This window comes from Hemicordylus capensis, chromosome 1, assembly GCF_027244095.1.
Source record: "Hemicordylus capensis ecotype Gifberg chromosome 1, rHemCap1.1.pri, whole genome shotgun sequence".
Taxonomy (NCBI): Eukaryota; Metazoa; Chordata; class Lepidosauria; order Squamata; family Cordylidae; genus Hemicordylus; species Hemicordylus capensis.
In genome coordinates, this window is record NC_069657.1 from 5,788,109 (window position 1) to 6,013,282 (window position 225,174).

At 46.4% G+C, this 225,174-nt stretch overlaps 4 protein-coding genes across 13 annotated transcripts; 3 read left to right on the top strand and 1 right to left on the bottom strand.

Moving 5' to 3' along the window:
* The first annotated feature begins 774 nt into the window (after positions 1-774).
* Positions 775-132,267, top strand: FERMT2 (FERM domain containing kindlin 2). Of its 4 annotated transcripts, XM_053287303.1 has the most exons (17): positions 775-907; positions 2,010-2,182; positions 38,821-39,054; positions 70,393-70,527; positions 89,340-89,372; positions 90,042-90,267; positions 90,384-90,486; positions 92,235-92,342; positions 95,020-95,154; positions 100,259-100,308; positions 107,800-107,924; positions 111,194-111,300; positions 113,644-113,862; positions 123,501-123,521; positions 126,321-126,445; positions 127,952-128,093; positions 130,831-132,267. In XM_053287303.1, the coding sequence occupies exons 2-17, from the start codon at positions 2,026-2,028 to the stop codon at positions 131,002-131,004; spliced, it is 2,094 nt and encodes a 697-aa protein (XP_053143278.1). In that variant the 5' UTR covers positions 775-907; positions 2,010-2,025; the 3' UTR covers positions 131,005-132,267. The 4 variants fall into 4 exon arrangements, with proteins under 4 accessions (XP_053143278.1, XP_053143286.1, XP_053143291.1 ...); XM_053287311.1 differs by lacking the exon at positions 123,501-123,521; XM_053287316.1 differs by lacking the exon at positions 89,340-89,372.
* Positions 38,924-59,665, top strand: LOC128341171 (heparan sulfate glucosamine 3-O-sulfotransferase 1-like). Its single transcript, XM_053287333.1, is given in 3 exon segments — positions 38,924-39,054; positions 57,967-58,916; positions 58,918-59,665. Coding segments are annotated over 2 exon segments (954 nt in total). The 5' UTR covers positions 38,924-39,054; positions 57,967-58,544; the 3' UTR covers positions 59,500-59,665.
* Positions 132,268-165,534: 33,267 nt separating the features above from the next.
* Positions 165,535-193,825, top strand: GNPNAT1 (glucosamine-phosphate N-acetyltransferase 1). 6 transcript variants are annotated; one of them, XM_053261074.1, is made up of 6 exons: positions 165,535-165,737; positions 185,570-185,766; positions 189,017-189,079; positions 190,377-190,504; positions 191,682-191,743; positions 192,418-193,825. In XM_053261074.1, the coding sequence occupies exons 1-6, from the start codon at positions 165,559-165,561 to the stop codon at positions 192,563-192,565; spliced, it is 777 nt and encodes a 258-aa protein (XP_053117049.1). In that variant the 5' UTR covers positions 165,535-165,558; the 3' UTR covers positions 192,566-193,825. The 6 variants fall into 6 exon arrangements, with proteins under 6 accessions (XP_053117049.1, XP_053117059.1, XP_053117072.1 ...); XM_053261084.1 differs by lacking the exon at positions 165,535-165,737 and adding an exon at positions 178,658-178,876; XM_053261097.1 differs by lacking the exon at positions 165,535-165,737 and adding an exon at positions 178,703-178,857.
* A 1,786-nt stretch (positions 193,826-195,611) lies between these two features.
* Positions 195,612-220,425, bottom strand: STYX (serine/threonine/tyrosine interacting protein). 2 transcript variants are annotated; one of them, XM_053261123.1, is made up of 11 exons: positions 219,959-220,425; positions 206,891-206,923; positions 204,037-204,090; positions 202,958-203,055; positions 201,708-201,768; positions 200,397-200,433; positions 199,751-199,790; positions 199,601-199,651; positions 198,712-198,784; positions 196,732-196,816; positions 195,612-196,130 (listed from the first exon to the last, which is right to left on the bottom strand). In XM_053261123.1, exons 1-11 carry the CDS (start codon positions 220,013-220,015, stop codon positions 196,060-196,062), a joined length of 660 nt encoding a protein of 219 aa, XP_053117098.1. In that variant the 5' UTR covers positions 220,016-220,425; the 3' UTR covers positions 195,612-196,059. The 2 variants fall into 2 exon arrangements, with proteins under 2 accessions (XP_053117098.1, XP_053117107.1); XM_053261132.1 differs by lacking the exon at positions 219,959-220,425 and adding an exon at positions 219,614-219,634.
* Positions 220,426-225,174: the final 4,749 nt, after the last annotated feature.

Here is a 225,174-nt window from a genome sequence, read left to right on the forward strand (position 1 = left end):
TGACACGGGAGTCGCAGCAGCAGCCGGAGAGAGGGGCTAGTGGGGGGGGGGGGCTCTGGGAGAGGCCCAAACTCACCAGGGCAGGAGAAGCCTTGATTCAAAAAGTGGCCGAGCAGTGAGTTTTCGAAGTTGAGCACCTTTCGCCAACCGCCACGACCCCGGCACCCACCACACACACCTCTATAGCTTGGGCCCCGCAAAGGGGTGCGAGGAGGAGCAGCGCAGCGCAGCGCAGGGCTGGGTGTGGGTGTGTGTGTGCGCAGCAGGGCCAGTGCTGCAAGGAGAGGTGGCTTCCTCGGGAGGAGGGCTGCAGGTAGAGGAGGGACCGGGAGGAGGCTCCGGGCAGCCAGGACTGGAGGAGGAGGAGGACGGGGCAGCGGGAGCCGGGAGCTCCGCGCGGAAAGCGGCAGCCTCGAGATTCGGATCACCCGGCAGTGGCGGGGGGGGGGGGCGGAGGAGACCCCGCCGCCGCCGCCAGCAAGCCTGGCTCGTCTCCAGTCGCCATGAAAACGGGGATGCTGCTGCTGCTGCAAAAAGGGAATGGAGGCGGTTGGGGGCGGGGGCGTCCTCTTGAGCGGCCCCACCGCGGGGAGGGGGCGGGAGGCGGAGGAGGCCGCCCCTTCGCCCCCTCCTCCTTCCCGCCGGAGGGGGAGTCCCGGATGTTGGCCCCGCGCCCCCGGCTTGTTCCAGGGGAGGGCGGGGCTCCCTCCGCCCCTCCCCCCAGGAAAGGAGAGCGGCTCCTCCCCTCCCTCCCTCCCCCGCCCACCCCCAGCCCTCCCCGCTTCTCCATTAGCAGCAGCAGCAGCGCCGCCGCCGCCACCACCACCACCAGCGGGGACAGACCCCTCCGTCACACGGGCAGGGCAGCTGCAAGCCGGGCAGGCGCGACGCGGGCGAGCAGGAGGAGGTAAGGCGAGGGAGGGGAGAGGGAGACCCTCGCCCGGCTCCCTCGGTGCGGGTCCCCCGCCCCACCGGCTCGGGGTGGGGCTCAGGCTGGGGGGCACCGAGGCAGAGGCGCGCGCCCCCTCTCTCCTTGAGGCGCATTCGGGGGGGGCGCTGCTGGCTGGACAGGAGGAGGAGGAAGGGCCACCCCCCCCACACGCACGCCTTAGGCAAGTCGGGGAGGTCGCGCACCCCTCGAAGGACCCGAGTTCCTCTTCTGGGGCGGGGGGGTCTGATTTCCAAAGGGGGTCCCTCCCCCCTCCTTGCAGGCGGCACTCCCCCCCCTTTGTTTCTCTCCCTCCCTCTCTTGGCCAGGGGTGTTCGCAGCCCCGCAGGCGCAAGCAGGACGGAGGAGCCCCCTCGCCTCGCCTCGCCTGCCCCGCTCCTCCTGCCTGCCGCCGCCTGCTTTCTCTTTGGCTGCCCCGCGGGCTGGGGCTTCCTCTCCCTCTGGCGCCGCGCGGGGAGGGCGCTGCTGGTTGCCGGCTGCCGGCTGCCGAGGGCGAGCCCTCTCCCTGCGCCTGGCCGGAGGAGGGCATGTGTGGGGCGGCAGCAGCAGCAGCAGGAGACTCCCTTCTTGCGTCCCTTCTCCTGCCGCCGCCGCCGCCGCCGGGCCCTTGGAAAGGAGCCCCTGCAAGCATCGCAGTCGCGCGCGCGCCTGTGTGGAGACCCAGCAGACCCGGGGTCATGCTGCTGCTGCACACCGTGCTGCTTGCAGATCCGAGGAGGGCAGGGGGGCTGCGAAGAACGGGGGCGGGGAGAGGGCAGATTAGGCACAGGAAGGGCCCGCTTGGCACAACTTGGAAGGTCCCTGCGCGCTTCACCCAGGGTGGCCCGGGCGGGGGTGTCGTCATAGCAGTGTGGGGTCAGCCGATCGTGTGGACGCTGTTTGTGTCTGGGAGAGAGCGGGTACTTACAGTGCCCGGCTGCAAGGCCTGGGCTTGGGCTTCTTCCTCTCCCTGATGTCCCTACCAGAGTGGGAAGCGAAGCCGGGGAGAGGCTTTGCCAACGGCGTGTCGGAGGCTCCTGCTTAGCTCATGAATGCCATTTCCTCTGCTCCTCACTTGCAGGCAGGAAGGCTGAACCATGGCTCTGGACGGTATAAGGATGCCAGATGGCTGCTACGCGGACGGGACGTGGGAGTTAAATGTCCATGTCACAGACCTGAACAGAGATGTCACTCTGAGGGTCACGGGAGAGGTCCACATCGGTGGGGTCATGCTGAAGCTGGTGGAAAAACTTGGTAAGTTGTAACTATGGCGGGGGTGGGGGGGAGAGAAGGTGTGGTCCTGCTCCGTTGCATTGATTGCGGCTTCAGTGAACGCTGGAAGGCAGAGATGAGGAGGGTGTGGAAGTGGGATTTCATGTTTGCGTGTCACATCGGACTGATTTCAGAACCCCACAGCTATTTTTAGGGCTTTTCATTCTTATTTTTATTTTGACTTGCTTCTTCAGCAGGCTGTATCTTGCTTGTTGAATTTCTGCCTCTTCCCTTCCTGTTTTATTGCTGCGGCCCCACACCATGCCCTGCGTTACGCAAAGGCTGCTAGGTAAGCCTTGCATGTAAAGCAAGGCCTAGACACAAGGCTGCCCAGTTGTTCTCAGGACAGAAATGATGGCTTGTACTGGGGTGCCGTCAGCCCCCATCAGGTCAAGGCAGGGGGAAGTAAACAAAGTGGTAAATCAGGGAGTGGTTGTTGATCTAAGAGATGGAGGGATTTGAATCAATTGTCTTAATTCTTCTTTTACTCATCTGCCTTCACTAATTATTGGCCAAATGATAAATATTTTGTTAGTGCCTGTGCTGCTGGCTTCTTAGACGTGTGATTCCACTGTGTAAGGCTTAGAATGAAGAGCAAGTTTCTACAAGTAGCAGGATCACATTTTCTGGATTGTCTGACAGTAGACTGCTAGGGTGGTAGTTTTGCATGCTGGAGAACTTAAGTGCTCCCAGCAGGTACAAGACTAGTATATTGGAGCGAACGATGACTTGGTGCCTGACATGCTGACTTTCTATGGCCTGGTTTATACATAACTCAAAACTAGAGGTCGGCGAACCTGCGGTTTCAGTTTGGGTCTGTAAATCGTGCCGCAGATGTTCTTCAGGCTGCGGCCAGCCAAACTCCAGTTGCAGGAGAGGAGAGCCCCTCCCTGCTGCTCGGCCGCCGAGGCTGATCCCAGCAAGCTCCATGGCCAGATTGTGGGCAGAGTGTCGGCATGTCAGCGGACCGGCCGAGATGGCTGGCACTCTCGTGCGAGAGTGGTCCATGGGACAATGGGTGGCACATACAAGAATACCACCTAGTAGGTTTGACATTTTTGCTCCTAGACGGCCCTTCTCATGAGTCAGCCTAGGTATCCCACCCCGGGGAAGGGGCTGGGCCCCCCTCCCCTAACCTTTCTGTGTAAAAAGTAAAACTTGGCTGCTCCAGAATCCCTGCTTGGGGCTGCCCTTAACACCCGGCCAAGAGTGCACACACGCATGCCTAATGCCCAAGCACATAAAGGCCTAGGCATCTGCGCTGACGGGAGACATCAGGTTCTGGGACAGACCTTTAAACCCATTCACAGTTCCCAGGTCTGGCCTGGCACTGCGCTATATGCAGGTTTGCCAGCGATTCAGGGATTCATGGGAGAGGGGAACCCCAGTTTCCAATGGCCCCTGCACAGCAGGGTCGCCATCTCCGGGTACTGGCAAGGGGGCACATGTCCACATGGGTGGAATGGGCTGGCAGGGGGCACACTCTGACAGTTTCTTGGCGGCAGTTGCCAGGACCAGGACAGCAGTCGCGAGGTACCCGTCCCCGTGGCTTTCCTCCATAGAGCATCCTGGCTTGCTCTCGAGTGCCCGATGGCCTTGCACTCTTGTGAGAGAGCGGTCCGTGGGATGATGGGCTAATTCTGCAGCATGGAACGAGAGTCTCACTTCATATAACACGAATACCCACCCATACCCAACCTTTCGTTAAAAAAAAAATAGAGCGTATCTTCTCCAGGATCCCTGCTTGGGGCTGCTTTTTGGATCCGAGCCTGGACACCCCCCACCTGCTAACTGTCCCCCTCCTGGTGCCGTGATGGGGTTCCCTGCTTATGTTGCCACCTGGAGTGCTTGTGAACATACACCACTGCCACTTGCTTCTTGGGGAGCAAAGCACTTGGTCCTCCTCCTGGTTTCCTGTCCCTTTCCTTTCTGCTTGCCAGGTGAGGGGAGCAAGGGATAGAGTTGGGATAGGGAATGCCTGTTGAGAGGATGGCGAGGCTGCAGTGGGGTGTCCTGTTGCCTGTTCCTGTTGCCGGAAACTCCATAGCAGCATAGGTGACAGGAGGGGCGGGGCTGGTTCTCCAATAAGTGGCCAGCAAAAAGCACTGGCATAGAGCAGCCGAGTCATAAGAACAGCCCTGCTGGATCAGGCCCAAGGAAGCCCATCTAGTCCAGCATCCTGTTTCGCACAGTGGCCCACCAGATGCCGCTGGAAGCCTACGGGCAGGAGTTGTAAGGGGCATGCCCTCCCTCCTGCTCTTACAGGTGAAACTCGAAAAATTAGAATATCGTGCAAAAGTCCATTAATTTCAGTAATGCAAATTAAAAGGTGAAACTGATATATGAGACAGACGCATTACATGCAAAGCGAGATAAGTCAACCCTTAATTTGTTATAATTGTGATGATCATGGCGTACAGCTCATGAAAACCCCAAATCCACAATCCCAGAAAATTAGAATATTACATGGAACCAAGAAGACAAGGATTGAAGAATAGAACAATATCGGACCTCTGAAAAGTATAAGCATGCATATGTATTCAGTACTTGGTTTGGGGCCCCTTTTGCAGCAATTACTGCCTCAATGCGGCGTGGCATGGATGCTATCAGCCTGTGGCACTGATGAGGTATTATGGAAGACCAGGATGCTTCATTAGCGGCCTTCAGCAATTCTGCATTGTTTGGTCTCATGTCTCTCATCCTTCTCTTGGCAATGCCCCATAGATTCTCTATGGGGTCAGGTCAGGCGAGTTTGCTGGCCAGTCAAGCACAGTACACTGTATACTTTTCAGAGGTCCGATATTGTTCTATTCTTCAATCCTTGTCTTCTTGGTTCCATGTAATATTCTAATTTTCTGAGATTGTGGATTTGGGGTTTTCATGAGCTGTACGCCATGATCATCACAATTATAACAAATTAAGGCTTGACTTATCTCGCTTTGCATGTAATGCGTCTGTCTCATATATCAGTTTCACCTTTTAATTTGCATTACTGAAATTAATGGACTTTTGCACGATATTCTAATTTTTCGAGTTTCACCTGTACTCCCCTGCAACTGGTACTCAGAGGCATCCTGCCTTTGAGGCTGGAGGTGGCCTGTAGCCCTCCAACCAGTAGCCGTTGATAGACCTGTCTTCCATGAAGTTATCCAAACCCCTCTTAGAGCCATCCAGGTTGTTGGCTGTCACCACATCTAGTGGCAGAGAATTCCACAAGTGGATTATGCGTTGTGTGAAAAAGTACTTCCGTTTGCTGGTCCTAGATTTCCTGGCAATCAATTTCATGGGATGGCCCCTGGTCCTAGCGTGATGGGAGAGGGAGAGTCCCTGGGTGGTTCTGCGCTGCTGCCACCTCTATGATTGCGGTTTGGAAATTGGCATGAAACTGCAGTTACGGCACCACCCAGAGTCGGACGTGATGCCTCAGTGGCCAAACCTCAGGACTTTACAGCGAACCTCTGTGCAAACTGAAGATTCAAATTGGAGTTAGACAAGGCCGACGGGAGGTTGCTTATGCTGGGAAACCAAGGTTTCACGTGTTTGGACATACTGGAGTTCCAACCTTTGCTACGTTTAACTCCGGTTTTGCGTTGTGTATGAACTGGGCCTATATGACTTTTTGTGCAGCAGCATTTGACTGTGCAGCTTTAAATGGAGTAGTCCTGGGAAAGGTTTTGCTACTTGATTTCTGTTGATTAGTCCTTCTGTGGGCCAGTTTCTGAAAAGAGCATTCTTCTATGTCTAGGCTTCACGTAGATGTTCTGGTGCTGCCTGGTCCTCTGGTGCCATTTCAGTGTCATGGTGTAAACAGAGTTTTGTGCTGTTGCAACGGGCTTCTAATATCAGATAGGCAGCAGTATAAGTCACTGAAGCACTCTAGCTTAACACTTGTTTAAATTGCATAAAAATTGGGACATTTCCCAATGATTTTCTGTGGTTGCCGAATACAAGCTTAAGGGATCTTTTAGCTCTTTGTTGTCTTTTGGCTCATAAAATGTTCAGTTTGGGAAAATTTAGACTAAATGCCAGATCAGGAGACACTTCTGGTTGGTTGGTTGGTTGGTTGGTTGGTTGGTTGGTTGAGTGCCGTCAAAGTGACCACATAGGAACATAGGAAACTGCCATATACTGAGTCAGACCATTGGTCTATCTAGCTCAGTATTGTCTTCACAGACTGGCAGCGGCTTCTCCAAGGTTGCAGGCAGGAATCTCTCTCAGCCCTATCTTGGAGATGCTGCCAGGGAGGGAACTTGGGACCTAGATGCTCTTCCCAGAGTGGCTTCATCCCCTGAGGGGAAGATCTTCCAGAGCTCACACATCAAGTCTCCCATTCATATGCAACCAGGGCAGACCCTGCTTAGCTATGGGGACAAGTCATGCTTGCTACCACAAGACCAGCTCTCCTCTCTTAGACCACATAGATGATCTGTCTTCAACTTGGCCTTTAAGGTCTCTCAGTGGTGCATTCATTGCTGTTGTAATAGAGTCCATCATCCACCTTGCTGCTGGTCGTCCTCTCCTTCTCTTTTTTTGTTTTGTTTTCCTGACTGTCCACGGTATCCTCAAAAGTCTTCTCCCGCACCAAAGTTCAAAAGCACTCTTCTAGGGCCGGTGAAATACTACGGCCATTCTGCTAGAACAACTAGCCAGCACCAAGGCAGATTGTCTGAGAGGTGAATTGCTTGCTGAACCAGGTCTGTCAGCTAGGTGCTAGTTGTATGCAGTTAGGTATGCAATTTTAAATAAAACTCCCCACCTCCTCAGCCTCTGGTTTCTTGGGAGACTAGAATACCCACTCGAGTAGGCCACTTCCCTCACATAAGCATCCCTATGTTCTGTTAGCAATAGTGTGTGTTTTTGTGGCTGACATTAAAGCCTTACTGTAAGCCACATTTGCAGCAAGTAACAGTTCCTCACTTCGTGAGGCGAGTCTCACGATCAGTGAGATTCTCCGAGAGTGGGTTAGCGGGAAGAGTGGGCTTAGCCCACTCTCCCTGCAGACGATAATTCAGGCAGCCCTGGGCGGCTGGATAGGCCGCCCACACGACTGCCGGCTCCGTCATGGATCCAGCTGGGTCTGCAGGGATCAGGGGCCGCATGGCCCCCGGAAGTTCCAGGATGCCCCGCATGAGTGCATGGGGCATGCTGGAGAGACCCCGGAGGCCGAGAGGATGCTTGCAGCCTCCCGGCTGGGGGTCTCCCTGTGTGTTGCTGTGGCGCAGAGCCAAGACGCAGCAATACAAAACCAAAAAACCCGGGTTAGCGGCGCTCTCGCTCCACTAACCTGGACTAAGGGGAGGGGTAGTTAAGCGGGTGACCCGCTTTGGGGAAACCGGGCTCACCTGCAAGCCCAGTGGTTCCCACGATCAGTGGAAAGCGGGCTAAGCTCCCTTAGCCTGCTTTCCACTGATCTTGAGACTACCCTCAGTCACTTGTTGGCCAGCAGGCAAGTTAACTTTTTATCCCTGGCCCCAAAGCTATTGCTATTGTGGTAAAAACAGGTAAGTTGCAAAGGGTTGCTACCCTGGCTTGGACCAGCATTAGTTTCATTGCAAAGTTGTGTAAGGTGTGTCCCTGGCTATTCCAACCGCTTGCACACTGGATCTGATAGTTGGAATACAACAAGTTGTGCTGCTGTTGAAGCCCTAGGGCACTGAAGGGGCCTTGTGCTAGAGTTGGATTGCTTGGCGTATTATTGCCAGTGAAACTGGCACTAGCCAGGAGGAGCTGTTGCTTGGTAGCCGTGCACATGGCTTGTGTGCAACTCGAGGTGCGGATGCTACCAGGCCACCGGTGGGGCTGGGGAAAACCCTTGTCCGAAACCCTCAGAGAGCTGCTTCCTGTTGGTGTAGAAGACAGTACTGAGCTGGATGGACCAAGTGTCTGATGCAGCAGAAGGCAGCGCCAGATGTGTTATCTGTTTTGAGGACTACCCTGTATAGTACTTCAGTGCTGAAGTTCTTGTGCTAGTTAGTTTGAAAAGACACACACATGCAAGTAATAATCTGATGTGTTCTTTCCTTAATACGTTTGAGGTTGATAGGTATACTAACTCAAACAAAATATTCGTATCTCCTCAGCACACTCCTGCACTGTATGAATATCTGATTTGTTGGCTAGCTGTATAAACAGGCCATAGTTGGTGCAGTTTTTTATTTTATGTTTTAAAGCCATCCTGCATAGTACAAAGACTTTGTACTGATATAATAAGGAAGGAAAAGCAGATATAAATACTTGCTTCAAAAGGAAGCTTGTGTTTCCATGAAGGACTCTTAGATTTGAGATGACTTTGAGGATGCAGAAAAATTGTTTCGATAATTTGTTTTTGTGTTTTGGGTTATGAAAGGAACAGCTCAAGGCGGTTGCAGACCTTAGTGCTTAAAGAAAAAATGTACAGCTTATAGAAATTAGGGGAAACTGTTGCTGGCAGGAATCTTAACTAGCACAGCCATGCAGCAGTATCTGCACTCCTACTTGAGCAACGTGGCCACTTGTACATGAGGTGGAATTTTCACTGATCTTTGGAAACACTAGTAGAACCCGAAATTATGTCCCTGAGAGTTGTGTGACCTTCAGGGACCTAATTTCAGATTGTACAGAATGTTTCCAGAGGAAGGAGAGAGTGGTGAAAATTGCCCTTTCACATGCAGATAGCCACACTGCTGAAGTGGGCATGTATCCTTTGGCAGCATGCGCGCAGTGTTGAGATGTTGGCTAGTAATGTATCTTCTGCAGTGCAAAAGTAGTGCTTTCTGCCAGCTCTATTCTAATTGATCCTTGTGTATATAATTTGCTCAAATATAGGATGGAATATAGTGGCGATAATAAGCTCTTTAGGGCACTCTGTGAGCAAAGTTTCATTGTCTCCAACAGAATAAAAGCTTACTTGAAATTCACAAACACACATTTTGGGGGACACTTTCATGGAAATATAAGAAGGATTATACATGAGTCTGTTTCTTGGTGAAGTGGATTTGATAAAGCACCGGAAGCAGGTTATGCAAAACTGCATCTTCCCTGAGGTGTAGAAGCACATCTAGTTCTCTCTATATCATGGCTTCACAAGTAGAGTAGTGTGCCCACTTCTTTTCCAGTGGCCCCCACAGCTGTATAACCTAAAAGTCCAATCTAGGATGTTTAAAAGGCCTGTGTGAGTTTTCAGCCAAAGACTTTGCATTAGCCCTTGAGTTCCACGCAGAGACGAGCATTCTCTAACACCCACCTCCATGCAGCACCTGGACCCCTAACGTACTCCTTATCCGTTCCTAATGCTCCATTCAGGAAAGCACAGCCCTCTTGGAAGGCACTTGGGGAGCACTGGGAAATCTAGGGAGGGTGCTGGGAAAGGACTCTGCTTTCTAGTGCCCCCGATGTGCCTTCCAAGATGGTGCTGGAGGGCTGTGCTTTCTTTAATGGAGCCTCAGAACAAGGAGGGGGGGATAAGGAGCCAGATGTTGTGCAGAGGTGAGCACTGGGGAAAAGGCTCGCCTTCACACACAACCTGAAGGGGCAGTGCAAGGTCTTTGGGTTCAACTGCAGTTTTATACAGGCCTAACGTTTCTCTAGAGACAAATGTGTTGAAGATTGGAGTCCAAATCCGTAACTTCAACTGACCAGTTTACACAAAGGGCAGCATGCTCTGAAGAGGTGATGTGGAATCTCAGCCATGAAGGGAAGTATTATATTTATATCCTGCTTCTTAGCACTTAGCACTTACATTTATATACCGCTCTATAGCTAGAAGCTCTCTAAGCGGTTTACAATGATTTAGCATATTGCCCCCCAACATTCTGGGTACTCTTAGCCTAGATTGTCTGCCAAAATGGCTCACACTTAAAACACATTCAGTAATAGTCCAGGTATATAGGGCAGAGTCTTGGGCCCCGGCAGTTGATGGAGTGACAAGTATGAAAAAGATGGAAGTTATCAGTAGGATTCTGGAATAAATTTGGGAGCAGAATTAACATGTGCTAATCAGTCCCTTTTGTCACATGCTTGCCTGTTATGTCTTTTGCTTGTTCCTGCACCATTTTCAGCCGTGGATAATCCAAGGCCTGAGAGGCAGGCATAACTTCTCTGACAACACAAGCTCTGTCTTGGAGGTATTGAAGCGAGCTACTTAAATAACCCAATGGACTTATTTAATTGAAAGACCTATTCAGCGGTGCCAAAGGTCCAGGCTGTCATGATGAGCCAGGAAGAGGAATTATAAGATGCTTCAAACCTCTTTTCATAGGATCACGGTATGGTGCCGTGATAACCCAATCCTGATACTGTCCCTTGCCTTGTGCAAACTCTAGGAACATAGTAGCATCAGTGCTCCATGATCTTCAGTTTGGATCAGGCCTCAAGGCATGTGGACCTACTTTCTCTGCTCATGCAGGAGCAGGGAAAACCTATCCAGGAATGGTGTTAGCTATTGGTGTATCCTTCAGGTCACTAGAAGAGTCCTTCTCTTCTGTAGAGTTTTTGGTTCATTATCAACCTAGTTTGATAATGTGTAGTGTAGCCGACTGTTAGGGGCAAAGTCCCCTCCAAGGTAAACTAAAATAGTGAAGCTTTATATTATGTTTGTTCCCAGGATGTAGGCCAGATGATAAAATGCATACAGCTAACTCAGAAGTTCAGGGCACCATACAGTTAAACACGTCTGGAACTAGACAGTTTCACTAATGAGTTGCTCATAATATTGGCTCAAGTCATCTGTGTTAAAAAATAAAACTGACCTTTAAGAGGAAATGGCTCCAGATTTAAACTCTACCAAAAGTTATTTATGCAGTTTTATTTACTTTACAATATATACCCCACCTACTTTCTAAGGATCTTGAGGCAGAGTTGTCTTTGTGTCATCCTGTTTATCAAATCATCATTCTGAAAAGTTTTGGGATACCAAATATGTGCTTGGTTGGAACAGAAGTACTCTGTATGCATCTCCCCCTTGAATTCTATAAACAAACCAGCATTATTAACTTCTTCAGTTTACTAAAAGCATTTATCTGTTTGTGGAGGATGAGGTTCTAGTAATGAAACTAAAGGAAATCTGTAGTGGTCACTTTCTCCCTCTTCTCCCCTGCCCACCTGTCGCTTCTAAAAATGTTGGGTTGCAATCCTCAGCTCATTTGCTACTTCAGTACCACTAAGAGTACATGTTCAGGTTTATTGACAGGAAGAAGATGCTGTCACTCATTTTTCCATCTGGAGCCAGTGCAGATCTTATATAGCCCCTCCCTTAAGAGATCAAGGGGGTGCCACAAGATGCTGCAAGATGGCAGTTGCCCTGCTTTCAAGTATTGTCATAAGCATGGGATGTTGCTACTACTGAAGTAACATATAATGGATTCCTCAGTGAAATGTGAATATATTTCTTCTTTTCTTTAGGAACATAGGAAGCTGCCATATACTGAGTCAGAGCATTGGTCCAGCTAGCTCAGTATTGTCTACCCAGACTGACAGCGGCTTCTCCAAGGTTGCAGGCAGGAATCTCTCTCAGCCCTATCTTGGAGCTGCTGCCAGGGAAGGAACCTGGAACCTTCTGCTCTTCCTAGATCAGCTCCATCCCCTGAGGGGAATATCTTACAGTGCTGCTCACACTTCTAGTCTCCCATTCAAATGCAACCAGGGCAGATTCTGCTTAGCTAAGGAGACAAGTCATGCTTGCGACCACAAGACCAGCTCTCCCCTCTCTCAGGAAAGGGCAGGATAGGAAACAAGGGTGTGAATTTTGTATTTGATTATTTGATCTGATCACTGGTGTATTTATAGTCTTCCTTGTTCCACCTTCAAAGGAACTATATTTACTTTAGCTGCCAGGTTGGCTTTTAATCCCCTGCTAACTGAAGCCCCTGGTACTATATCGTCATCATCGATATAGGCCTAATCTCATATTGCACAAAAGGAGGCCATGGTCAACCCCTCCTGTACTCTACCAAAAGAAAACCACAGGACTCTGTGGGCGCCAGGAATCGAATTCGACTTGACTTTACCTTTAACTGATCAAAGAGGCACCTTTTTAAAGTGGTGATTTTCTTTATTTAGTGGGGGAGAGCAACTGGCCCTATCCATCTCCAGCACAGTGTCCGTCCAGTGGCTGCTGCTGGTGTGTGTACCTTATGTTTCTTGTTTAGATTGTGAGCTCTTTGGGGATAGGGATCCATTCTCTATGTAAACAGCTTTGGGAACTTTTATTGAAAAGCGGTATATAATATTTGTCATATTCTTATTTGTAACAAGCATTGCTGGAGTGCCCACTGCTGTGCTATATTGCTCAGCTGTTCGGGTTGGCAGAGAGAATTGCTTAATGCCTGGCTTTATGGGTTCAAGGGCTCATGACTTTGGATTTTGACAGCTACTTTCAAAACCCATTTTACTGACACTCTTGGATTGTTGTCTTCTATGCGTATCATTGGTGGTGGGTGCTGCCCTCACTTTGGAATTGTTGACTAGCTGCATTGTTCAGTTTATGTGCAGTGATGGGCAGTGAGGTAAGCAATATTTTATGCCTCCCATTCCTAACAGTGATTGACTGATTGATTAAGTGCCGTCAAGTCGGTGTCGACTCTTGGTGACCGCATCGATAGATTCTCTCCAGGACAATCTGTCTTAAACTTGATCTTTAAGGTTGCTAAATGGTGCATTCAATTGCTGTCGTCATCGAGTCCATCCACCTTGCTGCTGGCTGTCCTCTTCTTCTCTTTCCTTCAACTTTCCCCAGCATTATGGACTTCTCAAGGGAGCTGGATCTTCGCAGAATGTGTCCGAAGTATGATAGTTTGAGCCTCGAGTGTGCCTCGAGTGGAAATTCTGGATTGATTTGTTTGCTTTCCTTTTGTTTGTTTGAATCCATTTGTTTGTTTTCCTGGCTGTCCATGGTATCCTCAAGAGTCTTTTCTAGCACCAAAGTTCAAAAGCATCAATACTTCTTCTATCTTGCTTCTTCAAAGTCCAGCTTTCGCATTCATAGAGTGTCACAGGGAAAACCACGGTCCAAACGATTCTAATCTTCGTAGGTATAGACACGTCATGGCATCTAAATATCCTTTCCAAGGCCTTCATTGCAACCCTACCAAGTGCTAGTCTGCTACATATTTCTTGACTGCTGGATCCTTTACTGTTGATGGTCGATCCAAAAAAGGCAGAAACTATCTACCTCTTCACTGTCTTCATTGTCAGTTCTGAGGCTGGATGCTGTATCTATTGTCATTAGTTTAGTCTTCTTTACATTTAGTTGTAGTCCAGTTCTTGACATACAGTATCTTTAAAATCTCTGGCTACTGGCCTGCATGCTTTAGAAAGCAATGCTTCAGAACTCATTCATAACCTATTCAAGGAAAACGTCCTCCTTTGTCCAGGCTTTGCTCATGCTGCACTGGGAGGGCAGTCAAGCACGGACAGCCAGATAAGCTACATTGTCTTTTCCCTTGGGGTGGAGTCTGTGACAAGAGCTGGGAGAAGAATAATCCTGTTAATTGCTTATACTTTCAGCTTCTCAGTTGCGTGTGTGTGCATGCTGGTTGGGGTTTCTGTCCTATAAAGTTGCACTTCATTTTCAGTGCAGTGCACCTGAACATAAGAACAGCCCAAGGCCCATCTAGTCCAGCATCCTGTTTCAAATTCACACAATGGCCCACCAGATGCCTCTGAGGAGCCCACAGGCAAGAGGTGTGTGCATGCCCTCTCTTCTGCTGTTGCTCCCCTGCAACTGGCATTGAGAGGCATCTTGCCTCTGAGACTGGAGGTGGTCTATGCCACCAGACTAGTAGCCATTGATAGACTTGTCCTCCATGGATTTATATAAGCCCTTCTTAAATCCATCCACGTTGGTGGCTGTCACCACTTCTTGTGGTAGATAATTTCATAAGTTAATTATGCATTGTGTGAAAAAGTACTTCCTCCTTTCGGTCCTAAATTTCTTGGCAATCAGTTTCAACGGATAACCCCTGGTTCTTGTGTTATGTGAAAGGGAGAAAAATGTCTCTCTCTCTCCACACCATGCATAATTTTATAGACCTCTTATCATGTCAGTCATCTTTTTTCTAAGCTAAAAAGCCCCAGGTGTTGTAGCCTTGCCTCATAAGGAAGGTGCTCTAGGCCCCTGATCATCTTGGTTGCCCTCTTCTGCACCTTCTCCAGTTCTATAATGTCCCTTTTGAGTTATGGCGACCAGAACTGTACACAGTACTCTAAATGTGGCTGCACCATAGTTTTGTATAAGGGCATTATAATATTAGTAGTTTTATTCTCAATCCCCTTCCTAATGATTCCTAGCATGGAATTAGCCTTTTTCACAGCTGCCACACACTGAGTCAACACTTTCAAGGAGTTGTCCACCACGACCCCAAGATTCGTCTCCTGGTCAGTCACCGACAGCTCAGACTCCATCAGTGTGTATCTGAATTCAGGGTGTTTTATGCCCCAATATTCATCACTTTATACGTGCTAACATTGAACTGCATTTGGCATTTTGTTGCTCACTCCCCCAGTATGCAGAGATTCTTTTGGAGCTCCTCTCAATCTGTTTGGGATTTCACTACCTTTAAACAGTTTGGTGTCATCTGCAAATTTGGCCACCTCGCTGCTTACCTCAATTTCTAGACAATTTATGAATAAATTAAAAAGCACGAGTCCCAGTACAGATCCCTGGGGAACCCCACCATTTCTGATCTCCGGAGGGTATATGCATGCCAGAAGCCTTGTGTGAGCAAGAGGTTGGGGAGAGTGCCAAAAAGGGCCTCCCACTTTTCAACTGCTTTTGACTGTGTAACCCAACTGCCAGCTGGAATAAAAACAAGGTCTAAAATAACATGTGTACGTGTAAAGCAGCTCCTAGAGTAGCTGTTGATCTGCCATATCCCTACTATGCTAATTCCCTCTGCGTGTCTAAGAAAAGTTGGGAGCACACTTGTTACAAGGCTATTTGTGTAAGATTGGTTGTCTTGTGTGCTGTATGTTTTAGAGTAATGGATGGAATCCACATAAGGCTGTTCCTAGTGTAACCTTTTGTGACTTCATCCTTGTTGAATGTAGTGGCACAAGTGATCTTTGATACTTCTTTTAAAAAATTATAACCTACCCTTTCAGTTGGGCAGTAGGTTGTGGCTTACACATCGTTAAAAGAAGTAAAAACATTAAAATAGGAGTCCTAAAACAGGCAATGTCAAATCCAGTTACGGAGAGAGAAATCCTTCTCCAAGCCTAAATTAACTGAGATTCAACTTGATTTTAAACAAATGGTTCTTCAAACCAGTGTTCCCTCTAACAGGGATTCCCAGATGTTGTTGACTACAACTCCCAGAATCCCTAACCAAAGGCCACTGCAGCTGGGGGTGTTGGGAGCTGTAGTGAACAACATCTGGGAATCTCTGTTAGAGGGAACAGTGCTTCAAACAGTGGTGGGAGCAGGGAATGGGAGAGGCAAGATGAGATCTGGGGAGGGAGGGAGTCTGCAGCCCGGCTACTTCAGTTGAATGTGCTCTCCTGTGTGCCCATCAGCTGTTCTACAGGTAGAGGTAGAACATGTTGAAGGATCTCTCCCAATGAGCTTGGCAAATTCATTTGGGGCCGGGGTAGGGGCAGTCCAGGTACTTGGGGCCCAAGTTGTTTAGGAATTTAAAGGTAACTAGCTGGCCTGGGCACAAAGCATCTGCGCTTCTAGTTATCCCCCCCCTTTCTTGGCCCTCCCCCTCCTCTCCCCTTCCCTCCCCATCAGCTCTTCCCCCGTTCTCAGCCCATTTCAGCCGCACATAGGATTAGTGACGGGTACGTTTAAGAGAATTAAATATATAGATAGACTAGCTGGGCTGGGCACAGAGCACCTGCACCTCAGGCCAGCACCGCTGTTGCCTTCCCCACTCACCCCTCCCCCCGGCTGGCCGGCCCGCTTCTCCCCCCAGCCCCCACCCCAGTGCTTTCTGGCTGGTGGGCTGGCCGGAAAGCCGGCCCGCCACCACCTCCTGCCCGCCAACTCCCAGGAGCGGCCGCCTTCTCCTCCCGGAGGCCAGGCCCGCCTGCCACCGCCTCCTGCTCCCGGTGGCCAGGCTGGCCGGCATTCCTATTTTTGTCCCCGTTGCTAGTCCAGCAGCTGCTTACAAACTCTCGCGAGAGCTGCCACGCATGAGCTTAGCGACAGGTATGTTTAAGAGAATTATATATAAAGAAGAAGAAGACTAGCTGGGCTGGGCTCAGAGAATCCACGCCTCCACCGGCCTGCTTCCCCCCTGCCCCCTGCCCGCTTCTTCCCTGCCCGCCCACAGTTTCTGGCTGGTGGGCTGGAAAGCTGGCCTGCCGCCTCCTCCCCCCTGCCTCCCAATTCCCGGCAGCTGACCTGGCCCGCCACTGCCTTTCCCGCGCTGCCCACTGGCGGCCAGCATCCCTAGTTTCGGCCCCCCCTCGTCCCGTCGCTAATCGGCAGCTGCTTGCGAACTCTCCTGAGAGCTGCCATGCATGGGATTAGCGACGGATACACCTAGGAGAAATACATATATAGACAGAAGATAGATGACCATCTTGAATTGAGCCCCCAAACTAGCTGGAAAACAGTGCAGTGGTGCATATACTGGTAACATCCAAACAGGACCACTGCAATGCTCTCTACGTTGGGCTGCCTTTGTATGTAGTTCGAAAACTGTGGGTCGTACAGAATGTAGCAGCCAGGTTGGTCTCTGGGGTTGCTGAAGAGATCATATTACACCCATTTTAGAAGAACTCTACTGGCTGCCAGTAAGTTTCCAGGCGAAATACAAAGTGCTGGTTATTGCCTTTAAAGCCCGAAACGGCTTGGGTCCGAGGTTTTTAAGAGAACGCCTTCTTCTTCATTAACCCCCTTGCCTATTAAGATCATCTGAGGAGGTCTGGTTGCAGGTGCCACCAGCCCAGTTGGTGGCAGCTCGAAACCGAGCCTTGCTCCAGGACTCTGGGTGGAATGCGCTGCAGAATGAAATGAGAGTTTCCCCTTCTCTGAACGTTTTTAAGAGGGACCTGAAAACATACATGTTTAGCCCGGCTTTTCGTTTATAGTTCTAAAGCTTCAGGCTTTAGAGTTTTTATTTGTATTTTTAAATTGTTTTAATTGTGTCTATGTTTTAGTGGTTTTTAGGTTGTGAACTGCCCAGGGACTGTTTTTATGGGGAGGTATAAAAATGTAATAAATAAATAATAAACAATATCTATGTTATGTGGTCCATTGGACCAGCCCCACTCAGCAGGCTAGCTGCTGCATTCTGCTCTACTACTATTACTTCTGCTACTACTAATATGTATATACCGCTTTTCAACGAAAGTTTCCAAAACAGTTTACATAGAGAAATAATAAATAAATAAATCTGTCCCCCAAGGGCTCACAATCTAAAAAGAAACATCAGATAGACACCAGCAACAGCCATTGGAGGGATGCTGTGCTTTGTGATACAATTGCTCTTTGTATTGTAGTGCTGCATTGTATTGCTCAAGTCACACAAGCATTGTGTGACTTGAACAGTGCTTTGTGATCTTTAACTTTTCAGATGGTTTTCTTTGAACTAATTTTTTCTATTCTGAGAATACTTAAAGTACCCTTTTTGTTCACTACTTTCACATTGGATTCCCAGGAGGCTGGAACTTTACTTTTTGGAAGAAACTTGTGAAATTCAGGGCATAAGTGTTGCTTTAGTAGAAGGTTTCTTTCTCTCTCCCCATCCCCCACCCCCTTTAATGGAAGGTTTATGAATAAAACACCAAGAAAGTGCAACGTTATTGATTTACCAGGTTGGATGGCCCTTGAGGTTTTACCGTAATGGAGGGAGTGCTTGCAAGCTTTCATTGAGTTGAATCTGTAATGAACCCTCTTTAAACAATGATGACAAAAATAAATGCACTGCAATTCATATGGTCAATGGAGCATTTGTTTTTTCATTGAATGTTGCTGCTGATTTCAATGAAGAATTATTCTGTTTCTCCACTGCTGCTTTTATGTTGTGTGTTTTCTCCCTCTCCCTAATTGGAGTCTCTGGCTTGAATGCAGACATATGTGCATGGAGATCTGCATGCAAATTGTAGTCCCCCACCACCCCCTTCTCCCAAATCTCTTCCCTCCACCTCATTGAACTGTAAACTGTGAGTCGAATAAACAATTTGCATGGTAGAATAGGAGACTGCGGTTTGGACACATGAAATGAAAATTCCTACTGTAATGTGCCCATGCCACCTAATGGGACAGCGGGGAGGCAACCTGCCTAGAGAGCAGGAGGCTGTTGGTTTGAATCCCCGCTGGTGTGTTGTTTCCCAGAATATGGGAAACTCCTATATTGGACAGCAACGATATAGGAAGATGCTGAAAGGCATACTGTCATACTGTGTGGGAGATGGCAGTGGTAAACCCTTCCTGTATACCAAGAAAACCACATGGCTCTGTGGTTGCCAGGAGTCAACACTGACTCAACGGCATAACCTTTCCTTTTCTTTTAATGTGCCCATTATGGGGCTTGCACATGTACCCAGACAGGAACATAGGAAGCTGCCATATACTGACTCAGACCCTTGGTCCATCTAGCTCAGTATTGTCTTCACAGACTGGCAGTGGCTTCTCCAAGGTTGCAGGCAGGAGTCTCTCTCAGCCCTCTCTTGGAGATGCTGCCAGGGAGGGAACTTGGAACCTTCTGCTCTTCTCAGAACGTTTCTATCCCCTGATAGGAATATCTTACAGTGCTGCTCACACATCAAGTCTCCCATTCGTATGCAACCGGGGCAGACCCTGCTTAGCTAAGGGGACAAGTCATGCTTACTACCACAAGACCAGCTCTTCTCTCAAGAGCTCTCCTTCTTGGAGGAGTCCTGTGGGTGCTCAACAGGAAGTAAAATGTAATCTGGAAATCAAGCCTCCAGATTAGCCATGTGGCTAAGCATGTGGGAACCCAACACTTTTTGCTATATAGCAAAGCCTTTAATAAAAACGTACGCCTGCCATAGTGACCTGTTGCTTACGCTAAACATACAGGGTAGTTCTTATTGTGCAGAACATGTACCAAGTCACCTGTCTCCATCAGAGTGGGCAAAAATGCACTCACTGCAGCCTGGTGTCAATTGAGTTCCTGATTCTTTGCTTTATTATTTGCTCAATTCATGGTTCTTGGGGCTTATGACTTAACATATCCGCACCAGTATAAGCAATTCCTGGAAGGAAATACACTCCTCTTGGGAAACAATATGAACCTGATTTGTCAAAACATTTGAGAGGAAGAAGAAATGGGACATGATAGCAAGGGGACTTTAAATGAGGTAAATGACTCAATGTGCTAAGTGTCCATAAATTTCTTTTCTGAACAGGAAGTGACATATGCAGTTTGGCACTCACATTATTCATCTGGCAGGATTTGCCACAAAGCGGTTGACTCACCCTTGAGAGAAAAGCGTTCCTTTGCTATGCAGTGCTTAAAGCGAGTTGGATTTTTTCCTATGCAAGGTCACTTTTAAATAGCACTGGTTAAATATGCCCTTTCATTTTGATGTCCGGAGGCAGGACGGTAATCCCAAGACTTGGCAGTTGGGAGAGGTGGTTGTGAGCACTTATTTATTTATTTATTTATATATTTATTCGATTTTTATACCACCCTTCCAAAATGGCTCAGGGCGGATTACAATTAAAACAAAACCATTAAAATCAGATAACAATTAAAACAAAAATTATAAAACAATATAAAACAACAAATGACAATTAAAATATCATAAAACAGCAATGTGTCATGCCTTCGATCTCAGACAGCGAGGAGGAAGGGGAAGCTGTCAACTTTTCAGCCGATGCCGGGGTGTCTGAGGGGCAGAGCCCGGCTGTCAGTTTCCAAGAAACGGCTGAGGCAGATGATTTAGATCAGGCACAACAACCTGAGACAGCAGAAACCGTGACGGACCAATCAGAAGAGGAGCTATGCAAGCAACCCCCACTGACTCCACAACAGAAGCGTATTGCAAGGCGCAGAAATCAGCTTGCAACTATCAGGAGGAGTAAACGCCTCTTGCAGAGGGCTGATAAGCCTTGAATTCCTGCCAGCTGGGAGCTCTCGGCTTGTACTATAAATTACGTCACCAGCTTTCTATTCACTGCTGGAAAGCAACGTTCGTCAACTTTCGTGTCGACAGCTTGCAGCCAAGCCCGATAAAGAAGAACTGTGTCGAACCGTATCTTGTTTCTGCAGCTCCGTTTGATACCTTGAACTTCCCTGCCAGGTGGCCAGATACTGACACAATCAAACAGTCACAACAATTTTAAAAAACCCCCTGAAAACCAGGTTACAACGTTAAAACCCAATATTTATTTATTTATTTATTTATTTATTTATTTATTTATTTATTAAAACATTTTTATACTGCCCAAAACTTCGGTCTCTGGGCAGTTTACAACAGAATAAAAACAAAGTAAAACATTCGTTAAGACAAAAATGGGGGGGGGGGGGAGGACACACATATTACAACTATTTAAAAACCCTGGAAGGCCAGGCCAAACAGATAGGTTTTAAGGGCTCTCCTGAAGGCCAGTACAGAATTCAAATTGTGGATTTCTGCCGGGAGTGTATTCCACAGCCCAGGAGCAGCTACAGAGGAGGCCCGCCTCTGCGTCGCCACCAGAAGAACCAGTGGTAACTGGAGATGGACCTCCTCAGATGACCTTAATGTGTGGTGGGGATCATGCAGAAGAAGGCGCTCTCTAAGATAACTCGGACCTAAACCGTTCAGGGCTTTAAAGGTAATAACTAGCACTTTGTATTTTGCCCAGAAACATATTGGCAGCCAGTGTAACTGTTTCAAAACAGGCATCATATGGTCTCTCCAGGTTGCCCCAGAGACCAATCTGGCTGCCACATTCTGCACTAACTGAAGTTTCTGGACTACGTACAAAGGCAGCCCCACGTAGAGCGCATTGCAATAGTCAAGCCGGGAGGTTACCAGATGATGCACCACTGTTTTGAGGTCATCCTCTTCAAGGAATGGGCACAGCTGTTGAATCAGCCAAAGCTGATAGAAAACACTCCTGGCCATGGCCTCCACCTGAGATACCAGGGTGAGGCCTGGGTCCAGGAGTACTCCCAAGCTGCGCACCTGCTCCTCCTGGAGGAGTGTAAACCCATCCAGCACAGGAAGATCTAACTCACCCCTCAGATTCTGAGCCCCTACAATGAGCACCGCCATCTTGCTTGGATTCAGCTTCAATTTGTTCTCCCTCATCCAGCCCATTACTGCCTGTAGGCAGGCATTTAGAGAAGGAGTGCCATTTCCTGAAGATGAAAAGGAGAAGTAGATTTGGATGTCATCAGCATACTGATAACACCCAACACCAAACCTCCTGATGACCTCACCCAGCGATTTCATGTAGATATTAAAAAGCATTGGTGACAGAATGGAGCCCTGAGGGTCTCCATATAACAGCTCCTACTTTCAGGAGCGACTGTCACCAAGCTCTACCATCTGGGATCTACCCGAGAGATAGGAATGGAACCACTGCAGATTTGGATGTCATCAGCATACTGATAACACCCAACACCAAACCTCCTGATGACCTCACCCAGCGGTTTCATGTAGATATTAAAAAGCATTGGTGACAGAATGGAGCCCTGAGGGTCTCCATATAACAGCTCCTACTTTCAGGAGCGACTGTCACCAAGCTCTACCATCTGGGATCTACCCGAGAGATAGGAACGGAACCACTGCAGAGCAGTGCCCCCTATTCCCAACTCCCCCAGGCGATCCAGAAGGATACCATGATCAATGGTATAGAACGCTGCCGAGAGATCCAGAATAACCAGCAGAGTCACACTTCCTCTGTTGGTTCCCCGGTAAAAAATCATCCATCAGGCCGACCAAGGCGGTCTCAACCCCATAGCCAGCTCTAAAGCCAGTTTGAAATGGCCTAGGTAATCAGTTTGCTCCAAGACTGCCTGGAGCTGGTCGGCCACCACACTCTCAATCACCTTGCCCAACCAAGGGAGATTAGAGATTGGCCTGTAATTATCCATCACAAATGGGTCCAGGGAAGGCTTCTTTAAGAGTGGTCTAACCATTGCCCCCTTCAGATAGGGGGGGCACTCTATCCTCCCTCAGCGTTGCATTTATGATATTAACTAGGCCACCTCCAACAATCTCCCTGCTAGATAGACGCAGCCAGGATCCAGAGAACAGGTGGTAGGCCGCACCTCCCCAAGCAGCTTGTCCACATCCTCAGGAGTCACGGATTGAAACTGATCCAACCTAATACTGCAAGAGGGATCGCTGGACACCTCCTCCATAGACCTTGCAGAGATAGTGGATTTGGTGGCCAGATTTGGCCCCAGACCTTATGTTGTGCAGGCCTGGTATAAACTGATGGCAGGATGTAGTGTTCTTTACCACAGTCTTAGGGTTAAAAATGGGAAAGGGTTTATTATTTATTTTTGCCTTTAGAAATATAATTGACAGGATGAATAATAAGTGAAATCTTTAATAGGTTAAATTCCTTTAAAAAGGAAGTGCTTGAAGTAGAGTGGGCAGAGGTCACTGAAACAATATTGTTTTCATTATAGAAATCTTATTATAAAATACTTGCACTCCACCCACCCACCCCTTCCATCAAAGCATATCAGAATTGGCAATATGAATTTACAATAACTGTATACAGTTTTCATCAGCAAAAGTCTAAATAAGGAGCTTTCACTTTTTTCTTGCTCTAATTCCCGACTTTTAATTTCAACATATTCAAAGGTAGCCTGAACTAAACAACATAAACAACATTAGCTGACATCTTGACTAAGATTGCATGCATTAGGAGGGAACCATGGGGAACCTTCACACAATTTCCTTAGTCCTCTTGTGCACAGGAGGGCGCTAATCCCTCTAAGTGCTGCCTGGGCTTTGGAGGCGCTTTGTTAGGAGAGGAAACATATCACTGAGCACCATGTTCCTGCTCTCAACAGAATGCTTCCAGAAGTATTATCCCTTTTGTGCCACAGCGTAAGCGCAGGAGGACTGGAGGAGTAGCACGAGAGCTCCCAGCACACCCCTGCAGACCCCCTAACTAATGCATGCACTTCCTTATAATGTCAGCCTCCCTTTCTGTTAAGGGAAGATAATTCCCACAGATACCAATTGTCTCATCAATTTGCATTTAGCTCTGCTTTCTTCAAAGTGGACAGCTCTGATTATCTTGCTAACTTCAGATTGACTGTTTGGAGTAGAACAAGCTTGTGGGGATGTACATGAAATGGATTCTGCGTTCCGTTTCGAGCTCGAAACTCAAAACAGCTGAAATGTTTTGTTGAAAGTAGCGGTCAAGTTGGCTGTTTCGATGAAACAAACTTGAAACATTTTGAGTGTTTGAGCCATAGGGAACAAGGGGAAAACTTGAAACACCCCATTGTTCCCCATGGGTAGCTCCTAGGGACACCAAAGTGGGTTGTTTGGTAGGGCATGATGGATGCTACCTACCACCTCAAAAGAAATGAGCAATTATTAACCGATGTTTAACCTTTCTCCCAAACATGGGAGAAAATCTATTAAAAATCGCCTACTTGCCCATTTCTTTTGTGGGTTGGGTGGTGGGTAGTAGGGATGTGCAGAACACTTCATGGTCAGAACATTCTGACCATGAACCAAGCCATTTCAAGGGCCTGTTCTGAATGCAGAACAGAATGACAACATTCTGAGTTGGAACACTTGAAATGTTCCGAGCGCCATTTTGGAGTCCAAAATTAGAGATGTGTGAGCTGGTTCACATTGAGCCAGGCTTGATATCGAGCTAGCCTGGTTCAGTAGTCTGAGGTCATTTCGGGCTGGCCTCCAAAAGTGGGGTGCCAGTCTGAGATCAAACTGGACTCCCCCCCCAATTTGCTGAACCGGCTTGGGGCCTGGTCCCGGGGGGGTATACTTGTAAAGGGGAATCCGGCAAGGATTCCCCTTTACAAGTACAGGAGGATTTCCTAGCCTTAAAAGGCTTCCGTTTAACTTTAAAGTGGTAGTTGTGGGCCCCCGAAAATATTTCCTTTACCTTTAAAATGAAGCCCTGCCAGCGGCGGTGGTGAAAGCTCCTCCTCCCTCCCCAACTGACTCTCAAATGATTGTCCGGGCCAGCTGCGGTCCGATATGGGTCTCTGCACATGCTCAGAGGCCTCTCTAGGGCTTCTGCCCTAGTTGGAGTCCCCTTTACAAGCACATCGCCCAGCCAGCCTGCGAACTGGCTTGGCAGGCTTGCCGATCCGAACCGACTAGACTCAGTTGAGCCTGAGCTGCCTGGGAAGGCTTGAATTCGGACCGGAATTGAGCCGAACCGGGCTACTGTCTGGGTGTCTATACTCAAAACGTCAAAACATTTCAGTCAAAACGGGGTTGTTCTGCTGTGAGCTCAGAACAGGCCCTTTGTTTAAAGGGTGTTCTGTTTCGAACTCAAAACACTTGAAACAGCCTGTTTCGAGTCAACATTTCAACATCAAAACGTTCTGCACATCCCTAGAATCTTGTACTCTCTTTGTAACAAGGAGACTGAGAGTATTGCTAGATGTGACATTAAATGCATCACTGTCTGGCATTTCTTTTTAGTTTAGAATAGCAACTATGACGTCGGAGCCTGTCCTGAATTGGGATCCTGGTGTGGAGGTGTTTAATCCTTCTGTGTTGTCCTTGAAATTTCTCCCCCCGCCCCCCAAAAAGCTACCATGGGCTCCTGAGGGTACCATGGTTGAATATTGTGTCTTGTTTGGTCCTGAGAAATGGTGTTGGAAGCTGATTGAGTCCAGGACTGTTGCCAGATTTGGCTTATTTTAAGCCAAATTTTGGGTTACGGCACATTTGACCCACGAGTATACCCCTTAGGTTTTGGCCAGGAGATTGCTACAGTCTCCTTAGCAATCCCAAATATTTGGTTTGCTATACCAGAGACAGGAAACAGTTGGGCTATATTTTAGACCCAGCCCAAATCAGTAGCTTCCTCAAGACTGTAACTTGGTGGTTTCTGTTACCAACATATGATCTTGCAATTCTTCATCCATCCATCCTTGCTATTTTGAGGGCTTTTTAATCTTCCAGTTTTTTCTAACTGTGGGGACCCGCATGGCACTACAGTCACCATCTGAAGCAGCATGTATTGGCTGCCGGAAAAGTCTAGTTTCCATCTTTAAAAGGGTATTCAAAGGACTGGGTTTTTAGCTTTGTTTAGTCCATTTATTTTAATGGGTTGCTTTGAAAAGCCTTCCTGGAACTTATATCTTCCTAAAATGGATTGCTTGTGTGTTTGTGTGTCTCTGACCTGCCTTGTGGACCAGCAGGACTACTCACAAGGACTTTTGGGCCTCTTGCACAGTTCTTTTGCAGGGCTTCTTTGGAGTCATGTGACAGCTCCTCTGAGCTGCAAGTATTCACAAGAGATTCTAGGGAACTTGAAATTCTAGCCAGTGGGAAAGGGTGCCGCTGCCTGCTGATTTACTTGGGTTGCCACTCGACTAAGCGGAGAATCCACTGAAGGGGTGGGTTGACATCATGCATGGTGTGGAGAAAGTGGATAGGGAGAAATTCTTCTTCCTCTCACATAACACTAGAACCAGGGGTCATCCCTTAAAATTGATTGTCGGGAAATCTAGGACCAACAAACGGAAGTACCTTTTCACACAATGCATAGTCCACTTGTGGAATTCTCTGCCACAAGATGTGGTGACAGCCAACAACCTGGATGGCTTGAAGAGGGGTTTCGATGAGGAGAAGTCTATCATCGGCTACTAGTCGGCTATAGGCCACCTCCAGCCTCCAAGGCAGGATGCCACTGAGTACCAGTTGCAGGGGAGTGGGCATGCCCTCAACTGCTGCCTGTGGCTTCCAGCGGCATCTGGTGGGTCACTGTGTGAAACAGGATGCTGGAGTAGATGGGCCTTTGGCCTGATCCAGCAGGGCTGTTCTTATGTTCTTATGACAGTTATTTTCTTCTGAATTATGAGAAGATAACCACAAGATGAGATTCTCTCTTAATTGTGAATAAGTCTTTTGTTTTGTTTTGTTTTACTTTGAAAGGTAACGTGTGCCATTGAGGCAGCGTCGACTCCTGGCGACCACAGAGCCCTGTGGTTGTCTTTGGTAGAATACAGGAGGGGTTCACTGTTCCCTCTAAGGCGTGCGCATGTGCATGCGCGGCTCACAAGTTTTTGGATGTCCGCTCAGTTCATTTTAGGTCCCGCTCAGTTTGAATCAGGAAGGCCCCATTCTGAGTGCAGGTGTGCACACACTGCCTTGATACTGCCGCCCAGAACAAAACTCATTCTGCACAGAGATGACAAAAATTAGAGGGACCCCTGGAGTGGTTTACCATGGCCATCTCCCACGCAGTATGAGATGATGCCTTTCAGCACCTTCCTATATCGCTGCTGCCTGATATCGGTGTTTCCCATAGTCTGGGAGAACATACCAGCGGGGATTCGAATTGGCAACCTGTGCCACTTTAAAGGTAAAGTTGTGCCCTTGAGTCAGTGTCGAATCTAGGTGACCACAGAGCCATGTGGTTTTCTTTGGTAGAATACAGGAGGGGTTTCCCATTGCCATCTCCCGCGCACCACTTTACTTTACCGTTTTTGCTTTACCTTTAATATTTCTATCCTGCCCCTCTAGTTCATTGCTGCTCAGGGCAGCTTCTGATAAAATAATAAAAACATAAAAACCACAATAAAAGGATAAGACAATAAAACACAATAAATCCTCAAAGAAGACAGTGTAGATCATATAAAACATACACAACGCAGAACAGCAGCCAGGATTAAAACTTAACTGGCACTGGAAAACTAATGACAGCCAGTCTTTAAAACTGAGGGATTTTAGGTACTTTTTAAAACTAGGCAAGAAGGAAGACTGAAGAAGCCTTTCTCGGAAGGCATTCCAAAGACTGGGGGCCACTCCTGAGAAAAACCCCATTCCTGGTCCCTGCCAAGTGGATTTGTGTCAATGGTGGGGTCGTGGACTTCTTAGTGGACTTGGGAAACTTGCTTCCCCACTTCGTCTAATTAGGAATAATGATACGAGACAGCAATGCTGTTCCACAGACAGTGGCACATAGCAGGAATTGCACATAACTAGACAAAGGCACACAGGACCATAGACAGCAAATTAAGATGCTCATTCACACCCACACTGAGAGGTAGGTGCATTTGTATGTCATCATCTGTGATGCACTGGAGCAATTTTGCATGGGACGGCATGCATATTGGTCCTGCAGATGTGCATCCATATAAATGCTTGTTAGTAGGCTTGCTTGCACCTATATAGTAGTAGCCAGTGCTGATTTACCCACGGAGAAAAGGGTTTTCTAGCTCAGGCCAGTGTTCCCTCTATCAGGGATTCCCAGATGTTGTTGACCACAACTCCCAGAATCCTCAGCTGCAATGGCTTTTGCTTGAGGATTATGGGAGTTGTAGTCCACAATATCTAGGAATCCCTGTTAGAGGGAACACTGGCTCTGGCCTCTTCTCCCTGTGCATAGGGGCATCCTGTGTGGGTTCACACATGCAAAACAGCTGCTCCACACAAAGTACCTGTCTTTCGCTAGGGCAGTTGCTGGGTCACAGCAAATAACTATGAAGTGCTTTGTGCTTCAGGGGAAAAAAAACTGTTGTGGAAAAGATTAGTAATTTTCCAGAGAATATTCTAAAGTGAAAACCTTTTCCATATTTATTTTTCTTTAAAATTGTTTAATGCAGATGACATGCCTCCAAGATGCAAACAAGCTGCGAGATGGATTCATCGGTTTGGTTGTATTTCCTACATGGCTTCTGTATTCAGGCATTACTAAAGCACTCTGGGACTGGACTGTACAGAAGTATCTTCCCTGCCACCAAGGTCGCATCTGAATTGGTGGTGGGGGCTCCTCAGTGTCCCAAGTATCCAGTTGACTTCATAAGTCTTTCTAGGTGTGGAACAGCCCAATGGAGGCACCACTCTGACACAGGCATAGGGTTGGCATTGACAACTAGCCACCTTGACTCCATCAAGCTTAATCATGTGTTCTTGGCCTTGGCCACCTGCCAGCCTAAGTTTGGCTTTCAGGACCTCCTGACTGTATTTCCCAACATTGTTAGTACTGACATGCACCACAACAGCTGATTTCCCCCCAGCACTGCCTAACATTAAATTAAAATTAACAGCCTATCTAGATGCTGTGTGAGGTCTGCAACCTTTGCATCAGGCAGGCAAGTAACTGTGTGGTCTTCATGCAGGCCTCGGACCCATATCTTTATACCCCTAACAATCCAATCACCCGCTGCTAGGGGACCCCCAAACTCTGGAGGAATATCCTCTGTGCGCATAACCCAATGAAGGGGGTCTCTTCTAAGGGACCATTCTGATCTTCTTCAGACTGATGTCCTGCTTCCCTGAGACCTTCATCCTCCATGACAGCAGAGGAGTTTGCAGCCTGGTAGTGGGATGCTTCTATCACATATCTGAGGGTCTCATCCACGTCTGTCTCTGCCTCCCTGAGATTCTCCAGGTCAGCTACCTTGGCTTTGAGGGAACAAACCTGTTCCCTGAGGGCCAGGAGTTCTTTGCACCAAGCGCACACCCACAACTTCTTCCCCTCAGGCAGATAGTCATACATGCAATCACTGTTCCCTCTAACAGGGATTCCCAGCTGTGCTTCACTACAACTCCCAGCATCCCCAGCTGCAGTGGGCTTTGGCTGGGGGTTATGGGAGTTGTAGTCAACAACATATGACAATCCCTGTTAGAGTGAACACTGCATGCAACACTCTGTGCAAAATAAATAAATACTCTGGGAAGCACCCCCTCCCCTGCTGGCATTCTGCCTTCATAACTAGTTTTATTGACTATTTAGAATATAGAGAGCTTGTTAACTTGAAAGCTAGGTCTTAGCTGCAGTTGTCAGCTAATTAAAGGTTTTAAGCTCTGTCCTCCAAGGAAATTACAAAAGTGGGGTAGCACTCAGGTTCTCCTCATGCTGGGTGTTTCCTTTGTGAAAAAGGGGGACTGCTTGTGTGCCTCCCAGCACGCTTCCTTGCAAACTTAGCAAAATGTTTATCCCTGCTAACTTAGCAAAGAGGCACCTTTTAATGTGGGGATTCTCTTTATTTAGCAGGGGGAGAGTAACTGGCCCTATCCACCCCCCAGCACAGTACCTCCAGTGACTGTTGCTGGTGTCTATCTTATGTTTCTTTTAGATTGTGAGCCCTTTGGGGACAGGGATCCATCATTTATTTAATATTTCTCTGTGTAAACCACCCTGAGTCATTTTTGGAAGGGTGGTATAGAAATTGAATAAATAATAATAATAATAATAATAATAATAATAATAATAATAATAATAAGCCACAGAAATCACCACCAGCCAATTACAAAAAGCAGCTTTACTGGGAACAGCCTATATTCTGTGATGACATCTATAACAACAGCAACAACATTGACAATAAAATTCTGGCATCCCAGGTCCTTGGGAAGGACTCGATGTCTGGATAAAACAAACCAGTCAATAACACCTGTCTGACTGTGTAAACAAGATCTAATAATAAAAAACCCACACAAAATTCCTTTGATATCTTTTAGAAAACCTCTGTTCACAAATCTCTGGGTAGCAAAGCTCCCCTGATCTGAGCCTTGTCTTCGCAAGAGGTGCTTCCAGACTGAGCCTCCTCAGGAATGTGGCCCCTCCCCCAAGCTGTTTGACTTACCTGCAGATAATCCTCATCCACTGAGGCTATTCTCACGACCAGGAGAAACTGGGCTAAGGGAGGCTAGTCCGGTTTCACCTGGTCATGCGCTACAATAGGAGCTGCTGCTCATGTGGAGAGCTTCATGGTCTCTCTAGGCACAACTGAACATGCCCTGTCAAAAACAAACCCATAGCCAGCCAGAAACCAAACCCTAGAAAAGACTAGCCCTAACAAACCTACAGGTGAAACTCGGAAAATTAGAATATCGTGCAAAAGTCCATTAATTTCAGTAATGCAAATTAAAAGGTGAAACTGATATATGAGACAGACGCATTACATGCAAAGCGAGATAAGTCAAGCCTTAATTTGTTATAATTGTGATGATCATGGCGTACAGCTCATGAAAACCCCAAATCCACAATCTCAGAAAATTAGAATATTACATGGAACCAAGAAGACAAGGATTGTAGAATAGAACAATATCGGACCTCTGAAAAGTATACAGTGTACTGTGCTTGATTGGCCAGCAAACTCGCCTGACCTGACCCCATAGAGAATCTATGGGGCATTGCCAAGAGAAGGATGAGAGACATGAGATCAAACAATGCAGAATTGCTGAAGGCCACTAATGAAGCATCCTGGTCTTCCATAATACCTCATCAGTGCCACAGGCTGATAGCATCCATGCCACGCCACATTGAGGCAGTAATTGCTGCAAAAGGGGCCCAAACCAAGTACTGAATACATATGCATGCTTATACTTTTCAGAGGTCCGATATTGTTCTATTCAAGGGCTGCAACTTGAATCATCTGCGATGCTCTCTCCACAGAACCTCCTCTGGCGAATCTCACCGATCTTGAGACTTGCCTCTATATCTGCATGCCAGAGAACTTGGTATGTCCACTACCCTGTTGCTAAGAGTTCTTCTTTTTAAACCCCAGCTACACATATTCCATACTAAACTTGCATATCTCTCTCTCTCTCTCTCTCTCCCCCTCTCCCTGAAAGATAATTCTTATAGCTTTTGAAACTAAAGCCTTCTGAATGTCAGACTACCAAATCCTGGATGCCTTTAGGGAAAAAACAGTTCCTTTTTCATTTTACTATAATTAGAACTTAAAAGAATATATTTAAAGAAGATGCAGGGATGTATTTAAAGGTGCAGAAGAGGGCAACCGAGATGATCAGGGGCCTAGAGCACCTTCCTTATGAGGCAAGACTACAACACCTGGGGCTTTTAAGTTTAGAAAAAAGATGACTGTGGGGAGACATGATAGAGGTCTATAAAATCATGCATGCTGTGGAGAAAGAAAGAAAAGTTCTCCCTCTCACATAACACTAGAACCAGGGGTCATCCCATGAAATTGATTGCCAGGAAATCTAGGACAAACAAACGGAAGTACTTTTTCACACAACGAATAATCAACTTGTGGAATTCTCTGCCACAAGATGTGGTGACAACCAACAACCTGGATGGCTTTGAGATGGGTTTGTATAACTTCATGGAGGAGAAGTCTATCATCGGCTACTAGTCGGAGGGCTGTGGGCCACCTCCAGCCTCAAAGGCAGGATGCCTCTGAGTACCAGTTGCAGGGGAGTAACAGCAGGAGGGAGGGCATGCCCTCAACTGCTGCCTGTGGCTTCCAGCGGCATCTGTTGGGCCACTGTGTGAAACAGGATGCTGGACTATATGGGCTTCTTTGGGCCTGATCCAGCAGGGCTGTTCTTATGTTCTTAGGGATGCATCTATGGGTATTCAACTCATTTAGCTCCTGTTGATTTCTGATGAGCTGCACGGGAGCAGTGCTTAGAAGATGTAATTATGATTATGACATCATGTATTCCTCTGTATTTTTCCTTTGGGAAAACCTGCTTCGGTTTGATTAATAATTATTTCTGTTTGCAAACAAACCGTCATATATTCATCTCCATTTGCTGACATTTATAAATAAAGGCTTGTGTCCTAGTTGAAGAGCACTAGATAAGGAGAATATTTGTTCTCTAAACTTGAGGTTTTTGTTTAAATGCAATGGAGTCCTCAGTTATGGAGCACTAATCCTGCATTTTCATCTCTTGAGCAATAGTTTGAATAGACTGGCCATCTGTTGAGCCTCAGTTTGAAGGCCATTCTTTCTCTCCCTTAACAGTTTCCTTCTGAACAACTCTCCTGTTTAAAGAATGAACCTGCGGGTTTATTGCTGAGCCTATCTGAGAATTCTTTGTCTCCCCCTTTATTCTCAGTTGCTAGGATGTCATACAGTGGAGCTATTCTCATGACCAACAAAAATCAGCCTAGCAGAGGCTAGCCCAATTTTTGTTGATCGTCAGAACCACCGAGCTTGCAGCTGAGCCTGGTGGTTCTGGAGCAGCTAACCCACTTGAGACCCGCAAACCTGCTTTTTGCCAGGGGAGCAAGCGCTCCTGCAAACCTGGTTTTTGCGATTGTGAGTAGCCGTGGCATGCCTTCGCGCTGTGCCTACTCACAAGTAGACCCCCGGCCGGGAGGCTTAAAAGCAGCCTTCCGGCTCGGGAGTCTCCCCAGTATGCCCTGCGCGCTCGCACGGCCCCCACTCCCCCCCCCCCCACGGCCCCTGCTCCCCCCACCGGCTCCAGCTCCGAGCCGGCCATTATGTGGACGGCTGATCCGGCCGCCCAGGGCTCCCTGCCTGCTCGTGAGCAGGAAGGGCAGGCTGAGCCCGCTCTTCCCACTCACCAGACAAAACCGGACCTCACTGATTGTGAGACCCGGTCCAGTGTTTTCTGATTGTACTCTTTATGGCTGGAGGAGAGAGTAGGGATGTGCAATTCGATTCAACCTCGAATCACTTCAAGTCTAATTGGGGGCAATTTGCTGATTCAATCTCAAATTGAATCACTCTCAAAAGAGAGGGCCCAATTTGGGGTTGAAGAGAATCATCCCCGATTTGATTCGAGTGCCATTTTGAAGCCCATTTTCCTGGAAAAACAGGCCTCGAAATGGCACCGTTTGGGTTGGTCTACCTGGTAGACCAGTCCTCTGAGGTGGGCTGATGTGCTAAGTCCGGAGCAGAGGGCTGGTCTACCTGCCGATCCCATTTGGTAGACTAGCTCTCCCCATAAAAAAAGCACCATTTTGAGGCCCGTTTCCCCAGCAAAACGGGCTTCAACAAGATGCTCAAATCACCCCAAATTCAGGTGATTCAAGGGTGGTTCTTTGAGATAGCTGGCCCAAGCCAGCTGTTTTCAGCAAATCAGTTCAATGATTCTGTTATTCGATTTGAGCTCAAATTGAATAGCAGAATCTGATTCATGCACACCCCTAGGAAAGAGTCTGAAAATGTGAATTGATTGGCTCAGTGCAGATGGAATGGTGCTGATCTCTTAACCATGTATAAGCAATTGGGAGCCGGTCATGGGCTTCTGTGCTTCACCTGCATCTTCCCTTGTTTCAACTTGTTCGGAACTGGGAGTTGAAGTGGGTTAGTTTAATTATGGGTAGTGGTGGAGGAGCCATAATGTGGGTAAACTTGAAATAAAAAAAAGGAAGGGAACTCATTCTGGAGTGGGGAGGAAGAAACATGAAATTCTCCAGTCTCTTCCCAATCTCTTAACCGTGGCTGAGAGATTAACAGAGTTGTCTGTCTTCCAAAGTTTTTGAAATACATAAATAGGAAATGGTGAACCTGGGAAAATATTAATCAAAACACAGCAAGTGAATATCCTGTAAAACTGGCTTCAGAAATTCTTAGTGGGCCAATATGTATTTGTTTTGTCAATCTTTTTTTTAAATGTTAGTTTAAACTAAGCTCCTCTTAAAGATGGCAACATTATGGGTATTGTGGTCTAGAACATATTTATTTTGAAATAGCAAAATTGCTGGTGATGCAGAATGCTTCTGTTTTCATTGCAAATCCATTTCCCTGCCCCCAACATTATTCTGATTAGCTCAGAGTTTGGACCAGAGTCCATTGTAGTGATCTGACAGATTTCTCTGAGAGAAGCCAAGCCTCGTTGCAAGCTGCATGCTTTTCTATATTTGGTTTTGTTTAATTTGCTGCTATAATGCTGTTGAACATTGTGGCTGCTACTTCTGCTTTCCAGCCATACTATACCAGTAGAACTTGCTTTTATTTTCCTCTAAGCAATTTTGAGTTGAATTTTTTAAAGTGATTTAATGTAAATGCAATTATGCCTTCTTGATTTCCCCCCTCTTTCTACCTAGTTACGTTTTTTCCAGAGAGATTGTAGAAGCAAGTTTCTTCTAAAATTCTCAGAACGTTTCTTGTTGGACAACCTTATCTTATGAACTTAATTTTAATTGCAGTGATTATAAAGTTTTCACCATAACACTAAAGGCATGGAGGTCAATCAGTGATTTGGGCTGCTGTGCCACCAATTTGTGGATGACCTCTGTCTCATTTTGACATCTGATCCCAGGGGACATCCTGTGCCAGGGACCTGAGGCAGTGATGAGCTGGATGTTGGCGAATAAACTGAGGCTTAATCCAGAGGTCCTGTTGGTTGGTTAGTAGGCAAACCTATCTGAAAGTGGAGGTTCACCCTGTACTAGTTGGGTCAGCCCTCCCTCTGAAGGAGCAAGTAGGCAGCCTGGGGGTGCTCCTAGATACCTAGGTAGCTGCTGTAGCAGAATTGCCTTTGCACAGCTTCAGCTGAGCCTCTTCCTCTTGAAGGCAAATCTGGCCACGGTTACACGTATCTTTGTCACATTGCACCCCAATTACTGCTATGTACTCTGCATGGAGCTGCCCTTGAAGAGTTTTTGGAAGCTGCAGTTAGAGCAAATTGTGACGGCCAGGTTGCTATCAAGGGCTGCCCGGACTGATCTCATCACCCCTATGTTGAAAGAGTTGCACTGGCTGCTAATTGGGCTCCGGATCCAGTTCCAAGTGCCGGTTGTTACCTTTAAAGCCATTAATGGACCTGAGTCTAGATATTTGAAGGACTGCCTGCTGCTAAGTGAATTTCACCTGCCTGACAAGATCATTTGTGGGGGACTGCTCCATGTGCCAACCGTGCGTGAAACCTGGCTGTTCACACAACAGGACCTTCTCGATGATTGCCTGCAAACTCTGGATGCATTCTGTGAAAAGGTCCAGATGATTTCAATCAATCAATCAATCAAATTTATTACGGTCCATGACACACACACACACACACACCCAAAAAGGGGGGGGGGAAGGAATATTTAAAAAAACACCAAGGAATATTTTAAAAAAACCCAATAAAAAAAACAAGGAATACAAAAAACCAAGGAATATCCACATGATTTCCTCTCTTCCAGCCTTCTGCAGGCACCTGGAGGCATTCTAGAGAGAGAGGCCTTTGAGCAGGAGGCTGGTCTGAACTCTCTCTGCACTTAAGCCCTGCTGTACTATTTTGTTATGTTTTAATAATGCTGGACTGCCTTATTATTCTTGAATGCTGATTTATTTTCTTTTTATAGTGTACATAGCCTGGAGGCCATTTGGTGAAAGCTGGTTTTATAAATAGACATACAGTGGTCCCTCTACTTACGAAATTAATCCGTTCCGAATGCACATTTGTAAGTCGAAAAATTCGTAAGTCGAAAAGCGGTTTCCCATAGGAATGCATTGGGAACGGATTAATGCGTTCCGGAGCCTAGAAAAAGACCCAGACCCCCAGTAAGGCTTGCAAACTGCACAGGAACATTTCTTTTCAAGAATAAACAGGCAGTAAACAGGCAGGCAAGTCAAGGAAACCGCATGTAAAATTTGTAAGTCGAGGAAACCCCATCTAAAAATTTGTAAGTCGAGGAAACCCCATCTAAAACCGGATCTAAAACTGCCGTTTGTAACTCGAAAAATACTTATGTCGAGTAGTTTGTAAGTCGAGGGACCACTGTATATAAATGTAAGCTGTGTCCTGTGCTTTGAAAATCAGGTAGAGAAGTTCTTCTGCCTAGTATAAAACTAGGGAGTTCTGTAGCCTACTACGGAACTCCCCTTATTTCAAAGAAAGAGTGATGGCGGATTCTGCCACAATTGCTGGGCCAATAATCAGCCCATTGCCTGGCCTATGATTGCTCATGGACAATTCAAAAGCTGTGTCAATAGAGGGTGAATTCTGTGACCAGTATAAACTGTGCAAAGAGAGAAAATTTTCATACTTGCTAATCTTTGAGAGGGCGCTGATTCTCTGCCCACGGCCACTAGGAATCTTACTCTACCATCAGCAGGGACTAATCACAAGTTTTCAAACATCTCTCTTCAGCCATAGTGCTTAGAAATGCACGGTGTTTCTTTTGCACAAAAGTTTGGATTCTTGGGAAATCGATCCCTGTGCCTGATGCTACATTTGATGCTCCTGTGGAATCTTGGTATAGAAGAGCCTTGCCAATAGGATTCTAGTTTACAGTGTCATCACTTGCCCCTTCCCTGACAGTTGTCCTGTTCAGCACAGCTGGGAGGAGTGAACTGCATTTGCTGAACAGTGCTATTAACTAGGAAAATGTTAATGTCTGTCTGTGTTGACTTGTTCCAAAATAGTCCTGCACATTTCATGTTTATGCAACAAATAGTAACCTAACACACCTGTTTTGGGCAGCAGCTATATAGGAAGATGCTGAAAGGCATCATCTCACACTGCGCGGGAGGAGGCCATAGTCAACCCCTCCTACCAAAAGAAAACCACAGGGCTCTGTGGGCTCCAGGAGTCGAAATTGGCTTGACTGCACACTTTACCTTTAATACATGAGATAAAAGTTTTGATGGGTCAGCTACTTTCTCCCCCGCACCCCATACCCCAGCATTTGTCTTACAGTCACTGTTTCCTTTTTTACAGCTTGTAATGACTGGTCTGATAAAGGCCACACTTTTTTCTGAGATTGATAGATGCGTTACTAGCCATAATCTTATCTACCATATGAAAAGATCTGCAAAAACTTACTCATAACTTCTTGTTTGTTGATAATTGGTTCTTAGTGAAAGACAGTGGGAATTTCCTTCATAGTGCTGTTTTCTGGGCTAGGAGTTGAATGTTTATGACCCAGACCTGACTTTACTTTTGTCCTTTGTTGATATGTATGCTGATTACACCCAAATCTATTTCTCCATGTCAGCATCTTCGGGAGCGGGCATAACCTCCCTAAATGCTTGCCTGGAGTCGGTAATGGGTTGGATGAGGGACAACAAACTGAGACTGAATCCAGATAAGATGGAGGTACTCATTGTGCGGGGTTGGAACTCGAGAGACAATTTTGATCTGCCTGTTCTGGATGGGGTCACACTTCCCCAGAAGGAACAGGTACGCAGTCTAGGGGTGCTTCTGGATCCAAGTCTCTCCTTGGTGTCCCAGCAGGTTGAGACAGCAGACAGAAGTGCCTTCTATCAGCTTCAGCTGATATGCCAGCTACGTCCGTTTCTTGAGTTAGACGACCTCAGAACAGTGGTACATCTGCTGGTAACCTCCAGACTGGATTACTGCAATGCGCTCTATGTGGGGCTGCCCTTGTACGTAGTCCGGAAACTACAGTTGTTCCAGAATGTGGCAGCCAGGCTGGTCTCTGGGTCATCTAGGAGAGACCATATTACTCCCGTATTGAAGGAGTTACACTGGCTGCCGATATGTTTCCAGGCAAAATACAAGGTGTTGGTCATAACCTATAAAGCCCTAAACAGCTTGGGCCCTGGGTTTTTAAGAGTACATCTTCTTCATTATGAACCCCACCGCCCATTGAGATAATCAGGAGAGGTCCGTCTGCATTCACCACAGCTCGTCTGGTGGCTACTTGGGGACAGGCCTTCTCCGTTGCTGCCTCAAGGCTTTGGAATGCGCTCCCTAGTGAAATAAGAGCCTCCCCATCTCTGACATCTTTTAAAAAGTCTCTAAAGACGCAGCTGTTCACCCAGACTTTTAACTGATATTATTTTGATTGTTTTAATGTTTTTAGAATATTGTTCTAAAATTTAAAATTGTGTTTTAAATGTCTTGCTTTTAAATTTATCGTTTTTGTTTTTACTTAATGTTTTACTTTTAATCTTGTTGTAAACTGCCCAGAGACGTAAGTTTTGGGCGGTGCAAAAATATGATAGATAGAAAGATAGATGTACAAACAAATAACAGTGATAGTACTTCAACTGAAAGTGATAAAGCTTTGGCCATCTCTATTGTTGGCCTTATTCATTGCTTAAACTGATTAAGACCAGTAAGGGTGCAGTGCTGCCATTTACATTGGAGGAGAGCTGGTCTTGTGGTAGCAAGCATGACTTGTCCTCTTAGCTAAGCAGGGTCCACCCTGGTTGCATATGAATGGGAGACTAGAAGTGTGAGCACTGCAAGATATTCCCCTTCAGGGGATGGAGCCGCTTTGGGAAGAGCAGAAGGTTCCAGGTTCCCTCCCTGGCAGCATCTCCAAGATAGGGCTGAGAGTGATCCCTGCTTGCCACCTTGGAGAAGCCGCTGCCAGTCTGTGAAGACAATTCTGAGCTAGATAGACCAGTGGTCTGACTCAGTATATGGCAGCTTCCTATGACTTGTCCCTTTAGCTAAGCAGGGTCCACCCTGGTTACATATGAATGGGAGACTAGTGTGAGCTCTGTAAGATATTCCCTTCAGGGGATGAAGCCGCTCTGGGAAGAGCAGGTTTAAAGTTCCCTCCCCGGCTTTTCCAAGATAGTGCTGAGAGAGATTCCTGCCTGAAACCTTGGAGAAGCCGCTGCCAGATTGTGAAGACAATACGGAGCTAGATAGTCCGATGGTCTGACTCAGTATATGGCAGCTTCCTGTGTTCCTGTGTTCCTATGTTCCAATGTTCCATGCAATAGAACAATTCTTCTCTGTCATCCCTAGCTACTGCAAGAAATATTGTGGTGCTGCTGGGGAATTTGTCTCATCAAAACTATGGCAACATTTTAATTATGGCCCTCACTTTATCTGTAGCCAAGAAAATGCTTCCTGGATGCCTTTTGTAAACTGGCTAGATTGAAGCCGCTTTATTTTGTTTAGACCCTGACCCTTTGTCTTTGCTCTCCTAGATGTCAAGAAAGATTGGTCTGACCATGCTCTGTGGTGGGAAAAAAAGAGAACCTGGCTCCTCAAAACTCACTGGACCTTGGATAAGTATGGAATACAGGCCGACGCCAAGCTGCAGTTCACGCCTCAGCACAAACTTCTCCGACTTCAGCTCCCCAACATGAAGTACGTGAAGGTGAAAGTGAACTTCTCTGACAGAGTCTTCAAGGCAGTATCTGACATCTGCAAGACCTTCAGTGAGTATCAGCTGCTTATGGAACTCAGTGGTGGCTCTTCGTGCGATGAGCAGCCAGCCGCAGCGGCTCTTAACTTGAAGCATCAGCCTTCTCGCGAATATAGATGTCTTTGCCTTGATCGTCCAATTTCCGAAGGGTCTGGTGTTGCGCGAGAACAAAGCAGATCGCTATCAGTTCATTAGAACGGGCAAAAATACATGGTAGTGTGTCTGGAGTAGCTGTGCTCTTACCTTCGAATGCCCATGTTCATTCTTGAACCTTTGCTTCTGGGCGTGGCATCTTTGCCCCCTTTTCTTTGTTTCTTGTTTGGGTTGTTAGGCCTGCACATAGATCCAAGATGATGAGGGTGGGAAGGCTGAGAGAGTGACAGAGCTGTGGAGTTGCCTTCCTAGGAGGCTCTTTCTATTCCTTCTCAGTTGGACCTTGGGCACCAGAAAAAGGGAGGTGTCTTCCAGGGGGCCCCTGGGACCCTCTGATGATTCTTAAACATCTTGACTTGAAGGGAATTGTCTTCGTTGTTTCAGCAGAAAAATTCGCGGTTTAATTAGTCGTTTTGCTGCTGTTCCTGATGCTATTGTTTTGACTGCGTCTTGTTTTGTGACTTCCATTGATATACTGGATTAAGTGCTTTGTGAGTTGCCTTGTAGTCCCATGAGTTAAATATTTTAACAGTTAAAGATAAACAAAGATGGTAGGTTTCAGCTGGTATCCAAACAAACTAGACTGACACCTGCATCCTTCCCCTCAGAGAGTTGCTTACAGTTTCTGACTTTTCTTGATATTTGTAAAACAACATGCTCATTGCTAAGGGCAAGTGCTCATCCCCTCTCTCTGGGCCACCTTTGGAGGGAGAAATTTCTCTTCCTCTGCCACTGTTTCATGGACCTGCCTTCTTGGAGAGTGGGGCAGATACTAGCTTTGCTCTCGAATATGTGACTTCTTAGTAAAGACGATATTCTTCTTTCAAGAAAGAGCCTTTGCTACCTACATTGTCACTCCACCGTCACTCCCCCCCCCCTTCAGGCTTTACTTTTTCCTTAGTTATTCATAGTGTGCCTTAATCATGATATATGAATGGTAGTGATCAAGAAAAAGTCTCTGGTCTGCTTCTCATGTGGCATGAGAAGTGGTCACCATGTGTGTGGTTAGCAACACCATGCTGACCATGCAAATGGTGCCCACGCATGTGCAGACGCCATGTGTGTGCTGGCATCGCATGGGGGCTGTGGGGATGCGTGCTCAGCAGGAAGCTGCATGGGGCAGTGGAGAGCAGGGAAGGACCTGCTCTCCTTTTCCTCAAGTTCCCAGGGCACACACTGGAACCGCGGTTCGAACCATGGTTCATGCACATCCCTAGTTCTGTACCAGTTAAGAGCATCGGCTAATGCACCTATCGGAATACTTAGCACTTCTGTTAAAGCAGAAAGAGGAAGGATTAGTCTCAAGTCCAACAGGCTTTCCATTTTAAATCTGGGGTTGGAAGTCACTCACTCAGACGAGGATGGGCACCTTCTGCCTATGGGGAGTCTCCGAGGTTTTTCTTCACAGTTATAGGAACATAAGAGCCTTGCCTATCTAGTCCAGCATCCTGTTTCCCACAGTGGTGCACCAGATCCCTTGGGAAGCCCACAAGCTGGAGATGAAGGCATGTCCACCCCTGGCTGTTGCTCCCCTCCAGCTGGTATTCAGAGGCAAAGTGCCTCTTAACCTGTAGGTAGCACATAACCATCTAGTCTGTTAGCTATTGATGTCCTTATCCTCCATAGATTATTGTACACACTCAAATCTGGCTTGCCGTTTTTCCTTTTAGTGGTAACATGCACTCTAAGCGGCGACTGATTGTGAAGCATTTGGGAATTGGAACCTCCCTGTAGGTCTGCTCCAGACGGCCCAGAAATCACCGGTGGTAGGATGCCTCTGAGTACCAGTTATAGGGGAGTAACAGCAGGAGAGAGAGAGCATGCCCTCAACTCCTGCCTGTGGGCTCTCCAGGGGCATCTGGTGGGCCACTGTGTGAAACAGGATGCTGGACTCGATGGGCTTCCTTGGGCCTGATCCAGCAGGGCTGTGCTTATGTTATTGGTTTTCTGCCCAGTTCTGGGCTTAGGCAGGTCCCTGCTAACTGGACAAAGAGGCACCATTTAAAAGGGGTGATTATTTAGCAGGGGGAGAGCAACTGGCCCTGTCCATCCCCAGCACACCCCTCCCGTGGCTACCTTATGTTGCTTTTTTAGATTGTGTGCCATCTGGGGACAAGGAGCCAGTTTATTTATTTATACCTATGTAAACCACTTTGGGAACATTTTGTTGAAAAGCGGTATAGAAATATTCGTCATCGTCGTAATAATAGCTGTTGACGTCTGTTTAGCACCAGTTCCTTCACTCAAGGCCAGTTCCAAAAGGAAATGTACATCAGTCTGCAACCGGAATCTGCAACTTGAGCTTTGTCATAATAAATCTTTCTGCTTTTAAAATAAAAATGGATTACTCTTGGCTGACCTATTTCTGTCAAGAGGCAGGAAGTGGAGTACTGTAAGTAAACTATTATGGCATGGGAATCCTCCTTAGACTCTTGATCGAAAATAAGCAAGCAAACAAACCACAGGATGTTCCTAAAAATATAGGTAATATTACTGATGAATTAGTACTATTGTTTAAGTACTCCTTCAGTTCATGCTAGATTATTGTCCATCTCCAGATGTTGCATTGAAGAACTTCTGGAAATGCTCATGACTTGGGCAGAAAAAATAATACCTCTGAAATGAAACTAGGTCTTTCCCCACTACATCTGGCTGAGGGGCAGGATTGGTTTATATCTTCTGGCTGCCCTTGGAATATGTGTGCTGAGCTCGGATCCTGCTAAACACTGCCCTTCAGAGTTTCCTCAGAAAAAATCTACTTAACTATGTATGGTTTGGGGCATAAGTAGCTTTTCTCTTTAGAGCAAACCAAATTGCATGAACATCTTAGTGAACTTGACTAAAGAGCTGCTATTGAGGGGAAGAGGGACTTGTTTGTTGATCTATCACCCTTCTTCCTAAGGCCCCAGGGCAGTTAACAACAATGCTCAATAAATGATCTAGAAGTTGGGGTAAGCAGCGATGTGGCCAGACTTGCAAATGACACTAAACTATATGCTGTTAGGGTAGGGCAAACGATTAGCTATTAGAGTAGTGAAATCCAAAACAAATTGTGAGGAGCTCTAAAAGAATCTCTCCAAACTGATTGAATGGGCAACAAAATGGCAAATGTGGTTCAATGTAAGTAAGTTTAAGATGATGCACATTGGGGCAAAAAAAACCCCAAACTTCACATATACGCTGATGGGGTCTGAGCGGTTGGTGACTGATCAGGAGAAGGATCTTGGGGTTAGGGTGGACAGCTCATTCAGAGTGTTCACTCAGTGTGAACACCACTGAGCCCCTGGTGGCGCAGTGGTAAAACTGCCGCCCTGTAACCAGAAGGTTGCAAGTTCGATCCTGACCAAGGGCTCAAGGTTGACTCAGCCTTCCATCCTTCCGAGGTCGGTAAAATGAGTACCCAGAATGTTGGGGGGCAATATGCTAAAATTCATTGTAAACCGCTTAGAGAGCTTCCAGCTATAGAGCGGTATATAAATGTAAGTGCTATTGCTATTGCTATTGCTAATGTGTGGCAGCTGTGAAAAAGGCAAATTCCATGCTCAGGATCATTAGGAAAGGGATTCAAAATAAAACTACTAATATTATGATGCCCTTATACAAATCTATGGTGTGGCCACATTTGGAGTACTGTGTACAGTTCTGTGTATATATCTCAAAAGGGACATTGTAGAACTGGAAAAGGTACAGAAGAGGGCAGCAAAGATGATCAGGGAATTAGAGAATTCCTTATGAGGAAAGGTTACAACATTGGGGCTTTTTACTTTAGAAAAAAGCCAACCAAGGGGAAACATGATAGAGGTCCATAAAATTATGCATGTTGTGGAGAGAGAATCCCCACCACCACCACCACCACACTAGAAGCAGAAGTCACCCCATGAAACCGAGGAAATTTAGGACTGACAAAAGGGGCTTAAACAAATTCACGGAGGACAGGTCTATCAGTGATGGCTAGTCTTGATGGCTCTAGGCTGCCTCTAGGCTCGGAGGCATGATGCCTCTGAATAAGTGTTGCAGGGGGACAGCATCAGCAGCAAGATAGAGGGCATGCCTTCATCTCTTGCCTCTGGACTTCCCAGAACCATCTGGTGAGCCACTGTGGGAAACAGGATGCTGGACTAGATAGGCCTTGGACCTAATCCAGCAGGGCTGTTCTTATATTCTTATGTGGCTAATTATTATCCCTTGAACTTTTACATCAAAGTATGTGTTTAATATAATATCCCAGTATTCTGGAATTATAATGTTGGTGTGTAATCCCTTTAATATGTGGGGTATGGGGCAGGGAGGAGGTGTGCTGATGTAAGAAAAATGGAGCCTTGTCTTAGACCATCTTTCCTAGTGAATTGATGGCAGAGGCAAGATTTGAATTGGGAACTTCCTCAACCTCAGAGGCACTATGTTACAGTCGCATTCTTAAGTGAGAGAGTTAATTTCCTGTCTCTAGGCTATGATATCCAGCTTTGTAGAATTTTGTAATGGCTTCTCCAGATGTGATCTCTCTTCCCTTCCCACCCCCGTGGTGTGTGTGGTTTTTCCCCCCATCAGACTTGTCTCAGAGCTGGTTGTTGCCTTACAGAAAAGAACTGTAAGAAATTATAGCTAGATGCTTCCTACAGGGATTAAAATAATTTCCCAGGGTGTGTTTGCCCTGTTCCCATCCTCTCACTTTCCTCCCCCCTCCCAAAGAATTTTGGTCCCCTGGAGAGAATATATCTTAGTGGTCGCTAAGAGTTGACACCGACTTGACGGCACTCAATCAATCATTCAATCAATCAATCAATCAATCAATCAATATAATTATAAGATGGAAAGTGAGCAGTAGTCTTGTCAATAGTTAATTTTCATGGTGTTCTGCTATTGTCCCTTCTGTAGCCACCTAATGGCACTGTGGGGAAGCAATCTGCCTAGAGAGCAGGAGGCTGTTGGTTCAAATCCCCGCTGGTGTGTTTCCCAGAATATGGGAAACTCCTATATTGGGCAGCAGCGATATAGGAAGATGCTGAAAGGCATCATCTCATGCTGCACTGTAGGAGCCAATGGTAAACCCCTCCTGTACTCTACCAAGAAAACCATATGGCTCTGTGGTCGTCAGGAGTTGACACCGACTCGATGGCACAACCTTTCCTTTCCCTTTCTTCTGTTGTCACGTAGGACTATTAGCACTTGTGGTGTGGTGTCTTGGGTTCAGTGTTTTTTGCGCTGATGTGGGGAAAACAGACAAACTGGTTGACATGTGTATGAATGGGTGTGCTCCCTGTTTGCTTCTGCATGCTTTTCTCCCTCCCCCCTGTTCAAGTGAGAGGTTCCAGATGTGGCTGCCCAAGTTGAATTCTTAACGCATTTCTTAGTTTGAATGTTTGCTCGATTAGTGGATATAAATATCACCTTTTCCTTATGATTTAGTTCTTACAAATAGATGTTTTTGATTCCTCGCCCACGTTTTCTGTGGTGGATCTCAAGGTGGTGTTGCGGGGAGGGCAGCCTCTGACCAGATTCAGAGCTGCTTAGCTTCAGCACAGTGGCGGCATCATGCCCCCTCCTACCATGTCCTGGGACCGTGTTTATGAAGGGTAGGTGGAAAAGAGTGTGTGTTTAATAAGTATCCAGACTTCTGGAGTTAGGTATACAACTTACTTTGCCCTCCATCCCCTTCTCAAATCAGAGTCCAGTCTGGAGATATGCCAGAATCCTACTTGAGAGAGAAAACTATACAGCCCAGTGAGGTATGAAAATAGCTCTGGTGACCCTGTTCTGCAAACCCTGTCACCAAGCCCTTTCTGTCTCCATTATTCCTGGCATTCTCATGCTAGTGAAAGGCCTGGATCATGACATCTTCAAGACTGCAGCCTGAGCCACGGTTTCCTCTTACACTAGGGGAAAGGGTGATTTGTTCTAAATAGCTGTGAGTTTTAGAACTTTGGAGACTCTAAATAGCTGTGACATGAACCACTTCTGGGAAACCACAAGCAAAGAGATGAATCAAAACTGGATGCTTGGTTTCGGGGTCAAGAGGAATGCCTTTGAGGAGACGCTTCGATAGCCCAAAGATAAGAATATGTGTCATCCTCTTCTGTAGCCACTGATAGTGACTCTGGCCCACCCTGCTTCACCACACAGCATGTTGCTGGCAACTGCTACCAGTGCTGGGTGTCGTCATAGTTTTCGGTGCAGCACACAGATGGGGAAGGGAGAGAACTGTGCCCATGCCATTCTCAAGGCATTCGGGCCCCTATGGAATGGTCCCCCTTGGCATGCAGCAAAGTGATATCTTGCTAGAAACCTGTTGGCTGACCTGGGGCTCCCAGCTTGATGTTAGCAAGCTGTCCTGGCACTACTTGTGTGGTACAAACCTTTGGATAACTGGAAAACTAGTGTGAGGCAGCTGCTAAAAGGGTAATTGCAACCTTAGGTTGCGTTAACAGAGGGATAGTGTGCAGATCATGAGAAGTCATCATTCCACTCTGTTCTGCGCTGGGAATATTCTGTACTAGGTATCACCCTTTAAGAAGGACATAGGTAAACTGGGATGGATTCAGAGGGCAGTAAAGATGGTGAGGGGTCTGGAAACCAAGTTCTTTGAGGAACACTTGAAGTAGCTGGGTATGTTTAGCTTAGAGAAGAGGAGGCTAAGAAGACATGATACTAGCCATCTTCAAATATCCGAAGGGCTGTCAAATAGAAGGAACAGACAGGGAAACTATTCCCAAGATCAATAGAAAGCGGGCTAAGGGAGCCTAGCCCACTTTCTACTGCTTGTGGGGAGCACCGGGCTCACGGGCGATCCCGGTGGTTCCAAGGTGGCTAGCCCACCTAATCCCCCCTCCCCTTAAATGAGGTTAATGGAGTGCTCGCTCATATTTTTGCTTGTGTGCCACCGCTGCGTGCAGAGAAACACGAGTAGACCCCCGACTGAGAGGCTGCAGCCAGCCTCCCAGCCTCGGGGGTCTCTCCAGAATATTCCAGGGTCTCTCCATGGAAGCAGAGAGGTTCTCCCTCTTGAGAGGTTTTTAAACAGAAGCTGGACCGCCATCTGTCAGGCATGCTGTCGGAGTTTCCTGGACTGAGCAGGGAGTTGGTCTAGGAGAGCTCGAAAATGCTGTGTCTCTGGGGTATGGTACTAGTACTACTAAGAGCGGACTCTTGGTGACCTTGAAAATACACAGGGTGCTGGAGTGTAATCATCATTTATGTCTGTTATTTAGGCCCTTTGCTCATTGTTGAAGGATTGTGGTGATTAATCCTGCAGAATGATGTGTTCAGGACAGCATTTGCACTTGGAATGGGTGGTGGTGGTAGGAATCTGCATGAAGAATATTCTAACCTTTATAAGTGAGTGAGAGAGACATTTTGGTATAAATACATTTCAGTATATTTATGACATTGAGAGTACCATTGCAATGTACAGAAAACGTTCCACTCCCTGAACAGCCAAACTCCTTTATCAAGACCTTAATTTTTCTTTTTTAAATAAAAACTGCCACTAGAATTCCAAGTTACCTTCTGAAACTGAGAAAACATGTAGGATTTTAAAAACCAAACCTAATGTTAAAACCCATGTTCTATGTGCTTCAGGCCCATGAAGATTTCTGGAGTGTCGGATTAAGAAATGATTCAAAGAACAAAATTATTTGATGGAAAACCTTGCATTAGAGTGCACAGGTAATTCTGACTTGCAGATAATTTGACAGTGCAGAGTTGTCCTCGCTTTGCCACCATGTTGCTTCCCCCTTTCCCCTGCAAGTATAATTCGAAATGGGGCAATTTCTGCCTTCTAGTACTTCTATAAAATGAATGCACTGCAAATCTCATGGGTTGGCCCCCAGCACAACTGTAGCCGCCTTCACAATTGAGGTTTCTTGAAGAGTTGAGTCAAGTGTGGCTGTTCCACGATGGCTGGCGAACTGCGTTTCCCTTGTAGTACAGAAGGCTCATATGCCAGAACACTGCTTGCTTTGTTAGTCGATGGAAGCTAAATTCTGTTGTACCCTGGCTTGTAAAGTTTGGACAAAAGCCATTGGTAGCAATGTCTTTATTAGCAAGCTCTGGAACCTGAGCATTTCGAGACTTGTGACTTTCCAGTCTGTGTGCTAATTAATGAGGGGAGGGAGCAGTGGAGAGTTTAGAACCGTTTTATGTTTCTTCCTGTTCAGTTTTCAGACCTTTCGAGTAGAAAAGCAAATCTGTTGACAACCTCACAGATTGTTGTATGTTAGAGCACCCCAGAATTCCTGCTCCTTTGTAGTTATTTCCCTACTGTAAAGTGCCCCCCCGTCCACCAGCACCCATTTGCCCCCAAAGCATCTTCAGGGGGGTGATTTTGGTGGGGAAACTTAACTTCCCCCTCCTTGTGCCTCTGACCCAAGGATTGCCTCCTAGGGGGGCTATGTTTCTTTTTCAAAGGCACAGTGTTTCTACTTTTAAGGAAACATGTATGTGCATGTCTGGATTCACCTTATATTCAAATTCATCTGCTTCTGGTGAAGGTCGTTGTGATGGATGCTTTTGTGTGTTGATTTGCCACCTATGTAGGAAGAATAATTAAATGTGCTGAAACTGACTGAGGTCATTCATACAATCAAGAGCTGTGTTCTACCCAGGTTTGGGAGCTGTGTGTGCTCCCAGTTTTTGGTTGTGTGGAAGCAAGGTAGGAGGAAAACCTGGGTAGCTTTTCCTCTTACCCTGCATCCACACAATCACTTCAATCCAGGTTTCCTTCCTTCCTTCCTTCCTTCCATACAACCAAAAACTGATAGGCAAATAATGAGGCTGTTTGCACATGCACCCAAGACTGGCTGCCAGCGTTGCCTCGGCAGCAAACCCGGCAAAGAGGTCCACCTGTTAGCTGAAGTTAAGGGCAAGATTGTGTCCTTAACTCGGGCTAAATGTTTGGTGCCACACAACACCAACAGAGGCGAAGCCTCCAGGCCAGTGCGGGGCGGGGTCTCCAAAATGCACTGTGCACTCGCATGGTGCATTATGGGATTTCTGAGGGCCGGGACAATGGGTCCCAGCCCCAAACCTCCATGCTGCTGGGGGCAGCTGGTGTCCATTTGGGCGTGCAATATGCGTGCCCAGCACAGACCCAGTGATTATCTGTGGGGGAGATAACGTTTGGCATCCTTCCTCCCTACATGCCCAGTAACCCTTCCACTGATCGCGAGAAAGGGCCCAGCAACAATTCAGAATCTACCCTAGTAATCACCAACAAATTACAGCACAGAATAAAAGGCCAATCCAGGCAAGCCCTTCTTCCTCTGAGCGGAACCCACAGGGGAATAAACAGGACTTTGGCATCTGCCAAGAGCGGGAGGGCGGCAGCTCTGACTTCCCAAGGGAAGGAATGCCGAAGCTGGGGTGCTGCTACAGAAAAGGCCCCGTCCGCATGATCGCCAGCAGCATTTCAGAAGGTGTCTGCATGCTAAGCAGAGCCTCTCCTGAAGACCTAAACCGCCAGGCCTATTGATCTGGGAGTAGGAGATTATTTAATGTCCCCCCCCCAAGGTTGCTGTCAACTAGTCCTTATGCCCAGTTTGGCCAGCCTCCTTTTTTGTGTGGTGGTGGGGAGTGGTTCATTCAAGTTAGAATACCCTCTGGCACTCAGAAACCTCTCTCAAACCTCTACCCTTGTGGTTGCCAAGAAAACACTTCAGATCTAGCCTCTCCAACTGCTCAGTTCTCTCAGCTGCAAATGCAGGCAAAGTTATCGCCTAATGTCCTGATAGGCATAATAAAGCAAGCCTGGGAGAGAAAAAGCTCCACACTGCAATGACAATTCCTGAGCTTTTATGTGTACTGTCTAGGAAAGGGTGGTAATACGAAACAGGGTAGGAGATAATTCGAAACAGAACTTGTTTTTCTACAATCTTTCCAATTTGGAATATTTTAATGGCAAGTTGAAGAAGGGAAAAGGTAGGATAGGCCTATAAAATTTGCAGGCATTCATAAACTGCCTGATTTCTGTCTTGGCTGTAGCACAGGCCTGTGCTGTCTCTATAGCCAGGTTTTAACTGCCCATTATTTTGAAATATTGCTCAGTGCAGTGCAGAGAAACAGAACAGAGATTGCCTCCCTGTTGGAGAACTGATTTAAAGGTGATGTGGGGGATGCAAAAAATCCCCAAACCATTTAACTGTGAGGGCTCTGGACCCAGTGTGGGTTTTTAATTCATGCACTAGCCTCGACAGCACAGCCAGGGATCAATGTCTGGGCTGCTTGTTGCACTGGTGTGGATGGTAACCTCTGCATGACTCTGGCCATGAGGAAACTTGCACAGCCATTATAATAAACAGCCTGAAAAAAGATGAAATTGCCCAGGAAAAAAAAGGCAAAGCAAGCAGAAAGGGAGATCAGCCTTGAAATGAGGTTCCTTTCGGTTAGGTAGGTATAACTGGTATAAAACTGTTTCAAATATATGTTGGAAATGTGGAGAATGTGAAGGAACTTTCCTGCATATGTGGTGGTCGTGCAGGAGGGCAAAGGCCTTTTGGGGATATGATATATAATGAACTGAAGAAAAGTTTCAAAATGACATTTTTCAAAAGGCCAGAGTCCTTCCTGCTGGGAATAATAGAAGGAGAGCTTCCTAGAAGAAATTTTTAATATATGTAACCACAGCGGCCAGGATAGTTTATGCACAAAAGTAGAAAGTCACTAAAATGCCTTCGAAAGAAGACTGGCTGATAAAAATTTTGGAATACACAGAGATGGCAAAGCTTATAACACTTACAAGAGACGATAATTTTGAATGCTTTAAAGAAGATTGGGAGACCTTTTTGCTTTATTTAAAGAATTATTTTCCCAATATGGACTTTTCAGTAGGGTTTGTAATATAGTAATAGCAGCGGGTTGGGTGAAATCGAGCAGTATCGAATGCAGTTTGTATATTTTGAACTATTATAGCAATGGCTTATATGTATAGTTATTATGAACCGTGCAGATAGTGAACTGGAAGTCAATATTTATCTATGTGTAGAATTAGGAAATGAATGTAACTGAATGTTAAAGTTATTGTAAAATCTAATAAAAATTTAAAAAGAGAGAAAGAAAGAAATTAGGTTTCTTTCACCCAGCATGGGAGTGCCAGAACGTATATGTATCCATAGCCCTTTCTGTCTTTGGCTCAGTTTTTCTTCATTATCAGAACTCAGATAATGAACTCGAAACTCAGAGCTCAGAGAAGACCTTTACCCAAACCAACTAAGATAGGGAGCGAGTTATAGCATAGTGCTAGAGTGCTTCAATCCGTGTTACCTTCATTTGGTGACTCCTGCTTTTAAGACTCTGGAAAGCCAATCAGTGTAGACAGTTCTGACCTAGGTGGACCAAATGGTCTAACTCAGTGTTACTCAGCAGAAGATAGCTTCATATGTTCAGTTCCAGTAGCTTTGCTGGACAAATGACCATAACAATAAAGATTTGATTTGATTCCAGTAGCAGTCAGGTTCCGTCCCTGCTTCCTGGAGGCAAACCACTAAGCTGTCATTTTCTTTCTTAAATCTTTGCAGAGGAATTTAAATTTTCCATTGCAAACTAGGAAAGGTTTGGATGTAATCAAAGTAGGCAGTGGCAGTGCAGGCTCCTAACACAACTGTTGAGGACTAAGTGTACCTCTCGTTAGTTAGAGCGATAAGTATGCTTGCATTCTTCTCAGAAATAATATCAGTTAGCCAGAACAGAAGGAGAGACATTCATCTAAATGAGACAAGGCTTAAGAGGGATTTAGTGAGTTCCCTTGGAGCCCAATATTCAGTCTTGACAAAGTTAGGTTGCAAATCTAAATTCTAGCTGCAAGATCTGGGGGCTTTCTAAAAAATGCTGAGAATGAGCGCTTTTTTTTTTTTTAGCCTACTTTCCTTAAGGAAAATAAGCTTATGAGATCACCTGGCTCTGTGTGTGTGTGTGTGTGTGTGTGTGTGTGTGTGTGTGTCCCTATCAACTTCGCAATGCCTGGACCAATATGAACCCAACTGGGTACCGTTGTAGGGACACACATGGACACCACAACAGTGTAGTTTGTGATGATGTCATCCACCCCAATTCAAGTTGGTGAACAGATGAATGTTGGAGGCATAACTGGGCTAACTTGTGAACCACCTAACCTATCTGTTTCAAATTTACTATGCTCGCGCCGGCATAGTGTAGGAGGGAGACAATTTTCTCCTTAGGAAGAGCCCACCTCCAGCTGGCAGAGGCGGAGGTGGTTGGTCAGGCAGCAATTTACAAAGTGGGGGGGCAGAAGCAGTAGCGCCGCAGCCGCAGTTTAAGGTAGCTGCGCGGAGAGCTTGGGGTGTGTGTGCGCATGCGTGCGCAGGCGTGCACCTTAGAGGGAAGGCTGCTCATCACTCCATGCATGGCTTATGTATATTTTACTGTTATAATTTCTATGGCAATGGGTTGGATCCAGGCTTGTGCAGTGACATTAATGCAAGGTATCTTTCCTGCCCTCTCTTTCCCACCGTACTCTCAGAAAGCCACTCCAGGGGATTAGGGGGTCCTGTACTCAGGACTAGTAGAAGGGACGGGGGAATTCCTGAAAACTGGACTCTAGCACCCTTCTGTGAGTGGAGAGCTGTTGGCGGGAGGTGCTTGTGCCTGGTTTCTGAGGATCCCCACTGTACCCCATCGTGCACCATTTCCAAGTGGCTTTTCAGGAGGCTGCAGTAGGGGGCTGGGAAAGATCCCTTGCACTCGTGTCTGTGCTTGAGTGTAACACTGGATCAAGCCCAGTGTTTCCTGATACAAATGACAAATGCTGGGAATGAAAACCAACAACCAGAATTTCAGTATGGGAAGTCAGCAAACTTTTATGAATGATCAGGCAGTCTGTATTGCTAGTGAATTGATTCTTCTAGCAGTTCTGTAAACGGTATGGAGTTTGCCTTCTAAAAGGGTATCTTAAGAATAGCCTCAGTGTGTGCTACTCTGGTGGTACAGGATGGTTACTCCAGCTGTTAAATATCACTTTCTGTCTCCTGTCAGGAATTCGTCATATTAAACATAGGACTCCATATTTTAGATGTTTGCTTTCTGCTTCCACCCTCTTTGATCATTCCTTCACTGCTCTGTGTTTTTCTTTATAGAAGCCTGTGTTCAAGTGGTAATTGGCACAGACAAGCTAGTGTTAATATGTGGGGAAGCACAATTAAGATAACTATAGAGGACTGTCTAGAAGAGGAGAGCTGGTCTTAAGGTCGCAAGCATGACTTGTTCCCCTTAGCTAAGCAGGGTCTGCCCTGGTAGCATTTGAATGGGAGACCAGAAGTGTGAGCACTGTGAGATATTCCCCTCAGGGGATGGAGCCACTCTGGGAAGAACAGAAGGTTCCAAGTTCCCTCCCTGGCAGATTCTCCAAGATAGGGCTGAGAGACATTCTTGCCTGCCACCTTGGGGAAGCCGCTGCCAGTCTGTGAAGACAATACTGAGCTAGATAGACCAAGGGTCTGACTCAGTATATGGCAGCTTCCTATGTCTCAAGGATATCTGCTCCTGCTGAGTCTGTCAATCTCATCTAGCATTCTCCTCAGAGCTGCTTTACATCTTAAAAATGCACACCTTGAGTATGAACAAGACCAGTATTCTCTCTAATTTTTTCCATCTGTGTGCGGAATTGAGTTTTGATCTGGGGCGGCACAATCAAGGCAGTGTGTGCGCATGTGCATTCAGGGTGGGATCTTCCTGATTAAACCTGAGCGGGATCTAAAATTAATTGAGTGGACATCAAAAAACATGTGAACGTGTACACACATGCACACCTTAGAGGGAACACTGAACAAGACCCATACATTGGGGATGCTAGGGCACCAGAGTTAAGTCCTGGTTCCCTGTCAAATGCATATTTGCTGGCAAATCCAGATTGGCTGATAGGCAATGTATGAAATGGCCATTACTCATCCAGAAAGATTCTGGATTTATAAGTCAAAGGAGGAACCGAAGAGGCTGTATTTTATAGCTTTTATATAACTCTATTGTAATAACAGAAACCTGCATCTACTAGAAATAGAATTTTTTCTTGGAAATGAAAGCAATACATTAACTAATTTTTGAAGTGCCACAGGACTTCTTGTCTCTAAAAACAGCCCAAACTTTTCCATTCTTTGGTGACTGCTAACCTGAATATTTTCCATGCCTGTTGCAATTGTTTTGAAATTAATGCAGAAAACTCCCAGATCAAACTGAGAGAGCCTGCTTGTGTATACCGCTGGAGAGATTTTGGCAGGAAGCAACTTAACTGCTTGGAAAGTCTTTCTCTTCCTCCACTCCTCTTCTCTTTATGTCTTCAGTATGTTGGGACAGCTCCAGTTAATTTTGCTTCCCGAAAGCTCATTGGCATTGCAAGAGACCCTCCCCTCAAAAGCAGCATTCCCAAAGTGCTGTTTCAGCCTTGGAGAGAACAGAAAGGCTTGGCCTCCATTCAAATGAGTATTTTAAACTATGGACCAAATGTTTTATTACAGATGTATGCTTCCCAAATATTCTCTCTTCCTATGCTAGTAAAATCAATGGACAAATTAATCGGCTTCCTATTCTAATACAGAAGCGCTTCTAACACAGCTTCAGCCTCCTCAACATGTACAGTATAGTTCATATACAGCTGTGTACAGTTTTTATGTTTGTATCTTATATATTTTAAATCAGATTTGTTGTCATCTTTTTAGCTTAATACTTTTAACTGTCATTTTTATTATATGTTTTTAAACTTTTGCAAACCGCCTTGGGATTGTTTTTAATGAAAGGCGGTATATAAATTTAACAATAAATAAAAATATATAATCTTTGGTATGCAGCGTTAATGCTTCAAATGTAGACATAATAAAGCAAATAACTCATTATTAGCAAGAGCTAGTGTAGCCCATAGGTGAGAGTCTGAGCCGTGAAGCAGCAGGATCCCAGCTACCACCTCACTTCTGCCATGCATTTGGTGAATAGCCGTAGGCAATTCCACTGTCTCCCAGCCTTTCAGCTACAATAAGAGGATAAGAATATGGATCATAGTAACTGTCTTATTAGGTTGTCCTAAGGATTACTGATGATGTAATGAAGCACTTGCTAAGTAGGACTTCTGTGGTGCCTGTGTGAGTATTTTTCATTGACAAAGGTACCTACATAAGCATTGCAATCACAGGGAAAGTTTGTGTAGGCTGGGAAATAGCATTAATTTTGAGTAATGCGAATTGTGGAATTTATTATTAAAAAGGGGAAGGTGTTCTGTCTTTTCGCAGTATGTTTTGACCTTTGTGTATCTTGATTAGTAGTTATTATGGCTTGATACTTGTTAGATCTAAACTCGGAATTAAATAGTCATAATCGGGACGGCTGTGCAGATCCGTTTCCCTTTCTTTCGGACCTGACATAACCTGTGAGGCTCATTAAAAATGTGCCAGGAAGTTCATAATTAGCTTATGGCATGTTTTTCATGTACCGTGTGCCGTCATTTATACTCTGTTGGCATCACTGAACAAGGGCCCTTCGATTGACGTCTTTCTCTTTCAAGGGTGCTTCCCAAGTTCCTTCACAAGATCATTAGTACAACATTTGAACTGCAAACTCTTTGGACCTTCTGTTCTTCTTTTTGCTATGTAGTGCCAAGTATATTTATGGCATTGTATGAATAATGAGAAATAAAACATGATGTCTTCTTTAAATCAGAACAAAAACCAAACCCCTGTGAAGGCAGAGCCATGCAAGATGGAAGCTCACCGGCCAGAACACTGATAAGTGCACTCCAACCTGAGACTGCTTTGTTACCATCCCCTCCTTGGAGTCCTTTTTAGAACTGCAGGCTCTGGGATGGCAGTAATAATAATAAATAAATAATAAATAAATAATAATAATAATCAACTTTATTTATTAACTGCCCCATAACAAATTATCCTCTGGGCGGCTTACAGCACAACATTAAAACATGAGATAAAAACACGCAGTAAAACATAACAGACCAAAAAAAGAGGAGACCAAAAAAATCAGTTACAATCACATCAAAAAATGTTTTTAAAATTTTTAATTGAAAATGGAAAAGGCCTAGACTACAATAAACAGTAGTGGTGATGGAGAAGTGGTGGGAGTGGCATAGTGTGCAGGCAAAGGATATGCCAAGTGACTTGCTGATGTTGTGAGATCACGTGGGAGCTTGGTGCCCAGGACTCTTTCGTTTGTCCTGTGGGTGGGCTGGAACTGCCCCCTTTTTTTAGATTGGGAGCCCCCAGGACAAGGAACCATTCCTTTTGCTATGTAAACCACCCTCCCCACTTTTGGGGGGGGTTTGAAACCCCCAAAATATATATAACCCCCAAATTATATTCTCAAATATCTTAACGTGTTTAGATATTCTTAAATATAATAATAAAACTGAATCCGACTTCAACTGTCATAAACTGCATGCGTTCTGAACAAACGTAATCCTGAAATCCATGTGCTCTTTGGTAATGTCAGTTTGCAATTCCTGGTGTTACAAGATGAAAATTTCCTGTTTCCAGCTATATTAGACAACTGAAAGTTAACAACATGAGGCTTTTGTCATAGAAAACCCAACACTTGGGTGCCCTGCTTGTACTGCTGTGGTCCTCAGGCAGCTTGAAAAATAAGACTCTCCCTCCCGGTAGCTGAATTGAATAGCTCTTGTTCTCTGGCCCAAGTAAAGAAGCAAGAATAGCAAATATCAGGTTTCTTCTTTGAAGATAATGTTGATGTATTTCTATTTTTTCTCAATTCACCCCCCACCCAGATGACCAAGTGAATATTGCACGGACTGCACTCCCAGACAGTATGCGCTGCGTCAAGTAGTACAGATCTCTGGAGGCCAGGATGATGCATCCTGGCCTCCGGGAATCCCACAATGCACCACGTGCTGAGCTAAGGGAGCTTAGCCCACTTTCCAGTGATCATGGGAACCACTGGGCTCGCAGGAGAGCCTGGTGCTTCCAAGGCAGCTAGCCCACCTAAAACACCCTCCCCTTAAATAGGTTAATGGACCGGATGCTTCATTAACCTCGTCTTCCTGCTCGTGTGCTGTCGTGACGCGTGGTGACATATGAGTAGACCCTCAACCAGGAGGCTGCAAGCAGAATGCACTCCCCCCAGAATGCCCTGAACACTCTCATGGAGCATCCTGGGAATTACGGAGGCCGCACGGCCCCCGATCCCCGCGGCCCTGATCTTGCAGTCCCCACCAGCTCTGTAACGGAGCCAGCAGTTCCATTTTGGAGGCTACACATTTGATCGTCTGCATGGAGAGTGGGCTAAGCCCGCTCTCCCCGCAGACCCGCCAGAAGCTTTTCTCACTAGTTTTCTCACTTTTTCTCACCGAAAGCTAGGAGCACACACAGCACCCAAACCCAGGTAGAACACAGTTTTTGACAGTGTGAATGACCTCATTGACTTGCACACAAGAACTCAAAGGGGAACTGTTCATCCTTTTGTTGACTCCTTCAACTTTCTCATGTTCTTGTGGTCTGGCTTTATATTTCAGAGTTGCATGATGTTGGTACTGTACTCTAGGGCATGGATTCTCAGCCTTGGGTCCCCAGATGTTGTTGGACTTCAACTCCCATAACCCCCAACCAAAGGTCATTGGGGCTGGGGATTATGGGAGCTGAAGTCCAGTAACCTCTGGGGACCCAAGGTTGAGAATCCCTGCTCTAGGGAGAGGGACGGATTGCAGCAGTACCCTGCATAGTCCAGTTCTTGATTGGTCTGGCAGTTGTGGTGGATGCCGGCAGCAGCGAGGCAGAGAGAGATTTCCTTTCAAAAGTTTGTCCCTGGCCTGAAAGCTCTTGCAGCTTAATTAAAGGGCAAGAAGGAAATGGCCTCATTCATAGGCGGGAGTACTGTACACAAAATGAATTCAACTGCAGAAACTCCCACCAGTTCTAGCTGAGCCAGCCATTTTTCTTACTGCTTTGTAATGCTGGCCGCCGTATATGCGTGTAATCAAAGTAACAGCTGTAGATAGTTTACACTGACATAGAAAGGAAATAGCCCTTTTAAAAGCATAGAACCTTTCTAAAGTGAAGGTTCTACTCGAGCTAATCCTGAAGGAAATGAATGGAACATAGAAAGAATCAAAGTGCACAAATCTGTGCTCTTAATTCATTATGGGAGAAAATGACAGATGGGGAATTTTTAAAAGAAAAGCTATGCTTTCTCTTTGAGTTTTGGGTCTTCAGTAGAAGAGAAGGAAACTGGAGATGTTATTTTGAAGCAAACTTTGTTTCTGGCAAGATGAGCTTCCTCTGAATAAAACTGAGTTAAATTTATTTATTTATTTATTTATCTGATTTCTATACTGCCCTTCCAAAATGGCTCAAATTTTGCAAATACCCTTTTAAGACCGTAGGTCTGTCCACTTTTACGCAGCCAATTTGCTATACTAGTAACAGCAAGCCAGGCAACAAAACTGTTTCTTAACTTTCTTCAGGCATTTTTAAAAACTGCTGCTTATGGTTATGAATCTAACTGGGATGTTTTTTGCATTCTGGCACTGTATTGTTACCCCTGCAGTAATTGAAACCGGGGCAAGCACTGCCATCTGGTAGTTCTTAAAGCCCTGGAATATCTTTGCTTTAGCTACAGAAACGGAACACCACACTTCCCAAGACCATCTTTTTATTCAAAACATCTTTTAGGAACTTTTTTGCAAAGCTTGTTAGTCATATGTGAAGAAGAGGAGGGGGCCATGGACTCTTCTGCTGTAAATTAAGTGAGTGATTAACAAGTGCTCCAATAAAATGTGCACAATTTATTGATTGTGATTTCTGTGTTCCCATATGTCCAGCTCTCTCTGGGTTATCCAAGCTACTCCATGAATACCGAACACTATCAAGGGATCCAGGACTTTAGCTGGGAACACGTGATCCAGGGTTGGGATGGGCCTTACCTTGGGCCTCAGAGCTCTCTAAGATCGGCTTCTGTCCTGAGGGGTTGAAAACTGGTCAATATGACATCTCTTATTTTTTAAAAAACAGATGCATTCCAGTTAATTTTGTGTTCCCAGTAAATTGTTGGCAAGCATTATTAAAAGGAAACAGCAAACAAGACTTCCTGAGGAGGAATTGGCATGGTTTTTATGGCAGGAAATACTGCCTCCCCAGCCTTTTTATCATTCTCTGTGTTAGGGGTGTGCAGAGACGTGGTCAAACTTGCTAATTATTCAGAATTGTGAAAATCCAAGCAGACTGCAAAGAGTTCCAAAGGATGAACAACTTAAAGGTCGAGTGAATATTCTGAATAAGAAATACATATTTGCTAAAGAGAGAGAGAGACAGAGAACCTTCGCTTCAATGACTCTTCCTCGTGGTGGTCTCTTCCTGTCCTGTTGGCTGGTAGTGTGACCGAAAACTCTGGGCCTCTGCCATGGCAGTTTTTCTGTTGGGAGCAGCATTGCTTATTGTTCAACCTCAGGCAGTGCCTTCTAGACCAGCCATCAACTCTAAGGCTGAGGCTACTGTTCAGCCTGCTCAGAAAGAACCTTTTCAGAAAAGTGACTTCAAAGAAAACATTCATCTCAATGGAACATTTCAGCAGCTTCCACAAACTGTCATCATTGGAGTACGGAAAGGTGGAACAAGGGCCCTGCTAGAGATGCTAAGTCTCCATCCAGATATAGCGGCAGCAGAAAGTGAAGTCCACTTCTTTGACTGGGAAGAGCATTATGGAAATGGATTGCAATGGTATATTAACCAAATGCCATTCTCTTATCCCTACCAGATAACCTTTATCCCTACCAGATAACCTCACTTTAGGTGAGGCATATTTCACCTCACCTAAAGTGCCTGAGAGAGTGTATAGCATGAACAAGCTTATCAAATTACTCCTTATTTTAAGAGACCCGACAGAGAGGGTGTTATCAGACTATACTCAAGTGTTCTATAATCACATGCAAAAACATAAGCCATATCCCTCCATTGAAGAGTTCCTGGTTAAAGATGGTGAATTCAATGTGAACTACAAGGCAATAAACAGAAGTTTGTATTATATTCACATGCAAAACTGGCTGAAGTATTTTCCTTTGGATCACATTCATATTGTAGATGGAGACAAGCTGATCAAAGATCCTTTTCCTGAAATAGTGAAGGTAGAAAGGTTTTTAAAGCTATCTCCTCAGATAAATGCTTCAAACTTTTACTTCAATAAAACAAAAGGCTTTTACTGCCTAAGGGACAGTGGTAGGGATCGGTGTTTACATGAGTCAAAAGGAAGAGCACACCCCAAAGTAGATCCAATTTTACTTGAAAAACTGCATGGATATTTTCATGAACCAAATCGCAAGTTCTTTGAACTTGTTGGCAGAACATTTGACTGGCACTAAAAATGGTGGTAAGTTGGGGATAGAAGATTCTGAGGAGCCCATGGTACTCCAGTGTGCATTTAGAAAAAGAGGGCATTTAAGCTATAATATTTATTTGTAAAATCCATAAATTACTTCTGTACAGTATTAGATTCATAACTGCCATATAAGTTAGTAATATTTTTCTACTTGTAAAAAGAGCCCCTGGTGGCGCAGTGGTAAAACTGCCGCCCTGTAACCAGAAGGTTACAAGTTCGATCCTGACCAGGGGCTCAAGGTTGACTCAGCCTTCCATCCTTCCGAGGTCGGTAAAATGAGTACCCAGAATGTTGGGGGCAATATGCTAAATCATTGTAAACCGCTTAGAGAACTCTGGCTATAAAGCGGTATATAAATGTAAGTGCTATTGCTATTGCTATTGCTAAAGTAAAGTAAAATGTGCTGTCAAGTCGATTTCGACTTCTGGCACCTACAGAGCCCTGTGGTTGTCTTTGGTAGAATACAGGAGGGGTTTACCATTGCCTCCCGCGCAGTATGAGATGATGCCTTTCAGCATCGTCATATGTCACTGCTGCCCAATATAGGTGTTTCCCATATTCTGGGGAACGTATCAGCGGGGATTTGAACCAGCAACCTTCTGCTTGTTAGTCAAGCATTTCCTAATAGACAACTTACAAGAAGATAATCTATGTGAAGTACTTTGAACACTTGAAAGTGCTACCTAATGGTTTGGTACAGCTGCACAAAGGCTAGGCATCTTTTCTACTACACCAGTTTTAGTTCCACACTTAGCAAGGCCTAGGTTTTGATTTACTTACCTTTATATACTGCCCTTTGTCCTAAGATCCCAGGGCAGTTAACAACAAGATGAAAACAATAGTAAACTTTCAATAAAAACAACAACACAGAAATAGAACAAACATGACTAAAATTAAAAGAGCACAGGGGGCAACTTATTGGCCAAAATGAGTTGTAGGAACCCTAGAAGTTCTTATATTTTTAGCTTAATATTATTATTGTCATTTTATTGTATGTTTTTTAGCTTTTGTAAACTGCCTTGAGATTGTTTTTAATGAAAGGCGGTATATAAATCCAACAATAAATAAAATAAATAAAATAAAATCCTTAGAAAGAAAGGAAAGGAAGCACAGTTGTTGCCAGCACACCAAAGGCCACTTCTTGAGTTTATGCTGGTGCTGCGGGCGCTGTTGCAGCACGGTTCCTTCCCCGCCACTGCGGTAGAGCGAAGGTGCTCGTGCGGTGACTTGTCTGCCCACCTGCCGGTGTGGCTTCCTCTCGTGTGTCTTATTCATGCTCATCCACACGCTGGGTCGCCTTCTCATGATCTAATGGCACTATGCTGGGCTGGCTCCCATGCTGCCAGAGTAATTTTTAGAAGTGGCCCACGAAAGGAAAAAGAGCCACGTCTTCAAGTGGTGGCAGAGAGAGAGAGAGAGAGCGAGAGAGAGCAGAAGAAGAGCCACTGTCCTAGTCCAGCCCAGTGGCTGTTGCTCCTGTTTCCTTTGTTTAGGTCTGTTTCAGTTGCAATCCCTTTTGGGAAAGGGAAACACTTCCTGCAGTGAGAACTTTATTTAAATTAAAAAGTGGCACATACCTATTTTTTTAAATAATAATAATTTTCAAGCAGCCGTGAGAGCTGTGAAGCATGCATAGTGATGCAGCAATCACACCTGGTTGTGTCGTCATTACGAAATAGAAGTTGCTGCCAGGATTGTACCTTGTCTTGCCATTCTGTTATAAAATATGGAGCCTCTTCTCATGACTGGTGAGAAGGGCTAAAGGGCGGGCTTTGGGGAAGGCTGGTTAGACTTCCTTTCCCCGCAGACAACCGCTCCTCTTGTGCTGGGCATGCTCCATTACCCGTATGCAAAAATGGTTTAAGAATGGACACTTACTCTTTAAGTCCAGTCTCCATATCAAGGATCTCTTTTTTTCCTTGTCCTTTGATCAAATGAAGAAATTGGCTAACTTCCAGAAGGGTGTCTTTGCAGAAGTCAGACTTGGCTTCTAGCCCTCTCTTTGGAAGCCTCATTCTGTCATTTTAATTATAATGGAAAACTTTCTTGCCCCAGAAATGAGCACCAGAAGGGCTTCTGACTGCCAATGAGCTATAAATAACACATGTCCCATAAACATGAAAGTCAAGGTGACAGCAATACCACTTCATAAGGACCTTGAATAAGTGGCCCATGGCGCTTATGTGCAACTGGCGAATTATTCATAGGAGGGATTTTCGAAGGGTGGTGCCACCTCTTCTGGAGATACCAGTCACTCTCTTGTACTTTGTTGTCTGTGGTCAAACTCATGCTTGACCAATATCATCCCATCAACAGGAATACTCCAGATAGCAGAATTGCACTTTTGAGTGTTTCATGTGTGCAACTTCTGTTGTTTGATGCAAAACTCCTACAAGACAGGTCAATAATATTATCTCCATGTTGCAGATGGAGGACAGAAGCTGCGCTATAGTGGCTTACCAAAGACTTCATGCTGGTGACTTCATAGAAACATGGAAGCTGTGTTATACTGATTGAGACCATTGGTCCATCTAGCTCAGGATTGTCTACACAGACTGGCAGCAGCCATAATAATATACACATATATACGTACTGAAGTACTTATTTACATTATATACCATCCTTTGTTCTCGGACTCCAGGCTGGTGAAGTATAATAAACTGATACTGTAGTGGAGCCCTGGGGAATCCAAGAAGCTTCGGTGGAAGGAGGTGCTCTTTAATTTGTGGTGTTTAGCCCTTGGAAACAGAGGAGCTGGATAATCTCTTCCAGTCTGGTGCTAGGGTTGTTCACGAACCTGTTCAGAGGCTGTTTTACGGGCCTCTGATCAGGTTCAAACAGCTGGTGGTTCGGCTGGTTCGAAGGCGGGGGGAACATATTTAGGGGCAGGGGAGGGTGAACTTACCCACCTACCCCCGGCCATGTTTTCCCCACCCACACTCTCTTAAAAACCGGTCCGGCGGGGCAGTAGTATACCTCCCTGCTGACCTGTTCCCTCCTCGGACCAGAAGTACCCCGTGCACATCACGCTCATGCACGGCGCACTCACTCATGTGCACGGGATACTTCCGGTCACTTCCAGACCCAGGAGGGAACGGGGGGCGGCAGGGAGGTACGCTACCGCCCTGCTGGACCGGTTTTTAAGAGTGCAGCGGGGGGGGCTCCCCCGCCCTAAAAGGTGTCTCCCCACAACCTTCAAACTGGCCCCTGCCAGTTGCGCGCAAATCTCTATCCCGTGCTTGTTCCCATGGCTCCGTTAGAGAAATGGCTTGCTGCTGGTTCCTCTGCACCTGTTTAGAGACCTCAGCAGGGACTCCAGTTATAAGGAAGTCTGGTCAGCAAAAGAATGTCGTAGTCTGTTGTGATTTCTATCATGTACTGTTATCCTACAAGCGAAAAACTTAGTCTTTTAAGAAGTGATGCAGGGAACTCCCAATCAGCGAAGAATTCCCTTTGAGAGTACATCTCTCTTGTGTGGGGAGGAAAAGCACAGCGAGGGATGGGTGAGCATGAGTCTCTAATGCAATCCCCTTCCTTTTATGGATAAGAGATGTAATTTGGAGAAGTTGCTTGCTTCCTAACTTTCAGCGTTACAAACAGAAAGAATGACTTAGAACAAGGTGATATTACCCTTTCAAATCTGAGGGAAACATTTGCATAACCAAGGTCTAAGTTACTGCAATACATTTTTCATGGTAGCATATGAGAATGTTTTGTAAATATGGACAAGATTTGCAGATTTAATTTCCTTGTTCGGGGAAGTGGGGTAGGGGAGGGAAGATAATGTGAAGTTGCCTTTTGAACAGAGACAGGAGAGAAGGGATGCATGAGCAAGCTTAGTCAGTAGGGCACAGAATATTTCTGAAGTCCTTTGAAGGCGAAAAACAGTTGATGCATTTGGGACAATGAAAATAGATCTCTAATAATGTCTGAGCCAATTGTGCTCCTTTCCATGTGGTGTACAGTTGCCTAGAATGTTCTCTCCTTTAAGCTGTTTTTCCACAACAATAATTGTTTGGAGGCAAAAGGACAGAAATCTGATTCTACTGGGCGCTTCCCAGATTAAACCCTACAACAGTGTCATTACGGATCTGCTAAGTGTGCGTCCGTACTTCCTATGTTGTGACACGGCAGTCCCTGCACTGACAGCAAGGTGCCATTCACATTTCCGATGCCTCCTTTGGGATTTTATCTTTGCATTATAGTGTTACTACGTTGCATGTATATCGCAACAAACTCCCATTGTAGGAGTTTGAGATTCTGGGAATCATTTTCAACACAATCCTGCCAAACCAAAGCATTTGACTCCTGTTGTAGCCTGTAATCTAGAAAGTGTCCTAGTATCTGTTTAAGACGACTTCAGGACATTAATTTTTGTTGTGCATGTGAGTCTCTTTTAAAAGACAGTGTGTATTGTAGAAGCAGATCTCATCTCAAGGAACTCCCCTTACTCCCTGTTGGGGTGCAGGATATAGACATACATAGCAGCAGAGGCGTAACTATAGGGGGGGGCACGTGCCCCAGGCGCCATCTTTTCTGGTCACGTGGGGGGCGCCGCCATGACAAAAAAATTTTTTTTATTATTTTTTTAAATTTTTTGTTAATACAAATGTTTCCTGCTCAGTGCAGCAGCGCTGCAGCAGTCAAGGGAGCGCATCGGTGCCCCCCCCACGAGCGGTCCCTTCCGCTCCACCCACACACGCACCCCATTGCTTTGCTTGGAGGCGGGCGCTTGTGAGGAAAAACCTAAGTATAATGTAGTATGTTGGGGGGGGCGCGGGGGGGGCCATTTCAGTGCTTGCCCCGGGCGCCGTTTTCCCTAGTTACGCCTCTGCATAGCAGCCTCCTTGGAAGGAAGGGTGTGTGTGTGTGTGTGTGTGTGTGTGTGTGTGTGTGTGTGCTGTGTAAGAGCCATTGCTGCATTATCTACAGTGCACTGGTAAGAGCTCTTAATCCTTTAAGACTGACATGGCAGGTCAGATTGTGATGACCGAACAGGATGGCTTCTTTGGCACCTGTTGGAAGCCTGTGCTATGCTTCACACACTGCCGTGCTCCAGTTTCCTGGCACCTTTGTTCAAAGTTATGGATGCCAGCCAGTCTTCCAAAAGTCAAGCAAGCAAAATGGTTGCAGCAAAAGCAACAAGGAGTCTTTTGACACCCTGAAGACTAATACATTTTTTGTAGCAGAAGCCTATGTGGACTAACACCTACTTCATCATGAAGTAGGTGTTAGTTCACATGAGGAGGGAGGCGTATATGCACATACACTTGGGTATAGTGTGGGGTGGGGTGGGGGGAGAAGATAAAGGGAGGGGCTAAGTGGCCATGAAATGCAAGTCTTGTGACTATTCTTATGTCGTGGTTAGAGTGCTGGTCTAGGACCGGGGAGACCCGAGTTCAAATCCCCATTCAGCCATGGTACTTGCTGGGTGACTCTGGGCCAGTCACTTCTCTCTCAGCCTAACCTACTTCACAGGGTTGTTGTGAAAGAGAAACTCAAGTATGTAGTACGCCGCTCTGGGCTCCTTGGAGGAAGAGCGGTATATAAATGTAAAAATAAATAAATAAATAAATAAATAAATATTTTATTTTATTTTTTATTTATATCCCACTCTTCCTCCAAGGAGCCCAGAGCGGTGCACTACATACTTGAGTTTCTCTTTCACAACAACCCTGTGAAGTAGGTTAGGCTGAGAGAGAAGTGACTGGCCCAGAGTCACCCAGCTAGTCTCATGGCTGAATGGGGATTTGAACTCGGGTCTCCCCGGTCCTAGTCCAGTACTCTAACCACTGCACCACGCTGGCTCTCTATACCGCATTTCAACAAAAGTTTTCAAAGTGCTTTACATAGAGAAATAACAAATCAATAAATAAAATGGGTTTGGGTTTGGGTTAGCGTTAGAGATCTAGTAAGTCTTCCTGTCTATGACTAGTTAATAGACACCTGTGGTGAGTTCAACAGCCTGCTGTTCCTCTGAAAGCAACTGAGAGGGGTTGCTCTTGAAAGAGATGGTTGAGGGACGCATACTCTAGAAAAGCATGTATGTTGTCCTTCCTTCAGCAGCACCTGGTGCAGTAAAAGTTTTCATGTGCGCAACTAGTATCTGTGTCAATGGCACAAATCTGCTTGGCTGCAGTGGAGAATCAAGCCTGCATGGAAAATTGCCCATTCGCCACTGGATCACAGTAAGAGTGTAGTGTTGTGAATGGTATAACAGCTGCTGTGCCTGCAGGTTCTACAAGAGCCACTGAAGTTGCTTGAGCGTGTCTTCCACTTATCTGCTGGAGCCATTGAGCGCACTGGCACTCTTGCTGGTCACTGCCCACCTTTAGAAGCACCTCTTCTGCCACACTCTGAGCTCAAGCATTTTCTTGAAGCAGAGCAAGAGTTCTTGATTAAATCCTGCCTCTGTAACGTGGGCTCCAGCCCACACAAGCATATGCAGCAGCACGTTCATTCATCCTTAAGGTGCCACAGGATGACTTCTTTTTCCGTGTAAATGAATTTCATTTTTATTACTACTACTACTACTACATTTTATATCCCGCGCTTCCTCCAAGGAGCCCAGAGCAGTGTACTACATACTTAAGTTTCTCCTCACAACAACCCTGTGAAGTAGGTTAGGCTGAGAGAGACTGGCCCAGAGTCACCCAGCTAGTCTCATGGCTGAATGAGGATTTGAACTCGGGTCTCCCCAGTCCTAGTCCAGCACTCTAACCACTACACCACGCTGGCTCTCAGCGTGGCATTTAAATTTATACATTTAAATGCCCAGAGCTAGGCACGGGAATACGCTTAAAAATAAATCAATCTGTTTTTAGTTAGAAGGCTGCCGAGTGATAGGGCAAGCTAATAATAGCTAAACCCTCCTAGCATTTTCTTCTCTGTGTGGAATTGCTTTGCAGTGAGAATCTTAATGATGCTTCATCACGATAGCCCTCAGAGATAATGGCTTGCTCAGTGCTTTCAGTGGCTTCATGAGAGCTGAAATATGTCTCCCATATTATCCAAACGTAGCATTCTAGTGGCTAGAAACTTTTCAGAAAGAAAGAGTGTGACTGCATAAGGATTTCAACAGAAGTTTTGCTCCGTCATTTTAAGGAGAAAGGTTTTGGAGCTGACTGATAGTGAGACCCCATGATGGTGTTGATAGTAAATAGGAGTCCACACTTAATGAACTATGACCCAGGGTCTACCAGTCGGGTTATTCCAGGTCATTAACAATGTATTAAAACGCTGAAATGAGGGTGGTAGGAAAGAGAAAATTAACGCTTCTTGCTTTGAGAGCTGGAAGCCCCTCACAGCAAGAACCAAATAAAACCTACCCATTGTTGTGTTAGAGATGCTGCAGGCAGGATAAAAAAAGTTAATCAGCAAAGAGGTCTGAAAGAGAGCTTTGTGCCTGCCAGCAAGTCCAATGTGCTGCAGCTTTTTTGCTGTAACCCTAGTTTTATGCACCTGGGCAGTTTTCTTCATTGCAGTAAATGGGCTTCACACTTAGAGACATTTTCCCCTGTTCCTCTAATTACATACTATTTTATCTGTCTACCGTCTTTCAGACCCAAAGCCTCAAAGTGGTGTACATACAATTGAAAAGAGAAGGAGAGAAAGTCAGATTTCTGGCTGCATCTCCTCGTGCCTGATGTTAATACCACCACCACCCCCCCGCAAATGGGGCAGGGGCAGAGGTTACAGTTGCTGGGTCAGGGCTATATCCAGCCACAGATCATGGCCCACGCCCGCTGCTTGTCTAACAGAGCGTGAACACTTGCACAGCCTTTTAACTGTTAGAATCAAGTGTGGGTTAAAGTCAGATTTGAAGTCTACAGAGAGCGCAAGGGCATTCTTTTAGGTTTTGAGCATGAGAAGAAATACCCCACTCACTCAGTGAGCACACCCTGTTTGCTCCCTGTCCTCAGAAGAGTTGGGAGAGATTGCTGACTCCCATCCCTTGAAGGGAACTGGAACCTTGGTGTTTACATTGCTGCAAAACCAAGTCAACATGTCTATCCTTCCTAAGCCCCTTAAACCAGTTTGTTTAATTTTGTATTTATTGTATTTATTTTTGTGAACTGCCTAGAGGCTTCAGAATCAGGCGATATATTAAATAAAATAAGATACAGTAAAATAATAAATGAATGAATGAATGAATGAATGATCAAGATTCTTACAGGCTTTCTAGGTGAAGTGAAGGAGGTACCTTACTCACTATCCAGAATGCTGTTGGTCCCCAGACATGTATGTGTCCCCAGAGTATGCTCGTGATCCTCCCAATTTATTTATACCAACCTTCGTCCTAAGACCCTGGGGCAGTTAACAACAAGATAAAAATAATATTAAAACTTGAATAAAAAGAACGTTAGAATAAAGCAAACATGGCTACAATTTTAAAGCAAGTAGAGGGCAACTCATTGGCCAAAAGCCAGAATAAAAAGAGTTTAGTTTCCTCTTAAAGGCTGGGAGAGAGGGAGCCATGTGGATCTCAGCCATGAGCGAGTTCCACAGCTTGGGGGCAACAACTGAGAAGGCCCTGTCCCGCATACTCCGCAAAGGAGTCTCAGCAGGTATTGGCATGCAGAGCAGAGCCCCCCTAGCTGATCTGGTCAGGAGGGTAGATTCAGTTGGGAGGAGGCGGTTCCTAAGGTACCCAGGGCCCAAGCCATTTAGGGCACTTTGAGTTGTACCCAGAAACACATTCACAGCCAGTACAGTGTCTTCAAGATTGAAGTAATATTATATGCACTGCAAGCTGTCCCAGAAATCATTTTGGTGACCGCATTCTGCACCATCTGTAGTTTCCAAATATTTTTCGAGGGCAGTCCCATGTAAAGCTCATTGCAGTAGTGCAACTGCAACACGACTACAGCATGGATTAAAGAGACCAGGCTAATGTGTTGACTTGTGACCTGCTTGCCAAAAAGCTTGGTATTGCTCAGTGCTGGTGAGAGAGGGAATTCTGTGCTTCCTATCAAAGCAGTTTAGACAGGAAAAATTAACCAGTTTTAATTACTTCTGTAGTCGACATGATTCCATCTGAATGCTCCTGTGGGTATTATCTTGGCCTGTCCCTAAAAATATGAGCAAGCTTGCTATTCATAGTTAGGTGTCCACGTTTCTTTAATCTTAGTGTTTGGTTTGTGTGTCTTTTAGTTAGTAACTCATATGAACGCAACACCTTAAAAACCTAATTACGGTCTACAGGACAAAGAGTGATATGTTGACGGCTGGCACATTGTGCACTAAAATGCTAGCAGCGTGCCCTTCTTTTCTGTGGCAGAACACCTGATATTCTGAAGAGAGGCTCCTGAGATACCAGGCCAGATCTGTGTTGTATCTCAGAAGTGGTCCTTTTACGAGCCTGGCTGGGGAAAGACCAATAGGATGAAGATGAAATGGGAGGCTGGTGCTAGCAAGGGCAGGGTTGAAGGAGACTTAAAAGTGCAGAGAAAACATTGCGCTATGGTGATCACGTGGCTTTGCAGAAGACAGGGATTTGAAGGAGGAGACAGATGGGGTGGAGGAAACGTTTCCAGGTGGGTGTATTCCAAATGAACTAGGTCTTTGGCAGGTATCTGTCACTTTAAAAATGGAGAATAAGCAGAAAGCCAAGCAGCTTTTCTCTCCCCTCTCCTCCTAACAATGGAATCCTGGGTTTCTGCTTCAAATCCCTTCTGAGACTCTTCAAAATGAACAAAAACAACAAAGAGTCTTGTGGCACGCTGAAGGCTGGCAGATTTATTGTGGCATAAACCTCTTTGAGTTAGAGCCCAGTTCCTCTACAAAGGCTAATGCCATAATAAATCTGTGAGGCTTCAGTCTGCCGCAAATACTCTGTGGGTTTTGCTGCAAGGGGCTAGTACTGAAAACCAGCACTGGTTTCCCACTGGATGGAAAACTGGAGGTGAGGTATCAAGCATGGTGCCCTGAATGTGTGTATGCAGAAGGTGATGCAACACCACAGTCAAAGAAGACAAAGTTGGCCCGCCCCTCTGTTCAGGTTGCACTCTCAGAATGCTCTTCTCCTGCGTTTGTGGCACAGCTGGAAATCACGCAAAAAGTGGTTGTGTCACTTCAGCTGCAGGTTTTGAAACTTCCTGCTGAGAAGTAGTCTCAGGATTTCTTTGATCTTTCTGTATGCAAATGATGGTCCTGGGAACACAGACTTGGGCTTTACCCGCTTCAAATAAAGTGTGTTGTGGGTGCCTCAAAATGAGGGAGTACAATGCACATCTCTGACTCCTTTCCCCTCCCCTCTCCCCCAAGTGATGTGATGTGATGTGAGAATAAGACAGGTAGCATAGTTATGGTTTATAGAATACACTGCGGCTGGTATACTGGCATGAAGCTAGAGATGTGCACAAATGGCCCATGCGTGGGCTGGCAGGGCGGGCAGCGGTTCCCTTAAGGAGCTCCTTACCTGCTCCTCCTCGCCCTGCTGCTTTTCTGGGTACGACACCCAGTTGCCAAATGGCTGTGTGGGGCTATGGCGCTGTTCCCTGCAGCCTCCGCATGATGTTGGCTTGCACATGGCCAGCATGCATGTGCGCCGGCTGCGGGGAGCAGCACTGCAGCTCTTCACAGCTGGTTGGGGGCCAGGGACCGCACCCAGAAAAGCGGCGGGATGGGAAGGAGCAGGTAAGGAGCTCCTCACTGGCTCCTTAAGAAAACCACTCCCTGCCCTGTTGAGCTGGCTTGAACGCCGGCACTTGAGCCGGTTCGACGCTTCCCAGAGAAGGCGCCGAACCGGCTCAGGCACATGCCTCCTAAAAGCAGAAGAGGTTGCTATTAATAGCTGTAATCTGATAACATCAGCAAAATGGAAAACTGTTTTGCTTTGTTTGAAAATATTTATTTCCTTATTATTCTGCCCTAGATATCAGGCATCCAGAAGAACTCTCTCTCTTGAGGAAGCCCAGAGACCCAACCAAGAAGAAAAAGAAAAAGCTGGATGACCAGTCTGAAGATGAGACGCTTGAGCTGGAGGCTCAAGTAATCACTCCTGGTTCAGGTGGAGCCTATATTTTTGCTGTAATGGAATAAGCGGGCTGGCTGGGAAGGAGTTTGGAACTGAAATTGGAGTCGATGCGAAAGGGAAAGATGTTTGGTTGCACCTGATCTCTTGATGTCTGTACAGGAAATGGCACTGAAGCTCAAGTCTGCAGGAAGTCATTGGAGAGCTGGGCAGTATTTCGTCATGGCAGCATTTGGCATCCATTTTCCCAGCTCCACAATTAAGACTGTGGCACCGTGTCAAGTGCTCTTTTGAGTACGAAGTCTGATGCATGTAGACGTTAGCCTGACGCTGATATCTTAAAACGGCCCATTAGGCATAGTTTCCAGCCTGGAGCAGCAATAAGTGTGTGTTTCTTTTGGGGGGCCTATCACTTTTGCATTCTGAATTTATGTATGTATGTATCCTTGCATTTGGGAACATAGGAAGCTGCCATATACTGAGTCAGACCATTGGTCCATCTAGCTCAGTGTTGTCTACACAGACTGGCAGGGGCTTCTTCATTTCTATACTGACTTGTGTCAGTGACCCAAAAGCTTTAAAATCCATTTCGAGCAATAATAAATAATTAAAAGCAGCAGCTACAAAACCAGCCCATAACAATACAGAACAAGACCCTCAACATTCCCAGACAAAAAGCCCAAATAAATAGGGCAGTCTTCAGCTGCTTCTGGAATACCAGGAGGGAGAGCACAGGAGGGTTCTCCTCTAGGAGGGAATTCTGTGATCGGGGGCAATTCCAGAGAAGGCCCTGTCCTGTGTGCACAACAGCTGAGCCTCTACAGACACTGGCATATGGTGTCATATGCTACCATATGACACCATATGGTCATATATGGTGACCATATATGACCCACCCACCCCACCCCTGGCATTGTATAGTGGATTATCTCTTTGCTCTGTGTCTACTAGGGATGAGCCCGAAAGTGCTTTGGCGCCAGCAGGGGTGGTTCTTTAAGGGTGGGGGAGGGTGCACTCACCCTTTCCGCCGCATTTCCCCTGCACTCTGTTATTTTCAAGCCCCTTGGGGCGGCAGCGTTCCTCCCTGCCGCCCCGTTGCCCTCATCAGTAATTAGGATGTTATGAAGAAGAGCTGGTGATTACATATTACAATTATTACATGGGAGCAGAGCTGGTCTTGTGGTAGCAAGCATGAATTGCCCCCTTTGTGCTAAGCAGGGTCTTCCCTGGTTGTATTTGAATGGGAGACTACATGTGCGAGGGCTGTAAGATATTCCTCTTAGGGGACGGGGCCGCTCTGGGAAGAGCCCCTGCCTGCTTGCATGTTGAAGGTTCCGAGTTCCCTCCCTGGCAGCATCTCCAAGATAAGGCTGAGAGAGACTCCTGCCTGCAGCCTTGGAGAAGCCGCTGCCAGTCTAGCTCAGACAATACTGAGCTAGATGGACCAAGGGTCTGGCTCAGTACATGGCAGTTTCCTATGTTCCTAAGATGCTTGAATATATCCCTCTATGGACCTCAGAGTGCTTAACATTAACATGTAAAGCTACAAATAAAACTATCCTCAAAACTAATTTTTAAAAGATTTTTCTCTTCCCTGTGGCTGCTCCAGGGCTTTGGAATGTGCTCCCTATCAAAACAGGAGCTTCTCCATCTCTGGTTGCCTTTTTAAAAGCCCCTTAAGATGCACCTGTTTTCTCAGGCTTCTAGTTAAAAACATTTTTAAAATTTTGTTTTAATTCTGTTTTTATTGTATTTCAATTAATGTATACCACCTAGAGAGAGAGATGTCAGGCGGTCTACAAATATGACTAATAAATAATAACTAGCTGACCCAGCGCAGAGAATCTACGCCCCTAGTTCTCCCTGTCCCCCCCCCCCAGCCCACAGCAACTGATCTGGCTCCCTGCGCCATCTTCATTTCATCTCCATCCCTTCAGCCATGCCATGCTCCCCACATCCCTTCAGCCACTTCGTTCTCCCCATCCCACATCCCTTCAGCCAGTTCTGTAGCCGCTGCCGCTTTCTAGCATTCCTCTTCTGGTAGCTGCTCACGAACTCTTGCGAGAGTTGCCACACACGGGATTAGCCACAGGTACGCCTTAGAGAATTAGATAGATAGATAGATAAAATTTTAAAGGGAAGTGACGCACATGAAAGAAATGGAAGATTACATAACGGGAAGCCAGTAGTGGAGCTTTGGAAAGCACCTGGAGTACACACCCACTTTTCAGGAGCTTTTCAAAGAGAAGCCACAAAGGCAGATCTTCCCAGAAGGAATTCCGCACTAAAAACCTCACCATAGCAAAAGGCGTAAGATACGTTGCTGCCATCCTGGAACAGTAGGTGCTGCTTGAGCACTGACAGCCACCAGGTTGAGATGCTTCAAGCAGGTCTCGAATATAGTCAAGACCTGTGCCCGTTCCCATTCAGGGCTTTGAATACTAACCCCAGTATCTTTTAAATTTGATCTGCCACCTTAAGGGCAGCCAGAGTTGCGGCTGTGACTTGTGTTGGCACAGTAGTTGTGTACTGCCAGTTGATAGCAGAGCCTGGTACAAGCAATTCCATCAGGGATCAGTTTGGAGTCCTTTGAAGCTCTCTAGGTGCAGATCCTGCCAAAACCTCCCATCTAATTTTAATTGTGGGACATGGTGCACTAGCTTGAGAAAGTGCATCCCCTTTTTCATTAGCAGCAGGAAGTATTGACATTGGACTCTCTGAAGTGTGGAAAGGGCATGCTGAGGCCAGTCCCAAGGAACCCATGTGGAGAAATGTCGAACAGATCATCTTACCCATGCAAACATGAGTGGTAACTGAATGCTCCGAACATCTTTCCGGTCTGTCTCCTTTTAAAATGCCGGACTCCCATTTCAGTGACAACAGGAGGTGTCATTTGCCTTTGAATTACTTCCCTGTTGACTCATCCAGTGAGTAGGCTGAAGTCCTAAGCATACTTACTAGTACGTCAGTCCCATATGAAATCGGTGGGGCTGTCTTCTGATAAGTACTCTTATGCCCAGGGTATACGTTGGAAATGTTTTGGAAATAACTACTGTGTCCTGCATCTTCTGAGTCGAAAAAGAAAGAAAGGGAGAAAGTAAAGAAAAGTTAATGACTAGGATCTCATCTGAGTATGCCAGCTTTAAAATATTGGCCTTGCATAGTGAACAGATCATTAGGGACTAAGCAATTGGGAGAGGACTTTAACACCAGTTTACATGTTAGAATAAAATGGATTTTAAAGCCTATAATGCAGTCACAAAGACTGAAAATGTGTGCTGACCCTGGGCCTCGTGGCATCAGTCTCCCATGTTGTCCGATGCGTGTAGATATATGTGTGTTCAGTAGAAGAAATAACAGTGACGGCAGCCTGCCTTAGTAGCCCCTCTTGGGAATTAGTAGCCCCTCTTAATAGCCCCTCTTGGCCCTATCCACCCCCAGCACAGGACCTCCAGTGACTGTTGCTGGTGTCTATCATGTTTCTTTTTAGATTGTGAGCCCTTTGGGGACAGGGATCCATCTTATTTATTTGTTATTTCTCTATGTAAACCACCTTGAGCCATTTTTGGAAGGGCGGTATAGAAATCGAATACATGCATGCATACATACATACATACATAAAATTACTATTGGGTGACAGAGGCCAGTTTGGTGGAGTGCTGTACTGAGTCCCACCCTCACACATGATGAGGTTGGGAGAAGACCTCAGGTCCTGCAGTTGCTCCTTTTTGCCTTCAATGTGCATAGAAAGCAATGCCCAAACTAGGAGATCCTGCAGTTATTTGAAGGATGGGATTTCTCCTTGAATATTGATATCCTTCTCTTGTGTGTTCAGTATCCAAGGTCAGAGAACAGCCTACATTCATAAAACCACACGGTTGCCTGGTTTGGATGTCTGTGTGTGTGTGTGTGTGTGTGTGTGTGTGTGTGCGTGCGTGTGCGCATGCGCACGCATGTGTGTAGGTGGAGGGGTGGGGCTGGGAGTAGAAGAGCAGACAGTGCATGAGAATCCAAGACCTGCTCCTCATTCTGCCTAGAGGTGGTGAATGCTGATCTATTTACACGGAGACTCTTCAGAAGTGGTGCTGGTTTGGGGGCATCATATTTGAATGATAATTGAATGGGAACATAGTTGAGTTGAAGATTTCATGCCACTTTTTTATTATATAAGATGCAATTCCTGTTGGCCAGTGCATGGTGGTTTTTTGGGGGGGCGGGGTTGTAATCGGCTCCCTTAGTGGTAGCCACCTGCCCTGGTATACCTGCCAGCAGCTCCAGCCTGCTGATTCTCGCAAAGCCCCTGGAAGTGGTGGGCCCGGTGTCACTGCTGGCACATTCCATCGTCACAGCAAGTCTTGCAATCCAGCTGTAGGAAACATTAAAGATTTGGCAGAGAAGGATAATGAATGGTTTGTTACAAGCTACTTCTGGGATACTTCGTTCCACTCAGCCTAGTGAGCCAACGTGTTCCGCATAGACGTTTATGTTCCTACACAGTGCACTTAAAAGTAGTAATTTGACCCCTAGCCCCAAGCAAAGAGGACCTCCCATCCAGAGAATGCTCTTGACATTTGTTTTGTAAAGTGAATGCCAGACCATGGCATTTAACAATACTTCTTTAAATAAGTGCTTTCTTGCCATCTCTCTTCTTTTTCCTGCAACAAAAAGTTAAGGCCATGAACTTGTACCTGCTGTGGCTTTATTAAATGAGTTCTTGCAATGGATTAATATTGTAAGTCCTACTCAGTCCATGACCCTGTGCACGGGTGGGAAGAAAGCAATTTATTCACCACTAACTAGCAGGTCAAAAATACATTGTGAAGTGGAAAAGGGGTGCTGCAGATTATGGGTAGATCCGAGTTACATAAAATCTACTGTTTACAGAAACATTATTGGCTGGCAAATTCTGGTTGCTGGATGCTCTGCACCTAATTCTGGAGTAGGAATGCTATGAAGATGAAACCCTCAGCTGTGGAGAAAGTTGAGTCCTTGGGAAAGCATCTTTACATATGCACTTAAAAACAATTTGAGTTGAAAAATAATTGAAACTATGGGAACTAGATAAAATTACTTAAAGATGAATCTTGGACTCCTCCCATGTCCCCACAGACCTCACAAGAATTCTGGAAGGGGAGGGGATTATGTTGTCCTTCCCTGCCTGAAAATGTACAAAGCAAATGTTATGAATGTTGTTGCTCAGTTGCGTGCTGTGTGTGTGTGTGTGTGTGTGTGTGTTTTTCTGGTTCTGTTAGATTGCATGCTAATGCCTGGGATTCTTTGACCTCCTTAAATGGTCCTCATATTATCACTAAGTGCCTAGATAACAGAGGATCAGGCTTTCTCAACAAGATAATCTGCAGTCCTTGCAAGGATCCAGCTACCCAAGGGCCAGGATCTTCCCCTCCCCAAGATGGGGAGTCACAGTGTTTTAAAGATTCAAGCAGCTGTTATTTTAAGAAGGGAGCAACTCTACAAGCTCACTCTGTAGCCTGTCCTCCCCTGCCCTTGGCATTCCTCCACAAAACCTAGGATTGTAAATAAACCAGCAAGTTGCTTTGTAAGAGGGCCTTTGCTCTCTAGTCAAAAATGTGAGAAGCAAATTAGATGCTCTTTAAAAAAAAACAACTAAAAAAAACCAACCCTGTTGTGAAATATGGGTTGGCTAAAGAATGTGGTCCTTGGCAGAGTTTCATGACAAACACAGTTTGAGGAGTTCAGCACAAGACCTGCCTTGCAGCTATTAGAAGTTTCAGCAAAGTGCTGGTGGGTGTGTTGCCAGAACCTAAGGGGTATACTCATGGGTCAAATGGGCTGTAACCCAAAATTTGGCTTAAAATAAGCCTAGTCTTCCTGCATGAGTGTCAGGGGGAGAGCAACTGGCCCTATCCACCCCCAGCACAACATCCCTCCAGTGTCTGTGACTGGTGTCTATCTTGTGTTTCTTTTTAGATTGTGAGCCCTCTGGGGACAGGGATCCATCTTACTTATTTGTTCTTTCTCTGTGTAAACTGCCCTGAGCCGTTTTTGGAAGGGCAGTATAGAAACTGAATAAATAATAATAAATAATAATATTCTGTGAAAAAGCTCTACCCAGGAGCGAAGGAATGGCAGGGGGGAGAGAGATGCTCTGCCAAAGGGGAAAGAGTTTCCCTTTGCTTAGCACTGTGCTTGCACACATCGGGCTGCTGTTCCACCTTCAGGAGAAGAGAGATGGGTATCCGTAACCTCTTCCCTTGTGAGTGGAAAAAGCTTGGGACATTTTGAGTGGGAAAATGGTTGCAGGGGGAAAGGTTAAGTTGGCTCTCCCCCTGCCATTCCTCTGTTCCCGGTCAGTGCCTCTCCAGTGGTAGCTACCTTTAAAAGGGGGGGGGGACATGGGAGACGGCTACATATGTCTCCCTTGCCCAGTGTAGTTTTTGACTCCGATTAGTTACCCTCTCTTGTTTCGCCAAGAGGCTTGGGACTCTGGGTCCTGTGAGCTTTCTCTAGATTTTCTTTCCCGAGGGTCCAGGCAAACCTGACACTCTGTTGAAAATAGAATCTTCCTTCTCATTGTCAGTCCAGTGAGTAATTCTAAATTAGCTGCTGGTGTTTGGGCAGGGACTGCCTTTATCAGTAAGGACTGGATGGTAGCAAAGAGCAGGCGTGGAATCCTGGCTGCCACTTCTCATAAGAACATAGGAAGCTGCCTTCTACCAAGTCAGACCAGTGGTCCATCCAGCTCAGTATTGTCTTCCCAGACTGGCAGCGGCTTCTCCAAGGCTGCAGGCAGGAGTCTCTCTCGGGCCCATCTTGGAGATGCTGCCAGGGAGGGAACTTGGAACCTTCTGCTCTTCCCAGAGTGGCCCCATCCTCTAAGGGGAATGTCTTATGGTGCTCACACATGTAGGAGCTATTCACATGCGCAATGAGGCTAAGGAAGCCAAGCCCGGTTTGGGTTGCACTTGTTTACTGCTGGGTGCTGCGTGGCTCGCAGCGGCACAGCGACAAACCCGCTTAGGGACCCTGCCTCTTAGCCTGGGTTTTGGGTGCAAGGGCGTCCAGAAATCAGGCTAAATGATTGTGTGTCGGTGCTGCGTGGCTTCGCACGGCACCTACATACAATCATTTAGCCCACCTCCTGGCCTGTATTGGGCGGCTTCCCATAATGCACTGTGCACTTGTGCAGTGCATTACGGGAGTTCTGGGGGCCTCCTGGCCCCCAAACCTCCCGGCTGCTAGTAGCAGCCAGCAAACATCTGGGTAAACAATCCGTTTGGCTGGCCAGAAGGAACGGATCATCTGTGGGGGAGGTCAGCATTTCCTGGCTTCCTCCCCTCACCCCTTTAGAGCCCTTTCTCCGATTGTGAGAAAGGGCTCGTAGTCTCCCATTCAAAACGTAAAGCAGGGTGGATCCAGCCTAGCAAAGGGGACAATTCATGCTTGTTTCCACAAGACCAGATCTCCTCCTCCATACAGTTTGGTGGGATAGGGGGTGCATTTTGCAGAGGGGACGCAGCAAATGTGAAGGGGACACATCCCCCTACCCTGTTGGTTCTTACCACCTTTTATTTGTAGCAGCGCTGGAGCAGCCAGAATGCTCAAGCCCTGTTCCCTGGAAGTGCAAATCAACTCTTCATTTCAACATGCTGTTCACACTACAAGTTACACAGATTAGTTTTCCAAGGGGCTGGCCAAGAATGCAAAATTGTTATCACTTGAGAGACAATGGCAACAAGGGCACAATGCTCAAATTTTGAACTCATAATTTGAAACACTCTGGTGTTGGAACCAACTGAAAGTTGAATAAAGTGAGATGAGGAAGAAAGGAAACAAATCCTTTGCAAGTAGTGGACAGCTGTATTTCCTCATTCTCCACCAGCCTCGCTGTCGTACTAAACCGCTGTTGAAATGACTGTAAGGTCTTTGTTGCAGGGAACATTTCTTTCTTTGGTTTATGTTGCTCTGTAAAGTGTAATGTAGTGCAGGGAGATGTCTCCCCGCCCCCATTTTTGTTTTTGTTCTTCTTCTTCTTCTTCTTCTTGAAACCTAAAAAAATAATAATAATAAGAGCATGAACAACAACAAATATTTATATACTGCTTTTCAACAAAAGTTTCCAAAGCAGCTTACATAGAGAAATAATAAAAAGATAAGATAAGATAAGATGGCTCCCTGTCCCTGAAGGGCTCACGATCTAAAAAGAAACATAAGACAGACACCAGCAACAGTCACTGGAAGTGCTGTGCTGGGGGTGGATGGGGTCAGTTCTTCGACGTGGTCTCCGTCTTTTACACCAATGGGCGATGCGCCTGCACAGAGACCTCATTGGAACCTAACAAGCTCAATTCTCCTGATTTAGGCGGGAACCCCACCCCTGGCCGCTATATGCGCCTGCGCCACTCCACATCCCCTCAGTCTTCGTCGTCCGTGCTTCAGTAGACGTCGTGGAATCTTTGGCTCCGCAACAAGTAGGATTGTGGCTTTCTTAGATCCTCTTCTTGTTTTTTCTCCTGTTTCCCCATTTCACACCTGTTGTTTTAATTTACTTCGTGCATTAGCCCTTTTTTCTTGGCGTTTTTATTTTTACGCCCCTCCACCCTCATTCTCTCCCTGTTCGTTTGGCTCTGGTCCTGGCTGGGACAGGGCTTTGTGGCCGGCTGGCCGGAAATTTCTATGCTGGGCACAAAAAACATTTTATTTTTATTTTTTAAAAATAATTTTTATTGAGAAGTAAACCAAAGGAGACAGAAAACATTTTAAAATGTGTTCATTGAGGATCTAAGATCCCTTCCCCCGATACTCATACCAAGTTTCTTCTTTGCCTGGGGGAATCCCACGTAGTCAAGACCTGCATTCATTGCCAAAGGCTCACGAAGCAGGCTCGAAAGAATTCTCGCTTGCGCGCTGCCATGTGGGACTTGGCCCTCTTTTCCTCAGAGGCCTTATCGTTGAAGCAGCCATTTAAAATGGCTTTTTCTAATACCGTCAGAGCGTTTGGACTCTGCTCCTCCGGCGCTGGAACACCTGGCTTTGGTACCAATACCGTTGGTGCCTGCTTCGGACCCACCTGTGGTTCCGGTTCCTTCTGTGCCGTCAGACGAATTGCCTAGGCCTGCTATACCTTTGGTAGAAACTCCCTCTTCGGTCCCTGGGATCGATGTGGTCAGTCATACTCTGGTCAATACTGTGACTGTGTATGGGGTTCCATGTACTATGTAGAGAACATACCCCCCTCCTGTGGAGACTGACTGACGGCATGTATCAGTTTCCCTCTGATTGCCGCTCTGGTTATTCTGACTATGGGAGGTTGCAGTACGGATCTCAGTACTGGGAGGAATTTGCGACTGATGACTGGGGGACTAGACGTGATTTACATTGGGTCCTTTCACATTTGGAAGGAAAGCCTCGCTCTCGTGCTCCTTGACAGGATCGGCGCTACTTCACTAGTGGCCACATGTCACCATTGGAAGTTCCAGTTCAGCCTCCGGTGACGCAGCCTTCGTTGATACCGACTATGACGGCGGATGGGTTGGTACCATCCCCCTTGGATAACCCCTCGGAGGTTCCAACCGTCCCTCTAGAATTGGTTCCAAATCCGGTTGCACCTCCAGAAACGGATAGTGAAGGAGGTGACCCTGACTCTCCTAGTTTCTTTGGGATAATCTTCCTTGGACATTCAATCAGACTCTAAACCTGTGTCTCCATCGGAGGATCTGAAACAATACTTGGCCTATGTGACCCGCATGGCTTCATCTTTAGGGGTGGGCCTTGATGTGCAACAAAAAGGGGAACTGGACCCTTTATTCAATCTCACTGATGTGGAGGCTAAAGTACCGGCGTCTCTGCCACTTAATATGGCTTTATTGGAAGTCGTGCGTGGGCATTGGAAGAGGCCAGCAACCCTTTCCCAACCCAACCTACGTTTGGAGAATTTCTATAGGGTGAAGATGCAGGATAATACAGCCTTTTTAAAGAATCACCCAATACCAAATTCCATTGTGGTGGAGGCCTCCCTGAATAAGTCTAAGGTCACAGTCCCTCTGCGCTGGGTAATTAAGAGGGGAGGAAGTTGGGCTCCTTTGGGAGGAGACTCTATTTGGCGTCAGCTCTACATTTGCGGGTTGCCAACTACCAGACCTATAATGCCAGGTATAACCATTTTCTGTGAGAAAAGGTGGCCCCCTTTTTGGATCTCCTGCCCCAGGATAAGCGGGATCCGGCGAAGGCCTTCCTGCGTGAAGCTGTGCAGGTGGCAAAGCAGGAACTTTACTCTGCAAGACATTCTGTGGAATGAGCAGCAAAGGTGATGGCCACGTCTGTGGCTCTTAGGAGGCGTGCCTGGCTACGTTCCTCCGGGTTGACCTATGAGGCTTGAGCTAGAATTGAGGATCTTCCTTTTGAAGGTTCTAGCCTCTTCACGGATCAGACTGATGAGACTTTGCAGAAAGTGCAGAAGCTAAGGAGTATGGCAAAATCTATGTCTTCCTCTTCCTCTGCCTCTAAACTGCAGAGACAGTCCAGATGGTCTCCTTACCAGCAGGCTAAAGTTCCTCCGCAGCAACGTCAGAGCGTTCCTTTTGAGTTAATAAGTTCCAGCCTTGATACAAGTCTTGTTTCCAGGCCAGTAAGCCTGCCTTTCAGAGGCAGCGACCAAATACTTTTTAAAAAAAGCAATGACTATTGGGCCTTTCGGAAACGCCTTGCTTCCTTCCCTGTGAATTGGGACGAGGTGACTGTGGATCAGTAGGTCCTCACTGTCATACGCATAGATTATGCCCTTGAGTTTCGCCAGACACCACCGTTTTCCAGGGTCGTGACTACTCCGTCAACTCCACTCTCCTCTTGAAGGATGCAATTGAAAAGGTCGCCAATGTGACAAGTCCTGGGTTCTATTCCCAGTACTTCATCATTCCGAAACTGGATGGCAGTAAATGCCCTATATTGGACCTAAGAGGCCTGAACAGGCACCTCGCTTACAGGCAGTTCCGAATGCTGTCTGTGGCGACTATTTTGGCCCTGTTGGAGTGGGACATGTGGATGATCTCCTTGGACCTAAGAGATGTGTATTATCATATCATGCACCCACAGCACTGCCATTTTATGCATTCCAAGATAGGGGGAATCACCTATCAGTTCAAGGCCCTACTGTTTGCCCTGACAACGGCCCCGAGGGTCTTTACAAAGTGTCTGGCCCCCGCAGTGGCATTCCTGCAAGAAAAGGGTATACAAATACTGCCATATCTGGACAATTGGCTCATTCTAGCAGGTTCAAAGTGGGCTGCTTTGGACTCTCTCAGTGCAGTCATAGACACATTGGAGGGCTTGAGCTTACAGGTCAACTTTGGAAGTCCCAGTTGGAACCAGTCTGCAGGATACAGTTTATAGAGCTGATCTTCAACTCCCACTTGGAGAAGGTTTTTCTCCCAGAAGCCCATATAGGGACACTTGTACAGGCCGGAGGGCCATAGATCCTGTGCTCTGTGCAGCTCCTGTTAGGCCATATGGCTGCCACCACGTATGTGCTTCCACATGCGTGTCTCTGGATGCATATCATTGAGAGGTGGTTCCTGGACATATTCAACCTCCTTTTGGATTCCACTCATTTGGAGCGCACACCTCCTAGAATAATGTGCAAAGCTGCTGCTTGGTGGGTCAGGGTCTGTCATCTGGGCCTTGGCGCTCCCTTTCATGTGCCCCCTCCATGGTGGGTGGTTACAGCTGACACGTCGGAGCTAGGTTGGGGCTCTCATATGGACAATTTTCACCTGAGCAGCCATTGGACTGCAAGAGAGATAGGTCGACACATCAATAATTTGGAACTGCTGGCTGTCTTCTACACCCTCAAAGGGTTCTTACCCGTAATTGCGGGTTCAGTGATGATTCAGACCAACATATGACGGCGAAAGCCTGTATAAATCGACTGGGAGGCACGACCTCGAGGAGCCTCCTGTTCCTTTCAATCAACCTGTGCCTGTGGTGTGTGGCACATGTGGTGATGCCACATGTGGTCTACATCCAGGGAGACCTGAATGTTCAGGCAGACACTCTGAGCATACTGAAGATGGTTTCCCACGAGTGGATGTTGGATCGGGGCATGCTTCAAGACTTGTTCACAATGTGGGGTGTTCCGGTTCTGGATGTCTTTGCGTCACAGGACAATGCTCAGTGTGCCCTCTATTGTTCAAGGGGAGGGGAAGGGAAATGCTCTCTGGGCGATGCGTTCATCCTGTCCTGGAAGGGCCTCTTCCTTTACCTTTTCCCGCCATTCCCACTCATACTGAGGGTCCTTCCCAAACTGAGGGAGACCACTCCATGGCCATCCTGATAGCCCCTTGGTGGCCCAGGAGGACCTGGTTTGCCGCTCTGTGGTTGGCAGTGACATATGTACACCTTCCCTTGCTACCTTACCTTCTGTCACTGGAGAGGGGTCAGGTGCTCCATCCAGAAATCCGGTCTCTGCATCTGGCTGCCTGGAAGATCTTACTGTCTTCCCATTGAAACTCAGAGACATTTTGCTTGCTGCTTGGAAGCCTTTGACGAGAAAGTCGTACGGACATAAATGGACTTGTTTTCTTGCCTTTGCTACTCAAAATGGTTTTGATGTTCTTAACCTGTCGGTTCAAAATGTTTGTACTTATCTTTTGTATTTGAAAGAGTCTGGTTTGAAACTCTCCTCTCTCAGGGTACATTTGGCGGCCATTGTGGCACATTCTCCCACAACTGGGATTTCCTGGTTCAAGGACCCACTGGTGAAGAGTTTTCTGAAAGGGCTGTCACATGTTTTGCCAGAATACCCTGTAATGTCACCGGCTTGGGACTTGTCTGTGGTACTGGCTGGTTTGTTATGCCCGCCTTTTGAGCCTTTGGCTTCGATCGATCCTCGCCTTCTTAGTGGTGATCACCTCCACAAGGAGGGTGAGTGATCTGCAGGCTCTGAGGGTTGATTTAGCATACCTTCAATTTCATAAAGATAAGGTCGTGTTCTGACCGGATGTTCAATTTCTTCTGAAAGTTGTTTCTACCATTCACCGTTCCCTGCCAATTACCTTACCTGTATTTTTTCAGAATCCTTCATCTGATGCAGAACTCAGGTTGCATTGTTTGGATGTTTGGAGGGCATTGTCCTTCTGTGTTCAGAGATCTGCACAGTGGAGAAAAACTCCTTCTCTCTTTGTTCTGTATGATGGACCTCGCAAAGGTTTGCAAGTTTCTTCGCAGTCCCTATCTAGGTGGGTTGTTTCAGCTATTGAACTTTGCTATCGCTTGGCAATTAAACAATTGTCTGGGACCATTAAGGTGCACTCATGTCCATGGTGGCCTCGGCGGCCTTTGATCGTGTGATCCCGCTAGACACAATTTGTCAGGCGGCTACTTGGACTTCGCCCCATTCCTTTATTCGACATTATGCTATTGATGCCAGGGCACGGAGTGATGCTAAGTTTGGCAGGACTGTCCTGCAGTCTATTTTTGGTTGATGTACTTTGTTTCTTTGAAATAAATACTTCTTGCAGAGTGCATCCATGTTTCTGTTTTAATTTTCCCTCTACCTTGAGTGCTAGCTTGTTATGTGCCCATTGGTGCAAAAGACAGAGACCACGTCAAAGAACTACAGGTTGCTTACCTGTAACTGGTTCTTCAAGTGGTCATCTGTCCTTTTACACTCCCTCCCATCCTCCCCGCTGGATCTACTGAAGATGGACTCTGTGACTGAGGGGATGTGGAGGGGCTGGGCGTGGGGTTCCCGCCTGAATCAGGAGGATTGAGCTTGTTAGGTTCCAACGAGGTCTCTGTGCAGGCGCATCGCCCATTGGTGTAAAAGGACAGATGACCATTAGAAGAACCAAAGTTTATTTTTATTTTTTATTTATTAACATATTTTTATACCACCCAAAACTTACGTCTCTGGGCAGTTTACAACAAAATAAAAACAGAATGTAAAACATTAGTTAAAACAAAAATGAAAAGTTTAAAACATTACAATTTTAAAAGAATATTTTAAAACAGCATTAAAACAATATTAATTAAAAGTTACAGGTAAGCAACCTGTAGTTACTCTCCCCCTGCTAAGTAAAGGGAATCACCACGTTAAAAAGGTGCCTCTTTGCCCAGTTAGCAGGGGTAAAAGGGATAAATCTAGGAGATGGACTTTTGCACTTCAGTGTTTCATTTATCAGTTCATGTCTGCTAACCCCCTGGCGCTGCCCCTGTGCAGCCTCCCTTGAAATGGAAAAGCTAAACTTCAGTAGTGCTCAGTGAATAGACTCTCCTCTATTCTTAGTGTAGACGGCAAGATGCTTTGCTGAAGCAGCTGACGTTAGGATTCCAGGGCGCTTTGTTTATGGTGATTGGATTCCGGTTGTCATTGCCCCTTCGGTTCTGTTGCTATCCAACACCTGTCCTACTTCCAGCATATGTCTAGGTTCTGCATAAAATGTAGACGGTGCAAGAGGAAAGCATTCATTTAAAAATAAACTCAACTCAACTTTCTGTAGTTGCAGCTGAACAATCCATATACAAATGGAGAAAGCCAGTGCAGCTGCATCCTCAGTGTTTAGCAGATGTCTGAACATGCATACAATATTGCCATAATGTCCAGTCCTAGTTGTAAGAGAGAGGCACTGTATAAAAAGAGAGCTTAAACCGGGTTCGTTTCATTGCCTGTGGCAAGGAAGAATCATCTCTAGGTAAACTTTTGTAAAGTGAAAAATCGTTGGGGTTTTTACTGGTCTGAACATCGATGTGCTGCAGAAGTGGGGTGGGGGGGAGAATAACTACGTGAGCTACTCAAACTTCCTGTAGGCTAGTAACTTCTGTGGGCTTATTTACAAGGCTGGGTTAAATAACTGCACAATTTTATGTTTATGTATTTATTTATCAAATTTGTATATCACCCCACACTTTAGTCTCTGGGCGGTTTACAACAACATAAAACAAGTTAAAACACAGAAGATAAAAACCTTAAAACAATTCAAAACCACAGTCAAATTAAATAGCTTTGGGTGAAGACAGAAGTCTTTTGGTACTTCTTAAAAGTTGTCAGAGATGGGGAGGCTCTTATCTCAGCAGGGGTAGCACATTCCAGAGTCTCAGGGTGGCAACAGAGAAGGCCTGTCCCTGTGTGGCTACCAGACGAGCTGGCAGCAACTGTGGATGGACCTCTCCAAATGATCTCAATGGGCAGTGGGGCTCATGGCAAAGAAGATGTTCTCTTAAATACCCCAGGCCTAAGCAGTTTAGGGTTTTATAGGTTATAACCAGCACTTTGTATTTTGCCCGGAAATCTATCAGCAGTCAGTATTGCTCTTTTAATATAGGAGTGATATAGTCTCTTCAAGATGACCCAGAGGCCAACCTGGCTGCCTCATTCTGTACCAGCTGCATTTTCTGGACTACGTACAAAGGCAGCCCCACATAGAGTTTATTGCAGTAGTCAATTCTGGAGGTTACCAGCATATGTACTACTGTTCTGAAGTCATTCATCCCAAGAAACAGACACAGCTGGCATAGCAGCTGAAGCTGATAGAAAGCGCCCTTGGCCACTGCTAACGCAGAGAACAGTTTAAGAGCACACTAGTTCTGTCCATAAAGGGTATATCCTGTGTCCTCTGGTGCAGGGCTGAGGTTATCATCTTTACTAGCAATGCCATTCTGAATGTTCCTTAGAGAGAAGAATTGTAAAATATTTTGCATATTAGGAAATAACAATCACTATACTTTAAAACAAACAAGATCACAAATCTCATGTTCTCCTCTAATATTTACATTCTGCTTTAGGATGTCTTTGTATTTGGAGGTCCTGTCCATTAACCAAGATTAACTTAACATGATATTAATCCAGAAGTGACTTTGCACAGTGATGTTGTTTACAGTTATAAAGTTCTTTACAAGGTAGACCTGTGTAAATTCGGATTCAAAAATTTGGATTTTGTCTGAAATTGCCCAAAATAAGTGAAATCCAAATTGGAGTTCTTTTTAAAAACCTAGATTGGTAAAGTCGGAATTAATTCCAAAATATCAAAATTAATTTTGAAAATACTTTGGAATTTCAGAATTAGCAAAGTGGAATAGGATTTTTCTCCATAGAGGTGAATGGGGATGATTTTTTTTTTTAAAAAAATCACCAGTTGGTCCTAGAGCCTTGAAACTTGTCACACACGTGGGGAAGGGTTTCGAGGCCCCCTGAAGCAAATTTGGAGATAATTGCTCCAAATTTTTTTGAATTTTTAAAATTTATGTAAAACATTGCTTAAAAATTGTGACATCTGGCTTGTTTCAAGCCAGAACTTTACAAAACCTTCTGAAATTGAAAGCCCTCCTTGGACCATCATTCCACCAACATGTGGAGGAATCTCCCCATTGCCTTCATGAAAGGGGGTAACAGCATGCCCCTGTTCATGAAGGCAAAGGGCAGTTTCAGAAGGTTTTGTAAAGTTCTGGCTTGAGACAGGCTAGATGTCACCATTTTTAGCAATTCTTTACAAAAATTTCAAAAATCTACCATAATTCAGAGGATTGACCAAGTATCTTCAAATTCACTACGGAAGGTCCTGACCTCTTTCCCCACATGTGACCAAATAGGTGATTTTGTTGATTTTCTTTCAATTTCCCCATTAACTACTGGGGGCGGGGAATCTGGATTTAAGTTGGGATTTTGATTCAAATTCCGAATCTGATCCAATATTCAATATTGCTAGCACCCATAGAATCTGAATCGGATATTGTCAAATTCAGATCAGGTTGAATCTGAATCCAAACTTTCTGAACACGCACAGGCCTGTTACAAGGCTAGTGGAAAGGGGAATTTGCTGCCGGAATTCCCCCTCTGCAACTTCTAGTTAATAGTCCTTTTCACTGGCAAATAACACAGAGCAAAACTGACCCCTTTGTCAAGCAAGTCCTGACTCCGTTTTGGTTCTGTGAATGTAAGTTGTTTAAAAATAATAGAACAGGGGTGCAAAATTACCAAGTGATTTGCAGCTAATATAGGCAACCCTGTGGCCCTGAATCCTCAGAGCTGTCACTAGGCAGATGACTCCGGGCTCAGGAGGAGAGCTGTCTGAATTTCAGCTTTAGCTGTTAATAAGACCTCTGGATTCTCTACAGCAAACAAAAGAGTTTTCCTTTATTTAAGAAAGGTTTAATGATAATGTTAGTGTTGGAACAGCTTCTCAAAGCAAAAGGGCTGAGAGAACAGCAAGCTTTTCAAAAGGTTTCCATGCTGGCTTAATTCTAGCTATATTGAAAATCTGTGAGCCTGTTGACTTGAGTGGAAACAAAATTAAATCTGAACTTGAGCATTCCAAGAGTTCCCCGCACCCCGCCATTCCCTTGCATAAGAAATATTGCATTGGATATGTCTCTGGAAACTAGACCTTCTTAATCTGTCACAGAACAATGGTGAGATAAAGTATTCTAAAACTCTAAAGAATTAGCCTTGCAACACATGCGTGGCAAATGGTTATAAGAAACTCGCCACAAAGAGATTGTGCAGCTTTGACTCTCATGAGCTATTTTAAGAAGTGTTGGTTTTGAAACTGGGGAGCCACACACTGTGCTGAACAAGGCAGGCTGTTTAGTTCTGGAAGTTCAGCCAAGTAAGGGGAAACCTCCACTGTCTTTTGCAGGCGAGTTCCGATGTTCATTTCTGAGGTGGTGAGGTTTTCATGCTGTGACTTTTTATGGTCTTGGTTTTGCGTGCAGAGGGTTCCTGTAAAATACTCGGTCTTTGTATGAAAATGTGAATTTATTTCTGCTTGGTGAGTACACACATTTTCAAGTGTGTCCTTTCCAGTGCGATAACCTGAGGTTTGGTTTGGTTTTTAAATGTCGGATCATGTATGAATTTGACATAGGAACCCCACCACACCTTGGGATGTCTCTCTCTTTGGAGACATATGGAAGAACTTCCAAGCAGGGCCCAATGGCTTAGTTTAGAAAATGAACGTTCTGGCTAATCTGTACAAAGGTACTGAGCAGGCTGTCCAGTCAGGGAAGCAGCCGGGCTCTCCCTCACCACTGCACTTACAGTCCAAGAAGAGGCAGGAGTTCTGGGCTTCCCTTCTTGTCCATTATAGCAATTGTTTTGCTCTGTTTGGTCATATCTGTATTTTCTGCCTTGACAAGACCCTGGTCAGCAACAGGGAAAGGGTGGGCACTTTGGCACTTAAACCTGATTTTTAAATGGCTCTGTTAATGTTAGCATTAACTTTAAAGATGGTGTAGTACTTGTTTCTAGGGGTTGTTGGGTTTTTGTTTCTGTTTTGCTATCTCGTTGATGTACGCTGCCCCACTACCACCAGAATATTTCTGACTACAGACCTGATTGCAATTGACTTGTTGGGACTGCAACCCAGTGCACACTTCAGACTGCTTCACTTGATGCTTCAGAGACCAGTACAAACATAGTACAACCAGTGGCAGCTGGTGAGCGCCGCTCCAGGAGAGGTGGCGGGGGGGGGGGGGGGGCAGGAGAATGCCACTGTAAACTGCGGCGAACTTAACCGCTGCCGGTACCCAGGATGCGGTGGTGGCTGACCCAGCATCCCTTGGGAGGGTTTCCTAGCCTTGTGGGATGCTGTGTCAGTCACTGCTACACTGTACAGCATCCTGGGTACTGGTGGCAGCCAGGTCAGTTCACCGCACTTCAAAGTTTTATTCCCCCGCCCTCACCACCTCCCCTGGAGCGGTGCTCACCAACCTCTGAGGAGTACAACCTGAAGGACATGAGCACACGTACTCTTGTGCTTGATGGCCTCCTTAGGCCGCTTTTACCTCTTTGCCTGTTTTTCACCTCTGTCGCTCGTATTTCAGTTTCTTTCTTTGCCTCCACCTTACCTTCTGACTTTCCTTTCTTTCCTTCTCTATAGGCTCTGATGTTCTTTACATCGGCCCGGTGAAAGGTGAGCCCAGTGTGGCTAGGACTTCTCATCTCCTGTGACTTTTCCTCTGGCTGCTTTCCTTCCTCTCTAATCCGTGAAGCGGGACATTCATGGATTGTCTGTTTCCCCTCCTAGCACCTGTGGTGACTCCGACATTGTAGAAATACCTGGCAGTGTGTATGGGAGTGAAACTCTGAGACTTCTTTTCCATTGGATTGTTATCAAGTGCATAATGTTGATTCGGGCATTACCTCAGATACGTGGATTGCGGAAGTGTGTGCAACTTGCACAAGCTCCGGCTCCTGAATTCTGATGGTAACGTGAAGTAAGGCTTCACAGAGTTTCCTTGTCTGGAAATCCATGAGTCCCAGTAGCCCTCTGGAGATGCAAAACCCTGCTGATGCATCTGACGAAGTGGACTGTAGTCCACGAAAGCTTATGCTACCTTTGAGGCGCCACAAGACTCTTCGTTTCCCCTGCTTTGTGTGTTACATTGGAAACAGGAGTCTGCTGTGCCAGTCACTTGCTCTCCCTGCTTCTTGCCTCGCGGGAACGCTGCTCTTCGTTTTGCAGTGTTCCATAAAACAAGAAGTTGAGCCGTAAGACTCTTTATTGTGGAATCTGTGTTCTGTGTTGAATGGACGAAATGTCAAATGCTAACTTTGCAAACATATTCTTTTCACCAATTAGGGAGCATTTATTCAAGCCCAGGACTTTATAGCAAAACAATGACACCAACGTATGATTCTCATGACGGCAGCCCTTTGTCACCAACTTCGGCTTGGTTTGGAGATAGTGCTTTGTCGGAAGGGAATCCGGGGATACTTGCCGTCAGCCAACCAATCACCTCCCCAGAAATCTTAGCCAAAATGTATAAGCCACAGGCACTTCTGGATAAGGCCAAGATCAACCAGGGGTAGGTTTTTAAAGGCTTATTTTAGCAGATTGGGGGGGGGGTTGTTGGTGTTTTGTTTTTGTTTTTTTTAAATGTTTTGTAATGTCTAAGCTGGTCCTTCCTTTGCGTGTTGGCAGGTGGCTGGATTCTTCAAGGTCACTGATGGAGCAAGATGTGAAAGAGAATGAAGCATTGCTTCTCCGGTTCAAATATTACAGCTTCTTTGATTTGAATCCTAAGGTATATGGTTAGGTCTGCTACGATATCAGGACAGTTCAGTAGTAGTCATGAGTATATCCGCCAACTTATGGTTCAGCTGTTGCTCATTAGCTTCAATCAACAAAGACATTGGCCCAGTTTGGACGACATGCCAACCTCAGTTACACTGAGGATAACTGAGTAGGAATAAGTGGACAGTTCTCTAAATGGAGGGAAGTAAGAAGTGGGGTCCCCCAGGGATCTGTACTGGAATCAGTGCTTTTTGATTTATTCATAAATCATCTAGAAGTTGGGGTAAACAGTAAGGTGGCCAAATTTGCAGATGACTCCAAACTATTTAGGGTAGTAAAATCCAAAACGGATTGTGAGGAGCTCCAAAAGGATCTCTGTAAACTGGGGTAGATGGCGGATGTGATTCAATGTCAAAACAACAAAAAATGTCAAAAAGTGCAGTTCAGTGTCAAAACAACAAAATGGCAGATGCGGTTCAAAATGTAAAATGATGTATTTTGGGGCAAAAACCACCAGCCACCTATACGCTCATGCTGATGGGGTCTGAGCTGTCAGTGACTGACTAGTAGATCTTACAGTCGACAGATCTTAGGGTGGACAGCTCACTGAAAGTGTTGACACAGCTGTGAAAAAAGTCAATTCCATGCTTGGAATCACTAGAGAGGGGGTTGAAAATAAAACTGCTAATATTATAATGCCCTTATACAAAACTATGGTACGGCCACATTTGGAGTACTGTGTACAGTTCTGGTCACCATACCTCAGAATGGACATTATAGAACTGGAGAAGGTGCAGAAGAAGGCAACCAAGATGATCAGGGGCCTAGAGCACCTTCCTTGTGAGATAAGGCTACAATATCTGGGGCTTTTTAGTTTAGAAAAAAAGATGACTGGGGCGACATGATAGAGGTCTATACAGTTATGCATGGTGTGGAGAGAGCTGATAGACAGAAATTTCTCTCTCTCTCATAACACTAGAACCAGGGGTCATCCCTTGAAACTGAAGGCTGAGAAATTTAGGACTGACAAAAGGAAGTACTTTTTAGCACAGCCTATGGAATTCTTTGCCACAAGATGTGGTGACAGCCACCAGCCTAGACGGCTTTAAGAGGGGCTTAGATAAATTCATGGAGGACAAGTCAATTGATGGCCATAGACCACCTCCAGCCACAGAGGCAAGATCCCTCTAAATACCAGTTGCAAGGGAACAACAGCAGGAGAGAAGGCATGCCCTCAGCTCTTGCCTGTGGGCTTCCCCAAGGCATCTGGTGGGCTCAATCACTGCAGTTCCAATCACATCTGGATCCCAAGGTTGAGAGCTCTTGATCTGAGAAATCCAGGCCAGGCTAGCTTGCCCACTGGACTACTATTATGCCAGGTCTCCACCCTGAGAGATTTCCAACATCTAAATCTCACAGAATTGGTGTTTCCCTTACTGCACTGTATAGTTTAACACAATGTTGGCAGGAGCATTTGCCGGCAAAGCATGCTCAGTTTTCTGTCGGTCCCTCTGACAGAAGTGTGAAGCAGTTAGGCTTGTGCACTGCTGCTGGGCGTGGGGCTCTTGAGTTTCAAGGGGGCAGGAAGCTCTCCTTTGCCATGCAATCCAGGGCAAGGGCAAGTGGAGTATTTCAGATTGCCACAACGCTTGACTAGTAAGTAGAAACGAAGACGTTTAAAAGGGTTAATGATTTGTCTTGATCCATTTTTTAATTGCAATGAGTGATACATTGTCTTGATGCATTATGTCTTCATAGTATGATGCAATCAGAATCAACCAGCTCTATGAACAGTCAAAATGGGCTATTCTTTTGGAAGAAATAGAATGCACAGAGGAGGAGATGATGATGTTTGCAGCATTGCAGGTGAGCTGAGGGGCCAAAGATTCAACTCTCTCAAAGTCCATCTTCTCCTTGTTTATTGGCTCCATAGAAAGTGCTGGAATCCACAATGTTTACGGAGTTCAGAAACCTGGTCCCATATTCCTTCAGAAGCTAGAATGTTTTGTTCTTACAAACCTTGGCTTCTTTCCCATTCTGCAGGGTTTGCTTGAACCTTTTTAGGTAATTTAAAATAGATTTGCCTCTTGCTATGTCTCATGCAAAGGAATTTGAATTCTTTTTCACAAACATGTTTGTATCCAACTTTACTTTTCGTTGGCTTTTAAACAAATGACAAGTACATTAGGTTACTGAACCACAAGACTTTGGCAGTGAGCCTCCAAAGCAGCTGGTGATAATCCCAGGGTTGCCCAGAATTTTTCTTTTTTCTTTTCTCTTTTCTCTTTTCTTTTCTCTTTTCTTTTTTCTTCTTTCCTTTCCTTTTTTCCTTTCCTTTTTCTTCTTTCTTTCTTTCTTTCTTTCTTAGAATGCCAAGTGTCATATATGGCATACAGATGTGGCACCTATAAACGCATTTGATGCTATCTCAGAGTAGTTCATTTCTGATGTTGACCCATGATCTGTCTCCTAGTTAGGCACCAGAAAACGAATACTGTTGTAGTGCCGCAAAAAAAAAAAAAGTGAGAGAAGCTGCTAGCCGCTTCAGGTTGTCTCTTAAAAGAATGTTCTTTGTAGTATCAAACTTGCCTTTGAGCTTCTTGAAGGACTCCCAGCTCTCCTTTCATCGAGGGAAATTCTGTGTTTGAGAAGCAGCATTTTCTCTGCCTGAGCAAGCCCCAGTTCACTGTGGGTAGCTCTTTTGTTCAGCCAATAGGAAAACTCCCATATGAGTGTTCCTGGTGGGACTACTGGTGAGGAAAATTGGGGAGGAAAAAAATGGGGTCTTGCCTTGTGAAATTTCCTCCTGCAAATCTTTCTGGCCAGTGGTCCTAGCATATGCCATGGTGTGTACTCACCTGAGCAAAGGAATCGCCCATCATGGAATGGAACCTGCCATTGTGATTAAAAAATGGAGTTAACAGCTCAGGCCTCTCTTTTATCTTGTGTGCTCATTGAAGAGCAAAGCAGGAAGGGGCTGGTCTGAAGGTATAAACTGGAGGTGAGGAATTCTGCTTGCAAAGCTTAATTCTGCAGCCAGAAACATTGTGTGTGTATATGTACCACACTTGCATCTCCTGGCTGTAGAATATGTTTATGGTCAGGTATGGGGTACAGGATAGTGCTGTTACAGGCTTTCAGCTTAGAAGGTTCCATTGGTACCTTTTGGGTCATGCCAACAGACGCTGGAAAGCTGCAAGTGGAAAGGAGCATACAGCCTGGCCTTTTGGCCAAAAGGAGACACATCTTGATACAGTCCCACTTCGTCTGCCTTGACCCTCCACCCATCCTCTCTAATAAAAGGCTTGGTGTCCGTCCGTGGACAACCAAGCGTGTGTCCGTGCCTCCCTCGGCCGTTCTGTGCAGAACGGCCAAGTCAGAAACGAAAAAAGGGAACAGGCGGCCATGTTGGGCGGCCAGAAGCATACCGAAGAAGCCGGTGAAGCCCGGCCGAGGTGGTGGCGGAGCCGCCGCCAAGGCCTGGCGGCGCCAACAAGGATGGGCGGCTGGGAGACCTTGGGGCCCTTGCCCGGCCCCAAAATTGCCTTTGCCCTTGCCCCACATGTTTCCCGCCGACCGCTCTCCCGCCCTCTCAGCTGCCCGAATTCTCCTTCCCCGCACCCCCCCTGCAAATGATTAAGGGCCAAAATGGCCCATGAGAATGGCTCCGCGGCCGCCGCCACAGCCAACGACCGCCCTCCCAGCTGCCCGAGCCCTCCTTACCCGATCCAGCCTGCAACAGTCGGGCGAAGTAAAAGCATCTTTTGCAAAGAAGAAGAGAGGATCTCGCGAACAGAGCTCCTCTCTGTGCTAAGCCTCTTCCTGAACTGGTGCTTTGGGTGCAAAGGACGCCTATTGCGTCCTTTGCGTCCATAGCAGCAGTTTGGGCAGTGGCTTATCACAGAGAGGAGCTCTGTTCGTGAGCTCCTCTCTTCTTCTTTGCAAAAGATGCTTTTACTTCGCCCGACTGTCGCGGGCTGGATCGGGGGCGGCAGGACCAGACCACCCGCAGACGGCATTCAGAGAAGCGGCTGCGGCAGCCGCTGAAAGGCTGAGGCGGCAGCGGCAACAAAGCACCCACGGGCGGCATTTTCCAAAAAAAAAAACCGAAACAAGGGAGAGGGAAGAGGGGGAAAAAGGTGCAGGAAAACAAAGAGAAAAAGAGGAAGAGACACAGAGAGAGAGAGAAACAGACAGACAGGTTAAAAAAAAAGAAAAGAAGCTAGCGCCCGTTATTATAACGGGCTTAAACATACTTGTGTCATATAATGCAGTAACTTCACGGGAAAGTGTGGGATGAGCTGCTGCCACACTTGAATGTTATTTTAAAATGAACTCCTTGCCCTGCTGCTGTCCTCCATGGGTGACTTGTGGCACCTGCAAAGAGAGGGTTGAGGAAGGGGAAGTGTCCAAGGGCTGGTTATAGTTGTCTGGCCTGGGGGCATCTTATAACTCTGAGTGTGGTTTCTATCACGTGTGTCTTTGTTTGGCTCTTCTGTCCGTCTCTTTAGTGATGCCTAGTTTCCAACTGCTTTCATTTCAGTACCACATCAATAAGCTATCAATCATGTCATCTGAAAATCACTTGAATAACAGTGACAAAGAGGTTGATGAAGTCGATGCTGCCCTTTCTGACCTAGAGATTACTTTGGAAGGTGGGAAGACGTCCACAATTCTGGTAAGAGCTGGCAAGGGAACATAGGAATACACACACGTGCACGCACACACATTTTATAGAATCCTAGAGTTGGAGGGTCTTATAGGTCCTCTAGGCCAGCCCCCCTTGATGCAGAAAACCCAGTGCTAGAGCATCTGGCAAGACCTCCAGTAAGGCAGAGCCTATCATTTCTCTAGGTCATTGGTTTCACTACTGAATTCTTCTTACCATTACAGAACAACTGAAATCTACACTCCTGTAAACGAAGCCTGTTAGACCTAGTCATAGGAACATAGGAAGCTGCCATATACTGAGTCAGACCATTGGTCTATCAAGCTCAGTATTGTCTTCACAGACTGGCAGTGGCTTCTCCAAGGTTGCAGGCAGGAATCTCTCTCAGCCCTATCTTGGAGATGCTGCCAGGGAGGGAACTTGGAACCTTCTCCTCTTCCCAGAGTGGCTCCATCCCCTACTAAGGGGAATATCTTCCAGTGCTCACACTTCTAGTCTCGTGTTCATATGCAACCAGGGCCGACCCTGCTTCACTAAGGGGACAAGTCATGCTGGCTACCACAAGACCTGCTCTCTTCTCCCTTAGACCAGTTCTCGTCTTTCTCCTCTCCTGCCTTCTCAGGTAGCAGAAAAGAAGTCTGTGCCCTCTTCTGTGTAACAGTCCTTCAAGTATTTGAAGAATACTATGCTATGCCACCTCAGTCTTTTCTTCTGCAGGCTAAACTTACCCAGTTCCTTCAATCCTTTCTCATAAGGCTTGTTACCCAAATGCCAGACCAGTGTGGTTGCTGTCCTCTGAATCATTCCAATTTGTCTGCAATTCATGCTCTTTCAAGGGTGGTGCCCAGAACTGGACTCAGTATTTCAGATGAGGTCTGACTAGCGCTTAATGAACTTCTCATGGTTTGGAAATTAGTATTATATTAATGCAACTTAAAATTGCATTAGTGCCTCCCCGTTTTGCAGCTGCAACATATTTCTGAATTCTTACTCATGTTCCACTTGGGATCAACTACAATCCTGAGATCCTTTTCACTTGTACTACTGCTAAGCCAGATATCCCCCATCCTGTACCTGTGCATTTGATTTTTATTTATTTATTTTTGCCTAAGTGTAGAGCTTTGCATTTGTCTCTGTTGATTTTTTATTTTGTTAAGTTCAGCTCAAGGGTTCCATCCTGTCAAGATCATTTGGAATGTATTTCCATCTTCTGAGATGTTAGCTATCCTTTCCAGTTTTGTGTCATCTAAAAACTTTATTCAGATTACCTCCCCTATTTCATTTAAGTCATTGATAAAAATGTTGAAGAGTACTGCACCCAGGGCAGACCCCTCTCAAAACCTCCCTCTAGTTTTATGAAGATAAACATTCTGAGTATGGTTTTCCAGCTCATTGGAAATCTGGTCCTGATTCAATATAATTATCTAGTCCACTTTTGACCAGTTTGCTAACCAAAAATCATGGGGAGCTTTGGCAAATGCTTTGCTTCCCCACAGACCACCAAACTAGTAATCTGATCAGATAAAGGGAGAAGATTAGTCTGTCAAGATTTATTCTTGACAAATCCTGGAGATGACTTCTAATCACTGCATTTCCTGCATCGCCCACCAAACCCCTTTTGAAGATTGGGACAACATTAACCTGTCTCCAGTCTTGGACACCTCCCTTGTTCTCCAAGATTTCTCTAACCTGATAAGCAGAGGTTCTGAGCAAACACCAGCTAGTTATTTTAGTTCCCTCAGAAGCAATTCATCCAGCTCTGAAGACTTGAACTCTTTTAAGATAGATAGGTGTTTCCTGACCAGCTCCTTTATCAAGTCGGAAATGCAATCCTGATCATCCATGCTGTTTCTGTGAGGTTGTACACAGTCCCACTTTAGGGGAAAAGATGAAGGCAAAATTGGAGTTGAGCAGCTCTGCCTTTACTTTGTCACCTATTAACGTTTCATCATCCTTACTTGTCATGTCCATCCTTTCCCTGGAACGTACCTGGAAAAGACACCCTCTTGTTAGCATCTCACATCCAGCTCAGCTTGTTCTGAGTTTTTGCTTTCCTGGCACCATCTCTGCAAGCTGGGCTACTCTTCCATCATTATCCTTGGAGACCTGTCCTTCCTTTCACTTCTTATACATATCCTTTAAAAAAAAATTGACTAGGCAGGCAGAAAGGTGTGATGTTCAGTCTGATTAATCCTTTTTAATGTATAAGTAAATCAGTGGCTTAATCCTAGAATAACTGCTGAACGTGGCCCCCCAGAGAACCAGCATCAGTTTAGTGGAAGGCATCCACTTAGCCCTGCTGTGGGGGGAAAGAAAGGTTTGCCCTCATGCTTGGAGCCTATCTGTTCAACATACACTTTCCAGCAAAAGGCTCCTCGCGTTCTTTTCCCCATTTCTTACCAGCCACTTCAACCAGCTGTGCAGACTGCAGAGGGGCAGACTCTGATCCCAGGCATGGGGCCAGACAGATGAGAGCCGGGTGCACTTTTAGTGAGGCCCAAGGAAGGAGAAACCGAAAGAAAACTCTGCCGGATGCAAGCAGCTGACAAACTGGCGTGAAGCACTGTCAGTCCGAAAAATGCCTGGGCAGATGCTTCGGTCATGCAAAGCTAAGGGGAAGCATGCTGCTTTGTCCTGTTCTTCAGACAAATGTGAGCAATGGGGTGAGGCTGAGAGGCTTCCAATTGCCCAGGGCAGCATCAGGGGGCTAGGACAGCAAGACGCAGCAGCCACCTCTACAAAGCAGGCTTGACTCTCGGTCCTCCTGATGCGCTTCACTCAAGACTCTTTGAAATTGCAAAGGGGTTTAAGTTCTGCCTGTTGAAGGTACCTATCTAAAAGTCGGAGACTGACATTTGCACAGGTCATTTCTGTGCTATTCTTGACAGGTTTCTGTGCCCCTGATCAATTCCTGTACTATTCTTGATAAACGCTATCCTCTTCTTCCCAAGGGGTAGGGTCTAACATGCAGGCACGCGCTCTCTTAAGGTCTCAGCCAAAATGATTCCCACTCCTCCAGTTGCTGTAAAACTTGTGCCTCCACAGGGAAGGCCCGCCTCAGACATTCAGAGCCTCGAGAAACATGTGCGTATTTGGACAGATGGAGAGAGGGGAAATATCTGCTGGCCAAGCAAATCAAGGCTCTGCATGCAACTCCGTGGAATGCCTTTGTCTGTCTGAAATGCGAGAGCCATTGAAACCTGTATCCATTCAGTTCTGAAATGTCAAGAAATTCTCCTCGCCAGCAGTGGCAGCACCCTCTGGCTTGGGCTTCTGATTTCTCAGCAAGTGAAAGAGAAGGAGAAGTGTCTGCTGCCAGGAATACAGTTGCAGCCTCAAGCCATCATGGCAGTTCTCTCCTGCAAAACAAGATCTGCTCTTTTAGGGAAAATATAGACGTTAATGTTGGAGTATACACCCCAAAGTCAGGCGGGAGGGGTGAGCTGACATCAGTTTCTCATAGTCTTTTAAAAAACAACAACATCCCCATGGTCCCCCGATATGTGTTTGAACATATGAAGCTGCCTTATACTGAGTCAGACCCTTGGTTCATCTAGCTCAGCATTGTCTGCTCTGACTGGCAGCAACTCTCCGGGATTCCAGACAAAAAAAAAATGTCTTTTCCAACGATACGTCAGGAACTGGACCTGGGACTTTCTACATGCAGAGTGTATGCTCTTAGCATTTATGGCACCATTTTAATGTGTTAAATTTACAAAGCCAAGATTGCCTGCTTGGGATCTTTTAACAGATACTTGAAGTGATCCTTTGTCTGCACTCTTGCTTGGGAAGGGGTTGCTAGATCTTTGCAAGTTCCATGTGGTCCAGCATTCTTCGCAAGAAACCCAGAAGGCATTAAGAGATCCGCCAGATATTGGTCTTAGGTTCACAGGCTACCATCTCTGCCCTAAGGGCTCATCTCTAGCCAGCCTGTTGTCTGGGTGCAATATGTCTTAGGCAGATCACAGCATGATTGGACAGGAGGAGGGAGGGCGGGGGAGGTGTCCGCCAGCTTGACCGTAGCATAGCCCGGCTTAGACCTCTGCTTGCTTCTTCATCACTGTGCTTCCATCTGCTCCTCAGACAATAAAAGTCAATTTGTGGTTTTTCACACCCTTTCAGAGAATTTCAGTCGTTGCTTATAAGGGGTTCCTCAATGAGGAGATCAGCAGTGGTGGACAGGCTCCCCTTCCTGACGGCTACCAGTCTTTTCATGTAGTGCACAGCTGCATGGGAGTGTTACGACGCTGGGCCTTGCCCTCAGTCCGCATGAAGTCCTGCTCCTTTCCCCCCACTTGAACTAGCCACTGAACCCTGTGCAGGAGTTTCTCAGCAGGTAGGGATGTGCACGGAACCAGCAACTGCTGGTTCGAAGGTGGGATAGCTTTAAGGACTGGGGAGGGTGCTCTCTCCACCCCCTCACCATGTTTCCCCCACCCTTGCTATGTTAAAAAAACGGTCCTACAGGGTGGCAGTGTACCTCCTTGCCGCCCCGGTGCATGTCAAACCGGAAGTACCCTGTGCACGTAGTACTTCCGGGGGTACGTCTGGTCCGATGTGCACCGGGGGGCAAGGAGGTACACGGGGACTGTTTTTTAACACAGCGCCGGTGGGGGAAATGCGGCGGGGGTGTGTGTGTGTGTGAGAGCACCCTCACCGGTCCTTAAAGCTATCCCACCCCGCTTTGAACTGGCTGAACTGCCGGACTTTCAAACCGGTTCAGAGGTCCATAAAAGGGTCTCCGAACCAGTTCGGACCGATCCCTATCAGCAGGCAAGATAAGAAAGGGTTCCGTGAAACTGAACAACCAATACTAGCATGCCCTTGTTGCTTGAAATGGTCTGGATGAGAGATTGTTTCAAGCATCCTCTCCAAAAGATCCTCTCCAAAAGAGCAATGCAGCACCCCATTGAGACCCCTTGAGATTTGTTGCTGCCATTTTGTATCAAGGCTTTCCCTCCTCAAGCAAGGGCATTGCCTTTTTGAAGCAACCCTGCAACCATTTTATGAAACTGCCTTCCTGTCCCCAAAGTGCTCCCTCCACAGCCCACCCCACCCCACCCCACCCCCAGTTTTGGTGCATGGAACATTACGGCTGCTGTCTTGTTCACAGGGTGACATCACTTCAATCCCGGAGCTTGCTGACTACATTAAAGTGTTCAAGTAAGTACTGCCTGGAAATCCTGGGAGGCCAGCTAAGATCAATAACGCATAATGATAAAGCAATATTATACCCTGGTGCCTGCAGAATGCTTCAGATTTTTGCTTTGAAACCTGAAGTAGCTTCTAGCACTTAGGAAGTAGGATTGGGGGGGGGGTTGGTTTGTTTGTTTTGCTGTTACAGACAACATATTTCCTCAATGTGGACTCTGTGTTTCACACTCCTGGACTTTGCGCCTGCGCAGAGGCCACATCGGGAACCTTCTAGAGCTCTTTCTCCACTGCATTTTGACAGGAACTCCTCTCCCTCTCTACTAGTATAGCAACACACCCTCTCAGCTTCCCTCAGTCTTTTTTCGTTCACCGTGAGAGTCAGGTTGGGTTTCCTTCGGTCATCTCTTCACTACAACAACAATGACAAAAATTTTCTCCATTTTCCCTTTACCTTTCCTCATTCATTTATGAGTATTTCCCTCCTTTTGTTAGCATTTTTATTTTCATTGGTCCCCTCCGCCACCCCGCTCCCCTTGTGTGATCTGTGTCCCGGCGTCAGTAGTTATTTACCGGGTTGTTTGCTCCACCAGCGTATGGCAAGCAAACCAACCTTAGTTTAAGAAGTGTATTGGCTATGGGGCTAAATTACCCACAACTGATGGACATAGTCGCTTTCTCCTCTGCTTGAGAGAGGGGCTCATAATGGACAGAAAGTGTATTAAACCAGCCTGGAAGAACAAAGCATCGAGATGGCTTTCGGCTCTTTGGGAGAAGGCATTGTGATGGGTGCGAGAAACCACTGCTGTGAGCTCCCAAACAGGACTCCCTCCAGAGGTCGCGAGCACATCCAATGCAACCCCGACTGGGGCGGAGCCTCTGCAGCTGCTGAATGCACATTTGCTGAACACATCTAGGTCTCCCTCTGTACGGAGTACAACTATTCCTATGGATCGGCCCGCTGCTCCTCTTCAAAAAAAGAAAAAGACTGTCTCGGAGACTTCAAAGGGAAGCGTGGCGCAAACCTCAGCCCCTTTGGAAACACTGGGAAAGACCATTCCAATGAAAAAGAAACTCCCGAGGGAGCAGCTTAAAGATTCAAAGCAATCGAAAGGACAACAAACCTCTCCAATTGGCTCTGCCCTTACATCTTCAGATTCGAGGTGCCATGCTCACCCAGGGATCAGGAGCATGAGCAGGAATTCAGCCCTGAACCTGAGCCCATTCCAGCTAAACACTCTCAGTACCACTTGAACCCTAGAGCTTATTTTTACTATAACCCTTACTATGAATCCAGAGAATGAGAACTTGACAGAACTCAGACACATCATCATGCTTGACCCCGGGATGAGTACTCCATTCGCTCAGACTCTACCTACCAGGAAAGAGACCGCTGTGGTCGGGACCCTTCCTGATCACTCTTGGGATAAGCCAGCTAGGTATGACCATGAATGGGATCACAGCTTCCATCACTGCTCCAATTCTCTATCCTGATCATGCTCACCAAGAACCTGGGAGTTCCATCAGGGCACACTGTTGTCAGGACAGATCCTGGTCACCATCATGCACAGCATGTGAGGGTAAATAGAGAAGCTTTTCCAGTTCAGCGGTCATGAATGGAGAATGAGATTTCCCCATCCAGCTCACAAGCCTCAGCGCTCTCCTGCATGGGAGTTAAAACATGGCCCAGACCTCTGAGTCAGAAGACTCAGAGGAGGAGCGGGAGGATTTGGTTGGGAGAGCAGGCTCAGAAGCACAACAGGAGGATTTGGCTGTGAGAACAGACTCTGAAGCTGAGGTGGAACGGCAGCAGACAGGGGAATCTGGACAGCTGGCAGAGATGAGGGCTGAAGAGACTGATCAGGAGGAAGCTGGAATTTCACCTGTGTTAAGAAGACATCTCAAAAGAAAGGATCAGTGGGAGACACGCAGGCGTAAGATCTCGCAGGAGAGGGAATAGAAATGCTGAGTCAGGACAGCCTGATTGGCTGCCGGTTATCTCGAGCCCTATATCAAGCGGATGCCGTTTCTGAGACGGGACTGTCAGCAACGTTGCCTACCGCAGACAGTGTTCCTCGTGCTTATAATTGTTCAACCTTTCTTGTTTCAGCCTCTCCTTTTTCTGTTCCTTCCTTGCTCCTTTATTTCAGTTATTGCTCAGATATCGTAGAGGGGGGTTCCTAGTTTAGTTCCAAGGGGACTTAATTTTTGTTTCTACTACTTTATTTTTGAGAGTCATCCTTCGCTTTCATCCATGCAGCTAAGCTGCTACTTTCTTATCCACCGAATTTCTGTCTTGACTCACAGAAGTGGAGCTGGAGGGATCATAAATCTTGTCGGGTCAGCCGTGCCAACATATTTGCAACACCCACCTAGAGGGAAGTAGATGCCTCTCGTTCTAACAACCCATCTTCCACACCATCGATCCCTAGGCAGTCACTTCAAGCTGGTTCACCCAGAAGGGTGGAAACCCCAGAAGAACCAGCATAGCTCATTCAGAGGAGTCAGAGGAAGAACTGACGTCCATAGAACAACAGTCTGTCCAGTCGCACACAGCTTTCTCCTCCTCTCCAGAAGAATCAACTACAATAAAACCTAAGCTCTAAAGGTGTATGTGGATTATGTTACCAGGATGGCCACAGCATTGGGAATTCAGATAATACAACAGCAACAACCTCAGGACCCAGATCCAATTTTTGTGTTGATTGATTCAGACACTCACATCCCGGTTTCCTTGCCTATGCTAAAGGCATTAATGGACCTTGTGAAGAAGTGCTGGGAGAAACCATCATCCTTACCTCCTACTTTGAAGAACCTGGAGAAGCTCTACAGGATACAGTCTGAGGATGCCAGATTTCTTTTAAAGCACCTTACACCTAATTCAGTGGTGATGGAGGTATCTCAGACACGTGCCCGGAACCACCTTCTGTCTGCACCTAGAGAAGAGAAGGAAATAAGTTAAATTCGTTTGGAAGATGCTCGTGCTCCGCATCAGCCCTACAGCTGGTTAGGGGTAGCTAATTATCCAGCTTGCTGGGGAAAGATTCTTCCATTCCTAGAGCAGTCACCTACAGATCAGAGGGACACGTCTTTGGCTAGTGAAGCCCAGCCCCGTTTTCACTGCGTGTGAGAACTGCCGGGAGCTGCGCGACTCCTGGCAGCGGCGTGGCAGTGAGCTAAAATAGCCCGCCACTTAGCCAGGGTTTGGGGCACAAACACGCCCCAAAACTGGGCTAAGTGATCATGTGTCTGCAGGCACACTTGGGGGGGAGGGGGTCCCAGTACTGCATCACGCACTCGCATGGTGCATTATTGGGGCTTTGGGGGCGGGGGGCAGGGTGCCACACGGCGATGTTTCCCTGTGCCCGACCCCCAGAGCTGCCGGGCAAGCTGCAGGAGAGCCAGAGCCAAGCTGCCGCTCGTCTGGGTGGGCCATCCGCCCGTCCAGGGACTGGTGAGTGCTCATCTGCGGGGAGGGTTGGGCAAACCCACTCTCTCCGCAGACCTCCTTTCCAGGGCTTCACACTGCTTGTGTGAAGCTCCTCATTGTCTCACTGAGCAACAGTTACATTTTTTTAGACCATTCTGTGGATTGTGCAGCCAGGACTGTGGCCATGGTGGTAGCAATCAGACAACATTGCTAACTAAACAATGCTAACTGAGCAAAGGAGCAGCACTTTTTAAAGTAGTGATTCTCTTTATTTAGCAGGGAGGGGAGCAACTGCCCCTATCCACCCCCAGCACAGCATCCCTCCAGTGGCTGTTGCTGGTCTCTTCCTTCCTTCCTTCCTTCCTTCCTTCCTTCCTTCCTTCCTTCCTTCCTTCCTTTCTTTCTTTCTCTATCTCTCTTTTGATTGTGAGCCCTTTGGGACAGGGAGCCATTCAATTAATTAATTAATTAATTAATTTCTGCATGTGAACTGCTTTGGTAACTTTGGTTGAAAAGCAGTATGCATGGCTGTGTTCCTCAGGTCTGGCACATGAGGCCCACACCAGGACTGAAGACCTTCCCTGTTTGGTAATAAAATAGACAAAACGCTAGAAAGAGTTCAGAAGCTCAGATCAGCTTTGGGAATTGGCGTGTAGACCGGGGGATTCCAAAAGCTTTGGAGCTGGTGTATAGACCAAGGGATCACTCCTCAGTGTTACATATCCAGGGCAAGCAAAATGTCCAGGCCGACACTTTGAGCAGACAATACTCCGAATCTCACAAATGGCAACTCTCCGCCAGGATGCTCAAGAAGATATTTTCTCGTTGGGAATTGCCCCAACTGGATCTTTTCATGACTGTGGAAAATAGTCTGAGGTCTATAGGCCATCTCCAGCTTCTATAGACTGAGGGTATTAGGCCACCTCCAGCCTCAAAGACAAGATGCTTCTAAATACCAGTTGCAGGGGAGCAACTGCAGGAGAGAGGGCAGGCCCTTACCTCTTGCCTGTGGGCTCCCCAGAGGCATCTAGATAGGCCTCGGGCCTGATCCAGCAGGGCTGTCCTTATGCCCTTATGGCCGATGACATTCCACAAGTTGTTATGTGGCACAGAGCATTTGTAGGAGAAGTGACCATCCCTTTCCAACTCTCAAATCAGTAGCTGGTGTGAAAAGTTTCCATAAGGGTGTTAGCCTGGCAGCCTCCCCAGCTATCCTAAAATTAGGGACTGTGTCGCATAGCTTGAAATATTATTCAAGTACCTTTCTTTGACCTCAAGAGCACGTAGGATAATAAACAAGTATGATTCCAGCCAGTTTGCTGTCTTTCAGCTGCCAGAGAAGATCAACGTTAGACTAGCTGTGCTGTTCTTTAATGAGATTTGTTTTGATTTTTAAATAAGACTTTTTATTTAAGGAAAAATGAAAGAGTATTATCTTGGATCAGGGCATGTGGAAACTGGAAACAGTTGTGTCTGGACTTCGACTAATGTTTTGGCAACCTTAGCTGTCTATTGCAATCTAATACCAAGCACACTAAGGATATGATGAAAGTTCTGGAATTGGTTGTGTCGCGTGTGGAGCATTGCAGGGTAGGTGGAGGAAATGGACCAAAGCCATAACAGGAAAACTGTGCAGAAAAGATGGACTGGTTTTGTGGGCTGTAGCCTTCCACCCGAAAAGCCACAAATAGTCTTGGTCTGTCTTCCAGCGTACTACAGCCAGCTGCCTTTTCTATTCTGGTTCTCTTTATAATATAGGGGGATGAAACTGAACTGTCTTTCTGCAGTTTCCTGTGTATTTCCTCTTGTTGTAAATTCCATTCTGCAATCCAAGACTTGCCAGAGTTGCAGTTTTAAGGAGGAAGCCAGTGTTGTGTAGTGGATAGGATGTTGTACATGGACAAGAGGGAGCTTGGGTTCTCTGTGAGTCATGCTCTTTCAGCTCAACCTACCTCGCAGGGTTGCTATGAGAATAAAATGGCCACGCCCCATGCACGCTGGCCTCTAGGGGCATTGGTATACAAACATGCTGTGCTGTGAAAAAATGAACAGGATTCAGAAGAAGAATACTAGCTGCTGCCATAGATTTTTGAAATATGAGGAGCTGAAGGGTGAGGAGTTCTTCTGAGGGAGAAGAAGGTCAAGGCTAGCCCAGGGACCACCATGGCCATGCACAAGATGTGCGAGAACCCCTGGGCTAGTATGAGATGCGATTGGAGCAGCACTAAAGAGGAGGGACGTGAAGGTGTCTGCTGAATCATAAGCACACTCCTCTTGTTGTAAAAAAACAGCGGTGGTTTTCATGCTTCCAGCCCTCCAGGAAAATGTTTCCACGTTAATGTTGATCACTTGAGGATGTCCTGCACAGCTGAGGCAGAGTTCTTGGTTATGCTGTCGGAGGCACTCCCATCTTCCGCAGGGTGCTGGTCAAACTGGATGGGCCTAGCCATGGTCAACTGTGGGAGAGCACTGCCTAGGACCTGTGGCCCAACAGTACTGCAAAGGAAGACCAACCCAGGCAGATCAGCTGCCTGCCACAGAGTCTGTCTCAGCCCTCACTGACCTGCATGAGGAGACCTTTCCTTCTGCCTCGCAGAGGATCTCTTGTGTGAGCTGGCACCCTCCCATGAGCAGTCATGCAGAGGTGGCATTCATGAGATTTCTCCTCCTGAAAAAGTAAGCGGGGTGGGGGCGGGGGCAGAGCAACTGTACAAGCAGGGCCTCTGTGCCGTTGGGTATTTTGTTATATGCAGGATGGAGTGGAGAAGCTCACACCACTCCACCCCCCCAGCCTGCCTCCGTGCTGCTTGCTGATGGGCGGGGCTGTGTGGTCCTTGACTTCACGTCCCAGAGACGTAAGTTTGGGGCAGTGTACAAATACAATAAATAAATTAAATTAAATGGACGCACCCAGCTGGACTCCAGATTTGTGTAATCACTGGACCCATTGGACAAAAGGTTGGACCTACTCCATGCTGCTGGCAACCTGGCACCATTCCAGTATGTCTGAGGGTCACGCTGGGCCTTGAGTTGCCTCTGGTGTATATTGTGTATCGACGTGGTTTCTACTTGGTCTTCATGCTCATTTAAAAAAGGACGTGTCGCATCGCTTGGGGTTTGGGGAGGAGGGTGGCTGGCGCGAATGAGATTCGGTAGCAGTCAACCAGGCTCTTTGGGCCGCGGCACCCATGTGGCAGGGTGCCCTGCCTTGGGAGACTGGTCATGCTCCCATGCTGCTCTCCTTCACGGGTCAGGCCAGGACCTGCCATTGGGCTAAGTTGACTCATGTGGTTTTCTGATACCGTATTTTATGGACTATAAGACTCACTTTTTTCATCGAAAAATATCAACCAAAATTCAGGAGCGTCTTATATGTTTTAACAGTTTAATATGTTAAAACTCTGAAAAACTGGATTAAAATTAAGGTGCATCTTATAGTCCGTAGCGTCTTATAGTCCGTAAAATACGGTACATGTTTAATATTTGGCCTTTATACTCTGCTACTTTGTTTTGCTGCTTGTTACTGGCTTTTAATTAATTGATTTTTTAAATTTTATTTTATTGTTCTATATTCGTACCACCTTTCATAAAGCATCCCAAGGCGGTTTACAAAAGTTAAAATACAACAAGATTCCATAAAAATCAAAAGCCCTAAAATCATGTAAACAATTAAAAAACACAATTAAAAAGACAATAGGAACAGGAGAGCTGAGACACCTGGCAGCCCTGAAGGGAGTAACAGCCTATTTTCCCCCCATGCTCCTCCATTACCTCCCCACGGCTACCTGACAACTCTTGACCACTCTAGACTAAATCCTTTGGGGAACTTCATTGCCAGGCAAAGACCTTTTTATTTTCTCAAGCTTTTTAAACTGTAGCTGAGCTGAGCCTAATGCTGTTGGTTTTCCGTTGTTTTTTTTAATTGCTTCCGTATGTGCTTGTTTTAACATCTGCTGTTAGCTGCTCTGAGTTACTTCTTTTAAGAAGATAAAACAGGGCACAGATTTTTAAAAAAATAATAAATAAATAAAACAATGGTGTCCTCACTCCACAATAATGAACCTATTTTACAGGCCAAAAAAGCTGACACTCAAGGGTTATAAGCAGTATTGGTGCACCTTCAAAGATACGTCCATCTCCTGTTACAAGAGCAAAGAAGAGTCCAATGGAACTCCAGCCCACCAGATGAATTTGAGAGGTAAGGGAACACACCTCTCCCCGCTAGTCTCTCCCCGCTAGTTGCCCACTCAGAGTCTGTATGTTTGGTTTGCATTAATTCCTGCAGCCCTCCCAAAATATAAAGGGTGGTGATGAAATGTCTCTGAGCATAAAAAACCAAAACACTCTCAGCTTTATTTTGACGGAAAGTGATGCCAGAGCTGGTATATGAAGTGACCGCCTGGCTGCTCAAACTCAGCAGCTCACTGGGTCAGCCTCCTAGTTCCAGAGCAAAGACACAGAGGTTCCTTTACGTGGGTAATGCAAATTGACACTGGTAGTAATCTAACAGCAATCAGTCCCCTCCCTCCCTTGTGTTGTGGGGCAGGGAAGATACAGGGCCAGCAAGATCACCTCCCTTTGCATAGGATCCCGAGGGCTGGTGGTTGCTGGGGAGCCTTTTTGCCTTTATGTGAATATGAGCAAGGGCTTTGGGGTTTTTTGAAACGGCTTTGCCTCCCTTTCCCAAGCATACGATGCGTCCTTCGCAGCAACAAGCAAGCTACTGTTTGCACGGCTGTAGTGAGCCCAGCAAGCGTGGCCTGCCTGAGGTCTCAAGGCAAAACCTTATTTGGTATGATGCAATAAGAGTCTTGTGTTCTTTACCAAGATTTGCGCTTCTGGAATGAGGCTGTAATATATCCACTCCAGTGTCGACTAGAGGGGAGCAAAAGCAGATCAAGCGATATCTGGGTTTGTGCAACCAAGAGCTTTGGAACACACATGCAGGAACGGAGCATTTGAGAAACGGCATAAGAACTTAAGTCCCTGAGATGTGGATAGTGTTGTTTTATTACCAGCAGTAAAATGTCTCTCCTCTGGAAGCATATCCCTTCCCCCTCCTGTGCGCTAAACACACACCGCCTTGTTCAGATACCATTTGCAAGGAATGTGTGCTTCATCCGACATTCCTACCAGCTCCCCTTTTTTTAAATTCAGCAATAAACTATCCCAGCTTGGAGGGTTGTGAAATGACAGGCACTGCTGACATTTTCTCCCCCCTCCCCCCTTTAAAGCCTTCGAGGCAGAAGCGGAGAGGCTGCCAAATGACCTCAGACAATCGCTACGAGGATGTGAGCTGGAGAAGGGCAGTGGAATACCTTTTTGGGAGCTTTTTGACAAAGCTGCTGCTGAGTGGATTTTAAAAGAATTCTACAAGAGGAGAACTGAAATTGACTCGAGTCCTTCTGAGAAAATCGGTTGCTTACAACCCCCCCCTCCTCCTCCCATGGTTCTGTTTCCTTTCTGTTTCACTAGCTCCCAGTGGTTTAAGCTGTTCTCAGATATGGTAGGGAGACACTTTTACATGAAAAGGAGTTTTGAGCTAGTCGTGTGCCCGCATCTTATAGGCACTGGAGATTCTGCGGGGTGAAGCCACCAAAAATAAAGTCTCATGGAATCAAATACATACTTCAACTTAATATCCCGTTGGTTTCATTCCTAGTTTTTTGGATAGTGCCCACTAGGGAGAAGCAAGGCCCATAGATTTCAGTGGCATTTTCCCCCATGTGGGAGTTAATTGTGGAATTGGAAGGTATCCTACAGAACCAGCTCTCCAGTCCATAAACCATTTGCTTTGGTGCAACGCCACATGTTCACATGTTCCCTCCATCCCTTTCTTTGGTACCGGGAGCCTGTCTTTGCTGCTTTTCAGGCTTTTTCATTCCTGTCCTCAGCTGTGGGGAAATCTGATGACGTCCCCCTGACGTGAAAAGGAAACCACCCTCCAAGCCCGACTGCCCTCAGTCACCTAACTCCCCCTGCTTAATAGCACCCTGAGCTGCTTTGATTCCAGTGGCTATGTCAGCTCCCTGCTCGGCAGCAAAGGAGAGAGGGGAGCAGGGGCAGGTCTCTTCCTTTGCCGAAGAGAGGGAAGAATGTGTGTTAATGGGCCGTGAGATGGGTGGGGGGGGGGCGGAAGGAGTTGGGATAAATGAGCAAGAGACACCTGAGGAGGATCCTTTTGCCTGAGCTGGGCTCATCTGTCTGACTTGTGCCGGTGTTTCTGACCAGCCTAAGAGAAGCGCTTGATCAAGGGACATTCTTGATTGTGGGTGAAGTGAAGGTTGCATTGTTTGTCCTTCTGAGAGAGAGAGAGAGAGAGAGAAACTCTTACCTTGGAGCAATTCTCCCACTGAACATTAAATCTGAGAGTCTCGTCCAAGCCACTGGCTAGCTGCTTGGGCCCTACCAGGCCTCTCTCTAGCAAGCCAGCAGCGTTAGTCCAGGCTAAGGAGCATTGGCCTTCTCCCCACTCCATCATCTCTGCCTAACAGGAAGGCTAAAGGGAGTGCCTTGCTCAGTTTCCCACCCTGGGCCTTAGCTGGGGTCTGATTTTTCTCCCCACCTGCAGGCGGCCTGTCTAGGGCCTCTCAGCTCTTGCAGTATGTGATTTCCTGATAGCTGAGTCGTTCAGACCAGCCTCTTGAGATGAAGGCAGTGGGGAGGTTCCAGGACCTCCAAGCAGGTACAAATGCGTGTGTGTGTGTACGTGTGTGTGCGTATGTACACACACACACATACACACACGTTAGTCCCTGCTAACTGAGCAAAGAGGCACCTGTTTAAAATGGTGGTTTTCTTTATTCAGCTGGGGGAAAGCAACTGGCCCTATCCATCCCCAGCACAGCATCTCTCCAGTGGCTGTTGCTGGTGTTTATCTTACGTTTCTTTTTAGATAGTAAGTTTTTTAGATTAGGGACAGGGATCCATCTATTTTTAATTTCTCTATGTAAACCGCTTAGGGAACTTTGGTTGAAAAGTGGTATATAAATATTCATAGTCGTAGTTTTATCAATTAAGCACTGTTAGACCTTCCTTCCGAATTAAAACCAAAGTATTGTATACCTCTGGTGGTGGTGATACATAACAATAGAGCATGGTTGTTTCACAATATGCAGCCTGTGAGCTTTCCATCGCACATGGCTGGCCACTGGCAGAGACAGAAGGTTGGGTCAGATGAGTTCTTGGTCTGATCAAGCAGGGCAGTTCTTATCATCATAGCATGGCAGACATAGCCTAGATTCATTCTCTGCTTCCTCGGTGCCCAGATGGGATTCAAGCATGCCCTCTTTCTCCTTTTGCCAAGGACTTGTTTGTCACTCCCGCCCTGTGCTCCTGCCCTGTCAACTGTCTCCTGCTAACACAGAATAATAAAAGTCAATTTCTCCCTGGACTCTGTTGTAAACATTGCATCACTGGCCAAAATCTGTATGCAAAGTATACTCTTTGGCTTTTTTGTAATTGCAGGATGTGAGGTGACTCCTGATGTCAATATCTCTGGTCAGAAGTTCAACATCAAACTTTTAATCCCTGTTGCTGAGGGTATGAATGAAATTTGGCTCCGTTGCGATAATGTAAGTTTTTTTAATGACTACAGAGCTGGATCTTTGCTCTGGCACTCTCTGTGGGTACACTTGAAAAGTTCTTGAAATCACCTGCAACAACATGGGCCTTCCAGATCCCTCTTTTAACTGCTACTGTTAACTTTTTAATCCCCCGTTTGCCTTCCTTTGTGCATTGCTATGGAGGCAGGGAGGGGGCTGGTCTCTGACTAGCTACTGCACAAACTCAGGCCTGTGTCATTTAAATCAGGAAACCAGGCCTGGTCCTTGGGTTGGTTGGCTCTCCCGTGGACATGTGGTTGAGGGCTCTCGTGCTCTACTTGGGGTTGGATCTCCAGTCCCCAGTGCAGCTTCGTCCTCCCTCCAGGTGGTCTTGGGAGCGGGAAGGGAGTGGGCAGGCACTGCAGGTCTTGCTTGGGACCCTCTGAAATCTGGAGCTAGCCCTGCACATAGCCCTGGAGATGTGGAAGGATAGGGGCAGTGCTAAGCAGAGTGCTCTCTTAGTGCATCAGTCAGCTTATTTAGTTATGTGGCTTTCTTTGCAGGAGTTATTATGTCTTTGTAGGCATGTTCTGCATTGGGGATAAACTTGACATTGCTCTAAATCTGCTGCTGTGTTCAAAACTTGTGTGGTGACATTGCAATGTTCCATGCTTCCCCGTGCAATGTCCGCCAGCAGCAGCCAATGATGTGAAGCAACAGCAGGGAAATGTGGAATGTCTTGTCACAAGATGAGTTCTACTATGGAGGGGGGAAAGATAGCTGAATACAGAGTTAATGTGCTTTTATTTTTGGCAGCAGACCGCGCATTGATTTCAAATTGTTAACTGATTTTAATAGTTTTGTTTTTAATTATAAACCTCCCTGAGCCATTTTGGAACGGTGGTATAAAATCAAATAAATAAATAAAACATGTAGTTTGGCCCTTAGCCTGTAGGCTTCTAAACAGCTTTCACATTTTGAAAACCATCAAAATAAGCTCTTTCACAAAATCATCTGGAGGTGATTTGGGGGAGGGAAGAGCCCACATGCAGATCTCCACACATGAGCAGAGGCTCCATTTGTTTCTGCAAACTCACAAATGAGGATCTGGGAAGGGAAAACAAAGCTGGTCTGCTGGCAGCCATCTTTAACATAGAGTTCTGGGGCTAGAGGGGCCAGCCAGAGGAGATCTGCTGGTCTCCAGAGGAGATCCTCAGTAGAGTAGCGACTCTCCTTTGATGGGCCCCTCTAGCCTCAGGGCTCCATGATAAAGATGGCCATTGGCTGCCCAGGACCTGATCCGTATGCACACTGGATGGCAGCTTGCCAGCAAGCCTCCAAGGGCAAAACCATGGTAGACAATTTGTACAACTTGAAAGTTCAGAACATCTTGTCTTTTCTGAAAATGCCGTATCTGAACCTTGAGCCGATTTCTGCACACAGTTGGCAAACCCAGGTACAGGGGCTTTATTCACCAGCAGGGTTAAGACCTGGGGAGAAACCTGAGGGTACCCTGTTGTGAGTGAGCTGGGTTTGCAGGCATTGCATGGGTTCACATATGCTTGCAAACCTGGGCTACATGCCTGCTAGTCCCTTTCTGCTGCTCATATGTATGACTTTAAGTAATTTATTAAAAATAAAATCACATACTAAAATACTGGTATTTAATTGCATGTTTGAACATACCTATGAAGAGGTGTGAGCAAGTCCCCATTCAAGTCTTAGCTCAGCCTCTAACTTGCTTGGTGGACTTCAGCAAGCCACCATTCTTTAAAACAAGCCAGATGACTTTTTAGCTTCCTCTTCCTACACTAGCCGCAGTCTGCAATATGGGAAGAATCATCCTCGTCTGTCTTCGAGATTTGTAAAAATATCAGGCGTGATGTGAAAATGCTTTGAAATGCATAACAACAACAACAATAAGACGATGTTGAAGTTGTTTGTGTGTGATTTTTTAATATTATTATTACACGTGTTTAAGAATTCCCCTTGGCTCACACCCTTCCTTCAAATAGGAGCTCATTTCGACCCCAGCTCTATACATGTGTGTGCACTTGCATGTGCATGCATGCACACACATACACCTAGGTAAATATAAAGATGAACAAGTGTATCATTTAATTCAAGTGCGACATGATGAAGAAATGCCATTGTATCCTATTATTTGCACATGTAACATCTAAAAGGTTAAAAGACTGGATTCCTGTCTTTTGCTTGATCTTTGGATGCATTTTGCCTTCCACACTTGGCTGACTGTGCATCCTCCAAAGTATTTTCAGCTTTTTTGCTTCCTTGTCATAAGCTCTGTTTAAGGAACTACTGGAAACAGGATGGTATAAAACAATGAGCACCTCCTTTCCCTTTAAATTGCAGGAGAAACAGTATGCTCACTGGATGGCCGCTTGCCGGCTAGCCTCCAAGGGCAAAACCATGGCAGACAGTTCGTACAACTTGGAAGTTCAGAACATCTTGTCTTTTCTGAAAATGCAGCATCTGAACCCAGATCCACAGATAATTACTGACATCACAACGGACATCAACCCTGAATGTCTGGTGTCCCCAAGATACCTGAAGAAGTACAAAAACAAGCAGGTATGTTGTTTGAAGTACCATCATTTTCCAATTATAATCTGCTCCCATGTATTGTTTGCAGTGCTCTTGTTCACAAGAAAATGGAGGGAAATCATTGTCTCCGTCTTTTATACACACCACCAAACTTGGACTTGTTTTTCTTCCCCCTTTCTTTGCCCCTTTCTTTGCCTGGACAAGGAAAGCTGCTGCTAGTTAGTCCAAATTCTGTAACTTGCCTTGGCAGGAAGCAGGTAACAGTTTTCTTGCTGGCAGGGTTAGGAGGACCTGCTTGCTCTGAGGTTCTCCACAGTACATGGTACATTGAGATGGGGAGGCAGGCAGATCACTGACCTGGGACCATTATCTATCTAGTCATTTGGAGCTGATGTGAGCCCATTGATTCGGGAAGAGGGAGAGACAGGAGCACATGGCTGAGCGCAGGGGCGTAACAAGGCTGGAGTGGGCCGAGAGTCAAAATTTTAAGATGGGCCCCTCACTGATACACACACTTCACAATATATAGTCATGTGACTTGCCTCTGGGGGGCCCCTCGAGGCGTGGGGGCCCCCAGGCAGCCACCTCCCCTTGCCTAATAGTAGTTACGCCCCTGGCTGAGCAGCAAAGGGGGAAAAGTGGCTTTGTGAAGCAGGCATTACACACCCTTTACCCCAGGTCTGGGGTCATGTGTATGGTTAAGCTGGAGGCCGCCCAAGCACACATACAGGTGAAACTCGGAAAATTAGAATATCGTGCAAAAGTCCATTAATTTCAGTAATGCAAATTAAAAGGTGAAACTGATATATGAGACAGACGCATTACATGCAAAGCGAGATAAGTCAAGCCTTAATTTGTTATAATTGTGATGATCATGGCGTACAGCTCATGAAAACCCCAAATCCACAATCTCAGAAAATTAGGATATTACATGGAACCAAGAAGACAAGGATTGAAGAATAGAACAATATCGGACCTCTGAAAAGTATAAGCATGCATATGTATTCAGTACTTGGTTTGGGCCCCTTTTGCAGCAATTACTGCCTCAATGTGGCGTGGCATGGATGCTATCAGCCTGTGGCACTGCTGAGGTGTTATGGAAGACCAGGATGCTTCATTAGCAGCCTTCAGCTATTCTGCATTGTTTGGTCTCATGTCTCTCATCCTTTTCTTGGCAATGCCCCATAGATTCTCTATGGGGTCAGGTCAGGCGAGTTTGCTGGCCAATCAAGCACAGTACACTGTATACTTTTCAGAGGTCCGATATTGTTCTATTCTTCAATCCTTGTCTTCTTGGTTCCATGTAATATTCTAATTTTCTGGGATTGTGGATTTGGGGTTTTCATGAGCTGTACGCCATGATCATCACAATTATAACAAATTAAGGCTTGACTTATCTCGCTTTGCATGTAATGCGTCTGTCTCATATATCAGTTTCACCTTTTAATTTGCATTACTGAAATTAATGGACTTTTGCAAGATATTCTAACTTTCCGAGTTTCACCTGTAGAGTCAGGTGCCTAGAGCACCCAACTCACAGGAGGATCCCTAAATGCACCACACTGCTCAGCGGTGCATTTAGGAATTCCTGGAGGCCGGAGCTCATTTTCCCGGCCTCCAGAGATCTGCGCGGCTGGGTGCAGAGCGGATTATGCGGGCACAAGAGCTATGCATCCCACACAACGAACGAAATTGTCTGCACCCCGCCTGCCAAAAATGGTTGTGTGCACGACCTTAATATGTTTAAATAATGAACAGTTATACCTGAACACACTTTAAAACCACTTATAAAAAGCAAGATTTGTTTTTCAGTGATGCTTCTATGTGGAGTGGGGAGTTGTGAATATAGACAATAGTATAGTACAGTATATGTATAGAACCAATAGTAATTCCTGATTGATTTGCCTTAAGTTGTGATTTGTGTGTGACTCCTGCTCTTTCTGAGAGTGGCCATGTCTGTTCACATGCCAACAGGTGAGGAACCTTTTTTTAGAGGCGGGAGATAAAGTGCCAGAATGTGTGGGGGCTGTCCGTTGGTCCAGCAGTTTGAAACTGGGGGTACATGTGGCCCAGGAGGTGCCCTGGTTGGGGCGGGGGGGAGTGCATGTGTGTGCGCGTGCACACACGCACACACACACACACACACACACACACACACACACACACACACACACTAAGGAGTACATGAACTGAAATGTTGAGACTGTGAGGGTGCACTTTTATTTTTTTAGAAGGTTGAACCCCCCTCTTGTATTCTCCCATTCCTTCTGTTTCTTCCAATGTCTGTCTAACTGCCAACAGTTAAGAATCTCTTTCCTGCATACATAAGAATCAGTCAAATGCAGCATTGTTAGCCACATTTCTCTCTTTGAGAAGGCCAGGTGCTAATAAAGCATTCTCTTCCAGAGAAGAACAGTTTGCCCTCTCTGCAGATGACTTTTGAAAAACTACCTCCTCAGTATTTGATGCTTTGTAAAATAATTAGACTCCTCTTGCTCTTTCATTCATAATGCTTAACTGTGACTTTGTTCTAGGATCAATCAGATAAAGCTGTGAAACCAGCAATCTTATTTGGCTTGTTGAGGCTTTGTTAAAAAGTGACCACATCTTGTCAGAGAGTTGAGGGGCTTTAGTTAATTTTGGATGAACTATTTTGTAATTTTTGTTCAGCTAACCCAGTCCACAAAACAATCAAGTCGGCTCATTGAAAGTGTTGTCTCAGTGCACGGCAGCTGTGAAAAAAGCTAATTCCATGCTAGGAATCATTAGGAAGGAGACTGAAAAATAAAACTGCTAATATTATAATGCCCTTATACAAATCTATGGTGCGGCCACATCTGGAGTACTGCATACAGCTTTGGTCACCATATCTTAAGAATGATTTGTTTGTTTGTTCATTCATTCATTCACAATTTAGAAACATAATTTAGACACCAGCAACAGTCACTGGAGGTACTGTGCTGGAGGTGGATAGGGCCAGCTACTCTCCCTCTGCTAAATAAAGAGAATCACCACATTAAAAGGTGCCTCTTGGCCAAGTTAGCAGGGGTTAGCAGTTAACTGGAAAATGTGCAGAAGAGGGCAACCAAAATGATCAGAGGCCTGGAGCACCTTCCTTATGAGGCTAGGCTACAGCATCTGGGGCTCTTTACCTTAGAAAAGTGCTGACTATGGAACGTGGGAGAGCTGCCACTACCCAGTGCAGACCATACTGAGCCAGATGAGCCAAGGGTGTGACTCAGTAGAAGGCACCTTCCCATCTTTAAAAAAAAAAGGATCTTCCCTATCACCTGCTAACTGATCCTGTTAGCTGGAGATGCCAGGTATTGAACCTTCTGCATGCAAAGGATCTGCTCCACTACTGAATTATGCCCTTTCTTTTTTAAAAAAAAAAAGTTTAAAGGTACAGGCCTCCCTTTTTCCATCACAGGACTTGTCTGGACAAGGTGTGTTGGAAGAGGAGAATATCCACCCTTCCTTTTTGCAAGCAGCTCTGTTCTCTGGCCTGCATATTCCTTCCACGGGACTTCTCATTTCAACCTTAAATGCTCAACATTCCAATCACTAGGGGGGTGGGGGGGGATATAACTTGTTAAAGAGGCTGGTTGTGCCCTAAAGCCGTGCCCGGGTTGATCAGGCCTGGAGAGTGATATGCATAGGTACCGATTTCACAAGGCAAGCTTAGTACTGTGGGTAGAGAAGCAGACGTTCTTAAAATGATTGCTTGGCAGATCTTCAGAAATGCAGCTAATTGCAGAGGGAAGTTGCTGGCTGTGCTTGAATGGTCATGCCAGTGTTTGATCACTGAACACTGGAGAGGGGGCGGCCATTCACAGAGGGGTGGGGGCATCTTTACTAGTGCAGTGTGACAGCTTTCTGGCAAGGGAGTTCCCCCTTTGATATAGTCCCCATTTATTCTCTGAAAGGACCATTGTGTTCAGTGCAGTGGGGAGAGATTGTGCATACAACCAAATTACAACCTTTGAAGCAGGGCAGACTTGAGTGTGTAGCAGGGCACAGACTTCGGGAAGAGAGAAAATCCAGTCATTTTGTGCAACTTGTGCATCCCTGCTGCTGGTTGGAGAAACCAGAAGAATGCAAGGTCATGATTCTGACAACTGGAGGGTCCCTTGGTGTGGGATTCCACAGAGCAGTCAGCTCTCTCTGGTTTACAAAAGCTGGCAAGAGCTCTCAGTAGCTCTGCTAATTAGTAGTTTATTGGAATTATTTATTTATTTATACATTTATAATTTATTTGAAATTTCTATATACCTTCTCCTCCAAAGACTCTAGGCAGTGAACAACCATACCAATAACAATTAAAATAATAATAATAATTAAAGGGCAAATGCCTGGTGAAACAGGTGGGTCTTAAGAATGGCCTTAAAAGCAGCCAGGGAGGGGGCTGAATGGATCTGGGGGGTGGGGTGGAGAGTGTTCCAGAGAAGAGGGGCGGCCACAGAGAAGGCCCTCCTACGGGCCTTCTCCATGTAGAATTGCTGCTCTTGATAGCTTAGATCCAGAAGGCTGTGCTCAGACTGTATTAACCCCACAGGGCCACGTGACATGGGGGTTGTGTGGAATCCCAGTACTGTCTACACGGAGCAGCTGCAGTTCTCCAGGGTCTCCATGCAGAGAGAAGCCTCTCCCCAGCCCTTCTCCTGGAGACCCTCTCTTAGCTGCAGGTGGAGCATGAGACATTCTGCATGCAAAGCAGCCGCTTTGTCACAGAGCAGTGGCCTCTCACCTCAGTGGAGCTACTAGAAATCCTTGTACATTATGTTTAGGTGAATTGCAGATTTTTTTCTGACGAGGCCTCTTTGCATTGCCACTGGACTGTCTCTGTGGTGATAGATATAATTGGGTTTAATCTCTGTATGCCACTTCTCAGCAAAGGTGAGTTCAGAGCTGCTTACAACAATCACAAAGCATCAAAATATAACACAGAGATAATATTTCAGCCAATATGGCTTATCCGATGATCTGTAATGACTCGGTTACACGTGAAAGTCATCCCTTGATGTTTCAGCAGTCCAGGGGTCAACATGCATGTGTGAGTCGATAGAAAGTCACTTGTCTTGGCCAACCATTTAATACAAGAAGCAGATTGACTGGAGCAGCTGCAGAGGAGCTGCCCTGCTGTGCTGCCACGAGACACGGATCTCCCTGACAATTACCAGTTCAGCCACTGCCCCCAAGTAGACTTTTGTCCTTTAGGCTGAGTCTGCCCCACAACAGCCTTTCAACTTCTGTCGCAAACAAATTTTGGTAGAGTGGTCAGGCCTAGAGGCATGGGGTGGAGAAACAGAAGCTAGGATGTGGGGTGTGCAAACTGGATCGGCCTTGAACTGGTTCGACCTCGAATTAGTCCGGCCCAAGGTTGAGCCAGTTCAGGCTCAACTTTCTTGAGGCTGAACTGGCTCGAGGGGGTTCTACAATTTAAGGTTGGTTTGGGGGTTCTACAGTTTTTTAACCTTGCCATCAGGTTTGGCAGCCTCAATGGGGGGTGCTTCCACAGCTGTGGGGGGGATGGGGGTCTCTGGCAGTTCCCCCTCCCCCAGCTGACCTTCCACCGGTCTCCTCTAGGCTGTTTCAGCCCATTTTGGGGCTGTCCCAGCCCTTTCTGAGGTGGCGGTGGCCATTTTGGAGGCCACTTTGCATGCGCCCTGCCCCCCCCCCCAGGCCTCAGAGGCAGTAAGTCTGCCATTTAAAAAACAACAACCCTGAAACCCCTGAACTGGGCCCAGACTGGCTCAAATTCTAGCCAGGCCCCTCATTCAGGGTGCTAAACCCAAACTTACCTGGTTTAGTTCAAGCCCAGTTCAGACTCGAACTGGGAAAACCGGTTTTGTGCACAGCCCTAACAAGCTACAATTTTCCTTTAGAGGTAAACAAGAAATTTTACTTTGCAATTAGTTCAATTAAAATTTGCTTCACATGTTTAGTGGAAATAAAACAAAACCATCAACCAAAAGAGCATAGGGAATAGGGATGTGCAAATGGTTCAAATTCGAACCGAACCAGCCATCAGGTTCGAGCTGCAGGTTTGAATTCAAACCAAACTGGGGGGGGGGTTCGATTCAAACCGGTTCGAACCAGTTACCGCCAACTCGTTTGGTGGCTACACAGAGACGGAACTTTTCGGTCGCTGCCCCGAGATTGTGGAATGCGCTCCCTGCTGAGATACGATCCTCTCCATCTCTGGCAATTTTCAAAAAACACCTGAAAACCCATCTTTTCGCCCAAGCATTTTCAGCTTCCTAAAAATTTTGGGTTTTAATTTCTGGTTTATTTTTAAATTGCTAAATTGTTTTTAAGTTTTTTGTATATGTTTTCAACTGGTTTTATGCTATTGTTAACCGCCCAGAGATAAAAGTTTGGGGCAATGTACAAATTCAATCAATCAATCAATTAAATTCAATTAATTCAATCAATCAGTAAATAAAATCTCCAAAAGTGGGTGGGGTGGTAGTTGGCACCCATGGGTACCTACCACCCAACCCCCAAAGCAATCGGACACTCGTATGATTTTTTATAAATTTTTGAAATATTTTTAATTATTTTTCCCATAGAGTATAATGGGACTTGAACCAGCCCATTATTCTCTGTTGTCAAGCACCCATGGGTGCCAACTACCACCCAAAAACCCTGAAGCAATCGGGCACTCCTACGATTTTTTAATGAATATTTGAAATATTTTAAATTATTTTTTTCATAGGGTATAATGGGACTCAAACCAGCCCATTATCCCCTATTATGGAGCACCTAGGGGCACAAAAGTGGGGTGGGTGGTAGGCACCTGGGGTGACTACCACCCATGAAACCCCAAGGCTATCGGACACTCCTCCGATTATTGGTGAATTTTTTAAAGTATTAGCAAATGAGAGTGGATTCATGGTTTGTCATTGAAAATCTCATTTGCTACCAGAGAATCTACACTCAGAACACCTCAGAAACAACAAAACCCTGTACCCCATGGGTTAGCAACCCATGGGGGTGGTTGGCACCCTCTGTGCACTACGCCACCACTCGCTCTGGGCCACCCCAGCACCCCTCAAGTGCAGTTATGGGGCTGCTGAATCCTCCATTCTTCCTTATGGAGAAAAACCTTAAAGACGTGTAAACTTTAAAAATCAGCCCTTTGCCCAATTCCTTTCAGATAATTCTGGTAGCTTCCTTGCCCCCCTTTGGCACTACCACCCACCACACTATGCTCTAGGCCACCCCTTTCCCCTTGATGTGAAGTGATACATCTGCTGAAACCTCCATTCTTCCTTATGGAGAAAAACCTTAAAGACACGTAAACTTCAAAAATCACTTAAAAATCAGCCCTTTGCCCAATTTCTTTCAAATAATTTCAGGTAGCTTCCTTGACCTCCTTGGGAACTACCACCCACCACGCTCTGCTCTAGGCCACCCCTTTCCCCCCAACGTGAAGCGATACATTTGCTGGAATCCTCATTATTCTCTCTGAGGAATTTAAAAATAATTTTAAAATTCACCAATAATCGGAGGAGTGTCCGATTGCCTTGGGGTTTGGTGGGTGATAGGCACCCCGGGTGCCTACCACCCACCCCACTTTTGTGCCCCTAGGTGCTCCACAATAGGGGGTAATGGGCTGGTTCGAGTCCCATTATACCCTATGAGAAAAATAATTAAAAATATTTCAGATATTCATAAAAAATCATGAGTGTCCAATTGCTTCGGGATTTGGGTGGTAGTTGGCAACCATGGGAGCTCCACAATAGGGAATAATGGGCTGGTTCGAGTCCCATTATACCCTATGAGAAAAAATATTTTTTTTTCAAAAATTCATAAAAATCGTACGGGTGTCCAATTGCTTCGGGGGTTGGGTGGTAGGTACCCATAGGTGCCAACTACCACCCCACCCACTTTTGGAGGTTCAAAATGGTTCAAAATGGTTTGAATTTGAACTGAACCAGGGGGTTCAAGCAAAACCAAACCGAACCTCCTCCTCCCGGTTCGAACCCAGTTTGAATTCGAACTGAACTGGACGATCCAGTTTTGTGCACATCCCTAATAGAGAACAAACAAAATGTGGTTAAAAATGCATCCACTAAATTGACTCTCACTGAGCCCTAACTTAGAGTCCTTGATAATCACCTTTAGCAATTCTGGCTTTTCTTTAGTTCAGCCTCAGGACTTGTTCTTTCCAGTTCTTTGTGATTTCAGCTCTGCAGAGATTGCACCACTATGCCAGTGATTAAACAGCTCTGCTAGCAATGCTCCAGATTCCAGCTTGTTCAGCTTTGACTACAGGCTAAATTCTTTTCTTTTCATTCTCCCAGACTCCAACTGACTCCAACTTTGTCTCACTCAGACTCCAACTTGAACCAACTCACTCACTGAACAACCCTTCTATACACACACACAAATTTTGCTCCGTCAGTTTTTTAAACAATCCAATCAGTGTAACTCAAAGTTCCCTCCATTTTTCAAAACTTCCCTTCCCTCCAAAACCAAACTGTCAAACTGATATTCTCAAAGTGAAAGTAAGGCGCTGCAGGCATGAATTCTTGACCCTGCCAGTTTTCTTTGCAAGGCAAGTTAGACATACAATCCTATTTACAAAAAGAAGAGACTTAGAGATATCAGTGCAATAATAACGTGGCTTATTTACAAAAATAAGAGATTTGGGCCTCGTCCCTTCACACCGGCCTTGTCGCTTTGTCTGTGGCAAAGTGTTTATTCAGATGCTTAGGGTTTTTGCAATATAGTGTTGAGTTTGCCAGCATGGTGAAGCATGAGGACAATCTCTTTCCACGCAACATCTGTCAAATCTACCTTACTCTCTGAGGTCCTAAAAGAGTGTTATGAATTGAATGCCCTCGTGGCACTGCATTGCTTGAGTAATTCTAGATTTCATTGTAATCTTTTGCCCCGCTACTTTTTTATGTCTGTTGAAGAGAAGTCTGAATATGACTTGCCTCAGATGAGTGGGAAGTTGTCCCTCCACATCGCCCTGTGGTGAGAGGGTTGTAGATGACTGCTTGTTTAGCAAGGTGTGCAACACCAAATCCTCACACTTTGAAGGCCCCTGCTGGTTTGCGTATTGTGTTTGTATGTGACTGATAACTTGTCTATGCTTTCAACAATTCAGTGGGATGCAAAGGCACAGCTAAGTGGTTGTTTTGAGTGTGTTATTCTGCAGTGTTCTTAATCTTTCATGTTTTGAAAAATGTTCATTGTATGCATTTGGAAATCAGGAGCTGGGGAACCATTATTTAATTTATACTTCTTTTTACTTGTTCTCTTATTTCTGTTTTTTGGGAGGAGGGATGAGCTGCCGTTCCATTTTCCATAAGTTCAGTCAACATGCGGATTAAAGCTTGCTTTGGAAAAGAATAAGGAATGGGGGGTCTGAATTCTGTGGGACACAAAACAAAAGCCCAGAACCGCCTCCCCCCCACCCCTAGAATTAAAGGGTCTCGCTGTGCTCCTTTTGCTCTATGCTCATGTTCATCTCCTGCTGCTTTTCTCCCCAGGACAGCTGTGCAGAGGTTTTGGGTTTGTTTTCTCCATTGATTTGATTATTATTGCTGATAATTCGCACATTTTCCTCCCTTTGCTTTGTTGCCATATTTCTGATTTGCCTTTTTTTTTTTTCTGCTTCCTTTTCTTTTCTTCGCATTTGCCCTCTGCAGCCAGGCTATATAAGAGACTTGGTAAGTGACAGTAAATGTAAAATAAAATAAGCACGTAAGACTTTTTGCTGTTTTGTGAGAATATGCTTAGAAGCATGAAACCCGAGGGATGTAGCGTGTGCTTTGAGATCCAGAGGCTTCTCTTGCTGTACTGTTTGCTGATGAGAACGGACAGGGGGTCTTCCCACTCCCAACAGCTGCAGTAGTAGTGGTGTGCTGTGAGTTCCTGTGGTGCAGAGCTCATGTTGCTGCTCTTCCTTGGCTCCCCCTTTGCTTTCTGGCACAAACATCATGAAGTCCTCCTTCGCACAGATTAACAAAGTCACTGTCACAAGATGTTGTGACCGGCACTGGCTTAAGTGGCTTGAAAAGGGAATTAGACGGATTCGAGGAGGAGGAGGAGGAATCCATCAGTGGCTAGTAGCCATAGTGGCGAAATAGAAATGCCATGTTCAGAGGAGGTTTGCGCTGAACACCAGTTGCAGGAGAACAAGAGAGGGAGAAGGTGGTTGCCTTTGAGCCCTGGGGGGGGGGGGGCTTCCTAGAAGCACCGGGAAACAGGAAGTGGGTGTTTTGTTTCTTCGTTTGATTTTTGGAGTTTTGATCCAGCAGGGCTGCTTTTCCGTGCTAGTTTGAATGAGCAACTGCTGTAGCCACAAACCATGGAAATAGCCGCAGTACGTCTTGCAGATTCTTTTCTGCCTGCTAGCTTTAAGTCCAGAAGGTAGAGAAAGGAGCTCAGGAGAGGCAGCGGCCAAAATGGTCTGCTGTGTTTCCGCGGCACGTGACTTAGGTGGCTGCTCCTGTGACTCAAATCCATCTCTGTCTTTTGCCTTAATCGTAGTAGCTCATGCTCTTTATTGAGTTCCTCCAAACTAGGGGTTCCCAATCTTGGGTCCCCAGATGTTGGTCGGCAACTTCCATCATATGAATAGGATGAATACTTATACACCACTTTTCAACAAAATTTCCCAAAGTGGTTTTGGTAGGTGTAGGTAGGTAGGTAGGTAGGTAGATAGATAGATAGATAGATAGATAGATAGATGTGGCTCCCTGTCCCCAAAGGGCTCACAGTTTAAAAAAGAAACATCCCACTGGAGGGATGCTGTGCTGGGGATGGATAGGGCCAGTTGCTCTCCCTCTGCTAAATAAAGCAAATCACCACTTTAAAAAGGTGTCAAAGGCCCTTGAGGCTGGGGTTGGTGGAAGTTGCAGCCCAGCAATACCCAAGCTTGGGACCAGTGTTCCCTCTAACAGGGATTCCCAGATGTTGTTGACTACAACTCCCAGAATCCCCAGCTGCAGTGGCTTTTGCTTGGGGATTCTGGGAGTTGTAGTCAACAACATCTGGGAATCCTTGTTAGAGGGAACACTGCTTGGGACCCCTTACTCTAAATGACTGGACACTGTCAATAAAACAAATGGCACTGCCCATAGTCTTAGAATCTAATAGCTGAAATTTAGAAGGGAGGAATGGGGCGGAACAAAGGGAAGTGGAGACAGTGGGAAATTAACATGAAGATTAGACGGGAGTGGCCATGTGCTCCAGGAACCCCAGAGGAGCTCAGTTGGATCGGAGCAAAGATCATCTAGCCCGGCATCCTGCCTCCTGCTCTTTTACTTTGACCCTTGAAAGGATATCAGTCCTTAAGGGCACAAAGCAAGGCGACTTGCATAGAAAACTAAATTGATAATAAACAAGGTGCTTCCCTGTCCCCAAAGGGCTCACCATCTGAAAAGAAACTCAAAGTAGACACCAGCAGCCGCCACTGGAGGGATGCTGTGCTAGGGCTGGAGAGGGCCAGTTGCTCTCCCCCTGCTCAGTAGAAGAGAGTTGCCACTTTAAAGCACTGCAGTGGCAGCCATGCATGGGAAAGCTGCTGGACAGGGGGCATTTTGCCAGACAGGGCTCACCCAAAGCTTTTTGTTGCTCTCCTCCGGTGAATGGGAAATTGTACGGCTGCACCCGTAGCACTCTGGATGAGGAATAGAAATAAGGGATTGTATTCTTTCTTCCCACCTCTGACAAGGGTGGCCAGCTTCTGCAGTGGTGTGCTTGTGTTGTGTGTTGCGTTTGAGCCTGGCACTGAACAGTTGTGAACCCAGCTGTGAAGACTGGGACACAAAAAAGCAAAGCAAGGGAAAGGGGTGAATGGGAGAGGCCAAGCAGCTACAAACTCAGGTCACTTGCAACTTTTGCCCAAGGCTTCCTTTGAATCCAGAAGCTCCACAGGGCTTTCCCCCTTCACGAGAGTGCAAAAACAGTTTGTTTTTAAGATTGCTGAGATATTCAGGAATCTAGATTCCAAGCAGTTCTTCACATTATGTGCATGATGCATCTTTTGCTTGCTTAAGGTCTGTCATCACCAGCCAGTTTTCATGGGTTTGCCCCTTAAACCTCACATCCTTACAGATTTTTTTTCAAAGCTTGCAATTTTTAAAACTGTACATGCACCTAATTATGGGGTGCATATTTGTGTGCATAAAAGAACCCCCCGCAATAGGCTGTGAGTGTGTGAGTGAAGGGGCAGTGACTGTCTCTGTGTAATCCCAGATGCTTCTCTGTCTCAGATGGTCACTGACTGTTTTCCACTGTATTCCCCAGATTTTTTTTTTAAACCAGAGCAGCAGCCCACATTTTTAAGAAGTGCATATGTAGAAGAGATGCTCTTGAAGGAACATTGGAGCAAGGGGACACGTTGGGGTCATTTGCACAAATTGTTTCCTCCTCCTCCTCCTCCTCCTCCTCGGTCAAATCTAAATCCTGCACTTTCAAAGCTGGGCAGTTTCCTCAAGCCTGTGTGTTTCCCCCCACTGCAGATCACTGCCCGGATTTTGGAGGCGCATCAGAATGTTGCTCAGATGAGTCTCATTGAAGCCAAAATGCGATTTATACAAGCTTGGCAGGCCCTACCAGAGTTTGGCATCACACACTTCATTGCAAGGTCTGTGGTTCTGGGCAAGAACTTCCATGTGCCAATGTCGGAACGGTTCTCACGGTGTGGGCTCCCCTGGTTGGGAATGGCCAGTTTTCGCTCCTCAGGTCCCAACTGCAAAGCAAGAACATGAAGCTGTGGTTGGTCATCGTGACATCTTGAGTGGCCTCCTGGGATTAGGTGCCGGGGAAGAGCACTTTGCCGAATCTGAGTCAAAACTAAACCACTCTTATTGGTGTGTTAAACGCCCTTTCCAAAATAAATGACTCCAGGTAGTTCGTAATAGCAAAAATAGTCAGATACAAAGTAGTTAGAAAGCTATAATAATAATAATAATAATTCGATTTCTATACCACCCTTCCAAAAATGGCTCAGGGCAGTTTACACAGAGAAATAACAAACAAATAAGATGGATCCCTGTCCCCAAAGGGCTCACAGTCTAAAAAGAAACACAAGAGAGACACCAGCAATAGTCACTGGAGGTCCTGTGCTGGGGGTGGATAGGGCCAGTTACTCTCCCCCTGCTAAATAAAGAGAATCACCACGGTAAAAGGTGCCTCTTTGCCCAGTTAGCAGGGGTTATATGATCTATAGGTATGATTACTCAATAATCAATATAACATAAAGGAATTGACACCACACAGAGTGCACGAGAACTATAAATTAACTAAATGATTTGGGGCTCCCGCGAGCCCAGAAGCACCCCATCCGCAGAGGAGGCTGCCCACTGCAACTCTGGATCATGACCCGTTCCAGGACCCTCCTCTCCCACTGGGGGACAAGGCAGGCAGTTCAGAGGATGAGACAGGGTGGGAGGCCATATGACCCAGACCCCAGGTGAGCCTGTACCACTGGGACCCCCCACACCAGGGAAACCAGCGGAACCAAGCCAATGTCTCCACGATAAGCCAAGGGCACACAGCCCTGCTTTCATCCTCGGACTCGGAGGACTGCCCTGAGGATCTGCCAGCCCTGGTACAGGTTCCCCAGGGCCACCTTAGCTAGTGCTCAGAGAGCCAGGCAAGGCCACTTTGAGCAACAGAGCCTTCCCTAGGGAAAGGGTAGTGCCAGTTCTCCCCACTTGGGCCACAGCCATAAAAGCGACAATCTGCTCCAAGCAGCTGCTGAATCTGCACCCCTCCTGGGTTGCTAGAGCCCGTTCTTGTGGGTTTCTGCTTGGAGCCCAGCCCTCCAGAGTCTCCACCCCTCCCAGACCCCTGCTTTGACAGAGGCCTGGCTGAGCCTAGAACAGGAGTCACTGGCCTGGCCGCCTTCTGGTCTGTCTCCGCTGGACTCTGCATCATTCATTCTTCCTCCTGATATGGAGATGTGAGATAATGCTCCATTTTGCAGGAAGGTGGCCCTGTTGTCTCTTCTTGCCCCCTTCCAGAGTAGGAGAGGCACCCAGAATAGTAACTCCGACAGAAATGCAGGGAGGGACATGCGAAAAGTAAGCTCCTTGAATCTAAGAATGAAACCCTGACCACAGAGTGTTTTCATGTGTGATTGCTGCAGGTTCCATGGTGGCAAGAAAGAGGAACTTATTGGGATTGCCTACAACCGGCTGATACGGATGGATGCCAGCACCAGCGATGCCATCAAGACGTGGCGATTCAGCAACATGAAACAGTGGAACGTGAACTGGGAGATTAAAATGGTAGGCAAAGCCTTCTTCCCCTCAACGCTTTTGGGAGTTCTCCACACAGCAGGCTTTACTGGGGGTTTTCTGCAAGGCTTTACCGCGAACTCAACGCTGTTCAAAAACCCCGATGAAAAAGTGGATTTGGTGTGGGTTTTTTACCCCGGTTATAAATCGTGCTGCACTCTAGTGAGCAGTGAAACCCCCGAATTGTGTGTGAAGTGCTCCCCGTTAGCTTGCCAGGAGTTTGGGGTAAATCTGCCGAATATGTGAATGCGCCTGCTCCATTCCGGAGGAGATGCGGGCTAAAAGCCGGGTGTGGAAAACTTCCTGGAGAGTGCAAAAGCCTAGAGATGCTCTTGACTTCTCTCTCTTTCTGACCCCGTGCATCTAATCCAGAAGTTTCAAACTGTGACCCTCCTGAGATGTTGGTCCCGTCGTGCCTGGCTACTGGCTATGGTGACTGGGGATGATGGGATTTGTAGTCCATCATTGGCTGGAGGGCTGCCATTTGAGTCCCCTGATCTGATCCATGGTTTAGGTTATCATGAATGAACCTGTCCTCCATGCACCAGAGGAGGAGATCAAAAGCTTCCACTTTCACATCTGGACAGCTCCCCAATATGTCCAAATGTGGCTTGTTCCAAGTCTGGTTTGTTAACAAATCAGGATGATATACTGTGGTTCCAAGTTCAGAATAATAGGGAATTGTGGTTAGTGCAAAAGCAAAAGCTTTTGATCACATCCTCTGGCATGTGAAGGAGGGCAGGAGATGGGGAGCTCTTGTGCCTGCAAGACGGGAGAGGAGAGCTGGTCTTGTGGTAACAAGCGTGACTTGTCCCCCTAGCTAAGCAAGGTCTGCCCTGGTTGCATATGAAAGGGAGACTTGATGTGTGAGCACTGGAAGATACTCCCCTCGGGGGATGGAGCTGCTCTGGGAAGAGCATCTAGGTTCCAAGTTCCCTCCCTGGCAGCATCTCCAAGAGGGGGCTGAGAGAGATTCCTGCCTGCATCCTTGGAGAAGCTGCTGCCAGTCTGTGAAGACAATACTGAGCTAGATAGACCAATGGTCTGACCTATGGCAGCTTCCTACGTTCCTAAGGGCTGCACCAGCTGCTGCTACAAATATTTATATATCACTTTCCAACAAATATTCTCAAAGTGATTTACACAGAAAAATAAAGAGCGAATATATGAGAGTTCCCTGTCCCCAAAGAAACGTAAGATAGACACCAGCAGCAGCCACTGTCGGCAATGCAGGAGCCAGAGAGAAAAATAGAAGTTCTGCCATTTTCCAACATGGAAGTTGCCCTTCAAGTCAAGTTTGTGCTCATCCCAGTAATTGCATTACAAGCTTAGAAGCGGTTTAGGGTCCAGGTATTATCGTGACTTCAATATAATATCTTATAGTTCTTCAAACTGTAAAAGTTTTCCGATACTGTTAACATCTTTGTATTGTTATATAAAAGAACTTGATGGAAGGAGGACTCATCTGAGCAGGAAAGCTGTCAGTTGCAAAGTGATTATCTTACCATTTGCCCAGCTCAGATCTCGTCAGAGGATGCTGTATTCACTTGATAAAGGAACTGCCCATCCAAGAGATCTTGTATGCCTTGCTTTCATCCTGCTGGTCAGATGAGAAAACAAAGTCATCTGAATTGCCTGACAGATAAACCAGCTCGATATCCTATGTCAAGTTACTGCAATCATACATCTCCTACACCAGGCCTGAGGGCTTGGTTTTACTTGTAATGCCCAGCAGATTAATTGCGACCATAACAGAATGCGACTTAGCATTTGTGTCTTCAAAGCACTTCACACACTTTCCCCCCAGTACTATTATCCCCATATTGCAGCAGATGGGGGAGATCATGGCTTCCCTTAAGGCGTTTAGCGAGTTCATGGCTGAGGTGAGATATCAACCAAGGACTTTGCAGCTCACATTTGCAACGACTATGCTACACTACCTACCTTAGCCTGTTCGTCTGCCCTTCGGCAGTACACTGAATTTCCAAACATGTTAGCAAGGTATGAAATCCATCTTAATATCCTTTACTGTTATTTTAACCATTTAAGAGTTAGTGACTCAGCTCAGACATCACATACTGATTCTCCAAACCATAGTTGGAAGGAACAGGGATGCTATGGGTTCACATGCTCTTCCTTCCCTTCTTCTGTACTGGTTTCCTCCAACTGTAACCTCTGCCTTTGCCATGACATCCAAATCAGGCAAGCTGGGGTTAGCACTAACTTTCAAATCACAATTTCAAGCCATAGTTTGAATTGGGTTTGCATACTATGGTTTGGGGATTAGTATTAAACATTCTTTGATTTGGACAAAATGGCAAGCCATAGTTACAGGAGGAGACCCAGAAATGGAGGAGGGAACTGGTCCGTGGGACTGGAGGGAGGGCTTGTGGCTGTGGTGGAATTCCAGTTCTCCAAACCATGGTTTGGAGGATCATCCAAACTGAGCCATTGTTATAGTTGTCAAAATATTAGATGTTGAGCACAGAGACCTGAATTCAAATTCCTGCTCATGACTCATTGTATTGGAGATTTGGGGCCAAACACACTCGCTCCTTCCCTAACCTGCTTCACCAGGTGGTTGTTCAGACAGAATTGGAAGACTCTCACAAACACTGACTGCCCTGAGCTCCCTGAAGGAGGATAAAAATAAAGAAATCTGAGCTAAAAGTCATTGTGTGTGGGGAAAACTCAGACTCATGGGGTGCATTTTGCTTTGCATCTTTAGGTAACGGTTGAATTTGCAGACGACGTCCGTCTGTCCTTCATCTGCACCGAAGTGGATTGCAAAGTGGTGCATGAGTTCATTGGCGGCTATATCTTCTTGTCGACACGCGCTAAAGACCAGAATGAGAGCTTAGATGAAGAGATGTTCTACAAACTGACCAGTGGCTGGGTGTGAGTTGAAGGAGGCCTTCTCTTGCTGTACTGACATCCACTCAATGGCCATATTAATATTTAACTTCAAAAGCTGTTATTTGAAATATGCTGCTTAATCAAGTTAAGCTTGAAGTGTATCTTTTCTTTTTTTAATATCATGGGAATTTTTGCATTAGCAGACCAGTTTGATGTACGTGCACTAAACAGAACTTCCGTTAATCTGCTAGAACAAGATATTCACACGGACCGTGTAATGCCTATATGCTTGTGCCTCTCACCTCCTTCACCCAGCAAGACGATAAGACGGTGGGGCTGATCAGGTTAATTTTTGACAGATGTAAGCTAACCAAATCAGTTAAAACCTCTAAGCCATCTAACTATAAAGATACTCGGGGCCTATTCTATATGAAGTCTATTTATCATGTTTAATGCATGTTTTGTGGGTGCAATCCAGGAAAGCCCTTTGTTGCTGCCCCTCTTCCCCCATTGAGTCAGTGGGGTTTGTGCATGGACTCTCGTGCGCAGCAGCGGTGCTTGGTGGAGTGCGTCCTAAATCGCCTCTTTATTTTTCGCACTACATGATCAGGTCCATCCCAGAGGCCTGAAGCTTTTACAAAACAATCATGTGTGGCCTTGAAAGATAACTCCTTCCTTTGGTTCTAAGTGTACTTTTTAACTTCCTTTTGATGATCATTTATATATTGTGTGTGTCCTCCTTTTCTTTCCCCTTGTTTTGTTTTTTTACACCGTATTGTATTACAAACACCTGTAGTATTCACCAGCATAGCCACTCTCTACTTAAGATATGCAAAAACTTTTCATTACAATATGAAGTAAAGGTCTATGAAGTATAAGGATTCTGTGAGTGCGTTTGAATGTCCGTGTGTGTGTGTGTGTGTGTGTGTGTGTGTGTGTGTGTGTGTGTAACTAATGTATAAAGAAAAACAAATTTTATAAAATTGTACAGGTTTTTCTTCCTTTCTTTTTTTTTTAAACTAGTTTCACAAGCCAAAATAGGTGGGATTCGCAATAGTATAAAGTGTATTGGCCTTATAGTAGGTTTTTAATCTAAGTTAAAGTCTTGACTTGGTTTTAGCTCCGCCGTGAAGCCCTTAACATGAAGAACCAATTGCCTGGAGTTGAGGGTTCCCACTTCAGAATTAACACTAATGGCCAGGGAACCCCAACTCACCCAAAGCGAAGGGATAACCAGTATTGTGTCCTTTACACTAAAACTATGTACAAATGCATTGTATTTTAAATAAAGGTCAAATCTTTTATTTAACAGCTCGTCCTGTCACTTCCTTCTGCTCCTCTCTTATGGAAAAAAAATTAGGTGGCTTCACCCATGTGCTTCTGGAGGATCCAACAACTTGTGCAGCAGTCTCTACCACGGTGGGCAAACTTAGCCCTCCAGCTGCTGCTGGACTACAACTCCCATCATTCCCAGCCACAGTAAATTGTAGCTGGGAGTGATGGGAGTCGTAGTTCAACAGCAGCCGGAGGGCCACATTTGCCCACCCCGGCAGAGAGTGCTGAGTGTTAATATAGGTGATATACGTCCATGAAGCTCATTAATGTACATGAGGCTCTCTCTCTGTCGTCCTTCAGCCTTCCCTGCTTTAAAGGGCTGCCATGCTTGTTTTATCAAAGCACAACACAGCTTATTGTATCCCACATTGGATGAGGGCAGGAAGAAACAGAAGCAGTGTTTATAAGCACAGAAAATGGTGCCGGGGAGCAGCGTGTGGCTTGTGGTCCCACAGATATCCTAGGGGTTTTCTTTTTTCTTTCACCACATACTTGTGTCAGAAACTGAAGTGAACAATGAGGCAGAAGGACTGACCTGACAATGGCTACCAGTTACGGTTTCACTAGCCCTCGTGCATGTCCTCCTTTGGCACATTCCTAGCTCCTTGTCTGAATCCCTAGTTACGTGCTACTGGGACCACGATCCATCTCAATTCACGAAGGCCCTCTCTTTCCCTGAGCCTGGTCTTGAGGCCCTCTCCTCCTTTCTCAGAAATGGGCAGAGGTCACCAGTTCAGTAGAATAAAATCACCTTAGGAGAATGTTACTTCTACTGCTACTGCCCATTGAGATCATCTGGAGAGGTTCGTCTGCAGTTGCCACCGGCTCGTCTGGTGGCTACTCAGGGACGGGCCTTCCCCGTTGCTGCCCCGAGGCTTTGGAATGCGCTCCCTAGTGAAATAAGAGCCTCACCATCTCTTATAACTTTTTAAAAGGCAGTCAAGACACATTTGTTCACCTAGGCTTTTAATTAGATATTGAGGCGGGTCTCACAATCCATGAGACCCGCTTTTGTAACAACTGTGGGGAGAGCGGGATAAGCCTGCTCTCCCCACAGACAAGCAGGCAGGGAGCCCTGGGCGGCCGAATTGGCCGCCCACACGATGGCCGGCTCCATGACGGGGGCGGGGGGGGCCACGTGGCCCTCGCAAGCCCCAGTATGCCCTGCGTGAGCGCGCAGGGCATACTGGGGAGACCCCCAGAGCCGGGAGGCGGCTTTTCGCCTCCCGGCCGGGGGTCTACTTGTGAGTTCCATTCCCCCTGCTAAATAAAAGAGGATCACCAAGGTAAAAGGTGCCTCTTTGCCCATTTAGTAGGGGGGTTTGTTGTAAACCACCCAGAGACTTGCATTTTGGGCGGTATATAAGTGTTTTAAATAAATAAATACTTGTTTCCAGCAACCCAGTTTGCTGGAAGTGGAGGATGTTTTGTGTGTTTCTGAGAAAATCCAGAATACATAGACTGGCTCCCTAAAAAGGGATCTGGCAAATCTCTTCTTATAACCTTCTGACCATAATAATATTTCCCAGTCCTAAGTGTTCCAGAATCAATGCTAATTGCATGTGGGGGAGAAATCTCCCTGTTCCGCAAACCAGACTGAAAATGTTTAGGGCTAAACATGGTCCCTGTAGCCTTTCAATTGGTAGCATAATGTAATCTAAAGGCAGTGTTATAGGGCAGTTAGCAGAGATTCCCTCCGGTAAAGGGATAATCACGGAGGTCTTCTTTCCTTCCTGTACAAGCTGGAATGCAGTTTACGAAGGCAATCTTTGCAAAACCCTATGCATTTAAATGCCAGATTTATAACTCCCAAGTAACTGTCAAGAACAGCTTCATTGTTCTGGTTAGGAACATAGGAAGCTGCCTTCTACCAAGTCAGACCATTGGTCCATCTCGCTGAGTACAGTATTGTCTACACAGACTGGCAGCGGCTTCTCCAGAGTTACGGGCAAAAGTCTCTCAGCCCTATCTGGAGATGCCTGGGCGGGAACGTGGAACCTTCTGCATGCAAGCAGGCAGATGCTTTTCCCATAACAGCCCCATCCTCTGAGGGAAACATAGTGCTCACATGTAGTCTCCCATTCAAATGCAAAGCAGGGTGGACCCTGCTTAGCAAAGGGGATGATTCGTGCTTCCTACCACAAGAGCAGCTCTCTGGTTTGCTTTGCTTTTGTTTTGTTTTGTATATGTGTTTACCATCCCAAACCCATGTCTCTGGGTGGTAGACAACAAATGCAACAAAATTAAAACAGCAATTAGAACATTTAAAACAGTTTAAAACAAATTCACAGCTTTAAAAGCCTAGTTAAAAGCTTGAATAAGCAGATGTATCCTGATGAAGTGCTGTCAAGTCGATGTCAACTCTTAGTGACCACATGGATAGATTCTCTCCAGGATGATCTGTCTTCAACTTGGCCTTTTAGGTCTTTTAGACATTCTGGACCAGGTCTCCCGATCCGTGAGACCCGGTTTTGTCTGGTGAGCGGGAAGAACGGGCTAAGCCTGCTCTTCCTGTTCACGAGCGGGCAGGGAGCCCTGGGTGGCTGGTCCCGAGACGGAGCCAGCGGGGGTGGAGGGAGCAGGGGGCCGCGCAGCCCCTGCAAGCCCCAGTATGCCCTGTGCAAGCGCGCAAGCGCGCAGGGCATACTGGGGAGACCCCCAAGCCGGGAGGCTGCTTTTAAGCCTCCCGGACGGGGGTCTGCTCATGAGTAGGTGCAGCACGAAGGCGTGCCACGGCTACTCACGATCGCAAAAAGCAGGTTTGCAGGAGCGCTCGCTCCGCAAACCTGCTTTTTGCCAGGGGTTCTCGAGCGGGTTAGCCGCTCCAAATCCACCAGGCTCGGCTGCGAGCCTGGTGGTTCTGACGACCAACAAAAATCGGGCTAGCCTCTGCTAGCCTGATTTTTGTTGTTCGTGAGAATAGCCCCTCTGTTTTGTCTATCTATGTGGTTTCCTTGGTAGAATGCAGGAGTGGTTTACCACTGCCTTCTCCTGTGCAGTATGAAATGATGCCTTTGTCGTTGTCACTGAAGTGACTATCCGCCTCCAGCATCTTCCTGTATCGCTGCTGCCCTATATAGGTGCCTGCTTGCTTGAGCTGGGCAGCTGGGATGACCTTCGCACCTTGGGTGACCCTACTGGGAGTATACCTCCTGGCGTACTTCGCTCATCCCTCCCAGGAACACCACCGCCCCCCATCATGATGAGGCAGCATAGCAGGACTTTTGGGGTGGCAGGGTCTTTCAAAAGAGTCTTTCAAAAGCTGTCAGAGGTAAAGAGGCTCTCTTTTCGGCAGGGAGAGCGTTCCAAAGCCTTGGGTTGGCGACAGAGAAGGCCCGTCCCTATGTAGCCACCAGACAAGCCGGTGGCAAATGCAGGCAGACCTCCCCAGATGATCTCAATAGGCGTCGGGGCTCACAACGAAAAAGGTGTGTTTTCCCCTTGCTCCTCTCCCAGTGCCCTTCTGCGTGAGGTGTGGGGGGAATTGTCTCTACAGCCACTTGTCTGGAGGTCAGGTTTCGCTAAGATGGTCTTGCTGACCACCAGACTGGCCCCAGAATGTATATGGAAGGAACATGGTGAGTGCTCCTCGGATTACTCATGACGTAGAGGCCACTGGAGCCAGAGTGCCTTGGTGCTGCTGTGATTAAGTCTCCTTGCTGTCATCTGTACTGAGAGAGAGAGAGAGAGAGAGAGATGCAAACAGCTGCCTAGCAACCGCCCGCATCCTCCCAGGTGGCCTAGAAATACACTTGCAGTTGCCCCCTAGGAAACAGGAGCAGAAAAGTGGGCAGGTCGCAAATAAGCATGAGCAGAGGAGGAGCATCCTCCTCCACATCGCCCCTGTAACAGGGACTCCCAGATGTTGTTGACTACAACTCCCATGATCCCCAGCCAAAGGCCACTGAAGCTGGGAATGCTGAGTGTGGTAGTCAACATCTGGGAAGCGCTGTTACAGGGAACACTGCCCGGGCTTGCCTGTCCACAGACGCGCCAACCAAACCGCCCTCTTTATTTTCCTCAAACAGTGAGGCAACCGAGATCTGAGGGAGAGAGAGGGCTTAGCAGCTTCAAAGAGCTGGATGTTCTCCTTCACCCCTGAACTAGCACAACAGGTCACCCTGGGCCAGGCGTGCCCAGCTGCCCTCTTGGCGACCTTTCCCAGGATGCTGGCTCTGGGCAAACCAGGGATGGCAGCACACAATGGATTCCCAAAGGGATGGATAATCCGCATTTTGCAAGGACACAGTGTGTGTGTGTGAGAGAGAGAGAGAGCGCCTCATGCATTCCTCACCATCTCCACTGGAACACAGATTATTTTTTCTTGCAAGCACCGTCCGCCTTCCCATGGCCCTTTGCCGACCTCCTTGTGTGTCGCTCCCTGCACTGACTGCAGCTGCTTCCGCAGTCTCCCTTTCAGCTTGACTTCTGTACCGCCTTGGTCAAAATGGGAGCTGCGGCTCAGGCTGCCATGATGCGCCATGGGCGGGTGGGTGGGGCGGGGTGAGAGATAGGCTTGATCTCTGTGGTCACCAGGTCACCCCAGGAGAGCGGCTGCAGGAGGTCAGTCACTCCAGGCTGGCTGTTTCTCAGCTGCACATATCAAGCTCCACTCTTGGCCCGTTCTCCCCACACACAAGCACTCCGCCCTCCCTGGGCAGCCGGATCGGCCGCCCACACAATTACCGGCTCTTTCACGGAGCCAGTAGGAGCCACGGGGGTCAGGGGCCACCCGGCCCCTGGCAGTCACAGGATGCCCCATGCAAGTGCGAGGGGAATTCTGGGGAGACCCGTGATGCCAGGAGGCTTGTTGCCTCCCAGTCGGGGGGGGGGCAACTCCTCGTGAGTCGCCCCGGTATGGAGCCACGGCACAGCGGCTCACGATCAGGAAAAAGGTTAGCCTTTTAGAGGAGGGGGAAATAAGCAGGCTAGCCACCGGGCTCGGTGGTTCTCACGACAGCTGGGCTTTCCAGTGATCGTGACAATAGCCTCAGAGAGGCTATCCTAACGCGTGGTGGAAACTGGCCGAAGGGAGCCCAGCCCAGTTTCCACCACGTGTGACTCACCAGGAGCCATGTCACTCCCGGCAGCAAGCCCACTTAATTGCCCCCCCTTAAATGAGGTTAGCAGAGCACACGCTCCGCTAACCCCGTTTGTTTGAGCATGTGTTGCTACAACAAGCCTCCCAGCGTCAGGGGGGGGGCCCTCCCCATAACGCCCCCCCCCCACTTGCACAGGGCATGCTGGGACTTCCATGGGCCGGGAGCCCCCGATCCCCACCACCCCCTCCAGCTCCGTGACAGAGCTGCCCGTAATTGTGTGTACAACCTGCCCGCTCTACCCACAGAACCGCAGTTGATCACAAGCATCTCATTCTGCAGCTCCAACCTTTGCAATTGCTTAGCCGAGCACCTGTGGTCCCTACAACGAAATGCACCCAACGTAAACAGCGGATTTGGGATAACCCTTTAAGTAAGACATCTGGGGGCATCCTGGCGATCTGAGCTGCTTAAGCAACGTTGGCGGTCATGTAATGCCCCACAGATGGTGTGGTGGGGCAGCCCTTTGAAGTGAGCATCTGCATGCTGCCTTTAGAGAGAAGTTTCATGCGCAGGCACTTGAGTGTTTCTGAACAGACAGCACTTGCACACACAAGCCCTGCCCCAAAGAACATAAGATGACATCCCTGCCTTTCCAGTGGACCCCCTCTGGAACAGCAACAGTGGATTCGACTGCTACAGAGGCCAGCATTAAAGTTCCCCATAACGTCACCATCTAGAAGAAGATTGGGTGGGTCTCACATTAACACCAGGGAGCAGAGGGAGACTGCTGCCTGACCCCTTGCGACATGAAATCCTGTGTTTATAGGGCGTAATGTATCTTGGCCATTAAAACCTTTCACCACTTGCACAGAGTCCTTGAACAATTTCCTTGTGCTGCCGCTGAAAGATCTCTTTGGCAACACAGGGTGAAGCTCCCATTCGTTCCTTGCCAGGAGTCACATCTCTGGGCTTCCACAGATATTAACAATCGGAGATGGAGCTACTGTATTTCCGGTGCCTGCGGAAAGGGTCTTTGCCAAGAGAAGACCTGCCAGGATGGGAAATCACTTTCACACATGGAGCAAGCACCAGAGCTGAAGTTCTGACATGAGAGGTCGTGGAGTTTTAGCCTACCTGGAAACTGAATCATCTGGCCTTGGACTGAAATCACAGAGGTGTGTTCCTGCAGTTGTTCTTCATTAAGGGGAAAGATGCTCTGCATATACTCAGGCACCGGTTCCTGGGCTTGCCATCTTCTGTTTTCAAAAACTGTGGCATCTTGAGTGTGTCTGAGCATATGAAGCAGACCTTTTTTTCTTGCTAAAGGCAAATTTTAAAAAAACAAAACATAAGGCAGAAGTTCTCAGATTTGGATCTCCACCTGTTGTGGGCTACAACTCCTACCAACCTCAGCCGCAAGACGACGAGGCTATTCTCACGACCGCAGGAAAGCGGGCTAGGGTCCCACTTAAGCCCACCCCCGTAAACAAGGTTAGTGGAGCAAGTGCTCCGCTAACCCCATTTCACTGATTGTGTGCCGCCACGACGCAGCGACACATGAGTAGACCCCTGATGGGAAAGCTACAAGAAGCCTTTTGGCCTCGGGGGTCTCCCCAGAATGCCCTGCACACTCACGCAGAGCATCCTGGGATTTCCGGGGGCCATGCAGCCCCTGATTCCTGTCGCCCCAACCGGCTCTGTGACGGAGCTGGTAGTCATTTGGGCGGCCAATCCAGCCGCCCAGAGATGGCTCCCTGCTTGTGGGGAGAGCCAAAACATTGATTTGAACAGATGCAATGGCCTCTTTCACACAGTCATGCAAATTTCGGTTAAATTTGGGTTACCAACATTAATGTGATTGTGTGAACCCACGACAAGGTGGTTTATGGCCAGAGATGAACCTGAGATCCCCACTTTGGCCTTGTTCACACAATCATGCTAATGTCAGTAACCCACATTAAACCTAAATTTGCACAATTGTATCCGACAAGATAACATTTGTTTATTGACCTGTCTTTATTTATAAAGATCAGTATTCTGTGTATTACAGGAGCTCTGAGGGCAGCTTACAATGCAATACCAACAAATAAAGCCCCGTCAAAACAATGTAAAGATTAAAATGATGACAACAGTCAAGCATCCAAGATAGAATCAGAAACATCAGAAGCAAAAGCTTGCCTCCGCAGAAAACATTTTAGCAAGCCTATAAAAGGTCCCCCCCAAGTCCTCCTATGCTGCCTTATCATGGGGGGGGGGGGAGTGTTCCTGGGAGGGATGAGTGAAGTATGCCGGGAGGTATACTCCCAGTAGGTTCACCCAAAGTGCAAAGGTCATCCCAGATGCCCAGCTAAAGCAAGCAGGCACCTATATTGGGCAGTAGCGATATAGGAAGGTGCTGGAGGCGGACAATCTCTTCAGTGTCAATGACAAAGGCATAATTTCATACTGTGAGGGAGAAGGCAATGGTAAACCACTCCTGTATTTTACCAAGAAAACCACATAGATAGACAAAATGGAATGATTGTCGATGTAGTGCCAGATGATGTGCCCCTCAGGTTGGATGGTACTCAACATGCTACTGAGGAAGAGCTGAGCATCTCTCAGAGTACTGATGGTGTTTATGATGCAATTAGACTAAAGCCTTTTGGACGTCTAGCAGCTGATGTTGCCGTGCGGGAAAAGAAAATCCGAAGCTGCAAAGAGAATTACAATGGGAACGTGGAACGTAAGAAGCATGTTTATGGGAAAGCTCAACACAGTGAAAAATGAAATGAATCGACTACAGATTGACATCTTGGGCATCAGTGAATTAAAATGGACTGAAATGGAACACTTTCAGTCAGAAAACCATACCGTTGACTACTCAGGACACAAAAACTAAAGAAGGAACGGTGTTGCTTTCCATGTTCAGGAAGGATATAGCAATGACAGTACTTGGGTACAATGCCGTCAGTGACCAAATAATATCAATTAGGTTTCGTGGACGGCCCTTTAACATGACAGTACTTCAAGTCTATGCCCCAACGACTGATGCAGAAGAAGAGGAAGTTGATGAGTTTTATGTTCAAGTCCAGTCTGAAATTGACAGAACGTGCAAGCAAGATCTGATGTTTGTGGTTGGAGACTGGAATGCCAAAGTTGGAAAAAGAAGGAGGAAAACACAATCGGCCTATATGGCCTATGAAACAGAAACAAAGCAGGAGAACGACTTATTCGTTTCTGCCAAGCCAATGATCTCTTTATTGCTAACACATTCTTCAAACAACCAAAGTGGTGCCTATACACATGGACATCACCAGATGGAGTACATAGAAATCAAACTGATTACATTATTGGTGCAAGGAGGTGGAAGAGCTCAGTTATAACAGCAAAGACATGGCCGGGGGCCAACTGTGGAACCAATCATGAACTGCTCATGTGCAAGCTCCAAGTCAAGCTAAAGCAGAAAAACAAAGCTATTCAGCTTCCTCGATATGATCTTGAGAATGTGCACACCATTTTCAAGGAGAACATCAGGAACCGCTTTAAAGTTCTGAACCTCATTGATAGGGAACCAGAGGAACTGTGGAATTAAATCAAAGAAGTTGTTAAAGACAAATGTGAAAAGGGACTGCCAAAGACCAAGAAACAGAAGAAAGCAAAATGGATGTCAGAACAGACAGTGGAAATTGCCAAGAAGAGGAGAGAAGCCAAGAAAGACCTCAAGAATGAACTTAATAGGAAATTTCAGAAAGCTGTTAGAAAAGACAAGGAGCAGTATTACAATGACATCTGTAAAGACCTTGAGGATGTCACCTTGAGAATAAAGACCTTGAGAATAGACACGGAAAAAGAAGGCAAGTTTTCCAAAATATCTCTGAACTCAGAGGGAGGTTCCAACCTTGAATTGGTATGTTAAGGGATGCCAAAGGACAGATAGTGAGGCTATCCACATGACTGTAGAAAATCGGGCTAGCCTCCACTAGCCCGATTTTCTGCAACTGTGAGAACCACCAGGCTCGGCTGTGAGCCCGGTGGTTCTTGAGCGGGTAACCTGCTCAAGTAGCCCACCCCTAAAACCAGGTTTGTGGAGCGTGCACTCCACAAACTCAGGGGGTTTTTTTTAATCGTGAGTAGCCACGGCGTGGCGCTGCACCGTGGTTACTCATGAGTAGACCCCCAGCGGGAGGCTGAAAAGCAGCCTCCCAGCTCGGGGGACTCCCCAGTATGCCCTATGCACTTACACAGGGCATACTGGAGCTTCCGGGGGCCACATGGCCCCCGAACTCCCCAGCCCCCACTGGCTCCGTCACAGGACTCCCGCCGTGATCGTCTGCAGGGAGAGCAGGCTTAGCCTGCCCTCCCCGCTGAGCTCCCCAAACCAGGTCTCACTGATCGTGAGATCCAGCTCAGTAACTGACTCAGAGAAAATCAAACAGAGATGGAAGGAGCATACTGAAAATCTGTACAGCAGGGACATCAACATCCAAGATACTCTAGAAGATATTCTCTACTTGCAAGAACCTCTAGTAAGGGAAGATGAAGTTAGATCAGCACTCTGGTCATTAGCAAGTCAGAAGGCTACAGGAATGGATGGAATAGCTACAGAAATATGGCAGGCAACAGAAGAAGGATCAGCCAAGGCTCTAACCAAACTATGCCAGCAAATTTGGAAAAGGACACAGTGGCCAACAGATTGGAAGAGGTCAATCTACATACCCATACCAAAGAAAGGAGACTTAACAGATTGCTCAAACCACCGCACAATACCCTTAATTTCACATGCTAGCAAAATAATGCTTAGGATCATCCAACGCAGATTAGAGCCCTACGTGGAAAGGGAAATGCCAGATGTTCAAGCTGGTTTCAGAAAAGGCCAAGGAACAAGAGAAATCATTGCTGATGCATGCTGGATAATTGAGAAAGACAAAGGATACAAGAAAGAAGTCAATATGTGCTTTATTGACTACAGAAAAGCTTTTGATAGCATCAACCATGTCAAGTTGTGGACTATCCTTAAGAAAATCGGCATCCCAGAACATCTCATTGTTCTCATGAGAAACCTATACACAGGACATTAAGCCACAGTCCAGACAGAACATGGTGAATCAGACTGGTTTCAGATTGGCAAAGGAGTAAGACAAGGCTTTATACTTTCTCCTTCTTTATTCAATTTATATGGTGAACATATACTGAGAGAAGCTGGATTTGAAGAAGCACATGGTTTTAAAGTTGGAGCAAGAAACATCAATAACGTGCGCTACGCTGATGACACCACTCTGATGAGAATGTGGATGATCTGCAAGCTCTAGTAATGAAGGTCAAGGAGTACAATGAAAAAATGGGACTAAAACTAAATGTAAAGAAGACTAAACTAATGACAACGGGGACAGCAACCAGCCTCAGAATTGACAATGAAGGCATTGAAGTGGTGGATAACTTCTGCCTTTTAGGATCGACCATCAACAGGAAAGGATCCAGCAGTCAGGAAATACACTACAGACTAGCACTTGGTAGGGTTGCAATGAAGGCCTTGAAAAGGATATTTAGATGCCATGACATGTCTACACCTACAAAGATTAGAATCGTTTGGACAATGGATTTTCCTGTGACACTCTATGGATGTGAAAGCTGGACTTGGACGATGCAAGATAGAAAAAGCATTGACATCTTTGAATTTGGTGCTGGAGAAGACTTTTGAGGATACCATGGACAGCCAGGAAAAAAAAAAAAAGGATCGTAGAACAAATTAATCCAGAATTCTCACTCGAGGCACAAATGACCAGGCTCAAACTAGCAAACTTTGGACACATTTTGCGAAGATCCAGCTCCCTTGAGAAGTCCATAATGCTGGGGAAAGTTGAAGGAAAGAGAAGAAGAGGACGGCCAGCAGCAAAGTGGATGGACTCAATGACGACAGCAATGAAGGCACCACTGAGAGACCTTAAAGGCCAAGCTGAAGACAGATCATCATCCTGGAGAGAATCTCTCTATGTGGTCGCTAAGAGTCAACACCGACTTGATGGCACTTAATCAATCAATCATGAAAGATAGTGAGCAAGCAGGAGTGGTACCCCCTTGATTGACAGGAGACCTGGAGCTGTCTTGTACTGAGTCACACTGTTGGTCCACCTAGTCCAGTGTTGTCTTCCTTGTCTGTCAGCAGTTCTCCAAGACCTTCAGCAGAGACCTTTTCCAGCCCTACCCAGATTCCTCTTAACTAGGGGTTTACCCTGAGCTCTTCTGCAGAAAAGCATGGGTTCCGTTCCACTGCGGAGGCATTGCTTCAAGGTTTTAGATTCTCCATTACATGTTGGGCTGCAGCTCAGCAGCTCTGCCCTTAAATGATGGGAGCAAGGAGGGCCTCCTGGGTGCTCCAGGCTCCCAGTTGGAGCCCTGACACCTCTGAGACGAAAGATGTAGCAGGTGCAGATGTCAATGAACTGAGCGAATGGAAGCTAACAAACTGAAATGGAAATGCTGCTGGCGGCTCTCTGCTGTTAATTGGCCACAGTGCAAAGCTGCTGTCAGAGCTGTGCTTGACTTGCCTCATGAAGTCTTCAACACTCTAGGAAGGGAAAGGACAGACCAGAAACGCTGGAGCTGGAAATAATGGCCTGGTTCACACAGTTGTCCGAATCTAGGTTTAATGTGGGTTACACTGGCATTAGGGTGATTGTGTTAACCCAGGTCAAAGTGGTTTATGGCCCGCGATGAATCTGGGATTCCCAACTTGAGCGCTTTCCAGATTACACCGTGCAATGGGTTCATTCGTATCTTGGAAGTGTGTTTCCACACTTTCTGTGTCTTGACACCGCAGTCCCTATGTGGACAGCAGGGTGTTGTTCACATTACCAATGCCTTGTTTCGTAATCACTGCGATATGGAGCTAGGACGTCGTATATTCGGCATAAAGAAGTTCCTGTTTTATCGGGTTGTTAGTTTCCACAAGACTGTTCCCCCTGCTCTTTACGTTTCAAATGAGGCTTGCCTGAACGGAGGCATTTTGCTGCTGTTGAGCAACAAGTCTGGAAAGTGCCTTGGTGTGGGTTCACATAATCACACTAATATCAGAAGCCCACATTAAACCTAGATTCAAACAATTATGTAGCTTCATTCAGATGTTATAAAATAGCCCCACTGGAGCCATGTATAGCAGGGTGAAGGGGGAGGGAGTCCTGCCTGCTCTGTGTCAATCAACCGCACACCTCACCGCTCGCACTTTTAGCAGGGCTTGTCTGGAAAGCCCAAGGCATGTTGGCGGATGCTTCCATGATTGCAAGACTGGATTGAGCCAGTCTTGCAATCACGAAAGTTCCCGCCACCCCGCGCTGGGCTTTCCCCTCTTCAGACGAGTCCTGCTGTACATGTGAGCAGTGGGGCGTGAGGTTGATTGATGTCGTGTGGGCGGGACTTCCTCCCCTTTCACCCTGCTGTATGTGGCTCCAGTGGGGCTATTTTATAACATCTGAATGAGGCTTGTGAATTAGAGCAAGGTCTGATTAGCTTTCCGACTGGTCTTTGCTCTACATTGTGCACATCCGTATGATTATCCGGGCTGTGGGGGGAAGAGGTCATCCTCAATCCAAGCAGCACAAACATGAACTCCCAATTTTGTATTGTGAGAACCAGGAAATGCCGGGCTTGCAGTCACGCCCAGCCTGCATTGACAACAACCACCACCAATATGTATATACCGCTTTTCAACAAAGGTTTCCAAAGCAGTTTACATAGAGAAATCATAAACAAATAAGATGGCTCCCTCTCCCCAAAGGACTCACGATTTAAAAAGAAACATAAGACAGACACCAGCAACAGTTACTGGAGGGATGCTGTGCTGGGGTTAGAGAGGGCCAATTGTTCTCCTCCCAGCTAAATAAAGAGAACCATCATGTTTGCAAGGAGCCTCTTTGCCCACTTAGCACAAAGTGCTAACTTTGCCCAGTTTGCCCAGTTAGGACAAAGACCTGCTAACAAAATGGTGCTAATCATGTTGCAGGAAAGCAGCTGTATTTTTCTGTGGTAGGGGGGCTTACAATTGAGTTTATGCATTGCAGCGTGTTGCAGTATGGACAGTTCTCCCCCTCCCCCATCGCCTGTGCTTACTTACTTTGCCCCCTCACCGCAAGAAGAGAAACAGGCAGGGAGAAATCTTGGCTTTTCCCTCCTTTCCTCCCCACAGATCCCAAACCCCACACCTACCCCCTTATCCTCCACTTGTTTCCCATATAACTTGAGCTTGTCAACACAGAAGGGGAGGGGAGTGCAGCTGAGTAGATTTTTCTGATGCAACCTTTTCTCGTGCACCTTTTACTGAAGAGGAAGCCCATTGAACTAAATCATTTACTTCTGTGCGATCCCACTTGCTTACTCCAAGGCAAAGGGCAGAGAGAGAGAACAGTCACTTACTTAAAAGGAAGCCCATTGAACTGAATGATTCATTTACTTCTGTGCAATCCCACAGCCCTCCCCTCTACCTCCTCCCTCCTATTTATGTATGTATTTATTTATTTCTCTGGAGGCGCACCAGTTCTTGTCCTTCCCCATTCCTGGCTCACCACAGGATTCCCTTTCGCTCCCCCACCCCCATAAGCAGTTCCCTTGTTTTGTCACTCCAAAGGATCTCCTCGTGCACCCGACTCCCCCTCTTTCCTTTTTTTAACCCCGCCCCCCGGGGTTTCTTGGCAAACCTAGAATCATGCAAGACAAAGTTAGATTTTTGTTTTGGAATGGTGCTTCCCCCTGCTGGTGGATTTGTGCAAGGCAGCCGAGAAGTTGCCAAAAAAAAAAAAAAAAAAATTCACGTCACACACCACCACCCCGCCAACTCCATTGGCCCAAATGGAGCAGAAGGAGGGGCAGTCCTGCCTTGAAAACATGTTGCAATGGATGGAAAATATGAATGTCCACCAGTCTACATCGAAGCATTGAATAATGCTTAACACTGAGTAACACTTTACTCTCATTTTTAAACTGTTGCACTATTCCGTCACACTTTGCAACGCTTTACCTGTTGCAAATCTCATAGTCCGGAAAACGCCCTGCAGATGCTTTTGCTAACTGGCTCAGCTGCTGCCGTGTGAGTAGTTCTCTCAGCAGCTCCTGGACTCCCATATGGTATGTCAGCTGCGGGTCGGACGGTTTCATGGAGAATTAACTTGACTTGGTCATGATTGAAGCAAGGATGTTATTCACCACCAGAAAACAGGAAACACGGTGGGCTGGGCGGGGGGCAGACAAGGAAGAGGGAAGGAGGTGCTGCTGTATTCAGCATGCCAGGTGTGGTGGCGGGCAGCTTCCCTTAAAGAGGGTACCTCTAACGTGCTGTTTCTAAACTGCCTGTCAGAGCAGGGTTGCCCAACTTCGACTCCCTGGATCTGGTTGATGAGTGGGATGATGGGCGTTGTAGTCCGACAAGATCCAGGGAGCCAAATTGGGGGACACTTGTGCTAGTTGTGCTAACAAGGGAGCAGTTCGTGCAGTGCTGCCAGATGCACTGGAGCCCTGGGTGACCTGGGCAGTCGGGACAAACGGCCTAGCTGCATGTGCTCCTGATTTCTGAGCATCCGTGAGTGTAAGCCGAGTCGGGGGATCCTGCTCGTGTGCTAAGCCCAGCTGGGTAACTTGAGCAGGCCCTGCCCGGATTCCTTTCCTAGCTTCGGCAGGAGAAAAACCCTTCCTATCCGTGAGGAGGAGGCTTCCCGCCTCTGGCCTGGTTTTACACTCACAGGTGGTCAGAAATCAGGAGCGTGTTCAGCTCCCAAACTAGTAATAATTGTCCTGTGAACCAGCCGAAGGTCCCTCTCTCTAACCTACCTCACCGTGTGGTTGGCTGTGAGGATTAAAAAACAGGGCAAGGGGGGAATACCGTGGACACCTCTTGCAGGAGAGGTGGGAATAAAATCTAGTAAATAACTTAATTAATGCAAGAAGACCAAGGGCTTCTCTGAGCCCAAAAGACCCATCCACAGAAGAGGCACCTGGAATCTGGCTGGTTGAGAGCAACTTGAGAGCCTGATTTGCTACTGTTGTGACCTGGCCTCTTTCCAGCCAGATACTGCAGCAGGCTGGAAAAAATGTTGCCCCATCTCTGCACTGCATGTAATTGAGACCCTTCAGTCACTCCCAAACAGAGACACAGCAGGGTGACTGGCTTCCAGAGGAATGCCTGTTGCATTCTGCCTGAGTCACTCTTCTAGCCTTAATTCCTCCCAATCAGTCTCCATTGGGGGCGAGCTCTTCTGCCCCATTTCTGCCTAAGGTGTGACTGAAGCATTTGCTCTTGGTGTGGAAGAATTATCTGCCCTCAGAGGAGGCACACCCAGGACAGTGATTTGTGCAGAGACATCGAGGAGTGCTTCTTTGAGTGCAGGTAATTCACATTCTTAGTCAACCTTTTCCTTTTCCTTTTTTAAAGCCTACTTTCCAGTAGACTTATGAGATCATCCAGTATTCTCTGTGTGTGTCCGTGTGTCTGTCTGTCGATGTGTGTCCCCCCCCGCCATCAACTTTGCAACACCTATGAACCAAATATGAACCAATATGGACCAAATCGAGTACAGTTGTAGGGAGACCTTGATGGCATAGTTTGTGATGATGTCATTGAACCCGATTCAAGATGGTGGACACGTAAACCTTTGAGGGGCAAGTGGTCTAACTTGTGGATCACTGAACCAATCTGAACCACATTTAGTCTGGTCGTAGGGATAATGAAGAGAAAGTAGGCAGAATAGTTCTTACTAGAACAACTTGTTAGTGTATGAGACTAGTAATTGTCACTCCATAAGAATGGAGTGTGCCTCCAACTGTAATTCAGGAAGAAAACTGTGGTTTTGGAGCATTTGAGTCAGTCTGCTCCAGACAGATGTGGGTTGAGGACACGCAACATCTCTGCTCCTGTCCCGTCCCTCCCCTCCTCCTCCTCCTCCTCCTCCTCCTCCTACCCCACACTTTGTCTAGAGCATCCAAAACTGCTCTCTCTGAAGTGTAAGGAATTTTTGTTGTGCTCCGTGTTTTTACCTGTCCAATTGGATGTTTATGGGGACCATTTAGGGTGTCCTTTTAATCTGCCATTCTGCATGCTGATCCTTTGGGTGGGGCTGGTTATAAATGTTTTTGCAGAAAGATGAGCTGTTTTGAATAAAAGCATTGCAAGGGCAATGAAGCTGCCTGGGCTAAAAATAGAACCTTCTACAACGTATGATGAAAACCACCACATTGCCCAGACGTTCCGGCGATGGAGTGAGTCATCCTCCTTTCGTGGCAGACGGACCATTTTCTTCATCCTGCTCCTGACTCACTGACCGTGCCATGCTGGGGCCAGCTTGCTTCGCTGTGGTGCCGGGTCTACGCACGCTTGTTTCTACTAGACTTGCTGTCGCCCGTCAACGTGTGCAAAATTCACAAGGCAAGAGTCAGGATCTCTTAAAAAGACAGTACTGATCTGTGATGCTGAGTGTGCACACTTGCTTAAGACATGTCTTGCTGGATCAGGCCCAAACCCCACCCTAGTCCAGCGCTGGTTGCAAGAATCCCAGCAGGTGCCAAGGAGTCCTCCAGAAATTAGCCATGCTTCATACATGGACATGGACTGCAGTCTCTTCACTTGTGCTTGCCCCTACTACTGCAGAGTCCCCAGATGATGTTGGACTACAACCTCCATCATCCCCACCATGAAGTCCAGTGTGGCTGGGGATGATGGGAGTTGTAGTCCAACAACATCTGGGGTCCCAGGTTTGAGAACCTCTGCCCTACTATATGTTTGTGGACCCAGAGGATATCATTTGTATCTGAGGTTGGAAATTCCACACAAAGATCAACATTAGATCACACTCACACCAGCAGCAGCTCATCCTGACAAGCGGGGTGTGTGTGTGTGATTCATACACACCACTGAGCACATAGAAAGTGCCGCACTGCTTGTTGTAATGCATGGACATCCTCCAGCATCAATGTCTTCCCCCTTCCTTAGTCAGCAACACGGGAAAGCCTTGTGAATAATGTTCACTTCCCCAAATAGCAGCTGCTTTCAGAATGGCCTTCACAGGCTCACTTTCTTTAGAAAGGGAGTGCCCTCAGGCAGGTATAGGGTCCTGTGCAAAAGAAAAAAACCTGTTTATTCACAGCTGCAAATTGAGAAGAAACCATAGGAATGTGACTGCCCTTCCATTATGTAGGACCTTTGAGGTGCAAGTGGACTAACTTGTGGATCACTGAACCAATCTGAACCACATTTAGTCCAGTCGTAGGGATAATGAAGAGAAAGTAGGCAGAATAGTTCTGGGGGGAGTCTTTCCCAATCTTCCTGTCATCTTTTGAAGGGCTAGCATTGGGGCACCATCACTGGGCAGCCACTGAGGGCTCACCGAAATGTCCAACTGGCCAAAAATGTGGAGTTCCAGGGGGGAAATGTGCTGCCTTCCCCTGTCAGATGCCCCCGCTCCACTCCGCCCCCCGTAAGGGTTCTGGGGCCTCAGGGATTGGCCATGGGTCTGCAGGCCCATGCCCAGTGTTTCAAGTGGGCTTTCCTCTCATTCAAGAATCAAACAAGAGAATGAATATATCTCTATCTATCTATCTATCTTATATATCTATCCGTCCTTTATTAAAGGAGTCTGCTTCAACATCCCTCGGAGTCGCTCCTGCTCCTAGATCATGCTGTAATCACAAGCACTTCCTAGCAGCTGTTCCCTCAACCGGTGCCTTCCCCCGTGTTACAGAGATATTGCTCCTGCCTGCTGCCCCACTTTCCCCACTTAGTGCCACATGCATTGATATACACCCAAGATGGCGGGCCTGACTTGGCTCCTGGATCCAAACTGGAGCTGAGAAGGGCTGGAGAGGGCCCCATTCCACGCACTGGGGAACCAGGCCCTCCTTCCTGCCCCTTTCCAGATGTGCTCCCCAGATACTCTGAGTACGCAGCAAGTGTGGAGTTAAAACAAACCCCAGACTTCCTTCAAATCTTGTGGAGGAACCCTACCCACCCCCCACCAACCCGCAGCCTAAAGTGCCAAGATTGAGTAAAGACTGGGGACTCACCACACTGCCCTCGCCCTCGCCACAGTGAGTGGACTCATGGGCCCTTAATTATGGGGCGGTCAATATGAACGTTATGTCCAAATGTGACATTCTAACATTGCTGGGCAGAGACCAAAATAAAACTGAACTGAACTGCATTGAACTGAATTGAACTGATATTCTAACCATTCCATTTCTTTATATTTTTGAAATACATAATACTTTAAAAGAAAAGAGAGATCAGGGACTCTCCTCAGAATCTGGCTGGTTGAGAGCAACTTACATAAGAACAGCCCTGCTGGATCAGGCCCAAGGCCCATCTAGTCCAGCATCCTGTTTCCCACAGTGGCTCACCAGATGGCTCTGGGAAATCCTCAGGCAAGAGATGAAGGCATGCCCTCTTTCCTGCTGTTGCTTCCCTGCAATTGGGATTCAGAGGCATCCTGCCTCTGAGCCTGGAGGAAGCCTATAGCTGTTAAGACTTGTAGCCAGTGAAAGACCTGTCCTTCATGAAGTTGCCTAAGCCCCGCTTAAAGTTATCCAAGCTGGTGGCCATTATCACATTCCATGGCAGGGAATTCCATTGATTAATTACGTGCTGAATGAAAAAAATACTTCCTTTTGTAGGCCCTAGATTTCCTTCCCATATACTCCCCTCCTCCCAACAGCACAACCCCCATCCTCTCATTCGACCTCTCATTCAGCAAGGTGAAGAAAGTTGGTTCAGGTGCTGAATTTTCAGGAGCAGATTTGGAGCCAACCATCCCCGACTCAATCACCTCTGCTGTGGCTGGCAGGACTGCAAAGCTGCCGGCACCACTCTAGCCAGCCCAACTCTATGATCAGCACCATTCTAGCCCAAATCTATGTACAAAACCTCCTCCTCCTCTCCCAAGCCTCCTCTCAGTCTTCCATGGCTGCTGCAGAATGCAACATTAAGAACATAAGAACAGCCCTGCTGGATCAGGCCCAAGGCCCATCTAATCCAGCATCCTGTTTCCCACAGTGGTCCATCAGATGGCTCTGGGAAGCCCACAAGCAAGAAATGAAGACATGCCCTCTCTCCTGCTGTTGCTCCCCTGCAACTGGGATTTAGAGGCATCTTGCTTGCCTCTCAGCCTGGAGGCAGCCTGTAGTCATCAAAACTAGTAGCCATTGATAGACCTGTCCTCCATGAATTTGTCTAAGACCCTTTTAAAGCTACCCAAACTGGTGAGAATTCTGCAGATTAATTATGTACTTCTGTCAGTCCTAAATTTCCTGGCCTTCAGTTTCATGGGATGGCCCCTGGTTCTAGTGCTGTGAGAGGGAGAAGAATTTCTCTCTATCCACTCTCTCCACACCAGGCATAAATTAATAGACCTCTCTCATGTCTCCCCTTAGTCACCTTTTTCTAAACTAAAAGGTGCCAGATGTTGTAGGCTGGCTCCTTTCATTGCTCACAGGTTCCTTTTTTTTTAAAATTGAAAATGCAAAGTTGGGCCCTTTTGGGGTGTGATTAAGGAGCATGGATTGCTGGGAAAGTCAGAGGCCTCAACATCTTCATCCCCCCTCAGCTTCAAGATGAACATCTTGATCAATTCAGTGCCAGAGGCAAGCAGTGTGTGGGTGGGGTGTCTCCTCTCTGGCTCTGTCAGCCCAAGATCATCGCTTGCCAGCAAATTGTGGTTTACGGTAAACACAAATAACAGATCCTTTGCTACTAACAGAAACGTCTGTGGAGGGGATGGGGAGACATCAACGTTTCTCTGGCCTTGCAGATTCTGTTGGAGGTCAGTTCACCACAATGGCTTGTAGTAAAATGGTGTGAAAGAGAGATCTCCAGCTACATATATTTATTTGTTTCTGTATTCGTTCGTTCATTCATTTATTTTATTTCTATACCACCCTTCCAAAATGGCTCAGGGTGGTTTACCTTAGCACAAAGCAATTAAAATCAATTAGCAGTTAAAAACAGAGGTTGTAAAACACCATAAAACAATAACAGTTAAAACATTCAAAACAGTTTTAAAAACCCCTGAAAAACCAGGTTACAATGTTGAAACCATTTACAACAATTTAAAAACCATGGAAGGCCAGGCCAAACAGATAGGTTTTGAGGGCTCTCCTGACGGCCAATAAATAATTCAAATTGCAGATTTCTGCCGGGAGTGCCTTTCACAGCCCAGGAGCAGCTACAGAGAAGGCCCACCTCTGAGTTGCCACCAGACGCACCAGTGGTAGCTGGAGACGGACCTCCTCAGATGTCCTTAACATGCGGTGAGGATCATGCAGAAGAAGGCACACTCTAAGGTAACCTGGACCTAAACCGTTCAGGGCTTTAAAGGTAAAGGCTACATAACATTGTCCAAATAATAAATTACTGGAACACTTCAGAATTCTTTGTGGTGTGAAAGCTATACAGGCGCCATGCATGAGAAATGTCGGAAGGCAAGGCTAGGGACCCCGGTAATAGTTTTCCAGCTATAATTTATATAATCCTTCAGTCCTTACTCATATAGGAGTGGATTTTTGACTGAATGCCATGTCAGAGCAGAAGAAACTGCTGAGATTTTGCCGCATTCTCTGCATTAGGTCTTCTCCTAGGAGTCAGGATGAGGGTCGAGCACTCATCCTGACAGGGAGCTGGCAAAATGGGGCTTCTTCAGCTCCTTCCTTGTCTCGGGGGAGGCAAGTGCTGGAGGAGGCCTGGGCTTTGGTTTCAAACACAGATATTTTGTTCTTTGGTCGTGCACACACCATGGTGGAAATCCCACAAAAGTTAGTCACAAGGATATCTCACTGAAACAGAGCACTCTCATTCTGTTGATTTCAACAGGACATGGTCATTGCCACAAACCTTTTCCTGGATATTATCACATTTCTAGGCTTGATAGTTAAAGATTGATAGCTAAGCTAAAGAACGTAAGAACATAAGAACAGCCCTGCTGGATCAGGCCCAAGGAAGCCCATCTAGTCCAGCATCCTGTTTCACACAGTGGCCCACCAGATGCCGCTGGAAGCCTACAGGCAGGAGTTGAGGGCCTGCCCTCTCTCCTGCTGTTGCTCCCCTGCAACTGGTACTCAGAGGCATCCTGCCTCTGAGGCTGGAGGTGGCCTGTAGCCCTCCGACTAGTAGCCGTTGATAGACCTCTCCTCCATGAAGTTATCCAAGTCCCTCTTAAAGCCATCCAGGTTGTTGGCTGCCCCCACATCTTGTGGCAGACAATTCCACAAGTTGATTGTGCATTGTGTGGGGGAAAACTTCAGTTTGCTGGTCCTAGATTTCCCAGCAATCAGTTTTATGGGATGACCCCTGGTTCTAGTGCTATGTGAGAGGGAGAAAAATTTCTCTTTCTCCACACCATGCATGATTTTATAGACCTCATGCCTCTGAGGCTGGAGATGGCCCACAGCCACCAGACTAGTAGTCATTGATTGACCTGTCGATGAATCTGTCTAAGCCCGTTTTAAAGCCATCCAAGCTGATGGCCATCATCACATCCCATGGCAAGAGATTCCATAGATTTATTATGCACTGTGTGAAAAAGTCCTTCCTCTTGTCTTGTAAATTTCTCAACCTTCAGTTTCATGGGGTGACTCCTGGTTCTAGTGTTGTGAGAGAGGAAGAAAATTTTCTCTCTGTCTACCCTGTCCACTCCATGCATAATTTTATACACATCGATCATGTCTCCCCTTAGTCGCCTCTTTTCCAAGGTAAAGAGCCCCAGATGCTGTAGCCTAGCCTCATAAGGAAGCTGCTGCAGGCCCCTGATCATCTTGGTTGCCCTCTTCTGCACCTTTTCCAGTTCTACAATATCCTTCTTAAGATATGGTGACCAGATGTGACCACTCCATAGATTTGTATAAGAGCATTATAATATTAGCAGTTTTATTTTCAATCCCCTTCCTAATGATCCCTATCATGGAATTAGCTTTTTTCACAGCTGCCATGCACTGAGATGACAATTTCAATGAGCTGTCCACCACGACCCCAGGATCTCTCTCCTGGTCAGTCACCGATAGCTCAGATCCCATCAGCGTATATGTGAAGCTGGTGTTTTTTGCCCCAGTGTGCATCACTTTACATTGAACTGCATTTGCCATTTTGTCGCCCACTCCCCCAGTTTGGAGAGCTCTTTTTGGAGTTCCTCACAATCTGTTGTGGATTTCACTACCCTAAATAGTTTAGTGTCATCTGCAAATTTGGCCACTCTTCTGGTCACCCCAACTTCTAGATCATTTATGAACAAGTTAAAGAGCACTGGTCCCAGTACCGATCCCTGGGGGACTCCACTTCCTTCCTACCTCCATTGTGAAAACTGTCCATTTATTCCTACACTATGTTTCCTGTCCTTCAACCAGTTACTGATCCACACATGAACCTCTCCCCTCATTCCATTACTGCTAAGTTTACTCAAGAGCCTTTGGTGGGGAACTTTGCCGAAAGCTTTTTAGAAGTCCAGGTATACTATGTCAACTGGATCACCTTTATCCACATGCCTGTTGACACTCTCAAAGAACCCCAAAAGGTTAGTGAGGCAAGACTTTCCCTTGCAGAAGCCATGCTGATTCTCCTTCAACAAGGCCTGTTCTTCTATATGCTTAACAATTTTGTCCTTAAGTATGCTTTCCATCAGTTTACCTGGCACCAAAGTTAAGCTGACCGGCCTGTAATTTCCCGGATCCCCCCTGGATCCCTTCTTGAAAATCGGAGTCACATTGGCTACTTCCCAGTCCTCTGGTACAGAGCCTGATTGTAGGGAGAAGTTATATATTTTTGCTAGGAGACTGGCAAAAGCTAAAGTAAAGGTAAAGTGTGCCATTAAGTTGGTTTCGACTCCTGGTGACCACAGAGCCCTGTGGTTGACTTTGGTAGAATACAGGAGGGGTTTACCATTGCCATCTCCTGCACAGTATGAGATGATGCCTTTCAGCACCTTCCTATATCGCTGCTGCCTGATATAGGTGTTTCCATACACACACACACACACACACACACACACACACACACACAGAGTGGAATGAATATGTGTGTGTGTGTGTGTGTATATATATACACATACACATACACACACACACACACACACACACACCTATATACAGTGGGCAGGGGTCTGCAGAGAGAGGGGTCCTGAGGGAGGAAAGAGCCCTTTCAGGAGAAGGAGGCTGCCATTGTGTGAATTAGATCGGATGAGGAAGCAGGATGAACAAGATCTGTTAGGAAGAGGGCAGGGGGAGAGAGAGAAAGGGAGGGAAGAAAGACAGGGGAGAAGAGCGAGTGGAGGAGAGAGAAAGAGAGAGAAAGAAGGCAGGGTGAGGGCCGGGCAAGGGCCTGTCAGTGTCCTGAGGGGAATGAACGACCATGGCGGCGGCAGCAAGGAAGAGGCCGGTCAACCGCTGCTGCTGCTGCTGCTACTCCTGTGGGGAGGAGCAGGAGTGGGGCTCGGGTGAAGGTGGGGAGGTCTTGGGGTGAGGGGGCTCTGGTGATGGTGAGGGGAGCAATCAAGTATTAGCACACAGATGCTCTGTGCAAGTTAGGCTATGTATACGTGCGTGTGCACACACACACACACACGGACACACACAGGGAGAGAGAAAAAGAAAGAAGAGAAACGTCAGTGCCATGAAATGCAAGAGGCACAGTCTGTGGCAATTCTGTGGCAATAAGATAAGCACCATGACCATTCACCACTGCAGTAATGGGAGATAACAGAGTCCTTTTAGATCAGCTAAAGTTAGTTAAAACTGTGATGGGCCAGGGTCTCTTAATCCCAGTTCAGGCCTGTGCCAACAGAACCAAACATATTGATTAATTCTAACTCAGACGCCATCAGTCTCCGGGATGCTTTCTCAGCAGTGGAATAATCCTGAGACAGCTTTGAAGCTTCAGTGAATGTTTGATTGGTTTGATCTGACCTGATTGATCAAAATGAGTGCCTTTGTGTCTGCTTCCCACAGGAGAACCAGCTACCAAATTTCCACGGGCAGGCACAGCGGGGTAAACAGCACCACCTAGAGATGGGCTTATCTCTCTCATAGACATCGAGATTCTGAAAGACGGACGAATGAATGCATGCACGGACCCAAATGCAATAAATAGAGTATGAAAAATCTTTCCTTTGGCTACAGAACTCCACGCATGGGTCAAGATCTATAGGCCACCTCGGGGTCACCTCCTTGAAAATGAAAATCTGGTTTTGTGTAATCAAATTCTGGCTGCAGTTGGTTTTCTTCCCAGTCGGTTTAGCACCTTTAGTATTAACTGACAGCTTTACATCTAAATGGGAAATAGCTTTAAAAACAAAATTGCATCAACTGGGCACGTCCCAAGAAAACCTTACAGGGAGGGGTTTACACCAGGCGATATGTTTTGTTAGGCAACGACTATTGGATATAGATCTGCAGGAGGAGTGTGCTCGGCTACCAAGGGGAATCTATATAGGCTCTTGAAACTTCAGCCACAAACCAGCTGAATATTTAGATCATATGTTTTTGCTTAAGTTTAGGAGAGCACTGACCCTTGCTCGTTTGAATGCCCTTCCCTCTGCACTCCTAGACGGGAAATATAAACGAGTTTCCATGTGCATTGTGTCGTTCCCCTTGTGGCTCAGGGGATGTAGAGTCAGTTTCTCATGTTATCTGTATTATCAATTTTATAGGGCCGCTCGTATTAAGTTTATTGCTCCTCTCTTAAAGAACCATCCTGGCCATACAAATCAATTTTACTTGGATTTTTTGCTGTCAAGTTTTAAATCTGTTACATCTATAAATGTGGCCAAGTTTTGCTTTGTTGCGTCCAAACTTTGTGGAGCCTGTGTTGGCAATTTGAATGTTTTGTAGATTGTAATTGTATTATTTTAAGTGTTAAGCTGGTCTAAGGACCGTAATAAATTTACTTACTTACTTACTAGGCCACCTCCAACCTCAGAGGCAGGATGCCTCTGAGTAGCAGTTGCAGGGGAGTAACGGCAGGAGGGAGGGCATGGCCTCAACTCCTGCCTGTAGGCTTCCAGCAGCATCTGGTGGGCCACTGTGTGAAACAGGATGCTGGACTAGATGGGCCTCCTTGGGCCTGATCCAGCAGGGCTGTTCTTATGTTCTTATGTTCTAAAAGAACATTTGTGCAGTTAAAAAAGTCAAGTCATGCAAAAGTTGTATTATGTTAGGTGATATTTAAAAAGTGAGTGATAACAATGTGAAAAGTAAGTCCAGGCCAAGGGTGTAGCTATATTTATTTATTTATTATTTATGTATTTTACATTTATATACCGCTCTTCCTTCAAGGCGATCAGAGCGTGTACATGGTTATTTTTATCCTCACAATAACCCTGTGAGGTAGGTTAGGCTGAGAGAGAAGTGACTGGCCCAGAGTCACCCAATGAGTGTCATGGCTGAATAGGATTTGAACTTGGGTCTCCCCGGTCCTAGTCCAACACTCTAACCACTACACCATGCTGTCTCTATAACTGAGCGGATGGATTCAAATAATCCATTTGGAGGAGAGGTCTATCAATGGCTACTAGTCGGAGGGCTACAGGCCATCGCCAGCCTGAAAGGCAGGATGCCTCTGAGTACCAGTTGCAGGGGAGTAACAGCATGGGAGCAACAATGCTCTCAACTCCTGCCTGTAGGCTTCCAGCGGCATCTGGTGGGCCACTGTGTGAAACAGGATGCTGGAGTAGATGGGCCTCCTTGGGCCTGATCCAGCAGGGCTGTTCTTATGTTCTTAAGATGGGATGCCGCTTTGAGCTCCTTTTGAGCAGGAAATGTCTTGTAACTGCTTCCCTCATGAACACAAAACAATCTTATGTGGATTTTACTAAGTCATAATTCCATTATTCTCGTTATACTTTCCCTCCCTCCTGCCCACTCATCCTTTTGGAGCTCCTCACAACCTCTTTTGGATTTAAACCAAACCACTACCCTAAATAGTTTAGTGTCATCGGCAAATCTGACCACTGCTCTGCTTAGCCCCACGTCTATAACCTTCATGGCCTTACACTGTCAGCAGTTAAGGCCGCAATCCTATTTGTGCTAACTTGTAACTAACCCCATTAAACTAGGGAGGAAAGCTGAACAACGGTGCCTTGGAAGGGAGCCCATCATCAGCTCCCTGGATGTGCAAGCCGCCTCGCTTCGAGCTGGGCTCGACATTGAGCTGGTCCGGTTCGGGCAGTCTGCGTTTCATCCGGCCCGGCCTCTGGTTCTAACAACCAGCTCATGGGCTGGCTCAGGGTGTACACTTGTCAAGGGGAATCTGACTAGGATTATTTATTTATTTGTTTATTATTTATTTAACATATTTTTACACCACTCAAAATGTACGTCTCTGGGCGGTTTACAAGAAGATGAAAACAAAAGTAAAACATTAGTTAAAAACAAAACAAAAATTTAAAACAGAACAATTTAAAAAAATTTTAAACAATATTCTAAAAACAACATTAAAACAATCAAAACAATATCAGTTAAAAGCCTGGATTATACTTGTGTATACTTGTAAAAGGGATTTCCTAGTCTAAGAAGTGGTGTGTGTGTGTGTGTGTGTGTGTGTGTGTGTGTGCTGTGCCCAGCAGAGGAGGGAGACCATCTACCAGCAAGAGGCACAGAGTGAGAGCCTGTGCTGGGTGCTGGGTGTGGGTGTGGCTCCTCTGCTGTTTGTCATCTGCTGCTGCTTGCCTGTGGGACTTCTGCCTGCCAACTCTGTTGCAGTTGAGTGTTGGCAGGACTGGGGTCCTGGGCTTCCATCTGCCCACCCCTGGGCTACATATCCCACTTTAGGAACATAGGAACATAGGAAACTGCCATATACTGAGTCAGACCATTGGTCCATCTAGCTCAGTATTGTCTTCACAGACTGGCAGCGGCTTCTCCAAGGTTGCAGGCAAGAATCTCTCTCAGCCCTATCCTGGAGATGCTGCGAGGGAGGGAACGTGAAACCTTCTGCTCTTCCCAGAGCACCTTCATCCCTTGAAGCACTTAGAGTACATTGAAGCAATCTAGTCCAGAAGTTAATCGAGTATGAACTATGGCCAAGTCCAAGTTTTCCAAAGCTGAGCTGGCATACCTGCTGAAGCCAGTAAAATGTGCTTTGAGCTATCGACGATGTCTGGCATCTCTCCACAAAGCTGGATCCAATATCTCAGCCAAGCTACAAAACAGGCCAGATCTCAAATATCTGCCGCACATGCGCAGAGGCCATGTACGTCCTGGAGTCACACAAGGGCAGCTGCGGGAGAGTGCTGACGGGGCACAAAGATACCTGGGAAGAACACCGCCGATTCAGGAAGAGTGGTGAGTGGCGGAGGAGCAGGTAAGCACCTGGGATGTGTTTCGAATCGTGCTTTGAATCGTGATCCATGCACATCCTTAATATTTACATGCACAACTAATATACATCAATGGCTACTAGTCTGGTAGCTGTGGGCCACCTCCAGCCTCAGAGGTACGATGCCTCTCAATCCCAATTGCAGGGGAGCAACAGAAGGAGAGAGAGGGCATGCCCTCAACTCCAGCCTGTAGTCTTCCAGCGGCATCTGGTGGTCCACTGTGGGAAACAGGTTGCTGGACTAGATGGGCTTCCTTGGGCCTGATCCAGCAGGGCTGTTCTTACGTTCTTAACTTTTGGCTTTCTGGGGGATTTTTCTAAGGTGACAGCATAAGTAGCCTACTCAGTTCTTTCCCTGTTGACATAAGGACCTTTCTAAGCAGCCTTTAGTTTTTCTTTCCTCACAGCGAGGAAAACCATCACCTGCTCCTCCACCTCAAACACTCTGCTACATGCATTTTTGCCATACTGGGCCGTCTGTACTGCTTAAGCTCCTGCCAGATTTTCTTGGGCCATTTTAAACATTTCCTCCAATTGGTCTCTGGATTCTAACACAGAGTCCACCACAGACGTTTTGCACTCTGAAAGCCTTCCCTTCCCAATTTGCTATAACCAAGTTCAGAGGTCCTCTGACCCTCCTTCCATACATTTACTCAAGTGGAGAGAATCCCATGGCTTGCGGGGGAGCTTCTGTGTAAAGGTAAAGTGTGCTGTCGGGTTGGTGTCGACTCCTTGTGACCCCAGAGCCCTGTGGTTTTCTTTGGTAGAATGCAGGAGGGGTTGACCACTACCTCCTCCCGCGCAGTATGAGATGATGCCTTCCAGCATCTTCCTATATTGCTGCTGCCCAGTATAGTACCAGCAGGGATTTGAACCAGCAACCTTCTTCTTGTTACTCAAGCATTTCACCCCGCTGTGCCACTTAAGGTGGGAGCTCCTGTGTATGCAAACATAAAGTGTGCCAGATGGCCATCCCAGTCTTTGGGTGTGTGTGTGTGTGTGTGTCCACATATGTCTTAATCATGCCTCAGAGAGCTCATTCTCAGAGAGGAGAGCTGATCTTGTGATAGCAAGCATGACATGTCCCATTAGCTAAGCAGGGTCCACCCTGGTTGAGTATGAATGGGAGACTTGATGTGTGAGCACTGCAAGATATTCCCCTCTGGGGATGGAGCCGCTCTGGGAAGAGCATCTAGTTTCCAAGTTCGTTCCCTGGCAGCATCTCCAAGATAGGGCTGAGAGAGATTCCTGCCTGCAACATTGGAGAAGCTGCTGCCAGTCTGTGAAGACAATACTGAGCTAGATAGACCAATGGTCTGATTCAGTATATGGCAGCTTCCTATGTCCTTCAGGGTAGCATTTGACTTTTCTACCAGACCATTACTTTGGGGGTGGGATCACCAGTTAATACACCTGGCAACAGATGTATGACTATTGAGCATTTTTCTGCTTGATTTTAAAGTTTTAATCTGCATTTTGCTTCATTGCTTTTATATTGCTTTTATGTAGCTTATATATGTTATTTTATCCATTTTATATTTTTAGTTACCCTACTTTTAAGGATAGTTGTACATTTATTATTATTATTTTACATTTATATCCCGCTCTTCCTCCAAGGAGCCCAGAGTGGTGTACTACATACTTGAGTTTCTCTTTCACAACAACCCTGTGAAGTAGGTTAGGCTGAGAGAGAAGTGACTGGCCCAGAGTCACCCAGCAAGTCTCATGGCTGAATGGGGATTTGAACTCGGGTCTCCCCGGTCCTAGTCCAGCACTCTAACCACTACACCACGCTGGCTCATTTACTCTATTAATCTTCCCACAGTTTTTAGACTTAGCCAGTAGTATTTTTCTTTACTAATTACCTTACAGTTTTTAGAGTTATATTTTACTATTTTAATCATATTTAGCTTCTAGAGTTATCTTTTATTTAGCATGAGTTTTATTATATTGTATCTGTACTTTATCCTGTGCTGGTCTTTGACCATAGAAAAGATGATTGACTGATTGATTGATTGATTGGGGGTGGGAGGCTGTAGTTTTTAAGTGCTCGATGCCACAGCACTTCCAGAGACACTCTGTCACCTCGGAAAGAAAGTTTGTCCCTCAGTCTGTCAGATTCCAGAAGGGAAACCCAAGCAAAATATACATGAAGCAAAGCCTCCGCCACTACGGGGCGCTCTCTGGATTACATGCTGTTCAGCATTAAAATGCTTCAGCTTGGCAGGATCGTTTTGGAAACGGAAATAGCTTGTGCAACCCCTCCTGCAACAGGAAAACACAGCTGTTTATTTGCGACGCATATGCAACGTTGTAGGACTAAAACGCAAAAGGCGGCACCGGAAATGTGAACGGCACCTTGCTGACAACGCAGGGACTGCAGTGCCGAAACACAGGCAGTACGGAAGCACGCTTGGAGGATATGCAGTGACACTGTTGTAGCATGTAATCTGGAGAGAGCCCAGGAGCTTCTATAGAGGCTAAAGCTACTGCTTCAGGGTATCTGGTCACAAAGCTCACCACAGTCGGTATGATGTACCTCCCCCACTGCCTTTTTAGTAGGTGTGCTTAGGGGACCCACTAGAAACATAGGAAACTGCCAAATACTGAGTCAGACCATTGGTCTATCTAGCTCAGTATTGTCTGCACAGACTGGCAGCGGCTTCTCCAAGGTTGCAGGCAGGAGTCTCTCTCAGCCCTATCTTGGAGATGCTGTCAGGGAGGTGGAGGGAACTTGGGACCTTCTGCTCTTCCCAGAGCGGCTCCATCCCCTGAGGGGAATCTCTTCCAGTGCTCACACTTCTAGTCTCCCAGTCATATGCAACCAGGGCAGACCCTGCTTAGCTATGGGGACAAGTCATGCTTGCTACCACAAGACCAGCTCTCCTCTCCTAAATCCAGGCCTACTCAGAAAAAGGCTGGCTTATCCCTACTGGATGATAGTCAAAGGCTTCACCAACATATATAAAACCCACAGGGACCATGCAGCCTATCTTAGAGCCCAAAGTCTGGTGGATATTGGTCCCTCTTTCCCGAGGCTGCTGCTCCCAGCTGGGGAGGTTCAGTCCCAGCCTAGAGGAACCATGCCAGTTTGGGAACTCTCAGGATATTGCAGCTTATTTAGGGGCCCAGGTGGCTCTTCCCTGAAGTGTAGGGGGAGATACCAGTGGATGTGTGAGGAGATCAGATCAGGGATGGCTTTTGTCATTTTACCTGATAGGTTTAGAGTTACGGTAGGAAGAAGTAGAAAGAACATTTTTACTGGCAGGCAAAACGAATGCTTCTAGTACAATTCTAAGCAAGCTGGCTGATCTAGCAAGGGTAGGGAGAGGGAAAGAAGGGGGAAGGGGAAGGAGAAGAGGAACATCCATTTCCGTGGGGCTGGGAACCAGTAAATGGCCAGTTCACTGATTCTCCTGACGATCCAGATGCTGCTGGGTGCGATGAGCAGCTGCAGCATTGGAGAGAGAGAAGACAAGTCTTCTGGACCCAAACCTCTGATCAGTTGACCCTCTGATCTTCTAGTCTTCTTCGCCTTTGAAGATTCTAGGGGTGGTCCATTCCCATGTCCGTCAGGGATGTAAACATGTCAGATTTGATGCCCACTCTCTGGATCCTGGTCTCAGTTGTTGTTGCTATTCCATTCTCACGCTCTGGTTTGGCTATCATGGTGTTGCTGCATTACAGTCCTTATCTTTAGCACCCCAACTGCTGATGCTGGTTGTTTCTGACATTGAGATTTATGTGTATACAGGCAAACTTCATTACTTGCAGAGGTTCCGTTCCTCACCTACTACCACAAGTAATGAAACCGTGAATAACGAGGCATTGTGCCTATGGAAAATAGGGGGCTAGGTTCCTGGATGGGGGGAAAGGGCAAACAAATTTTTTTTAAGGCAGAAAATGATGGAAAGAACTATTGCATCCATAGGGGCTCCTTGTGCCCTCCTTGGTCCCAGCAATGCCCCCACCAACCCACAAAATGCTCCCCAAACCATGAAAAAACAGCAAAAATTTGTCGGGAAAATGGCAAAAACAGAGAAAAACTACTGTACTGTGCTCTGTCGGGTCTCCTTGTGCACAGCAATGCCCCCGCAAGCAGAAAAATGCCCCCCCAAACCACAAAAAATCACAGAAGAAAATCCTTTTTAAAAAGAAATGAGCCACAAAATGGATCCTGATAACATTCTGCTTAGAAATTATTACAAAATGGCTGCTGGAAGGGACCTCCACAGTAACTTCTGGCCCTCTAAGAACTGCGGATACATAAGGGATAACCCCTTAGTATCTGCGGATAATGAAATGAGGTGTCAATTAGACACCCGTGAATACTCATAACTGTGAATAGCGATTCCGTGAATAATGAGTTTCTCGTGTATACATGGCCTTTTTTCTTGCCACTGGAGAATTGTATCTATCTATCTACGTGTCTATCTATGTCAGGGCTGCTCAACTTCGGCCCTCCTGCAGATGTTGGCCTACAACTCCCATAATCCCTGGCTATTGGCCACTGTGGCTAGGGATTATGGGAGTTGTAGTCCAAAAACAGCTGGGGGGGCCTAAGTTGAGCAGGCCTGAACTATGTACAGGCTTGGGGTAGAATTTAAAATGTTTGTGACCGTCATCAGTTCTGTCGACTGATTGGTCAGTTTGTATTTCTTACTGTATGCTGGAGACTGTTATTTTTCTGTGAGGATGATCTTTCACTCAGAGTAGGACAGTTGCTTATGATTTGGTAATAGCTAAGTAATAAACCGTAGAAACTTTGTTCAATAAAATTAACATGCTTCCGTTTCTGCTCTGCTACGCTCCGTGACATCCAACGGGTCTTGTCATCTTGGTCTTTGGCCTTGATTGATAAGCAATACTATCCATATGGTTGCTTTCTGTTCATCCTGGCCCCTTGGTATAGCTCAGTTACCATAGCCATAACAACAGCAATGAAGAATATTTATATACCGCTTTTCAACAAAAGTTCCCAAAGTGGTTTACAGATTTAAACAAATAAAAGAAAATAAATGAGAGGGGAGTGGGAGGAGGGAGAGGGGATGGAGCCAATGTTCCCACTAACAGGAATGTCCTGGGTGCTTTCCAGATTTGAACCTGCAATGGGGGTCATGACATATCTCCCAAGTATGCTTCCACACTTCCTTTGTTGTGACACCACAGTCCCGATGCTGACAGCAGGGTGCCGTTTACATTTCCAATGCCTAGTTTCTGATTTAATTGCTGCAATTTATTGCTATAACGTCGTATGTCCAGCATAAAAAGGTTGCTGTATATTCTGGTTGTTAGTTTCCCCCTGCTGGGCACTTTGCTATTTACGTTTTGAATGCGATTTGCCCAAACCGGAGCATTTTGCTGCTGTTGAGCGGGTAATCTGGAAAGTGCCCAGATGTAATGACCTGCAATGGCCTTTAGCTGGGGATTATGGGAACTGTAGCTGTCAACAGCTGGGAATCTCTGTTACAGGGAACAATGGATGGGGCAATTGCAGTAACAGAGTCCCTTTCATGCACAGGATGCCTGCCGTGGCCTTGCAAATTTGCAACATAAGAATGTGGAAGCTGATCTTCCTCTAAGCTAGGCCCCAATACAAAGATACAACTAGCAGGAAAGGGAAATTCTGTTCTAATCTCTTTGAAACCTACAGCTGGAACTTCACAAGGACGCTTATAGCTCTTTCAATGAATCTTGTGTGCGGCTTTCTTGAGCCATCGTTCTTTTTCCACAGTCCTTGGCACAAACAGTTTTCATCTGCCTCATCCTTATCATATAGTGAAGCAGTAATGGAGTGGACCGCAGACTTGCAAACCTTAGCAAAGTGTTCCCTTTTTTTGGAACTGTTGCAAGCAACCTCCCATGCAGAACAGTGAGCAAAATTGGCTTTGCAGGCAGAGTCTCCACATCACTAGCAATGGTAGCTCCTCCTTTCTTGTGCAGCCACTTTCTGGGACAGTGCTCTATGAGAAGATTGGGTTTGGAAGGCTTTAGACTGAACAGCCTGGGTTTCAGGAAGTTGGTTTTGGGGTACCAAAGAGAGCGATTTAGCACAGTGAAGAGCATCCCCCACCCTCCTAGCCATCTCTATCCAAGGTAAGTTTCTGCTCCAGTAGTAGTTTTTCACGCAGTTTGGAACCGTTTGTTTTCATAATAATCTGATTCCTGATCGCTTCATCTGTAAAGTTGGCAAACTCACAGGTTACACTTAAGGCACACAATGCTGTGGACATATCGAGATCATTCACACAATCAAAAACTGTGTTCTACCTGGCTTTAGGAGCTGTATGTGCTCCAAATGTTTGATTGTGTGGAAGCAAGGCAGGAGGAAAACCTGGGAAGAAATGATTATGTGGAAGCAAGGTAGGAGGAATAGCTACCCAGGCTTTCTTCCTACCTTGCTTCCACACAACCGAAAACTGGGAGCACACACAGCTCCTATACCCATATAGAGCACAGTTTTTGATTGTGTGAATGACCTCATTGAATGATAGATTCACCAGGCAGCTGGGATCTAGAACAGAATTTGTAACACTCAGCAATCATATTCAAAGAAGGGTTGAAATGATCATCTAAGGCTTGAAGAGCAGATTCAAAAGGGTTGGCATCCCCTTCCAAGTCGGCAGGAAAGGGCAAATGCGTATATATTCTTTGGCCTTCAGGGCCCAGGCAGTGGGCCAATATGACTGACTGACTGATTGATTGATTGATTGATTAAGAGCCGTCAAGTCGGTGTCAACTCATAGCGACCACATAGATAGATTCTCTCCAGAATGATCTGTCTTCAGTTATCTGTGACTGTTGCTGCTTTCTCTCTCTCTTTCTCTCTCTCTCTCTGTAAATTGCTTTGGAAATTTTTTGTTGAAAAGCGGTATATAAATATAGTAGTAGTAGTTCAACCTGGCCTTTTTGGTCTCTCAGTGGTGCATTCATTCATTGCTGTCATAATCGAGTCCATCCACCTTGCAGAAGGCCAACATAGGCTTCTGGTTTTCTGGAGTGAAATCATGGCTCTGTATAGTGTGGAGGTAATTGCAGAAATAGGACCACAATTATTTCCAGGGAAGAGCAGAATCTCCTGGGGTGGACAAGAGAAATGGTGGTGGTGGGATCTGAGCCATGCTGCAGTGGGCACCCAGGGAACAGCAGAGTCCAGGGTTGATAAGGAAAAAGTACCTTCCGGGGTTGTGCAGGTCTGGAAGCTGGAGACACCATCAGCAGCAGTGACAGGAGAAAGCAGTTCAGAAATGTAAGCCCAGTGATGCAATAACACAAAGATGCAGGAACATTCAGAAGCATTGCAGGCTCGCGCTCATAGCTGGTTCAAAATCCCGTTGCCAAATGTTTTATAACTGCTTCCCTTGTAAACACAAAACACCCTGATGTGGATTTAATGAAGACCTTATTCTAGAAACAACTTCATTTTCTCCTTCTCTTTCCCCCCGCCCACCCGCCCATTCTTTCTGATTCTACCCCACACACTCTCTACAGGATCCCCACTGGGACAAACTTCCAAACAACAAAACACAAAAGATTAATAGACAGAATACAACAGGAGGGTTGGAATACAAATAGATCTGTATATCTTTTGGGACAATCAGTTTATAATGGTGTGAATGAACAATTGCTTGTTAGTTTATTCTGTGGAATCTAGATGAATTCCCTATAGAAAATAACTTTCGGGGAATACTACATTTTCCCAGCATCCAAAACCAGAATATATATTTTTACCGGGAAATTGTGTTTCTTTCGTCGTCTAAAGGGACTGTTCAGTTTGGAATGCTGTGTTGGACGTGGTTGGGTGAATACCCCAAGCACCTATTGGACAGTGGCTGTGACATCACTGGTGATGAATGGCTTAACTCTCCCCACCCCACACCCCACCCACTGCAGTTATAGGGCCCCCACTGCCCTTTCTCAAAGGGACTGTGCAGCCATCACTAACTCTTTCCAGTGATGGGTTAATGATGACTAATGGGTTAATTAGAAGACTCAGTGCTCGCTCAGCACTGCTCCCTCCCTCTTAAAACACACCTTTTTAAGGAGGCTTTTTAATACCATTATTAGTTTGTTATATCTGGTAGGTTCTTTAGCTTCTTTAGCTTTTTATAATTTTCCGTTTTAATTTGAACCTAATCATTGTTTTTAATCTGACTTTAAAAAATAATTTTATTACTTGCATCTGTGTCTATCTTATTGTTGTAAGCCGCTCCGAGCAGTATTGCGCTGGAGGGGCGGGGTATAAATATTTTAAATACATACATACATACCCCTGGGAAGGGTTTTATTGGTGACAAATTGCTAGTTCTCAGCACTCAGACTACAGTTGTTGGGAAATTGCATCCTGTTCTGGGCCAAGCCGGGGTCTGCATCAAGGCAGGGATCTGGGAGGGACACAATCCTCAGACAGCTCCTAGGGGAAAGGGGTCAGGACCTCATCCAGCTCCAAGCAGAGAGCTGGGTCTAGCACAGGTCTGGGCAAACTTGGCCCGGCAGCTGTTGCTGAATTACAACTATCTTCTCCAGCCACAATAAACTGTGGCCGAGGATGATGGGAGTTGTAGTTCAGCAACAGCTGCCGGGCCAAGTTTACCCACCCCTGGTAGCAACCAGAGAGGGCTGTTGCTCTGGAGCTGCTTGCAGCAGGCTGCCAGCTTTTATGGAGGGAGCCAAAGCAGAATGAACTGCCCCTGTTCCGCACTTCCCCAGGGAAGGCTCTCTGGCTTAAGGAGACCTTGCTCAGTTTCCTAAGTGTTGGCTTTGGTGGTGTTGGGGAATCTGCACTACGGCTGCCAGATGTGTCCACATGTTCAACTCCTGATGGGGCATCAGAAAACTACGCTCCCCCTGGCCCGGCTGAATTAAACCACCTGAAAATGGTGCCAATTGTATCTCATGCAGGAGAGGCAGGGATGGACTCTGCAATATGCCACTGAAGGGCAGTAAACGTATTTAATTTTGTTATTTATTGTTATTTGTTATTGGTTATTATTTTTATTATTTGTTATTTGTTATTATTGTAATTATTATTTGTTGTTGTTATTATTTGTTATTTCTCTGTGTAAATCTCCCTGAGCTATTTTTCGAAAGGCGGTATAGAAATTGAATTATTATTATTATTATTAATAATAATAATAATAATAATAATAATAATAATAATAATAATAGAGCACAGCGCACTGGGCATGTGACTCATCTTCCTGGTTCTCTGCCTGTATGTGTGTGCGTGTGTGTGGCTGCTGGATTGCAGTAGGCTTGAGGGTTCAGGTTGGGCAGGGCGCTCTCCAGATTACACCCTAAACAGTGTCACTACATGTCCTCCAGGTGTGCTTCCGTACTGCCTGTATTTCGACTTTGCAGTCCCTGCGCGGTCAGCAAGGTGCTGTTCACATTTCCGATGCCCTCTTTTGGGTTTTATCTTTGCGTTACAGTACTATAATGTTGTTAAAAAAAAAAAAGCTGTATTTTTCCATTGGAGGTGGTTTGCACAAGCTAGAAAAGACCGCTCCCCCTGCTGGTGGCTTTGCACAACACCCTTTATTTATGGTTTGATCCTGCCAAGCCGAAGTAAGCTACCACTGAACAGTGGATAATCTGGAAAGCACCCAGGCTTCATCTAGAGCGTCTCCTTCACTGGTCCTTGGTCACCTTGTGCCAAGATCCTTGTATAGGCACAGTCTACCTTATTTTGCAGCCCAGTAATTTTTTGCATGTGCAAAGCCCAGAGGTGCAGGTCTATCTAAAGGAGGGACCCCTACCCTGAGACCCTGGGAACCCCAGAGCAGGCAAAGCAGGGCTAGATGGGACGATGGTCTGACTCAGTATAAAGCAGCGTTGTATGTTCAGCTCCTGATCTGACAAGAGAAGGGGTGTTGATGAGATTATCTGGGGGTTCCCAGCCATAGATTAACTACAACTCCCATCATCCCCAGCCACCTGGACCCCAAAGGCCATTGTGGCTAGGGATGATGGGAGTTGTAGTTCATCAGTAGTAGATGCTTTCCAGATTATATGCTGCAGCAGGGTAAAATGCTCTGGCTGGGCAGGATCGTATTGAAAACGATCCACAGAATCTCAAATCCCCACATTGGGAAAATACAGCGATTTTTCTGCAACGGACGTGCAATGTTGTAGCACTATATCAGAAGGCATCAGAAATGTGAACAGCACTTTGCTGTCAGTGCAAGGACCGCGGTGTCACAACACAGGAAGCACATTTAGGAGATCCGTAGTGACCCTGTCTGAGGGTTTAATCTGGCAAGCACCCAGGAGACCTTTCCATACCTCCTGGCTCGAACCTTATTTGTGCAAATTTTTGGAACATCAGGATGAGTTCTACGTTGAGCTCTTCCTGTCAGGTCGCCACGGCCAGATTTTGTGCAGCTGCTATAAAAATAAGAAATGTTTTAACAAATTTTAATTGATATGTTTTATGCGTTTCCCCTCCCTTTTCTTCTTCTGATAATTGTATTATTGCTGCTTGTTGTATTGTATTTGTTTATTTCGGCCCAAGGCCAGCATGCTTGTTGTATGTATGTTACGTTTGGTCTTGTACCGTAAATAAATAAATATATATGCCTGGAGACCCAAGGCTGGGAACCATCAAGCTAACCAGAGCTATTTGCTGAATTATTATTTTTTTGTGGGGTGGGGTATCAAGGTAGCTGAAGGGGGCGGGGAATTGGATCCCCCTCCTGCTGCTCTTCCCAGGAGGTTTATACATGGTGCCAGGGAGATGCTAAATAGAGCTAACACTGAAGGCCATTTTCTGCTCTCTAGCAGGCGTTGCATGTGATACATCAAGAGGTTTTATGTGTGGCTTGAAGTAAAGTAAACTTCCTCGCCTACAGAATCCTGTGGAATTTCCTGTTTCTCTCTCCACCTCCGTGTGATTCCCAGACTCTGGTTTTCCCTGAGGAAAATCCTGGTATGTCAAATGCCAACTGGGTTTTTTCATGCTTGCTATCTGTTATCCACGACATGTTATTCCAGAGAGCAACTGCATTCTCAGCTCGCCATTTCCTTTTCCCAATATTTTCTTTGGGTCTTTTCCATCTGATTGATTGATTGATTAAGTGCTGTCAAGTCGGTGTTGACTCTGAGAGACCACATAGATAGCTTCTCTCCAGGATGATGATCTGTCTTCAGCTTGGCCTTTCAGGTCTCTCAGTGGTGCATTCACTGCTGTCGTCATCGAGTCCATCCACCTTGCTGCTGGTCGTCCTCTTCTTCTCTTTCCTTCAACTTTCCCCAGCATTATGGACTTCTCAAGGGAGCTGGATCTTCGCATCATGTGTCCGAAGTATGCTAGTTTGAGCCTGGTCATTTGTGCCTCGAGTGAGAATTCTGGATTGATTTGTTCGTTTTCCTGGCTGTCCATGGCATTTCCATCTACAGCATCACAAGGGCAAGCTTATGGGCCAGTTTTATAAAATGCACAAACAAAACTATCATTTCTGGGTACTGAGCACATCTGGATGCCCTTGGTTTCACTTCCTAATCGCAGTAAGAAGAAATGTCTGATATCAAACGCTGGAACAGTTATAGACTCAGAGAATTTCAGAGTTGGAAGGGACTTTTTCCACCTGAGACAGTGGAAAGACAGTACTGGAATCTTCTTTCCTCAGCATGTCAATGAACTGCTGCTTCTGAAGGGTTCTATACCTTGGTGGCATTTGGGGGATCAGTATGGAGAGATGGGGGTGAGGAGTGGAATGCATTCAAATGTTATTTATTTATTTGTTTATTGTTAAATTTGTATACCGCCTTTCATTAAAAATCCCAAGGCGGTTCACACAAAAGTTAAAACAAGACTATTAAAATTACAATTAAAATATTAAGATAGAATATAAAAATACAGATCTGATTGCAAGATTTAAAAAAAAAACCAGCACAATATAACCATAATACAGTATTTTTCAGGGGACTGCATAATCAGTAGGGAAAAGGATTAAGGGTGCAGTCCTCGATACACTGACTAGGGTTGGCCTTGGAACTTACTTCTGAGAAGACATGGATAGATTTGTGTGCTGCAGTCTCTTTCCACTACAATTAAACTATTACATCTGTTTTCACCTCAAGAGAGGTCAGTGAAGAGGCACCAGGTGAGATCCAGGTAGCAGGAGATGGGCTCATATACCCAGAAGGTGGATGTAGTCAGAGTTGAAAGAGTATATAAGGAAAGGAGTTTTATCCAGGGCATTTTCCAGATTATCCGCTGTTCAGCAGTAGTTTGCTTCGGCTTGGTAGGATCGCCTTGAAACCATAAATAAAGGGGTTTATTTGTGCAAAGCCACCAGTGGAGGGCGCAGTCTTTTCTAGCTTGCAAAAACCTCCTACAATGGAGAAATACAGCTTTTTTTTTTTTTTTTTTACAACGTTGTAGTACTATAACACAAAGATAAAACCTGAAATAAGGCATCGGAAATGTGAACTGCACCTTGCTGACAGTGCAGGGACTGCGATGTTGAAATACAGGCAGCACAGAAGCACACTTAATGGACGCGTAGTGACACTGTTGTAGGGTGCAGTGTGCCCTCTAACAGGGATTCCCAGATGTTGTTGACTACAATCCCCAAGGAAAAGCCAATGCAGCTGGGGATTCTGGGAGTTGTAGTCAACAACATCTGAGAATCCCTGTTAGAGGGAATATTGGTAGTGTGTAATCTGGAATATGCTCTGCTGGATAGAAAGAGACTCTTATGGGTTGCATATTATGGGAAAGTGCTTGTATGGAATTTCTGGTGCTTACAATCTTTTTAAACGTATCTCGAGGAAGATTTGGAAGGGCTGGGGATGTTGCCCAGGTGGAGGCTGAGCATAGGTGCAGCAGGAAGGCAATAAATTAAAACACGTGATTTCTATCAAGACTTTTCAAAGGCTCACACAAACAGTTCACGTTAAAGGACATTGGCTTCAGAATAAGAAGATGATAGATGCAGCCAAAGAAAGCCATAGCTCCAGAAGTTGGTTTCCAAAACAAAACATAAACACATGAAATGGGTGATTCACCCCATCCCCCCTTGTGAAACTGGGTGTGTTTCAGACACACATGTTGTCGTCAAGATCACCCAGGAGTCATGGGCCATCCTACGCTGACTCAGAAGCAAGTGTCCGTGAATGTGGGCCCAGCCCTGTGCTTCATCCCCAGGGGGGCCCTGGCTTCAGGACGTGGCTTCCAGGCCAGCTGCCCTACCAAGGAAGGGAAAGGCTGAGAAGCAGCCCTTGCACAGGGGCAGAAATGTGTCCCTGGCCCCTTTCAAACGTGGTGATTCTCTTTGTTTAGCAGGAGGAGAGCAACTGGCCCTTCCCACCCCCAGCACAGCATCCCTCCGGTGGCTGTTGCTGGTGTCTATCATGCTTCTTTGGGGATTGTGAGCCCTTCGGGGACCGGGATCCATCTAATTTATTTATTATTCCTCTATGTAAACCGCTTTGGAAACTTTTGTTGAAAAGCGGTGTATAAATATTTGTTGTTGTTGTTGCTTCCGCGTGTTTGAAGCCCGCCTAGGTCTCTCCTCCCCTGCAGCGACTCTTCAGTGGCCAGTCTGAGAGCGATGAAGTCAAGACAAAACATCTGAAGTGTGGTGGAGGCAGTGTGTGAACACATTTCTTCTGCTGGAAAAACCAATGGGTTGGAACACAGCAAATATGTTTTCAAGCCAACGTTCCTTATGCCTCCACCCTTGGAATGCTACACTCTGGCAGCTGCATAGTCAAGAAGCATCCAGCATCTGCCCATCTCTAGTCCTGTGCCTCCTATGCATATTGGGACAAGGAACTGCCTTATACAGAGTCAGGCCATCCATCTAGCACAGTATTGTCTACATTGACTGGCATCCGAGTGTCTCACCTCTCACTTCCTTAGCGTCCAAGAAGCACTAATGGAACTAGGATTGCCAACATGTTGACTGAGCCTTGCTCATCTACCCTCAGCATTGGTGGATGATCGTGCTTATCAGCAGCATGTTGTGAGAAATGTCCACTTGCTGATTTCTGCAGATCGTGTTGGGCTTACAGGCACAGGAGCAGGCCAGGCTGCTTTTTGCTGGTCAGTTGGCAACCCAAGTAGGAGCTGCCCCTTTTACAACCAGTTTCTGTGGCTTCCAGGAAGTTCAACAATTTCACATCCAGAGGAGAATGGAGCAAGCTTTGACCAAGCTGTCACTAGCAGTGACACTTTGTGTGCCCAGGATCACATATCATTTTCAGGCTAGCTACCGGAGACCTGCATGTCAGATTCCTTCGTGTAAGATTTCCAGGTAGCTGGGATCTTCCTATTCAGATTTTATGTTGTACCTGTGTTCAGGCATCTTACACATGTTTTGTGTGAACGGCTGTATCTCTGTTCATTTTAAAAGTGAACCTACATACAAGTCCCCTGAAAAGTAGGAAACAGATAGGAAGTATACTGTAACTGCATCCAGCATGTGAATAACTGTGCGCTTGTGCAAATCTGTATGTGTGTACACTGAGCATAACTTGCACATGTGTTGAGCATAATGGGGCTTTTCACACGATCACGCAGGCAGGCAGGCAGGCAGGGGGGAGGGCAGCTTTCAACCTACCTTCCCCCAGACGATCGATGATGTTGCTTCGGTGCTCATGCCGTGCACCCACACAACCTGCGCTACTCCCCACTGGGCAGATGGACAGAGGCTGGGACTCTTTCCCCCGGCCTCCAGATATCCCACAAGGCACCGCGCGACATCTCTGTGTCCCTCAGGCTGCGTGGAGTGCGAGGAGACGCATGATCCCGGCCGCCGGGTGAAGGGAGTGCTTGCTCCTTTAACCTCAGCTAAGAGCCGGGCTTAGGAGTAGGGTCAGGCTGGGCTGGATCGCTGGGATCTGAGCGGATCCTGGCGCTCCAACGAGCAGCCTAGGCCAGGCGAGGGTAGCCTCCGTGTGTGAAGAGGGCTAAATACAGGGACAGGTAGGAAGTGCACTGCTGGGACACATTCATCACAACGGTGCATACACAGTGCACAGATTGTGTGTGTGTTGAGCACAACACGTGCATAGGGTTGCAGACTAAGCTGTATCCGTTAACCATTTGACGAGAAGGCTAGAAATGACAGGAAAACTGAGTGGCCCTAGGCAGGAGATTCACCACGGGGGTCGGGTGTGTGTGTGTGTGCTTTATGTAGTTACTTATTATTTATTTATTTAACACATTTTTATACTGCCCAAAACGCAAGTCACTGGGTGGTTTACCACAAAACAATAAAAACAACAAGTAAAAAGGTTAGCACATTACAACAATTTAAAACTTAAAACAATGTTAAAACAATTAAAAATCATTGAAAATTTTTTTTAATAAATGAAAAAGGAAAGATCTATTTACAGAGTTCTTAAAAAACAGCCAGTGCTCCAAAACACTCCCATCTTGGGATCACAGACGGCTGAAGTTACACTCCTAACCTATCCACCCATTTAAAAAACCCAGTTTGGCCCCCCCACCCCCACTTTGAAATTTAGGTTTTGTAACAAGCACAACCTCTTTCCAATGACTGGGTAGCCAAATGTTCTGTGAACCTTGTGGCTAGGTGTTATTTTACATTTCTTACTGTGCAGACATCCTTTCTTATGTATTTAATTTAACTAGGAGACAAGCATTCCTTAGAACTGTTTCTAGCGAAGCAATAGAAAACAAGAGAACATCTTCTTCTCCGTGAGCCCCATCACCTGTGGAGTTCATCCACGGTTGCCACCGGCAGCTCCTCGGGGACGGGCCTTCTCCGTTGCTGCCCCTGGGGCTTGGAATGTGCTCCCTGTTGAAATAAAGAAACTCCCCATCTCTGGCAACTTTTAAAAAGGCACCGAAGACACATTTATTCACCCAGACTTTTAATTAGATTTATGGTTTAAATTTTTAATGCAGTTTTAAAATGATTTTAATGTTTTAATCATTTTTGGTTTGCTATATTACCTTTTTATTGCATAAATTAAAACAAACAAGGGAATTGCAACAAACAGATATTACAACGTATATACGTCAGATTCAGTGTTCTATGAAGCTGACGTATATATGTTGAAACATCTGTTCTTTGTTGCACTTCTCTCTTTGTATGTTTTAATTTATGCAATAAAAAGGTCTGTAGAGAAGTATTGTAGCAGATCCATCACGTGTATTGCATTGCCATTATAACAACTAATTCCTTTTTTGTTTTGTTTAATTTGTATTGTTATTGTACACCACCTAGAGATGCATGTTTTGGGCAGTATAAACATACTTTAAATAAGTACATACATAAGGAAAGAAAGAAGAAGGAAGGAAGGAAGGAAGGAAGGATGAGTTAAGGAGGGCAACCTTGCTTCCAGCTATTCAGAGCCAAAGAAACACATATAAAATCCTAATGCATCTAAAAACACAAACTCAGGTCACTTAAAACAAGAGGTGACCTTCTCAACAGAATATCCAGACGTCCACCAGTGTATGTGATACCCGTTCAAAAATGAGTGTTTGGGATCTTCCCTTCCTCCTAATGTTAGGCTGACCGCATCAGAATTGGAATAATTTTGGAGGTTTCCATAGTGATGTAAAATGAGTCACTAGGGTGGAAAAATAATATGAAAATGACATGAACAAGCTAAATCAAACACTGAAAGTGTTCATTTTGTAAATTTACTGGTTTTGCTTTGTATCTGAATACCTGGGCTGTTGCCTACAAAGGCTTTTGCCCAGCAAACAGCTAAACCTCAAGGTTATATATAACTCACTGGGAAGTTCTCCTTGGCGTTTTCCAGACTACGAGATTTGCAATGAGTAAAGTGTTGCAAAGTGTGATGGAATAGTGCAACGGTTTAAAACTGTAAAGTGTTATTAATTGCTTTGTTGTTGGGAATTCTCTCTGGTAAGAGAACCCCTTTTTCATTATAGCAGAGTGCACAGAGGCACAACACAGCGGAATTTAGTTAGGCATGCATGTATGCTGAGAGTAAAGTAACTTGGAGCCAGTTCATAGTTGCAAATCAATATATATGGCATTTATTAGAGAACTCCATTCTAGACAGGAAAGTGAGGAGTTAGGATCTCTAATCTAGCTAGCTAGCTGGATGCAGATGGATTCTGCATCTCTACACACATATGGTGCAGGGGAGAGGAGCTTGCATGTTGCAAGGTAGAAGGAACAGGAAGAGAAAGGAAGGGAGAGAGGAAGTGCAAAGCAGAAAGGAAGGAAGTTAGTCCCTAAGAGTAGCAATCTATATTCCAAAGGGATAGTGTCAGAGCAGTAGAAAAGGGATGACCAATGTCTTGACCCTCTAGCCCTCTGACTCACTTGTCTGTCCTCCACTGTCTTTGAGACAAAAGACAATGCAAAGTCCTTCACTTCCAACATTTGTTGTAGGGTGGTGGCCATTCATATTTTCCATCCATTGCAACGTGTTTTCAAGGCAGGACTGTCCATATTCTCCTTGAAAGCGTTTATCTGCCCCTCCTCCTGCTCCATTTGGGCCAATGGAGTTGAGGTGGGGGTGGGGGTGTTGACATGATTTTTTTTGGTAACTTCTCGGCTGCCTTGCGCAAATCCACCAGCAGGGGGAAGCACCATTCCAAAACAAAAATCTAACTTTGTCTTGCATCATTCCAGTTTTGCACAAGAAAAACCAGGGAAATTTTGAAAAAAGAAAAGAGGGTGCTGAGGTGCACCTAGGTAATTTTGGAGCCTGGACCTAAAAGCCTTTGGAGCCAACCCCCACCACTGCAAGTTAAACATCATTTTTTTACTTGTACGTTCTTGAGGGCACAAACCACACCACATAGGACAGACTAAAAAGGATTTGGGGGGCCCCTAGGTGTGGAGGTCCTGAACTTCGGCCCCAAAGTCCAGGGGTAAGAGCGCCTCTAAGAGGGGGAGTGGGGTGCATGAAGAGATCCTTTGGAGTGACACAACAAGGGAGCTGCTTATGAGGAGGGGAGTGAAAGGGAATCCTGTGGCGAGCCAGGAAGGGGGAAAGCCAGGAACTGGTGCGACTCCGGAGAAATAAATAAACAAATATATAGGAGGGAGGAGGTGGAGGGGAGGGCTTTGGGATTGCAAAGACTGAATCGTGATTCAGTTCAATGGGCTTCCTTTTAAGTATGTAACTATTCTCTTTCCCTGCCCTTTGCCTTGGAGTAAGCAAGTGGGATCGCACAGAAGTAAATGATTTAGTTCAATGGACTTCCTCTTCAGTAAAAAGTGCACGAGAAAGGGTTGCATCAGAGAAATCTGCTCAGCTGCGCCCTCCTCCCCTTCTGTGTTGACAAGCTCAAGTTATATGGGAAGCAAGTGGAGGATGAGGAGGGGAGATGTGTGGGGTTTGGGATCTGTGGGGAGGAAAGGAGGGGAAAGCCGAGATTTCTCTCTGCCTGTTTCTCTCCCCACAGCGAGGGGGTGAAGGAAGTAAGCACAGGGGGGTGGGGCAAAGAACTGTCCATACTGCAACACGCTGCAACGCATAAACTCAATTGCAAGCCTCCCTACTACGGAAAAATACAGCTACTTTCCTGCAATATGATTATTATACTTACATCTCTGGGTGGTTTACAACAAAGCAAAATAAATGACAACAGAACAAGTTAAAACATTAGTTAAAACAAAATAAATAACTTAGGAGGAGCAAGGAACAACTGCAAGGTAACAACTCTGGAAAATATAGATAGATCTCCATCCATAACTTAAGTTGTCATATTTCAGGAGGACCAACTTGAGGCTTTTCTGCTGTTGATGGACTACAAATCACATCATCCCTCCCCAACCGCTGGGAATGATGGGAGCTGTAGTCCAACAACAGCTGAGAAGCCTCAGATTGGCCACGTCTGCCCTATTTAGCTGAATCCCGAATTGGCAATTCGGAAACGTGGGGCTCAGTTCGACATGTCTTCTCGTTCCTGGAAGCGCAGTGCGCACGCACATTCCGAAGGGTATACTCCCCCCCCCGTCCACGTTCGGAAACCAGCGCATGCGCATTGGCGGGCTTGCGTGAGTTGCCTTGTGCGTTGGACCGAGCTCGGCAGCGGTGAGGGCGGGGCTAGGAGCGGTGGGCGTAGCGTTTCGTTTCGGGGGAGCTTCCAGATTGGCTAACGTCTCCCTCGCTGCCAAAAGCAGCTGCCAAACGCCACCCCCTGTGGGGAGTCGCCACGTCAGTCAAGTGACGCACAGGCGCGCTCGGGGGCGAATGGGGGTTCCTTCTGAGCCGGCGTCGAGAGAGAGAGGCGCGCGCGGGCAGAAAGGTCCGTTGGCGGTGGCGGGGTGTGTGTGTGTGAGTGACGTGAATGCGCGTGCGCGCTGAGGGGGCGGGGGGGCGGTTTGTGGTTCTCTCAGCGCTGGAGGAGGGAGGAGAGCGCCTTTGACCATGTGCAGAGCGCCTTTCTCTCCTCACCGCTGAGTTGGGGAGGAAGGAAGTCCAGGCAAGTCCCGTCCTCCTTAGCCTCTGGTAACCCTAATGAATGAGAACAAAACAACCCCCTGATAATTTGGGGTCTGTGTCGCCTTCTCGAAGCTCCTCACTGCTTCACGTGGCCCCTTCGGAGGGGAATAATAACACTGACCCCCTCTCGGGGTGGCGGTGATCGTCTGGTTGATTACAACAGCCCTGTAAGGTAGGCTGGTGTCGTTGCTTCTTCCTACCAAACTGCGATCGTGGGGCTCCTGGCCGGCTTCAGGCCGCCCAGAGGGCTGCTGCTGGTGGCAAGACTCGAACTGGGGGCTCCCTGAGCCCTCCCGCCCGGCGCCTCTGCCTCCTAGCCCCCACCAGTCTGGGCTCTGGGGGTGGGAGCCGTGCGGAGGGAGGGGTGCTGGGGCCCAGAGGTGCCCAGGGTGGTGGGGCGCAGGCGGCCCCTGCTGAGCCTGAGCCCCCCCCCCTCGTGGTGGCCGATGACATTTTGGAGACCCCTGCTTGGAAGCAGCCTGGAAGAGGCCCCCTCCAGCCGAAGCACAGCACCTCCGGGGACTGTGGCTGGTGTCCATCTTTTACTTCTTTTTAGATGGCCAGCCCCTTGGGGACAGGGGGCCATCTTCCTTCTGTGTTATTTCTCTGTGTAAACCGCCCTGAGCCATTTTTGGAAGGGCGGTAGAGAAATCGAATGAATGATGATGATGATGATGATGATATTAATTAATTGATTGATTGATGCCAACAGCCTCCGCTCTGCTTCAGATGTCGAGAAGGGCCGCTGCGTCAGAAGCCCCTCCCGCTGGAGGCCTGCCTCTCCTCGGGGTGGAGAGAGGGGGCCGGGGCCGGCTCCAGGTTTCGGTGGGCCTGCCGGTGGTGGCGGCAAAATGCTCCGCTCCTGCCCCTTGATGGCGGCGCCCCACCTGTGGGAGGCTGAAGCCCTGGCCGGCTGCCACAGAGGACCAAGCGCCCTTTGCCGCTGCGCACTTTAGGGCAGCTGCCCCTCCAGATCAGCACCCATGGCAGCTGGCGCAGCCTTCCCTGGTGCCCTGGCCCCCTGGCCTGGCTTTGCCCCAGAGCAGCACATTGCCAGGGGGACGCCAAGGAACAAGAAGGGTGGGGCAGCTGTTGGCCACAGTGGGCCCTCTCTGGTTGCCCACCTGGTTCTCTCTGTTGGCCACTGGGGACCCCGCCGCTTGCTTGAGGGTGCCACATGCTGACACTGGCCCTCTTCGGGGAGGCGGGCTCTGGCCAGCCTGGATGTGCTGCTGTGGTATGTGTGAAACAACTCTTGAAGACGTGGGGGGGGGTGTGTGTGTGTGCACACGCATGTGTGTGAAGGCCCACCCCCTGGTTGCTGAGGATGTGAGGCTAGTCCTCGGAAGACTCTGGAAGTTGTAGGGAGGCGGGGCTGGTCTTGGGGACATATGGGGGAAACTTTGGGTTAGGAGGGCAGGTGCTGGCAGCTGGCGGAAGCTGCGTGGCGTTTCTCTTTCTGAGATGCATATCAAGCATAGCTCCATTTGGAGAGCTGGTCTTCTGGCAGCAAACGTGAATTGTCCTCTTTGCTCAGTAGGGGCTGCCCTGGTTTGCATTTGAAGGGGAGACTGCATGTGTGAGCACTGTCTAAGATTCCCCTGAGGGGACAGGGCCGCTCTGGGAAGAGCATTTGAGGTCCCAAGTTGCCTCCTGCCCGCAGCCTTGGAGAAGCCGTTGCCAGTCTGTGTAGACAATACTGAGTTTGATGGACCAAGGGTCTGATTCGGTAGAAAGCAGCTTCCTATGTTCCATTTAGCATGTTTTCTTCCTGAATAAAAGAGGCAGTTCCTTGAGGGGCCACTCAGGTGGCTGTTAAAAGGGAGAAAGCCCTTGTGTGTCTTCCAGCAGGGAGACCCTGAGCTATGAGCATGGGCTGAGGACAAGAGCTCTCAATGCGCTCTCAAGCTCTAGGAGTTTCCCAAACGCTGCTCTAGCCAGGTACAGATTCCACACAGATGTGCCTGCACAGAGACCGTGGAAAAGAGCAGTGGTTGCTGCTTATAGCTGGAAGTGACTGGAATAGCAGTTAATCTATTATGTACGTTGAATTAGTGTAGAATGGCTAGCTGTGTGCTGCTGTAGACTCCTTTCCTGGCCAGGCAGATAGACAGACCCTGAGCATCCTGTGCCGTCTGCCTGTCTGTGACAAATGGCTTCCACAAAGAATGCTTTGAGACTACTCCACTGGTTAGCACCTAGGTGTCATTCTGGAGCCCAGGACATGTGGCTAGTACTGATGGTTAAATTTAACAAAAGTTGCTCATGGGCATGTTGAGGTCTTCCAAGTCCTTGGAAATGACGTGGGGAAGGTGGGCAGCTTGAAATTGGTCTTCCTTGGTCAGTACAGAGTCATTCAATGCCATTGGTGGGCAGTAGGTTCAAAAGAGACCCAACCTTCCATCTTTACACAGGGTATAATGATATTCACTGCCCCAGAAAACTATTCGTGCAGGATAGTTCTGTCAGTGGCTCAATGCAAGCTCCATGTTCTGAATGCAAACAGAGAAGAGGATGTTGCTTTCAAGGTTTCCCAGCAGTATTGCACTGGAGAGACGGGATAGAAAGAAATATATATATTTCTCTAAGGCGTACCTGCTGCTAATCCCAAGGGTGGCAGCTCTCGTGAGAGTTCATGAGCGAGCTGCTGGCAGGGGGAGAAGAAAGCGCTGGTGGACAGGCTTGTGGGCGAGGGGGGAAAGAAAACAGCTGCTGGCGGGCGGGGAAAGAAAACATTGGTGGCAGCGGGGTGGGGGGAGCAAGTGGGGGAGGAAAGGCGGGCCGGGAATGAAAACGGTGGCAGTAGGGGGTGGGTGCTGAAAACAGAGGGAAAACCGAGGTGGGGATAGAACTAGAGGCGCAGATGCGTTTCGCCCAGCCCAGCGCAGCCCAGCTAGTTTTAAATAAATGAAAAATAGAGTCTATCACCTGGCCGGAAACAAAATGCTGGACTAGAGGGGCCTGATCCAGCAGGGTTCTAGGCACTCAGCTGCCTAGTTTTAAGTGGCTCTACACCTTAAGTGGCGCAGTGGGGATTTGGGAAATGCTTGACTAACAAGCAGAAGGTTGCTGGTTTGAATCCCCGCTGGCACTATATCAGGCAGCAGCGATATAGGAAGATGCCGAAAGGCATCATCTCCTACTGTGCAAGAGGAGGCAATGGTCAACCCCTCCTGCATTCTACCAAAGACAACCACAGGGCTCTGTGGGCGCCAGGAGTCACAATCAACTCAACAGCACACTTTACCTTATCGTTCTTTGACAGCTGAGCAGCCAAGCCCATGTGGTCTCCCTCACTCTCTGCCCCAAAGCTGCCTAGATGACAACGACTACTGCCTATATACTGCTTTTGAACAAAAGGTCCTCAAAGCAGTTTAAATAGAAAAAGAATAATAAGGAGAAGAGGGTTCCCTGTCCGCAAAGGGCTGACACTTGTGCTGTGCTGGGGTTGGATAGGGCCAGTTGCTCCCCCCCGCTAAATGTAAAGAGAATCACCACTTGAAAAGATGCCTCTTTGCCCATTTACCAGGGGCAGGCCTACTGTATAGTATATCTTAACATATAGTTATCCCCTATTAACGTGCATGGTTGTAAATTGACACACAAAACTGGTCCTTGCCCTGAGGAGCTTGCCATTTACCATTTGACACAGATGGAAGTGAGGGGGAGGAGGTGGGGTCAGTAGGGAGAAGATGGGCACTCCATTCAGGTGATCAGGGCACTCGTTGATCTGTTTGGCTTTGAAGTGATGTTGTCAAGCAAAGAGGAACTTGCTCTCAGTGAAGTGGGAGGGAGGTACCACAGAGCCAGCTGCTTCCTTGTTTGCCCTCTCCACCTGCATAGCAAACACTTCCTCCATATTACTGTGATCTTTGGTTCAACTGCGGCATTAATTTTGGGACTGAAATTCTAGTATATCCTGTAAAGAAGGTGGCAGAGTCCAAGCAGCAGGTGTTACAGTATTGGATTCATACTCTTGGGCAGGGGCCCACAAAATTGGACTTGGCCCAGGCTTTCTTTGTGGCTGTCATTGACCCCCTTCCTTCTGATGGGACACACAGAGAACTGAAGCCCGGGAGGGGCCCTTGGCCTTGTGCTGGGCTTGGCAAAGGTGCAAGCCAGACGCCCTTGCTGCAAAGCTGGCGGGGGGGAGAGATCTGGGGAGGGGCAGTTATGTTGGAAGCAAAGGGCATGCTCATTCAGACGTCACCCTTTCATCTAGACTAGGTCTGCACAGCTTTGGCCCTCCAGCTGCTTTTGGACTACAACTCCCATCACCCCCAACCACAGTGGCCAATATTCAGGTTTAGGGGAATTGTAGTCCAATACATGCAGGAGTGCTGCTGAAGTTGTGTGGCCCTGATCGAGAAGGCAGCCAGGAAAGAGCGATGTTTCCAGGGTGTGCCCAGGGGCTTGTACAGGACCACTGGGGTGTCTTACTCTCTCCTTTTGAACAGCAGAGCCAACCCCCACTGCTGTAGCCTGAACTGCTTCTGAAGGGCTTGGACTCCAAAGTGTTTTGCTTTGTGGCACGGAAAGGAAGGCGACACAGAGCCTCCTTGGGTGGGCCAAACTAGCTGCTCAGTTCCTTGGATCCAGGTGGTGGGGCTTGCCTCCTGTCGATCAGGGTGGCCAGCCTGAGGAGCTCTAGCTGTTCCTGGGCTCTAGCTCCCACTGCTATCGCCAGCTGCAATTTATTATGGCTAGGGATGACAGCAGTTGTGGTCCAGCAGCTGCATCTGGGGACTCCCACCCACACTGGGCACCCCGTGACCTCAAGGACTGCTTCGTCCCATATGAGCCACAAGATTAAGTGAGAGAGCCTTTCTGCCGGCCTCATCACTGCCGGACGTTGGTGGGGCCAAAAGAAGAGGACCCTTTTCTGTTGTGGTGCCCAGGAAGCTGTTGCCAGCATTGGTTGGTGTTGCGGGAAATGTGTTGGCCTTCTAGAGAGGGAAAGTTGCAATAGATTTCACGGGTTGGCTGGCACAGGGGTCTATGCAGCCCCCAGGGAAGTCAGAACTCCCCCTGGAGGGAGGAGAGAAGCAAAGATGGCATCCCTCCCACCGCTGCTTGGGTTGCCGGGAAAGACTGGAGCACTGTTCAGCTCCAGGCTGTCTGCATCTTCGCAGGAGGATTCCATTTTCATAGCCTGTGGAGAATGTCAGCCCGTTTACAGCCTTTGGACTTGGTCTCCTCCTTTTTTCCCCTTGGTGCCCAGGATGTGGGATTCCCCGCCTCAGGAAATCCAAATCTCCTACCCCACTTGCTTTCCACCACCTTTTGGAGAGGTGTGGGGTTTGGGGGGCGTTGTCAGATCTTTGAGCAGCTTTTAACATGTTGCTTTCTTGGCTTTCCCCAGAAATGATTTTATAGCTCTTATGATTTTGTTGCTATTTTTCTTCTGTTTTTGTTTTTAAATCCCAACACTGTTTTTTGTATTTCATGTAATATGTTGGCCTGGCCACCTTGAGTGTTTCATTACTGAAATGGAAAGGCAAGATAGATACAAATCTTAGCATAAAACAAACATTTAGGAGAGAGATGAAATCACCTTGCCTGCTTCATAGGCTACCCATAGTAAGCACAGCCTACTCAGGCTTGTTCTTTGGTCTTTGTTGGAGTGGGGTGTAAATACTGTATTACAATATGAATTATAACATATTTTGCAGTAATCACTGGAAGGTTTTTCATTTTGCATTGATGGGCGGGGGAAGCTCTTCAGATTGGTCTTAATCTAAAATGTTTGTACTGTACTTGGAATGTTTGTTTAACCTCAGATCCTGGTTCATTTTTATTTCAAAGAATCCGTCTGATGCAAAAGTAAATATTGCTCTAATTTTATTAACCTTTTGTTGCGTCACAGATGTCAAGATGAAAGCCCCAGGCAACTGTTTTATTTTTGCAGTTTGTTTTTATGGGTTATCAGTTGTTGGCTTGTGATTATGATTTTATGTCTTAATTATTATGAGCTAAAGTAGAAGTTTGTGGTGGCTAATTCGAGGGAAACTGGAAGGCAGAAGAACAAGAGGAAAGCCGCTTGGTGGTGACTTCCAGTCAGGTTCTCCCTGACATTACATGAAACACAAAAAATAGTGTTGGGATTTAAAAACAAAAACATTAAAATAGCAACAAAATTATAAGAGCTATAAAATCATTTCTGCGAAAAGCCAAGAAAGCAACATGTTAAAAGCTGCTCAAAGACCTGACCCCCAACCCCGCGGCCCCCCCTGCTCCCCAGCCAAAAGGTGGTGGAAAGCAAGTGCCCATAACAAGAAGTTCAGGTTCTCTCATGTTCTGACATGTGGCTGTTGTTCTTGGTGGCAGCCCCAGGTGGGTCCATACACTGAAAAACGTTTTAAAAGATTAAAACAGAGAAGAGGATTGCAGCTGCCTTAAGTAATTGGTTTCGAAAGGTGGTAGATTAACTTAAAACTTGCAAGAAGCAACAGAGAAGTGTTTAAAGCATTCTCCGGTGACAGTTGTGTGAACAAGTGACTGTCATTTGATTTCAGAGCACCTGTTGCTGTCTGTGCTGCCATGATGCCTGCATCAAAAAGACAACTTGACAGTACACCAATGTATGACCCTCACCTCCTCCAAGAGCTGGACTGGAGCCAGAACACAGTGACGTTTTCTCCTGCCATCTCTCCTGCAAATCCAGGCGACGGCTTAGTTTTGAGACCGCTTTGTGAAGCTGACATCAACAGAGGTACAGTTGCCTTCCAGTTCTTATTTTTAGATGCAAATGGTGGGTGAGTTGAATCCCAGCATTCACAGTCTTGAAATGTAGCAGCCTAATAGTCTGAACATTTAGAAATGATTCTGATGCTGCTGCTGTTTTATTGGACCAACTGTCAACAGGTGGCGGCGCAAATTTTTGAATGTCACAGGATCGTTCTCCCGGCCCAAAGCTTGATTCCAACAGGCTTATCCATTATAATGCACTGCTGGGTGAACATCCTGCTTTCTTGGATTGTAAAAGCAAGGCTTCTGGATGTCAAATGAGGCTTGTACTGTACATTGCAGAAGCTTAGGGCTGTAATATTGAGTGTCTAGACGGAGTACCAAACAGATTTTGCACAGAGCAATATCCAACAAAACTGCTTCTGATCTTCACTAGGTGGCCCATCTTCCCTGGTTTCTTTGGCTTTCTCAAATGTCTCCTTCCTAGACTCTTCCCAAAGCCACCTAATGGCACAATGGGGAAATGCTTGACTAGCAAGCATGAGGTTGCTGGTTCGAATCCCCGCTGGTATGTTTCCCAGACTAGGGGAAACAACTATATTGGGCAACAGCGCTATAGAAAGATGCTGAAAGGCATCATCTCATACTGCGCAGGAGATGGCAAGGGTAAACCCCTCCTGCATTCTACCAAAGAAAACCACACCCCTGAACGGCTTAGGTCTGAGTTATCTAAGAGAGCGCCTTCTTCTACATGATCCCCACCGCACGTTAAGATCATCTGAGGAGGTCCATCTCCAGTTGCCACCGGTTCATCTGGTGGTGACACAGAGGTGGGCCTTCTCTGTAGCTGCTCCTGGATTGTGGAATGCACTCCCGGCAGAAATTTGTAATTTGAGATCATTGCCGTCATTCAGGAGAGCCCTTAAAACCTACCTATTTGATCTGGCCTTCCAGGGTTTTAAATGATTAACTCTTTTAAATTGTTGCCCTGATTTTCGGGGCTTTCAGCTGTTTTATTGGTTTTATTGTGTTTTAATAGTTTGATTTTAATTGTTAATTTGTTGTTTTTATCATGCTGTGAACCGCCCTGAGCCATTTTGGAAGGGCGGTATATAAATCTAATAAAACAAAAATAAATATTCTATCCCTCTTTGCTGATTCCTGTGGGTAGTGTTGTTGGGGGTTCAGACAATGTACAGCCCGTTCTGGATTTCTTGGTCATGATTAGCCATACAGTTCATGGAAACAAAGTTGTTTTTTTTTAAATACTTCCTTTTCTAACTTGGATGCACAGTGCAAAATTTTACAGGAGGAGGAAGAGGCCATAGCATAACCCACAGAGGAGTGGTTACCTGTGTAGGTGGTGACATATGGAACATTTAGCTCCTAAGGCTTTGCCCTTGTACATCACCTCATTTCCATAGCTGACTGCAGTTTTCTTCTGGTTCTTGCTGGTCCATTTCCCCCATCTCCCCACCCCACCCCACCCCATGTCCAGTTGATCAGCATTACAATATTTTGTCCCTTTTATTGTTTTCTTGAGGAATAGCACTTTTATTTAGCTTTTAGAGAGAGCTCTCTAAATCTCCTCCTCCTCCTCCTCCTCCTCCTCCTCAGTCTTCTCTTGTGTGTGCATGCGCGCTCTCTTGTGCGTCCCTCCTAATGATTGCAGCTGTTGCTCTTGATACAGTCGGTGTTGCAAAGAACTAGGAGACCGTGGTTGCCACTTCAAAGGAGTGTGTATTTGCAACATTTTTTACCTCTTATTTCTCTGAGATTGGAGAACAGGAAAATAAGGTTTAAATGGGCAAATGTCAAGCCTCAGCTTTAAAGTTTGGATGGATCAAAACCCTTGAAGTTTTCTGGCTGACAATAATAAAGTATAATAGTCTCACAAGATCATTATGAGAATAAATAAGCCAGCTATGAGCGTGTTAGTGGTTTCTCACTCTAGCATATGGCTGAAGCATCAGAGGACAGCCAAGTGTAGCAACCTCTGTGCCCTCATTCTTGGATGGCAACATCTAATGATTCCTACTCCTCCGCTCCCCTACTGTGTTCTACCCCGCCAAAGCATTTATTATTATTATTATTTGAAAAATATAAGCATTATTTACACTAGTGAGTATTCCCACTCCCACTCCCAATCAAAAGAGCAGCAATTTAAGATTAAAGAATAATAATAAAAGGGATGAAATTGTGATCCCAACAGCACAACTGATGCATGTTTACTCAAAATTAAGTTACTTCCAGGAAAGTGTGTGTAAGATTGCAACCAAATAATGAGAGGGGAACATAGGAAGAAAGGGAAACAGATGAGTGGAAGTAATTCATTAAGACATCAGCAACAAAGTCCAGAGAAAAGAGACACTTGTTCTCTTTAAATTCAAGTTCCATGGGAATTTTGGAAAAAATATGTGGTGGTAAGGGGAGTGGGAAGTGCTGCATAAGATCAGTAACAGTGTTCCCTCCAACAGAGATTCCCAGGTGTTGTTGACTACAACTACCATAATCCCCAAGCAAAGACTATTGAAGCTGGGGATGCTGAGGGTTGTAGCCAACATCTGGGAATCCCTGTTAGAGGGAATACTGGTCAGTAAGCCAGAAGCACAATAAACCACAACATTTAAATAGAAAAGTGAAACCTGTTTTCTGTGCACATTAAGCATCTTAGGGGATGGTGAAAGTGGGAGAGACCCCAACCCACAATGTCCAGCTTGGTGCGGACAGAAAATAGCAGGATGAATGTAGTGCAAGGACTGTTAGGTGTAGGTGCCCAAAGAACATTTTCCATAAGCAGTTCTTGTGCGAGCCCCATTGAGGCTCCTGCAAACAAGCCTTCCCTATGGAACGACCCCTAGATTTAATGAGAATCCAGGGGTCATGGGAATGAATTGAATTTGCCTTTGATGAAAATTTTGAGAGCAAAATTTCAGACTTGGACTAGTTCATTCTGTCCAAAGACACATAACAGGAAAAGCAAGATGGCTAATCTAGCATAGGAACCCTTATGTGGCTTTTATTATTATATTAATTATAAATTTAAACTGTACAGCTGGATTTTCCTGCACTTGGAAGACTTGAAAGATGGGAATGGAGCACTCCTTGGATCTGGTGCTTAGACCTTTTCACAAGTCCCTTTGTACCCCAAAGTATGTGCTGCTTTTGATATGAACAGTATTTGTACATATTGGAGTATCTGAAATGCTCAGCAGCATATGGGCTGTTGATTACCCTTATTTGAAAAACATATTTATGAAAACAATCTATTGCAGGTTTTTTTAAAGTCCTGGGTCAGCTGACTGAAACTGGAGTTGTCAGCCCTGAGCAATTCACCAGTGAGTAATTTTTATTTATTTTGCTCTTTGGAAAAATAGGAGAGAGAGCTGGTCTGGTGGTAGCAAGCATGACTTGTCCCTTTAGCTAAGCAGGGTCCTCCCTGGTTGCTTATGAATGGGAGACTAGAAGTGTGAGCACTGGAAGAGATTCCCCTCAGGGGATGGAGCCGCTCTGGGAAGAGCAGAAGGTTCCAAGTTCCCTCCCTGGCAGCATCTCCAAGATGGGGCTGAGAGAGATTCCTGCCTGCAACCTTGGAGAAGCCATTGCTGCCAGTCTGTGTAGACAATACTGAGCTAGATAGACCAAGGGTCTGACTCAGTATGTGGCAGCTTCCTGTGTGTTCCTATGAAAGAGGAATGGGAAGAGTTGGCTTCCGTGGCAGCTGATGGGACCCCACCGACTTCTCCAAAAGAGGTCGTGTAGAGCACTAGAGAATTTATGAGTTTGGGGCTGCAGTAGTGGTGTAAGTAGTGATGGAGGCAAGTGTTCCCCTGTTCTCAGTAGTGGCTGGTCCTCATGAGCTGAGCCCATGCAGCTTTACCTGACTAATGGCCAGCCTGCAGGCAGTGCAACTCTTGTTAATGCCAGGGTGGGATGAGAGAGAAAGGCGTGTCGGGAGCCAGAGGCAGTTGCGTCTCATGTGGCGCCCTCCCAGCTCATCTGGATGAGCCACTACTGCCTGTTCTTACGAATCCAACAAATATTTATATACTGCTTTCCAACAAAAGTTCCCAAAGCGGTTTACATAGATATAAATACAATGGCTCCTTGTCCCCAAAGTGCTCACAAACTTTAAAAAAACCCACATAAGATATGGAGGGATGCTGTGCTGTTGGGGATGGATAGGACCAGTTGCTCTCCCCCTGCTACATAAAGAGAATCACCACTTCTACACAGGTGCCTCAGTTAGCAGGGGACTGTTTCTTGGGCAACCTTCAGATCTGTCCAGCTTGCCCTTGCCTGGCTTTACCTTTTCTTCTCCTTCACCTGCTTGTACCAGTTTGAGAACAGTGGTTGACATACTGTGCAAGCACACGTCAGCCTAGTAACGTTGCATTTGGACACACTGTTACACAAGAGTAAGCTTTTATTTCCAATGGGTTTACTCTTGTGTAATGCAATGCTTGCATTTGCACAGTGCAGGCTTTTGCAAATGCAATGTTACTGGGCTGATGTACTCTTGCACAGTCTGTCAGCTAGTGTATCTTGGGGTATCTGAGCAGGCAGATGTGGGCCTTGAGAAAAAAACTGGCAATATATTGATTGTCAAAAGTGTTCCTGCCTGTATTTTCACAGACACCTTTAAACTCATGAAGAGCTCTGGGGACTACTATGTTACTGTTGTGGAAGATACTAATCTAGGGCAGATTGTGGCTACTGCAACTTTAGTCATAGAACATAAGTTCACTCACTCATGTGCAAAGGTATGTATATTGAAGAAAAGCAATACTAATACTAAGCAGTTAAATTGTGGGTGTAGTCCAGAGAGAGATACAGGGGACTTTATAGGGCAGGGATCCTTAACTTCCTGCAGAAGGCACCCCAGCCCAAGAACATTTTAGCATGTTCCCCTCATTTGTGTGTGTATATATTATATGTATATATATGTTTGTTTATTTTATTATTTATTTAAAATATTCATACCCCGCCCCTCCAGTGCACTACTGCTCAGGGCGGCTCACAACAATAAGGTAGACACAATAAAAGTAATAAAATTAACTAAATTAAATTTTTAAAAAGTTGTCAGATTAAAAACCACAATCGTTATTAGGTTCAAATTAAAGGTTATTTTAAAAACTGAAAATTATAAAAAGCTAAAGAACCTACCAGATATAACAAAAAAAAATATGGAGCATTAAAAAGCTTCCTTTAAAAGGTGCGTTTTAAGATGTTTTTTAAAAACACTGAGGGAGGGAGCATGGCGAAGCTCTTCAGGGAGGGTGTTCCAAAGCTGAGGGGCCACAACCGAAAAGGCCCTGTCTCTAGTCCCCACCAACCAGATCTCTGTTAGTGGCGGGGCCATGAGCAGGGCCTGAGATGATGATGGGAAGGCCCTGGCAGATTCATATGGGCAAATGTGGTCTGACAGGTACACTGGCCCCAAGCTGTGTAGGGCTTTAAAGGTCAAGACCAGCACCTTGAATCTAGCCTGGAAGTGGATTGGTAGCCGATGAAGCTGACGCAGGATGGGTGTAATACTCATGAAGCGACTCGCACCCACTGAAGCTTCTGCGTGTGTGTGTGTGTGTGTATAAAAAGTATATAGTACAGAGAAGTGACCAGGTTCCTGCTCACACTGCTTATACACTTCTCACCTTGCCAAACTCTTTTCTGTGATGGAAAAAATGTTTCATGCTATGTGATCCACTGCATGTTTTCTCAGCAGTAAGTCCTACTGCAGAGGTTCTCAGACTTGTAGTCCAGATGTTGTTGGACTACAATTCCCTAATTGGGGATGATAGGAGTTGGGTCCCCAGATGTTGTTGGGACTACAAGTTTGAGAGCCTTTTTCCTACTGAGTTCCTTGGGTCTAACTCCCTTGTATGGTGCAGCCTTCATCTTACTGAAAACAGTCATAAAGAATGTTGCATGTTTTCACAGAGGGGAAGAATAGAAGATGTGGTTGTAAGTGGGGAATGCCGAGGAAAACAACTTGGGAAATTGTAAGTATTTATTCACACTTAATATCACTGCTGCCACTTCTTATTCCAGTATTTTTGTGAGCAAATCACTTATGGTGTCTGGGTCCAGAAAACTACCACCTACAAACGTCTCACATATTGTTTTTGTAGTGACAGTAGCTTGTATAGTTTGTGTTCAAAGCACTTCCATACATTACGCTCGTTCTGGGCCAAGGAGGGTGCGGGGGCAGGAAGGCAGGATAGCTGCCTTGGGAAGAGTAAAAGCAAGTGACAAATATGTAGCTAGGATTTCAGACCTTCTCAAGATGACTTCTGCTCTTCCCCCGTGCTTCAATGGCCCCACAAGGTGACTGCTGCCTCGGTCAGATTCAACACATAGTCTTTACATTGGGTTACCAACACACCTTTCTCCCTCAGCTACATCTGGTCTTAGTGTGCTTTTGATCAGAATACCATCTCAATTCTTTGTACATTTATTTCCATCTTTATTGTAGAGCCACAGGTGGAAATTGGGCGCTCCTCACTCCTTTCTCTTTATTCAGTCAAGCATAACTTGAAGCAGACGTTTGGGAGCAGAGTTGGTGCCAGAACACTAATACGTACATACACTCTTTGGTGATGGTTCTCTGCAAGAGTAAGGTGAACCATAATTTTGATTCAAAGTATTAAACGCCCCCCCCTGCTTTCCTTTTCAGATTGACATCAACTCTTACATTGCTAAGCAAGAGACTGAATTGCTACAAAATTACTCTCGAATGTCTGCCAAAAAATGTAGCTTTCTATAAAAAATTTGGATATTCAGTGTCTGAAGAAAACTACATGTATCAAAGGTTCTTCAATTAAAGAACTTCCAGCTGTAATCTCTTGTAAATAGATGATTAGTGGAGGAGGTTGTGCTGTTTTCATTCTCTTCGGAGGAGGATGTTCTGCAAATGAATCTATTGCCTCTAGAGACAACTAATTTTTAAATACTGTGGACTTTGGTTATTTCAGATTTCTTTGGCGATAGTGAAACTTGTTAGCTGTTTCCTGTTCATACGATATCCTCTTTGCTAGGCTGGGATGTGAATGAAAGAGGGGTGGTGGTTTTGAACCAAAGGGGTATATTTTTACCAGGCACTTTTTCTTGCCGTGTATTTTTCTAAAATGTTATGCTGCTGCTTGTTGGTAGCCAGACAATGGCTAGTAGGGTGGCTCCTGTCACACAGGAACAACAGGGGGGCGGAGGCCTTTGCCAGGCTTAAATGCAGTAAACCTGCAAAAAACCTCAGCCAGCCTGCCAAAGCCCTGCTGTGATGGCTTCTCAAGTCATATTGGTTCCACTGCTGTCAAAATGGATAGAAACGACTCAATACATAGACTGAATATGCTACGTGAAATATTTCTCCAGTCCTTAAATTTAGAAGCAGGCTCTTGTAGCTCTTGGACTTGTGAAAGGATTTGCTGGGCTTCTCATTTGTGGAGAATGAGCAGCTTTTTTTTTCTTTTCTTTTTTTGGCAAATTCAGTCTTCTACCATGTGCTACAGACCCCCTAGCAGGATTTCAAGGGTGGTGTTATCCTTTGCTTATTCAAAGGGTTAGAACCAATGCAAGACTTGTCTGTCAACAAATGGCAATCAGTTTACAACTCTCCTCCTGCCTCCCATTTAAACTCAAATCGTTGAAGGTGGTTATTGTACAGTTGTAGGGCATTATAAGCAAATTAAGGTTATTTTTGAAAACTTTGATAGTTTAATTTAGATGTCCCAAAAATGTTAAGGAACCACAGAGGACAATGGTGTGAGGGGATGGGTACTCAGTTTTCTACATCTTGTACTCTTTTGTTTTGAAGATGTTGAGTTTTATTTATTCAGTTTTCAAAATATTGTAAAACAAATTGAGATTGTACTATTGTCTGCCAACTAATCATCATTTCTCCTTTGTGCTATATGTATGCTAATTGAGTACCTGTGGCAATTGATGGTTTGAGAAGTGTCACTGGAAATCATTCATTCAGGGTATTTGATTAAATTCTATAGGATGGAGAACATAACCTTGCTTGTCTATATCCAAGATGAACACCACTTGAATCCAAAGCCTAAATAAACATTTTGGTGTCTTTCTGGCTGAGTCATTTACTTGCCACCTTTCCCATAGTAAGCTTCACAAGGTGGCCCCATAAGATGTACTTTGTCTCTTTTGGAACCTACGCTTTGCTGGTGAATATTAAAATTGGTCATGCCCATACATAAGAGCCTTGCAGGATCAGGTGCAAAGCCTATCTGGTCCAGCATCCTGTTTCCCCACAGTAGCCCACCCTTTCCTGTTATTGCTCCCCTGCAACTGGTGTTGTACACTTCCCTTCTTGTTGAGGCAATTTGGATGGACACTGGACATTATCTTGCCCCTAAGCAAGAGACTCTGTAAAGGCTGGGTAAGCTGGCGATATGTCTCTTCTAGCATGGAGCTCACACACATTGATGCTGCAGGTTGTTTGCATGCTTGCTTACAAAGCACATTACCAGGAGCATGACAAACTGGTATGCTTAAATTGGCCCTGAGTATAGTGCACACATTTACATAATGGCAAGCTACAGCCACAGTGTGAACCTAAACTGGTTATGGAGAAGCAAATGCTCTGGGTTTAAGGAGACTTGCTTTACACTTAAGACTGCAGCATTTGATTTGGTCAAGTGTAAATGTATCATTTTAGTAAGTGTAGAATCAAGTACAACAGCAGAAGAAATAAAGTTGTTGAAGTGTGACTTTTCAGGATACAGAATGGTCAGCCCACTTGGACGGCACTTGAGTTTGCAACAGCGGATTCAATAACCTCAAGAAGGAAGCTGCACAGGGGCACACATGCCTTTGGGCGGGGGAGAGAAAACAAGGAGACATATGCCCCATGGAGCAGAAGACAAAAGCATCAGTTTAAGGTTACTGTAAGATTTCAGAAGACAACATTGCTCTCATGTTGGGACCAATTCATGTGACTTATCACATCACACAGTAGTTGGGGCTCACTAGATGCTTCAAACCAGGGGTTTAAACGCCTGGCCCATGGGCCAGATGTGACCAGTGGAGCTCAACAGACCAGTCCCTGAAGCACTCCTCTGTTCTGCTTCCTTCCTTCAGGCGTGGAAGCCATTGGTTGGTTGCTTCCTCTGCTGCCACACCGCATATAATATGTTTGGTGGATTGCCTGCAGCTTGAAAGGTCACAAGCCTGTGTAAGGTTATTCCCATGGCTGGGAGTGTAGGCAAATGTTTTGGGCAAACTGCTCCAATGTCCAAACTTCATGGCAGTACTTGCCCGCTGAAACCCTTCCTGTGGATAATCATGTTCCTGGGAGCATTATGTCTTACAGTAAGTTTTTCAGAAAGGGAAAGCAGGGCAGACAAATCTCTTTTGGGGGAAGAGATTCTTCCCCCAAAGTAGCTGAGTCTTACCACCACCTCAGTGATCCTGAATTGATTGTTTTACTTCATGATGGTCATGACAATGTTTGATAGCTGCAGAGGAAACCATAGCCCTAATCAGACATTATACAGAAGGTGCTCTACTTGAGCAGATTGTTCCAAACAGGGCTGGAAGGCTTGCCCTGGCCCCATTAGTCAACCCTGTCAGAGCAGCACTACTCTGGAGAGGTGAAAGCCACAAAATCGCCTTTGTGGCTGAGGATGATGGAGTTGTAGTCCACACCGCCAGATCATGGATGTGACTTTTGCCTCTTCGAATGAATGCTGCTCTGACCGTGAGCGCCCAGGGGTGCTGACAGGGCCAGGGCAGGATTTCTGGCTCCATTTTAAATACTCTAATTATGTAGAGCACTTTCTATATAACCTCCAAAGAGGACTCTTGTTTTCCTCTGAACTCTAAACTTGAAAAATGAAGCACATACAAGCTGTATTAAGTTTTAGGGTTTGGTTTTTTTTTTACTAAAGACTCTTGTTATAAATTACACAAATAACTTTATAAACAAATTATTCCCCCCAATTTGCATTTTGTTTAAAGTAATAACTTTATCCATACAAATAAAGAAATTTCAAGTATGAAAAGTGCATTATTGCAATAATACCTCTTTGCAAGTCCAAAAGTCTTGGTTTAGGGTAAAACTATAAAGTGTAAAAAAAAGAGTAAAACAATCAGTGCCATCTAGTCAGTCAAGGAGTTCAATACCTTAAAAGTGTTGCCTGGTGTGCTACTGGAGAGGCAGGTTTGCATCAGGAATTTGGACTCGTTCCCCATATACATACACACATATATATTTAATTAGATTCAATTGTTCATCTTGCTGAGATTAGCAGCTGCCATAAGTAGAAATTCCCAGCCAGTGAGTCCAGAGTTGCCTTCAGCATCAACCGTTCTGTGCTGCTGCTTGCATATTGCTGATTTCTTCATCCTCTTCATGTGTTCGTTTCAGACTTCCTGGAAAACAGGCAGCCTAGTGGGGAGATGCTGGCAATACCAAGTCTTCCAAACTTTGGTGGGGGGGTGGGTGCTTTGTTTGGATGGCACAGAGTTGGTTTTGCCGTGGGTGCCAAAACACTCCCCTCACCACATTCCATTCACAAAAGACAAGTTTTAAAGCCAATGTTTGGTTTTATGTTTAAAAGGGAAAAGCCCATCTTAAACAGAGCCAGAGAGTTAAATCCTGCCAGCTTATTACATCGGAGTACTTAAAGCTTAGAAACAGTGCTTTGCAACTGACCATCTCGTGCCTCTTTTCTTCCCATATCTGAACTCACTCACTGCAGCCATTTCATGCTACGGGATTATTCATCCCTCCCACCACAAGATTGCAACAGATGTTCGTATTGATCTTGTCCAATACGAATCAGAACAGAAGCTGCTTCCTATCATTGCTGAACAACTTTGGGTGGCTTCTTGTGCCAACAACAGAATATGAAATGAAAGTGTTGCAAAGCCAGCTTGGAGGTATCAGACTGGATATGAGCTCTTCAAGTACATAAGACCAACTGTTCAGGATGAAGGAGAAAGGCTGAGCTATGAAGAAAGACCTGCTCACCTGTGGTAATCGAGAGTGATCGCTCCAGCTGCCGAGGTGACATCATCTGGATAGTTAACTTTGCGAGATAGATGGCTTCATATTCCTAAAAGGATAAACTGGATGGATATGCAGAACCAGGCAGGCACCTACTTGAATTGGCTTCAGGGCCAAAAAAAGAACAGGACAGCAGCAAAAGGGACCATAAATGCTCCCTGGAACACACACAGCGCACAATGGAAATACCACAGTCCTCAAATTTGCACATCAACCTGAAATGGGGTGTGTGTAAGGATAGAAGCAACTGGTTTTATCTAGCTGTTTTACAAGTAGGCAAAAAGATTTTCCACACTGAAATCTCAATACTACCTTAAACCCCGCTGGTGGGAGTGATGCGATCCCAATGAAGGGAGAACAGTTTTGCATCTGGTTATGGGGGAAAATGTCAACTGTTCAAGACACAATTGGCTACCACAATTAGAAGTATCCCAAGCATAAGCCAGGGGGTGGCTTTATAAAACAGACTAAGTGTGGGGTAGCTGAGAGAGTTGTGGAGGCTGTGTTTCAAGGAACTCCTATATAATCAGTAGCAGACATCAGGATTTCCAAGATCTTGGTCTCAAGTCTCACAGAGCCTGAGGCCCAGGCGCCTGCTCTTTGGTCCTACTGCTCCACACCTGGCAATAGGTCTTTCCACATGATCTTCCACTTAAGTACAGCCCTGCTGGATCAGGCCCAAGGCCTGCTGCTTCACACACTGGCCCACCAGTTGCCCCTGAGAAATCCACAGGCAAGAGGTGAAGGCATGCCCTCTCTCTTCCTGTTGCTCGCCTGCATCTGGTACTTGGAGGCATCTTGCCTCTCAGGGCGGAGGTGGCTTATAGCCACCAGACTAGTAGCCATTGATAACCTTGTCCTCCATAAATTTGTCTAAGCCCCTTTTAAAGCCATCCAAGCTGGTGGCCGTCACCACAGCCCGTGGCAGAGAATTCCATAGCCTGATTACGTGCTGTGTGAAAAAGTACTTCCTTTTGTTGGTCCTAAATTTCCTGGCCTTGCATTTCATGGGATGACCCTTTGTTCTAGTGCAGTGAGAGGAAGAAAAATTTCTGTCCACTCTCTACTCCACACATAATTTTATACATCTCTATCATTTCTCTCCGCAGTCGCCTCTTTTCCAGACTAAAAAGCCCCAGATGCTGTAGCCATGCCTTATAAAGGAGATACTCCAGGCCCCTGATCATCATAGTTGCCCTCTTCTGCACCTTTTCCAGTTCTACAATGTTCTCCTTAAGGTATGGTGACCAGAACTGCATGCAGTACTCCAAATGTGGCCACCCCATAGAACTTAAAGCTGAATGTCCAAAAATGTAGTATCCTCAACACCCTGGCTAAGAAACCTTAGTGTATATATTTTTTAATCAAACTATTCCCACCTTAAATCCTAGCTTGGCATACTTCAGTGGCTGGATCCAGAGATGTGCAAGCAGAAAGAAGCTCGTGGAAAGTGACTTTCTTGCCCCTGCCTCCCCCCTTACTGCAGACCTCCAGCCCTCCCTGAGAAGCTCCTCTTGAGGGCAGGAGGGCCCAAGAGCAGGATGGCATGTGGCACAAGGGGGCTGCAGGAGAACAAGGGGGGAATCCACCAAATGCAGGAGACTCCCTCTCTCCCCCCACCCCCCCAACATGCCATCCTGGTCCTGAGCCTTCAGGAGAGGCTTTTCGGGGTGGGGGGGAGACAAGTCCCATTCAGTGAATTTCCTATCCTCATATTTGCTACACCAGCTGGGATGGATTGTTTACATCCAGATATGGACAGCATCCAAACAAAAACAAAATGCAGTAATATACTGGTTAACACCTAGAACTACTGCAGGGACAATGTTCCTGATGGTCAGGCATAAATACACCACCAGAATATCAAAGCAATTCGGATCCAAGGGATATCAAGACTACCCAGACCATCTACATCATCAATCAATAGGTAGGAAAAGGACTTACCTGAAGTTGATGAACAAAACCAGCATTGGGATTAATACAGAACCTTCTTCCTTGCACATATGTAAATGCATCCCTACATGAAAGAGAAGAATCTCAAATTTCATCATAATTAATACCAGTTTGCATCTGGGCTTTCTGACTCTCTTGGTTCTTTCTTTTCATATTTATTGCATCCTGTTTCCATGTCAAGGAGCTTAAGATGGGTTTTTATTGTGAACTGCCCAGACACATAAGTTTTAGGCGGTCTAGAAATTTATTAAATAAAATAAATAAAAATAAGGGGGCGTCTAGGTAATCACTAATCCATGTACTGGCTTCAGGAAGAAGGTTACCTTACCACCAGTTGCTACAAACATGCTCTGGATCGTGGTAATCAGAATTCATTCTTTGTATAGAAAATGCTTGAAACTGGTTTGAACATTAAACACTGAACAGGCATAACTCTCAGGAATGTGAAAGGCCTGTTGAAACAGAGGCAGAGCAGGCCTTACTTAGTTTTTCGGTGGAAATTGCTTTGAGAACCATTGTTAATAAGCAACAGATAAATATTTGTAGCAGCAAAACAAAACTCAGATCTATAAAAGTGCCACACCACTTAACCATGCTATTACTCAATGTGCTCATCCCCACAAGGGTCCATGCCACTTCCATTTTACAAATGGGGAACTGCAGCGGCACAATGATTCCACAGCAGAAGCAGGATTTTAACTCAGATCTCCAAGGTCCTAGAGCAGGAGGCCGCCTTATGCTAGTTCATGGCCACTGCCGTAGGTGGTGCTGTGCTTTGCTTACTTAAAAACTAGAGCTGCTCAGGAGACAACCTTCTGGCCACATCTCAAGACACTAGCTGAAGTTTAGTAATCTACAACTAGTCAATGCATTTCTGTACCTGTACTTTACTCCAAACGTTTCCATAATATATGCAATAACTAAGGCAGCACTGAAAAGGAAAAAAACAAAACAAAGACAAAGGTGAGGCATCTGGTGGCCATGCCTTATGAATGCTAAAAAAAAAAAAAAGATCATGAACTTTCGTTACCTTCTAGAAATTCCTGCATTTCCATGGACAAGAACTTTTCCTGAGAATGGAAAGTGTTCTATTACACAAATCAGCCAACATTCCCTCCAAGTCACTTACTCTTGTCTTTTCACTGTTTTATTTATATCCCACCTTTCAGTCCATCCCAAGATTCACAAGGTAGCTTACAAATTGAAGAACCAAATACAAAACCATCTAGACTATTAACACATTTAAGCCATAACCAAGACTCACAGAAAACTAGAAGTAACTGCTAAAGAGGGGCTTCCATACCATTCTGTAATCTACCCAGACAGATTCCTGGGTCTCTAAGGAACTCGGGCTTTAAAGATTGAAACTAGAAAGCATCCCCATCCATCCATGGCTACGCCACCGAAAACATGGATCTCTTTGTTTTCAGAAGACATTATTCTAGGAAAAACAGCTCTAAGGTTTAGAAAGGTCACCCTTGTTGAAACAGAAGAGGCTTGTATTGCGTTGGGTTTGTACACAGCCATGTCTCAACCCATGACAAAAGTACATCCAAATTTCAACCACCCCACACACTTATGCCAGAATCTCTATACATACACAGCCTGAAAAAACAGCTTATTTGTAGCAAGCATTGGATACATTAGGCAGCAAACAGAAAAGTGAAGGCACATACCTCCACTTTGTAAACTCCCATCAATGAACTCCTTAGTCTAAAAGAAAACAAAGATTCTGTTCCTATTACAGGCACCACCACAAAATACCACACCACACCAAAAACACTCAACACAAGCAGCTTTACATCCACAATGGCAATTTCTAGGGTTTAAAACAACTGGCTTAGAGGCACTGGCACAGAATCCAACACCACCCGCAGGTCTCCTCAAGTCCAACTGGCTCCCCACAGATAGTGTTGGTAGCAATTTATGTTTCCCCAGGTACATCAATTTTCTGATAGCAGCATCATATACAGAGAGGTGCATGTTTTAGAATCTACTGACACATGTGCAGTCAGGTGTATTCTGTTAGACCACAGAGAAGTGGCCGGAAGACTAAAAACTACTTCAAAAAACCTCCTAACAGCCCTGAGGTGAAAGGCAGACAGCAACCCTTGCCTGCTATTTCCTTATTCTCAGTTTCAAAGCAATGAGATGCATCTGTGGGTAACATGCCAAGGAGATCTGTGTTTTCCTCTGCATCCATTCTTGCTTAATGTTTCCTGTAAGCCACTCTTAGATATCTGAAGTGGTGATAATTGGTTTTGAGCGTTTAAAAAAACAAAAAACCTCTCAAGCCCTCATAGTTGTGAAGCAGCATAAAGAATTCTTCCCAGGGGCTCCTTGTAGCTCCCTGCCAGGCTTGACATGGCACAAGTATCCAGATATCGATACAGCAGTTGCATCCCTTACTGAGCATGCAAAATAAGTCACTGATGTGGGAAAAAGCATCCCAAGGAAATGCCAGCCATGATAATGATCAGACATACAAGAGATCGAGGAGATCCATCACACACTTTTAACACGGGTACAATCCACCAGAAAGTTATCCAACACAAGTCACATTAAAATGGGCAAACACACTACTATGTTTCTGTGTAACTCCATTTCATTTATTGTGACTTGCACAGGAGAATTTCCAAGTGGACTGTCTCCATGGCAACTAGCAAGACTACTGCCAGAGGCTGATTGACAAAATTATACAATGATGTGGATGTTGTAAGAAGTGAACTTGAAGGGATCTTTCTACACAGCCATGCAAACTGGCCCGCCAAATTACTGCCTAGTCTTTTCAGTCCCCACTGTTGGGAGCAAAGGAATTAATAAAGCAGCTTGCTCATTGAGCTGAAATGCTTTGAGCATGGGCTGCCTCCTCGGGCCAACTTCCTGCTTCCCCCACTCACTGGACTGCAGCAACATGGGCATGCACCCCACTTCTGGAAAGTATGACTATGAAATAATTTAGCTCACAAGCCAAAATAAATACTTACCATAGGGAAAAATCTTATTATATTTTCAATGGGATTATCTGCAATATCCAAGACTAAATACCTACAATCAAAATAAGTGTGTTAAGTAGGCATTGCTCATCTTTTTTTGAGTGTAAACAGAGAGCCTGGAAAACGTTTCTTATCTGAAATGGATATAAAGAACGGAATTTAAAAGGCCAATGGGCCAAACAACATGGTATGCTGTCGCAGCCTGTAACAATTGCCCAAAGGGCTTTCTACAGTACAGAGGAGAAGGGCTGATCAGCTGCTTTTCTCCCAACATCCCACCTCCTGCCATTGCTTGGACCTCCATCAGTGTTCTGCGCCAGCATTTATCCTGCAATCCAGGACTACAACCCCATGGGGCAGTGAGGGTGGAGAGAATTTTGGGGAAAGGCAGATATGGTGGGGCAAGGGTTGAATCCAATTCCTTCTCTGCTGCAAAGTGCTTCTTCCTAAGGGTGCTCTGCAGTGGACAACTAATGCTGGGTAACTCTAAGAGGAAGTCTGGCCCTATGAGTCTCAATACCTGAGGCAGCAAACCCTCTTCTACGCTGTTTAGAAACCCATTTAGTTCCCAAAATATTGCCAAGCTCCCAATATAAAGGTTATCAGATATGCTTCAGGTCTCCTCCACTTAAGTTTACAAAAACAAATAAACAAATGAGGAATCCTGGAAAGTTCTACATGTAATAGAACAGCTGTGACTCATTTTACCCCCTACTGTGAGAAGTCTTAATGTATCATACTTCAAATCAAAGGCTGCATATACATTGTTGAATAGGAATATTTGAGCACTGGCAAAGTTTTATTAAAGTGACTACATTATTGCATTATTTTAATAAGTTCAAAGAAATAAATGATTCCTCAGAAGATGAAGAGTAAAATATGACATAATGCTACTTTGGAGACAAACTGGAAATATGCAATGAACTGGTAAGAAATCTCAAGTTCTGACAGGGCTGACAGGCCGAATGTATGTTGCATTATAATTTCATTTCATTTCTTCCCTTTGTCAGCCATAACACAGGTTGTAGAGAAAGAAGGCAGTGATAAAGAAGTTCCTGTATTTACCCTTCCAAAACTCTCTAGCTACTGAAGCACAGCATAACTGCCTTCTATCAATCTACAGGAACCCTTTAAATAGGATCTACAATCTCACCTTGGGGAGTAAAACCTCACTAGCAAGTGCATAATGAACAGGGCTTTCACAGTTGTCATTTTCAGACAGTGTTGTGTTGGTTTCTTACCTAAATAATTGCTGGAAGTTTGGTTTAATAAAGTTTGCTTCAATATTTTGCCGTATGCATATTACATGGGTAATTCCATGTTTCTGAAGTATAGGTAGCTGCAATACAAGATTTTGAAAGAGTGAAAATCCCTTTAAAGCTGCTGGTGCAATTATGGCAAAAGGAATTTTAAAGCTGCAGGATTTTATTTTGAGTAGCCAATGTGTAGCTCGTTGACATTTCATTAAGATAATGAATGCATTTCATTTCGTAGAAATCCAGTAGGACCTTGATGTTTAAGCCATCAATACATGCAATTAACTGGGTTGCACACCCAAAGTCACTGCGTGCTGAAGGTGGTGGTACCAAGGCTCACTGTGGTTCCTGTTAAAGTTGGCGAAGCTTTGGAGCAGGGTGGGTCCAGGCAGTTTTCTAAAGAAGCTTCTGCTTCACTTTCATCTGAACCTCTCTAAGCAGGCTGGACAGCTCCTGGCAGTTTGGTATTGGCACACAGCTGCTGGACAGCTATTGTTCAACATGTAAGTCCCAGATCTGATAATGTGAATTAATTCTGATGATGATTAATTCTGATGATGATTAATTCCCTTGATTTTAAAGATTTCCGAAATTAATGTAACTAAGTTTGTGAACTCAAAGGTGTAATACCACAAAGTGGGGCACTTTTTATTGGAATATATTCTGGTGAAAATGTCATTGATAAAGGCTATACCAATTTTGTTCTAGTCCAATTTAATAGAATGGGGAGCGCCACCAGCGCATGAGGGCAGCTGGGAGGTGAGGTGCACTGCTGCAGCAGGAAGCTGTGACGGAGCAGGTACGGACCTGTTCTCCTCCCTTTTAAAGGTGCCTGGGCTGTGCTTCGAATCAGTGAATGAATCACAATCCGTGCACATAGGGATTAACATAGAAAAGAAAAATGGTCAATTGGACCCTGTTTCAAATGCTAGGGTAGCTCAATACTGTAACAACTTCAAGGACAATATTGTGTCAAAACATTAGTTATTCATGTGTATGATATGTAGAGTACTTTGTATAGTGCTCATTTTATAACATAAAAAGTTTCAGGGAGATATACCTACCTTGCTTTTCATAGCTGAAGAATATGGGCCCAAGAACAACCCAGGTAAAATTTCCTAGATAGGGATCAAGCAGCAAAAATAAAAAAAATCCAAATATACAAAATTCAATTTGCCATAAAATACAGTCAAATGATATGCAACATTATAGTAGGACCAACCCTGATGGTAAGTAAGGGTTTACTTATACCAGTGCTAGCTGGCTGTGTATATGCCATCTTAGCAAAAGCCTGAGCAAGGATTGGAACCTGGGCCTTCTGTGCAACACTCCCGTGTTTGCACTGTGGCCACAAGGGCAGCTGGTCAGCAGGAACACAGGTAGTGGCACAGGAAGGACCACCACACCGCTTCCCTCAGTTACTGGAACTCAGACAGAATATACTAAACGGATGAAAAAGAGCTGCCCTCTTTGCTGACAAATTGTTTGGTACATCCTGCTGGGAAAACGGGGGTGGTGGTGGTGGGGGGCAGGCAGAGAAGCATGGGTGCAAAGTCTAGCAGCAGGGAGACTCATGCCACAACTGCCAAGGCAACAGCATCCTAGACCAAGATCCCAGGGACTGTCTCACCCTACTGCAGCTGCAATTCGAGCTTCCTGCAGTCTCTTCTAGAGTAGCATGTTTCTGGAGCCTGTAATACTCAAGGCAATTCAAAATCTAAGCTTTGTGCACAGCAGGATTGAGGTAAACGCATCTCATGGATAGGCAGATGTTCCAGATTGAATAGAGTAAAGAGATGTCATAGGAACATAGACAGCTGCCATATACTGAGTCAGACCCTTGGTCTATCTAGCTCAGTATTGCCTACCCAGACTGGCAGCAGCTTCTCCAAGGTTGCAGGCAGGAATCTCTCTCTCTCAGCCCTCTCTTGGAGATGCTGCCAGGGAGGGAACTTGGAACCTAGATGCTCTTCCCAGAGCGGCTCCATCCCCTGAGGGGAATCTCTTACAGTGTTCACACATCAAGTCTCCCATTCATATGCAACCAGGGCAGACCCTGCTTAGCTAAGGGGACAAGTCATGCTTGCTACCACAAGACCAGCTCTCCTCCTCCTCCTCCTCATCTTTTGCATAGGTAGATTTTTTCCACATACACCCAGCCCCGCAAGACTTCTGACCCTTGAATGACATGCAGAAACTCAAGAGTCAAAGCAATCTCTCACCCTTTCTCCCCACCAAGAAGAATTTCCTGTTATATTTCTATGTTAAACCATTCCAACTGCACAAAATCTATTTCTACAAGAGAAATACCATTACCATTCTTCACCCAGATTTTTTTTTTTTAAGTATTTTAATTAAGGCTGAAACCTTACATATGCAATACTGTACACAGTAGCAAATCATTGTAACTTGCTTCTATGTTTAGGGTCCAAGTGTTAATATAAAAGATGTTTCTGTTTGGGAAGGCAGAACAGCTTTCCCCACAAATATTTATTTTCTTACCAAATAAAAGAAGCATATTTTGCAGGAAAGGGAAAAGCTATGCCACATGCACAGAACTTCCTGCATGCTTTCCTTCCCTACACAGGTGATGGAATTCAACTCACCACAAGAAGAGATCTGAGAATCTAGATCTCAGAGCAGAATGTGAAGTAAAGAGCATTACATCTCGACTAGCTCTACTCTAGCAAAACTCTAGTCTTCTAGTGAGACAATGCTCATTGAGAAAGCCTCTTATGTGGGAGACAAGTTGGAAAAAAGGCCACAATACCCGATTAACATCTCAGTTATACTTTGCTGAGATAGAAACATTGGTCTTACCATGAAGGGGTCCCCGCCGCCAACTCCCCCCGCCCCCACCCCCCCAGTAATGGAGGTCATCCCTGAGAATAGGTTGTGTGCCCAGCATGCTTGTGCAGACAGTACTAATTGAACGTGAGCCTAGTTCCCGGCTGCCAGGAGGCGCCAAAGCCTAGTTCCAGGACTGTTGTGGAGAGGAGCTCAGGTGAAGAGAGAGAGAAAGCCTAGGGAGGCAACAAGATTACAACACAGACAAAACGGGAACAAACAGTAGGATAGGATCCTAACAGCTGAAAACCCCTGGGAGCCACCACCACCCAAGCCCCTGAATCCAGCCCAGCGGGCAACTAATGATAGACATCTGTATATAGTTAGGAGGAGGGGGGAAGGGAAGCAAAGGAGAGGAAGAAAGGGAGAGAAAAGACATGGAGCTAGCCTGAATACATGCCAATGATCTGGAGTTCTTTTGCAGAACTGAAGCTTGGAGCAAGACAGGACCAGAATCGGGTTTTGGCGCCTCCTGGCAGCCGGAAACTAGCCTCACATTCAATTAGTACTGTCTGCAACAAGCATGCTGGATATACAACCCATTCTCAAGGACGACCTCCTACACTGGGGAAAAATCTGTCAGGACACTCCTGACAGCATGGTCTTGGGCTGGGGAGCTGTCCACAAGCACAAGAAACGAATGAGGTCAGGGAAGGGAATGGAATCTGGGGACTCTCTTCTTCAAGTCCAGTTGACCTCTCTCAGCTGGACAGGGACAATGGCAACACACTACTACTGCCAGCTGAAATCTCCACGGGGTGGTTGGTGTGCGTGCGTGCACCGAGGGCACTGTTACCCAAAAGCACTGCAGCAGTCCTTTGTGCTAATCTGATCACATGCACCAATTACTGATTACACTTGCACTGTTGAGCAGACAGAAACCAAGTATTTGCACAGATAGTAGCCCTACTTGTGAGCATACTTGTAGACGTCCTTGGATAAGGGGGGCTCCCAAAGAGAGCTTCCCTGACATGCTTCTAGAGCACCTGAGATCATCTTAAGACATGGTATGATTTTCTGAAGCAGCAGTAGCAAGCATCTAATAAGCACTGACTAAAATGACATGCTTACCTGCATCTCTCTTCTCATTGGATATGTCCAATCCTAAAGAAAAAACAGTATTTACACAATAATATTCTTAAGGTCTAAAAGTAATCAAACTAGAAGAGATGAAAAATAGTCAAGTTCTGGGAAAAGCCAAAGATGGAAAGAAGGCAGCTTAAACAACCTCGTTCAGATATAGACGCGGCGGGCCGGGGGGGGGGGAGGCGGTGGGCGGGCGAGAGAAAGGCGCCGCCGGCGGGCGGGCGGGCGAGAGAAAGGCGCCGGTGGCGGGCGGACAGGAGGGAGTAAAAACGGCGGCGGTGGGGACCTTCTTGGCCGCCTGCCGCGGCTCTGTGTGTGGGGAGGAAAGGGAGGGGAGGAGGTCTGGAGAGCGCAGAAGGGGAAGAGAGGAGAGGGAGGGGGAAACAGCCAGCCCCAAAGCGCCGCACAGATGCTCTGTGCAGGGTTGGCTATTCTATATATATAATTCTCTTAGTGCGGCACCTCTTACGAGAGTTCGCGAGCGAGGGAAGGGGGAGAGGAAAGGGAGAGAAAGCAGCAGCCAGGCCAGCAGGAAAGAAAAAGGGTGGGGTGGCTGAGAACAAGGGAGAACTAGAGGCACAGATGCTCTGTGCCCGAGCCAGCTAGAACACATTAATCATCATTCGAGCAGGCTATGGGGTGGAGACTGCCTTGGTAGGCCTGATGGATGATCTCCAATTGGGAATTGACATAGGGAGTGTGACTGTGTGACTCTGTTGGTCCTTTTGGATCTCAATATTATTGACCATAATATCCTTCTGGAACGTCTGAGGGGGCTGGGAGTGGGAGGCACTGCTTTGCAGTGGTTCTGCTCCTACCTCACGGGCAGATTCCAGATGGTATCACTTGGAGACTATTCTTCAAAATCTGAACTTTCCTATGGTGTCCCTCAGGGCTCCATATTGTCTCCGATGTTGTTTAACATCTACATGAAACCACCGGGAGAGATCATTGGGGGATTTGGTGCAGGGTGTTATCAGTATGCTGATGACACTCAAATCTATTTCTCCATGCCAGTATCACAAACCTCCCTAAATCCCTACCTAGAGGTGGTAATGGGATGGATGAGGGATAACAAACTGAGGCTGAATCCAGATAAGGCAGAGGCACTTATTGTGTGGGGTGGGAACTCGGGAAACGATTTTGAACTGCTAGTTCTGGATGAGGTCATGCTCCCCCAGAAGGAATAGGTATGCAGTCTGGGGGTGCTTCTGGATCTGAACCTCTCCCTGGTGTCCCAGGTTGAGGATGTGGCCAGAGGTGCTTTTCATCGGCTTCGGCTGATATGCCAGCTGCATCCGTTTCTTGAGATAAACGGACCTCAAAACAGTAGTACATGTGCTGGTAACCTCTAGGCTGGATTACTGCAATGCGCTCTGTGTGGGGCTGCCTTTGTATGTAGTCTGGAAACTACAATTGGTTAAGAATGTGGCAGCCAGGTTGATCTCTGGGTCATCTAGCAGAGACCATATTACTCCTATGTTGAAAGAACTACACTGGCTGCTGATACGTTTCCAGGCAAAATACAAGGTGCTAGTTATTACCCATAAAGCCCTAAACCGCTTAGGCTCTGGGTATTTAAGAGAATGTCTTCTTCACTATGAGCCCCACCGCCTGTTAAGATCATCTGGAGAGGTTTGCCTGCGGGTGCCACCAACTCGTCTGGTGGCTACTCGAGAACGGGCCTTCTCTGTTGCTGCCCCTGGACTTTGGAATGCGCTCCCTGTTGAAATAAAGAACCTCCCCATCTCTGGCAACTTTTAAAAAGGCACTGAAGACACATTTATTCACCCAAGCTTTTACTTAGATTTATAGTTTTGATTTAATATTGTGTTCTAAATGTTTTTAATTGTAAACCGCCCAGAGATGCAAGTTTTGGCAGGTATAGAAATAGTATGTATGTATAAATAAATCCCAATAAAAAGCCACATCTTTAATAGGTGGCAAAACCCAGGAAGAAGGGCCACTAAATATCACACGAGAGAATTCCAGATTTTTGTATGGTTTAAATGAAGGGTTTTGATTGCATTTTATGATATGTACTGTATAGATTTTGTTATCTGCCCTGTACCATATTTGTGGAAAAGGCAGGATAGAAATCAGTTAATCCACAAAGAAGCACCTCAGAAGCAGGAGCTGTTTTCTCATTTCCAGTTAACAAGCCTTCTACCTCAGCTTGTTGTGGTGGTGATCAGACACCTCTCTCTTAAAGAGCTAACCAGAAGTGAACCCTGTCCTGACTGACAGGCTGGTGAACTCCAGGACTCAGCCAATCAGCACACCAGGACAGAGAGTTTCTTTGTTAGAAGAAGCAGGCTGGGAGTGCAGAAAAATGAACAGCAAAATGAACTTTTAAAATGTCTTAGGCTCCCTGCCACCCTGCACCAGTTGTAATTCATCTGGTCACAACTGACAATTTACAGAGCATTTAAACCATAGAAAACTCGCAGAATATGTAAGCAATGCCAAGAGAAAACAGCTTGTTTTGTCAATCAGAGAGCCTTGGAAATGTCTACTTTTATATGTAATAGCAAAAAAGCTAATATATATCCAAGGAATAGGCTGGTTAATTCCAGATCCTGAGCTGACAAGGGTCTTTCAGACCCATTCCAAAAGCTATGGAATGCCAAACTGATTTTCCTGGAAGTGCTATTGATTTCCAGGTGTGCTCAGGATCACAAGCCCTGCCAACTGAGGCACCTTTTAAAAGTGGCGATTCTCTTTATTGAGCAGGGGGAGAGCAACTAGCCCAGGCATCCCCAAACTGCGGCCCTCCAGATGTTGCTGAACTACAACTCCCAGCATCCCTAGCCACAATTTATTGTGGCTGGGTATGCTGGGAATTGTAGTTCAGCAACATCTGGAGGGCCGCAGTTTGGAGATGCCTGAACTAGCCCTATCCAGCCCCAGCACAGCATCCCATTAGTGGCTGTTGCTGGTTTTTAGACTGTGAGCCCTTTGGGGACAGGGAGCCATTTTATTTATATCTATGTAAACTACTTTGGGAACTTTTGTTGAAAAGCGGTATATAAATATTTGTCGTATTTGTATTCGTATGACATGCTCGAGAGGGTCCAAAAGCTACATCCCACAGCCAGCTCTATGGGTTTCTCCCACTCTTCATTGTCATCCTCCAGCAGCAGAAAGAAATTCTGGCCCTGACAACACCAAACAAGGATCGTCATACTACTTGGGTGATTTTCCCTGACAGCAACACCGTTACCAGCAATGGAAGCCCGTCCCTCCCTTGTCTGCATCCAAGCCAAATGTGTCTACCAAGACCAAGCCCCATTACACTAAGAGGCAATGACACGAAGAGGCAAAATCTCCCACAACAGGGCTCCCAGCCGGGACACACTATTTCTCAGAGCCTGTTTAGTTAATCTGAAGCAGGTCTTGAACAAGTCTGTTCCATGGGCCTTCCCCCAGCACAGCAGGCACTTGGTGTGCCCACCAGAAGTCTGGATCTTTGAGCGGCAATCAACGCACCGTTTAAAAGTTATTTTGATGGCCACAGCCATAAGGCACCCTTGGCCTGAAGGGCCGAGGGGAAGCGGGGAGCAGGGAACCGAGGTGAAAAAGGAAACGCTAATCAAAGGCAGAATACTATAACAAAAAGACAGAAAGTAACAGTTGGTGCAACCGTTTTCTTCTACAGGTAAAGCAGAGGAACATTCTGAAGACCTGCTTGAGCAGCAGTCGACGAAAGACTGAGGTAGGTAGGTAGGTATGTACTCTAACCACTAGGGAGATCACTTTCCTGCACTTTTTTCCTTAGAAGGTAAAGTTCTGGAAGATTCCGATTTTGTGGCTCTGTGTAGGTGCATACCCAAGTGTGATGCACAGACCACAAAGGACAGCAGGATGGAACAGCAAGTGCATTAAGAGCATCATTCTGTGGCCACATTCATTTCCTCAAAGGCCTGACAACCCCAAACCTGCATCTCTTTCAAGTATTTTGGCAAGCACAAGCAGCCTTTTTAGCCAGGCTTTTAGTAATCTCTGAATGTTTTAAATTTTTAATTGTTGTTTAATAGTTGGTTTTATTCTGTTTCTATTGTGTTTATTTTTGTGAACTGTCTAGAGCCTTTGGAGTCAGGTGGCACATAAATTTAATTTAATTTAATTTATTAATAAAAAGGGTTAATATTTAAAAAATATGTCACTTATCTTTAGCTGGTGGGGGGAGGATGATATGGCAGATATTGATTTAGACGTGCCAAGTTCTTGGATATGCTTAATAGGGTCAAGTACATAAGTCTAAAGAGCCACCTAATGGCACAGTTTAGAGCCACCTAATGCTGCAGCAGGAAAGTAACCTGCCTAGAGAGCAGGAGACTGTTGGTTCGAATCCCTGCTGGTGTGTGTCCCAGAATATGGGGAACTCCTATATTGGGCAGCAGCGATATAGGAAGATGCTGAAAGGCATCATCTCATACTGCGAAGGAGATGGCAATGGTAAACCACTCCTGAACTCTAGCAAGAAAACCACATGGCTCTGCCAGGAGTCGACATTGACTTTGACGGCACAACCTTTCCTTTCCTTTACATAAGTCGAAGGCAGCATATACTATATATGTATCAGTAGTGACAACACAAGGGAGAAATGTGGGGCAGAAGCATGCTAAGCAGCAGCTTTTTTATTACAAGTCATAAGATGTTAGCAAGTTGGGAGAATACCAAAAAGGAAGGACACAATTGTGCAATTCCTGCCCTCCATGACCATCTCAGAAATCCTTGCTGCACCTACTTGATATGTGTATCACGACAGGAACAAAGTGACACATGCCCTTCCACCTAGCAAGAGCCATACTCACAAGTCATGCAGACAGAGGAAATAATCAAGAGCTCTCCAGCCATGCTGAAGACTCTCTCTGGACACAGACTATCACAAGGCAAACTGGATGAATGTCAGACACATACTACACTACTAAAAGATTCTTGCAACACTATATAACATCTAAACTTGGAATAAAGATTTCCCCTATTCTTCCCATCTTAAGATGCACACTCAAGGACACTTTGGTCACCTCCTACACATGTGAACAGGCTTGTGGAAACAAGCATGTGCCTGAAGGCTGACAATGTGGGTGGAATGATCTCTCCCCATATTCTCCTGTGTGGCATATATGCACAGGTTAACTCTGACCTCCCCTGTGATTTATATGACAAAAAGAGGCAGATCCCACCCACCCCCGCCCCCTTTAGCAAACTATGAGTGCTAAACCTCCTGCACTACCTGCCTCCTGCTGGCTTCCCCTGCCTACCTTCAGAATTGTTGAAGGGCACAGAGAGACAAGGAGAGCTTTTTATAACAAACAGTTGTTCATGGTTATTACAAACTATACAAAATTAAAACCTTTTTGCCAAACAGTGTGCCCACCAAGCCTCTTCCGCAGCATTCTTGTTGCTTGGAATTCAGTTCCAGAATAGCCACCAAGGGCATAGTACCTTCCTCAGGCTTTTACTCTGGCTGAGGTTTCTGAAGCAAACAAAACTTGATCAGCTGTATCAATTTAACTGGGGCTGCCACAGGACCTCTGATGTCAGTGGGTCTTTGGTATGCTTGCAAACAAGTGAACTGCCACATGTCACCCTTTGGCTGCTACAGCCTGTGATGTCAGAGGGAACCACAGACCACACAACTGGCTGACTTGGGGCAACAGGGAAACCGTATTCTAAGGCATATAGAAAACACTTGCTAACTTAAATAGAAATTAGGTAGTTGCATCAAAGGGTTGCAAATGACACTTTACTGCGACAGAATCTTTGCCAGAAAGCGACACAATTCCTTAACTGTTAATGTAGCATTCGCCAGAAATAAAGTGAAATTACATTTGTGCACAGAACGCTAGACAAGATGCTAAGAATATGCAGTGCATTATGTTGCATGCAGTCAGTAGGAACCATCTGACATCCAACAGTACGTAAGAGCAAGTCATGGGCAACATGGAAGAGAAGGGGAAAGGAGAGAGGGAAGAGTCTAAAATTCAGCAGACATACTCAGATGAAATGTTTTTGGCTAAATAAATCCTATCAAAATCAAGACCGCCATTAGATCAGCACATTCTGAAAGAAATGGGGTAGACTAAAGGGAACAAATGCAGAATGTGTGTGTGTGTGGGGGGGATATGAATTAGCAGGAGGCATGAAATGAGACTGTACACAAAACAATTTTAAAGAGAACCATGCTAGAGGACAGCACCAAGGAAACAACTAAACCGTGGAGAAAGTCAAAATTGTCTCAGGAGTGGGCACTTGTTCTGCATTCAAGGTAGAAATGCTGTATTTTTGTGCATATATCCCGCAAACAGGTATAACCCAAGCCCTAGAATAACCCATGGAAAAACCAGCATTTCTATTCAAAAAACTGCATAACCTGCAGCTGCATACCTGATCTGGTCAATTACCGTAAGCCAGGGAAAGGAAGAGATGATGGCACATTTTAGCTCACTGGATTCACAATGATAGTTGCTGAGAAGTTTGAGCAAGAGGGGTGTGTCGCATCAGGCTGTGCACCAACAGGGAGGGCAGGGACAAAAACACAAGGGAAAGGAAGGTTCAGTGCAGGAGGATGTTGAGGCAGCAGCACAGGAGTAACTCTGAGCTGGAGTTGGACACTGTGGGGAGACTTGGGAAAGGAGCAGTGAGATAGAGAAGTGGAAAGCAAGGAATAATATAATTCAGTATAACTCACACCCACTTAGATCCCTGTGCCCGCTCTCACGGGAAACAAGGAACTATATAACCCGCAGGGGATGTGTGAAAATATGAAAGAGATTTATTCTAAGCCAGAAAGTCATAATTTGACTATTTTAACCTGTACATTATTTCCATCTGTTGACATTTTCATGAGTAGGCAAAAATTGAGGAAAAACACGGATCAAACCAGCAAGAAGAGAAGAGAAGCCAATAAATGGACTTATATTCATCTTCAGGATCCAGACTTTTCAGGAGCTACGTTTCTTGTTTGAAAGGACCACTTCCCAGCAGTGGACTTATACTTCCTCCTTCAGGGGGTTTGACTCTTTCAATGTGAGATTCTTTCATTTATTGGCTTCTCTAACCCTATGTATACATTCATGTATAAATATTTCCTATACACGGTTGTTTGGCTTTTTTGCCTGGTTTTTCTTGCTCATTTTCATGAGTAGGGCAAATTCAAAATTATAGTTACTAGATACACTTTTTCTTATAAACTGCCAACCCTCTCTCAGCTGCAGGTGGAAAAACATGTCAGCCCCTGAGAATCTTGATATGTGGATTTTTGAAGGCATGGGAATTTAACACAAAAACTTTATAGAGTTCTCTTCAGCAGCCTGCTTATCGCTTTAATAATTTTAAAATATTGTTTTCAAATACATCTGGTCACAAGCGAAAAAAATGATTTCAGGAACCTAATGGCCAGATGAAAACAGCTCAAATACCTCTTACAGCCCTACTCTCTTTGTTCAACAGCAGGTGCAAGTTATCAGGAAGTGACATGACAGGTAGGGAAATAGTAACTTTTACAGGGTGGCAGCATCTCAACTGTTACAGGACAACAAAAGGCCATGGACAAAACATTTTCAGATTAGAAAAAACTGCAGAACTTGCATGCAGGCAAGTTCTCCCTCTTAGGCTGTATCAAGTATTTTCTATAGGTGTGCAAAAACTGGAGGAATGAGTAGAAACATTATATCAAGAACTACTTGGAGGAGGTGGTAGTGAGCAGATGCCTCACTGCCAAAGGAAAGCAGGTAGCAGTTACTGTGTCAACATCGACAACTGTATAGTCATGGACAACTACTGTAGTTAGAACTGCAAGAGAATGCAGAGAGGTGTTTTCAGTGGCTGACCTCCAGTTGTGGAACATTCTTCCCTGGAGAATTGCCAAACTAAGCATCTCCTGGCAGTGATGTGAAGCTAGACAATAGAGACCCAAGGCAGGACAGCAAATAAGATCACTTCAGCAGAAAAGGGGGACTAACTAAAATCTTATCAGCTGGTATGGTAGTAGCTTTCGCAGCAGTTAGAACCTCTGTGTTCCTGAGATGAAAATGGTATTGCCAGTGGCTATAGAGTGGGTTAGAAAGGACAATACGCTGGTAAACAAATAAGTAGAAAAAGGAGAGGGCAGACAGGACAGGAAACAAGGACAGGGAAGCCCCAGAAAAACCTCTGCTAGGAGAGTAGATTGATTGATTGGTTGATTTGATTTGATTTGATTTGTATACCGCCCTGCCAAAATGGCTCAGGGTGGTTTACAATTAAAACACACCACTAAAACAGTAAAGAGCTAAAACAAATTTTAAAACAATATAACACCTTTAAAAAAAAATTTAAACAACAATTAAACAATTACAGTGATTAAAACCCCCAAGATCGGTTTTGAATTTTAAAATAAACCAGAAATTAAAACCCCCACAATTTAGGAAGCTGAGAAAGCTTGGGCGAAAAGAAGGGTTTTCAGGTGTTATTTGAAAATTGCCAAAGATGGAGAGGATCACATCTCAGCAGGGAGCGTATTCCACGATCTCGGGGCAGCGACCAAGAAGGCCCATCTCTGTGTAGCAACCAAACGAGTTGGCGGTAATTGGAGACGGACCTCCTCAGATGACCTCAATGGGCAGTGGGGCTCATAACGAAGAAGACGCTCTCTTAAATACCCAGGGCCTAAGCCGTTTTCGGCTTTATAAGTTATAACTAGCACTTTGTATTTTGGCAGCCAGTGTAACTCCATCAGTAAAGGAGTAACATGGTCTCTCCAAGATGACCCAGAGACCAACCTGGCTGCTGCGTTCTGAACCAATTGAAGTTTCCGGACTACATACAAAGGCAACCCCACGTAGAGCACATTACAAAAGTCAAGTCTGGAGATTACCAGCAGATGTACCACAGTTTTGAGGTCACTGATCTCGAGAAACGGGTGCAGCTGGCGTATCAGCAGTTGCTGATAGAAAGCACCCCTGGCCACCACCTCAACCTGAGAAACCAGGGAGAGGTGTGAATCCAGAAGTACTCCCAGACTGCGAACCTGTTCCTTTTGGGGCATTGTGACCCCATCTAGAACAGGCAGATCAAAATCGTCTCTAGAATTCTGACCCCGCACAATAAGTACCTCCGTCTTATCTGGATTCAGCTTCAGTTTATCCTCCCTCATAGTAGTGTCCGAACCGGTCCGGCGGCCATTCCAAAGAATGGCCGAACTGCCGGACCGGTCCGGCCCTGCCTGGTTCGGGTCCGGGTGGGGGGTATGCCTTTAAGGGCGGGAGGGCTTGCTTAGCCCTCCCGCCTCCTTGCCCCCGCCAGCACCCGTATTTTCCAGTATAGGGGCGCTGGAAACCAGCCGCGCCCCCGCCGCTGCCGCAGCGGCGAAAGAACTCCCAAAGGAACTGCCAGCCCTCCCGCCCTCCCAGCTAGCTGCCCGCCCGCCCGCTCACCTGCTCACCCGATAGGAAACGAGAGGAGCTCCGGCACAGAGCTCCTCTCGTTTGGAAGGCCTCCGGCATAATGGTGTTTTGCGCGCGCCGCAAAGCACGCCGTTCGCCGGAGGCCCGGTCTACCCGCCGGGAAAGGGCCGGGTAGACCGGGCCTCCGATCGCTGGGTAGACCGGGCCTCCGGCGATCGGAGGCCCGGTCTACCCAGCGATTGGAGGCCCGGTCTACCCGGCCCTTTCCCGGCGGGTAGACTGGGCCTCCGGCGAACGGCGTGCTTTGTGGTGCGCGCATGCGCGCGCGCGCAAAACACCATTATGCCAGAGGCCTTCCAAACGAGAGGAGCTCTGTGCCGGAGCTCCTCTCGTTTCCTATCGGGTGAGCGGTGAGCGGGCAGCTAGCTGGGAGGAAGGGCTGGCAGTTCCTTTGGGAGTTCTTTCGCCGCGGCGGCGGCGGGGGGGGCGGCTGGTTTCCAGCGCCCCTATACTGGAAAATACGGGCGCTGGCGGGGGCAAGGAGGCAGGAGGGCTAAGCAAGCCCTCCCCGCCCTAAAAACAAGGCCCCCCTTCGGTGCCGGTCCGGACTTCTCCGGACCGTGCACATCACTACTCCCTCATCCAGCCCATTACTGCTTCCAGACGGGCATTTAGGGAGGATATGCCATCTCCTGAAGAAGCTGACATGGAGAAGTAGATCTGGGTGTCATCAGCGTACTGGTAACACCCAACTCCAAATCCCCTGATGATCTCTCCCAGCGGTTTCATGTAGATGTTAAAAAGCATTGGAGAAAGTACAGAGTCTTGAGGGACACCATACTTAAGCTCAGATTTTGAAGAGCAGCAGTCTCCAATCGACACCATCTGGAATCTATCCGAGAGGTAGGAGTAGAGCCACTGTAAAACAGTGCCTCCCACCCCCAACACCCTCAGACGTTCCAGAAGGATACTATGGTCAATAGTATCAAAAGCCGCCTAAAAATCCAAAAGGACCAACAGAGTCACACTTCCTCTGTCAATTCCCAATTGGAGATCATCCATCAAGCCGACCAAGGCAGTCTCCACCCCATAGCCCATCCGAAAACCAGTTTGAAATGGGTCTGGATAATCAGTTTCCTCCAAGACCGCCTGGAGCTGAGAGGCCACTACCCTCTCAATTACCTTGCCCAGCCATGGGAGGTTGGAAACAGGCCTATAATTGCTCAACTCTGAGGGATCTGATGCAGGTTTCTTTTAAAAAGGTCTAATGATTGCCTCCTTAAGACAAGGAGGCATCCTGCCCTCCCTCAGAGAAGCATTTATGATATCCACCAGGCTGTTTACAACAACCTCCCTGCTAGATCGAACAAGCCATGTTGGACAAGGGTCAAGAGAACAAGTGTTAGGCCTCACCGATCCAAGCAGCTTGCCCACATCCTCAGGAGTCACAAACTGACACCGATCCAGTTGAATCACATAAGAGGAGTCGTTGGGCACCTCCAGCTCAGACATCAAATTAATTGTGGAGTCTCTATCTAGATTGGCCTGAATCCGAGAGATTTTATCTGCGAAAAACTCTTTAAACACATCACAGCGGGTAACTGGTGACTCCAAATTCTGGTTCAAGGGATGGGGGGCAGATACTAATCCCCTCACAACCCTGAACAACTCTGCTGGACGTGAATTCGCAGAGGTAATACGGGCAGAAAAAAACCGCCTCTTTGCCACAAGTATTGCCTGAGCATAGATCTTTAGATGTGCTCTATGTCGCAATCTGTCAAATTCGAGTCGAGTCTTCCTCCACTTGCACTCCAGTCGCCTACCTTGCTGCTTCAGCCCCCGTAGATCTTCCGTATACCAAGGGGCCAATTTTGAAGCGAGTCGGAGGGGATACTTGGGAGCAATTGTGTCTACTCACGATAGATAGTGCTGGGTTAGGTAGACCAATGACTCACTAGACAGCAGTTTCATATGCATTTATAAACAGGAAGAATCCACTTTTATGGGGAAATGGCAAGGTCCCTTAAACAGGCAAAGAGAGCAGACAGAGTGGCTTATGGGACCAAAATACTTGCAAGAACTAGGTGACATCCTATTGGGCAGATCTGAAAGGATTTCTGGCTATAGAGCAGGGATTAACAACAACTTCATATGTATAGGGAATTGCAAGGGCCATACGAGAGAGTGGAACATCATGTAAAGTAAAGGTAAAGTTGTGCCGTTGAGTCGGTATTGACTCCTGGTGCCCAGAGAGCCCTGTGGTTTTCTTTGGGAGCATACAGGAGAGGTTTACCATTGCCATATCCCACAGTATGAGATAATGCCTTTCAGCATCTTCCTATATCGCTGCTGCCTGATTATAGGTGTTTACCAGTAGGGATTTGAACCAGCAACCTTTTGCTCCCTAGGCAAGTTACTTTCCTGCTGCGCCATCAGGAGAGACTCTTTACAAGAGATAAACATTTTTTTGGCTACAGAGAAGCCACACAAGTTATATTTAGGAGTTTTCTGTTAAAAGGCAAAATTAACACCACCTTTCCTGTTCAAAATCCTACATTTAACATGCAGTGACTCCTCTTAGTACCAAGAAACCATACTTAACCAGGAAAACAAAAAGAGAGCAGAGAAAAGCAACAATGGACAGAACATTAATTGACAGTGAGAATAAACAAGGATTCCCATATTGTATGGGGTAATTAACAGGGTCCAACTATCACTGTTGACACATGCCCAGGGCTTTTCACGAACACATGTGGGAACAAGCAAACACACCACGCACTAGGGAGTTTCACAGGCACCTTAAGTCAGAGTGTTGGGAGAATGAAAAGCGGGGTGGGTGAGTGGGGGGGAGAAGACAAAATTCCAAGTTGCATGCGGTGGGTGCCTGGAAAATCCTGGTCTCCTGTAGATCTGGAGTGCTCCCCTGGAGCATGCCTGGGTTTTCTCTTTTATGTGGAAAGTCTCTCTCACATACACACCTACGCACAGGAGAGGAAGTTGTGGGGAATTCCTAAGAAAGAGGCAGTACAGGCAGGCTCTTTGCCCAATCCCTTGGGGGTTTCCCAAGCTTGGGTCCCCAGATGCTGGACCACATCACCCTTCACGGCTGGAGAGAGCTTAGGAAGCTCCACACAGCCCCACATCTGGGGCAGGAGCAGGCAAGCTGGGCTCTCCAGCGCCTGCTGAACCACAACTCCTACACCTCAGTTGCGACTGGGGATGATGGGAGTTGTGATACTGCAACCAACCGCTGGAGAGCCCAGGTCACCTGCCCCCGGTCTGGAGAAGGAACAAGATGATGGGAGTTATAGCTCACCAATTGCGGGGGGGCGAGGGCGCGCAAAACAACCCCCAACGACGGCGGCTGCTGCAGCTGAGTAGTACGACCTCGGCCGCCCCTCCACCCCCCCCGGGAAAGGCGCCCCTCCCCGGGCACGCCCCCGAGGGGGGAGGGGCAGACACCTAAGAAGGGGGGCGAGAAGGGAGGGCTGCCGGGCGGGGGCTGCCCATTAGGCCGGGGACGAGAGGCCCCTCCCCCCGGGTGGCCTGCCCCTTGAGGAGGGGGCGCGCGTGCCTCCCCCCACCTCCTCCTCAGCGGTCGGGGGGGGCTCCGCCTCCGTGACTGTCTCTCCCGCGCTCCCCGGCCGGGCAGCGCCCTCACCTCCGAGTCCTCTTTGGGCTGCGGCAGCGCGGGGAAGACCGGCTTGGCGAGCTCCATGGCCGGGCCGAGGCGCCCCCCTCCTTCCCGCTCGTGCTCTCTCGCCCTGCGGCTCGCTCGCGGCCTCCCGCTCAGGCCACCACGGGGCGCGGGGGGCGGCCGGCGGGGCGCGGCGCTCCAGCGCGGGCGGCGGCGAAGGGAGACCGAGACTGAGGCGGGGGAGGCGGCGGCGGCGGCGGCGACTCGCGCCCAGCGGCAGCCGCCATGCTGCGGGCTGGGCTGGGCTGGGCTGGCTGCCCCTCCCCCGGGGAGGGAGGGAGGAAATGGGGGAGGAGGCTCCCACCGCCGCCCTCGCCGCCGCTGCGCGGGCTCGCCTCCCGGGTCCCCGCCCTCGCCCCCTCAGCCGCGGCCTGGCCTGGCCTGCCCCTCTCCGGCGCTCAACCGCCCGTCACTGTGGCCGAGCACCAAGGGAGGGGGCGTGGCCGCGGCACAGCCATAAAAGGAGTGGGCGTGGCGGAGGTACAGGCCCGCCGGCGGGGAGGGGGCGGGGCCGCAGGGAACGGGGGGAGTGAGAGAGAGCGGGGCTTGCTGCGAGCGCATGCGCTGGTCTGGCTCGGCCCTGCGAGGGTGGGCGCTCGTTAACACTTAAAAGTTTAAATTTTACTATTTTTAAAAAATCTATTGAGAATTTTATTTCTTTCATGAATTGTAAATGGTTTATATTTTATATGATTATTTTTAAATTTCGTACAACGCCTAGAGATTTCTAGAAATTCAATTCAATAGTAAATGAATAAAACCTGCCAGCTAGTCAGCCCACGGTAGGCTTGCAGCCATCCCCTTGTGGTAGAGAGAGGTGGAGTGGGTATTTGGGTCTCACCAGTTTCCTTGGACGGTGGTCCTGAAATTATGAGACAGGGAGCAAAACTGTGGCCCATGTGCAGGAAGGCAAGGGAAGCCCTATTCACACGTTATGCTCAACACTCGCACTAGAGTGTACTCGGGTACAGATCTGTGCACAGGTACAATTGCATGTTATGTAGAATGTAGGTACAGCAGTGCACTTCCTATCTGTACTGTGCATTTAAAGGGCCTGTACTCAGGTTCACTTTTAAAATAAACTGCAGGTACAGTCATTCACACAAAAACCTACATGTGTATAGATAGCTATACACTCGCACAACTTCATGTCATTAGGAGATTCGGTGCAGGGTGTTATCAATATGCTGATGACTCTCAAATCTATTTCAACTGCATCAGGAGAAGGCATAACTTCCCTAAATGCCTGCCTTGAGGTGGCAACGGGCTGGATGAGGAATAACAAACTGAAGCTAATCAAAATAAGACAGAGGTACTGATGCAGGAGGTGGATGCCTACCTGTGGCAACCCTCTCCTATTTCTCTTTGTCCCCACTCCACTGACCAATACTGAAGTAAATTTAGAGGCAGATGTATTCAGTAGGAAGACTGAAAGTTATCAACCTTTAAAAAAAACCAAAAAACACCCACACATTTTACACATATGTATTTCAAGCAAAAACTCAAAATTCTCTGTTCAGAAGCAAACAAGCCCAATGGACCACAGGAGCCTCACAGATTGTGGTCACCCACACAGGAAAGATGAAGCAGCTTTTCTGCCGCTCTGAGGCCCCAGCGGCCTCCCCGGCTCTGTGGCCCAGCAAAGGATGCTAGAGAGCAGAAAGCTGCTGTCCTCTTCTCCTTTTCAGCTGCTCCGTCTCTGCCCTTCCTCTCCTTGTCTGATGTCTTCTTAATCTTGCAAACTCTCTCTGTCAAGAACTCCTCCTTTTCCCTCCCGCTGAATGACAGAGGGTGTCTTTTAGGAGGGCAATTGCTGCTAGTGTAGGATGACACAGGTTTTGAGTTCTGTTATCTCTGAGGACTAAAAATACATTTATTTGGAACCTGCTTTGCTCTGTCTGTATGAGAGGATTGGCTCATTTTCACTTCCGCTAAGAAAGAGTTTTGTGTTAACAGTCTTTCACATTCTTCTGCCGACAGAAGCCAGACCCAAGTGTGAACTCTTCTGCTTTTGCTTTGGGCAACGCACAAGGCTATTCTAGCCCCTCTTGGCTATTTTGGAGGCTCTGTCATGCTGCCAAGGGTCAGCTGAGACAACCATCAGTGTAGTGTATCAGTTTCCTTAACACTTGTTTACAGTCTCAACACTCAGAAGGTGATTATCCAGAGATAAAGAATGTCTGAGATCCCCTCTAGGATACGCAAATTGTGCTTCTGAGCATATGCAGTGTGTCTCTTCTCCTTTTCAGCTGCTCCATCTCTGTCTTCCCTCTCCTTGTCCGATGTCTTCTTAATCTCACTCTCTCGCTCAAGAACTCCTTTTTCCTCACACACTGCTCTGCACAACCCACCCAGCATGTTTAAAGAAACTGAGCACACGCACTGGCCCTGTGGCATGGCCTGCTCGCCTGCCAACAGAGTTCACCTGTTGGGGGTCACCGACCTTGGCTCCCTGGCTGCTGATGGACTACAACTTCCATCATCCCTAGCCACTCGGCCACTGTGGGGATTTATACACTTTGTGCCCATGACAAGCTATATTTGTGTATTCCATTTGCTCACAGTCATTGGCATTGTATTTTGTCTCTTTAGTGCCTGTATATGAAAGTTTTGTTGAATTGTATATTTTGGATCTGATTTGTTTGATATTGGGAGTTGTTGTCCAACATTTGGGGACTCAAGGCTAGGAATCTCTCCTAGGAAGCCCACAGTCCAGCTCTTACCTCGATGGCCGTAGGCTGTCTTGGGGTTGCCATCCTCAGCCTGAATACTCCCCTTTGCAGTATGAGGATAAGGCAGAACTAGCTTACCCAGGGGCTTTAAGCAGTCGAAAGAGAGCACACTGGTGCAGACTGTATGGCTCACGCCCCAGCCCCTCTCTCTTGAGATGCGGAGCAGTGATGGCTGCCCTGGCGTAGGAAGAACATTTGAGGGTAGCTGTCCAAGACCCTTGATGTATTGGGTTTGCCCTTTTCCGACCATGCATCAGTTTCCATGCACAGCCAGAGCAGTAAATATAGCTCACTACATGGCCCACAGGCTGGATCCCAGCCAATCAGCAGCACAGGAAAGACTCGACTGCAACAATCAGATGTCTGTATGGCATGTTTATCCCTCACATTAGGGAAGCTCATGGCTGGGCGGGGTGACACCATACCAACAGATGCAGTGTACTAGCAGTTTATTAAAGTGTAGGCCCCAATGCATCTCCAGTAGAACTCTTCTTGAGGGACTACACTGTATCAAATATACCAATTAGAGTAGTAATAGATATAAACCTCGCTCATCGTGGGCCCGGCTTCTGCAGTCGGGTAATTACCACCCGACCTCGGTATATGCGATAAAATTAAGCAAAGGGCTAAGACTCATACATCTGCGGGTCAGGGATGGGTAGAAACAGCCTCCAAGGTCATTTCCGCCCACCATTTTGAGGAGAGCTGGTCTTGTGGTAGCAAGCATGACTTGTCCCCATAGCTAAGCAGGGTCCACCCTGGTTACATATGAATGGGAGACTAGTGTGAGCTCTGTAAGATATTCCCTTCAGGGGATGAAGCCACTCTGGGAAGAGCAGAAGGTTTCAAGTTCCCTCCCTGGCTTCTCCAAGAGAGGGCTGAGAGAGATTCCTGCCTGCAACCTTGGAGAAGCCGCTGCCAGTCTGTGAAGACAATACTGAGCTAGATAGACCAATGGTCTGACTCAGTATATGGCAGCTTCCTATGTTCCTATGACAGGAGCCATTTTGTGGCTCATTTTTGTCAAAAACAAAGTTTTTAAGAACACATTTTTTTCATGGGGGAGGGGAGGAACTGCAATTTTGGACTTTTGGGGGGACACTGCTGGGCAGCTGGGGACACAGCATGGCAGGGCACCCCCCATTCTCCTCACTTTCAGTTCCTTTTTGTCCCATTTTTCACTGCCTCAGGAACCTAACCACCCAATTCCCATTGCCCCAATACCCCATTTTCTACAGTTTTGCTATCCATGCCCCTCCCTCCCGTGGAACAGAACTCCCATGGATAACAGGGTTATCTTATATAAAACTAAATAGCCATATTGCACAAGTTAGAAGAGAGATAAAAACGACATAATTTAAAACCTTCTAAAACAAATAGAAATAAGATGAAACCTCTAGTACAAGGACTTGTATGTCCTCATGCCCTGACAAGAGCCTGCTGTTAAGCTAGATGGATCCTTAGATTGAACTGCCTGGCCACTAGGAGCCTCAATGAAGACTTTGATCTTACAGCATTGTTATAATTCTGTTAGCACAGCTATACCAGTTTCTGTATGATCAGCAAGGTACCATTCTTGTATTCCTATTTACACCTGGTTCTCCCAGGGACAGTCCATTCTGTCTTAGTATTAAGTTGGTTGCTAGCTTGCAAACCTGTACTGTAAGGGTTAAGTCAACCTCTTTTTTTCTTACTCATGGTCTGCTGTTTTACTAATTAGTCCATGCACATGTGGTCTTTGCTTATATAATTTGAGGGCTTTCTTTCCATAGAATAGCTAGAAGCAGTTTAAAAGTTGAGCATTGTGTTTTGTGAATCACTGCGTTATTCCTTATGTTTTTCTCTTCTATAGTTTCTGTATTTTAGTTGTACTTGCTGTATATTATTTTATTCATGTCAGGGTTTTATTTTTCTGATACCTGTATGTGGGCTAGCTATCATGTTATAGCTACTATGATTTAGGTAGTTTTAATAATGTTTGAACTTGGTAGTTTGTCTGTAAGAAGTTATTTACCATAACCTTTATCGTCCTTGTACTAGAGGTTTTATCTTATTTCTATTTGTTCTATAAGGTTATAATTATAACCTTGTTTTTATCTCTCTTCTAATTTGTGCAATATGACTATTTATAGTTTTATGTAGTACTTTTGATTTTATATCTATTCCTTATTATTCTAATTGGTATATTTGACTTATTGTAGTCCCCTGAAGAAGAGTTCCACTCAAAACACATCGAGACCTACTTTTTAATAAACTGCTAGTACACTGCTCCTGTCCTCCTCCTTTACTCCTCACATCAGGACATTTAGAGCTATCATTGGAATTGTTCGTGCTTCTGTGCGGACATTGTGCTTAGCAAAGCAACTGCACAAGTAATGCCAGTGTTTGAGTCTTCAAGGGCGGAATGATGGCTGGACTGCCATTCAACTATTTCCTCACACATAAAAG

What these genes read in the sequence shown, in the direction of transcription:
- FERMT2 (XM_053287303.1), top strand. Translation starts at nt 2,026, where the DNA reads ATGGCTCTGGACGGTATAAGGATGCCAGATGGCTGCTACGCGGACGGG. An exon ending in GACTACATTAAAGTGTTCAA is followed by an intron (nt 100,309 to 107,799) that starts GTAAGTACTGCC and finishes CCTATTTTACAG; the next exon opens with GCCAAAAAAGCTGACACTCA. An exon ending in ATCACACACTTCATTGCAAG is followed by an intron (nt 126,446 to 127,951) that starts GTCTGTGGTTCT and finishes TGATTGCTGCAG; the next exon opens with GTTCCATGGTGGCAAGAAAG.
- GNPNAT1 (XM_053261074.1), top strand. Translation starts at nt 165,559, where the DNA reads ATGGTAGCTCCTCCTTTCTTGTGCAGCCACTTTCTGGGACAGTGCTCT. An exon ending in TGAAGCTGACATCAACAGAG is followed by an intron (nt 185,767 to 189,016) that starts GTACAGTTGCCT and finishes AATCTATTGCAG; the next exon opens with GTTTTTTTAAAGTCCTGGGT. An exon ending in CAGCCCTGAGCAATTCACCA is followed by an intron (nt 189,080 to 190,376) that starts GTGAGTAATTTT and finishes GTATTTTCACAG; the next exon opens with ACACCTTTAAACTCATGAAG.
- STYX (XM_053261123.1), bottom strand. Translation starts at nt 220,015, where the DNA reads ATGGAGCTCGCCAAGCCGGTCTTCCCCGCGCTGCCGCAGCCCAAAGAG. An exon ending in CAATGAGAAGAGAGATGCAG is followed by an intron (nt 204,091 to 206,890) that starts GTAAGCATGTCA and finishes ATCCCTATCTAG; the next exon opens with GAAATTTTACCTGGGTTGTT. An exon ending in AATGCAGGAATTTCTAGAAG is followed by an intron (nt 199,652 to 199,750) that starts GTAACGAAAGTT and finishes TTTCCTTTTCAG; the next exon opens with TGCTGCCTTAGTTATTGCAT.